The 288,358-nt window shown below is 40.2% G+C and overlaps 1 protein-coding gene across 2 annotated transcripts; it reads left to right on the top strand.

Annotated features, from left to right (window-relative positions):
• The first annotated feature begins 49,479 nt into the window (after positions 1-49,479).
• LOC126281265 (phosphoribosylformylglycinamidine synthase) lies at positions 49,480-244,063 on the top strand. Of its 2 annotated transcripts, none has more exons than XM_049980080.1 (24): positions 49,480-49,669; positions 67,169-67,440; positions 79,670-79,820; positions 96,854-97,004; positions 97,088-97,224; positions 106,975-107,087; positions 113,511-113,651; positions 113,737-113,849; positions 126,255-126,515; positions 134,668-134,741; positions 141,633-141,789; positions 150,903-151,126; positions 164,436-164,561; positions 176,869-177,105; positions 178,792-178,917; positions 183,109-183,289; positions 189,478-189,723; positions 209,329-209,594; positions 212,290-212,506; positions 217,510-217,686; positions 217,788-217,952; positions 229,817-229,984; positions 237,774-237,902; positions 242,628-244,063. In XM_049980080.1, the coding sequence occupies exons 1-24, from the start codon at positions 49,601-49,603 to the stop codon at positions 242,807-242,809; spliced, it is 4,083 nt and encodes a 1,360-aa protein (XP_049836037.1). In that variant the 5' UTR covers positions 49,480-49,600; the 3' UTR covers positions 242,810-244,063. The 2 variants fall into 2 exon arrangements, with proteins under 2 accessions (XP_049836037.1, XP_049836038.1); XM_049980081.1 differs by lacking the exon at positions 49,480-49,669 and adding an exon at positions 49,763-49,821.
• Positions 244,064-288,358: the final 44,295 nt, after the last annotated feature.

Raw genomic sequence — 288,358 nt, 5'->3', positions numbered from 1 at the left:
GCGCAGTGAATACTGTTTTGGTGGTAGCTAACCAATTATGGGGCTGATCTTCTAAGAATGGAGGCAGTTCTAGAGGCATATATGGCACCATTAAAGTGTCATAGGAGAGGTGTCCGTAGGGCACCAATTGGTTAGATCCAGGGGCATTGACTTGTGGAACCCCATTGATTGTCCATGGCATAGTAGAGAGCCCAGAAAGGTTCTGACATGCCTTGGCCAGCTGAGCTCTGGTAGAAATGGATTTGTTGTTTGAGAACCCGACATGGTAGCACAAGTCCTGGTGGGGAGGGATGAGTAAGTGCTGTTGCGCGTGAACACAGGGATCCAGCTGGAGGGTGGAGTCACTTACAGGCATTAGACCAAGCTGTTGTTCTGTAGGAGTTGAGTTGATAAAGTCTGTTGTGGGGTGCAGTGAATAGTGCCACATGGGGTGAGAGTTTCCTGTGCACATGAGGGAGAGTGGAAAAATTCACTTTCGTTCACACTTTTGCATTTGATATGTTCCAAATCGCATACATACATGGTGAATGTACTGTGATTTCACATCACCAATGTGGGAATGCTTGGCGGCTGGGTGGTGGTAGAATAATGCACTGACACTTTGGTTAAGAGTTCCGCACTTTATTGTCACTATTATACATCAATCAAGTACAGAGCACATTAATGCAAAACACAAAGTGGGAATTATAGAATAAAGACTGTGATTTCACCTTAAAGAGAAAAATATGTTTGTGGTTGCCACAATCAACATGGTGGCTGGAGTCAATCCTGATGATCAATGCCACCACAAGTTTGAATTTAAGGAATAAACCTGAAACATTTCAGAAATTGAAATCAGTTTTTATGCAATTCCTAACATACTCATATGAGTTTCTGAATTCTTTCCATTTCACGCAAGCCATATTATTTATCATGAGATGCAGTAGATTCAACCAGCCAACACATACCTAGGTCACTGTCAACAACTAGACTTCCTTGCTAGCAATACGAGCAGATGCACCGAAAGAATCTGAAATTAATTGCCGGGCAACTTACATCACATGATCTGAGGTCACAGTCACTGGGTCTACAAAGTGTGGAAAGTACAGTTGTTTACTTGAAGTGTAAAAGGTTTCAGTTTTACTTTTTTGGAGTTATGGTCCAAGAATGTAGAAAGATAACAGCTCAGCAAAAGCTGATGATCATCCATGATGTCGAAAACAACCATAACAAAAGTTTTCAGACATGGTAAAGGAATATGACTTAGTGCCATCTACAAATGTGGCATATTTAAAAATATTAATTTAAAAAAATTAAATTATTTAAAAAAAATTAAAAATTAAATATTAAAAAAGATTTAAAATAAAAATTAAAAATAAAAGCATTTCTAAATGCTGAAGCTAATGATTTTTGAGAATCCAAAATGGAAGAACATTTGTGTGTCTATGTTCAATGATCTGGAAAATATTCTTATAAGTAGTTTCAACGATTGAGAAATGGAAGAACCCCTATAAGCAGAAACGTACTGCAAGAAAAAGCTCTGAAATTGCTCTGAAGATTGGCATCAAACATTTCAGTGTGCATCAAGTAGCTGGCTGAATCATTTTAAAAAACATCATAATCTTTCATTTCATATTGTAACTGGAGAAAGTGAGGTTCTGCTCATAGAAAGGGTAAACTATTGGAAGAACGTTACATTGCCATGACTGATACAGGTTTATGAGGCTAGGTACACTTTCAACACTGATGAAACATGCACCTTTGTAACTTACTTCTGCAAAATCATGTTCTATTAAGGGTGGAAAATGTGAAGGAGGTAAAAAAAAAAGTACAGAAGAATGATGACTATATTGGTGCCTCTGCTATTAATTCACAGGTGTTTCCAAAACATAAGAACACTACTTTTTTATTGTGAAATGTTAGAAAACCTTACAGCGCTTTTTCAGACATTAAAATCTTAAGATTAATGCAGCTGGAAGTCAAATGGTACTTATTATTCACCTATGGCCTGTACATCCCAAGGAAACATAATTTCTGAGAAATGTAGATGATGTGCTCCTTCCTTCAAACTGCACAAGTTGTATGTGGCCTCTGGACCTGGGCATAATATACTCTGTTAAAGCCAAATATAGAGTACCTGTTGTGTAGACACCAATCTCATTGTTTGAAAGGAAGTTAGTGATGAGAGTCAGCAATGTACAGGCTATGCACACATTTGTTGATGCCTGGAATTCTGTAACACAACAGGCTGTGTTAAATTGTTTCACAAAGACTGGCTGTCATTCATCAGTTCCTACTATAGACAATATGTTCCAGACAAAGAATAAAGTACCAAAACTGTAATTTCAGAAAATTCAACATCCCAGGACATTGTTTGTTTTGATGATGTCCTGATGTCCATACCCATGGCTGATGCAAGTGAAATGGTTAAGAAGAAACACAAGTAGAAGCTAATGGCGACAGCAATCAAGAGGAAGGAAAGAAGGAGGTTGTTGCATTAAGTTTCACTGCTGCTGTGCAAGGAATTGATACTATCGGGAATTTTATTTTCTCTTTTAATCTAGATGAATCGTTTCTGACCTATATCAATCAGCTGTAGCAACAATTCTTTCATTACAGTATGCTGGAAGGACAAAATAAATGAGACCTCTTGATTGTAAAAAAAAATAAAGGATATGTTTTCTGAATAGTCTAACAATTGTGTATTTACTGTATACAAATTTTGTAGCATAAGACATTGGTAAATAGCGCTTTTAACACCTAAACATGCCTGAGTTATGAGTATGGGTCACTCCTTACATATAGTCTGTTAAAACCCCCATTTAAGGAAAACACCTATTTCAAAAAAATATGTCAGTCCCAGAGATTTGTTAAAAGGGGGTTTTATTGTAATTACTTCAGAATCCATAAATGTTATTTTTGCTATGCCATATTTTGTGGATAACTTTTTATACTACTTTTAAGTTTACAGATCATATTTCCTCCTCATAGTTAAATACATGAATCATGACCATCTTCATTTGTGTAATATACAAAAGAGAGTCTTAGACATCTCTTCAAAGTTCATTTTCCATACCTTATGTTCATATTATACCTTAAAAGACTTTTGCCAAATATCTTTTATAAAAGAAGTTTTCATAAAATCAGTGATGGTGTACATGAGTTCTTTTATCATATCTTTCATAAAAGTTAGAGCATAGTCTTAGTTTTTATAAAGTATTTGTTGAAGAGCTTTGACAATGTAACATGGGCCTTACATCATGTATCTGTTATTATGTAACCATTCACTGGGAGTCTGAGCATCTCCAGGGCAGGATTCTGACCCATGAAATAATTATTCCCACATTATTTTGTAAGGCTTGAATGAAAATTCTGTTAGAGCACTTTTTATATTGTCTCAAATGTTGTTGAACAACAATTAGTGAAAGTTGAAAATCAAGGCATGACATAGCCACGTAACAAAATTAGAGTGGTATCATAATGTTTCAAAATCAGATGCATTATATACTACATTAGTCAATCTTGGTCACTACATTTCATCGGATTCTAATTTTGGTGCAACTGACAGTCTTTACATATGACCAGAATTTTTGTGTTTTGTCAGAGATTGTTCAATAAGATCCTGCTGTGATAGTCCTTAAACACTTCATACATTGCCCTATTTACAGCCAGACTGTTTCACTTAGCGTCTCTTTATGTATAGCCTTCTGCTTTGTTTTACACCTAGTAGCTGCTCTTTGTTTAGAAGTTTCTTTACAGTGAGTAAATGCCATGGAGATCACTCACATCATGAACTGTGCTATTAAGTACAAATCAGCCCAGTGTGTAGTCAACTATTCTTTCATATTTGTGTGTGTGTGACAAAGACCAGGGAAGGGAGGGAGGAAAGGAAGGAACGTTGAACATAATTAAGTATAAACCACCACATTTTAAAAAGAGTAGCTTCAGACGTTAATTCATATGGTTAGCAAATTTCCATGTATTTCACTGATATAGAGTATTACAAATTATTGTAAAACAACTGATTCCACTTCAAAGCAAGATCACAATTACAATCCAAGCAAACAACTGACTGTTGATGATAACTTTTGCTCATGTTGTTTGCATCTTTCTTGTAGTATCCTTTCCACTTCCATTTCTTTCAATGTTTCCCAGCCTGTCTGTATATTATACCATTTTCTTCATTTTTATACTGACATAAATATCTGAAATGGCATTCCACAAAAACCCTTTGTACAAAGCATTCCTTTTATCTAATTTTTTCCCCAGCTACTCATTATACTGCTTTCCTCCTGACACATTTAACTTCTCTCCAGAAGCTTATTCTAACTTTCTTCGGCAGATTTGTGTACTCTTGTTGCAGGTTGGTGTTGCTGCTGCTTCAGGCTCTGCTTCCAATTCTGCCGCCCAGTGGAGCTGATCCACGCGTCCAAAAAATACATTGCAGACAATCCTCCAGGGAGACTGGTGCTTCCAGATGAGAGGGTCATAAGCTACAAACCTACTATATTTGAAGTAGAGGAATATGAGAGGTTCAACTCATATTTGAGAAGGATGTGATTGTAGAACAGATAAGGAGACAGTATCTTGAAGAATAAGTCTGTGTTGATGGTTTATGGGTTTGTAATACTCCACAAGAAACTTTTTACTGTTATTTGCTCCCTGTTTCCGGTACAACTCATGAAGGGAACACAGCAAAGGCTAATTTGTCTCTGTAGGTTTACCACACTTTAGTGTCTCATTCCCACATAATAGTGTGTATGAAAGAAGTATTAAAATTGGTTCACCTTCTGTTGCAGATATCAGGTAATTTAGCCCTCTGACTAGTGTGCCACAGCAGTTGAAGCACACCATGTCATGAGTACAGTCGATTGCCATGGCAATTTAGTGCTGAAGTGCTCTACTGGGAGATGACTCCTGAAGAAGTTTTCAAACACATGACTGTTTATCCTTTAGCTGTGTTGGCATCTGAAGATCTCTCAACTGCAGCGCTGCTGTGACCTTTTGCTACTCCTTATTATTTCCTCTAAGCTATGCAGTGTATGACTTTTTTGCCAGTTCAATGTCACCACTTTTGGCAGAATACCTTACACACCACACCTTCTTCTGAAAAGCCATTAGATAATGATTCAGCACACACGCTGCAGTTTGTCAGTTCTCAATTTTGTTGCTTTGCTGTGAGACTGCATCATTCCTCTGTGGGTAACATGCTGTGCTGTCAGTGCTCACCACACAGTGTGCATTGTCACTAAATTTAAAAGGTAAGGAAGTTGGGGGGCAGTGAAATGGAATATGTACTTTAGAGAAGTACACAAAATTAGAATTTCAGGCTCATGATTATTTATTTATCCACAACCTAAGTGCTATTGAAAACTACTTATAAAATTGTATAGTAGTCTGTTTATTACAGTTCAGATCCATGCTGGTGGAGCTTTTAGTTTCTCCGGTCAGGCTACAAAATTAAGTTCCTGTGCAGGGTGTAAGAAACACAGTCTTAATCTAAGCAACTACAATGACCGGATACAGACATGTGTGGAGGGCAAAATCAAAACCCCGTGAGTCCGGATAGCAAAGAAGTGGGGCGCATGTGGTTGCTAGACATGGGCAAGAATCTGTCAATAATTTGCAGAGCAAAATTATATTGCCACATGTAGAATTTACTGTCCCCACTATCATATGCAGGGGGCTACAGCAAGAAGCTATGTGAGTTAAAATAGGCAGCTGCATGTACAAGCCACGGTATACCACTGGTCCTGTTTGGTAAATGAGGCATCTGGAAGTTATTTTCAAAATGCGATGCAAGACCAACTCACCAAAACATTTCCACATACTGCCAATGGGAGGCCATCGGGTTGCACCATTTACAAGTCTTCACATGGCACCCAGTTCCTCATTAGACAACACTGCACATTAACTGAAATAGCAAATGACACACTCGCATAGCCACTGTTACTGCTGCTCAGCACGCGTACGCACACACGCATGAGAATGACATAATCTACAGCTAGGGAAAATCCAGCATAGGCATCCGTTTTCTTATATGATGGGGGAAAAACACTCCTGTCAGCAGTTGTCTAATGTGCATGGGTTCTTTGGAGAAAGTCCAAGTGTGGCTGTGTGGTTAGAGTTCTCTGCTAGGGCAGACTGTTTGGATCTCAAAATTTGGAATTTAGAGCCACCACACAGTTCCCCCCTTGCGAGGGGCAGATGCTGGGGTGGCGATGTAGCTCTCGGATGTCAATCGCTGATGTAAGTGTTGGCGGTAGAGGTGCGTGGTGATGCCAGTCTAACGGTGGGTTGTATGCGAGACGCCCACCACTTTGGCAGAGGGATGAGGCATCGCGGTATGCAGCGGGGAGAAGCAGCTGAGCCACTGCCGGTGGCTGTGGTGGTAGGCCACTGGCATTGGGAGGGTAGCCGTGGCTGATATGTGACCACATCAGCCACTGCTGTGGCGCTTGGGTGTGCTGGCATGGTGTGCAGTGGGGTAAGGGAGCTGGCCGCTACTCCTGGCCAGGTGGCAGCTCGGCGGCTATAGCGTATGTCTGCAGTGGGTGGGCAGCGGTAATGGTGGTGTACATCTTTGGTGGGTGGGCAGCATAGGTAGTTGTCCAGGCCACACACTGAGTGTGGCGGCGGGCAGTGGCCCGGAGTGTGAGACTAATGGCTGGACCCTTAGGTGTTGTATGGTGTGATGAAGGATGCAGGGGGCGTGCCAGGCAGAGTGAGAGCTGCATCACAGTGCAGTCTCACTGGATGAGGGGCAAGAGTGGGGAACTAGGGCAGGTAGGGCATTGATGGTCACATACAGTGTGGCTGGTAAGCATGGTGTAAAACATCGGTGAATACGGCTACTGTCCCTGCCGTCTGCTCGGAGCTCTGCTGGGATGTTGCCACTATCGTTGGGGAAGGTGTCGCTTCTTTGGTGTTGGAGGCTGCATTCTGAGCTGCTGCAAGGGCTTGGCTGGTGGAGGAGAGGCCCCTGCATCTCCATTGCTCAGTAATGGTGAAGCATCAGGCTCGGTGTTGCTCATTGTGCCTTCGGCATCAAGTTCTACATGCTCAGGAATAGCAGTGCGACGGTAGCAAATGGGAGTGAAGTGGCTGCATCTGGGTTCCAGGTGCTAGTGGTTTCAGGGAGGGCATTGGTGTCGGCAGTGGCGTCGGTGGTGTCAGTGGTGTCAGTGGTTGGTAGACCACCAGTGGTCTATCAGCATTTCAACAGTGAACGGCTAAGCTGGCTTTTTAGTCTATTGTTGGACACCACTGATAGGGCACTATGGTGGCACACAGTGAATGTTTTGTTACTTCGCTGCGAAATGAAGTGAGGATCCAAGTACAGTGGGTGGAGCTGGGGCTGACCCGCATTGTTGCATAGTATCATGTGAGTGGATGATGTTACGTTGTCATCCACTAAAGTTTTGTGCTCGCCATGGCACCATGGTTGCATTGGCCACAGCCAGGCCATGTAGTCTTGCAGCTGCTGAATGTGAGCTGAGATACGCCGCATAGTGGGAAAAGACTGTGGCTCAATAAAGTCATTTTCAGGATCAGAGATTGTCCATATACCAAGTCAGTAGGGAAAGCCTTGCCATTGGGCTTGTGGGTCATCCACCGACCTAACAAGACCAGTGGCAAGGTGGCAGACCATTCTTCACTGCAGCAGGTAAGAGTGAAATTCAATATTTGGTGGAAACATTCTCACCATGTCATTTGCTGCAGGATGTTAGCTAGCAGTAATATGGACAAGGTTACTGCAAGTTTTAGTCAGGGTTTTGAACAAATGGGAAGTGAATTGGTGCCTGCAGTTTGACGTTATGTGGTGGGAGGAACCAAAATGCAAAAGCCATATGTTCACAAATGTGGCGGTGACAGTTTCACCAAAAATGTCTGGGATGGGCATGGCTTCCAGCTAGCATGTGAATTGGTCTATCACTGTGAGGAGAAAGAGGCAGCTATCTGAGGATGGCAACGGGCTGCTGAGGTTGACATACATATGGGAGAACCGGTGTTCAACCATGGGAAATGAGGCCATCGACATGTAAATGTGACAGCCCCCTTTGACATGCTGACATGGGACACAAGCGTGAGCTCACATGTGGGACTCCTGTTGGACAACAGGGCAGAAGAAACATTTCTGGGTGCGGCCAGCAGATGCATGGACACCAGGCTGTGCTAGCCCATGGAAGTGGTAGAAAACTGATTTGTGGAAGGCAGGGGGGAGGTAGAGGTGGACACAGTCTTCAGATCTTGTAGTGTCTGCTGAGTCAGACAGGAGACTGAATCAAATATGCAGGCCAGTACCAGGGACTGTAGTTGGAAGATGGGGTCTGAATTCGGATCCTGACATAAGCAAGCTAGTGTAGTGTCAGTGATTTGGGATTCTGCTAGGGCCTTATATCTAATAAGGGACTGAGGGTACAGGACTGGCTGAGACAATTGGTGACAATGTTGTCGCTGCTAGCTACATGGTGTATAAATGGCACTGTGCAACCCAGCTAGCTGAAATGCCGAGGCAAAATTTGGTCACTGTCTTTCTGACCAAAAACCGTCTTGAGTGGATGGTGGTCCATAAAAATGATGAAATTGCACTCCTCAATGGAGGAGCAGAAATATTTCACTGACTTGTATATCACAAGCAGCTCCCGATTGTACCCAGCTCATTTACGTTGCGATTCTGACAGATTGCCTGAATAGAAAATCAGAAGCTGCCAACTGTCCCCAACATGTTGCCATAGGACCACAGTGATTGCGGACTGACTCACATCGGTGATGATAGTAAAGGGGGCAGAGTGGTGGGGTACACCAGAAGGGCCACGTCAGCAAGGTTGCATTTGGTGTCCTCAAAACTGGCTGCCATACTTTGGGTCCATGGTATGGGTCTGTTACCTTTTGTTTGGATGCCTCATTTGTAGCAGTGAGGGGTTCCTGAATGGAGGCCACTTTTAGAAAACAGTAAAACAAATTTGCCACGCCCAAATACCAGCATAGTTCCTTGTATGTTGTGAGGCACGGAAATTCGGCAACTGTGCAGACTTTCTTGTGTAGGGCATTGGAGCTCGATGAGGAAATTGTGTGTCCAAGGAAGTCAATCTCAGCTATCCCAAACACATATTTGTACACATTGAGGATGACCCCTGCTTGTTACAGGCAGATAAAAACCTTGCTGAGGTGTTCACAATGTTCGGTCAAGTTCCGAGAGTAAATAAGGATGTCATCCAGATAGGCAAAGCAGTGCATCATAGAGGACATCATCTAGACCAAGTTTCAACTGAACACACCTAAACGGAAACCAACAAGCTTTCTGAGAGTAAGCACTAAATTTCTCACACAATATCGGGGTATTCTGTGATATACTAAACACATGAAAAACGAGAGAATGGAAAAAAATTAAACAATAATGATACAGTCATTTAGAGAAATGGGACAACCATGAAAAATACCAAGATGCAAATTGTAGAATGAGTTATGAGATGAAGCAATTGACAATCAACTAAAGGCATGGAAAAAATGGAACAGTAATAAAAAATGTGAATACTGTGAAGAGTTTAAAGAAGAAAGGGAACAAATGGCAAAAATCATCAGATCAGTGAAGAAAAATGATAAAGAAGACTAGAAGAAATGGATTCAGACTTTAAAAGGAACAACACTAGGGACTCCTGTAAGACTTCCAAAAATGTTTTAACAGGATTCCGTTCATCAAGCTGACATTTTAAAGATAAAAATAGAAACATCATTTTAAGCAGTGAAGAGAACTGCCAACTTTTAGCTGAATATTGTTCCATAAAAATACGGGGGAACTGCCGGATATCAGTAACATCCTGCCACGATATTTTGGAGCAGAGTCTTCTGGCCATCTTGAGGTGTGCGCCACTGTAGTAGTACTGGCGAGTATGTACTGAGCTCCGCTATTTAAAGCCGAACTGAGGTGAGATTGCGCATGCACTACTCAGCATGCACGTACATAATGGCTCCATGTGCTGCGCATCACGCCCTCCATGTTGAAAGCCTGGTGTATCGGTATCAGATCGATTTCCATCTTTATGCAGATAACTATGTTGACTACGAAGTTTCTCTGTAACAGGATTCCAAGCAGAGTTTAGCTGATAACCATTATCTTGATTGATGAGAGTCTCGTTTTCAGACAATATTATTTCCACAGATTCATTGATAATCGAGCTCCAAAAGTTTGATGTATGGGCCAAAATTTTTGTGTCATTGTAATTCATGGAATGGTCTGTGGAAATACAATGTTCGGCGATTGCGGACTTGGTGGGTTGGAGAAGGCGAGTATGCCGTTGGTGTTCAACAATGCGTTCCTACACAGTTCGTGTTGTTTCCCCTATATATGATTTGCCGAATTCACACGGAATTTTGTAAACACCTGATTTACGCAGGCCCAGGTCGTCTTTAACGGATCCCACCACTGATGAAATTTTCGAAGGAGGGTGAAAGATGACTCTCACTTGATACTTTCTCAATATTCTACCTATCTGTGAAGAAATATTCCCAATAAATGGTAGATAAACAGTCGACCTGAAGGCCTCTTCCTCTTCCTTGTTCCGTCATTTGTAGGTCTTCATCACTCTGTTCACTTGCCTAGGTGAAAAGTGATTCTTCAAAAATACTTTTTGCAGGTGTTCCAGTTCTGCTTGAAAACTGTCGGCGTCAGAGATAGTATGGGCACGGTGGATTAAGGTTTTGAGAACGCCCATTGTTTGTGCTGGATGGTGGCAACTAGTAGCTTGTAGATACAGGTCTGTATGAGTGGGCTTTCTGTACACCGAGTGACCAAGTGTGCCATCACTCTTCCGTTGCACCAAGATGTCTAAAAATGGCAGATAACCATCTTTCTCTTTCTCCTTGATAAACTTTATGTTTTCATGTAAGGAGTTCATGTGACATAAAAATTCTTGGAGATGGTCCAGACCATGAGGCCACACTATAAAAGTGTCGTCAACGTACCGCCAAAATACTGTTGGTAAAAAGTGGCAGAGTCGAGTGCTCTCTCCTCAAAATCCTCCATAAAAAGATTGGCCACCACGAGAGACAAAGGACTCCCCGTGGTAACACCATCACTTTTAGCTGAATACATTGAAAATCTATTAAATTATGAAGGTCCTATTGACGGATCACAGATTAAAATCCACCATCAGAGCCACCTGCAATAGAAAAAATAGAAAAGATTATCAAGTCACTGAAGAATAACAAGGCACCAGGAAATGATGGTTAGTAGCAGAAATATGGAAAGCAGAGGGTTTATTAGCATGGCAGAAAATTCACAAGGTAATTACGGACATTTGAACAAAGGCAATCATGCTCTGTGACTGGGAACAAGCACTGATTCATCCTCCCCACAAAAAAGGAGATAAAACAGACATTAACAGTTACAGGGGAATCACCTTGTTACCAGTAACAAATGAAATACTGTCTAAAGCACTTCCAGATAGAAAGAAGAACAAATACGATCTAATATAGCAGAGTGCCCAATACAATTTAGGAAAAATATTATGAAAAGTGTTTTATTCCTGTCATAAAGTACAGTATTTTAGAACATATGTCTGATGTACAGGAGACATGTCAGGATTACAATTTGCTTATTTGAAATTTTGTCACACTTAGAATATTATTTTGTGAAGAATCTACTTATTTAAAATGTGACAAATTTATAATATTGACATCCACTATAACTGTTAAAACCTTTAATCACAATAATTGCGTGGATTTCACACTCTCTCTTAGAAACACTAGCTGATCACATGATTACAACTCAGTCTCTCATATTCGACTGCCGTGCTGTGACATGCGGCCGGCGCTGTTTGTAGCTAGGTGGCGCTCCCGCACTCAGCCGATTTGCGGAGCGCCTCTATCGCCGTTTGTGCGTACTGTCGTGGCGGCACTGTTAAATGTCGTGGCACTACCACAACACTTTTCCCCCCTTGAAAAAAAAAATCACTTCCTTGGAGACATGGACAGCGCGGAGACATCCATGGCCTCTTGTGAGGCCCCGAGGAGATCCCGCGCAGAGACACGAGAGTATGGTCGAAAATGTCCAGGACGGAAGCTCATGCGTGGAACGTGCCTCCTGGATGAGATGATGGGTGAAAACTCCGGAGCAGCATCCATAGGTGTCATGGACCTGGGAGTGTGCTCCAGCGAGATGGGTCCCGGAGAAGGCGGCGTCGCTACTGGGGCTGGTTCCGGCATACTCGGAAGCGGCAGCGATGTCGGCTGCATCAACACGGACGGTAGATCAGCAGCAGCGACAGGACTGGCGTCTCAGGCTGGTGGAGGCGAAGGATGGGGCGATGGCACAGGCGTGGCCACCACTCGTGGGCACATCTGGTCGTAATAGCGAAAAACAGTGCCATCGCCCGTACGGATTTCACAAAGCCGGTGGCCGTGAAGAGCCTTGACCACCCCTGGAATCCATTTAGGGCGAGATCCATACCCTCGTGCCCACACGTCGGCGCCCACTGAGTATTTTCCCGCACTAGGGGACACAGCACAAGGCCTGACAGGGTAAAGCAGGTGCAGTAGAGTGCGCGGTTGGCGGCCATGCAAGAGTTCAGCAGCGCTGCGATTAACCAGAGGCGTGAAGCGATAAGCAGGGCGTCATCTGTGGAAAAATCACTAAGGAATTTTTTCATCTGGCATTTGAAAGTGCGGACAAGGCGCTCGACCTCCCCATTCGATTGCGGATGGAAGGGAGGGGCTGTAACATGATGAATCCCTTGTCCAGTACAAAAATCACGGAAGGCCTGCGAAGAGAACTGAGGGCCATTGTCTGTGACGATCGTGGATGGAAGGCCTTCTAGCGCAAAGATTTTGGACAAAGCCAGCGTCTTCGCCGTAGTGGTGGGTGACGGTCATCTAACAACAAACGGAAAGTTCGAGAAGGCGTCAGTCAACAGTAGCCAATAAGTACCGAGGAAGGGGCCAGCAAAGTCGGCGTGCACCCATTCCCATGGCTGAGCTGGATCAGGCCACGGAGAGGGCATTGTATGAGGTGCCGCCAGTTGTTGAGCACACTGGCCACACGCAGCAACCATATGGGCGATGTCCGAATCAATACCGGGCCAATAAACGTGCCTGCTGGCCAGGGACTTAGTCCGAGAAATACCCCAATGGCCTTCGTGCAACAGTTTGAGAACATCTTTGCGAAGAGAGGCTGGCACCACGACCCGTGGAGATGCGCCATCCGTGGCCAGAAGAACAACACCATCACGAACAGACAGACGAAGGCGCAAGGCACGGTAGTTGCAAAGGGGATCCGATGCCCGGCCCTTGGTCCTGTCCGGCCAACCTCGTTGAACAAAACCGATCACCCGACGCAGGACCGGGTCCCGCGCAGTAGCTGATGCGACCCGCGAACCTGTAAGTGCAAAGCCCTCGACCGCACGACGTTCTTCCTCATCAATGTGGAAACAGAGGAGTTCATCACGATCGAAAACAGGGTTGGGGCCCATCGGCAATCGCGACAATGCATTAGCGTTGGCGTGCTGGGCCGTGGGGCGATAGTGAATCTCATAATGAAAACGAGACAAGTATAAGGCCCAACGTTGCAGGCGGTGAGCTGCCTTATCCGGAAGTGACGCCGATGGGCTGAACAGAGAGACCAGCGGTTTGTGGTCGGTGATGAGGTGAAACTTAGAACCATACAAAAAAACGCTGAACTTTTTTAGAGCATAAATGATAGCGAGCGCCTCCTTTTCGATTTGAGAGTAATGCTGTTGCGCCTCGTTGAGGGTCTTGGAAGAATAGGCGATGGGTCGTTCCGAGCCATCCTCATACCGATGGGCGAGAACAGCCCCTAGGCCATACTGTGACGCGTCAGTCGCCAGAACCAAGTGCTGACCCGGACGGAATGTGGCAAGACAAGGCGCCGACTGCAAATGAGCCTTCAGGCGGACAAAAGCCTGCTCACACCAGTCGGACCAACAGAAGGGGACGTTTTTGTGTAACAGCTGATGCAGAGGATAAGCTACCGCCGCTGCGGATGGAATGAATTTGTGATAATAAGCAATCTTGCCTAGAAACGCCTGAAGTTCTTTGACCGTAGACGGCCGGGGTAGAGCGTTAATGGCCGCAACGTGCTGACGGAGAGGACGTATACCCTCATGGGACAAGTGGAAACCAAGATACTCAATGGAGGGTTGGAAGAACTGTGACTTGTCCAGATTGCACCTCAACCCAGCCAAATGCAAAACCCGAAACAGTGAACACAAATTACGAAGGTGCTCCTCAGTGGAGGCCCCCGTGACAACAATGTCATCCAGATAGTTTATACAGCCGGGAACGGAAGCCGTGAGCTGTTCCAAAAACCGCTGAAAAATGGCGGTGTGCTAGTGACGCCAAAGGTAATCGGTGGTACTGATACAACCCACAAGGAGTGTTGATAACGAGAAATTCCTTGGAAGTAGCGTCCAACGGCAACTGATGGTACGCCTCCGATAAGTCAAGTTTGGAAAAGAACTGGCCCCCAGCGAGCTTGGTAAACAACTCCTCAGGACGGGGAAGAGGATAAGTGTCAATGAGGCTCTGAGCGTTGACGGTGGCTTTAAAGTCACCACACAATTGCAGACTCCAGTTTGGTTTAGAAACCACCACGATCGGTGATGCCCATTCGCTGGAGGTAACCGGAAGGAGAATCCCTGAAGCTGTTAACCTGTCTAGCTCAGCCTTGACAGGTGCACGCAATGCCACCGGAATAGGGCATGCCCGAAAAAACTTAGGGCGAGCCGTAGGTTTAAGAGTAATGTGGGCTTCAAAACCCTTGGCACAACCCGGACCAGCAGAGAACACGGACGAAAATTCAGAACACAATCCATCCAGCTGTTGATACGGAATATCCTCAGATATGAGGTGCACGTCATCATCAATGGAGAACCCGAACAACTGGAAAGCATCATAACCGAACAGGTTTTCAGTGCCCGCATGATCCACCACATAAAACGTGAGGGGCCGAACAACAGACTTGTAGGCAGTGGAAGCATCAAATTGGCCCATGATAGGAATTTTCTGTTTATTATAAGTCCTCAGATTTCGCGTAACTGGAGACAAAGGAGGGGAGCCCAACGCCAAATACGTGTGAGAATTAATGAGAGTTACTGCAGAGCCAGTGTCCACTTGCATGCGGATGTCTTTATTCAGAACACGAACAGTAACAAACAACTTATTTGTTTGAGAAAGCTCAAAGTGAACATCCATGTCCGACGCCTCGTCCTCATCGACAGGAACTTTATGGGATTGACACACAGAAGCAATGTGGCCTTTTTTCCTACATGAATTACATGTGGCCCAACGTTTTGGACACGCTGCCCTGTCGTGCTGTACGAAACAACGGGGGCAACAAGGAAGTGCGGAACGAACTGGCTTCTGTGGTTGCTGGTTTCGCTGCGGCCCAACGCGATGTTGTTGACGCGAGTGAACCGCCGCCACATCATCGTTCTCCTGTGAAACAGGCAAATTGCCCGTGTCGAGAGTTGACTGTACAGCGCCTACATCACACCACGCGTCAATTTGCGCGCCAGCAGCGTGAGACACTTCAAAGGATTGAGCGGTGCTTAGAACTTCCGACAACGACGGGTTTGGCAGTTGGAGGGCACGTTTCCGAACTTCTTTATTAGGAGCAAGCCGTAGAATAGCATCCCTAACCATTGAGTCACCATAAGACTCGTGATGTGTGTCCGTGACAAACTGACATTTCCTACTCAGACCGTGTAGTCTGCCGCCCAAGCCCGGTAAGATTGATGAGGCTGTTTACGACACTGGTAGAACGCCACGCGGGCGGCAACGACGTGGGTGTTTTTTCGATAATAGTCAGACAATAAGTCACACATTTCTTGGAAGGACAGGGAGGCAGGTTCCCGCAGAGGGGCTAACTGAGATAGCAGCTGATAGACCCGAGGGGAAATCCAAGATAGAAATAACGACTTACACATAGGAGCGTCGACAACGCTGAAAGCCAAGAAGTGTTGCTGCAAACGCTTCTCATAATTCTCCCAGTCTTCAGCGGCCTCGTCGTAAGGAGGGAATGGAGGCGGAGAAGAGAAAGACAGACGATGAGTAAGCGACGTCGACAACGCCTGAATCGCTGCCGTCAGCTGTGTTTGTTGAGCCTGAATAGTAGCCGTCAGCTGTGTTTGTTGTTCAATGAGCGCTTGCATAAGCTGTTCCATGTCTGCCCCGTCACGAACACGCAAATCCACAACGCAGTGAAAATATCCCGACCTCGTCGCCAAAAAGTGTTATAACCTTTAATCACAATAATTGCGTGGATTTCACACTCTCTCTTAGAAACACTAGCTGATCACATGATTACAACTCAGTCTCTCGTATTCGACTGCCGTGCCGTGACATGCGGCTGGCGCCGTTCGTGGCTAGGTGGCGCTCCCGCGCTCAGCCGAGTTGCGCAGCGCCTCTATCGCCGTTTGTGCGTACTGTCGTGGCAGCACTGTTAAATGTCGTGGCACTATCACAACAATAACTACCATAAATTTTTATTCCATTTTAGGGATCTAGCTAAAAGTATTACTTCGTCCTTCATGAAATCTTCCACAGCATCTTTCAATTAGAAAATCACATAATGTGCATTTTAAAATATTTATCTTTATATTCATTATGTCACACCCTTTTAGTGTGTTGTGAATTTTCAGGGCTATATACTGAGGAGTCTGAGCACACAGTTTTAAGCTACGTGAGGTGAGCTCAAAATTTTCTTTATGTCCTGTGTTGCATGAGTGTTCAATTTTTTTTATAGATCAGCTCTGTTGCATAGGAAAAGAATCACTTCAAAGATGTATAAGAGGAGACAGATCATGTGCAGAACAGATTCATAATTTAATAGCCATTTTGAGAGTGAGAGCTGTACAAAATAAAAACACAGTAGTTTCTTTCATAGACTTCAAGAAGGCTTGTGATCAGCTGACAGACAAACACTATTTCAGATACTTTATGATTCAGGGATAGATGAAAATACCACAAGACTTGTTGAACAAATGTTCATGGATACATCAAGGATTAAGTTTCAAGACAAAATTTCTGAACTGTTCCAATTCAGAACAGGACTTTGACAACAGAATACATGAAACAATCTACTGAAAGAAATAATACTTCACATTGCAGTATCATTAACATATTGTATAAACTTGTGTCTCATAGAAGGGATTTTTCCTGATCCTCTGAAACTATCCAAAGAGGCTCCAGTCTTTAAGAAAGGTAGCAAATCTGATCCAGAAAACTACAAACCAATTTAATGAATTCCAGTACTAGCCAAAGTCTTTGAGGCCATAAGGTATCAACAGATATATGAGTACCAGGAACTAAATGATATGTTAAGTACATCACAGTTTGGTTACAGAAAAGAAAAGTCAACTATACACACCATAGAACTCTTAGTGACAGACATTTCAGCAACATTTGAGGACCGTACTCACATACCACTAACCTTGTGTGATATGAGCAAGGCCCTTGGCTATGTTGATCACTCTGTCTAAACTTGAGTAATAAGGAATATGTCATAAATGTTTAAAACTAATAGAATGATACCTTAACAAAAGGAAGCAACTGGTGAGTTCAGGCAGTCATCTATCAAACACATTAGGTTCAACATGGAGTGTCACAGGGATCTAACTTAGGACCATTTCTATTCCTTGTACATATAAACGACTTACTGGGAAACATAATCCTAAAGACATATATGTCTACTATTAAATGAGAAAAAGACCCAGAACATGTGGACCAGTCCATCAAAGACTGCAAAAATATAAAAACAAAATGCAAAATGTTTAGGTATCATACTTGCAATAAACTAACATAGATATCTCATGAACACATAGTGGTTAGGCTTTCAAGAGTTATATGTCTGCTGAAGAGATTGATGTTCTATGTGACATTTGAAAATGTAAGACAGTATACCGAACTTGGTTCATTTCATCAAGATGTGCAGTCACTAACTAGTAAAATAAGTGAAATCCAAATTCCCTTAGAAAATGAATTTAAAAAACTACCTCATTATTGTGTCTCACAGAACTTGTATCACAAAGACTTCATCTACCATCATTGTAACTGTAGAAATGAACTGTAAAATAGAAATACTAAACATGTTCTTTGGGGATCACACAGCTCAAAAACTCTCTCTGAGTACAGAAACTGAGCTGCAATTTAAACCCTCCCTAACTACCACCAGTAGAAAATACAGTAATGAAAATATAATTCACTTTCTCCATTGTATTGTATTGTATTGCCTTGTATGAAACTGGGGACCTAGAAACAATGGAGAGCTTTGTCCCCACCATAGGTCTCAGTGGTTCACAACCCCACAACAGGCTACAGCATTCCACTCACCTGCTGCCCCACCCTGAACCCAGGATTATTGTGTGGTTCGCCCACAAGTGGACCCCCCCCCCCCCCTCCACCCGGGAACGTCTCACCAGACAAGTATAACCCCAATGTTTGCTTGGTACAGTAATTATGGTGAACGCATACATAGAGAAAGTGTTTGTGCAGCAATCACTGACATAGCGTAACTGAGACAGAATAAGGGGAACCAGGCAGCATTCACCAAGGCAGATGGAAAACCACCTAAAAACCATCCACAGACTGGTTGACACACTGGACCTCAACATTAATCTTCTGGGCAGATTCGTGCTGGTGACCAGCACGCCTTCCGACCCGGAAAGCAGTGCATTGGACCGCATGGCTAACCGGGCGGGTAATACTTTCTCTATTACTTCAGCAAAGAGAGCTGGAAAGAGAATTATAACTGCAAACACACAGGTGGAAAATATAACTTTATCACTAATTTTTCCTACTATTGCTTCCCCCACCAATACAGAGGAAGAAAATATACACAAAGAAAACACAATATAAATGGATCACTTCTAGATTCTGGTATCCTCAAACAAAAAAAGATAATTACGCAGATTGTCCAAAGAGTTCACATCACCATAATTTGATACTTATTACAAAACCTATAAAAAGATCTTCAAAAATGTCAAACAAGCAAAAATAGTGGCAAATGGCACATACATAAGAACTCCATCCATAAGATGAAAGCCATGTGGAATATTGTAAGTAAGGAAACTGCAGCAGAACAAACATATTAGTGTAATATTAACTGCCTAATGGAGAAGTGAGCTGTGATAACTGAATCTACAAAAATTGCAAATAAATTTAATTTCTACTGTACACAGATAGCTGAACAACTTATAAATCAAAATTTACAGTGTACTCCCAGAAATCAGTCCAGATATGCTACAAATAATACATCTATTTTTCTATACCCCACCAACGAAAAAGAAATACTTGCTATAATCAAAAAATTGAAGCCCAAATTCTCTGTTGGTACTGACAATATCACTGACTACATCTTGAAGAAATGTGCTCTCCTCATATCCAGGCCATTTGTCAACATCTATAACTCAGAAGGGGTGTTCCCAGAAAAATTGAAGACAGCAAAAGTAAAATCTATGTTCAAGAAAGGGATTAAAACTTAAGTATCAAACTACAGACCTATTTCGCTACTATCTGGTTTTTCTGAATTAATTGGAAACTCTATTATAAAAGACTAATCAATTTCATAGAAAAAAATAATTACTTTTCAAATACACAACAAGGATTCTAAAAATCTAAATCTACCGAGACTGCTATTTTTGCATTCCTAAATGAACCTTAAATGCAATAGATAGCAAAGAGCATATCTCAGCCATATTTCTAGACCTCTCTAAACCATTCAATGTTATAAATCACATCATCTTGCTTAAGAAACTTGAATCTGTAGGTATTAGGGGCTCAGCCTGTGAAAGGATCAAATCATATCTCCATAATAGAGACCAAGTAGTTGAGCTTGCTATCTAAGAGCGGAACAAGATAAAAGTCCTACCACACAGAAAAGCAGAGCATTAAGTGCAGTGAACTACAAGGCTCCATTCTAGAACCAATTATGTTTCTACTCTTTGTAAATGACTTGGAACTGACCAGTCCACACCATAATTACATAAAATTCACAGATGCCACAAATGTGACAGTAAAAGGAAGGACCAGAGAAGAGTTACTGCGTGACATTAAAAAGTGTACTGTCCACATTACAGAGCGGTTTCCTGGAAACAATTTACTAACAAACACAGAGAAAACATTTACAATACACTTACACAGAGTGAAAAATAAATGCCCACTAACACCAGCTATAGAGTTGTTTACCAGAACCCTTAAAAATGTAAGCTCTAGAAAATTTCTTGGAACATGGATCTAAGAAGATCTACGATGGGTCCAACATGCAAAATATATTACAAATAAACTGAATACCATTTGTTACACTATCAAAATTCTTTCTGGTTGCACATCAAAGGAGCCACTAAAAAATGTATACTTCGCCCAGGCAGAATCTTTATTGCGATATGGCATAATCTTTTTGAGAAATTCATCTATCAACAAAAGTTTTTATTTGCCAAAAGAGAATTGTAAGAACCATAGAAAATACTGCTGCAAGAAACTCATATAAGCCCTCATTTAAGAAACTTCACATCCTTCCACTACAATGTCTATGTAACTTACAAGTAATATTTGTTGGGAAAATCTTAGAAAATGGCAAGCCTTATATCGACTAACCAGAGTATCCATCTGTATAACACAAGGAGAAAGCAGGATATATACATTCAATGTGCATACACAAAACTAAAACAGAATGGACCACTGCAAACAGGAAACAGACTGTACAATAATCTACCTAATAGCATAAAAACAATAAGAGACATTTGAAAATTAAAACTAATGTCCATAAATATTTATTCCAAAAGCACTGTTATAGTATAGATGAATGTGCTGAAACATAAAAATTTGGTCTGTCCATGTTCTGTACTTTTTATGTAAACCTGAACGCCTTAATACAGAAGTGTGTCATCTTAACTGTTTTCCTTAGTAATGGTTTTTTTAATGTATATAGTACTGTGTTTTGTCCTCCGAATAAAACTCGTGCACTGATGGTTAGCGCCAAAGATGACCTCGGTTTGAGGAAGGCCGGCGTGTACCAGATTCCGTGTCAGTATGGCAAGACTTACATTAGTCAGACGATGTGTACTGTCGAGGATCGATGCCGTGAACACCAGAGGCACACTCGACTGATGTATCCGAGCAAGTCGGCGGTCGCTGAACATTGTTTGTCGGAAAATCACGCTATGGAGTATGAACGCACGAGGATTCTGGTACAGACGTCGAGATACTAGGACAGCGTTGTTAGAGAGGCCATCGAAATTCGCACCAATGACGACCTCATAATCCGCGACTGTGGCTATAATCTTAGCAAGACTAGGGAACCAGCGATTGGGTTAATCGAGAGTAAATCGAGCAAACGTATAGTTGTGACGACCACGGCGGACAGAGCCATCACTCCTACGTCATCTCAAACGCCGTCGCAATCTGTTCCACCGCGCGACCGTGGCGCGGGGCGCGGACAGCGGAGGGAGCGCGCCGCGGGCGGAGGGTATTTAAATCGACCGCCGCCGCAACAGAACCCAGTTCCCTCTGAGCAGCCATAGCGTACCGATCTCCGTGCCGCCACGTCCACAGGAGCTCAGTCCGTCAGTTCACCTTATGATGGCGACATGTATGATCCCCAAAATATTGTGGCTGTTGGACACTGTAGACCGGCAGTACACCCATGGATATTTTGATTATCAAATACGCCGGGAGAAACTCAAGAATCACGATCTATAAACTGATACATGAGGTTCTAGTGTTTAAACAACAACACTGACTATAGTAGTAATATGTCTTACATTCTAATACATATAAAAAGCATTCTGGAATCAACTGATATGCCAGTACTACAGTTGTTATAGGAATGCTTAAATTTAAACACATTGTACTAATTGTTACACACTGTCAAAAAAACTCCAGTAAAGAACAGAAAGAACTAGTCAAAAGATAAAGTTTCAGTTGCTTTTTGAATTTAGCCATATCCCCAATGACTGATTTAACATGAAATGAAAGTTTATTTTATACTTTTATGCTTGAATGATGTATTCCTTTCAGTGCCACACTTAATTTTTTTACATCATTCTCAAGATCAAGTTTCCTTTTTGTATCATAATCATGATAATCATTGTTTGTTTTGTAAATTGTGTGATTATTGTTCATAAGGCACAATAGTGAAAAAAATGTACTGAGATGGCATGGTGAGAATCCCAAGCTCCTAGAATAAATTTCTGCAAGAGCATATGGGGATGCACTCTAGCTGTAATTCTTATGATTCTTTCCTGTTCAATAAAACTATGCTTGTCGCTGGTTACCCCAAAATTTGATGCCATATGTTATAAGTGAATGGAAACAACCTAGGTATGCAGCTTTAATTGTTTCCAAGTCACAAACAGAAAAAACTGAGCAAATGGCAAATGCTGCTGAATTCAGTCTTCTACATAGGTTGTTGATGTGAACTGACCAGTACACTTGTTGTTTATGTGTAATACCAGGAATTGGGACGACTCAGCTCTCAATATTTGTCACCACATTGGATGTCAGTACTTTCCTGTTTCTTATTTTCTGTTTGTAACTAAATGAAGTGAGTCTTATTAAGATGGAGTAGACAGACCATCTGAAGTGGACCAAACTAGGGTTTCTTTGGATACAGTGGTAGCAGTGTTCTATAGACCGCAGTTGGATGTTTTGTCAGTCATAATGGTTGTGTCATCATCAGAAAACAGGGTTGAGTGTGCGTTTTGTGTCATACAGCATGGCAGGCCATTGATAAAGATTAGGAAAAGTAGGGGACCAAGTACTGGTCCACGTAGCACACCACATTTTACTGTGCCCCAGTGAGAGCTGACAGATGCCATTGCAGAATTGTTTACTACAATCTGATATCTACATATGACTCGAGCCACATCTTTACTTTACCATTTAATCCACAGTGCTTAGCCTTCGAAAATACAATTTTGTGGGTTATAAATGACCTACCTCAATGTACAAAACTACAGTGATTTTTTATAATTCTTGCAGATGACACAAACATTATGATTAAGGGTCATACAACTGAAGATCCTCAAGGATCTGTTCAGAATATTGTTATTGATTTAATGAAATCGTTAACCATCAGTGGACTCTCACTGAACTTCAATAAGACTAACTGTATTCAGTTCGCTGGAATTCAGCATGAGTTAACTGTGAAATGTGGCACAGAATCAAACACTAACAAAGAAAATACTCTTTGCCCAAAACCGTGTTGTAAGAATAAAGAATGGTGTAGAAATCTTTTCCAGAAACTAAAATTTCTTATGTTACCTCCCAGTACATATTTTCTCTTATGTGTTTCATCAGCAAAAGTACTGTTTTATAAAATAAATAGTGAATACCATAGATATGATACTAGGAGAAAGCACGATTCCCACAATGATTGCAAAAACCTGAATATGGTGCAAAAGTGTGTGCAGTTCTCCGGTGCAAAAGTTTTTAATGCTCTCCCTCTTTTTAATGCACTTATGACATATGGCGTCCTTGTTTATATTCATTAAAAGTAAATTTGGTAACCATTCCCTTTTTAAGGGGCATCTGAAGCAACTCCTACTGGAAAGATAATTTTACAGTTTGTTAGAGTGTTTTAACCACAATGAAAAAACCTAATGGACCTGTAGCCCGGAAATGGTGAGTGTGATATACAATAGTGTAAGTTTGAGCAATGATTTAGGTAGCATCCCACAATCTGGAAAGATTTATAGGATGAATCAATAAATCAAACGACACTCATGTAATATTTACAGTTATTTTCATCGGTTTTGTATTTGTTTTTCACTTTCTGTGTCTAATGTTTGCTGTAATCTGTCATTCTTACCACTTGTGTATTGCAAACGTGGAATATTACTTTTGTGAGTGGGACTGCTTTAACACTACCTATGTATAACATTGTTTATAGACACACTCTCTATTCTTTGTTTATCCTGAGTTTATCACAGTTGGAACGATGGAGATTGAATTAAATACATAAATAAATACACTCACAACGCTTACACATTTTATATATATACGCTTACTAACAAATACTGTGGTAATCGTATCTTTATGCTGTGTCACTATTCTGCTATCGCACCGCCGGTTCTCAGTTTCCCACAAGCTTGTTTTCATGTATAACATTTGCACCACTGAATATTACTATGCACTGGTTTTGCAGTGCCTGATTACTATAATCACAGTCTCGTAAAATTTCTTTCATAAAGGCATCAATTTCATGAAAGTTCTGGCTTTAAGTCCTTCCTGGCATAGTGTTTTGGCTAAGCTTCTTCCGTAACTATCAGAATAGAAGACAACATCCATTGTTTAGTTGTCCACAATGTCTCGTCCTTTTTTATATCCGTTAATATGCGTTTAAAGTCCAGTTGGTCGCTTGGGATGATTTTGTTTACATCCATTGTGGGCATACTTATTGTACACTCCTGGAAATTGAAATAAGAACACCGTGAATTCATTGTCCCAGGAAGGGGAAACTTTATTGACACATTCCTGGGGTCAGATACATCACATGATCACACTGACAGAACCAAGGGCACATAGACACAGGCAACAGAGCATGCACAATGTCGGCACTAGTACAGTGTATATCCACCTTTCGCAGAAATGCAGGCTGCTATTCTCCCATGGAGACGATCGTAGAGATGCTGGATGTAGTCCTGTGGAACGGCTTGCCATGCCATTTCCACCTGGCGCCTCAGTTGGACCAGCGTTCGTGCAGACCTCGTGAGACGACGCTTCATCCAGTCCCAAACATGCTCAATGGGGGACAGATCCGGAGATCTTGCTGGTCAGGATAGTTGACTTACACCTTCTAGAGCACGTTGGGTGGCACGGGATACATGCGGACGTGCATTGTCCTGTTGGAACAGCAAGTTCCCTTGCCGGTCTAGGAATGGTAGAACGATGGGTTCGATGATGGTTTGGATGTACCGTGCACTATTCAGTGTCCTCTCGACGATCACCAGGGGTGTACGCCCAGTGTAGGAGATCGCTCCCCATACCACGATGCTGGGTGTTGGCCCTGTGTGCCTCGGTCGTATGCAGTCCTGATTGTGGCGCTCACCTGCACGGCGCCAAACACGCATACGACCATCATTGGCACCAAAGCAGAAGCGACTCTCATCGCTGAAGACGACACGTCTCCAATCGTCCCTCCATTCACGCCTGTCGCGACACTACTAGAGGAGGGCTGCACGATGTTGGGGCGTCAGCGGAAGACGGCCTAACGGTGTGCGGGACCGTAGCCCAGCTTCATGGAGACGGTTGCGAATGGTCCTCGCCGATACCCCAGGAGCAACAGTGTCCCTAATTTGCTGGGAAGTGGCGGTGCGGTCCCCTACGGCACTGCGTAGGATCCTACGGTCTTGGCGTGCATCCGTGCGTCGCTGCGGTCCGGTCCCAGGTCGACGGGCACGTGCACCTTCCGCCGACCACTGGCGACAACATCGATGTACTGTGGAGACCTCACGCCCCACGTGTTGAGCAATTCGGCGGTACGTCCACCCGGCCTCCCGCATGCCCACTATACGCCCTCGCTCAAAGTCCGTCAAATGCACATACGGTTCACGTCCACGCTGTTGCGGCATGCTACCAGTGTTAAAGACTGCGATGGAGCTCCGTATACCACGGCAAACTGGCTGACACTGACGGCGGAGGTGCACAAATGCTGCGCAGCTAGCGCCACTCGACGGCCAACACCGTGGTTCCTGGTGTGTCCGCTGTGCCGTGCGTGTGATCATTGCTTGTACAGCCCTCTCGCAGTGTCCGGAGCAAGTATGGTGGGTCTGACACACCGGTGTCAATGTGTTCTTTTTTCCATTTCCAGGAGTGTATCTTTTTACCCACACGAAGCTTTTGTTTATATCGCACATAAATGGAATTAAGCGTCCTTTTGTAAGATCATGAGTAGGAAAATTGGGTTTTCTATCATTCACTGAATTGCGGTTTATTATACCAGAAATTTCAGTCTTTGACTAGACAAATCACTTTGTTTTTGCATGTTAAAGAACTGTCATTCCGTGAACTTTGTGGTTTAAATAATTTATTTGTTTTACTGGTAAGGCATTGGTTGTACACTGTAGCCTGTTTCTCAACAAGTTCTGGATAGATTAGATTAGATTAGTACTTGTTCCATAGCTCATAAATACGACACTTCGTAATGATGTGGAACGTGTCAGGTTAATAAAAGGTGTCTATACAAGATATTACAGTACACAAAATGTTACATGACACTTAATATTTTTAATTTTTTTATGTAGGGGTTGGAGAAATTACACACTTACTATATCCAAAAATTCATCTAATGAGTAGAAGGAGTTGCCATTAAGAAATTCTTTTAATTTCCTTTTAAATGCTATATGGCTACCTGTCAGACTTTTCATGTTATTAGGTAAGTCACCAACGACTTGTGTGGCAGCATAATTCACCCCCTTCTGAGCTAAAGTTCTGTGTTTTGTCGAAGTTTAATGAGAGCCCATATGCAGAAAACCACTTAATGATTTTCTGAAAAACATCATTTGCAATTTCACCAATTAATTGTTGTCTGTGGGGTGTGATAGCTGTACTTGTATCATCGGCAAAAAGTATCAGCTTTGCATCTTCTTGAATATAGAATGGCAAGTCATTAATATATATTAAGAACAGCAGAGGACCCAAGACCAACCCATTCTTGATTGTTCCCCAGTTTGAGAAATCATCAGTTTCTTGTATATTATGTGGACTGCTTATTTCAATTTTCTGCACTCTTCCAGTTAGGTATCATTTAAACCATTTGAGCGCTGTCCAATTCATACCACAGTAATTGAGTTTATCTAGAAGTATTCCATGTTTTACACAATCAAAAGCCTTTGAGAGATCTCAGAAAATCCCAATGGGTGACTTCCAGTTACTCAGAGCATTTAACATTTCATTAGTGAAAGTATATATAGCATTTTCCGTTGAAAAACCTTTCTGGAAACCAAAATGGCATTTTGTTATAACTTTATTTTTACAAAGGTGTGACGCTACTCTACAATACATTACTTTTTCAAGAATTTTAGATAAGGCAGTCAGAAGAGAGATTCGGCAGTACCTGTTGACATCAAACTTAACCCCCTTTTTTATGCAGAGGTTTAACAGTGGCATACTTCAGTCTATCTGGGAAAATACTCCGCTTCAGAGAGCTGTTTCGTATGTGGCTAAGAAACCCATTTACATCTTGGGAACAAGTTTTTATTATCCTGCTGGAAATGCCATCAGTTCCATGTGAGCCTTTATTCTTGAGAGAGTTTATAATCTTCCTAATTTCAGAAGAAGAGTTGGGTAGAAATTCAATTGTATCAAATGGTGTAGGTAAGGCCTATTTCATTAACTGCCTTGCTACATGTTTACCATGTAATTCAACGTTTCAGCATATGCTGTAATGACAGCAAGGTCCTGTTGCTGCACAACTCTCATGCTGACTTCCAAACTATTCCCACATTTTCGCACTGGTGTCTCGCGACTGGTGCAATACTTTTCAGTCACACGAAAAAATTTTTAGTTCCAGTTTAGCGAAACAGCATGTATGATACCGTGTGTGTGATGCTGAACGTTTTCGTTTACCTATAGATACATTATCACCACACGAACGAAATTCAATTGGGAATGAATAGTCACATTCTATCCCTTCATTTCCTATTGGTGTCAGTTTCATCAGTTTGGTAACGTATTTATTGATTTTGTTCCAGCAGGTTCTTCTTCTATAACAGCGCAAAATATTACGCAGAGACAGCTTCTGCGGCTTGTTTCGAAAGTTGCAAATAAATGTGAAAGTTTTCATTTCCTGTTTACCTACTAACACATCTGGCTATGTTGACGCTACACTCATGGTCTTTTCTCATTATTTATCGTGTTTACGTTGGTTTCTTCCACTGGTTCTTTCTAAAAGTAAAGGGGGAACACTTCTCATCACACATAGCATTGAATTCCTTATGTTTATCACTTTTTATCATTGTTTTTGACTCAATTCACACAGTTAATACAATCTCACTTGGCGCCATCTTGGAACATTGGTTCCTAAAGAGGGGCAGCAGCATCTTCAGTGATTGCTGGGGCAACTGTCTGGATGATTGACTGATCTGTCCTTGCAACACCAACCAAAATGGTCTTACTGTGCTGGTACTGCGAATGTCTGAAAGCAAAGGGAAACTACGATCATAATTTTTCCCGAGAGCATGCAGCTCCACTGTATGGTTAAATGATGATGGCATCCTCTTGGGTTAAATATTCCAGAGATAAAATAGTTACACATTCGGATCTCCAGGAGGGGAGTACTCAGAGATCGTCATAACCATGAAAAACAAGACTGGTGTTATACGGATCAGAGCGTGGAATGTCAGATCCCTTAATCAGGCAAGTAGGTCAGAAAATTTAAAAAGGGAAATGGATAGGTTAAAGTTAGATATGGAGGGAATTAGTGAAGTTCGCTGGAACACACAACATAGCAACGAGCAATACAAAGGAACTCACTATTTCTGTGAAGGGAACATTGCTTAAGTTCAGAAACACAAATGTGATCGTTTTCTCAGTCGCATATCGCCATGACCTATCAAGTTGGTCCTGAGTAAATGAAGTATGAAAGGCAAACAGCGATGTTCAAAAATATCTGCAAACATTTCAAAAATGCATCATTCGCAGATGTACGTGAACTTGGAAGAAGATTCCACACAAATCACAGCCTCCATCTAAACAGATTGGAGAAGAAATTCATCATTTGCAAGATTTTAGAAATAGTATGTCAAAAATTACGCCTGAAGAACGATATCTCGCTAGCCATACCTCTCAACGACAAATGTGTTTAATTCTATAAACAAGAAGTGTGTGGCAACAAGTTACATCTCTCAAGGCTAGAAATGGAACATTTACCTCTGTGCCTCTGTGCTAGATGAGACAGTAAACCATCACACTGAAGCAGCCATAGAGTAAATATTTACTCTATGGAAGCAGCCAACGAGCCTAAGGAAATCTGAGGAAACGATGAGGTGTCAAGAACAGCACCACTATAGAGGCAGCCACATGGATGAACGCCTCAGGATCAGAAAGCATTCTGAAGTCAACGAGACAAAAGAAGACTCCAAGTACCTGCATCAATGATTTTTAATGGACAAAATCCCTCCAAACAAAATTGAGGTAAGGGATGTAATAATAATGGCCTTAGAAAATTTTAATTTAAGACAGTTTTTGAAAAAAAAAATCTACAACCAGTGCCATATACAACTGCTCACAAAATGCTCTAGAAGCACTAGATTCTAAACAAAATACTGCTGGTATTTTCCTAGATCTAATCAAAGCTTTTGACATTTTGGACCACAGAATCTTGTTGGAAGAACTCCAAAAGTGTGGCATAAGAGGCACCATTTTAAAATTGTTCCCTCATACCTGACAAATGGGAAACAAAATATAGTAATAACATATCAACTAAATGATAGCACTAGAACATATTTTTCAGATGCAGGACTAATCAAAACTGGAGTCCCCCAAGGATCCATTCTTGGGACTATTGTTTTCTTTCTGTATATAAATGACCCAGATGTAAGCACTGAATCACACTAAATATTTTGTTTGCAGATGTCACAAGCATCATTCTCACAGTGGAAACACAAACACAGCTACAAGAAAACATAAATGAAACTACAGACCAGCTAAATGATTGATTTGCAGGAAATAAACAAATACTAAGCTCTTCCAAAAAACTGTGCTTAATTTCTGTTAGAAAGTGGAAGCCTGCAACACTTCTGACAATAAACGCCAGTTGAATTACACCTTCACTGGAAACAAAATTTTAGGCATATGACTTCAAAATTATCTTACACGGCAGACACATATAAAAAAACGAATACAACACTGAGAAAAACATGCTACAGCCTAGACTTACTTGCACACAAAGCAAGCTTCGATTCTGTTAGAACTGCATACTTTGCCCAGTTCCACAGTATTCTACAATATGGAATTATATTCTGGAAAAGCACAGCTGCTACCTCAGTAATCTTCTTGACCCAGAAAAGACCTATGAGAGCAACACACCTTGCAAAACAGGCTGACTCATGTAGGTCCCTCTTTCAGAAGTGGGAAGACAGACGCAAAGCCCATACCCACTGCAGCAGTATACGTTGACATGCCAGTTAGCTCTGCACATGATGAAGAGACTGAAGGAACATCTGGTGAGTAAAAGAAATTATTCAGACTCAAAGGAGACGAAAATTTATTCGATAGTAGGAAAAGGGAGAGAAGCAAAATTTAAAATAAATGAGTATTCTCCTTTTTTAAAATTGCCAATGACAAAAGCTGTACATATAATGATAGCTTCTTATCATAGAACTGGTTATGTAACAAAGAAATTATAAGTGTGGTTATAGAGGTATACAGCAAGGAAAGGTGTCTGTGTCATACTGTAGATACACGGTATCTCAATCGAGTACATCTACACATGTTCAATTCTGAGTTTATATGGTTTACATAAAAGTGCATATAACATTAGTTTAGATGTGTACATATCGCCTTAATTGGTGAAAGTACAGCATTTATGTATGAATATCAAGAGCTCAGATGGAAACCCAGTTCTAAGCAAAGAAGGGAAGGCGGAAAGATGGAAGGAGCATATGGAGAGTTTATACATAGGCGATGTAGTTGAGGACAATATTATGGAAATGGAAGAGGATGTAGATGAAGACGAAATGGGAGATAAGATACTGCGTGAAGAGTTTGACCGGGCACTGAAAGACCTGAGGCGAAACAAGGCCCCCGGAGTAGACAACATTCCATTAGAACTACTGACGGCCTTGGGAGAGCCAGTCATGACAAAACTCTACCATCTGGTGAGTAAGATGTATGAGACAGAGGAAATACCCTCAGGCTTCAGGAAGAATATAATAATTCCAATCCCAAAGAAAACAGGTGTTGACAGATGCGAAAATTACCGAACTATCAGTTTAATAAGTCACAGCTGCAAAATACTAACTCGAATTCTTTACAGATGAATGGAAAAACTGGTAGAAGCGGACCTCGGGGAAGATCAGTTTGGATTCCGTAGAAATGTTGGAACACGTGAGGCAATACTAACTTTACGACTTATCTTAGAACAAAGATTAAGAAAAGGCAAACCTACGTTTCTAGCATTTGTAGACTTAGAGAAAGCTTTTGACAATGTTAACTGGAATACTCTCTTTCAAATTCTGAAGTTGGCAGGGGTAAAATACAGGGAGCGAAAGGCTATTTACAATTTGTACGGAAACCAGATGGCAGTTATAAAAGTCGAGGGGCATGAAAGGGAAGCAGTGGTTGGGAAAGGAGTGAGACAGGGTTGTAGCCTGTCCCCGATGTTATTCAATCTGTATATTGAACAAGCAGTGGATGAAACAAAAGAAAAATTCAGAGTAGGTATTAAAATTCATGGAGAAGAAATAAAAACTTTGAAGTTCGCTGATGACATTGTAATTCTGTCAGAGACAGCAAAGGACTTGGAAGAGCAGTTGAACGGAATGGACAGTGTCTTGAAAGGAGGATATAAGATGAACATTAACAAAAGCAAAATGAGGATAATGGAATGCAGTCAAATTAAATTGGGTGATGCTGAGGGAATTACATTAGGAAATGAGACACTGAAAGTAGTAAAGGAATTTTGCTATTTAGGGAGTAAAATAACTGATGATGGTCGAAGTAGAGAGGATATAAAATGTAGACTGTCAATGGCAAGGAAAGTCTTTCTGAAGAAGAGAAATTTGTTAACATCAAGTATAGATTTAAGTCTCAGGAAGTCGTTTCTGAAAGTATTTGTATGGAGTGTAGCCATGTATGGAAGTGAAACATGGACGATAACTAGTTTGGACAAGAAGAGAATAGAAGCTTTTAAATGTGGTGCTACAGAAGAATGCTGAAGATTAGATGGGTAGATCACATAACTAATGAGGAGGTATTGAATAGAACTGGGGAGAAGAGGAGTTTGTGGCACAACTTGACAAAAAGAAGGGATTGGTTGGTAGGACATGTTCTGAGGCATCAAGGGATCACAAATTTAGCATTGGAGGGCAGCGTGGAGAGTAAAAATCGTAGAGGGAGACCAAGAGATGAATACATTAAACAGATTCAGAAGGATGTGGGTTGCAGTAAGTACTGGAAGATGAAGAAGCTTGCACAGGATAGAGTAGCATGGAGAGCTGCATCAAACCAGTCTCAGGACTGAAGACCACAACAACAACAACAGCATTTATTCGATCTGACTGCATCTTTTGTGTTATTTCAGGATGCCAGAGAGGGTAGTGTTTGAGAATAGCCACAAGAGCCATAGCAGTTGTGCCGTCAGCAACCAGTGAGGGCTGTAAACGTCGTTTTGTATTTTCACGGTCGCACTGCTATGAAATCTCATCCCTTTCTCACTTGAGCGGATCCTATTGTGTACCCTTGACAACACACATCCATTCCGACGACGCTCCTAAATTCCTATGAATCTTTGGGCCTTAACACCTCCGTTAACAGTGGGTATATGCCCTACCTTCATACCTTCTTCCCATCCAGAGTAGAGCCCAATTCCTGGACCTGGGCCTGCGCCGTCGTTCCGTCCTTCTACTAAGGACTAAGGTGGATACTGTCACAGAAAATGCTGTGTATATAACTGCGTCGTCCAAGACTAAAATGGTGTGAAGTGTAAATACAGCTAATCATCCGCTTGTACCAGCATGATATAAAACGAACATGTTGCCCATAATTCCATATAATCATAAAGTAATTTCATTATAGCTGCGAAAGATAACAAGAAGTGCTTAATAACTATGAATTTAGACTCCTCAAATATTTCTGTATGAATAAATAGTCGCTTTACAAAAATCTCAGCTTTCACGCTCAATGCCGTAACCGACATAAACAAGCCTGTGGTTCCACATACGTTCCCTTGGAGAGATGGTGCAGACTTAGACATTAGGTGTACCTTGAAATAGGTCTAACGAAAAAGTTAGCAGCTCCAGAATTGTGCACATGGGGCACTGTTGCAGACTTGTATGTATTAATGTGTTGTGTAATATGAGATTTTCTGCCTCTGTTAATACATATCAGTGAAATGAATACTTTACTAGACTAATTTGGGATTGCTGCACCGAAATTCCGATTTAACCCTTGAGTGGGTGCACCGATTTAGATCATGACTACAACACTTCGTAATGATGTGGAATGTTTAACAAAAGGTTTTTTTTACATACCATAATGTCATAATGCAAGAGATGGTGGCTTGCAGCTCAGCGCTGTGTGGGATCCAGCGATCGCGCAGTTGAATAGGGCACATCGAATGCCAACTCAAAACATGCCCATATATGGCAAAGTCACGGGCACCAGTGACGTCACAGCCGGCAGCTAGCGTATATAAGGGTACACCAACAGCCCACTGGCAGTCACAACACTTGACAATGGCCAAGGAGTGCTTGGCCGAAAGCTCGTGTAGTTTTAAGCAACTGACGCGGCTGGAAACCCGAGAACATTTTATTTGTATGACAACACAATTTATCACTGCATTAGCTAAGCTATAACGAAGGAAAAGGTATGGGCTCGAAATTGTGAAACAACAATGGAACAGAGCAAAACAGTTTAATATGTGTTTGGCGCTTTATACATAGGAGAGCCCCGGCTTGAGGATTAAATACAATTTTGCTTGCAATTCAAAACAAATCAAAGCTTTTTGTTCACACTTGGTGCCTCATGGAAGATGTGACCAGCAGTAATTCCTTGGGCTGTATATATATATTTGTGTGTGTGTGTGTGTGTGTGTGTGTGTGTGTGTGTGTGTGTGTGTGTCATAACAAATAAAACCAGAATAAATCCATATTAGCAATTAAATATAGCATTCTGCCTTTGCAATAATTAATACAAATATATTTAGCCTAGTTTTAATGTGAAATGCTTTAAAATACATTAAAATCTATAAATTATTATGCCAATTTTACGTTTGTGATGACTTTACAGAGTCAAGGCATTTCAACATTTTGTCACAGGAGATCAATGTATGGAACTCTGGATAACTGACATTTACCATATTGTGGTGGAGGTCAAGAATGGCCTGAATGGATGCTAAATTTATCTTGTTCCTGTATTACTCAATAATTTTTTGCGTTACGACCATTCAAATTAATCTCAGTTGAGGAGATAAGTTGATAATTTCAATTGTATTTCCTTGGCAGCACTGAAAGTGATTACTTTTTAACATTCTAAGCCTTTTACACAGCCAGATGGGTCAGCATTTACATCACCCACACTGTTGTTGTAAATAATCGTCAGTATTCAGTGAAAGAATTCTAAGCTATGTATGTTATGTATCAACAATTTTACCCAAACGCAATAGGTGTTAAACCATTGTACACAATATGACGTTTTCAAAAGTCATCCTTTGTAGTCTACAAACAAAAAATGTAAATAAATAAGTAAACATGTCCTTGATAAAAATTGTATGATAAACGGTGCAAACATTTCAAAACATTGATACTCATTTGCTAGCGAAAATATATAGATAAAACATAGCAACCAATGTTTATAAGGAAATATATAGCCTGTTTATTTCTTTTACTGTACAGTATATTATTCTTTCTATGTATCAAATAATATCAAAAACAGCTGTATTTTTTCTCTTTCAAGTTATCTGGCCTTTTCCCTGTAAAAAAGTTTATGTATCAAATACTGCTCTATTAATTTATACTTTAATTTACCAGGTATTGTAAAATCTAAAACATTTTTCGCGTTCAGATAATTGGCCTCTCTTTGTGGAAGAACATGCAGTGGAAAGAAAATCAAGTTGCCATGGAACATCAGCATTGTATTATGGAAATAATGTAAAATAATAAAAATAGAGGTAAAAAAGATGCCAAAACAAGAAAATTGACTACAAAAACGAACAAACGTTCGAAAAGTAGGTTAACTAAGCAGACAACACCGCAGTCCTCCCAGAAATGTCAACGTTGAAACTCGTTTTGAAGAAATTTGTTTTTGACATCCCGTGCAGAGAAAGTGATATACGAATGGACATACTCACTGTTCCTCAAGAGTGTCAGGGTATTTTGCTTTGGGTGGATGGGATGGGAGGTGATTGTGCAAATTTTTGTTGCCTGTTAAACCGCTGCCTATAAACAAATAGTTGCTACAATTGTAGTTTCCCAGCAAGGAGGTTAGAATGTAGGGAGATGGTATCACCTGTGCTGAGAACAGTAATTGGCTGAATCCAGTGCCCATGGAAGTGCTCCTCAATGCGATCAAAACTACGCTTTCTCCATTAAAAGCCTATGTAAAACTTGCTTTCTCTACTTAAAGCCACTGAATTGATAGTCACATCTGAGTAAGTACTTAGATACAATATACTTTCGTTGAGGAATACTGGAAAATAAACAGTTGAGAACGTAATATTTTGACACAAAATTTCATTTGCTGTGCATGAACTATATCAGCAAATTGTTTTATTTTAAAGAGAGCTGTAGTTGTATCAGTTCACTGTACAAGAGCCTTTTGATCATTTCACACACAAACTGAACGATCCAATAGTTTCCAATAGGAACAGCTTGCTCCACAACCGTATTAATGAGATCCAAGATAGGAGGAAGAGCAGCATCAGTCATAAATTTGTAATCTGTTTATTGAAGATATATTTCAACTACTGTGTAGGTATCTTCAATTAGATATCATCAGTACAATTATATTCAAGTCATGATGACTCATCATAAATAAAATCGAACATGGTACCACACTGACATCAGATAACGTTTAATGTTATCTGTAATGTCAGTGCGATACCATATGCGATTTTATTTATGATTAGTCATCATGACTTAAACAAGTTTCACTATTGTCTGTAATGTCAGTCTGGTACAATGTGTAATTTTTTATGATGAGTCATCATGACTTGGATAAATTCCACTGATAATAGCTACACAATACCAGAAATCGATCTTAAATAAATTAATTAAAAATTTATGACAAATGCTGTCCTTCTTCCTATTATGAAAATGAACGAATTTTAGAATGTCAGCACTTAAATTGTGCTAAGGTGGAAGAACATGGTGACGTCTTATGAAAATTGTTTGAGCTTGGGAGCAGTTAAGAAAAATGATTAAAATTACAAATGTACACCTAATATCAGGCAGAGTCTCTGTCTCACTCACACATCTTCTTGACCCCTCTTAAGAATGTTTGTTTCAGTCTATTCATTACCAACCTCGTTTGACAATTTTGCCCAGGGATATATATTTAAGTTATGATTTTTACTTACTATCTCTACACTATTGCCCAGACATTCAGCTATGATGTCCTTGAAAAGGAATTTCGACAGCAAATAAGTTTGTACTTAAGGAACCATTTTATTTGCAACAAAACAGTATCTCAGTGCTATGTGAAATTAAATCTTCATTTCATTTTCTCAAACAAAAAAGTCTAAACGTGTTAACCAACGCTCCTTACAAATACCTAGCTCACTGTTTTATAAAGGGAATGAGGATCATGTTTTGCATCTAGATTTATTTTCTGGACAGATATTTTCAGTATTTTCACGACATGAGCCACAGTAGACCGTTATGCTATTTTATCAATAATAATAAGCGATTGCCAAGTGACAGTTGAGGTCTCATATGCCCACTCAAGTTCAGAAATGAAGTCTTATTTACACACACAACATCACTAAGAGCTAAATAAACGGAATTCTGTGGACACACGGACATATGTATTGCATCAGTTGTGAAACTGGGTGCTTCATCCAAACTTTGATGCCAATTGCCTATAGCCTTGAGATAAGCTCTTGTAGAACAAAAGTTAAGCGGTAATGTAAACAGAACTTCTTACATGTGCTTCTCCCACTACCATTTGACTGTGATAACAACCAAGTTACCCATAAGTTACGAAAGTTAAAAGGCACTCTACTTTCTTGCACGGTGTCATTGCCTATGATATTTAGCAATGGCCAATACATGGCTCTCAGTGGTCTCTGTCTAGTACAGAGATCATTGGTGTATCCTCTCTCATTTCGCCCTGGTTCATTCTATGGCACAGATCTAGGATAGTTTGTTTACATACATGAAAATAATGGGCTTCATCTTCAACTAAGTGAATAAATTCTTTCTAAAGTGGTAAAATGCTCTCAAGCTCTGTGATTAGAATTACTTATTTCTAACAGAATAACACAGCATCGTTTGAAGTAACAGAATGTATTACAAAGTATTGACACAGAGAATGTGACCTTGTTGATGTTCATATTACTGCTGAACTGTCAACACCATAAAGGTATTTTTTATTTCAGCATAGTGCCACTAACTTTTGCTTCAGTCATTGAGTGTAAATATTAGGGTGAAATGAAAACTTATTGGTGGTGTTGGAGACAAAAAACTACTCTACTCTCTCACTAAAATACTATGTAAATATAATAGTGTCCATATATTAAACTTAAAGAAGATAATAGAAATGAGGAAAATCAGGAACTTAAAATATCTAATTACTTTTGTGGATTTTAAGAATTGTGACTCAATACTAAAACAACTGAAATAATTAAAGCATCCTTGACAAATACAAAATCGAAAGTAAAATTCAGGAGAGACCTCTCAAAATCGTTTGAAATAAAGTCAGGTGTCCGACAGGAAGATGGTTTATCACCTCTGCTTTCAGTTGTGTGTTGGAGAAGGTAGTTTGAGAATGGAGAATGGACATCAATACTAAAGAGATTCAACTAGGAAGAAATCCAAACAAGATGACTGTCGACTGTTTAGCCTTCGCAGATGACATAGTATTGATTACAGATTAGATAGATAATGCCCAAGAACAAATAAGAGAACTCCAAAAACAAGCAGCCAGAGTTGTTGTTGTTGTCTTCAGTCCTGAGACTTGTTTGATGCAGCTCTCCATGCTACTCTGTCCTGTGCAAGCTCCTTCATCTCCCAGTAACTACTGCAACCTACATCCTTCTGAATCTGATTAGTGCAGTCATCCCTTGGTCTCCCTCTACGATTTTTACCCTCCAAGCTGCCCTCCAATACTAAATTGGTGATCTTTGATGCCTCAGAACGTGTCCTACCAACCGATCCCTTCTTCTAGTCAAGTTGTGCCACAAACTCCTCTTCTCCCCCAATCCTATTCAATACCTCCTGATTAGTTATATAATCTACCCATCTAATCTTCAGCATTCTTCTGTGGCACCACATTTCGAAAGCTTCTATTCTCGTCATGTCCAAACTATTTATTGTCCACGTTTCACTTCCATACATGGTTACAGTCCATACAAATACTTTTACGAACGACTTCCTGAGACTTAAATCTATACTCGCTGTTAACAAATTTCTCTTCTTCAGAAAGACTTTCCTTGCCATTGCCAGTCTACATTTTATATCCTACTCTACTTCGACCATCATCAGTTATTTTGCTCCCAAAATAGCGAAACTCCTTTACTACTTTCAGTGTCTCGTTTCCTAATCTAATTCCCTCAGCATCACCTGACTTAATTCGACTACATTCCATTATCCTCGTTTCGCTTTTGTTGATGTTCATCTTATATCCTCCTTTCAAGACACTGTCCATTCCATTCAACTGCTCTTCCAAATCCTTTGCTGTCTCTGACAGAATTACAATGTCATCGGCGAACCTCAATGTTTTTATTTCTTCTCCATGGATTTTAATATCTACTCCGAATTTTTCTTTAGCTTCCTTTACTGCTTGCTCAATATACAGATTGAGGGGGATAGGCTACAACCCTGTCTCACTCCCTCAACTCTTGTAACTGCCATCTGGTTTCTGTACAAATTGTAAATAGCCTTTCGCTCCCTGTATTTTACCCCTGCCACCTTCAGAATTTGAAAGAGAGTATTCCAGTCAACATTGTCAAAAGCTTTCTCTAAGTCTACAAATGCTAGGAACGTAGGTTTGCCCTTCCTTAATCTAGCTTCTAAGACAAGTCGTGGGGCCAGTAGTGCCTCAAGTGTTCCAATATTTCTGCGGAATCCAAACTGATCTTCCCCGAGGTTGGCTTCTACCAGTTTTTCCATTCATCTGTAAAGAATTCGCGTTAGTATTTTGCAGCTGTGACTAATTAAACTGATAGTTCGGTCATTTTCACATCTGTTAACACCTGCTTTCTTTCGGATTGGAATTATTATATTCTTCTAGAAGTCTGAGGGTATTTCGCCTGTCTCATATATCTTACTCACCAGATGGTAGAGTTTTGTCATGACTGGCTCTCCCAAGGCCGTCAGTAGTTCCAATGGAATGTTGTCTACTCCGGGGGCCTTGTTTCAACTCAGGTCTTTCAGTGGTCTGTCAAACTCTTCACGCAGTATCGTATCTCCCACTTCATCTTCATCTACATCCTCTTCCGTTTCTATAATATTGCCCTCAAGTACGTCGCCCTTGTATAGACCCTCTATATACTCCTTCCACCTTTCTGCTTTCCCTTCTTTGCTTAGAACTGGGTTTCCATCTGAGCTCTTGATGTTCATATTAGTGGTTCTCTTATCTCCAAAGGTCTCTTTAATTTTTCTGTAGGCAGTATCTATCTTACCCCTACTGAGATAAGCCTCTACATCCTTAGATTTGTCCTCTAGCCATCCTTACTTAGCCATTTTGCACTTCCTGTCGATCTCATTTTTGAGACGTCTGTAGTCCTTTTTACCTGCTTCATTTACTGCATTTTTATATTTTTTCCTTTCATCAATTAAATTCAGTATTTCTTCTATCCAAGGATTTCTACTAGCCCTCGTCTTTTTACCTACTTGATCCTCTGCTGCCTTCACTACTTCATCCCTCAAAGCTACCCATTCTTCTTCTACTGTATTTCTTTCCCCCATTCCTGTCAATTGCTCCCTTATACTCTCCCTGAAACTCTCTACCACCTCTGGTTCTTTTAGTTTATCCATGTTCCATCTCCTTAAATTCCCACCATTTTGCAGTTTCTTCAGTTTTAATCTACAGGTCATAACCAATAGATTGTGGTCAGAGTCCACATCTGCCCCTGGAAATGTCTTACAATTTAAAATCTTTTTCCTAAATCTCTGTCTTGCCATTATATAATCTATCTGAAACCTATCAGTATCTCCAGGCTTCTTCCATGTATACAGCCTTCTTTTATGTTTCTTGAACCAAGTGTTACCTATGATTAAGTTGTGCTCTGTGCAAAATTCTACCAGGCGGCTTCCTCTTTCATTTCTTTGCCCCAGTCCATATTCACCTAGTACGTTTCCTTCTCTCCCATTCCCTACTGCCGAATTCCAGTCACCTATGACTATTAAATTTTCATCTCCCTTCACTATCTGAATAATTTCTTTTATCTCATCATACATTTCTTCAATTTCTTTGTCATCTGAAGAGCTAGGTGGCCTATGAACTTGTACTACTGTAGTAAGTGTGGGCTTTGCATCTATCTTGGCCACAATAATGTGTTCACTATGCTGTTTGTAGTAGCTTACCCGCATTCCTAGTTTCTTATTCATTATTAAACCTACTTCTGCATTACCCCTATTTGATTTTGTGTTTATAACCCTGTAGTCACCTGACAAGAAGTCTTGTTCCTCCTGCCACCGAACTTCACTAATTCCCACTATATCTAACTTTAACCTATCCATTTCCCTTTTTAAATTTTCTAACCTACTTGCCCGATTAAGGGATCTGACATTCCACGCTCCAATCCATAGAACGCCAGTTTTCTTTTTCCTGATAACGACATCCTCTTGAGTAGTCCCCGCCCGGAGATCTGAATGGGGGACTATTTTACCTCTGGAATATTTTACCCAAGAGGACGCCATCATTATTTAATCATACAGAAAAGCTGCATGCCCTCGGGAAAAATTATGGCCGTAGTTTCCTCTTGCTTTCAGCCGTTCACAGTACCAGCACAGCAACGAAGTTTTGGTTAATGTTACAAGGCCAGTCAGTCAATCATCCAGACTGTTGCCCCTGCAACTACTGAAAAGGCTGCTGCACCTCTTCAGGAACCACACGTTTGTCTGGCCTCTCAACAGATACGTCTCCATTGTGGTTGAACCTACGGAAAGGCTGTCTGTATCGCTGAGGCACGCAAGCCTCTCCACCAACGGCAAGGTCCATGGTTCATGGGGGGAGGGCAGCCAGAGTAGGACTACAAATATCCTTTTAAAAAACAAAGTTCATGGCAAACATCTGTGATGCTACTCAAAATATTGTAATTGACAACAATACAATACACTAAACAGATTCCTTTCAATATCTAGGAGAGTTGATTACATACAACGCAAAAGAAAAGACATGTATAGAGACCAGAGTGCACAAAATGGAAAGAGTGTTTCATATGACCTAAAACGTGTATAACAAAAAATCCTTGTCCTGCAACACGAAATTAAGACACTACCAAACAGTGGCCAGACACTTAAACTAACAAAAATAAAGATCTTGAGAAACTAGAGAAGGTCGAAAGAAGAATTTTCAGAAAAATACTGGGAGCTAAAAGAAACGATAATGCTGAATATAGGTTAAGATCAAACAGAGAGCTATACTTGAAAACTTAAAAGCTAACTGATGTAATGAATAAGGGAAGACTACCGTTTTTTGGACAGGTATTCAGAATGGATAAGAACAGACATACCAAGCGGATATTCACATTACTCAGTAGCTACAAATACAAGTCCGCATGGTTCATAGAGAATGAAAAGGACATGGAAAACGCTGGAATTACAATAGACACTATAGAAAACAGAACACGTTTCAGAAAGGCAGTTCAGAAGGCAGAATTTCACAAGAGAAAGAAAACAATTAGACAAAAGTGGACTCAAGAAGAAAGGGAACAACACTCTACAAGGATGAAGAAAATTTGGAAACTAAGGAAATCTAATACTATGAAGAATAACCAAAGGTGATTCATTGTCCCCTCCAAATGGGTATTCGAAAGAAGAAGAAGAAGTGTTAGTATTGGGTCTATCATTGAGTAATGACTGTTTGCACATTAGTACAAATTTTGGTTACAAAATTAAATATGGCACCATTAAAATAAACTTATATTTACAGCATCTGTGACCTGTTAGAACCTTGAATAACCCTGAAACCCTGAACTGGTGAGAAAAAATATCTTATTTTCCAATGTATCTTCAGTGTAGTGTGGAATTGCAATTAATATCAAAATTTCTAAACAGTGGTATTCGACAAAAAAAGACTCATCACAAAGGAATGAACCGAGTGGGATGGAAATCGGTACATGTAATGTTCATGTGAAGAAAAATAACTGATGATAGATTCAGAAAAATTGAATGACTTATTCAAGAGTAAAAGCTTCACAAATTGAGCAAGTCAATAATGTGTTGGCGAACCTTCGGCCCTTATGCAAGCAGTTATTCAACTTGGCACTGATTGACAGAGCTCTTGGATGTCCTACTGATGGTATAGTGTCAAATAATGCCCAATTGCCGACTTAGCTCGTCAAAATCCCGAACTCTTTAGAGAGTCGTGCCCATAACGATCCAAACGTTCTCAATAGGAGAGCAATCCAGTGATCTTGGTGGCCATTTTTAGGTAATGTGTCCTATGCCATAGTTAAACTCTTTCAGAGTCAAAATATAACAACAGTGTATCCCAACTCCTATAAAATCCAGGCTCAGTACCTTCACAATGAGCATCCCCAGAAAAATACATGTGCTGCCTTTGGCATATATATGCTCAAGTGCTGTGAATGTCAAGCAGCTCATATTGGTTAGATGGGGAGAGCTTTTAAAATTAGGGTTCAGGAGCATTTACTGACTAAGAAAGGACAGATGAAGCATAATTCTGCCTTCGCTGAGCACCTTGAACCCAGTGGCCACCAGCCACCTACACCAGGAACTTAAAAGTTTTGCACCACACTCCCAAAGGTAAAAGGCTCAATTCGCTTGAAGAGATCAAAATTGTTAAACATTCACATGCTAAGAAGGATACGTCACTCAATGACCACTTGTCCAGCAGAAATCAGGTTTTCTGTGATTGCTCATTTCCCATTTTTAAACAATTTGTTAGTTTTTAGCTTTTTATTACCACGATCTTGGTCACTTCTCATGTGTATGCAGTTGTATTTTATCTCTTCGAAATTGTTATCTTTTAGCCATGTATTTACAGTCTAATCTTTATTTTATTGCTCTATGTATTCTATTTTATTATTCACTTACACTGCTTTTGAGAATACGGCTTTTCGATATCCCTGTGCATAGTTTTCGACCTGGAATGTCCTGCGTTGTGTATATTCCCATATGACCTATTATGTTTTATTTATTTCTTAATGTATCCCTTACTATTTCAGGTTTACGCCATTATCACACCGTAAAAATGACGGCAGCGTCACATGGCGGCTGTCATTTTCCATGAGCTCCTGTCTTCCGTATCTGAATATGGACAAGTTAAGGGAGCTGTTGTAATGTATGGCTGTTTGTGGTTAGTGTGGAAGGTCCTGTTCTATGCATTTACTTTACTTTTCCATGTCCAGATCAAATTTTATTTTTTCAGTAATTGGCCACCGCTACGGCTTTGTCGTTGGCTTGTAGCAGGTTCCTAAAACTGCAGGGGTCCGGCAGTAGTCGGCACATGAGCAGATGTGCCTCATCTTGTACCTCTCTGCATCCGGAAAAAACGTCCTCATCGTTAGTCAGCAGTCCCCACTTGCACAGATTAGTTTTGCATCTGGGTACACCAGCCCTCAGCCTATTTAGTGTTCTCTACACTGTATAAGGAAGTTTGTTTCCAGCTGCCATTTGCTCTTTTGTTATTATCTGCAGTGCGGTTTGTTCATTCTCCCATTTACGTTCTCTATTATCTTCCTGTGAACCGTCAAGGATCTTGGTTCTTGCAATAAAGCTATTTCTAGACTTAAGCCTCCAAGCCTGAGTGATGTGCCCATTCAGTGGGTGTTGAGAATCTGTTTCTTTCTTTGTTCTCTCAGCATCTGCTGCCACCTTCTGATCTTGGATGTGGCAATTCCAGCAAGTAGGTACAAATTACCCTTTGGTGTGGGTCTGAGACAACCTGTAACAATCCACATTGTCTCATTTACACTTACATCAACCTGTTTAGCATGTGCAGATGCTTCCCATACTGACGCTACATAGTCTGTGGCAGAAACACACAGAGCAAGTGCTGATGTTCTCAGTACTGATGGTTGAGCTCTCCATTCATAGTTTGTCAGCCTGTGGTTGATGTTATTCCTGGAGCAGTCTTTAGCCTTGGTGTTTTAGCAATGCTGCTTGAAGGAAAGCGTTCTGTCAAGTACAACCCCAAGGTATTTAGGTGTTGGACAGTGCTTTAGCTTCTTACCTTGCCATGTAAAGTCGAACTCAACTCCAGCATCTCTATTGTGCAGATGGAAAGCACATACTTGGGTTTTGCCAGGGTTTGGCTTGAGGTGATTGGCGTCCTAGTTTTGAACCAGTTCTTCAAGCGCTCTAGAGAGATTTCCACATGTTGCATCAAAATTGGACCCGTGGACCACCACCGCTGTGTCATCAGCATATACGAACAGTCTTGCATCTTGAGTTATAGGATGGTCATTAGTGTACACATTATAAAGGATGGGAGAAAGTACACTTCCTCGTTATAAGCTATTCTTCTGCAGTCACCATCTACTGTTCTTTCCATTTAGGGAGACATAAATTCTTCGATTCTGCAGAAGACTACCAATAACCATTGTCAACCTACAGTCTCCTGTGAGGTGATATAATTTACCGTATCGTATGCAGCAGTAAGATCTATGAAAGCTGCTCCAGTTATTAATTTTTTTAACCCATCTTCTATATGTTGAGTCAGGTTAAGTATTTGCCCACAATAAGATCTTCCTGGTCTGAAACCGGCTTGTTCCTTTATGAGCTTTCCATCTATAGTTTCTGCCACCCAGTTGAGAATCATCCACTCCAGTATCTTATAGAGATGGCATAGAAGTGAGTCTGGTCTGTAATTTTTGGGGTCCTTTATCTCCTTGCCAGGTTTTAGTAAATCCACCACTCTCGCCTGCCTCATAGTTTTGGAATATTCAGCTCTTTAATACAGGTGTTCATCATTTGTAGTATCCAGTATCGAGCTTTGGGCCCAAACTGTTTTATCTGCTCCGTTCTAAGATCATCAGTTCCAGCGGCCTTATTCAGTTTCATACTCTGAATGGCGTCTTCCAGTTCGGTTGCTGTGAATGAACCATTGAGGGGTCCATAATCTTTTTGTTCTTGGGGTATAACTCTTTCCCTTTCTCCTTTCCCTTTGGTTTTCCCATTCTTCCAAAGTTGGCTAGCAATCTGATTTGCTGTTACCCCATTGTTCTTCTGCTGGTGGTCAGTTGGTTCCCCACTTAAGTTTTTCAGTAATTTCCATGCACGTCTGCTGTTTTGTTTCATGTCAAGATTCTCGACTAGTTTGCACCACCGTGATCTCTTATCCTCAGCAATAGCTCGCATTAGTTCCTCCCCAGCCTCCATTGTATCTTCGCTGAAGGGGTCCTGAGTGAACAGCTTTTGGTACCTGTCAAGTAAGACCTTGCTGCTGCCGGTCAGACCCTGGATGTACTGGGTACGGCAACCCCTTGGGATGTTTTTCCTTGAGATCCCTTTCACAAGCTCGTTAAATCTACCATACTCATCTGATCGAGGAAGGATTTTCTCAATCTTTTCGTCCAATTTCTCTTTACATTTCTGCCAGTCTCCCTTTTTGAAATTGAACCGTCTTCGAAAAGGCACCTCCTATGGTTTAACCATGGCATTCACAACACAAGTGACGGGTCTGTGTTGTGTATTTGGGATAGGTTCTTCAACAAGCTTCATGCACTGTGCTGCCAACTTCCTACTCACAAAGATGTTGTCAGGATTATATCCCCTTCTCCATCTTCTGCTGTTGAACGATGCTGGCTGTTTTGGGTCATGAATGAGTTGTAGGTCATTGGTGTCAGCCCAGGATTCAAGCTGTACACCATTCTCAACAGTCTCATTATATCCCCATGCTTCACTATGGCAGTTGAAATCGCCCATGACAAAATTAATATGGTCATATGTAAAATTGTTTGGTTCATGGAAAACAAAGTCCACATCTGGTGGTTTGTACATAGGCGTCACAGAGAACTTCTGGGCGCGAATGGTAAGTACTTCAATGTTATTTACTTCTGTCATTGCGGCCGATGTTACGTTGAGCCCGGATCTGATGAAAATCGCACTCCCATACTTGTCATGAGGTCTTTAAATGGCCAAATCCATTCCTGCTATTTTAGGTCTGTGGCTGGTGGCTCCCCAGTGTGTTTCCTGCACCAACAATACGTCGCATTTATGCTTATATCACATGTCTGCTAATAAAACATTCTTATGACTAGAGAATTCCTCAATATTTATCGAGATCGTCACAAGGGGTGGTCTTGATAAAGGCCATTGCATTTTGATGTTAATTTGGTTTTGGACTTTAACTTGATCTGGTGTTAGAAGGATTAGCCGGTGAAATCTTTCACCATTTCCAGAGTACGCTCGATTGTGTCTGTCTTCAGTCTTTAGGCTCACAATCTTCTAGGAGGCTCCTTCTTTGTACCCCTGTTCTACGCTACTATGCCAGTAACCACCTCCATGAGATACTATGCAATTTCGGTTTCTCTTTCACTCTCTACTAATACCCAATGTCGTGGTTTTATTTCATTAATTTTTAATATAGTTCCATATATGTTGCCTTTTAGTATGTTTTATGCAGTAACATCCCTTCTTGACTGATATATTTTGGCAGACAATTTCTTTTAACGTGAGTTACATTACGTTTCTGTAAATAATTTTGTTCAGTGAGTTTTTGAAACTTACAGTAGTCCAGAATACGACCACGCCAGATTTGTTGTAATATCATAGTCTCCATTATATTTGCAGATAACCTGATGATGCCGAAACGCATCGTTCTTAAGTTAATAAGTAATATTTTGCAACCTACGACTGCATTTTAAATAGTATATTGGAGCTGAACTGTTTTCAGTAATGAGTCTCTCTTAAAAAGTGAGCCCCAATGATTAGCAAAGACATGTCTGGAGACACCTCAGATAGCAGTGGGATACCAACAAGGCTGTCGCCTGCCACATGAACCGAGAGCCACAAATGATCGTTTGGAGTGCCATTTCATCTCGTAGCGGGATCTATTTTGTATAATGCGAAGCACTCTTGCAGCTCAGTGATACATCGATGATATTCTAAGCCCCTTGTAGTTATCTTTCATGGTAAGCCATCCTGCGCTTACATTTCAGCAAGATAATGCCTGCTAGCACACGTCGAGAGTTTCTGTTCCCTGACCTTGTGCTTGCCAAACCCTATCATGGTCAGCAAGATCGCTGGATCTCTCTCCAATTGAGAACATTTGGAGCATTATGGACTGGGCCTCCTAGCAGCACAGGATTTGATGATCTACGGGCGAATTGGACAGAATTCAGCACTCAGTAGGAGATCCAACAGTTCTATCAAGCGGTGCCAAGCCGAATGAATGCTTGCATAAGGGCTAGAGGTGGACCAACGTGTTATTAATTTGTGAAACTGTTTCTCTTGAGTAAATCATCCAGCTTTTCTGAATTTGTAATCATTAGTTTGTCTGTGCATGTTCATCATATTCACTGATTTTAGTCTCATTCGGGTAATTACTTAGCCGTGCATTATTTTTTGGTTTTAAAGCCCGGTCCACACCCAACGACATGTCTGCGCAGACATCGGTGCAGATGTCTGTACATGCAAAAGATCGCTGCAAATGTGGTGTGTTCACACGACACAAACCCCAATCTACTACTCGCCCGCCATCTGTCGGTGTGGAAAAGAAATGTCAGTGGCAAGCGACTACGCTCCCCGTAAACGACAAAAATTTAATTCAGTTATTTTGAAATATAGAAATGGAGGCAGTTCTGTTGTGGTCTGTGTTCGCAACTTGTGTTGCAAAAAACATTCAGACCAACCGCAGGAAACAGAGAAAGCGGTCAAAATGGCGTAGACAGTGGCTGCTAAAGCAAAAGCAGTTTTCTCACATACATTTGCTGCGATAGTTGCAGGGTGAACCTCTTTTGTTTTACATCGCCTCGCGTTCCATTTCCTGGCACATTGACATTCCAATTTCATCTTCAATTGTACTCCTGCTTTGTCTTGGCGTTTCTTGATCACTAAGAAAGCCAAGCAGATCAAAATAACATAACGTTGGCTGGTATACTTGATCTACTCTTACACCAGATCTTCTAGATTTCTGAACTTTGGATAACTCTTTTCGGTAAACAGTTCGCTGACAGACTTAATTTACTTGGCTTGCCTTCATGAACTCGTCCTTCAGGACAGCGTAAATAGCTTCACATGTGTTGGGTATTATTTTACTCAACGCTTGCTTCGATATTGTAGTTGAAAAGTTCCAAATCCTTGTAGCTCCTTCCTGTTGTTAGGAATCTTAATGTTACCGCCGTTCATGAGGAGAAACTGCCCTTCTCATACAAGTATTTTTTCTTATAATATGAGGGGTTACAAGCTTTAAGAGACAATTATAAGTTTCGACATCCGTCCGCAAATAATTTCACCAGTTCGCAACGAATTTATTTTTTTATTACCGTTTCTCTGTTTGCCCAGGCGTCAACTGTCAGCCCTCAATTTTCCAATTAGAGCATAATGCTGCTGTCTTTTTGTCTCGGTCACTGTATTCTTTACTTTTAATCTTCCAGAAACATGGGTGGTTTCTATATATTTCAATGAATTCACTTACAAACTCTCGAGAACACTGACGAGTATCAGCCATTTTAATGCTCTGTGCGCACAAATACAAACACTATACTAAGCAAACAGCTGTTTCGAACGAGATTTGTGGCATTTTCCTGCCCACACGCTCCAACTTGTCTGCGCAGATGTGGTTTGAACCCACAGATTTGAGAGGTTTCGCTCAAACCTCCAACTCCAACTTCCAGGTTTGCACACACCTCAGGTTGGTGCAAATCTTCTGTCGACACGCAACGATCTGTCTGCGCAGATGTGATGTGCGCAGACAGATCGTTGCGTGTGGACGGGCCTTAAGAGTGTAGGCATTATTGCAGTGACTCCAGTTGCCGGGTGTTTCAGTTACTGGTAATGTAATGTGAGCTGGCACGGCATCTTATGTACGTTTATTAGACTTTTGTACAGAGCGAAAAATATAGCTCACAAATATTTCAAAATTGATTTCACTCATTCGAGATGATTTTCGAACCAAACGTCGGCCTTGGCAGTTAACTCTTCCAATTAGCCTACTGGATGTACCCACGATTCCTATGAGATGGCCAACTTTTGTATGTCTGATTTGTGTTTATCAACGGCACCATAAGACCCCGGCTAAAATTGGCTAAATTCCCGTACTGCTAATTTCACTTGTAGCTACCTTGGAAGTTTCGTAAGTAGCTTTTCTAACTTCGATGTGTGGAAATTCTAACGTGCACGTAAGCGTAGTGGTGGGGGAATGCACATATAAGAAATTCATGCCTGTTTAAACTCATTTTAAGTCGTTTGTCTCGTATTTTAAAATTTTTCAAAAAAATTCAAACCTCCTTGTTGTTCTCTGGGTCAGAAGTGGAGTATCTTCAACGAATCTGATTATCTTTGCCTGTTTACTGTAGCACGCATTCTGCGAGGCGCGAATTTAAATTATTGCAAAAAATTGCCGGAAGTAATATTTGATGCACCGGAAATTAAATTAGATGCGGTATATCTGCGAAGAAACCATCAAAATTGGAAGAACATCCAAGGAGGAGTTCGTGGGAAAAGTGGTACGTGTGATGGTATTTGTTTAGAAATGCTGATTCGTACTTCTTCGGCCATCAGCAATTCATAATATTACGTAACTCATTAGACCCTGTCATTTATTAATATCTTCTGAGATCAATGTATTACATTCAAACGACTAAACATCGATTTAAAGGTAGCAGTACAATCAATGTTTTATATGGAATTCAAGTTTCAATTCCGATCATTTACTTCTGAAAGAGTAGCAAGCCACGCAACAGGTTGTTGCGTGTAAACAATAACGAACAAGATACGTTATTCATAAATTATGTTCAGATTTTGTTTTTATCGTACAAGTATCATCTCGTTTATCATTTAATTACATCGAAGAACTCGCGTAAATGTGTAGGAACGTAATACGCTAATTACTGGGTTACGTGTGGCGTAACCATATGATACTCAATTTTATTTGCAAAAAGCACTTATTAATAACCCGATAGCAATGATCTTTGAGCAAATCCTAGGTACAAGTAACATTTCGTTTGTGGGCTATTATTGTTCCCCTTTTAACGAACATTGTCATAAATCAGTCAATTTAGCTATTCATTTATTCAACCAAGAATCATCTTTCACTGATGTAGGATTTACCATTACAATACAACGAAGATAAATAGTTCAAAAATTACACACAGTGTATGTAAATATGCCTTGTACAGTATGATGACAGGACAAGTGTTCGACTGTGATTGTATACAAAAGAATATATTGGATGGTATTGGACATTTTACTTAAATCTAGTGTTAACTAGGAAAAATACTTCCGAACATTTTGCATGTAGATCCTGTATTAGAAATTCAGGTATTGCATAGACGAAGTGGTAGGGGCCCTTTTGAAAATATTTTGTAGTCGGTCTTTCAGATGCATTCTTATTTACTAAGCATATTTTATTTTGTGACATTTTATTGGACAGTTTTGTTCTCATATAGAGTCCACATTTATGAAACATATTTGTATTGGCATAGGAAAGTTGTGAGTCTGCTTGTAATCTTGCTTTATGCTTGGGTATGTCCCATTTTTCCTCATTACATTTTGATTTATAAACTTAGTATATACATAATATATATTCATGGTAAAGGTTATACATTTTCGTGTTTTTAAATCATGGTTTGCACTTTTATTTGATCTTATCGTTTTTCACTTTTATTCCAAAAGTAGAAGCTGCAGAAGATTTTTGCCACAGTATGAAACCATATTTCAGACATGCATGAAAGGCACTCATTAAAGGTAGTTGCAAGCACTCTACCTGGTACTGACAAAGTCTGCATGTTTACCCCATTTTAAATCACCTCAGTTAGTGCATCTACATTTATACTCCGCAAGCCACCCAACGGTCTGTGGCGGAGGGCACTTTACGTGCCACTGTCATTACCTCCCTTTTCTGTTCCAGTCGCGTATGGTTCGCGGGAAGAAGGACTGCCGGAAAGCCTCCGTGCACGCCCGAATCTCTCTAATTTTACATTTGTGATTCTCCTCGGGTGGTATAAGTAGGGGGAAGCAATATATTCAGTACCTCATCCAGAAACGCACCCTCTCAAAACCTGGACAGCAATCTACACCGCGATGCAGAGCGCCTCTCTGGCAGAGTCTGCCACTTGAGTTTGCTAAACGTCTCCGTAAAGCTATCGAGCTTACCAAATAAAACTGTGACGAAACGCGCCGCTCTTCTTTGGATCTTCTCTATCTCCTCCGTCAACCTGATCTGGTACAGATCCCACACTGATGAGCAATACTCAAGTATAGGCCGAACGAGCATTTTGTAAGCCACCTCCTTTGTTGATGGACTACATTTTCTAAGGACTCCCTCAATGAATCTCAACCTGGCACCCGCCTTACCAACAATTAATTTCAAATCGTTCCGCATGCATACTCCCAGATATTTTGCAGAAGCAACTGCTACCAGTGTTTCTTCCGCTATCATATAATCATACAATAAAGGATCCTTCTTTCTATGTATTCGCAATACGTTACATTTGTCTCATGCGAACGATATACATGATAGCCTGAAGCTACACTGTGCTATATTTTTACGTGTGTGTGTGTGGGGGGGGGGGGGGGCAGTTAAGAAAGTTTAGTTTTATATGTTGTACACTAATATTTTGAAGCAGTGTTTTCAGTTATTTAAGGCTCTTGTCTCTTTGAGTGTATTGCTAGTTGTCAGCAGATTCTCTGCTGACATCCTAGCTTGCTCGTAAGGCATCGATTCTGACTTCTTCAACTTTATCCTCTCATTTTACATTTGGCCCCCACACAAGGGTTTGAGCTCGACCTTTCCCCAAATTCTTTACTGTTTGAGCAGGAAGATCACTCTCTACACAGCACAGTAGTCAGTGTGTGTTGGAGGTCACCTGGTATCCGTACGGTGTTAGCTCCCTCACCATTCGGGGAATGCATTATTGATGTCCGAGCTGTCACAACCCCCGCATACACACACACACACACACACACACTCACACACACACTCACACACACACTCACACACACACACACACACACACACACACACACACACACACAGTGCCTGTCTGTTTGGGTGCAGCAGGACACAGGCCACCACGCCAGGTGGTCTTTGCTCTGGGTGGGCTGTGCCCTAGGAGAGAGCCGTCTATCACAGTAGGTATCATCGTGGTGGGTATTTGACGTTGTTGTTGTTGTTGTTGTTGTTGTTGTTGTGGTGGTGGTCTTCAGTCCTGAGACTGGTTTGATGCAGCTCTCCATGCTACTCTATCCTGTGCAAGCTTCTTCATCTCCCAGTACCTACTGCAACCTACATCCTTCTAAATCTGCTTGGTATATTCATCTCTTGGTCCCCCTCTACGATTTTTACCCTCCACGCTGCCCTCCAATACTAAATTGGTGATCCCTTCATGCCTCAGAACATTTCCTACCAACCGATCCCTTCTTCTAGTTAAGTTGTGCCACAAACTTCTCTTCTCCCCAATCCTATTCAATATCTTGCATGCCCTCGGGAAAAATAACGGCTGTAGTTTCCCCTTGCTTTCAGCCGTTCGCAGTACCAGCACAGCAAGGCCGTTTTGGTTATTGTTACAAGGCCAGATCAGTCAATCATCCAGACCGTTGCCCCTGCAACTACTGAAAAGGCTACTGCCCCTCTTCAGGAACCACACTTTTGTCTGGCCTCTCAACAGATACCCCTCCGTTGTGGTTGCACCTACAGTACGGCTATCTGTATCGCCGAGGCACGCAAGCCTCCCCACCAACGGCAAGGTCCTCCTTGACTCTGCTGTGGGATAAAAGCAAAATCAAAGGACTTGCGGACAGTTATTCCCCTCTATTCCTGATTCGTACCTGAACAGACGGATGGTCTTTTCTTTCTAACTAATCTGAAGTCTTTTGTAGGGAATATTGAAAGCTTATTTGGCAAACTATCTTCCCTTAGAAGCTGTGAGTGGTTCCATCATAATTAAGGCAGCCTATCAATTTCCAGGTGGCACACTCATACAAACAGCTTCATGTTGACCTGTTACCATCAGACGGTATAAGAACCACGCCATGGTATAGGAGTTGGTTTTTCAGTGGGACCTAACAATGCAGATGGACGAAGAACTATGAGAACACTCGGAGAGGTGAGGTATCCACTTTTGGCTTGGCGTACATTGGGGGCAGACAGACGCAGATTAGATGCCAGCAAAGTCATCCTTGCCCATTATAGGGATTTGCTTCCAGAAAAGATCAAAAACATTTGTTACCACTGCAGTAAAGTCGTATTCTCCATCCCCGATTTAGTGTTTTGAAAGCCAACATTTCAGGCAGATGTTTTACCAGTGAGCATACGACCCAAATTACGGGGACTGTTACCGACCACGTCATCAAAATTCTCCATGCGCACTGCCCCGTGTCTGTGTCGTCTACCCTAATTCCCGGAGTGTGCTGCCCTGCTCAAAGAATGGAATGGAAAAATGCAGAAAATGGAGGTCAGATTGCCCATTCTTAGTGAAATCAACCTTTGCCTCTGTTGCGGACATGTTATCGGCAGTGCCTGGTGTATTTGCCCCCTCGACGTTCACACTGGTAGTCGTACAAATAAACCTGACTGTGGAGGTGGTGAACACTCACCTCTCTTGGCTCTTGTGGTACCATCTTCAGGAAACAGTTCGCGTATCTGACTGGAGAAGCAGCTTCATCCTCTGGTGTCTACCGGCGACAGGGCATCTTTGAAGAAGGCACCTCCAGTGCCACATGAGGTGGCAGATAACCCCTCCCCCACTCCTCCCTCCCCCTTCCCCTGTCATCATACTCCAAGACAGCTTTCATTGACGTTGTTCCACTCCCATTCTTGGGACTGCAACAGCAAATTTCCTATTGTTCATCAATCTGTGTTGCTCTCCAAGAAACACGGTTCGTTGATGACCATTCCCTAACTCTTCCCCGCATTCTGTCGGTAGTGTACTGGCTCTGTGAGACCACCTAGGGAGATCTGAACACTGGTTTGCACATAAATCATCGTGCCACACTGAAATTAACAGCAGTGCAAGGGCAAACAATGCTGATGATCACCATTTTTAATGTTTGTTTACCTCTAGATGGAACACGTACATACCTTCAGATGTCCCACTTAATCCAACCCCCCCCCCCCTTTCTTTCCAATTCTATTTCATCTGTTACATCAGTATTTGAATGCACAGCATCCCATGTGGGAAAGCACCGCTTTGTCTCGTACGGGCCTTCTGCTTTTAACCTAGGTAGTTACGTGTTCCACAGATTATTTGAACAATTCTTTTTATTGAAATGATTTGAAACGAGTTAGTTTACAGGTATACACTACACATGGTCATAGTTAACTTAAATGAACACATTGCTTTTTAATTGCATTCATACCACTATACTTACAATCTATTTGATGTGCTTTTTTTAATTTTTATTTGAAAGTGGCTTTCCTGATAAGTTATTCAGAAAACCCATTACAAAAGGCGTAAGCCATGGATAACTAAGGGAATTAAAATCTCTCAGACTTGGGGAAATTTATGTAAAAGCCAGAATAAGTCAAGGTCTGACATTACTTACATACTGTTATATTTTAAGGGAAGCCATTGAAATGTCTAGAGGAATAAGGTTTCTGATAGAAATTAATGATGCAGATAATAATTGGGTTGGATTATGTTGTCCACAGAAACTGCGATGTAATTAGAGCAGAAAGGAAGTTAGCAATCAGTTGCAGATAGTAAGATTAAAACTATACAGGGTATTCTCCAGGTTTGTTTCCATTAGTAACAGCATGCTCCATGACTGTGTTAATGAAGCCCAAGACAGGAGGAAGGGCATCATTAGCCACAAAATTTTAATCTGCAGGTAGATTTCAGGTACTGTGTGGCTATCTTCAGTGCAGTTATATCCAAGTCATGAAGACTCATCTTAAATAAAATCGCATGGTACCACATTGACCATACAGGTAACGGTCTAATTGTTATTTGTAATGTCAGTGTGGTACCATGTGTGATTGTATTTGTGATGTCCATCTTGTCTTGGATATAATTGAACTGAAGATAGCTACACAATAGCTGAAATCAGTCTGTAATAAACAGATTAAAAATTTATGTCCGATGCTGTGTTTCCTCATATCTTGGGCACATGGAATATTGTCATACAGGAGACAGGACAGCCGGTCAATGAACAAGATACCAAACGATTAGACTAAATGACAGTGTTGTGACTGACAATTCAGAGGTTGCAAGTACACTGAAGAATCATTTCCTAAATGGAGCAGTGCGACAAAACTAGGGTCAAATGGTTCAGTTGAAGCAGCAGGAGAATACGCTAAAGATGTCGGTCCAAAAGACTTTGAGCCACAAGAATAAGCACCAGCATCATCGACTGAAATTAGAATTACAAAAATTCTAAAATATAAAGGCTTATATGGAGTTGGTGAAATTTCCAACATAACTCGGAAAAGTAGCTCTAACTTAATAAATAATTTTCTTGGTAACATATGTAATGTGTCGTTGGCACAGAGGATTTTTTCGAGGCAGGTTACAATAGGCAGCTGTTAAGCCTCTTTATAAGAAAGGTGACAAGAAAGACTTAAATAATTACCGTACTGTTTCATCACTGGCGTCTACTTAGATAGACATCATGGAATCAGGAGGCATCTCACATTTAAGGAGAAACAATTTGCTTAGCGTTTCAGTTTCAATTCCAGAAGGTTTACTCAACTGAGAATACCATTTATACATTCACCCACCAAAATTGCAATTTATATATTATAAAATAATGCCAACTGGTATTTCGTGTCATCTTTCCAAGGTGTTTGATTGTGTAGATCACTTAACTCTTAGAACATCTCGGGTTGTATGAAATTGAATGTTTTTTATACAACTGGTTTTGATCATACTCAACAAACAGAATGCAAAAAAAAGTTGTATTAAATAACTGAGACATTGTTGGAAAGGTAGAAAATTTTAGTGACAGGAGAAATCACAAAGTGAGTCCCACAGGTTCAATTTTATGTCCATTCCTGTCCCTTGTGTATGTGAATGACCTTCCACTTAACATTCAAGAAGCAGAATCGGTAATTTTTGCAGACAGTACTAGTGTTATAACAAATCCCATTAGAGAGAAAGCAACAGAAGAGTTGGCAAATGATATTTTCCAAAGAATTATGAAGTGGTTCTCTTAAAATACACTCTCTCTTAATTTTGAGAAAAATACACTTTAGTCAGTTTTGTGCAACAGAGAGAGTATACCAGCAATTGACGTAGCACATGAACAGGAGACAGTAAATAGGATAGACTGCTCCAAAATATTTAGTGTAGATATTGATGAAAACGAACTGGAATGAGTATATTATGAGCTTCTCAAACAAATACGTTCGTCTACATGTGCTCTTTGTATAATTGCTAGTCTTGGAAACAAATGATTATTCTCCTGACATTTTTTGCGTATTTCCACTCGGAAATGTCTTATGAAATAATTTTCTGGGGTAATTAATCACTAAGAAATCACTGAATGCACAAAAGTGAGCAGTAAGAACAATATGCAGTGTTCACCTGTGGTCGTCATGTAAGTATCTCTTCAAGAAGTTGGGAATTTTAACTACACCAGTACATACATTCACTAGTGAAATTCATCTAAATAATTTATCACAATTTGAAACCGAGCGAGGTGGCGCAGTGGTTAGCACACTGGACTCGTGTTTGGGAGGGTGGGGGTTCAAATCTGGATCCAGCCATCCTGATTTAGGTTTTCCATGATTTCCCTAAATCACTTGATGCAAATGCTGGGATGGTTCCTTTGAAAGGGCACAGCCAGTTTCCTTCCCTAATTCGATGGGACCCATGAACTCGCTGTTTGGTCCGCTCCATCAAATCAACCAACCAACCAACAATTTGAGGAGAATAGTGGTAGCCGAACCTGCAACAATAGAGGAGAGAAATAACCTTTATTACACATTATTAAAGATGTCAATGGCTCAGAAATGAGTTTAATATGGAGCAACAAATTTTTTGATCATTCTGCAATACCACAAAATCTCACAGGTAGAAAAGAAAGTTTTAAATCTAACCTAAAATCATTTCTGCTGGACAATGTATACTTCATCAACTAATGTCAATCTAAAAATTCATAGCCCATAAAAAATTAAAAAAAAACATTAACTTGTTTTAAGCATAGTGGGATGAACAGGACTAAAAAATAATGTGTTCATCAATTAACACTTATTATGTGTACCGGTACATGTAAATTGATTTGTTCCCCATAATTTTGATAAGAGAATCGTTCAAACGACCTATGGAACATGTAGCCAACAGATTCTTTCCAGCCTTAATTTGTGCTGCCTCAGTGACAGTACTTCTACCCACATCATTGCTGGGCATGGCACCATTTTGCATTTTGGCTATCAACTTTGCGAGTTCTTCCTCAGTTTTGTGGTTTCGCTACAGTCCACGCTACATAACGATTTTTGTGACAGTGACCACTTTTTGGTGATCCTGTCACTTCCTTCTCACTGCCTGATAGACCAGTTACCCTAATGGGTTCTTTGAAGATCCATCTGGCATTTGTATATTTCTGTTGTAGCTTCAGTCTTTTTCTGTCAGACTGGACTGGTGAGGTTCTGGGCGATGTCTCTGATGTGTTCACCGGTGCCCCTGAAGCTGCTGCTCCTGTTTCTATTGACCCCTCCCGTACTACAGTCAATCCTGACACTGAATTCTTCTTTCATAAAAATCTAACATAGCAATATTGGACTGTATCTGTCGGCCGAAGACTAGCTGCATACAAAATTTTAATTCTCTCTGCTTCCTTGCTAAAACCTCTTGGGGAGCAGATTGCACTACGCCTCTCTACATTAACTGAGCTCTGTTCTCATCCCGATTAGACTACGGTTGCCAGCTTTATGGCCCAGTGGCACATTCGCTTTTGAATTTATTGGACCAAAAACATCACCCTGGAGTGAAACTGCCCAGTGACAGCCCGTTCCAAACTATTCCTGTAGGCAGTCTCCCTGGCGAAATGCATATCTATCCTCTTCTGTTCTGACAGTATGAACTGTTGCTCATTTATGAAATCACTATTGAACAATTTCCTAATCAACCAACTTACCAAATTATTTTTGCATCCAACTAGTATCAATCCTCTAACACTACATATGTGCAACAGGTGATTATACCCGGGCACTGGGAAATTTCAATGTGAGTTGTTGCTGACAGTTGTTTTTGTACCCTAAAGCATATACCCACCTGTGTATGCCTGATTTCATACACAGTACTTAACTCAGTCCCATATTATTTTGTGGTTGTGCTCGTTTCCCTCTATTTTTAAGAAGACATGTAAATAATTTAGAATGACATTAGAAACATACATAATATTTACGAATTACTAACCAATAACTAACAAAACAGAGCAGATATGAACAAATTTCAGCATACTGTGCAGAAGAGAAATACTAAACAAATTTGTATGCACTTACATAATTTTATTAAATTAAAACAGTCATGAATTATTTTTTTTTGTTGCAATTTCTGGTATTTGTTGAAACGTAACCAACACACAAAAAGCTGTGATGTAACAATACATCTTAAATTTTTTCTAGTTTATCCATTTTTTAAGTTAAAATTTATCACAAACTTGAAATCATTTGTCTGCATGTTTACAATACTTGTTAAGAAACAAAAGTTCATCACCATATTTAGGAATTATTTGTAATCTTTTTTCTGAATAATTTTACTTGCCCTACTAAATGTCTTTTCACATGCAGCACTAGTGGCAGGAATACCACTAATATGTTTCAAACAATGGAAAATCAAGGATGGAATGTAACAATACCAGAGAAGGAAAGTTGCTGCTCACCATATAGCGGAGATGCTGAGTTGCGATAGGCACAATAAAAAGATTCACACAATTAAAGCTTTCGGTCATTAAGGCCTTTGTCAGCAGTAGACACACATACACACACACACTCACATAAATGCAACTTGCACACACAGAGAGCTGAGACCACGTCTAATAGTTGTGGAAGTATTGGTGATTTTTATTTCCACCAATCACGCAGTCAGTTGTTGTCGAAGTCTGATATGTCAGTTACTTGACACAGACACACATTGACATAGCTTTGTGCATCATCAACGTTGTTACACCAAGTGTTGTAATCAGGTCTGGTGCTCTTGAATTCTCTGCTCCTTCCCTCGCCCAGTTGCTGCTTTTCGATTCCACTTTGCAGAATTCTCCTGCAGAGATCTCTACAGCACATAATATTTCTTCCTTTCCTGCTGGATAAGAAAGCATTCTCATATTTCAGAAATGAGGAGAGAGAAAGTGGAGATCTTGAGATTCATTCTAAAATTAACTTTCCGACACATATGCCACTAAGCTCTCATTGCCAGTTTTTCCATTATTTCAAACTTGCCCATAACACTGAAAATCCCAGACAATGGATTTGCTAGCCCACTCAAATATGCTGTCTGAAAAGCAGCTGTTCCAGTTTCTGATTAAGTCAGCACAGTCGCTATTTCTCTTCGGTTAAATAATAGAGGTAGACAGCTTTATGATCAGTCTAATATTTCTGCTTCTTGACTGCAGTGACAACATTAGCCAAAAATTTTTAAAAGGAAAACATAAACTGAAAACCCAAGCACATTTTGCATTTAGATGGAAGCAAAATTCGATTGTAGAAGTGAAAACCATCAGGTAGAACTGGATTTCCACCATTTTGAGTGGTATGGGAAAATCAATTTACAAAATCTGGTTTTTGGAGTGCCAAGTAAACGTAGTGAGGCAATACTGTATTGTAGGACATATCTTCTTTTGCAGTTTGTGTTTCGTGTTACATCTTTGGTGAAGAAACAGCCCCACATTAACCCAGAATGTATTAGGGAACTCACAGAAAACCTAAATGTAAGGAGCTGGTAACTCCTAACTGTCGCCCCCTTCCCTACTGTTAGGTAACCACTGTCTTACATCCAGAGAAATTCTCACATTGATGTGACAGTGGCAGTGTCGGACTTCTCATCCTATTACTGGTATTTCTGCTGAAACGTGCTGTACAAATATTTTGGAACAGATGTGACAGTTACGGAAAAAAAACAATTAGGGGAATTTTGTATTACCTCATTTTAGAAATGTTCTTCAATGCAAATGAAATTTGATGGAGCCATTCCTTTTTGGCATAGAGAAGTTTGCTTGCTCCAGGCTGTAGCACGTTAAAACGCCCGGACAAGATGGCAGCAGATAGAATAACTTCCATGCTTGTGTTGGACACTAAGAATATGGTTCGAATTTCAAATGCACTTGGGGTGGGGTTTGGAGGGGGGGGGGGGGCTACAGAAAGATAGAATGAAGGGTGTTAATTAAGCAAGAGAGTTCTAGAGATTCATTGCATGGTGCGGCACGGACCATATCATTTACAGCCTTAGTGGCAGCTTGTAGGTGGCCGACAGCTCGAAGCTTTGACTCCAGGCGTGTGTTGCCTCAAGTCTGGCATCCGCCGATACCACATTGTAGAGATGCGATGCAATGAATAGCAAGGCTAGACTCTGCGGATCTGTCTCCCTGGTAATGGGAACTGCTGAGCACTGCACCAGACTGCTCTGGCGATATTTGGGTTAGCAAAGATCTGGTAAGCCACAGATGAGAGACAACTGAGCAACAAATGAAAGGGTGCATGGTGTCATCAGCCTTTTTATTACCCCAGTACTGTGACTTCACAACTAAAAACATACTCCATGTTTCTAGCCCTGCAGGAAGCTGTGCTGACCTACTCCTGTTCTATATGTTTACAGCAGAAGTGAGGACTTTTTTAGCTCTATGGTTGTCCTTTCCATGTGGCACCAACATGAGATCGTGCAGATAAAAGTTTCTCTCCGCCACTGCATAGGTCATTAATAAATGGCTGTTGATACCGTTCTTCAAATGCTTCTTCTAATCAAATTGTTTGCCTATGGAGTATCGTCTCAGTTGTGTGACAGGATTCGTGATTTCCTGTTAGGAAGGTCAGAGTCCATAGTAATTGTCAAAAAGTCATCGAGTAGAATGGAAGTAATATTAGGCATTCCCCTAGGAAGTGTTATAGACCCTCTGCTGTTCATGATATACGTAAACAATTTAAGAGACGGTCCGAGCAGCCCTTGTAGACTGCTTGCAGGTGATGCTGCCATTTGCCATCTTGTGTAGTTCATCAGATGGTCAAAACCAGTTGACTGTATGTATGGTAAGTGTGAAGCCATCGACACTAGTATCAAAAGGAATCTATTAAATTTTAGTTCCACAATAAATCATACAAGTCTAAAGTCTCTCAGTTCAGCTACGTACTTAGGGACCACAATTACAAATAACTAAAACTGGAAGATAATGTTGTGGGGAAGACGAATCAGTGTTTTTTATTAGCAGAACACTTTGGAGCTGCAACAAATAAACTGAAAAGACTGCCTACACTACGCTTGTCCGCCTTCTGCTAGTGTATTGCTGTGTGGGGTAGGATTGAAGGAGAACATAAAAAAGGTCAAAGAAGGGCAGCACATTTTGTATTATCAAGAAATAGAGGAGCAACTGTCATGGACATGATACAGGATTTGGGGTGGACATCATTAAAACAAAGGTGTTTCTTGTTGCGGCAGGATCTTTTCACAAAATTTCAGTCACCAACTTTCTCCTCCTAATGTGAAAATATTTTGTTGGCACTCATGTACATAGGGAGAATAATAAAATAAGAGAAATCAGAACTCACACAGAAAGATTTAACTGCTTATATTTCTCATACACTGTTCAAGAGTGGAACAGTAGAGAAATAGTGTGAAAGGGATATGATGAACCCTCTGTCAGGCACTAAAGTATGAATCACAGAGTAGTTGTAAATGTAACGGGGAAGAACTTTTCGTAATGACAAACACTATTTTGGACTTTTTAATAAAAGTGATATATGACAATCACATAATTATTCTAATTCTTGTAGTTTAATCCTTCTACAACACGTTGGTATTTTCAGAATGTCATGCATAATTGATTTACATGCCTAATCAACATGTAATCGGCTCATGATTGTGGTCATTCGACTGATAATGTCAGCACCTGTCAGGATGTAATTACATTGTGTTATAATATATTCTTTCGTTGCATGGGCAGAATGTAACAGTTGATGTAGCTTTGCCAATGTGAATATGTATTGCTTCGGAAAAGTCTGTATTCTACAAGATCAGTTTAAGTATCTTGACAGGATCCTCTGATGTCGAGGTTCTGAGTTCAGTTCCTGGAGAACACCTCCGGTTTCTCTGTGGAATAAATCTCTGATCAGGGTGCTTACAGGCTCATCTGGGTGAACTGCTGCTTCCCATGTCTGCTCCCTACCTCACTAGTAGAGAAATTATTGTAATGCTTAATCAGAATGTTGCTGTATGTTGGGTCAGATTTCATCTAGTGTCAGGTGAAATGTTTTTCGACATGAGGTTCGGCCTGTCAACCAGTGCAAGAGAGTGACTTGCATGTGGACATTAGGAAGTCCCGGAGTAAAATCCTGTGTGTCTCTACCAGCACAGAAAAAAGAAGCAGCAGAAGTAGCAGAGGCCACGGGAGGCACCGTGATTTGCACAGTCTCCACCTCTCATAGTTCTGTCTGGAAACTGAACCGGGTGGCACTCCATGGCCCGGTTCTGGTGGTGCCAAACCCCTTCTGAGCTGCTGCTCTCTGTGGAAGGTGGAGTATTCTTTTGAACGGTTTGTTCTTTCTTACACTTTGCACTCACTGTTTTACTGGAAATTGCTGCTACAGTGATTTTTAGTGCCTGGTTTACTTTCTGCCTTCTGGCCGGTGTAAGCAGTTACTCATAAGCTGTTTGACGGATTCCAAAACTCGGTGAGAATTTATTTCCTTATGCTGTGTTTGTACTGCTGACCTCTAACAGTCATGACACAGAGCTAATACGCCCATTGTAAGTGACATTTATTCCTGCCCTATGTATTTTAGCAGTTGTTCTATAGTCATTGTAACACAAGATCATGTGTGTACTGTTGTTAAGATTTAGTTCTCTGTTTCACATTTGAGTGTTTCTGTTTGACACTATCGTAATACATCGTATATGTGTTAAGTATTTCAGATCTCATTTTGATAATAAAAGCATAGAGTTCTTTTTGTTTTAGTTCAGGCTTCTGTGAGGCCCCTTGTCTCTGTCAGATGTTCCAGAGCTGAGCTTTCTAGTTCGTGAACACCACATGGAAGATGATATAATGTAATCAGTAATTGATTATTTTATTGTTACAGTGGAAGATATATTACATGCCACTTCTGTAGTAGGTGTTTTTTTATGTTGTTTTTTGATGACTACTTTGTTGTCACACTAGTAGGAGATGTCGGTGAGTGGCATCCACTCCTCCACCTGTTTCTCAAAACAGTTTTCCAGAAAATAATTTTCTTGTATTTATTTACAATAATAGGTTGCTGGTAAGTGACAATTAATTTTTTTCCCTTTTAAATAATTCTTGAAAAATGCTGTGTCTGGCTGTCGCAGTCAGAGACAGTGGTCATAAGTGGAGGAGCTGGAGCTGTGTGTGTGTGTGTGTGTGTGTGTGTGTGTGTGTGTGTGTGTGTGTGTGTGTGTGTTTTACCTAATTCAGAAGGAGGTCTTTCACTGAAAGCTTAATTGCTTAGCAGTCTCTTGGTTGTGTCTGTCTGTGACTCAACATCTCTACTGTATGGTGAGTAGGAATCTATCCTTTTCATAATATTGTCATTATTCCATCCTGAATTTTCCATTGTTTGACTCTTGAAAATTCTTAGTTCATATCAGCAATTTTTAACTATTTTAGAAAATCCAGATGTATAGACTTGAACTATTTGGAGCATTTATTGTCATCTTTGAGAAGCCTGTATTTGGGTTCCTTATTTTCATTAACTATTTCCTTGCAGTCCTGTTGAATTGGACCGTCATCATAAGTTGATTGCACTTGAGTGTGGAAGGAAGGCTGTAATGGAGTTTGGAGTGAGACAATGTCATGGCCCATCTCCCATTTTAACTGTATATTGAGTCCGTAATGAAGAAAATTGAGGAGAATTTCAGAAAATGAAAGTTTGTGGAGTAGAAATAAAAATAACAGATTCGGCGATGACATTGCAATTCTGTCAGAGACAACAAAGCTCCTGGAAGGTCACTTAAATGGAGTATATAGTGTCTTGAAAAGAGGTTTTGAAGTAAAACAAGGACAGTGCACTGTTATCAAAGATAAACATTTTTGAGAAATGGGAATTGTGTTAACATTGAGTATAAATCTGAATTTCCAGAGTGAATCTCCCATTCCGCAACAGAGTGTACACTTATTTCAAATTTCCTGGCAGATTAAAACTATGTCGCATGAAGTTTCATAAATTTAAACATTAAGGATCTTTTCTAATGATATTTGTCTAAAGTGCAGCCTTCTATGGAGGTAAAATGTGGATGATAAACTATTAAGACAAAAAGACAATGTAAGCTTCTGGAGGAGGCAAAGGAGATTAGTGTTTAATGTCCCGTCGACAACGAGGTCATCAGAGACGGAGCACAAGCTCTAATTAGGGAAGGATTGGGAAGGAAATCGGCTGTGCCCTTTCGAAGGAACCGTCCTGGTATTTACCTGAAACGATTTAGGGAATCACAGAAAACCTAAATCAGGATGGCCGTAGACGAGTTTGAACCGTTGTCCTCCCGAATGCGAGTCCATTGTGCTAACCACTGTGGCACCCCGCTTGGTATAAGCTTCTGAAATGTGGTGCTACAGAAGAATACTAAAAACTAGATTGTTAGATTGGATAACTAGGTGAAGAGGTAATGAATCCTGTGGCACAACTTGACTGGAAGACAGGATTTGTTGATAGGACACATCATGAGGCATCAACTGATGTTTAATTTGGTAATGAAGGGAAGTTGGAGGAAGGGGGGTGGGACATAAATTGTAGATGGTGACAATGCCTTAACTACAGTAAGCAGGTTCAAAAGGATGTCAGTTGCAGTAGTTAGGCAATCTTGCACAGGATATACCAAGTGTGGTGTTTTGTATCATAACAGTCTTTGGAACAATTGACTGCGACAATAGGAGACATGAAGTAGATATTGCCTTCTTACTTAATTACTGTTCGTTGAGGAGAAACTGGCATATTAGGAGTGCAAATGGGCAGGTGACAAAAGTGACCAATAAATTTATTTCCAATCAGTGTCCTAGGGAGATTATATTGATCTGGCCTCCTTTAGTTCTTAGACTATGAGAGTGACCCCTGTATGCTTTTAGTGTTCGTATCCTTCTGTGGACATCTGGATTTAAGTTACCACAGATCATTTAAGACAAATGCTGTTACAGTTCCTTTATTGTTGTAGTGGTCAGTTGTGTCTTCGCCACCAGTACAACTGAGCAGGGCTTTTTTTTTTTTTTTTTTTTTTTTTTCTTTTCGCTTTTTTCAATTGGATGCTGAACAGTAATTTTCCTTCGCATTTTGTACCAAGCTGTGTCGACAGAATCCTGTTACCTTCTAATTTAATTTGTTGTCAACTCCCACAAATGTAAAATACCCATGATGCGTTATTTGAGCATGTTAAGCTTTGATAGATTTTATTTGGAAATAGTCTGAGAAGCAGACAGTTCTAACTAATTAATGGAAAATCTCATATAAAGATGTGAAACAATTACTAACAAAGAGATAGAGGGGTGGGCCAGTACTTACCTCAGCTCAGTACAGCCGATAGAAACACAAAAAACAACCGAAAATTTAAGTTCCTAGCTTTCGGAATAAATGTTCCTTCATCAGGGAGGAGAGAAGGGAAAGAAAGGGAAGAAGGGAAAGTGGATTTAGTTACTCATAACCCAGGTTATGAGTAACCCAGGTTATGAGTAACTAAATCCACTTTCCCTTCTTCCCTTTCTTTCCCTTCTCTCCTCCCTGATGAAGGAACATTTATTCCGAAAGCTAGGAACTTAAATTTTCGGTTGTTTTTTGTGTTTCTATTGGCTGTACTGAGCTGAGGTAAGTACTGGCCAGCCCCTCTATCTCTTTGTAAGCAGACAGTTCTCTATTTTATGTGACTTTTTACCTCACAGAGCTCTCCGTTGCTGAGCATATTACAGTTAAAATCAAACAAACACATATATCTTCTGTATTGTTATAAAGGTGCCTCTCCCTCTCTCCTTCTCCCTCCTCCCTCCCTCCCTCCCCTTCCCCCTCCCCCCTCCCTCCTCCCTCCTCCCTCCTCCCTCCCCCCTCTCTCTCTTTTTCATGCACACTCTTGCACCTCCTCCCCCCCCCCTCCACACACACACACACACACACACACACACACACACACACACACACACACACAAGGCCTTCCATATGGTTCAAATGATGTCAATATAGATGGCAGTTTGAGTTATATTTCACAACTTTATCATGAGATAAATGGTTATTTTTCAGAGACTTGCTCCTATCAGCTGCTGAATGTCTTATTTTGTGCATAATCCATGAATATAAACATTCTTAATTTATTGCATAATATTTGTCGTAGTTGCACTGTTGTAAGTTAGAAGGAGCAATAAAGCTGCTGCTGATTCGGAAAATAAAGTGACAGATGTCCATCATGTGTACAGAGTTTCTCTTCAATATTTGTTAAATGTGCTGAGTAAAATGGTTATATACATGAGAATTATTTTTATTTTTCTCCCTCAATTTCTTGTGAATTCAAGTATTATACTTGAAATAAAAACCTAGTAATTTTTAAATGCTTTTGTGAAATACTTAACTTTGGAGACTTTAAAGTTGAGACAGTTTCAAACTATTTTTCTCACCCCTCCTCTCTTGTTCTATGCCTTTCAGTTGTACCATCTGTCATTATCTCTGGAACCAGCCATATGAATTAAGTAATGTGGCTGCTTGGGTTCAAGGATCATGACCTTAAGATTGGTTCTTGTTTTTGCTTTGTGACTGTTGTTTTTCTGATAACCTCTGACGTCACTACTGCTCATATATTCCGGACCCCCTGGAAATTCAGTGTCATGTGGTAATAGATTAGAGATAATTCACAGTTGCTTTCAAACCTCTGCTTCAGAGTAAGATGGACATCCTTTACCTGTACAAGAAGCCGGGCCTGAGTGTGTCGTCAGAATGCGAGAAATTAAAGCAGCTTCGAGCAGAGGCAAAAATAGAAGCTCTACATACAGAAATATGCTTTTATGTCGAGATAAGCAAACCTCTGTCAACTGGAGAACTGGAGAAATTGAAATGGATTTTGGGATCACCCTTCAAACCTGATGACGTTCAGCACAAGCCTTACCTACAAGCAAAAGGGAAGGAGAACATGATTATTGAGATAGGTCCAAGGTAAGCTCATGACAATAAATATTTTTTACTGTAAGTCCCACTTGTTGGAAAAAATATAGTTTTACATTTCAAGGATGACAGTTGAAAATGTAATATACCAACGAACAAATATTTCAATATTTCGTGAAAAAGTGCTTTGGTATATAACTATTACATACTGTATTTCAACATTTTACAATTTGTTAATTTACTTGCCTACATCTCATTTGAGTTTGCCTTTGTAGCCTCAAATGATGATAGAAATAGTAACTGATGCTAAGAAATTTTCAGCTTACGGTTGAATGTAGCACAATCTTTGTTTAAAATAGTGGGCCTGTAATTTACATTGACATCCACTGAGCCAATGTAAACATAGTTCTACGAGTGGCATATTTTCACAAATAAACATAGGTTCCTCAACCTTACATTTTCAGCTGTAACTGCATGAGGCATTGTCCACTGTGTTTCTGTATAGTTTCATCGTGTACATGCGTAGGAAGTTATCTACAAATTATTTGCGAATGGGTGAAAAACTTCTCAATTATGTTGTAGTCAATAATTTAGAAAACAGTAATACGTATACACATTCAAAAATGAAACAACTTTTTTTAATAGTTGGATCTGTATTCTTCAAATAGCAGTTACACTAAATTCTACTTTATAGATGGATTTTTAGATTAAAACAATTCTCCCACTGTTTCTGTCACAGCCTGCCAAAGCTATTTCAGAAATAAAATCTGGTAATTAAAATATTTGATTAACTAGTGTGTTTTCCTTGGCATCATACACATCTCATTGACAGAAAATTCATTTTTTAAGGGTTCTGTTGTGTAAATTGCACATCTAGCATTTCTTACAAAAAGGTAGTTTTTGATTACCAGTATTTTGTAAACTAAAATATTTTGAAAGAAGTTAAGGTGCTTTTTATGGAAGAAAATCAGGGCATTAAAATAAGGGATATCAATCCTGCAACAGAAACTTATTAGTAGGTTTGAAATTTTGAATATCCTTGGTCTTATAGATCTTAAATATTGAATAATTCATTAAAGATAAGATTTCTGTAAAGAATACCTTTGTCCCGGTACTCAGCTAAATATAAATTCTAATTCAAATAATAATAATTGGAGTAATAAAAGTTGTAAAAGAATTTTGGAATGCTGTTTATTACATATAGATTAGGCAAGAAAAAGTATTTGTTTATTTATTGAAATTAATCAGATGCAGTGGATATACTCCACGTTGTTACATTTCCATATATTATCTAATTCTTGAATTAAGTTCATCATTTGTTACAAATAGGTGCTCATCCATAGTATTTATGGATACATTGCAAGTAGAACATCACATGGGATAGTTAAACATCTTACACAGTAGCTGTCAGGTTATCTGAAACCATCACATGGGATAGTTAAACATCTCACACAGGAGCTGTCAAGTTATCTGAAACATTTACAAACAGTAACCTCCTACAGTTTTGAAAGATTCTTTAAACAGATCAGATACATAGGGAACTGTGTGTACAGTTGAATTTATCAGTATTTAAGGAAACAAAATGTACAGAAAAGATCATGCAGTAGGAGCCCATGCACATCTTCATCTAAACACTACAACTACTGTGAAGTGCATAGCAGAAGGTCTTTCCCATTGTAGCACTTATTTGTAACACTTATTAGGGCTTCTTTCCATTGCATTTGCACAGGAGATGCCAAAAGAATGACTGCTCGATTGCCTCTGTGTGTGCTGTAACAAGTATTGCTGGCCTTTGTAGTCCATCTGGGGATGGTACATAGTAGGGAGGTGTAGTGTAATCCTAGATTCACCACTTAACACTGGCTGTTGAAACTTTGTGAGTGGGCTTTGATGTGACAGTCTGTGTCTGTCTTCAATCATGTGTCAGTTCAAGTTTCTCAGCATTTTCGCAATGCTTTCCCTTGGCTCAAAAAATTGACTAAATGCCCCATATGATTGTGCTTTCGTTAATAAGTGTTGTTGTGGTACTGTGTCAAAAAGCTTTTCTGGTGTCAAGAAATGCTGCAACTACTTGTTTACCTTGATCCACTACTTTCATTATGTAGAGTGAAAAAGGCAAGTTGTGTTTCACATCACTGATGCTTTTGGAATCCATGCTGGTCGACGTGGAGAATGTTGTTCTGTTCGAGTTACATTTGAGTTCAGATTGTTGTCAGAGGTATTGGACAGTAGTATTGTGGATCAGTTCTACTACAATTCATGGAGATGGGTTTGTTGTGTGCTTTTTTCCAAGTACTGGAGATAGTTTTTTCTTTGAGTGATCTACAGTATATTATGGTTAATAGAGGAGCTAACTCAACTGCAAATTGTGTGTGGAATGGTGGGTGCTCCATCTGACACTGAAGATTTGCTCACTTTTAGCAGTTTCAATGGTCTCAGTACCACTGACACTAATATCTATGTTACTCATCTTTGCAGTGGCTATTTATTTGAAATATGACAGAACACATGGTGTGAGAACTAAAATGGGGCACAACTTCCATACCTCCGTATGGTAAGGAGCATTTGAAAATGGATACACCACTGATTTTGATCTCACTGACAGTCTTTACATATGAACAAGATTTCTCTGAATTTTGTGAGAGGTCTTTCGGTAAGATTCTGTTATGGTTAGCCTTGAGGGCTTCACACTTTGCCATTTTGATAGCCAAATGTGTTTTGTACAGTACCATTCTGCCAATAGGTGTATCCTTTTTTTTACACCTTTTATGCAGTATTCTGTGTTTCTTTAGAAGTTTCTTTACAGAAGCATATACCAAGTAAGATACCTCCCGTCCTGAACTCTGCTATTAGGTACATGTCTGTCCAGTGCATGGTCGACTATTTTTCTAAACATGAGCCACACTTTCCTGTCCAGAGCTAAATGTTTAGAGTTCCTGATTGAGACATGACACCTAACTCTTTACCTCTTTTGTCAAAGATGTAAATCTTTCTGATTGTTTTAACTGCCCTTTGTGTTTGGTAGTCACTGTTGCTACAGCCACTTCATTTTCATTGATACCTGTTTCAATGTGGTCATCCTCAAAGGGGCCGTGCACATCCGTTTGTTGCCATCATACCTAATAAACATTGATGAGCCAAAACATTATGACCATTGCCCCCTGTGATACTGAACTCTACTTGATGGCATTGTGGGAGAGTGACGCGACAAGGAAAGTATACATGCAGAGTAGAGACAAATGAGAAATCATTCTAGTGCTTTGCAGGGCACAAGGGAAGAAATGCACTGACTAAGCAATTTTGACAAAGGGCAGATTGTAAAGGCCTGGTGACCGGGAAGAAGCATCTCAGAAATGACAAACCTGATTAGCTCTTTGAGAACTACTTTTTGTGATTGTCTGTGGAAATTGGTTGAAGGACAGTGAAATCCCAGGTAGGGGACAAGTTTTTGGGACATCCGTGAAATGACACGATAGACATTCTGAAGGGAGCAAAATATTTCTATCCTTGTGGATATGCAGTCTGGCTGCCCTCATATGAGGTTAATGAGGCTGACAAGAAAAACAACTTTCCAACTTTCATCAAACCTGACGTCCCTTCTGTTAGTTCAGAGATTTCATACAATGCTCCAACGGCATATGAATGCGCACCTGACAACCTGCTTTGAAAGCTTAAATATATGATGTATCTTTAATGCCTCAGTGACATTGTTATGTTCTCAAAGAGCTTCTAAGGCACCTGATAATTATTTTAAAGTGTTTCCATGACACAGGTCTTGTTCTGGATTCAAAAAATTGGCTCTGTGTTGACCAAGAAATAAAAATTTTGCAACATCTAGTTAACAGAAATGGAGCCTTTTTTGATCCAGAAGAAGTAAGAGCTGTAGCAAATTTTCAACGTTCCCTGGATGGTACTTCTGGCATATATGATTCATTAAGGATTTCCAAAGGCACGGCCACCACAATTTTCTTGGAGCAAGGAACGGGAAACATCTTTATCTGTTCTGAAAGAAGTGCTGATATTACAACTGTCCCAGAACTTTGAGGTTTGTGTTGTTTTGGTCTTCAGTCCAAAGACTGGTTTGATACAGCTCTCCATGCTACTTTATCTTGGGCGACCCTCATCATCACCGAATAACTGCTACAACCTACATCCTTCTGGATCTGCTTACTGTATTCATCTCTTGGTCTCCCTGTACAATTTTTACCTCCCACACTTCCCTCCAATACTAAGTTGGTTTTCCCTTGAAGTCTCAGAATGTGTCCTATCAACTAATTCCGTCTTATAGTTATTTGTGTCACAAATTTTGTTTCTCCCAGTTGTATTCAGTACCTCTTCATTAGTTACTTGATCTACCCATCTAATCTTAAGCATCTCTCAATAGCACCACATTTCAAAAGCTTCTATTCTCCTCTTGTCTAAACTATTTCTGTCCATGATTGACTTCCATACATGGTTATACTCCATACAAATATTTTCATAAAAGACTTCCTGACCCTTAAATCTATATTCGTTGTTAACAAATTACTCTACCTTAGAAATGCTTTTCCTGTCATTGCTAGTCTACCTTGTATAAGTTCTCTATTTCAGTCATCATCCGTTATTTTACCACCCAAATAGCAAAACTCATCTACTACTTTCAGTGTCTCATTTGATTTAATTCTACTACATTCCACTACTCTTGTTTTGCTTTTGTTGTTATTCATCTTATATCCTCCTTCAAGACACTGTCCATTCCATTCAACTGCTCTTCCAAGTCTTTTGCTGCCTCTAACAGAATAACAATGCCATTAGCAAACTACAAATTTTTTATTTCTTTTCCCTGAACTTTAATTGCTTCTCCAAATTTTCCTGTTTCTTCCTTTACTGCTTCCTCAATGTACAGATTGAATAACATTGGGGATATGCTACAACCCTGTCTCACTCCCTTCTCAATCAGTGCTTCCTTTTCATGCCCTTAAACTCTTATAATGCCATCTGGTTTCTGTGCAAGCTGTAAATAGCCTTTCGCATCTTGTATTTTACCCCTTTTACCTTTAGAATTTCAAAGAGAGAATTCCAGTCAACATTGTCAAAAGCTTTCCCTAAGTCTACAAATGCTATACACGTAGGTTTTCTTGTCCTTAACCTATGCTCTAAGATAAGTTGTAAGGTCAGTGTGCCTTATGTGCTCCCACATTTCTCCAGAGTATAAACTAATCTTCTCCAGGATCAACTCTACCAGTTTTTCCATTCTTCTGTAAAGAATTCGTGTTAGTATTTTGCTGCCAATTCTTATTAAACTGTTAGTTCAGTAACATTCGCATCTGCCAGCAACAGCTTTCTTTGGAATTGGAATAGATTAGATTAGATTCAGTTTTCGTTGAATAGACCCAAAAATGAGATGACTCTTGTGGGTTTGGAGCAAGTCAGAAAGTATAATATAAAATTATTATTTTGTTCTTGAAATCTGAGGGTGTTTTGCCTGTCTCATACATCTTGCACACCAGATGGAAGAGTTTTGTCTTGGTTGGCTCTCCCAAGGCTATCAGTAGGTCTGATGGAATGTCATCTACTCCTGGGCCCCAGGTTCAACATAGGTCTTCCTGTGATCTGTCAAATTCTGCCCACAGTATCATGTCTCCCATCTCATCTTCATGTACACTAATGCTCATAAATTAAGAATAATTGCAAAATGAGCTGCCACACAATGTGGCACTACACAAAACTGACGCTGATAGCATAGGCACATAGGGAACACACATGACACAGATCTGTAAGTCCACGGTATTGGTGATAAGTTGAGAAAACCGTCCCGAAACACATGTGCTACAAAATGCCACTGTTTCCTGCACATATACCCCGACATCAGTATGGGATATGATCACCATGCACACGGGTTGCCATACTCTGTATCAGGTGGTCGAGCAGCTGCTGGGGTATAGCCTCCCATTCTTGCACCAGTGCCTATCAGAGCTCCTGAAGTGTCATAAGGGTTTGAAAACTTGCAGCGATATGGCGACCGAGAGCATCCCAGACGTGCTCGATGGAGTTTAGTTCTGGAGAACAGGCAGGCCACTCCATTTGCCTGATATCTTCTGTTTCAAGGTACTCCTCTATGAAGGCAACTAAGTGGGGCCTTGCGTTATCATCCATTAGGAGGAAGGTGGGACCCACTGCACCCCTGAAAAGGTGGAGATACTGGTGCAAAAATGACGTCCTGATACACCTGACCTGTTACAGTTCCTCCATCCAAGACATGAGGGGATGTACGTGCACCAATCATAATCCCACCCCACACCATCAAACCACAACCTCCATACAGGTCCCTTTCAAGGACATTAAGGGGGTTGGTTCCTGGTTCACGCCAGATGAAAACCCGGCGAGAATCACTGTTCATACTATACCTGGACTCGTCTGTGAACAAAGCCTGGGGCCACTGTTCCAATGACCATGTACTGTGTCATTGACACCAGGCATTACAGGCTCTCCTGTGACCAGGGGTCAGTGGAATGCACTTTGCAGGTCTCTGGGTGAATAAACCATGTCTGTTCAGTCGTCCGTAGACTGTGTGTCTGGAAACAACTGTTCCAGTGGCTGCGGTAAGGTCCCGAGCAAGGCTACCTGCAGTACTCCATGGCCATGTGCGGGCACTGATGGTGAGATATCGGTCTTCTTTTGGTGTTGTACACTGTGGACGTCCTGTACTATTGTGCCTGCACACATTTCCTGTCTGCTGGAATCATTGCCATAATCTTGAGATCACACTTTGTGGCATACGGTGGGCCCATGCCACGACCTGCTGTGTTTGACCAGCCTTCAGTCGTCCTAGTATTCTACCGCTCATAACATCATCAATATGTGTTCTTTGAGCCATTTTCAACACACAGTCACCATTGGCATATCTGAAAATGTCTGCACACTTAACTCGCTGCACCGTACTCTGACATGCACAAACACACTTCTGTGTATGTGGACTGCTGCCATCGCCCCCGTGTGACGACCACAGGTCAAATGCACTCCATGGTCATATCAAGAGGTGATTTAAACCTGCAAACTACCCACCAGAGTGTTGTTTCACCATGTATCAGCATTATCCTTAATTTATGAACCTGAGTGTACATCCTCTTCCATTTCTATAATAATGCCTACAGGTTCATCTCCCTTATAAAGACCCTCTGTATACTCCTTCAATCTTTCAGCTTTACCTTCTTTGCTTAGGACTGGTTTTCCATCTGAGCTCTTGAAATTCATACTGCTACTTCTCTTTTCTCCAAATACCTCTTTAATTTTCCTATAGGCAGTATCTATCTTTCCCCTAATGTTATATGTTTCTAAATCCTTACATTTGTCCTCTAGCCTTTCCTTCTTAGCCATTTTGTACTTTCTGTCAATCTCATTTTTTGTATTCCCTTTCGCCTGCTTCATTTGTTGAATTTTTGTATTTTCTCCTTTCATCAGTTAATTTCAGTATCTCCTTGTCACTCAAGGATTTCTTTTTAACGTGTTTAATCCTCTGCTACCTTCACTGTTTCGTCTCTTTAAAGCTACCCATTTGTCTTCTTCTGGATGCCTTTCCCCTGTGCTAGTCAATTGTTGCCTAATGCTCCCTCTGAAATTCTCAACAATCTTTCAACTTATACGGGTCCCATCTTCTTAATTTCCTACCTTTTCCCGATTTCTTCAGTTTTTCGCCTGCAGTTCATAACTAATAAATTGTGGTCAGAGTCAACAGCTTCTCCTAAAAATGTATACAATTTAAAGTCTGGTTTCTAAATCTCTGTCTGACCATTATATGATCAATCTGAAACATTTCAGTATCTCCAGGTCTCTTCCACATACACGACCTTCATTTATGATTCTTAAGGCAAGTGTTAGCAATGATTAAATAATGCTCTGTGCAAATTTCTACCAGGTGGCTTCCTCTTTGATACCTTTCTCCCTGTACATTTTCACCTATTTATACTTATCTCGCGTCTTAAATCTCTTCAGCATCTGCGGACTTAATTGGCATCTAATCTTGTACTATTGTCAGGGGTGTGGGCTTTATGTCTATCTTGGCTACAATAAAGCATTCAATATGCTGTTCAAAGTGGCTTATCTACATTCTCATTTTCTTATTCATTATTAAACCCACTCCTGCATTATCCATATTTGAATTTGTATTTATAACCCTGTTTTCACCTGACAAGAAGTCATGTTTGTGCTACCACCAAAATTCACTAATTCCCACTATACCTAACTTCAACCTATCCATTTTCCTTTTTAAATTTGGTTATCTACCTACTCGATTAAGGGGTCTAACATTCCACTGTCCAATCCTTAGAACGCAGTTTTGTTTCTCCTGATAATGACATCCTCGTGGGTAGTCCCCACCCAGAGATCCAAATGGGGGACTATTTTACATCCAAAATATTTTACCCAAGAGGATGCATCATCGTTTAACCATACAATAGACCTACCTGCCCTTGGGGAAAATTATGTCCGTAGTTTTCCCTTGCTTTCTGTTATTCGCAGTACCATCACAGCAACGCCGTTTTGGTTGATGTTACAAGGCCAGCTCAGTCAATCATCCAGACTGTTGTCCCTGCTGTTGTGACTAACCACTGTTTATTATGTTGCTTGAAGAGCCTAAAGGGTCCATCAGGATGACTTGCGAGATGGAGTCTGAAACTTTAGGATTATGATGTCACAGTAGGATATGAAAGTGGATGCAGACACAAATAAGCTGACTGCCTTTCACAGGTTCCGTTGAAATACTATTACAGCACTGGTGATATGCAATTCATCGTTGCTCCGACAAACACTGCAGCTGAACAAGAGGAGGACCCAGCATTACTGAAGACATTGAGACTGTGCAGAAGGAAGAAGTTGTCAAAGGAGAATTCACGTTAACTGATGGAATGCTGTACAAAAGAATTTGGGAGCTAGTTGGACAGAAGTGGTTGCCCATCATCCTAGCTCATTTAAATTCAGACATGCTGAAGTACTTACACATTGCTCTGATGTCGGGTCATTAGAGAGCTGCAAAGACCTTTGACAGGAACCATAGCAGGTGGTAACATTGGCCAGGTCTATACTGATGTCAGGCACAGTGCAAGGCAGTGAAGGAAGTGCCAACAGCACAAATGTGTGCCTCAGTTAACTGTGGTCACCTGCTGCCATTTACTCTTGGAGTTGCTCCATTTCATCAGACTGGAATTGACCTTTTGGGGAGGTTCCCCAGGTCAACAAATGGCAACAAGTAGACAATAGTGTGCACTGACTGCATTACTTGCAAAGTTGTCTGTATTGAGGGCCAAAACTCCACAGACTACTTGAAGCATGGGACACCGCATGTAATGATCTCTAATTGTGGGAAAATGCCTCAGTCAAAACTGGCAATGGAAGTAATTTTGTGATGCAGCATCAGTCACAGGATGACAGCTGCCTAATATCTGCAGACAAATGGTGTGATAATTACAGTTGCTGGCTGGTGACATGCAGATCATGACTCTGACTCCCACTTCCTGCAGTTATTTATTGTTCATGACTTATATCTTCTAGAAGTCTATGTAGAGAGTTCTCTCTCTCTCTCTCTCTCTCTCTCTCTCTCTCTCTCTCTCTCTCTCTCTCTGCTGAGGTACTCAGTTCAACTTCATCTGAACTTTCTTGTGTTGTCTTTATACATGCTTTCAGTGTGAAGTTTCAGTTCTTGCTCTTGTAATTGGCACTCAATTTCAGATCTTATGTGTCAGTATTATTATTTCTTGTGTATTATTTTGTACAGTCAAGTTGTTTTTCTAGGATCCTCAACAATATTCCTTCACTACAATACCACACTTCTCTTTGGTTGTTCATCCCACTACTTCTTTCAGTATTTTCTCAGCTGTTTATTACGACACAAATTTTTAAGTCACTTGTGTTTTTATACTAAAAGTGTGGAGCTGCACACAGGGACAACAGAGAGACTGTTAAACAAGTATGCTTTCAGCCAAGAGGCCTTCTTCTGAAGTAAACAAAACACACACACACACACACAAAAGCCCAACTCTCATGCATATGGCCACTGCTTTCAGACACTGTCTGTGACTCAGCATCTCCTGCATGTGGTGAGCAACAATCTATCCTTTCCATAATGTTATATCATCCTAAAATTTCAATTTCTGGATAGTTCTGAATGTAATTCACCCAATTTGCGAGGCCCTATTGCATGGTTTAAATGGCAGAAATCCTTGCCTTTTGGATAAATATTAGTTTTAATTTTAATTTAACTTCCAGTGATAATTCAGCAACTACATTTCAGCTCCTTTGTTAATGCCACTCAAAATTTAGTCAGGTTGCACACTTTCAGAACCCTTTTTACTGTTTGTGGTAGACTTGCTTCAGTAATTAATTTTTTTGGTTATGAGAAATGGCACACAACATAGGTGAACAATGGTTTGTTGAAAACTACATCAGCCTGATTTGAATTTGCGGACTGCCACCAATGAAATGACATTAAATTTTATTTATTTTACTGTCATAGTGAGCCTTTTTAGCTTGTAGAATGCTGTGCCTTGCTGATTAATTGGAAGATTACGCTATGCAAATCTACAGTGATCGGTAACCACAGTGTGCCGCCCATTGCGTAGTGTACTTCTTGTGTTCCTTAGGTTGTGCAGCATCAACTCACTAACACCCAGGAGCCTCTGAGACATATGTAGAACTACAATAAGTACTATCCTTTACTGCACCTAAATGTTGGTATATTAGAGCTAGCCACACTTAATTAAATTCCTCTATGGCATCATAAATTCCACTTCTCATTACATATTTGTCACACTTAATTTTTGTTCTGTCACTATGACCGTTTTGACATTATCATTGTTGCCATGGTTCCGTAAGTGCTGGAACAAATTTGTTATCACTAAGACGCTAGATCAGGGTCACATGCAGCATGATCAAGTTGTTCCAATCATAGGATTGCCTTTTGTTTTGGATTGCTCTGTGCATTGTAGTTACTACCTCACAAATATTTTAACATTGATCGTTTCACTTGAGAACACTGTAAAATGTCAAAGAGACAGAACATCCGGGTGGTATATACCTTTCAGGAGTTGCAATTCCAGTCCTCATGACAGGTTTGTCCCTCACACCCTGTGGTATGCTTCCCTTTCCCCTCCCTCTCCAGAGAATGAAGTAATAGTTACTGGGAAGTTACTAGGAAGTAGTAGTTACTGTTTTCAGCATGTATTGGTAGTACTGGAATTTTCAGAGTTGATTGTGTAATTGTAGGACATAACATGTACAGACAACACCCCTGAAAATCCAGAAACATGGTGCACAGATGTTTTTTTTTTTAACTGAAAATCTTTGCTTGAACTTCACACAGTTTGGTGATGTTGAGTGTCTCGATTCCACAGATTGTTGTTTACATTCAAGTGTAGCATAAGCCATGAACATTTTTTCCCCAGTGACAGTTTGACTTGAAAACTCGTCACCTTCATTACTGTGGCACTCGAGGGAATTTGAAGTATTGAATACTCGTCTGTTTCATCCATGTCAGTTTGGGAATTTTCAGTACCTGACATGAACACAGTTTCTAATAGTGGAAGCATTCTCTAAGAATTTAGTTAAGAACACTTCTTGGAATTCGAGTAATCAGAGTAAATGACTTGGAGATAGTAAAGAGTCTGTTTTATTGACCTTTTGCATCAACTTTTTGCACCGAGTCTTCAGAAATGACAGATGACCCACTCTGCATATCATCAGAAACATATCATCACACCCATCTTTAATCAATCTAAATATTTTCTTTCCTTGTCATCACTCATTGTTCTCCACCAACTTCACTATTCCTGTACCAAATGATACACCACTTTCATGCGTTTTGCACACAGAAAACAAATTGGTCAGTATATATTATGTTAGGGGATTTTCAGTTAACTCGGGTACTTTAAATATGTACTAAAAACATAAACACTGACAGATAATTCTGTGACAGCATTTCTGGGTAACCAACAGATGCAGGTACTATGTGTGCTAGCACAGATTGCCTACCCCAGTCTTGCTATGGTTGTATCTAGAAGTGATAGTTACAAATCATACCATGTACCTGGTTTGTGGAATGAAATAGGTTTGTCTCAAGTAACATTACTGGAGTTGCATTTTCACACAATTATTGTTGTATTATTTGTAAGAGGTCTTTTATTGCAAATAATGAACATAAAAGTTGTCTCAGGGTTTATGTGTTTTTTTCCTCAGAATCTATCTTGTAACATTAATTCTTGCATTTCGAATGTGTGCTTGAGGACTAACATATTATAAATGTTTATTGCAGGTTAAACTTTTCTACAGCATTTTCAAGTAATGCAGTCTCAATGTGTAAATCTGTGGGTCTCCAACAAATAACAAGGCTTGAAGCCTCTACGAGGTATCTGCTGTCTTGGAGACACGAAGATGTTGTGATGACTGATGATCTTGAAAATAAGGTTTGTCTGTCAGCAGACAATTCTACACATATGCTAACTGTATGTCATCTGTAAAGATACCACACAGCTTTAATAGCAGTCTTGGTAGGCTAGAAATGGCTGAAGAGTACTGGATGCCTTAGAAATAAATACAAAAAAAGTATTCTTACTGCAACAATAAAAGTATATTAGAAAACATCGTAGAACATTTGTCACTGCATTAGTCATTTTTTCTTGCTGTTCTGTCTTATACCAAGTGTTGGTTATGTTTAGATTTGGGAGAAGTTTGCTTTAAACTGCCAATCCCAATTTAGGTTTTTATGTTTCTCAGAATCACTTTGAGCAAATATCGCATTGTTTTCTGTGGCAGAGCCATGACCTTGAACTCTGACCAGTCTTCCTTGCTTCTTGCTATTCTGAATGTGTTGTTGGGCCTGTCTTTTGCTTTGTTGTTTGTAATGACTAAAAAAAACTTCACTCCAGCCATGTACCCAGCATTAATCACACTCACTGAGTTAATTCTTTCCTTTCTTTTACTCCAAATTAGACAGAATATTTCACTTGGCCATTTATTCTCTGGATATTTTTTATGCTGGACCTGATGTTCAAAGAACAGCCTTTGAAAATTGAAAATTTGTTCCAGACCAGAATCTGAACACAGTTTTGCTGCTTGTTTCAACACCTCAACCATCAGGCTGTTTGAGCATGACTCCAGGCCTGACTCAAACTTTCACTATCACCAATACTTCCACCAATGTTTTCTGAACACTAGAGCCAGAGGTTAGATGGTAATGAAATCAAAGCATCTTGCTAGCAAAAAGCAGGAAATTTGGGTTTGAAACTCAGTTGGCACAAATTTTCATTTGTCACTGCTATTCATTATAGTGTGGGTTCAGCATTCCTGAGTAATGTTTGTTGACACCATTTGAAGCATGTGTGTGAATAATACTATGTAACACACTTTACAGAATGTTTACTGAAACAGGAAAAATACATTTGGTTCATAAAAATGTCTTAGCAACTGTATTCTTGGGATAAAATGGTAAAACAGGAATTTATATGGGTCTCAAAGATGTATTTTCATCAAGATTTTTGTTCCTTGTGGTGAAATATCGCTGAACAGTATGAAACATATAATTTGATACCATGTCACATACATGTTTTCTTTCCTGAAAATTGTAGTGCCCATTGCCGGCAGGTTCTTCAATGCCACCCTAAGTAACCAGCATGTAAGAAGTGCAACACATTAGTTACTACAAGAGAATTTATGGTTACTGTCTTAAGCCAGAAGTTCAATAACAGTAAACATAAAAGTTTAGTTATGAGCCATGAATAAAGAATGAAGGCACTTTCACCATTTTTAGGTCACATTCAGAGTTTCATAAAATTGCTTTTGTATTGGATCCAGGAATTTGACCTCATCTCCCTCATAATCCTGAGTCTTCCACTGTAAAGTAGATTCAGAGTTGAAAGCCATGGGAAATTAATCTTGCCCTTACTGTTGAGACAGTGGTATGTCTTTCCCGCAGTCAAAGTAAATTGTGATTACATTGTGGATTGTCACTACATAGTTTTAGCCTCAGCATTTCGGTAATTTTCAAAGCATTTGGCTTTCTCAAAGCTCATTCAGTGCAGACAATGACCTTGAAATATTCTTCTATTGTGAGCTTTAAGGTACCTACAAAGACATCTGCAATTACGTACTTTCATTCAGAAGCATACCATTATTTATTAGGATGTGGAAAATTCAGGTTAAAACTCAATGGGAATTGTTATTTTGATCTTCTATCCAAAGACTAATTTGATGCAGTTCTCCATGCCACTCTATCCTGTGCGAGCCTCTTTATCCCTGAATGATTGCAGCAACTTACAGCCTTCTGAATCTGCTTATTGCATTCATCTCTTGATCTCTCTATACAATTTTTATCTCACCTGCCCCCACACGCACACATACATATACACTTTTCTCCAATACTAAATTGTTGATCCCTTGATGTCTCAGAATGTGTCCTGTTAACTGATCCCTCCTCCCATTCAGGTTGTGCCACAAATTTCTGTTCTCATCAGTTCTATTCAGTAATTCATTTGTTACATGACCAACCCATGTAATCTTCAGCATGCTTTTATAGTACCACATTTCAAAGTCTTTTATTCTCCTCTTCTCTAAACTGTTCATTGTCAATGTTTGACTTCCATGCATGGTTATACTCCGTACAAATACTTTCAGAAAAGACTTCGTAATACTTAAATCTATATTCAGTGTTAATAGATTTGTCTTCTTCAGAAATGCTTTCCTTGCCATTGCGTCTACATTTTATATCCTCTCTACTTTGGCCATCATCCATTATTTTGTTACCTAGACAGCAAAAGTTATCTACTATTTTAAGTGTCTTATTTCCTAATTTAATCCCTTCAGCATCACCTGATTTAATTTGAGTGCATTCCATTATCCTTTTTTTTCCTTCTGTGGATATTGATCTTATATCCTCCATTGAAGTTACTGTCCATTCCGTTTAACTGCTCTTCCAAGTCTTTTGCTGTCTCTGACAGAATTACAATGTCGCGGCAAACCTCAAAGTTTTTATTTCTTCTCCCTGAACTTTAATTCCTTCTCCAATTTTTTCTATTGTTTCCTTTATTGCTTGTTCAATGTACAGATTGAATAACATCAGGGATAGGCAACAACCCTGTCCCACACCCTTCTCAACCACTGCTTTTCTTTCATGCTCCTCGACTCTTATAACTGCCATCTACCATCTGGTTTCTGTACAAGTTATAAATAGCACATGACTCTAGGACTGTAGTGTATGGATATTGTACCTTCCTTGGTTACTATACACATTTCTAGAAATTTTTTCACACATCAGTTTCGCAAAAGGTAATCTTACACGACATTTTATTACTTTATATACTTTACAAAAACAATCTTAATTGGTGCTGCAGTTTTTTTTTTAAATAGGTATTCCTATAATCTATAAAAGTAGTGTTTGACCAAGCAATCTTTCACTGCTGATTTGAAATTTTTTCTGTCCATGATTATTTTTGTGGATTTTGGTAATGCATTATATAGTTTGATGTCAGGATGGAGTATGCCTTTCCGTAATAGTGCTGTATTTGTCTGTTGTAAAAGTACAACATTTGTCTTGTGTGGTAGCCAAAGGTTGCGTTTCATTGGCAGGACACTTAGAAGATGCAACAAGTCCACTAAAGAGACAGCTTACACTACACTCGTTCGTCCTCTGTTAGAATATTGCTGCGCGGTGTGGGATCCTTACCAGGTGGGATTGACGGAGGACATCGAAAGGGTGCAAAAAAGGGCAGCTCGTTTTATAGGGGAGAGAGTGTGGCAGATATGATACTCTAGTTGGGATGGAAGTCATTACAGCATAGACGTTTTTCGTCGCGGCGAGACCTTTTTACGAAATTTCAGTCACCAACTTTCTCTTCCGAATGCGAAAATATTTTGTTGAGCCCAACCTACATAGGTAGGAATGATCATCAAAATAAAATAAGAGAAATCAGAGCTCGAACAGAAAGGTTTAGGTGTTCGTTTTTCCCGCTCGCTGTTCGGGAGTGGAATAGTAGAGAGATAGTATGATTGTGGTTCGATGAACCCTCTGCCAAGCACTTAAATGTGAATTGCAGAGTAGTCATGTAGATGTAGATGTAGATGTAGCTGTGAAAGGCTTATTTCAGGTGATGAATGGATTGCTACTGTTTAATTGTTCTTTCAGAATAATTATATTTTCTGTTGTGTAAAGACGTGGAAGTGGCAATATTTTATTTTTCTGAAATAGTGCCTTGCATGATCATCTATCCCTTTCATTAGTCTAATAATCTTTATTTGTAATGTAAATGATCTCAAACTTGTTCCTCAATTTCCCCAAAAAACTATGCTGTACTCAATATGGAGCGGAGATAAGCAATGTATTGGCCTTAGATTATCATGTGATATACAGTTTCTTAATACTCATAATATGAAACATGTTTTTCTCAGTTTACTGTTTATTTAGTTTACATGTTGGGGTGTTACATATGAATTGGGTTAGTATGTTGTGTTCCAGACCATGCACGATCTGTCACCTGAGTGATATGTATGCTAAATTTTACATTACCAGTATCTTGGGGTCACCATTCTTGAAGCTATTTCCTGTAAAGCACCTGCTGTGCAACACCACTGGCCTGTGACATGTAATTTCTTCACCTTTTGTAGTGGATGGGTGCTGAAAGAGAGCTCTGATATATTTAAGTTACTGAAATAAAGTAACCAGTTTTGTGAAAATCCTGTATTATACTCACTATGTTTCGTCTGTACAATTTCACTTACAGCTGCAGATGATACATAACTATCTTAATTTGTGTATCACAATAGGTCATAACATGTATTGCTGTACTGTCCTGACCTTACAGAATGACTGTACTTATGTATAATCTGCAGCTGCTCACGTTTTTACATTATCTCCTGTGTCCTCTGTGGCTTCCAAGGCACTGCCAAACCTCAATGTCAAAGCTAGGGCAATGAACATTTGATCATGGATGTAAGGGAATGACCAACATCTTACCATAACTTTAAGGGGAATATAATTGCAATAAATTTGAACAGCACAACTACATCACATTTTCTTGGATTGGGTGACAATGGAGATGTAAAAATAAAAAAATTAAAGAACTGGCTTGCTTTGTTTACTTTTACTCTATTATGTCATACTTTATCATATTTTTGGTTAACTCTGCAAACCAAGGTAAAGTTTTTGGACTGCAAAAGTTCCTAATAAGACTCATGTGGTGTAAATTAAAAGACAGCATGTTTCTTGCTTTGTGACATTTTTACCTCTTTGTTTTCACTGTGAGAACACACAATGAAAGCTGATTCACATTATAACAAATGAGAATCCGTGTGAGCCCAGAATGGTATAGTAGGTACGATTATGGAAGGAAGACTTTGCAAATCAAAATAGTTCATATTGATTGTTTTAATGATCTCCTATGTTACGCACAATTGGATGACCATTAATTGTAGTACATGTTCATGGAGTAAAAACTATTGGCCAGGTCTAGTGGTAGTGTTAAAGAAAAAATACTCATCGTGTTATTGAGGATCTCCTTCAATCCGTTGCTCGAAATTCTTCTGTCTAGAACCCAGATTCTCTTGTAGATCAGGAAACCTATTATGTTGACGTGTTTCTTGAATAACATATACGACAAACTGATTTGTATGTAATTTTCATTTTTAATAGTCCTAGATGCCTTGCTGCCATCAATTACAATGTTCACTCAGAGAAATACAATCCATTTGTGTGCAACTCGAATTTACAATTTGTCCAATAACTAAGCAGGAAAACTTTACATTCCTCCTTCCTCCCTTCCTTATAGAAAACACACGTCGCACACATTTAACATTGTTCCAAAGTATGTCAATAAAAATATAGTCATACCAAGATCGAAACATATAATATTAAATCGAAAATAATTTACAAAAAGTGAAATTCATTCAGCAGCATGATAGAACAATTGTTGTTGTGGTCTTTAGTCTGGAGACTGGTTTGATGCAGCTCTCCATGCTACTCTACCCTGTGCAAGCTTCTTCATCTCCCAGTACCTGCTGCAACCTACATCCTTCTGAATCTGCTTAGTGTATTCATCTCTTGGTCTCCCTCTACGATCTTTACCCTCCACGCTGCCCTCCAATACTAAATTGGTGATCCCTTGATGCCTCAGAACATGTCCTACCAACCGATCCCTTCTTCTGGTCAAGTTGTGCCACAAACTCCTCTTCTCCCCAATCCTATTCAATACTTCCTCATTAGTTACGTGATCTACCCATCTAATTTTCAGCATTCTTCTGTAGCACCACATTTCGAAAGCTTCTATTCTCTTCTTGTCAAAATTATTTATCGTCCATGTTTCACTTCCATACATGGCTACACTCCATACAAATACTTTCAGAAAAGATTTCCTGACACTTAAATCTATACTCGATGTTAACAAATTTCTCTTCATCAGAAACGCTTTCCTTGCCATTGCGAATTTACATTTTATATCCTCTCTACTTCGACCATCATCAGTTATTTTGCTCCCCAAATAGCAAAACTCCTTTACTACTTTAAGTGTCTCATTTCCTAATCTAATTCCCTGAGCATCACCAGACTTAATTCGACTACATTCCATTATCCTCGTTTTGCTTTTGTTGATGTTCATCTTACATCCTCATTTCAAGACCCTGTCCAACCCGTTCAACTGCTCTTCCATGTCCTTTGCTGTCTCTGACAGAATTACAATGTAATCGGCGAACCTTAAAGTTTTTATTTTTTCTTCATGGATTTTAATACCTACTCCGAATTTTTCTTTTGTTTCCTTCACTGCTTGCTTAATATACAGATTGAATAACATCGCGAATAGGCTACAACCCTGTCTCACTCCTTTCCATATCACTGCTTCCCTTTCATGTCCCTCGACTCTTGTAACTGCCATCTGGTTTCTGTACAAATTGTAAATAGCCTTTCGCTTCCTGTATTTTACCCCTGCCACCTTCAGAATTTGAAAGAGAGTATTCCAGTCAACATTGTCAAAAGCTTTTTCCAAGTATACAAATGATAGAAACATAGGTTTGCCTTTTCTTAATCTAGCTTCTAAGATAAGTCATAGGGTCAGTATTGCCTCATGTGTTCCAATATTTCTGTGGAATCCAAACTGATCTTCCCCGAGGTCAGCTTCTATCAGTTTTTTCATTCGTCTGTAAAGAATTCGTGTTAGTATTTTGCATCCGTGACTTATTAAACTGATTGTTCGGTAATTTTGACATATGTCAGCACACGCTTTCTTTGGGATTGGAATTATTATATTCTTCTTGAAGTCTGAGGGTATTTTGCCTGTCTCATACATCTTGCTCACCAGATGGTAGAGTTTTGTCACGACTGGCTCTCCCAAGGCTGTCAGTAGTTCCAATGGAATGTTGTCTACTCTGGGGGCCTTGTTTCGACTCAGGTCTTTCAGTGCTCTGTCAAACTCTTCGCGCAGTATTATGTCTCCCATTTAATCGTCATCTACATCCTCTTCCATTTCCATAATATTGTCCTCAAGTACATCGCCCTTGTATAGACCCTCTATATACTCCTTCCACCTTTCTGCTTTCCCTTCTTTGCTTAGAACTGGTTTTCCATCCATGCTCTTGATATTCATAAACATGATACTTTTTTCTTCAAAGGTCACTTTAGTTTTCCTATAGGCAGCACCTATCTTACCCTTAGTGGTATATGCCTGTACATGCTTACATTTGTCCTTTAGCCATCCTTACTTAGCCATTTTGCACTTCCTGTCGATCTCATTTTTGAGACGTTTGTATTCCTTTTTGCGTGCTTCATTTACTGCATTTTTATATTTTCTCCTTTCGTCAATAAAATTCAATATTTCTTCTGTTACCCAAGGATTTCTACTAGCCCTTGTTTTTTTACCTACTAGATCGTCTGCTGCCTTCACTACTTCATCTCTCAAAGCTATCCATTCTTCTTCTACAGTATTTCTTTCCCCCATTCCTGTCAATTCTTCCCTTATGCTCTCCCTGAAACTTTGTACAACCTCTGGTTTAGTCAGTTTATCCAGGTCCCATCTCCTTAAATTCCCACCTTTTTGCCTGTAGCACCACATTTCGATATTTTGTATTCTCTTCTTGCCTAAACTATTTATCGTCCATGTTCCACTTCCATACAGGGTTGCACACCATACAAATACTTTCATAAAAGACATCCTGACATTTAAATCTATATACGATGTTAACAAATTTGTCCACTTCAGAAACATGTTCTTTGGCATTGCCAGTCTACATGTTATATCCTCTCTACTTCGACCATCATCAGTTATTTTGCTCCCCAAATAGCAAAACTAATCTACTGCTTTAAGTGTCTCATTTACTAATCTAATTCCCACAGCATCACCAGATTTAATTCAACTACATTCCATGATCCTCATTTTGCTTTTGTTGATGTTCATCTTATATCCTCCTTTCATGACACTGTCCATTCTGTTCAACTGCTCTTCCAGGTCCTATGCTTCCAGACAGCATAGAACAATTATGGTAATATATATTCACATAAACAAAAATGTATCATTTGTAGTACAGTAATTTTATGAAATTTGTTTTTTTAATCACAGGGCTTAATTGTGTTAGTACAACATATTACTATACAGTCAGAGTTTAAAACATTTCAAATAAGGTTGAAAAAAAGGATAAGATTGTAAATTTGAGAATATACGTGGTCCAGATGCCTTTTTGGATGTGATGCTGTCCTCTCTTTTCGATTGCTGCCAACATAAGCAGTTTATCAGTACAGGCTCTTTCAAAGTGTTATTGAGTTTACTGAGAAATAAATAATGTAACGAGTGTGTTTAAACATGGACATCTTTGTAATCTGCTCCCGCAATTCCTTGAAGTCCTTGTTACATCCATATCTTACTTAAGGAAGGAAGCAAGATCAGAGACAGATGTCTTATTTATACCATAGCTGCTGACTGGTACGAGTTGAGTGGATCCATAGGTTACCAATACTGACTGAAAAAAGTGCAGTTCACCTCTCTCACAACCCATCTAGATGCATAGGCTATGTTATTCTTTCACCACTCCTTGCATTTCCTTGAGCCAAACAGCCTTCTTTCTGTAGAAGCTCAAACAGAAAAAGACTATGTTGACAATAATGGTGATTATGGTTGGGAAAGGAGTGAGGCAGGGTTGTAGCCTCTCCCTGATGTTATTCAATCTGTATATTGAGCAAGCAGTAAAGGAAACAAAAGAAAAATTTGGAGTAGGTATTAAAATTCATGGAGAAGAAGTAAAAACTTTGAGGTTCGCCAATGACATTGTAATTCTGTCAGAGACGGCAAAGGACTTGGAAGAGCAGTTGAACGAAATGGACAGTGTCTTGAAAGGAGGATATAAGATGAACATCAACAAAAGCAAAACGAGGATAATGGAATGTAGTCGAATTAAATCGGTTGATGCTGAGGGAATTAGATTAGGAAATGAGACACTTAAAGTAGTAAAGGAGTTTTGCTATTTAGGAAGTAAAATAACTGATGATGGTCGAAGTAGAGAGGATATAAAATGTAGCCATGTATGGAAGTGAAACATGGACGATAACTAGTTTAGACAAGAAGAGAATAGAAGCTTTCGAAATGTGGTGCTACAGAAGAATACTGAAGATAAGGTGGATAGATCACGTAACTAATGAGGAGGTATTGAATAGGATTGGGGAGAAGAGAAGTTTGTGGCACAACTTGACTAGAAGAAGGGATCGGTTGGTAGGACATGTTTTGAGGCATCAAGGGATTACAAATTTAGCATTGGAGGGCAGCGTGGAGGGTAAAAATCGTAGAGGGAGACCGAGAGATGAGTACACTAAACAGACTCAGAAGGATGTAGGTTGCAGTAGGTACTGGGAGATGAAGAAGCTTGCACAGGATAGAGTAGCATGGAGAGCTGCATCAAACCAGTCTCAGGACTGAAGACAGCAACAACAACAACATTATAAGAAATCTTTTCGAGATCTATCAGTCAGGGAATTTGAACTATTGATAGTGGTTCACAAAATTAATATTTATTACAGTGATCACAGACAAAAAGTACAGGAGAAACAGGCGGTTAGTAAGGGATTTTAAAAAACTGCTATAATACAGGAGGTACTGGGAAATATGGGAGAGTTGGTCACCCTAGTCACAGCATAAATGGGCCTCCACAGCAGGTGGAGACATGCACTCACCATAGTGCCGTGTCAGAGTTATGAGCTGACGTCATTTACACCAGATATGCACATATGGCAAACCAGATTGTGCACTGTTTAATGTTCCACACTTTACAAGTACCTAATCATTTCCATGAACATCCGTAACCGGCCTAACTTTTTAGCAGTAGACTAAATTGATGAAATGCATCACAGTTACATATAGTAGGGAATACAAGAATTACAGGTAATACATAGACACATTTAGAAATGCAGTAGTTTTATTTAACTATTGATCCTGTATTCTTTGAACAGCTGTTGAGATGAGTCATATTTCTGTTATGTAGGCAAATTTTTAGATTAAACATTTCCCCCACATTTTGTATTGAATTCTGCTCAGGTTAATCCAGAAAATATTTAATTAAGCAACATAGATTCCAAGATTCCAAGGAATTGCATAAATGTACATCGACATCTGCAAACTATGATGAAGTGTATAGCAGAGGGTATGTCCCACTGTACCAGTTATTAGGGTTTCTTCGTATTCCATTCACATACGGAGTGTGGCAAGAATGATTGTTTGAATGCCTCTGTGTGTGTGTGTGTGTGTGTGTGTGTGTGTGTGTGTGTGTGTGTGTGTAGTGATTATTCTAATCTTATTCTCACGATCCCTGTGACACTGATATGTAGGGGATTGTAGTATATTCCTAGGATCATCATTTAAAGCCTATCTTGAAACATTGTTAATCGACTTTCTCGGGATATTTTATGTCATTGTTAAAGAGTATTCCAATTTGGTTCCTTCAGTATCTTTGTGACACTCTCCTACGAATCAGACAAACCTGTGACCATTTGTGCTGCATATCTACATCTACATTTATACTTCACAAGCCACCTAACGGTGGGCACCTCCCTTTCGTGTTCCAGTCGCGTATGGTTCACGGGAAGAACGACTGTCTGAAAGTCTCCGTGCGCGCTCGAATCTCTCTAATTTTTCATTCATGATCTCCCTGGGAGGTATAAGCATGGGGAAGGAATATATTCAATACCTCATCCAGAAACGCATCCTCTCGAAACCTGGACAGCAAGCTACACCGTGGTGCAGAGCGCCTCTCTTGCAGAGTCTGCCACTTGAGTTTGCTAAACATCTCCGTAATGCTATCACGTTTACCAAATAATCCTGTGATGAAACACGCCACTCTTCTTTGAATCTTCTCTATCTCCTCTGTCAACTCGACCGTTTATGGATCCCACACTGATGAACAATACTGAAACATAGGTCAAGCCACCTCCTTTGTTGATGGACTACATTTTCTAAGGACTCTGCCAATGAATCTCAACCTGGCACCCACCTTACCAACAATTAATTTTATATGATCAGTCCACTTCAAATCGTTCTGTATGCATACTCCCAGATATTTTACAGAAGTAACTGCTATCATATAATCATACAATAAAGGATCCTTCTTTCTATGTATTGGCAATACATTACATTTGTCTATGTTAATGGTCAGTTGCCACTCCCTGCACCAAGTGCCTATCCGCTGCAGGTCTTCCTGCATTTCACTGCAATTTTCTAATGCTGGAACTTCTCTGTATACTACAGCATCATCCGCGAAAATCTGCATGGAACTTCCGACACTATCTACTAGGTCATTTGTATATATTGTGAAAAGCAATGGTCCCATAACACTCCCCTGTGGCACGCCAGAGGTTACTTTGTCTGTAGACATCTCTCCATTGAGAACAACATGCTGTGTTCTGATTGCTAAAAACTCTTCAATCCAGCTACACAGCTGGTCTGATACTCCATAGGCTCTTACTTTGTTTATCAGGCGACAGTGCGGAACTGTATCGAACGCCTTCCGGAAGTCAAGAAAAATAGCATCTACCTGGGAGCCTGTATCTGATATTTTCTGGGTCTCATGACCAAATAAAGCGAGTTGGGCCTCACATGATCGCTGTTTCCGGAATCCATGTTGATTTGTACAGAGTAGATTCTGGGTTTCCAGAAATGACATGATACGCCAGCAAAAAACATGTTCTAGAATTCTACAACAGATCGATGTCAGAGATATAGGTCTATAGTTTTGCGCATCTGCTCGATGACCCTTCTTGAAGACTGGGACTACCTGTGCTGTTTTCCAATCATAAGGAACCTTCTTTCCCTCTAGAGACTTGCGGTACATGGCTGTTAGACAGGGGGGGGGGGGGGGGGGGGCAAGTTCTTCCACGTACTCTGTGTAGAATCGAATTGGTATCTCATCAGGTCCAGTGGACTTTCCTCTGTTGAGTGATTTCAGTTGCTTTTCTATTCCTTGGACACTTATTTCAATGTCAGCCATTTTTTCGTTTGTGTGAGGATTTAGAGAAGGAACTGCAGTGTGGTCTTCCTCTGTGAAACAGCTTTGGAAAAAAGTGTTTAGTATTTCAGCTTTACACGTGTCATCCTCTGTTTCAATGCCATCATCGCCCCAGAGTGTCTGGATATGCTGTTTCGAGCCACTTACTGATTTAACAGAAGATCAGAACTTCCTAGGATTTTCTGTCAAGTCGGTACATAGAATTTTACTTTCGAATTCACTGAACGCTTCACATATAGCCCTTCTTACGCCAACTTTGACATCGTTCAGCTTCTGTCGGTCTGAAATGTTTTGGCTGCGTTTAAACTTGCAGTGAAGCTCTCTTTGCTTTCACAGTAGTTTCCTAAGTTTGTTGTTGAACCACAGTGGGTTTTTCCCGTCGCTCACACTATTACTCGGGACGTACCTGTCTACCTGTCTAAAATGCAATTTAGATTGCCTTGAACTTTTTCCATAAACACTCAACATTGTCAGTGTCGGAACAGAAATTTTCGTTTTGATCTGTTAAGTAGTCTGAAATCTGCCTTCTATTACTCTTGCTAAACAGATAAACCTTCCTCCCTTTTTTTATATTCCTATTTACTTCTTTATTCAGGGATGCTGCAACGGCCTTATGATCACTGATTCCCTGTTCTGCACATACAGAGTCGAAAAGTTCAGGTCTGTTTGTTATCAGTATGTCCAAGATGTTATCTTGTGCCTTTGTAAAAATTTCGGCAGAATTTTCTCTGACTTCAGCCAGCTTTCTGTACCTATAACGATTTCACCTTCGGTGCTTTCTATCAGTGCTTGAAGTTCCGGTACTTTTATCAATGCAGCTTCAACAGTTTACAATTACAATACCGATTGCTTCTTGGTTCCCACATGTCCTGACTTTGCCCCGCACCCTTTGAGGCTGTTGCCCTGTCTGTACTTGCCCAAGGCCATCTAACCCAAAAAACCGCCCAGTCCACGCCACACAACCCCTGCCACTCGTGTAGCCGCATATCTCTGTGTATGTTCAGTATCCCCTGTTAGTCCTATTTGGTACGCGTCCCACACAATGAGCAATAATCAAGAGCAGGTCTCACGAGTGATTCGTAAGCAATCTCCTTTATAGACTGATTGCACTTCCCAGTATTCTACCAATAAACCACCTGCTTTACCCACAACTTAGTCTATGTGATCATACCACTTCACATCCCTACAATGTGTTGCATCCGGGTATTTGTATGAGTTGGCCGATTCCAACAGTGATTCATTGATAGTGTTGCCATAGGATACTACGTACTTTCGTTTTGTAAAATGCATAATTTTACATTTCTGAATGTTTAAAGCAAGTTTGCTGATCTTTGCACCATGTTGAAATCTTATCAAGATCTGACTGAATATTTATGCTGCTTCTTTCAGATAGTACTTTAGTTCAGATATCTACCTCATCTGCAAAATGCCTGGTTTTTACTATTGATATTGTATGCTAGGTCCTTGATATACAATATGAACAGCAAGGGTCCCAATGCACGCCCCTGAGGCACACCCTATGTCTTGCAAAGATTCTCCATCCAAGATAACTTGCTGTGTCCTCCCTACCAGAAAATCCTTAATCCAGTCACAATTTTCACTTGATAGTCCATGTGATCACACTTACTGCAATGAGCATAGCTGTGGTACTGAGTCAAATGCTTTCAAGAAATCAAGAAATACTGGATCTATCTGACCACCTTGCTCCAAAGCTTTCAGTATGTCACATGAGGAAAGCGTAAGTTAGGTTTCACATGGTCGATGTTTTCGGGATCCATGCTGGTTAGCATTAAGGAGGTCTTTCTGTTGAAGATACCTCATTATGTTTGAGCTAAGAATATGTTCTGAGAATTTGCAACAAATCAACGTCAGAGTTATTGGACGGTAGTTTTGTGGATCACTTGTCTTACCCTTCTTGTAGATAGGTGTGACCTGTGCTTTTTTCTGGGAACTGGGCACTCTTTTTTTTGTTTTGTTTCGGGTATCTACAATAGATTATAGTTAGAAGAAGGACGAACTCAGTCACAGATTCAGTAGAGAATCTGACAGGGATTTCATCATGCCCTGGAGTGTTGTTCAGCTGTTTCTCAACACCACTGACACTAATACGTATTTCTCTTTTCAGTGCTATGAGGATTAAATTGGGGCAGTTCTAGGTATTCCTTCGTAAAGGAACATTTGAAAATGGACTTAAGCATTTCAACTTTTCCTTTCGTACTTTCAATTTCAGTTGCTGTCTCTTTTCCATGTGGGAGGACACTAACTTTGGTTCCACTGACAGCCTTTACATATTACTAGAATTTCTTTGGATTTTGTGGAATGTCATTTGCCCATATTCTGCTATGGTAGTCATGTAAGGCATTATGCATTGCTTTCTTGGCAACTGACTGTCTTTCATTGAGCATCTCTCTACCTATAGTTAAGCCCTTTGTTTTACTTCTATTATGCAGTAATCTCTGTTTCTTTAGAAGTTTCTTTATGTTGACTGTATAGCATGGAGGTTCCCTCCTATTATGAACTGTTCTGCTGGGCACAAATCTATGAAGTGCACGATGAACTATTCTTTTAAACTTGCGCCAGACTTTCTCTACATGCTCCTGGCCTCTGCAGGAAGTTTCAAGTCCCGCACTGAGATATGGTGCTACTGGTTTTTTAAAATCTAGTTTGCTGAACATATATATCTTTCTGCTTGTTATAGTTGCCCTTTGTACCTTGGCAATCATTGCTGCCACAAGTGTGATATTATCACTGATACCTGTTTTTGTGTGGATATCCTGAAAGAGGTCAGGTCTATTTGCTGCCATTGGAGCCAATGTATTTTCATCATTAGTTAAGTTCCTAAATATCTGTTCTTGGTAGTTTTCAGAGAAGGCATTTAATAATGTTTCACAGGATCTCTATCACACCTGCCACTAACAGAACTGTAATTTCCCCGATTAATTGTTGGATGTTTGAAGACTCCACTAATGATTGCAGTATGATTGGGGAACTGAAGAATAAGTGAACTGAAGTTTCCTCTAAAGTTTCCAGTAATGTCAGGAGATGAATCTGGTGTGCAATAGAAGGATCCAGTTATCATTTTTTGCCCACCCCTGATACTGAGTCCTGTTCAAACAATCTCACATCCAGCTTCAATTTCTGTATCAGTAGATTTGATTTTCTTGTCTACTTCGACAAATACACCACCTCCATTTCCCATTTGCCTGTCCTTTCGATATACTCTTAAATTTTCCCAAGATTCTCACTGCTATCAATTTCAAGTTTCAATTAGCTTTCGGTAGCTAGTATTATGTGATCTTCACTGCTTTTCATGAGTGCTTCAAACTCTGGCACTCTGTTGCGAATGCTTTGGCAGTTTACATTTAGGATTTTAATACTGTCACCAATCGGAGGCTTTTCTTTCGCTCTTTTGCACTGATACTTCTCGGTTTCCTACAGCTATTGTTATTTTGATTGCATGGAGAGTCTCTTAATCCACAAATCCTCATGTGCACCCACACACAGTCAGCTACCTCACTAGCAGCGTCTGATGAGTAGTGCACACCTGGTCCATTTAGGAATCTACAGTTCTCAACCCTAAGGTGCAAGTCTAGGAACTCACAGTCTAGCTTGTCACAGAACTGTCGAAGTCTCTGGTGACTGAATTCCTTCCAGTTGACTCAGAACCAAAGGGCCAAGATCAGTTTTGGGGATAATGCTACAAATTGTGAGCTTTATTGAAACTCCATGCGCTAGGCTGGTCTTCTCAACCTTCTCTGACAGTCACTAGACTGGTCCAACTTTGACCTCGGAGCCAAGGCAGCAGGCATGCGCTACAATCTACAATTGGTTGCACCCTGTTCCCTCAGTGGCTGCCAGGAATGGCCTTTTCAACGTGTTGAATGAGGCCTTCAGGCATACACACTGAGTACACCTGGTGTCCTTTCCTGTCTATTGCTACCATTTCCCTAAGGAGTACCATCATTTGCCATATGTTTGAACTGCCAATGATTAATAGAACCCTATCCTTTCCTGTTTGCCTCATCTTGACACTCATAGCGGTAACTTATGAATATATAACTTGTAAGAATCCAAAAATTCTCAAAAATACCTATTCCTTAAATAATTGTTCAATGACATTAGAGCACACTTGTGTTTGAATGAGGATATACCTTCTGGTTTCAACAATTTTGAAAGAGCACAAAAAAGTTTAATCCTATAATTGTCATTAACATAAGACTTTATCACTGCACTCACGAATGTTCAAAATTTCACAATATTTCACAATACAAATAGGTATTGATACAGTCAGTGAAAGATTATGTATAAGTGACCTGAACAGTAAAATATTCAAATCTAGAACTCAGATTGACATATGAATCTTGTACACGCAGTCTCACACAAATTAAAATTCTGAAGTCGGCTTTTATATTTAAATAAACAAGGATATTGCACGGATTTTTCGCTTAGCTGTTTCTGAGTACACTTCTAGTTTGGCATGTTGAAGAAGAACACTGCAGCATGAGTTTATCTCAGTCAAAATCACTAAAATGTGCAGCACTATCTAAGCATGTCTTCTGATTGTTGCAACTAACAACCACATCACAAATTTTGAGTACATGAGATCATATAAATCTTAAATTTTTAATATTTCATTTAATAAAATTTGTTTACAAAGAATATTTGCATTATGGTAATCAACCAAATGTAAATTCTATTTAAAACAATAAGATTCACAAAAATACAGCTTGTAAAAAAAATTGGAGATTTTTGGGTGATTGTTTATTTGTAGATTAATTGAAAGTGTGTGTGTGTGTGTGTGTGTGTGTGTGTGTGTGTGTGTGTGTGTGTGTGTGTGTGTGTGAACAAATTAACAATTCTGTTGTTCAAGTCCACAACTTTTATTGTGCTTCCTCCTGCAATATGATGGCATTCATAAACAGAATCTTTGAACATGGATTATTTTTAGGCTTGTTTCATTATGATAAATGTTATATTTCAGTTGGTTGCTGTACTACATGACCGAATGACTCAATGTCGTTATGTGAAACCAATCAAGAGTTTTGACTTGGGCATTAGACCTGAACCGTGGTTTGAAGTGGACGTCATGACTAAGGGGCGGAAGGCACTCGAAGATGTTAATACGAGCTTGGGTAAATATTTTCAGTGTAGAGAAAATAATAGTAGTTCTTGGTTTTATTCAGAATACAGTGCATCTTTATTTTTGTTGCCACAGGTTTAGCCTTTGATAACTGGGACCTGGACTTTTATACAGATCTATTTAAAAATAAGTTGAAGAGGAATCCCTCAACTGTGGAGTGCTTTGATTTGGCTCAGTCAAATAGTGAACACAGCAGGCATTGGTTTTTCAAGGTATTTATTTCGCATATGACTGTGTAAATGTGGTCTTTAAAAAAAATGCTACATTTAGCATTTCATCTGATGTTTCCTTATTAGTTAATTTCATGCCCCCTCCCTCCCATTTCTTCTCTCTTTCTAACTTTTTCATGAAATGTTCATAAACTGATTGAGTGACCGAGCTCCAGAATAACAATTTTCATACTTAAACATACCATCTTACAGCACTTGCTCATTGATCTTTCCTATGATGCTCCACATGACACTGTGAACAACACACTGTGAAGCACCGTGTAGTTGACACTGGACCAAGTTGCATGTTGCCACATACCATATTCCAGAATATCTAGCAACAGAAGTAATATGATACACACAAGAATTTCCCCACATATGTACCACTTAGCATGTCAAGTAGATAAGATAAATAATTTTCCTATGTATCTACAATAGCGCACCTCATTCAGTTGTAGGAAAATTTAAATATATATAATGTATCTTGCCTATTGCTAATTTTTGTGACATTGCAGTGTTTTCCATTAAAATTAAATCTGCGGCAGTGTAAATACAGTCTGTGTCCTTTGCTGAGCTACAACTGACAGTTCCAACTGAACAATAAGTATTTAATATTGACAGGATTCATAAGTGTTTTATTTGAGAAGTGCCAGCAAGACATGTGCCTTTAGTTCTGTTCTCTTTGTCTTCTTTCCTTTCTCTGGTATGACAATACAGGGAAATTTGCTTTGAAAAATGTAAGACTCTCAGAATGAATCTTTTTCTCTGAAGCGCACCTTTTCCAAACTTCTCCGCAGGTTAAAATTGTGCACCTGACTGGGACTCAAAACTCTGAGCCATTTGGTCAATTGGAGCATAGCTCGCAAAAGGCGAAGTTTGACGAGTATCATGAAAGACTGATTTTCTGCGAGCCCAGCAGCTCATTTATTAGGAATTTTATATCACATTGGTGCAGTTTGTTAATTGGACACATGTGAAATTTACTTTCACAGAAATCCTCTACATTTACGTTTGAAAGTAAATTTGTAGACTGTGATAACACTGATATAAAAAGTTTTCTTGGTATGGTACCGCGTAATAAGGTAAAAATCTACTGCTGCTGGAGAAAAACCAATGTTTTGGCCACAGTTGCAGCGGCCTTCTTCTGGGTCTAATGGTGCGTTGTAGCTATGCAGTGTCCTTTTTACTTTGTTTTTACTGTTCACTGCGCATGCCATTACGTCAGAATTTTGAAAAGGTAATTAATTTCATTGGTCACTTAAGGAAGAAGGAGAGAGAACTTGATTTTAATAGGTTATTGCGGTGGAGGGGGAACGTGACGTCTGTTGTCCACTGGCTCTTGTGTTATGTGCCATGATTGATGGTCAGCGTCGAATGAGAAGTTGGCTGCTGTTTACCAAATGCTGGACGTCAGCCGCGCGGCGGCAGTTACTCGCCGGTAGTGCTCGTGCCTCGTGTTGGCAGTGCGGTCTGTTGGGCTCTGATTGCTGCAGCCAAGATGGGGCAAGCCTGAGTCCATCCTCCCTGTTCATGTTATTAGGGTGTTTAAGTATTTCGATGACCTCTCTGATTTTGCGTTTCATCATAATTGGCTACTTAGCCAACACACAGGCTTGCTATGCTGTCTGTCTGCTCGTAGTATTTTCCTTGCCATTTGAAGTACGTTGAATGGCAAGGAAAATACTATGAGCAGACAGACAGCATAGCAATGGGGTCTTCCCTATCTCTGCTGACAGCCGACATATTCATGGAAGCCTTCGAAGCAGCGGCCCTCGGTTCAGCTACTTTACGCCCACGTTGCTGGATCAGATACGTGGACGACACGTTCGTATATGGCCTCATGGTGAAACAGAGCTACACAGGTTCCCTGAATATCTGAACAATATGCACGGGCAGATACAGTTCATGCTCGAAGTAGAAAAGAATGGTGCAATCCCATTTCTAGACGTTGAAGTATACAGGAGAATGGAGGGCACACTGGGGCACAGAGTATATTGCAAGCCTACACACACAGATAGGTATCTGCACGCCCAATCCTACCGCCACCCAGCACAGAAGAACTCTGTCATCCGTTCTTTGGCAATCTGTGCACAGCGCCTAAGTGATGCTCAAAACATCACATCTGAGCCTAAAAGGCTACACACAAAGTTTCTAGCCAATGGCTACAGTCATAAGTCGATAAACACAGCCTTGTCAACGAACACAAATAAGAAAGAAAAGCAAGAAATAGACAAACTGTAGCCAACAGTGCACTTACCTTATGTGAAAAATGTTACTGACCGAATAGGCAAACACCCCCGCTGCGTTGGGGTGCAGCCTGTCTTCTATAGTGGTCATACGATCCAGGACGTGCTAGGCTCCACTTAAGGACAAGGTGGATGCATTACACACTGCAGGCGTTTACAAGGTGGAATGCGAATGTGGAGAGGCATACATCGGCAAGACTGGTAGGCCAATAGCAACGCGCAATTGGGAACATGAGCACTGTATTCGTCTAGGGCAACACAACAAATCCGCAGTGGCAGAACATCAGCAAGACTGCGGATAAGAAATAAAATTCAGTGAAGCCTGTGTTGTGTTGGTAAAGCAGCCAATTATGACGAAACTCAAAATCAGAGAGGCCATGGAAATACTTAAATACCCTAATAACATGAACAGGGAGGATGGACTCAGGCTTGCCATATCTTGGCTGCCAGCAATCAGAGCCCAACAGACCGCACTGTCAACACGAGGCACGAGAGCTACCAGCGAGTAACTGCTGCCGCGCAACCGACGTCCAGCATTTGGTAAACAGCAGCCGACTTCTCATTCCACGGCTGCCACCAATCATGGTACACAACACAAGAGCCAATAGACAACAGAGGTCACATTCCTCCTCCACCGCAATAACCTATTAAAATCAAGTTCCCTCTCCTTCTTCCTTAAGTGACCAATGAAATTAACTACCTTTTCCAAATTTGGACGTAATGACATGTGCAGTGAAGAGTAACAACAAAATATAAAGGACACTGCATAGCTAGAACGTACCATTAGGCCCAGAAGAAAGCCACTTCAACCATGGCCGAAACGTTGGTTTTTCTCCAGCAACAGTAGTTTTTTTTACAATATGACACGGCCCCATACCCAGAAAACTTTAATGTTGACTGACTCTTGCCACGGAACCCTACGAAATTGTGATAACACCATTAACCCTGTAGTCATGCGCAAGGGAAATATTCATTTGTGGCTTCCTCGCTCGCAGTGGAATTTAGGAATATGAGTCCCCTTTTTTATTCTGTGGCCTATAGCTAAAGGGAATAGCAAGTTACAGACCTGATAAGCTTGCTGTGTTGTTTAATGGAAACTTCTTCCTCCAAGTGGTAGCGATCATCAGTGGGTGGGTGTAGTAGTATTTTTCTCAAGCAAGCTCTTACACTGTGCATCAGATAGCACACTTTTGTTGCTAATACTGATCTGTGTCATAGTCTTTCGTAGTGGTGCACATGAAGAAGATCTTCTTGGTATATAAGCCACATCATTTTGAATAAAATTATTCACATTTCGACACCGTGCTCTATTGTCTTCAGGATTAAAACTACTGGACACTGCTGAGAGAACGGGGGCATCGCACATAGTTCGGTGTTTCAGTCCGTGGCTGGTCATTTTGGTATTACATTAGTTAAACAGTTGTCAGAGATCAAATTAAATTGCAAAAATATACAATATTTCTGGATGGAATAATGCATAACATAAAAGAAAGGCAACCACTCTCCTATAGCTTACTGATGTGTGGTGCATAGAAACATGCAACATTTACACTATCTTCAAGCTCGTATCCGCGCGCACACACACACACACACACACACACACACACACACACACCCCTGCAACCACACACACACACACACACACACACACACACACACACACACCTGCAACCACAGTGAAACTGATTCGGTCAGTCTTGTCACTGCTGCTGGTGTGTAATTTTGGGTGGAAGTCTCATTGTGTGTAGTTTTGCTACCGAAAGAGCGAGGGATCGAAAGCTACTGTCAATATTGTCATCTGTTGTGTGTCTGAGTGCTGCATATCACTCAGCTATAGCTGAGTGGTTGCCATCCTTTATTTTACTTATTATAAATTGTAAAGCTTTTATGAGATTGGAGTACACACTTAGTAATGCACAGGGGCTGGTTTTGGGTTCCAAATGAAAACAGAAACATGTGGCAGTTATATGGAGTCATACAGTGCTGGCTTTCACAGCTTTAGAGTTGTTTTTGTTTCTTGGGCATTTGATTGTGTTTCAAGGCTTATTTCTCTGCCTAACATTTCACTCTCCAATGCTGTAGACATGATCAGGAGCTATAATGACTCAGAAAACAGTTACAGTGCCAGACATGCTTAACAAAGTGAACTGTTTGCATGTATTCATGGAACCGTAAATTTGTGTTGCCATCTAGCCAGAGCCTTAGATTGCGGAGTTGTGTCATTGTGAGTTACAAAGCTCATAGTGGGGAAGAGTTGCTGCAGATTGCTTTATTTAATGATAAGGCCCATGACTTATCTAATTTCAGCCGTGCTTCTTTTCTATTAAAGTTATTTGTATACTTTTGAATTTCTATGTGGAAAAATGAACTTATGATTCCCTGGTGTGAATGCATGACTTGCTACTGCCGATTAATCTGTGTTGCCCATACAATTACTTTGCCGTAATGCAGTTGTTAATTAAATTAAATTTAAGAAGGCATTAACACCCACCTTAAGGAACACAAGTCTGAAAGTATTTGTATGGAAGTGAAACATGGAGATGATAAATAGTTTGGACAAGACGAGAATAGAAGCCTTTGAAATATGGTGCTACAGAAGAATGCTGAAGATTAGATGGGTAGATCACATAACTAATGAGGAGGTATTGAATAGGATCGGGGAGAAGAGAAGTTTGTGACACAACTTGACTAGAAGAAGGGATCGGTTGGTAGGACATGTTCTGAGGCATCAAGGGATCACCAATTTAGTATTGGAGGGCGGCGTGGAGGGTAAAAATCGTAGAGGGAGACCAAGAGATGAATACACTAAACAGATTCAGAAGGATGTAGGCTGCAGTACGTATTGGGAGATGATGAAGCTTGCACAGGATAGAGTAGCATGGAGAGCTGCATCAAACCAGTCTCAGGACTGAAGACCACAACAACAAGGAACACAAGAGCAGTTCTCTGTGAAACACAGATAAATCGGCAGTAGCAGAGCATGCTCTGGGACCAGTGAACAACAAAATTTGTTTTTTTTGGATACCAGAGATTTATGAAGCTTTAAATCATTATTATGCTAGGATATGCTGAAAGACTGTAGAAATTGAAAAGCATGAAACAACTCTTTACAGAAAAGGACTATTGAAATCAGGCAACTTGTTGGCCTTAGTGCTAAATAAAGAAGACAGCACCAGCTCTTCCCCACTACCCTCCTAAAAGCTCAACAACACATATCGATGAGTCTCCATGATATTAAGTAGCAGTTTGATGACATCACGAACTAACTTTTTCCTGGATACGTATAAACAGTTGGGTTAGCTGAGCTTTTTTTGAGGTTGTAACTGCTTTCCAAGTTGTTATAGCCATTGATGATGTTTCCACTAATGGAAGATGAAATTTTAACCACAGAAATATAGCTTGGACTGTGGCCTAGTGCTCATAACACAAGTCACTAAGGATGGTTATAGGAAGGCTGGAGTGGCAGTTTGGGACATGGCACCAGCCCCCTTCACCCTCGCCCCCCGCCTTGTTATGTTATTTGGTTCCTTGCAGCCTGGGGCCGTCAAACTCGACTTCACACACACATACACACACACATAGCTGCAATGCCTGCATTTGTGGAAGACCATACCAGACCCAACAGTCAGCAGTCAGTAGTTTTACTCCTGATGCTGATGACGATGACAGTGACAGATGTCGGAAGATCAAGGATTTTATTTGAAATGACCCAACTGGAAAATGGAGAGTCTGTTGTTAGGTACAATTAAAAAAAAGAAATAATAATAATAATAAGAAGAAGAAGAAGAAGAAGAAGAAGAAGAAACTGCCTGTAGAGATTGATGATAACTTTAATGGCTACTTTCACAGCTGGCGAGGCACAGACAGTGAGGGCATTCAAAACTATCTCACTACTATAGAGACGCCAGCAACTGTTCCGGCTCAGCTCCCTGTTGCTGTCTAACTGTGCTGGCAAGACAGGTGCTGTGGCAACAGCACCAATTCTGTAGACACCGCTACCTGTTTTGAGAAGGTTAACACTGAGTTGTTCTGCAGCCTATTTACTGCCTTGTGGATTGAGCTGGCGGCACACAGTAAACTGTATCACAATTACTTCTTATCCCCTCCGTCTAGGGCACTTCGATGTAACAGGCCATTTAAAATTCCAACTAGAAATTTGGTGTATCTTATCATTTTAGTTTCTTTGATAAGGACTTAGTAATCATAGAGCAGAGATGCTGAGTTGCAGATAGGCACAACAAAACTACTCTCACATTATAGCTTTTGGCCGTTAAGGCCTTCTTCATTATTAGACAGACATATGCGTGTGCTCACGCGCACGCGCCACACACACACACACACACACACACACACACACACACACACACACACACACACACACTCCTGCAAGCACAACTCACATAAGTGCAGTCTCAACCAACTGAGGCCACACTGCGAGCAGCAGCACTAGTGCATGATGGGAGCAGCGACTGGTTGAGGATAAGGAGGTGGGGAGGGGAGGAATGGCATGTTGGGGGTGGTGGACTGCGGAGTGCTACAGGATAGACTGAGGGCAGGGGAGAGGTTGGGAGGGGAAGTAGTGGGAAATGAGGGAAATAAACAGACTGTGTGTGGTGGTGGAATGATGGCTGTATAGTGCTGGAATGGGAACAGGGAAGGAGCTGGATGGGTGAGGACAGTCACTAACACAGGTTGAAGCCAGGAGGGTTACAGGAATGTAGGATGTATTGCAGGGCAAGTTCACACCAGCACAGTGCAGAAAAGCTGGTGTTGGTGGGAAGGATCCATATGGCACAGGCTGTGAAGCAGTCATTGAAATGAGAAATGAAGGATATCGTGTTTGGCAGCGTGTTCAGCAACTAGGTGGTCCACTTGTTTATTGGCCACAGCTTGTTAGTGGCCATTCATGCCAGTAGACAACTTGTTGATTGTATGCCTACATAGAATGCAGCACAGTGGTAGCAGCTTACCTTGTAGGCCACATTACTTGTTACATTCCGTCCTGGATGATCCATTATTTGACTTAGTAATCAGATACTGTATACCTCTGTTAGTAATTAACACTTTTCTTAAGTGTAGTTTTCACAGAATGGTTGTGTGTGTGTGTGTGTGTGTGTGTGTGTGTGTGTGTGTGTGTGTGTGTGTGTGAGTGTGTGTGTGGCTCAAAAATGGTTCAAATGGCTCTGAGCACTATGGGACTTAACATCTATGGCCATCAGTCCCCTAGAACTTAGAACTGCTTAAACCTAACTAACCTAAGGACAACACACAACACCCAGCCATCACGAGGCAGAGAAAATCCCTGACCCCGCCGGGAATCAAACCCGGGCACGGGAAGCGAGAACGCTACCACACGACCACGAGATGTGTGTGTGTGTGTGTGTGTGTGTGTGTGTGTGTGTGTGTGTGAGAGAGAGAGAGAGAGAGAGGATGGGGGGGGGGGGGGATCAGTAGAGGTATCGGTTTCGTTATCCTCTTGGAGACCGACTCCCCCCCCCCCCCCCCCCCTTCCCCCATTTTCGGATTTTATACATAAACCTTCTGAATTGTGATTACTTATTCAGTCTTTAGATTGCTAATTTGCTTTCCTTTGTTTTATTAAATTCTGTGACACATTCACTTCAGATTCAATCTTGTTTTGTTCCCTTCTCATCTTGTTTCTCTAAGTGCACTAAATCTAAGTGTTAAATTCCTCTTCTCATATTGCTCTTCTTGTCTAACTCTCTATAGGCACTGTCAAAACCCGATTTCATTCCCTCTTCTGTTATGTCCTCTGCTTTCTCCCATCTTGTGATTGTCTCCCACTTCTTCACACTCACGCGTAGCACTACCAGATTTTATTCAGTCTACAAGTATCCCTGCCTCACGAGCAGCTTTTCCTCTTCTGTTTTATTTTCATTTGGTGTAGACTTTCCACTTTCTCATGCCCATCCATTTCTACTGAATCACCATTTGCAGAACTCTATAGTTCACAGTCTCCTCATTTTCTTGCACTGGCAGTGCTGTGTCTTTCTTCTGAATAGTTACAATTTCAACAAGTATACATTACATATTTGGAGATAGACGGAGCGAATCGCCTCAAGTATTTTGAGTTACTCTGTTAATAAGCATGTCAAACCTCTTGACGAATATTTAAAAATTTATAACTAATATTGTTAGCTGTTACACCTCAAGTTTTTTTTAATTTTTTGTTTTGTTTCATCAACATATGAAAGCGGAAATAATTGGAAGTTCAATATTCCCTCACATCACTGTAACATAGGTTAAGTATGTGTCATTTGAGTCATTTGGTATTGTCATAAAAGTGTTAAATCATACAGAATGTTAGTGCAAATGTGGAAGTTTGTCTCCAATGCAGAAGATGAATGTTATGTGGTCAAATGCAGATAATAAATAACATGTTTTACAGGGTTATTTTAAATGATGGACCCATTTTCAAAACTTCATATTTGTTCAAGTACAGATACAAAATGAACAAGCTTTTTACCGATGAAAAGAGAAAGTTTCAAAGTTTTTTTCATAATGTTTTATATCAAATTAATAAATTTAATAATTTGTAATAAACTAGTGTTTAATAATTATTTGATAATGAGAAACGTGATAAATGTTCAATGTGGCCACTGTGGTTGGTGGTTGAATACCAAATTTGGTACGAGATGCTCGTTGCACTGCAATTTGAGACTCACTTTTCATCAACTTGAGAACACAGAAAACCTTGTGTTCCACAGTCGCTTTCTCACTCACAACTGATAGTGAAACAGAACGATGGCCCTAATGCCATGCGAACTCTGCCAGCCGCTTCTGAAACCATCACCACCTGCCCACCAAAAACTTTGAAACTTCCTTTTCTCATTGGTATAAAGTTTGTTCATTTTGGGTTTGTACTTGAATACATACAAATTTTTGAAAATGGGTCCATCACTTAGAATAACCCTGTATTTCACTGGCATTTCTCTGAGACAATTTTCCTATTAATTCTAACTGTTGTTGTGTTACTGTTGGATGAGAAACTGAATCAGACATAAGGCCTGTTTTGTCTATACTGTCCTTCAAAGTGGAGTTGTAATTCCAAAACCCATTGGACAGTAATTAGGAAATGAAAATATTGTGACTGAAGATGGAATATTATTAGTAAAATATATCACTAAGCTAGAAGTTGCATCCATGGACAGAACACAACGGAATGTTATTAATAGCATTAACAGTGCAGTTGTGAAAGAGAATTTTAGGAATTTGATGTAAGATATGACTCTTCAACCTGTGTGTCTTTCCCCATAGTGAAAACAAGCTTGATAAAAAGTAATTGATAGTAGAGAGGCCTGTAAGAAAACTTTCATCTTCATATATTTTTCTGCCTTTCTCTCATGGTTTATTTTTACACAACTAATTCAGGAGTGAAGGTAACATCATCGCTGAATAGTCAATGCCTCTACTATTCAGTTATATTTACTCCTAAATTATTTACATTCTACCAGGATTTTCCATTACCATATCTTTTTATTTTTAGGGCCGCATGATTATTGATGGAGAGGAGCAGAAGGAATCCCTAATTGACATGATTATTGACACGCAGAATTCATCGAACCAAAACAATGTGATAAAATTCAATGATAACAGCAGGTAAGTAAACCATTCTTTAATTCTGCATCAGCACTAAAAACATGTGATTGCCCCTTCCTACCTTTTACATTACATTCATTGGTCAGAGACTAATTATCCATTTGGACCATTGTATAGTTTCAATAAGTGGCTTAAGGCAAATGCTGGGTTGGTCCCCTAAATGACAACACGGGCAATATCTAACCTCATCTGTGCCAAGCACATGACCTCAGGGTTGTTTGTTGTTGTTGTTGTTGTTGTTGTTGTTGTGGTCTTCAGTTTGAAAACTGATTTGATAAAGCTCTCCACATTAATCTATCCTGTGCCAGCCTCTTCATCTTTGAATAACAGTTGCAACCTACATCCATTTGAAACCTGCCTATTGTATTCATCCCTTGGTCTCCCTCTGAAATTTTTCTCTCCGTACTTCCTTCCATTACCAAATTCTGGGTCTCTTGGTGCTTCAGAATGGGTTCTATCAACTGAGCCCTTCTTTTAGTCAAATTGTGCAATAAATTTCTTTTTTTACCCAGTTCTGTTCACTATCTCCTCATTACATACTTGATCTACTTATCTAATTTTCCAAACCTCGTGCGGTGCAGTCCCCAACAATCAGTCGTTCCTTCTCATCCTGTCCGGTAAGTCTCCCCTGACCTGGGATTCTGGATGACTTTTCTAAACTGTACCGCTTTCCCTAAACCTCTCTAGTCCTTTTCTTTCACCCCTCTTCCTTTCCCTTCTACTCTTCTGCCAGAAGAAAGAGCCACTGGCTCCGAAAGCTTGTGAAAGTTAAATCCTTTTGTGTGTGTGTTCCCCTGTTGGTGCTTGGTGAGTAGATTTTTTTGTCTGTCCATTTACATTATATTATTAATAACTGTTTTTTTGTTGTTATATCTAATCTTTATCATTCTTCTGTAGCACCATATTTCAAACACTTCTACACTATTCTTGTCAGAACTGCTTGTCATCTACATTTAAGTTCCTCATAAGGTTATAATCAAGACAAATACCTTCAGAAAAGACTCCCTAACATTTAAACTTACGTCAAATATTAGGAGATTCCTGTCTTTCAGAAATGCTTTGCTTGCTGTTGTCAGCCTCCATTTTATATATATCCTCTACTTCAGCCAGCATCAGCTGTTTTGCTGCCTAAATAGCAAAACTCTTCTACAAAACAATGGAAACTCCAGGTAGGAATATCAACAATGTAGGAAAAGACAGATTGCAACTTACCGTAAAGAGGACAAGTTAAGTTGCAGACAGGCACAATTAAAAGAGACTTACATAAAGCTTTTGGACACATCCTTCATTAGTAAAAGAGACACATACAAGCAAGCACAACTCATGCACACATGACCGCCAACTCCAGCCTCTCAGGCCGGACTGCAACTATCATGTGGGATGCAACCAGCAAGCTAGAGGGAGCAGAGAAGGGGACGTGTATGAATGGGAAGAGAGACAAACACTGTCTGGCAGAGTGTGCAGGGAGGTGGGGAAAAAAGGAGCAAAAAAAGGAGAGGAGTGGGGAAAAGCAGCAGACGTGTATGGATGGGGAGAGAGACAAACACTGTCCGGTGGAGTGTGCAGGGACTAAAATGCCAACAGGCATAGTGTCAGGAGGTTGTGGTGCAGGGAGGTGGGGAAAGGCAGCGGGTGTGCTGGTAGAGGGTGGGAGATGAGAATGGGGAGGTGATGATAGGACAGAGGGCGTGAAAACTGTTGGGTGGAGGGTGTGGGGCAGTGTGTTACCGTAGTTTGAAGCTGGGATAATTATGGGAGTGGAGAATGTGTTGTAAGGGTAACTCCCATCTGCATAGTTCAGAAAAGCTGCTGGGTGAGGGGAGGATCCACATGGCCCAGAACGTGAAGCACCCATTAAAATAAAGTGTGTTATGTTCAGTTGCACGTTGTTCCACAGGGTGGTCTACTTTGCTCTTGGCCACAGTTTGGCTGCTGCCGTTCATCCTGGTTGACACCTGATTAGTTGTCATACCAGTGTAAAAAGCTGTGCAGTGTTTGCAGCAAAGCTAGTAAATGACATTGCTGCTTTCACAGGTGGCACGGCTCCTGATGGGTTAGAATAAACCTGTTACAGGACTGGAATAGGAGGTAAACCTTTTACAGGACTGGAATAGGAGGTGCTGGCTGGGTGAATTGGGCAGGTTTTGCACCTGGGTCTTCTACAGGGATACAATCGTGCCCGTTCCAGATTGCTGCCAAGTGATAGCTGTATTCCATCCCGAGTTGGCGGTCATGTGTGCATGAGGTGTGCTTGCTTCTGTGTGTCTCTCTGTTACCAATGAAGGCTGTGGTCAAAAGATTTATGTAAGTGACTTTTAATTGTGCCTGTCTAACATTCATCTTAATGCTAAGTAGCTATCTGTCTTTTTGCCTGTTTGAATCTTGTTCTGCATTCACTGGTTCATCTGTCAAGTCAATGCATTTGTCTTTGGTTGTGTTATTTATTCTTGTTTCTGTCAGTTGGCACCTGAAACTCCTTTTGAAACTTTCAGAAACTGATCTTTTTAAGTTACCCAAGTCCCATCTCCTTACTTTCCTCTTTTTTTTTTTTTTTTTTTTTTTTTTTTTTTTTTTTTTTTTTTTTTTTTTAATTTCTTCAGTTTTAATCTACAGTTCATAAGCAATATATTATGGTGATCAATTCTCAAGAATCAGTCAAAAGAGTGTTCCATAAGCCACTTTTTTTGGTGGATGAATTGTATTTCCTTAAGATTCTCTCAGTGAATCTCAGCCTGGCACCTGCTTTTCTTACAGTTAGTTTTGAATGTTCATTCCACTTTAGGTCACTGTAGACAGTTACTCCTCGGTATCAATTTTCTGTATTCGCTCCACTTGATATCACTTCAGTCAGTTACACCTGGGTGTCTTACAGTCATTACTGTTTTGAGTGATTTGTCACCAGTAGTGCAACAGAACAGTTATGGTTCTCTTCACCTACTTATGCGCAATATGTTACATTTGTGTACATGTGGGGTCCACTGCCAGTTGCTATACATTCTGTAGGTATTCCCACATTTGGGTGCAGTCTTTTGACATTGCAGTCTTCCTATAGATAACAGCATCATCAAGTTGTAGCCTCATGAAGCTGCCGTCATTAATATATACTGTAAACAGTAATGACTCAACATTCCTTGAGGTACTCAAGAAATTGCCTTTACTTCCATCAATTTCGTCCCATTACAAACAACATTTCAATGTGACGTCCTAAATTAGTGACAAATGGCCAACACTCAGCAAGTTCATATTTTGTTCACCAAAGAACAGTGAGGAATTGTACAGCATGGCTTCTGAAAGTCAAGGAATAGGGAATTGGCCAGGACAGTATTGTCTGTGGCACTGTGGATGAAAAGAATGAACTGATGATGATAGATTTACTCACAGTGCTGCAACGGATGTTTCAATCTGGCTAAGAGCTTCTTGTAATGAATTTGGATCAGAATGATCTATGTTCTATAACACTGAATACAAAAACACAGGTACGTCAACTAAATCTATCTGCTCTCTTTTCTTAAGCCTTCTGTCAATTTCCTTGAGGAGAGCAGCTTTCGAGATGGTGGTCATACTGTTTCGGAGGCCAGATATTTACTGACTAGAAGAAACAACTTCATAGCTGCAGTGTCTCTCCTCATAGTTCTGTCATCAGCTGCTTTACATACAATAAAAAATTTAATGCTTTCAAGGTCTACGGGAGTTAATTAATGTAATTTTAGAATTGGCTAAAGAATCTTCATTCTGTCAAATTTGTTTGACAGGAAATGTGCTCACCAGTGAGTGGTTGCATCTAATACTGACCAAAAATATATAGAGAACAGAATTTCAAAAGTCCATAATATACGGAAGATGTTTCAATATTGTGAAGTCACTGACAGTAAAATATGTCTATAAATATCATTATAAATAATTAAGAAGTAAAGGTAACAACTTGGCAAGCACACGATCAAGAATGAAAACATTGCTAACTTCCAGACGAATGCTTCTTCAAGCTAGAGTGGACACAAACACGCACACTGCAGGAACTTTCCATGCCAAAAGTGTATTAAAATAGATTTTATTTCTATAAAATATTGATGTTTTCCATATGTCAATGCATTGTTGTCATGTCTTCTTATGGAAAGCAAGCACCCTGACAGATGAATGTCCTGCTGCCAGTTTTCAACTGTGACACACAAAAGTCGGCTTGTGGCACTGAAGTTGTCTGTAGAGCTGGGACAATTCTGAGGCTTTTATAACAACAAAAACAATCAATATTTGACAAAGTAATTTAATTGGATAGATAAAAAATCTACTCACCAAGTGGCAGCAGAAAAAAAAGAAACACACACACACACACACACAGCTTGTCCAACCTCCTTAACATCCAACAGCCTTTGCTACTGCCTCCCAGACCAAGAATAACACATAATCACAAGAACCAATCAAAACAGTAGTGTCCTCAGCCTCTTGTTTAAAGCACTCTCCCCTGCATTTGATAATGCTGCTTTGGTGAAGGGACATACTTTCCTTCACTCATAATGTCAACTGGTAGTATCATTTTGCAACTCAGTCCCAAAACCTTTCCAACAGAAAACCTGAAATTGAACCCTGCCTTGAACAGTTCCGACCACAGTGCCAACTTGATCTACCACCACTACCTCAAAATTGTCGTGTATAAGCCTTCCAATAATTCCTCACATCCAGCAGTGCTTCACAGCACTTCCACAGGTTCCTTCAACATTACCCTAACTTGTCCTCTGCAGAACTCCAGGCCCTACATTCCCTAAAAGCTGATGACTCCATCATTATCCTTCCAGCAGACACAGGATCTACCACTGTGTACTTGACCATAAGGAGAATGTTAGTGAAGGTCTACGCCAGCTATCTGACACCTCTACATACAACATCTACCATTAACATCCTGTGCCTGTGATTCAAACTGATCTCCAGTCCTTCTGTAAGTCCCCTCAGAAGGACTAACAAGTCAATCCATACAACTTCTCACACTACCACAACCACACACCCCCACCTTTTACCTTCTTTGTAAGATCCACAGATCCAACCAACCTGGTTGTCATAATTGCAGGCTTCAGAGCACCCACTGAACATATATCTGCCTTATTCAGTCATCACCTGCAACCCATAGTACAAAGACTTCGTTCCTGTATCAAAGATACCAATCATTTCCTAGATCGTCTGAAATCCGTGTCTGTCTCAGTCCCGCCACACACCTTGCTTTTCACCATTGATGTCATCTCCCTCTATATCGACACCCCCCACATACATGATCTGTCTGCTGCTGAACATGTCCTCTGTCAGTGCGCACATGATTCCAAACAATGGTATCCTTCCTACTCACCTTAATCAACTTTATACTTACCAACTACTACTTCACATTTGAGGTTATGTAAACACTGTTTGGCATTTTACATCGGCATGACTACCACCAAATTATCAGTTATGATGAATGAGCATAGGCAGAGGGTGTACACAGGCAACACACAATATCCTGTTACAGAGCATGCTGTACAACATGACAGTCATGACCTCGGTGCCTGTTTCACCACACACCATCTGGATTCTTCTCTCAGCCACCAGTTTCTTAGAGCGATGGGGACAGCATCTCCTTGGCTCTCGCCATCCCCTGTCCTTAATTTACATTAATTCCTTCTGGCTCAGCATTTCTTCAAAGTAACTACTCTTTTTTTTTCACTCTATTTTAGTTTTCCACATCTTTCATTGTCTTACACGTCTATTTTTCACCCCCTCCCATCCCCTCCCTCCCAGCTCTGTTATGTGCGATGCACTTAGCTTTCCACTCTTATTAACCAGACACGATGTTTAAGCAGTAATCCATGTCTTCCATATTACCCTGTCTTCTACCTTTAACCACTCATGTTTTCAAATCTTCTCCAATGCAACAATCCACCTTTCCTTCTCATCCCATCCAGTAAGTCTCCCCTGACCTGCATTTCTGGGTGACTTTCCCAAAATCTAAACCTTTTCCTAGACCTCTCCAGTCCTTTTCCTTAACCCCTCTTCCTTCCCCTTCAATCCTTCTGCCTGAAGAAGAAGCCGCTGGCTCTGAAAGCTTGCCTAATTATAACTTTCTTTTGTGTGTGTGTGTGTGTGTGTGTGTGTGTGTGTGTGTGTGTGTGTGTGTGTGTGTTCTGCCGCTGCTTGGTGAGTAGATTTTTTTACCTATCCAATTAAATTATTTTGTCAAACTCTGAGGCTTTGCCATAGAGGCATATACAAAATCACGTTAGCTAATCAGTGTGGTTGGTGTGTGTAGCAGCCATGCCTAGCCCACTGATGGGGCTGTGCTTTTGCTGTTGGACCTCTTTTATGTGTCCTAATGAGGTATTAGGCTGATGAGCAGATGTGACGACATGGAATCCACTATTTTAATTATTATTATTATTATTATTATTATTATTATTATTTCAGTGCAATTGAAGGCTTTCAAGTCAAAAAATTCCATCCAAAAGTGGCAAAGGAAGCAAGTAACTTCGAAATAGAAGAAGGAATGTTGCACATCGTCTTCACGGCAGAGACACACAATTTCCCTACAGGTGTCGCACCATTCAGGTAATGATTTCCTGACTCGTTAGTAGTAATACCCCCTGTACAGCAACAAACTCGATGCTACCGATGTGTTCTCGATACTCTACAGTGGGGCAACAACAGGCACCGGGGGCAGGATAAGAGACGTCCACGCTGTCGGAAGAGGCGGCCATTATATTGCGGGAACTGCCGGCTACTCTGTTGGAAATCTGTTGATTCCTGGTGAGTACTTATTTAATCTTCTATTACATAATCAGTGCTGCATAATGCAGATAAAAATAGATTTCCTCTCTTTCAGTTGTAGTGTTACTACAAACATTTTTCCGTTGTGGAATGTGTGAGAATGGATTCTTCTGAAACTGTCAGCGTCTCAGCTTGTAATATATGTGAGTCTGATATCAGCATCTACACCTACATGATTATTCTGCAATGCACAATTAAGTGCCTGACCGAGGGTTCATTGAACCGCTTTAAAGCTATTTTTCTGCCATTCCACTCTTGAACAACATGTGGGAAAAAAGAACACTTAAAACTTTCCTTGTGAGCTCCGATTGCTTTTATTGCATTACAATGATCATTTCTCTCCATGTAGGTGGGCGCCAACAAAATATTTTCACACTTTGGAGAGAAAGTTGGTGAATGAAGTTTTTAGAGAAGATGCTGGCACAACAAGAAATGTCTTTTGTTTCAACAGTTGCCACCTTAAATTGTGTATCATATCTGTGGCTCTCTCTCCCCTATTTCACAATAATACAAGTTGATAAGTGGTTTTGAAAGACTTGACTGTCATTTTCTGGTCTTCAAAAATTTTCGCTACAAAATGTGTTCATTGTGAGTTATACCCTCATGCCAAGTTGCAATATTCTTGGATAAAATGTAACACATTAGTCAAAGGTTTGTCAGATATAATTTACAATCAAAAAGCACTTTGTGCACATGACCATGTCCGTATAGGTAACCCCCACAGATGATCATTACAGTTTAAACATAAAAACATACAGTGAAATGCACATCAGCACATTTGTTTATGTTAGTTTGTCATGTTCTATTCATTGATGAACATGTCGTGATAAATTAAACAAATGTGCTGATGAACATTTTACCTTATATCATGATTTTTTAAGACTTAACAGTTGTTTGTAAAGTGTTAGATATATGGATGTGATCATGTGCACAAAGTGCTTTCTGATTGTGGGTGCTTTATATCTGACAAATATTTATATAACAATATAATGAAAAGGATAGCTGCTATTCACCATATAGTAGAGATAGTGTGTTGCAGAAAGGTGCCACAAAATGACTGTCGCAAGATTACCTTTTGGCCAGAAAGTCCTTTGTCAAAATTTGACAACACCCCCCCCCCCCCCCCCCCCCACACACACACACACAAGCCCATTATGGGAGAGGCAACCAGCTGAGAGGTAAGGTGGAGGTTGGGGTGGGAAAGGAGAGGGATAGCAAGGTAGGAGTGGGGGACGGTAAAGTGCTGCTGGGACTGTGTAGAGATGAAGTGGAGAGTAGGGCAGCTAAGTGCAGTTGGGAGGTTAAACAGAGGGCAGGGGAGAGGGGGGGAGTAGTGCTAAAGGAGAGTAGAGTTTCCACCTGCACAATTTAGGAAAGCTGGTGTTGGTGGGAAGGATGCAGGTGGCACAGGCTGTGAAGCAGTCATTGAAATGAAGGACGTCATGTTGGGCAACATGCTCAGCAACAGGGTGGTCCAGTTGTTTCTTGGCCACAGTTTGTCAGTGGCCATTCATGCAGGCAGACAGCTTGTTGGTTCTCATGCCCATGTAGAATACAGCACAGTGGTTGCAACTGAGCTTGTAGGTCACATGACTGATTTCCAAGGTAGCCCTGCCTTTGATGGGATAGGTGATGTTTGTGGCCAGACTGGAGTGGGTGGTGGTGGTGGTGGTGGTGGTTGTGGTGGTGGTGGTGGTGGTGGTAGGAGGAAGTATGGAACAGGTCTTGCATCTATGTCTATTACAGGGATATGAGCCATGATGCAAGGAGCTGGGAGCAGGAGTTGTGTAGGGATGGACGAGAATATTGTGTAGGTTCGATGGGTGACGGAATACCACTGTGGGAGAGGTGGGAAGGATAGTGGGTAGGACATTTCTCATTTCAGGGCATGGCAACAGGTAGTGAAAACCCTGGTGGAGAATGTAAGTTGCTCCAGTACTGGGTGGTACTGAGTCATAAGGGGAGTGCTTCTATGTGGCCGGATGGTGGGACTTTAAGAGGTGTTGGGTGAGTGGAAAGATAAGGCTCAGGAGATCTGTTTTTGTACAAGGGTGGAGCCAACCTGGAAAAAGGTGGCTTAATGGGTTTAGTAGGAGTAGGTGAAACGAATGTGGGGGAAGGTGGTGAGGTACTGAAGGAATGTGGACAGGTGTCCTCACCCTTGATCCAGATCATGAAGACCTCATCACTGAATCTGAACCGGGTGAGGGGTTTGGGACTCTGGATGTTTAGGAATGATTCCTCTAGATGGCCCATGAAAAGTTGACATAGAATAGCACATGCAGGTGCCCATAGCTGTACCTTGGATTTGTTTGTAAGTAATGTCTTCAAAGGAGACGTAATTGTGGGTGAGAGTATAGTTGGTTATTATGACTAGGAGGGAGATGGTTGGTTTACAATCCAGTGGACATTGGGAAAAGTATTGTTTAATAGCGGTAATGCCATGGGCACTAGAGATGTTAGTGTAAGGGAAGTGGCATCAGTAGCGACGAGCAGGGCACCATGTGGTAACGGAGTAAGAACTGTGGAGAGTCAGTGGAGGAAATAGTTGGTATCTTTTATATAGGAGGATGGGTTGTGGGTAATAGGCTGAAGGTGTTGGTCAACAAGAGCAGAGATTCTCTTGGTGGGGGCAGAATAACCAGCCACAGTGGGGCATCCTGGGTGGTTGGGTTTATGGACTTTAGGAAGCATGCAGAATGTAGGAGTGCAGGGAGTGGTAGGGGTGAGGAGAGAGATGGACTCTGGGGAGAGGTTGTGGGATGGGCCTAAGGGTTTGAGGGGAGACTTTTGATCCTGCTGCATTTCTGGAATTGAGTCACTGTGACAAGATTTGTAGGTAGATGAATCTGACAGCTGGCAGGTTAACCTTGCAGTTCAAAACAAGAGTGTTGGAGCCTTTGTCAGCAGATAGGATTATAAGGTCAGGATCAGTGTTTAAGTGGTGAATTGTGTTTCTTTCTGTGGATGTAAGGTTAGTTTGCATGTTTAAGTATCTGAGGAACAATGGTGAGGCAAGGTTTGAGGTTAAGAAAAGGGGTTGATTTGGGGACAGTGATGGTGGATCATGGTTGAATGGAGAAATGAACTGGGTCATGCAGGGTTCAACATTGGTCTCTGGTTGAGTCTGATTGGTAGGGTTGGTGGCGAGAAAGTGTTTCCACCGTAGGGACCGGGAGAAAGAGAGAACATCTTAAACAAGTCGTGCATGATTGATTTGGGAGTGGGCCAAAAGGTGAGTCCTTTGGAAAGGACTGATACTTTTATGGAGTTAAGGATTTTGTAGGATAGGTTCATGACTGTGTTTGGTTCTGTTTAGGTTCTGGATTTTGTGTGGTGGTGGGGGAAGGGGGGAGAGTTTTGGAGGGTGGATAAATGTAGTAGGTCTGCAAGACAGGGTTTGTCAGCTGTGAAGGGGCATGGGGGAGGTCTGGAGGTTGTTGTAGGGGTGGTGGACAGTGGTAGTTGAAGGCGGGAATAGGAACTGAGCAGGTTGAATAATTTTTTGAAGCGACGTTATGCGTGTCGCCCTAGCTTCTGGAGGGCAAGAGTTTCAGTGTGTGTAACGGGATCCAGGAATTTGGGATTGCATAGCAGGAGAATTTTATGGATGGAGTGAAGGTATTGGAGAGAGGTTTGGGCCTGATTGAAATGGTTTTGCAGGAGTATGTTGGTAAGGGCTACGGTTTGGTGAAATCTGAACAGATGGATGTCATTGTTGAAGGAAGGGTGGCAGCCAGAGAAGGGAAATTTGATGGTAAGGCCATTTGGGGGGATTCAGTGAGCCAAGCAACAATGCAGGAACAGTGTGTTGGACTGGATTGTAGCTAGTGATAAGGAAACTTTTCTGTACTGATGCTGATGGAAGGAGCAAGGATCCATGGTGGTCGAAAAAATATTTATATAATGTGCTACATTTTACCACTAATATGACAACTTCGCATGAGATTATAACCCAATGAACACATTTTGCTCCAAAAATTTTTGAAGGCCAGAAGCTGACAGCAAAATCTGTAGAAACAGGTTGTCCAAAATAAATAAGTATTTATGCAATCTTGGTTATAGAAAGTTTTTTACCAAGTAAAACAGATCGCTCCATCTCATTTCTCAGCATGATAAATTCAGTACAAAATGAGCAGCCCTTCCTTCGACTTTTTTGATGTCCTCCATCGATCCTGTCTGATGTGGATCCAACACTGCACAGCAATACTCTAGAAGAGGGTGGACAAGCACATTGTAAGCAGTCTCCTTAGTAGCCCTGTTGCAGTTTCTAAGTGCTCTGGCAAGAAATTGCAGTCGTTGGTTCGCTTTCCCCGCAACATTATCTATAAGATCGTTCAATTTAAGTTCTTCGTAATTGCAATGCCTAAGTATGTAGTTGAATACACAGGCTATAGATTTGTGTGATTTATCATGTAATGGAAATTTAGCAGATTCTTTAAGTACTCGTGTAGATGACCTTTCATTTTTGATTATTTACGGCAAATTGCCACTTTTTGCAGTATACAGATATCATGTGTAAATCATTTTGCAATTGGTATCAATTATTTGATGAATTTATAGGACAGTAAATGACAGCAAAGTCTGAGACAATCTAAGAGGGCTCTTTAAATTGTTTCCTAAATCATTATGTAGATCTCGAACAGCGAGGGTCTATAACACTTCCTTGGGAAATGCCAGATATTACTTCTGTGCGAGGTAATTCATAAGTTTGAACACAGTATGTGTTCCAAAATCACTGCAAATTGACATTAGCAATATGTCTGTAATTCAGCAGATTACTCCTATGTCCTTTACCGTACTTTCCAGACTACAAGATGCTCTTTTTTCTTCAAAAAATTGCCTCCAAAATTCACATGCATCTTATACGCGGAATTTATATAAAAAAGTCCAGTGTTTATGTAAAATTCTCACTAGTCCTAAAAATGGCCATATATTTGATGCTGCGAAAAACCTATTTCTATCTGCAACATTGGACTCAACAGTGCACCAACGAGACGAACATGAGTTGTTGAGATTCAAAAGATTGCGAACACTGTCTCTCTCCCACCCAGCCATCACAAACACAGAACACTGTCTAGCCTATGATGTGTTACTGCAGTCTACAGTACCAGTGAACTTGCATTGAAAGTGGTTTATGTTATCAGTAACAGTACACTATTTTTGTTAGTAGCTAGTTTCATAATGGAAAAAATAGAAGTTATTCATATGATGTGAGCTATAAATTGAATGTAATTGTATATGCAGAAAAACATGGAAACATAGCAGCTGAGTGGCATTTCGGCCCTCCACCAACAGAACAACCAATTGCGATTAGCAGGCTCGAAAGAAGAACTGAAAAAAATATGGAAGACTAAATGTGCAAACAGAGGACTGAATGCAAAATGGCCAAAACTAGATGACGTGTTGAAATATATTGAAGGTCACTGTCAAGAGGCATTGGAATTAATGCAAAAGTGATTCAAATGCCAGTACATGCTCGTAAGCTAGGGCTGTAGTGGAACTTAACGAACTTTAAGGGTGGAGTTGGTTGTTGCTACAGGTTTATGAAGTGTCATGGACTTAGAATAAAAACCAAAACCAAAATATCTCAGAAAATGCCATAAAAGCAAGAGGAGAAAATATTATCTTTCCATCACTTTCTTAATCTACATTGAAAGAAAACCAATGTGGAACTAAGCTAAATAGCAAATATAGATGATATTTGATGTGATGATTAACAGAATAGTTGTGGTGAAAGGCGTCGAAACTATAACTAAAAAACTGTAAAAGCAAGTGGAAATGGAAAAATGCACTACTCTGTTGTCCTTTCATGTTGTGCTGACAGTACTAAACTAGAGGTAATGATCATTTTCAAGTGCAAAACAGTACTGAAACCTTCTGAAATACCACCAGGTGTTGTATATGTACACAATGGTAGAATTGATGATGCTGATAAGAAATTGTGAATTAACAGTGTGCGGCAGAGAAGGAAAGGTGCTTTATTGAAGAAGAGTTCTCTTCTTATGCCAGATCAGTTTAGTAGTTATTTGAAAAATTCAGTGAAAGAGAAGTTGAGATGGGGAAATACAGAGCTTGCTGTTATTCCAGGAGGACATACTTCACAATTGAAACATCTTGATGTCTCGATAAATATACCATTTAATGTCTATATGAGAGAGGAATGGAACAAATGGATGCTGGATGAAACCCAACACGAATTCATACCAAATGGAAGTTTAAAATGACCTACGATCATACAAGTGTGCCAGTGGATAAGACAGTTGTGGTCTAGAGTGATCGAAGACATTATTGTTAAAAGTGCGGCATAAGTAGTGCTCTCAATGGCAGCGAAGACAATTGTATATATGAAGAGGGCAATGATGACAATGAAGAGGAGGAAGAAGAAGAAAGTTAAGATGACGATTTTCAAGGACTTTAAAGTTCATTTTGATTTTGTAAACTAAGAAGATTTTTTTGTCAGGCTTTGCATTCTAATAATAAAAATGGTAAAAATATTATTTTTTTAAAAAAGTTGCTTAAAAATTAAGTTGCATCTTATAGTCCATCAATTATGGTAGTAGGTATTGGTGTGACTTGTCTAACTTTCCAGTCTTTAGGTGCGGATCTTTCAAGTAGCAGGCAGTTTGCATAAGATTGCTAAGTGTGGAGCTATTGTATCAGCATACTCACTGGTATACAATTTTAGCTGAAGGCCTTGTCTTCATGAAGTGATTTAAGCTGTTTTGCTGCACCGAGGATTTCTCCTAAATGTATTTGGCTTGATAAATATTATACTATTGAAAACGAATATGTTATACTGGACAGTGAATGTTCTACAGAAATGAAAGAAAGAGCCGATGTACCCATAGGAAGCATGGTAGGATCTCTAATGTTCACAGTTCATTTAAACAATTCATTAGCAGCACTGCCAGATTGTCTGCTGTCGAGGCTGTTGCATACAGCACATATATCATTTGTATAAAGCTAGTAACCAGAACTTTGCAAACCATCTGTAGCTGAACTTGGATAAAATACAATACGTGCAGTTCTGTGTTGCACAAGACTTGAACGTGTGATTGAAATTAGGCATGAAAGTAAATCAGTAAATGAAATAGAATATCCTAAATTCTTATGGAGTCATACTGATAAGAACCTGAACTGGTGGTCTTGTTACAAATCATCTTAAACACGACACATGTTATAAATCTTCTAAAATGTCTAAGCTCTGCAGCCTGTGCATTAGAGTTATATTGGTTTTGGAGCTGAAAATGTCAAAACAGTGACTTACTTTTACCAATTTTCATCTACTAAAGACTTTTACCAATTTTCATCTACTAAAGACTTTTGGCATCATATTTTATGGTGAACCCTACATTGATAAAAAGTGTGTGTGTGTGTGTGTGTGTGTGTGTGTGTGTGTGTGTGTGTGTGTGTGTTGCATAGTAGCATGTAATAAGGATAATAACTATGTGACACTACACATCCTGAAGACATCTCTTTGAACAGTTGGGCATACTGTGATGATAATCTCACACACTAAGCACTAGCCTGTGAAAGGCAAAGGTCCTGAGTTCAAGTCTCGGCTTGACACACAGTTTTAATCTGCCTGGAAGTTTCGTATCAGGACCCACACCACTACAGAGTGAAAATTTCATTGTAGAGTCACTCATTATATTTATTCCACTAGGACATTTACTGTCATCAGTCAATCACTAATCAAAAACCACAGAATCATTTATAAATATAATAAAAGATGAAAAAACGCTTCACATTATCCATCACTGCCAGATATCATATCTGCTTGACATGTCCTGCATAGAGGGATTCCTGATTTGCAGTAACATTGTGTGAGAGAATGACAATACATGTACTCCATACACAATGGAGCTCCTTCTCATTTCAGTGTTAATGTTTGTAGGCCTCTAAATAACAGATTCTGTGATGGATGAATAGGTGGAGGTAGACCAATTCCTTGGCCTCCATGCTCTGTAGACTTAAGCCTATTTAGCCTTTATTTGTGGTGGCTTTTGAAAACTCTTGTGTGTGGAAGCCTGGTACGAGATGTAAAAGTCTTGGTGCCCATATTGTGGAAGGCAGTGGCTGTGAAACAATATACAGTTCTCCTGGGATACATCAGTGCATCTGGGATTCATTGCAACAGCAGGTTGATGCATGTGTCCTTTCTTCCTGAATATTTGGCCATACGTTTTTCGTTACACATGGCAGGCCTACACTGAACCATTTGGGGCTTCATTATGACAAGCTCAAGGTCTTTCCTAACTGGTGTTGTTCACTTTCACTTTCTTTCTAGAAACAGTGCTGACGATCCTTGACATGAGTTTCCAATCATTCTTTCTGACTTCATGCCTGTAGAAGATCAGCCTACTCTTTCTCATTGCTGTTGTAATGCACTCTAAATGTTGATAGAGTTCCTTGTTGTGCCTGATTATGTACACACTGCCTTCTTTGATGAGGCCCATGGTTTTTCTGTCCCTTTTATTCTAGCTCTCTGAGTTATCCTTTTCTGCTGTGTTAGGTATACAATATGGAAACTCCCCATACTGTCAGATTTTGAGACTGAGGGAAGATGATTTAGATCTGTAAATATTCTTACCTAGATAGGAGACTTTCTCTGGTTGGTGCACTTGTTGTTCACAACCATTACCTCATTGATGTATGGAGTTATCCATTTTCTGAGGTATTTGAAGGAGTTGGTACCACACATTAATGTGTTGCCTAATGGGATTGTATTGGGGGTGTCTCAGTCTTGTTGATGGAATTTTCCAACTCAACTTGTTGCTATGCAGTTGAGGAAGCGGAGTTGATAAGTAACTCCCTTTACATTGCATATTGGAAGTGTGACATTATCTGTAAAAGCTAGGCAGGTGACAACTAAATTGCCCTTTTTGAAACCAATTCTCAGTCCAGAGTCATCTGTAAGTAGCTTCATCCATTCTCAAATAACATTCTCTAACAGACAGTTGAAGAGTGTTGTGAGTAGGCTGTCTCCTTGTCTAACACCAGTTCTGATCTCGAAGTTCCTTGACAGTTCTCTGAACTTTACTTTGAACATTATATTGGTAAGTGTTGCTTTCACAAGGTTTGGTGTATTGTTATCTAGACCTTGTTCAAATAGTGTGTGCAAGAGGGAGTGTATTTTGATGAGCCATAAGCCTTTTGAAAGACAGCTATTATTGTGTAAAGTGAGGCTCTTTTATTTCATGTATTTGAGGATCGTTTTAAGGTTCAGTATCACTTCTGCACATGGTCTTCACTTCCTGAATCTTATTTAATCCTTTCCTATGCACGAGTCTAGTTGTCTTTCCACTATTTTGAGTAATTTCTTATTGGTCACTGAAAGGAAGGAAATGCTTCTATAGTTGATGAGACCTTGACATGTCTCCTCTCTTGTGTAGTGGGCACAGGATGGCAGAGGTCCAGTCATTAAAAAGCCGGTCTGTCTCCCATATTTTGGCTACAACATTATGAATACTCTGAACCAACTCATTACTTACGTGTTTCCACAGCTCTGCAATGAGACTACCTTCTCTTCCTGTTCTGTTTGATTTAACTTAATGGTAATGTCTCAATGCTTGTATGTTGTGGCTGCCAACAAGACATATCTGCCAAACCACTCTGGCCCAGGATAGTCAGCGACAACATTAAAGGATGTAGCAACAGAGCCCAACTGCACGCAACAGCACAGATGCGTAACTTCAAATGCTCAAAGAGAAGACTACTTTGAAATGATAGTATGCTTATAGTGAAGAAGTAGAGTAATGTGAGAAAATGTTCCACAACTATGATTTTCTGTTGCTGAAGTCGTCGCTGCAGTTTTTTTCAACTTGGATTCATCATAATGCTTTTTGACATGTAATCAACGAAGAGAGTAGCCTTACAGTCCCAAATAACTGTCACCAGATGTTTTCGCGTTGACAAAGTTTTTACCAATTTCCATGCCTTTTTGCATTGACAAGGGATGGTGCCAGTCTTTGACACTCTTATCTCTGGGGTGAAGTGACACATCTGGTCTCATGATAAGGAACAACACTGGTTAATAATGGAATTTTCGTAAGGCTAAAAAGTTTTTCTGGTGTATTTTTTTATGCTGATTTCAGATAAAGTTTGATTCATTGGTTCTTCCCCCCTCGACACACATGCATGTGCTCTCTCTCTCTCTCTCTCTCTCTCTCTCTCTCTCTCTCTCTCTCTCTCTCTCTCTCGTACACCATCCTGCCTCCACTTCACATAACATTTGAAATTATGAAACACTTTATTAAAGCCCTATGAATAGATGGTGACACTTTCAAGTACCTGCCAAGTAGGTTTCCAAGGCTACCAGAGGCTAAACTGAAAGGAGTTTTCGTTGGCCCTGATGTTCAGAAACTAATAAAAGACATGTTCAGAAACTAATAAAAGACAAAACACTGGAAGATAAAATTAAAGACATGAAAGATCAGCTAGCATATCCTTTAAAGAAGTTATCAATATATTTCTTGGCAACTACAAAGACCCTGATTATAAGAATATTCTAAGAAACATGCTGTACAACTTCAAAGTACTGGATGCCTCAGTGGGCTCGAAACTGCTATTCCCAGACAACCTAGGTAGATTACTGTGAGTGAGAAGCAAAGAGATAGGTTCCACCAGGAAATTAAGGAAATTGAATGAAGTTATCAGAGCCTGTGGAATGTCAGCATGATAACATAGGGGACGGTCTCGGGCAGTACACTAACAAATTTTTTTACTTAGTTTTGAGGCGGAGAAGAAGAGACAGTAACATTTACACCATTATATTAGTACTGAAGAACATAATAATTCATTATAATGTTAGGAGGGCCTTATTTTAGCATTTTATTTTTAAATATATGTGATTTCATGTGGATAGCATTGACAAAGTGACTGACAGCTAGTTGTTGAGAGGACAGCTGCCATAGCAACAACCAATCAGAGAATGAGTTTGGTCACATCTTCTGCCCTGTGCACAGTAGTCATACTGCTCTGCTGGCTGAGCTGCTGGTTACCAGTCAGCAGCAAGTGACAGTTGTGGTCTGTAACAGAGTTGTTTTGATTTGTTCTGATATGCTTTGTTTCTCAGTGTGGTATTTTTATTTTATGAAATGTGTGAAGTTATCTGTGAAATTTCTAAGGAGAGTGATAACACTATTATGATCCTCTGAAGTGAGCCCAGCCCACCACATTTGTGAAGAACGTATCAATGTGCTGCACAGCTTTTGCTACTGTATCCACATTGTGCTTGTGTGAAATGCCCCTAACTGACAACATCCACTCCTTCCATACTCAAATGGCAATCACTTTGTTATTCTGACCCAAGTGTAGTTTGAATTTTCAGAATTTTTTATCATTAGTTTGTGAAAAAACCTAATGTGTTGTAGAGAAATCCTTGGCATTTTTGAACTTAGCATATGAAAAAACATTAAGAGCATCTAAAATTATTGTAAAAAAATTCCAAAGTATAAATTTGTAGGCCTGTGCAGTTGGTTTGAGAAAGTAATTTTCATTGGCTTTATACTGCAGTATAAATTTCAGTGCTGCAATCATGCTCTGTGTGTTGTGTTGGCTGGAAACATATCGGTTGCCAATTTTGCTATAGTCAAAATGTTTAGACACAACTTCCACTGAGCAAAGAATGAGAGGTATTTGGGAAATAAGAGTGTATCTCCTCTAGGGCCACATGTTTATTGTGCATGATTTCATTCTTCACCCAACTCTTGACACCACATTCTCATCTTTCATTCATTCATTGCTGTACTACCATATACTTCCTTCAGTTGACAGTATTTGTGCAGGTTTCAAAAACCAAGTAATGCATCTGACCTCATAACCTGCATGATTTTGTACCTATCAATTTATTTTAAACAACCAGAGAGAGCGCAGAGTAACAACTCACTTTGAGTGGCACTCGCATAACACAGAGGCAAGATGTCGAGGAAACTGTTCGATATTGAATGGGAGGCTGACTTCAATATGTGCAGTGGGTAGGCATAGTAGGCCACTACGTTCTAGATTACACTCTTATTCTCATTCCATGGAGACCAAAATTACCTTGAACTAAATGTCAATAATGATTGTAATTTATCGAAACATTTTGCAAAACTTCACAAGAGTAGTGATATTATTACCTACCAGTAGTCTATGGCACTTTCTCTCATAATCAATTTGAGACTGTAGAAGAAACAACATGCTTTGTACATTTCACACTGTTCAGATTGCAACAAAATGCAAATGTACACGTGTCTTTGCTGCCCCACATTAAAGCTGCTGTTTATGCTTATGCTATATTCTGTGTGTAAACCTGTACATGGTCAGTATGACCAATTATTATCTTTTTGTTTTATGAATATTTATTGTTTTTATGCTGTATTTTTCAAATGATTTCAGACTATAATCTTCCTTGGGAAGAAAAATCGTATTCATACCCAGATAACTTTGCAAGACCTTTGGAAATATTAGTTGAAGCGAGCAATGGTGCCTCAGATTATGGAAATAAGTTTGGCGAGCCTGTAATATGTGGGTTTGCTCGCACCTTTGGTATGGAGGATTTGCACAATGAAAGAAGAGAATGGATCAAACCCATTATGTTCAGTGGAGGTGTGGGTGCCCTTGATGCTGATATGATTGAGAAGATGAAGCCTGAGAAAGGTGACGTGCTGCTGAAATAAAATGCTTCTTACAATTTACTAAAACCTATTGAAATTTTAAGTACCAGTTTTGTTTCAGAATGGAAGAATTATTATTTTGTTTTTGAATTATGTGTGTAGTAGCCTAGTTATCAACATGTAGTTTTCAAGTCTTTGTTAAACAGTCAGGTACGAAATCTGTTAGAAAATAGTGGCAGGGGGAAGGGGGAAGCAGTAAATGCGAGTTCCTCTTTTTGTAGCATGCTGAGTCTGTTTTCTTTCTTCCTAAAATATTTTTAAAACTTAATCTACAGCTATCTGCAATACCATTTGTATAGTTTATGTTAACATGTTTTGGGTTCTAGGTAATAATAAGATATTTCATAATTTATTGGGTTCTTTTATATACTATAGCCTTTGGGATTAGTTGGCATTGTTGGCTAGGTAATTAAGTATTTAAAATAGAAAGAAACTTCCAGATGGGAAAAATATATTAAAAACAAAGATTCCAAGACTTACCAAGCGGGAAAGCGCCGGTAGACAGGCACAATAAAATAACACACAAACACACACACAAAATTTCGAGCTTTCGCAACCAGCGGTTGCTTCGTCAGGAAAGAGGGAAGGAGAAGGAAAGATGAAAGGATGTGGGTTTTAAGGGAGAGGGTAAGGAGTCATTCCAATCCCGGGAGCGGAAAGACTTACCTTAGGGGGGAAAAAGGATAGGTATATACTCACACACACACACACACACACACACACACACACACACACACACACACACACATCCATCCATACATATACAGACACAAGCTTGTGTCTGTATATGTATGGATGGATTTGTGTGTGTATGTGTGTGTGTGTGTGTGTGTGTGCGCGCGCGCGAGTATATACCTATCCTTTTTTCCCCCTAAGATAAATCTTTTTGCAAGCTTGTGTCTGTATATGTATGAATGGATTTGTGTGTGTGTGTGTGTGTGTGTGTGTGTGTGTGTGTGTGTGTGTGTGTGTGTGTGTGTGTGAGAGAGAGAGAGAGAGAGAGAGAGAGAGAGAGAGTGAGTTTATACCTAACCTTTTTTCCCCCTAAGGTAAGTCTTTCCACTCCCGGAATTGGAATGACTCCTTACCCTCTCCCTTAAAACCCTCATCCTTTCATCTTTCCTTCTCCTTCCCTCTTTCCTGACGAAGCAACCGCCGGTTGCGAAAGCTCAAAATTTTGTGTGTGTGTTTGTGTGTTATTTTATTGTGCCTGTCTACCGGCGCTTTCCTGCTTGGTAAGTCTTGGAATCTTTGGTTTTAATATAATTAAGTATTTAACTATTCTGTAAAAAGAAAAGACATCCTAAAATTTATGCATTCAATTTTAAAATGGAAAATGTCTTTGGTCTCCTTATTCCCACCTTGAATTACTGATGGAGCATTACCTCCTGTAACATTAATTTAGTGAAAACTATAGAGTAGTGCTTTCTGTAACTTATATTGTTTCAACAACTAAGTGGTTTAATTTAGATCAGAAGCAGCTAGGTACACATCATGCTGTAGCTACATAATTTTTTTCATTGACTGCATTCAGTCGGTAGCAGGAGACACAAAAGTTTTGATGAAAGTACGTGTGCGCGCGCGCGCCCACACACACACACACACACACACACACACACACACACACACACACACACACACACACACACACACGAGAAATTTCTGTTGGCATTATTAAAGGATAAAGGATTATTTGCTGTGGCACATTAGTGTGTGGCTGAATTTTCTGCTGTGAACTGTGTTGATCTGCTAGGAAAAGTTTAGTCATAATCGATCACCTTGGCGGTAACAGATCAGCAGTTTACTAAAGACTCGCCGTTCTGCACTACTGGGAAGTGTTTCGCGTGAGGCATGAGACTGATGCTTCTGGCAGTGGTGCTCCTCGTGGCAGTAAGTTCCACATATCTGCACTCATCCCTTTGACATTTCTGCCTGTCAGTCTCAGAGAGGCCACACAAAAGTTCCCGACTTTGTCCTCTAGTAGAGTGAAGGAGCATGTCAGTAGCAGACTGCTTACCCTCTGCAATCACTCGATCAGTTTTGGTGATGTTTGTCTAACACTCCTATTTGCAGTATATGCAAGAATTTAACACACTATTTTAGTTCTCAAATATTAATTATTTGTGATATCCACATCATAATATTGTGAGTCCTACAAAATGATAAATTGAGCTCTGGAGCAGGAAAACATTATACAAATATGTAAATGAAGGGTAGCCCAGGTTGGAATATAAACAATGCAAGGAGAAGATAGGTTGCTACTTACCATAAAGATAACATGTTAAGATGCAGGCAGACACAATTAAGAGACACTTACACGTTATCTTTCAGCCACAGTCTGTCAGAAAAAAAGAAGAACATGCGCACATTCATTCACTTAAGCAAGCACGCCTCACGCACACGTGACCCGCCATCTCTTGACAGCTCAGACCAGAATGCAGTTGTCATGCAGAATGGTACCAGCAGTGTGGAGGAGATAGGGAAGGGGAAGGTATAGTAGTGTGGGTATGGGAGAGAAGAGCACTGTCTTGTGGAGTGTGCAACTGATTGCCAGGAGGTGCAGTGTCGGGAAGTTGTGGATCAGGGAGATGAGGGTGGGGGAGTGGATGGAACAAAACGGGGAGGAGCAGAGATAGATTGGCGGATGCATTGACAGAGGACAACACACTGTTATCCCTTTCCCATCCCTGCCCCCTCCAAATAGCTGTTGGCGTGCTATGTGACAGCTGCATCCTATTCATTCTAGCCCGAGCTGCTGGAGATGGCGGTCATTTTTGCGTGAGGTGTGAATGAATGTGTGTGTGTTTCTCTTTCTTTTTCTGACGAAGGCTGAGGCCAGAAGCTAATGTGTAAGTGACTTTTAATTGTGCCTGTCTGCAGCTTAACGTATCAGTTTTAGGGTATGTAGCAATATACCTTCTCCTTACATTATACAGGATTATTCTAAATGACGGGCCCATCTTCAAAACTTCTTTAATTCAAGTATAAATCCAAAATGAACAAGCTTTATACCAATGAAAAGAGGAAGTTTCAAAGTTTTTATGTTTTTCATAATATTTGATATCACTTAAATAAATTTAATAATTTGTAACTAATTAGTTTTTAATTAATATATAATAATTAGAAATGTGATAAATGTTCAATGTTGTCGCGGTTGGCAGCACCACAAACATCAATGCAGTAGCCAAACTCATCCCATACACGTGAAAGTGTATCTGCTGTTACTGAGTGAACGCCAGTAGTGATCCAGTTCTGCAGATAGTTCAGAGTGGTTGGTACAGGCGGGACAGTAAACAGCTTCCTTCACGTAACCCCATAAGAAAGAGTTGCAAGGTGTGAGATCAGGAGATGTCAGAAGTGCAGAGCCAGGTCCTCAAGTCCCCTGCGTCCGATCCAGTGCTGATGAAGGCAGTCATTCAAAAAGCCTTGTACATCATTAGCACAATGGGGTGGAACTCCATTGTATTGGAAAATGAAGTCCTGGAAATCTTCCATAACTTGAAGGAACAGCCATTGCTCCACAAGTCCAGGTACATGATTCCCATTACATTTCTTTCTGCAAAGCAAAATGGTCCATAAACCTTTGTCCAAGATACGGCACAGAACACGTTGATCTTCGGTGAGTCTCTTTCATGTTGCAATGGTGAATGTCGATTTTCTAACCCCATATGCAAACATTGTGTCTGTTGACTTTTCCACTAATGTGGAACGTCACTTCACCGCTAAGAATTACATGCTTTAGAAATGCATCATCCTCCATCTTTGCTAGCACATAACCACAAAATGCGAGACTCTTCTCTTTGTCATTGAGATTGAGAGCCTGCAGAAGTTGTAATCACTAGGTTTTGTACTCTGTCTCAGAACTTTCCATACAGTTGGTTGGAGTATCCCAAGTTCTCGACTGACTCTATTGGGAGACTTACTGTGACTGTGCACAAAACTTTCTTGAATCCATCAGAAATCATTCTCTAACACATGCAGTCGGCCTGTTCTTTTTCTTTGTACACACTCCAATTCTGTTTAAATTGCTTAAACCAACAGCTAATGCATTTGTGAGTTGTTGGTTGAATACTTAATTTAGTACGAAATGCCCACTGCACTGTAATTTGCGACTCACTTTTCGCAGACTCAAGAACATTTGAAGATCTTGTGCTCTACAGTCACCATCTCACTAACAACTAACAGTGAAATGGAATGACAGCCCTATTACTGAACAAACTCTACCGGTTTCTTCTGAAACTATTACTGCCCACCTGCCAAAAACTTTGAAAATTCCTCTTTTCATTGGTATAAAGCTTGTTCATTTTGGACTTCTACTTGAATACATATGAATTTTTGAAAATGGTCCATCATTTAGAAAAACCCTGTATATAAATACTTAGTTATTTATCTGTAAATAAAATAGAAAGAAACTTCCACATGGGAAAAATATATTAAAAACAAAGATTCCAAGACTTACCAAGCACACACAAGGTATGTGTTTGTGTGTTATTTTATTGTGCCTTTCTACCGGTACACCCCCCCCCCCCCCTTTTTTTTTCTGGGAGGATGGTTCTGAATGAAAAGTCTTGAAACAGCTCATTTCCTTTTTCATCCCAATGATTTTGCTTCAAGATCATTTTAAAATTTTCTCACTATTTTAAAGTAATGTCATTACAATGATGCTTTTTTATCAACCTTTTCTTTTTTGGTCGAATCCCTTTTTACTTTGAGTTTTGACATCACCCACAAGAGCCAGAACAACAATTGGTGTTAACATTCCTCCAAAAATTGTAACTGTTTCAGAAATTAACAATTAAGTGTCTTTCAGTGTTATTGTTATGGTTTCCTGTAGTCAGTTATTACATTTATAGAATAACGAATTGCATATAACAGGGAAATCACAGAAAAATGAGTGTCATTATATAGCACTAATATAATAATATGAAGTCACTTATGAACTGAAAGATTAAGTATTAAAAATAAAATGTAGAAGTATATCATTATTTTTATTAACTATGTGTATTGTATTGTTCATTTGATGAATCTCAGTCTGTTACATTACACGTCATAACTAGAACTCAAAAACTAATTTGATGCACTGTATGTCGTGACAGGTAGTTTATTTGAGAAAATTGTAAAATTACATGTAGGTAGAACACGTGGCTGGAATGAGAAATTCAGAATACTGCCAACACACTCATTTAAAAACAGAAAAGACACATTAACTACCTTTCAGAACTGGTAACTCACCCCTGCAGAGAAAAGAGGGATAGGTTGGGGAAGGTTGAGAGGGAGGAGCAGGTCACTCACGTCACAGGTTGAGAGGAACCCGAGGGCAGAAGGTCAGTGACAGTAGACTGACGTGCACAAGTGATGTCTGTGCTGCTGGTTGGAGGAAGAACTCTGGTGTGGAGAAAGGAACTGCAGAGTCCTGTCACTTACATCGTCTGCCATACTGTACTTATACAAAAAGCTTCCATCACTCTGTACATGTTTCAGAATTATTTAAGTTCTGGTAGAATGTGGATAAATTTACAGTTAAGGTGTTACTTTACCAAATGGTACTGGTGTTGAGTCATTGTCAGGCACATTAATAAGGCTGAATACTTTGCGAACCTTCAGATGAATCCATTTTTAAGCTAGAACACACACACACACACACACACACACACACACACACACACACACACACACACACACACACACACACACACAAAATCCTGCACATGCACCTTTTTGGCTACATTTTGTCAGCTGAATCAGCCTCCTTTATTGTATTCCTTTAATACTTCGTCTGCTTCTGTCCAGATTAGGTCCATCTAGACATCCCATCCACCCCCAGGCTGATAATTTTCCTCTTTTCATTAGGGTTTTGTAATTCTTCAAAACCTCCCTTCCACATCTCCTTGATTTCCTGTACACTCTCAACTTCTTTTCCATGTTTATTGGTGACAATGGCAATATCCATCATGTCTCTCTTCTTAGCCTTAACCATTCCATAGATGACCTTCTTACTTCCCTCACTCTCTTCCTCCAACCTCTTTTGTTCACTCTTCCAGTCATTTCCTCTTCTCTCCAGCTACCACTCTCTTTGCCGCCTTCTTCTTTTAAGTTTCCTTTTTTCTCTCTTGTAACTTTATATGTAATGCAACATTATTATGAAAAGGAAAGCTGCTACTCACCATATAGCAGAGATGCTGAGTCGCAGATAGGCACAACAAAAAGACTCTACAATTACAAACTGAACTCACACACACAACAGCAGTCATCCGTTGTTCACGAAAGCCTTAATGGCCCAAAACTTTAATTGTGAGACTCTTTTTGTTGTGCCTATCTGCAACTCAGTATCTCTGCTATATGGTGAGTAGCAACTTTACTTTTCATAATATTGTTGCATTCCCTCCTGGATTTTCCCATTGTCTGATTTATATGTAATGCTTTGTTGTTCTTTGCAATTTTCTCTCTTACTCTGTTACTCCACCAGGATGATTTTTTTTTGTTACTGGGTCTTCTGCATACATTTTCTGCAGCTCCCACCATAATTGTTTTGAACATTTTCTATTCTTCCTCTACTGACTTTATTTCATTGCCTGACATGTTGTTCTTTCCAGTTTTCTGAAATTCTTCTTTGCATCTCTCTTCTTTCAATGTCTGCACTTGTAACCTTTTTTCTTGTTCTTCTGCCTACCTTTCTTCTTTAATTCCTCTAACTATTTCTATTAAAACACAATGGTTGATATCTAGGTCTTTGAAAGATATTATATTCACATCTTGTCACATGTTATGTAACCTAGCATGGATTTAGTCAACAAGTTATGGCTGTATCACATTACCTTTCCCTTATTTTAAACCAGGTGTATCCAACTGTTAACTTATACCTTTTACAAAAGTTTTTGTCCTTATTCATTTTTACTTCCCCACTCTTCCGCTTCCAGTACTTTCTAATGCCGTTTTCTTTCCTTGCTTGTGTGTGCATTTAGGTCTTTCATTGTCATGATCTTACCTGTTGGTTGTCTTTGCATTTCCTCTTCACAGTCCTCTTCCTCTTTAACACATATACTTCTAGAATTTTCATATCTTTCCCTTTCACTTTTACTCTGGTGTTCATCATCATGCCACTTATTCCCTACACCTCTTATTTCAGTGCTCTTCTCATAACTACTGCCACTTCATTTCTTCCTTCTTCCTCATTCCATTCCACTCCACGACAGCCTATATCCATTCCTTATTCCCTACTCCCTGTACGCTTCCAAATGGTTTCTGACAATCCTATTTTTTAAGTCCAGGACTTCCTCCGCCTTCCCTGTCAGCATCTCAGACCTGGTACCTCAAAGGTACCAAATCTGTGTCCTTGGGAATAACTAGGTCATGCTTCATTATATGCATTCTTTTCTAGGCTTCTAGCAAGTTTGTAAGTGTTTATTTTATCCACTAATGGCTTGCTAGCCTTTTGAAGCTGGACTTGCTATCGGAGTTTTCTCTCTGGCCTTTTTGGTCCTCAGGATGTATTTTATTTTCCTTCTGCCCTTCAGCAGCCAGGAACTGGTGGTTATCATTCCCTTATCCAGCACCAAGGGACTTGGTCTGTAGGGTTAAGGCTTCCCCAAGAGGGAATTGATATACATCATTTCTGACAGATCAATCTACAGTCCTCCCTCCAACTACTCTCTTCCCTCTGTTGTGCTATTCCCCCATACTATGTGGAAGAACTTGTGGTTGCAGTGTTTGGAAACTGTACGTGGAAACATCAGTCAGAATGAAAGTTTGAGGCAGGCCTGGAGGCTTGCTCACATAGCCTAATGGTTGAAGTGAGTGCTTGCAAAAAGCAAGAAATCCATGTTGTAGTCCTGGTCTTGCACAAAGTTTCAGTTGTCACAATAAACCACATTGCAGGATCAGCATTTTGGAACTCTTTTATACTGACACTATTTGGTGTCATTGTGCCTTCATTGATTTATTCATTTTTTTTTCAGTGCATTCTGTTCAGTTTGGGCATGTCTCTGTTAATTTAATCAGTAACTTCCTTCTTCAATAGAATTAATATATGTACCACCCAATACATAGGGCACAGCTGAGGATTATCCCAACAGTATGTAGACAGTAGGTGTAAAACAAATAAAGCACGTTTTAAATTTTCATGTGGCTTTCTGCAGGAATGAAAGTTGTGAAGATTGGAGGACCCGTTTACAGAATTGGTGTCGGAGGAGGAGCAGCCAGTTCAGTGGAGGTATGTGCCCGATGCAGACATGCTCGTACTGCTTAACGAGTTACAGCTGTTCATTTTCCTACATTATAAGCCCAATAATCATTTTATGTATGTTTCTGAATAAATCTGTGAATGAAATATATGCCTTTGAGAGCAATGGGAAATTGAATTAAATTATGACAATATGGAGCTACAGCTTGTAGTACTTCAAGGATTTCCACATAAATTCTAGAACCACTCGGCCTTCTACCATCTTGAACACACAATATTTTAAATATAAGTGAGAGAGAGCCTATGTACTGCACATCACATGTCTGTGTGTGCAGGTTTGAAGTTTATCGTGAGACGATTGTAGACAAGTGTTTGCAGGTCGCGCCATGGAAGCCATAGTGAAAGAACAAGGAGTGTTTATGTATTATGTGCTGTTTTATAACTTTGACAATCGTACTGGGGGAAAAAAGAATAGTTGAGATATTGTTAATTAATGCTCATTTTGGACTTGGAAAGGACAAGATGTATATTCAGAATCATATTGAAAAAGGACATGGTTATCAAGCCAGCCTTACCTTACGTGTAAATCTACTTTGTTTCTACGCTTTGAAGACGCGAAGAAACTTACTTGATAGTATTTGTTTATGTGAAGATTGAGATTTGTAAAAGTTTAATGTTCAAATATACGTCGTTAAGTGAAGAAAAAGAAACTGCATACGTCTGCTTATTTTATTAGTAGAAAGAGTCTTGAGAAATTCCTGGTCCTAGCAAATATACTTCTGAGAAGAAGAGACAAGTAGGTTGCAGCAGCAAGCTAACCAGCAAGGAAAGTTGGTTGACAATCTTAAGTAAGTCATATGGTTAAAGAAGAGCGAGTTTATTAGAAGCTTCGCAGTTAGAGCTGTTTTCTGGGTCGGAGAGAGAGCACTTTCACCACCACAACCACTGAATGGGACAGTTCATATAGTCCAGCGACTGAATTGTCAGGTGTCTTTCCCTGCAGACTTCCCAAGCAAAAATTCACAGGATGTACATCGGACATTAGTATCATGATTTTTCAGCATCGAACTTGGATGCCATCATTAGATGATGTGGTCTGATTTGGTGCCTGGAGACTACTGTATCCATGTCTGGCTCGTGTGTGTGTGTGTGTGTGTGTGTGTGTGTGTGTGTGTGTGTGTGTGTGTGTGTGTGTTGTGCGTGCGTGCGCGTGCTTGTGCTGTTTGTTCTAAGTCTAAAGGAGGACTGTGTCCAACAGCTTAGCCTGTTTTAAATGTGCCTGTCTGCCACTCAATGCTGCCTCTGTGTAGCGAGTAGCTACCTATCCTAATTCATATATCAACTATGAATATTTGTATACCTCACCTGGTGACCCTCATGTGAGGATGGAAAACTCTGTGAGTACATGATGGAAGTACTGGCAGTCCGTGAGTACAGACAATCCATGAGACATGAACAGTGACTGCCCACAATCACCATACATGGATTTGGAGTAGCTTAAGGCACATCTGCAATTTTTAAGTCAGTGTCAGCAACAAAAAGGTCAGCTAAAAGAGCAGCAAAAACTGGCATGCCGGCAGTAAGAATTCCTCCAGGAGAAAGCAGCTGCACCAGGAGAAGGTCGCTGCCTTACAGATGAAATATCGAGCAGCAGCAGTAGGTATCACAGAAGCAATACCGCAGTGGAATTTTACAGCAGCTTCCCCCTACCACACACACACACACACACACACACACACACACACACACACACACACAGGAAGGAACTGGGACACAGAAAATACTCTCAATTGCTGCAGTACCTCCACTAGATTCATATGTACTTGAGTACTTGACAAATTTTTGCTCTCCATATGGATATCCCACATGCTAGAACTGCACCACACATTACTGTCAAAGGTATGTAAACTGAAGTCAAAAAGCTTGCAGAAACTGCAGACAGAATTTCAGTGGTTGCTTCTCCATGAGAGTTTATCACAAATGGCACATCACATAAGAATGCTACGAAAATATTAATGTCACATCTTAATGAACTCTCATGCCAATTTGCATTGCTTGGACTACTCCATAAATTATGGAGAAGCCCACCAGCGCCCTGAAGGAATAGGGAAATCAACACTCCTCGCAGATCAGACAGCACACCATTATCAGACATGCCAGCCAGGCTCTTCAACAATTACTGAAGTAGTAAACATGAAGTAAATCAGAGGCTGATTAGTAGCAACGTACTTAGGTGTAAGAATACAGACATATTAAAACATAGTGTTACATGAACAATGACAATCAATGAAGGTCCTTTACATTCTATTTACAAAGTTTAATATTCAAATAATGTCGGATAATTTACTATTGTATAAAACATTATTTGCCTGTGACTAAAAGGGACTGTAGGTCTGGTAAATAATATTGCTGATTCCATGCACTGAAGCAGGGTTTGTCTCTCCTTGTTTATCAAGTTGCTCATGTAGTTCCTGTCACTCTTTCCTGCACTTCTCAAATACCAGATTGATGATATTGAGGCTGTCTACTTGAAAACTTTTCTTGGAGCCCAGTGGATAGTTTTTAACTTTAACCTGCAGAGATAACTCAGTAAACATGTCTCCTAAATGCATCTCAATGATTTTCTGACTTTCAGCATATAAAACCATTGTTTTCCAGGAGAGTACATGTTGAACTAAGACATAAACTCTTCCTCTATCTGTCTTTCTAGTGATTCAAGAGGTGGAGCATTCCTATGGGGCACATTTGTTGACTGAAGTAGTGAAATTGGTGTTCATTAGCCAAGTGCCTGGGTTTTTTTTTTTTTTTTTTTTTTTAAAGCCGTTTGTAAAGTAGAAAACACAAACACACTTGCAGGGATGTGATGGGGGCAGGACAAGGCTGCTAGATGCAGTTGGGTGATTTGAGTGGGGAGGGGAGCAGCGGAAAAAGAGAAAAGTATAGATGGGGTGTGTTGGTGGAATAGAAGGCTGTGTGGCATCGGAGTGGCAGTAGGGAGGATGTAGGGAGGTGAAGGTCAGGTACTAGTGAAGATTGAGGCCACAAAGGCTTACAATATATTGCAGGAAGTGTTCCCACCTGCGCATTTCAAAAATTCAGTCTGGCAGCAGAGGCCAGAGATGCGTCGTGTGTGGGTGTCTGTGTACGAGTCGTGCCTGTGTGTGTGTGTGTGTGTGTGTGTGTGTGTGTGTGTGTGTGTGTGGGTGTCTGTTTTCTACGTCCAATGGAAAGCCTTTTGGTCAAAAGCTAAAATGCATAACAGCCTTTTTTGTTGTAGCTGTCTGCGACTCAATGTCTTTTCTGTATGTGAGTAGCAATCTATCCTTTTCATAATTGTCATTATCCAACCTAGATTTTCTCTTGTTTGCTTTAGTAATACTTTCCTTCACAAAAGCATCCACCATTTTGATATGATAGGGCCCAGCCTAAGCCTTAATTATATAAATATCTCAATGCTTTATCTCAACAATATGTATTTCATTCAACATATTTGCTAGGGTCTTACTTATTTCATGTAGTTGTTGTGATGTTTCAATGTTTGAATGTATTTTGCTAAGTGTTAGCATTAAATTTTTGAAAATAGTGACATTCCTTATTTTATAGAGGTCTTAATAGCCACGATGTCAGCAGTAGTTTTGCAGATTTTGTAAGGAAAGGCACAGTTTTTTTTATGCTTTGGGGAAAGTGCAGTAGAAGGCATGCCTTATTCCATTTTGGTCTTAGATCCATCCATCAGTATGTATTTGCATACAGTTAGGCCATCTAGACTGTACAAAACTCAGTACTCTACTGCTGAAGTTGTTGCTGCTGAATATTATTATCTTTGTTATATACAGGAGAGTTCTGCCAGCTGAGCCCATGGTTATACTGTTAAACTGGAAGATAATAATCTTGAAAAATTAACAGTATAAACCAATACAAATGATCATGACTTCAGAGTAATTTGGTACTGGGATACCTCATTTTCTGCTTCTATGGTCTAATGTGACTGCCAGTTTCATAACTATTATTATTTTAATGATGCAAAGAGGTTAAACCCTGCAGATAATTTATCTGCTCAACATTTCAGATGCTCAAAGTGTGGGGTTCTCTCTCTCTCTCTCTCTCTCTCTCTCTCTCTCTCTCTCTCTCTCTAGTCTGCAAGTTCCTAGTTAACTATTGGTTAGTTAATTAATTAATTACACGTGGAATGAGTCAGTTTACAGATTATATGAATATGATTTGTGTGCGAGCATTGGAATGTAACTGTGCTGTTCTGCGACTAGACTAATCACGGAAGAGTGTTACCCTCAAAGTGATCTGTCACTCTGATCATATACTGCATAGTTTTTAGCTTGTTATTTTCTTGTACAGTTGCCTTTCTTGAATTATCATGGTGCAGTTGACCTGCTGTACAGTTGAATGAACTCTTGCCATGTGTTTTCTTCTATTCTGCAGAAGTTCGAGGGCTGGAAGAGATTTGAAGTGTTCAAGCTACTAGATGATGTAAACGTCTTTCTGTAACTCTTCTGCATTTTGTTGTTCCAATATGACAATTACAATTTTGGCTGAATAGATCTCATATTAAACAGTATATCAGAACATCTCCAAACTTACCCTTAGAACAGAAAAAAATAGAGTGACATTTCTCTCAAGCTTCTTCAACTGGTTTCCCAGGCATTGCCATTGTTAGCAGTGCCTCTTATTCTGTGCCTTCCAGAACACCACCAAGCTGCGACACAAAAAGATAAGAAACACCTTCACAGCAGGTGGAGAAGTTCAGTTGCAGTCACGCCTTGGTGACATTCTGTGCTTGCACATCTCACTCCAACTCTATACTCTCATCAAACCAGCCTGCGCACAGTGGAGAGTTCTGTACATACTCAATCAATCAATCAATCAAATTTTATTATCACGTAACATGCCTTATACAATCAAGGATTGCGACATAGGTGACTTGTCAGTTTTTATACTACATACAGACTAATAAACTTAATTTTAGGTTATAATACATGTGTTGCTATACAGGTATTTTACACATTTGTCATAATAAAGTATTTTACACATTTGTCATAATACATATTGTGGTGATCTATACAATTATTTTTACATGGTTATCATTCAAGAATTCTTCTACCGTATAGTAGCATTTATTTTTTAGATATGTTTCCAAGTCTCCTTCAGTATATTTTAGAGGTGGGTCACATTTCCCCTTCCAGATAGTATTTGTAAATTTCATGCCCATATAATGTGGAGTTTTTTCATATAGTGTTAGTCTATGGGTAGGTAACATGTAACTTGCTCTATGCCTGGTCTCATACTGATGCAAGAAGCAGTTGCCTTCAAAAAGTTGTGGGTTCCTTTTTGTGAATATGAGAAGCTCATATATATATATAAGCTAGGTATGGACATTAGATCTAGTTTCTCAAATATAGGTTTGCAGTGTTGTCTCCTTTTTGCTCCTACCATGGCTCGGATTATCTTTTTTTGTAGCCTAAAGGCTTTGAGCAGATTTGTTTTCTCAAACCCCCAAAAAATTATACTATACCTTATGACTGATACAAAATATGCATAATATACAGTTTTCTTTACAGCTAAATCAGTAATGCTATATAGGACATTCATGGCATATACGAGACTGTTCAGTCGACTTAGTATGCTGTCTACATGGTAACCCCACAGCATATTCTTATTCACTAGTACCCCAAGGAATTTGACACAGTTTGCAGTGTCCAATTTTTTGTCTTTGTATGTTATTTCATTTATACATTGAGCCGATTGTTTTGTGGTGAAATGAACAATTTCTGTTTTTGTAAGATTTAATTTCAAGCTGTTATTTTTGACCCATTTCTCCACTTCCCCAAGTGTTTGCTCAATACGATGGATTAAGTCTTTATCAGTTTTGCAGCATACTATTGCTGTTGAGTCATCTGCGTAGAGGATGGTATCGGACTGAACCTGGCATGGCATATCATTAATATAATACAAAAATAGTAGAGGCCCTAATATAGAACCTTGCGGTACGCCTAACTGAGTGTGTTTCCAGCCAGAGACTAATTTTTTGTTACTGTTGTTTACAAGTACTCTTTGTTTCCTGTTTGCCAAATATGACGACATCCAATTAAGAGATTTTCCTTGAAAACCATAGTTTGTCAGTTTTTGGAGAAGCAGGTCATGATTTACCGTATCAAAAGCTTTGGTTAGATCACAGAAGATGCCCGATACACAGTCTATCGTCAAGACATCTGCTAACTTTTGTGACCAGTTCGTTTATTGCCCGAGTTGTGCTGCAGCCTTTCCTGAAACCATACTGATTGCGTAAAATAATGCTGTGGGATGAATTGTAATTTTGCATCTGATCACATGTTGCTCTTTCAAATATTTTTGAAAAAATTGGTAATAGTGAGATAGGCCTATAGTTTCCCATTTCATCTTGTTTGCCTACCTACACAATGTTTTTACATGGCTGTCTTTCATCCAATTGCAAGAAAGAGGTTGAACATGTTGGAAAAGATTTGTTTGCCATGTGACAGACATTTTATTTTATGTTATGAAACAAATGAGCAAATAATTTTGTGCATGCCTGTTTAGTAATGAGTAATAATTTTTTTTCCTTATGGTAATGTAACTGTCAACAGAACTATTCTGTTCAAATTGTGATAGACTGTTAATAATGAATTTCATTGGCAGATATAACATACTGAAAAGGTGATTAAGATGTCCAATTCTTTCAAGGGACATTTACAAGGTGGTTCTGGGCTAAAACCACGTATCGTTCTAGCTGCTCGCATTTGTATAAGCAGTACTTTCTTTCTGAGCAAGTAATTTCTCCAGAAAATTATACCACACACCATTAATGAGAAATGTGTAGAATATGTAAAGATGCTGATTTGTGAACTTCAAAACAGTGGTATTTGCATGAAAACGATTGTATTTGCCCAGGTACAAGGAGACAACAAATCGGAGCTGGACTTTGGTGCAGTTCAGAGAGGAGATGCTGAAATGGAGCAGAAGCTGCACAGGTTCATACGAGCGTGTCTTGAGATGGGCAGTAAGAATCCCATCTGCAGCATACACGACCAGGGTGCTGGAGGAAATGGTTTGTGTGTATTTATGTCCTGTACTGCCTTGAGAATTATAAATCTCATCAAAGCAAACTGTCACATGCTTAGCATATGAAATAGCAAATCACATATTATCACATGCATTAAATACAAATACTATTTAAAAAATAAGGCATGAAAACTCCTATAGGGGGAAACAGATCTCTAATCTAACAATGGAAAGCCCAGGTTGGAATATCAATAGTTATGACAAGAATAGATTGCTACTCACTGTAAAGATGACAAAAGGCTATTAAACACTCAGCATTCAGCCAAAGCCCTTTTTTAGAAAAGAGAGGAAAATGTGCACACAGGCAGGAACACCTCATACACATATGTGGCCACTATCTCCAGTGACTTTGGCCAGACTGCATGCATTGGGTAGAAGCAGGGGCTGCATCGGGGAGGGGGGGGGGGAGTATTGAGAGCTTGCACAGGGACTAAAACAGCATCGGGAGGGGGGGATGAAGTGGGAGGAGAGGTAGAGTGTAAAAGGAATCGAGCAAAGAGGGGAAAATACCAATGTGTGCATTGGGGCAGAGGGCAGAGCACAATGAACATGACGGGATATGAATAGGGAGGAGGTTAGAGAACAGAGTAAGTGGAGGGTTTGGGGACAGAAGTTATTGTAGGCTGAAGTCGAGATAATTTTGGGAGCAGAGAATGTGTTGTAAGGATAGCTCCCATCTGTGCAGTAATTATTAAAATCAAGCATGTTGTGTTCAGCTGCATATTGTGCTAAAAGATGGTCAACTTCGTCTTGGCTGCAGTTTGGTGGTGGCCATTGCAGCTGAGTGGTAGTCATACGGATATAAAAAGCTGTGCAGTGACTGCAGCAGATCTGGTACTTAACGTGTCTGCTTTCGCAAGTGACCTGGCCACTGAGGGGGTAGGATACGCCTGTGAGAGAACTGGAATAGGAAGTGCTGGGGGGATTGATTGATTAGGTCTTGCACCTGGTTCTTCTACAGGGATATGATCCCTGTGGCAAGGGGTTTGATTTGGAAGTGGCATAGGGATGGGCTAGGATGCTGTGGAGGTTGGGTGGATGACAAATCACCACTTTAGGAGTGGTGGGAAGGATCTTGGGTAGGATATCCTTTATTTCAAGGCATGATGATAGATAATCAAAGCCCTGATGAAAGATGTGGTTTCATTGTTCCAGTCTAGGGTTATGTTGGGTAACAAAGGAGGTCCTCATTTTTTTTGTAGCTTATTATTGGGGGGCTGTCGGAGGATTGAGAGTTTATGGGGATATGACACAGGAAATATTTTTAGCACGCTAGGTCTAGGGCATAGTGCCTCTCTGTGAAGGCCTTAGTAAGACCTTCAGTATACTGGCCAAGGAAGTTCTTAGTCACTGGGGGTGCACCATCCTCAGTTGGCCCGACTGTATGGGAGGTGTTTTTTGGTGTGTGTGTGTGTGTGTGTGTGTGTGTGTGTGTGTGTGTGTGGATGGATGGATGGGTGGGTGGGATGGCAGCTGTCAAAGTGCAAGTTTGGCAGTTTGGTTCCATGTGGACAGAGGTGTGGATGGAGCCATCAGAGAGACGATTGTCAATGTCCAGGGAGGTTGCGTGCTCAGTTGAGGAGGACCTGGTGAAAAGAACATGTTGATGATGTGAAAAAATGAGAATAGGGTGTCTTGGCCCTGAGCCCTAGTCCATGTTGCTGCTTCTGTTTCACAGTTGCATTCTGGTCAGAACACCGGAGGTAGCTGTCACAAGTGTATGAGATGTGCTTATTTTTATGAATATGTGTGTGTGTGTGTGTGTGTGTGTGTGTGTGTGTGTGTGTGTGTTTCTGAAAAAGGCTTCGGCTTGAAGCTCATATGTAATCGTCTTTTCTTCATGCTTCCCTGCAACTCAACGAGTAATGTTTACAGTGAACAGCAATCTATTCTTTTCAAAATATTTTTAATATTCCAAGCTGGACTTTCAATTGTTTGTTTTTACTTTGACCTAAGCTATTTCTCTCTCACTAATGCTAGATAGCTGCTGTTTATCTCCCAATAGTTGCTTAATAGCAATTAAATTAGAATTTTCCATGATAGTACGTACCGACATCTGCAAGTGCTGAATAATAGTACATTACTACTACTTTTCATATGACTACAATGAGTGCTGTTACTTGCCATATACCGTGGTGTGCAAATCTTAGGACAAAAGTAACTTTCATGTGATGAGTTACTGCCAAGTAATGTAGCTCAGTGGAACTCGGAACATAGATAGAAAGAACTGCTACAGTATAGAACAGGAGGTAACTGAAAAAAAAAAATACGCAATGAGATGAACAGAAATGACACTTTCATTCAAAACTGTAATTAAACTGATGTCATCATGACTTACGATGGTTCCAAGGACATTACGAAAGAACTGTACAAAGATAACTGCTTACAGTCATCAGATATTTACAGTAAAACATCTTGAGCCTTCAGCAGTACAAGTGCAACCTTATTTCTCATTACAAGCATCATTACTGAAGGACATGTCATTTTGCTTTTTCAATGTACGTCTTCCCCTCGCCCCCCCCCCCCCCCCCCCCTTCCCAGTTACGATGCTTGTAATAAGTGAAACCAATTGAGAAATGAAGTCGCATATGCACACATTAAGAATCAGGCTGCATTAATTCAAACATTACAAAAGGTGGGGCATGGTTCTTAATAGGGATAGGGTGTGTGACAACCAAGGATGCTGGTGCGTGCTCTTGCATGTGTTCCCATGCTGACCACAAAGTTGTTAAGGAGTTCTTTCAATAGGGTGTTCCATACCTCCACCGGTGTAGTTGACAACTGCTAGATAGTCATTGGTTCATGTGGACATGCTGCAGCATGTCTCCCCAAAGCATTCAAACTGTGCTCAAAGGGACATAAGTTGGGAGAACGGGCGGGCCAGTCCATTCGCCAAATATTCTCTCGTTCCGCCTGCACTGTGCAATGTTATCGTGCATTGTCATCCATAAAAATGAAATCAGAGCCAAGAGCACCCATAAAGAGATGCACCTGTGGAAGGAGTACACTGTCACAATAACACTGATTGATGAGTGTATCATGTTCAAAGATTTGTAGGTCAGTACACATATGCAACATTATGCCTCCACACACCATAACACGTGGACTACATAAACGATGAGTTTTGTCAATATTCTTGGTTATATTATGTGTTCCCACATCTTGACATATGTAAGTTAATTCAGCATTGTCGCATGTGATCGTTGTGGTGGTCCAGGTGTTATGGTATGGGGAGGCATAATGTTGCGTGGGCATTCTGCCCTCTAAATCTTGGAACCTGGTACACTGACCAGCCAGTGTTATTGTGACACTGTACGCTTTTTGACGGGTGCATTCAGCCCTGACTTCATTTTTATGGATGACAATGTGTGATCGCATCAAACAGTGCAGGTGGAGGAGCTCTAGGAATGAGAAGATAATTGGTGAATGGATTGCTTGCCTGTTTTCCCTACTTAAATCCCATTGTGCATACATGGTAACCGATTGGGAAATGTATTCCAGCAAGGACCGTACAGCAGTTGTTAGGTGTGTTGGTGGATGAATGGAATGTCCTACCACAAGAATTCCTTACAAGCCTTGTGGCCTGCATAGGAGCATGTTGCAGAATATGCATTGCCATCACACCATGCCTATCCTTTTGTACTGTACAGGAGACCATCGTAAATCACAATGACTTCAGTGTAATTATTGTGTTTGAATAAAAGTGTGATTACTGTTCTCCTCTTTGTGTATTTCTTTCAGTTACCTTTTGTACTATATTGTAGCAGCTCTTTCTAGGTACTGTCTAAGTTTCACTGAGCTATCTTACTTGGCAGTGACACATGCTTATCTTATTTTTGTCCTCAAGTTCTGCACACCAGTGCAGAAATTTTTAATCCTTGAATCTAGATGATCAGGTAATTTGTAGGAGGATAACTAATGAAATATGTTTTTAATTTTGAATAGATCATTTTTCAATGTCTTGTTTTATGTTGGATGGAATGTTGTTGAACACCTTTCTGCCATATTACATAACAGCACAGTGAACCTTAAATAAATAGGCAAATATTTACATGAAAACTATTTTTTGCAGTTTCTGTTGTAACTGTGCAAATCACAGTTCAGGTGAAACTTGTTTTTCATTATCATCAATGAAAACTATTTCTACATCTACATCTATACTCCGCAAGCCACCTGACGGTGGGTGGCGGAGGGTGCCTTGAGTACCCCTATCGGTTCTCCCTTCTATTCCAGTCTCATATTGTTCGTGGAAAGAAAGATTGTTGGTATGCCTCTGTGTGGGATCTAATCTCTCTGATTTTATCCTCATGGTCTCTTCGCGAGATATACATAGGAGGGAGCAATATACTACTCGATTCCTCGGTGAAGGTATGTTCTTGAAACTTCAACAAAAGCCCATACCGAGCTACTGAGCGTCTCTCTGCTAGAGTATTCCACTGGAGTCTATCTATCATCTCCGTAACACTTTCACGATTACTAAATGATCCTGTAATGAAGCGTGCTGCTCTCCGTTGGATCTTCCCTCTCTCTTCTATCAATCCTATCTGGTATAGGTCACACACCGGTGAGCAGTTTTCAAGAAGTGGGCGAACAAGTGTACTGTAACCTACTTCCTTTGTTTTCGGAGTGCATTTCCTTAGGATTCTTTCAATGAATCTCACTCTGGCATCTGCTTTACCAATGATTAATTTTATATGGTCATTCCGTTTCAGATCACTCCTAATGCCTATTCCCAGATAATTTATGGAATTAACTGCTTCCAGGTCCTGACTGCTATATTGTAGCTAAATGATAAAGGTTCTTTTTTCTATGTATTCACAGCACATTACACTTGTCTACATTGAGATTCAATTGCCATTCCCTGCACCATTCGTCAATTCGTTGCAGATCCTCCTGCATTTCAGTACAATTTTCCATTCTTACAACCTCTCGATATACTATAACATCATCCGCAAAAAGCCTCGGTGAACTTCTGATGTTTCCCACTAGGTCATTTATGTATATTTTGATTAGCAAGGGTGCTACGACACTCCCCTGCAGCACACCTAAAAGCACTCTTACTTCGGAAGACTTCTCTCCATTGAGAATGACATGCTGTATTCTGTTATCTAGGAACCCTTCAATCCAATCTCACAATTGGTCTGATAGTTACTTTGTTCATTAAATGACTGTGGGGAACTGTATCAAATGCCTTGAGGAAGTCAAGAAACACGGCATCTACCTGGGAACCCATGTCTATGGCCCTCTGAGTCTCATGGACGAATAGCACAAGCTGGGTTTCACACAATCATCTTTTTCAAAACCCATACTGATTTCTACAGAGTAGATTTCTAGTCTCCAGAAAAGTCATTATACTCGAACATAATACGTGTTCCAAAATTCTACAACTGATCGACATTAGAGATATAGGTCTGTAGTTCTGCATATCTGTTCGACGTCCCTTCTTGAAAACGAGGATGACCTGTGCCCTTTTTCAATCTTTTGGAACGCCACGCTCTTCTAGAGACCTACGGTACACCGCTGCAAGAAGGGGCAAGTTCCTTTGCTTACTCTGTGTAAAGTTGAACTGGTATCCCATCAGGTCCAGCGGCCTTTCCTCTTTTGAGCGATTTTAATTGTTTTTCTATCCCTTTGTCATCTATTTCGATATCTGCCATTCTGTCATCTGTGCGACAATCTAGAGAAGGAACTACAGTGCAGTCTTCCTCTGTGAAACAGCTTTGGAAAAAGACATTTAGTAATTTGGCCTTTAGTCTGTCATTCTCTGTTTCAGTACCATTTTGGTCACAGAGTGTCTGGACATTTTGTTTTGATCCACCTACCGCTTTGACGTAAGACCAAGATTTCTTAGAATATTCTGCCAAGTCAGTACACAGAACTTTACTTTTGAATTCATTGAACGTTTATCACATAGCCTTCCTCAACTACATTTCGCTTTGTGTAATTTTTGTTTGTCTGCAATGCTTTGGCTATGTTTATGTTTGCTGTGAAGTTCCTTTTGCTTCCGCAGCAGTTTTCTAACTCGTTTGTTGTACCACAGTGGCTCTTTTCCATCTCTTACGGTCTTGCTTGGGACATACTCATCTAATGTATAATGTACTACGGTTTTGAACTTTGTCCACTGATCCTCAACACTATCTGTACTTGAGATAAAACTTTTGTGTTGATCTGTCAAGTACTCTGAAATCTGCTTTTTATCACTTTTGCTAAACAGAAAAATCTTCCTACCTTTTTTAATATTTCTATTTACTGCTGAAATCATCGATGCAGTAACCGCTTTATGGTCGGTAATTCTCTGTTCTGCGTTAACTGTTCCAAATAGTTCGGGTCTGTTTGTCATCAGAAGGTCTAATATGTTATCACCTCGAGTCGGTTTTCTGTTTAACTGCTCAAGGTAGTTTTCAGATAATTAAGGAATAAATGTAATGGGAACTAACTGGAAAAATCCAGAGATCCTTTAGAAGGCATCTGTGGCATCCACAGTTATCTACTCTACATGATATTCTTATTGCCCACTTCTGAGTGAACAGTTTATTTACTTTGGATGCACTCCCCAGAATATAATTGTGTCAGACAACGATGAGTGAAAGTGTGTAAGATAAGCGAACACTCTTGTCTTTATGTCAACACACTGACTCATACTACAAAGGCAGTATGTGATTAGCCGAACTTCTTGTTTAGTTTATCTACGTATTGACTCATTTAACATGTTATACACTTTGAACCTTTGGCAAGTACTTCAGCGATGTCTGCTGTAACACGTCCTGCATTTGTCATCTGCACTGTTCTGTGAAAATAACACATTGATCTGTGCACATAGTAGCTTGACCTTGGTTGTGCGGTCATCATAATTGGCACACACTGCAAATGTCTGTGGTGGTGTGGCAATGGTGCACTGTGCTGCAGTTACATTAAACTATGCTGGAACGTGGCTTCTTGTACACGATCTGCCAATCCCCTTACTGCGTCCAACAACATGTTTTTCCGAGTTGATCACCTTAGCTTGCAGTGGTAACCTGCTGCTCCACAGCAAGCACAGTAGATTGTCTGGAACCATGTTAGTATCCACCTTACTGCTCTAAATACTGTGAGTGTTTCCGGTATTGTATGACCTTTTGCACGAGCATCTGGTGTATCTGGTCCTCTTGGGAGGCTGCAACCTGTCGTATCAGCTCGGACGTCAGTGTAGTGTAGGGTTCGTCCTGATGGTGCGGTGATAACGTCCTGCACTGTGGCTGCATAGTGATGGTGTAATTGGCTCGCCATGAGCGCGCGTTTTTCCATGTCTGAGTAATTCATGCGTAATTGAAGCTTGAAGCTTGCTTCTATCTGCACTAACTGTAGAATCGGTTTATGAGGCCAGAACGGAGATAGGTTGACAGCTAGAGAAGAAATGTTTGGTTCTTCTGACATCTCACTGTATTGTTAAAGGAATAAACTTGTGTGGTTATTTTCCACTCCAGACCACATCAGGGCCACCATTTATCAGTTAACTTGGTTGACTGAATTTTGCCTTTATAACTATAACAAAACAAAACCAGAGAATAGCACAGCTGCACCAAGGCACAACACAGTGCTCCTGGCAGTTGTGTGCATAATAGGGGCGGTGCAGTAGTTAACTTCTGCACTGTCCCTATTATGCACACAACACGGAACATACTCGTGCCCTCATCTTCCATGATACAGCAGATCGTGGTGCTAGCAGATGTCACTGAAGTAGTCTCTTAAAACCTAAGAAATGTTACATTGTGTGTTTCATTTTGTGTATGACCATTATTGTCTACTTCTGGTGCTTAAAGGCCACTATTGCCAATAAAGATACCAGTTTTTGTGGAACAAACTTGGGTAGACTTTTATGCCCAGTCACATAGATGATCATCACAGCTCAGTTCTGCAAGACCAGTGGTGTATCGTCACACGCCAAGTTTATATTCCATCTACATCTACATCGGCAGAGGGCAAACCTGTGACCATTACATAAACCTATAAACCAAGTAAAATAATTAATGAAATGCTATCCTGAGTGTAACAATGTATTTACAGTATCTAGGTAACATTTTTTTTCCAAATCTCTTTGACAGACTGGGGTTTTTTTTTTTTTAGAAAATCTATGTAAGAGATCATTTTTAATTTGACTCAAATAATTAATTGCTGTTTTATGTTAACTTCCCTCCTTGGTATATAACTGGTGCTTGCAAAAAATTGACTTTCATTAAGATATTGAACTATTTCATTCACAATATTGGTGCTGCAATCCATGATTCATCATAGGTTTTGTGTTTGTAAAAAGAAAAGGATGTCTGCTTATACGACTACTTTAGAACAAGAGAACAGCCTTTAACATCATTTTCAGACACAAGGAAATGGAGTGGCCATAGTACAAAACATTGAGGCATGCGATATCTACAGTTAATGGCTTCTCTGCTGTATGTGGTGGAGAAAAACAACCTGGCAATAAGGTCAGGACAGGGTAGGAGATGTCAAATCGAGCAAACATTTTCCAGGTAATTTGGTCGGAAATGCATTGTTGCGGAGCCGCAGCTATAAAACGACAGCTAGTGAGCATTGAGGATGCAGAAGTTTGTTTTCTTGCCTCAACTGATAGGTGTTACACTGAAGATAATGGCTTGAACTGTACAGTGAGACAGGAGAACTTAATTAAACTTTCTATGATAGATGCGAATTTTCTGTGATAATACTCAACTGCTAAAAAAGCTATGCAAAAAGTACTGTAAGGCTATTATCACTCAGTCAGACAAAACCTTATAGTTGAACCTACACAGACTTGTGTGCTTATCAGATGAACTTCCACACACTTGCCACTGACTGACTATCTTTTTATAGTCCTACCTCTGAACTGTAGTTACCTGCAAAACTTTACTTGACTCAACATTCTCTGTCTTGTTGTAACCTTAACATTGTGCTGTTTTTCTCCACCATATATATAAATCTTGCAGCTCTTAGAACTACAAACTGTTTCCTGTTTGCTTGGTAAGATTTTATCATGACATCAGATGTACCGGTGAACTAAAATGAACTAATGTCTTACATGTATTTGCGAACTGAGAGCAAAAAAAAAATTGTAGTTCATTGTTGCAGGCAACGTGTTGAAGGAACTTGTTGAACCTAACGGCGCTGTGATTTTCACTCGCTGCTTCCAGCTTGGTGATCCTACTATTAGTACACTGGAGTTGTGGGGTGCTGAATACCAGGAGAATGATGCATTTTTATGTCGTCCAGAAGATGTGCCGTTAGCGCAGCAGATAGCTAACCGAGAGAGGTGTCCCATCAACTTTGTTGGTACTGTTCTTGACAATGGAAAGGTGGGATTTTATACTTATTTCTCATCCAGAATAAATGTTTTAATTAACTAAGATACCTTTCTTGGAATACCTGAAGAGTACAAGTAAGCACAGATACACTCTCCAACGCCAAACAGCTGCAAATGAAAATATCAAAACTTCAACCAATGTATGGAAATATTTCTAGTTTTATGCATTTTCAAAGAAACTTTTATCTCATGTCAGTTTAATGTCCAGAGTACTTCTTTCCTTATTCATATAAAAATAAATAATTATGACTGTGTTTTGAAATAATGTATACACAACATACTAATTTATCACACAAGTATATTTCACGGGAATGTATATGCAAATTATACCTTTAGTGACTACTTCAGGTTATGCATAATGACATGTGTTGATCCATATGATGAGGCTCAGTTTTTGTTTTTACAGAAGTTACAGGAACACCATTGTGTGGTTTCTTGTGTCTGCTGTTGAACAAAAACAATGTTGAGTAGAGCACATATTCAGCAAACTAGCAGGCTCTTGACATTTGTGCAAATAAATCTGTTGTTCCTCCAGTAAATTGATCTTTTTTGTGCTGTGAAGGATACTAGGGATTTTGTGTATTTTCCGATCTGCAAATATGTGGCTATTGATTGATTCTAAATGCATCAAAAAGTTGGAGAAAGTCTTCTTCAAAAATTATTCTTGTTTGTCCTGTATAATATGCAGAACAATTTTCAGATCTGACTAAAGTGTCGGCTATTATTTCATTTTTTTTTTTTATATATATATGTGTATGCTCATGTGTGTTAGCGAAGGATTCTAAGCCAGCGAAAAACTTCAACACCACCTAATATAATACCTTGTAATTATTAGAGCTCACCCTTTGTTTCAAACTAGTTTATGTTGCCATATTGGTAAGAAATACCTCTATAATGGATTTTTATTGCAATTTTCATATATGCACTATAGATCATGTAAAAGGACACATCTAAATGTCATGAAAACCTAAACATCTATTGGTCGTTCCACCGAATACAAAATGCCATCATGCATATTTAACATATAGTTATTTTGTGTCTACAGCAGAATTTATACTGGGTGTGTCTCTGAAGCATTGTAATGTGTATTTTCTATGGTGTTTCAACAGATATTTGCAATTTCATTTTTGCTATGTGTAGCTGAGTCAGTCCTAACACATACTACTCACCATTCATCCTTTCATTCGTTCTTGTGTGTTACACTGCACCCTGTGTCAATGGACAATGTCCACACTGGAGCACTTGAATCTGTCCATAAATACCTAATTCTTCAAAATAGAGATTTGGCTTTTCAGTTTCCTCTTATGCTCCCAAAACTTTTTCATTATTTGTGACCTGGCTGCCCTTTGCTCATTATTTAAGGCATATTTATGTTTTCATTTTAATTTATGTTTTCATTTTAATATTTTTTATTGTTTTCATTTTAATAATGTTAGTTTAAGTCTCAAGTCTCTTTTCCTCAGAATGACTTTACAGTCGTTGTTTTCAGTTTGTTGCATTGTTTTATTCAACTCTTCAAAATCATCCTGGACATCTGTGGACCATTCATTCTTGGCTTTGTTTTTCCAAAAGTAGTTGAACAGTTGTTTAACTAGTCTGATTTCTGACAATCTTGATATTTGACAGAAAAAGGCAAGCCACCTTTTCACATTATATGTGTTACTGATTGATTACCCCAATACACCACTTTCTTAGGCAGCAGTCTCCATTGCTCTTCAGTTTCTTGTTTTTGTATTGAAGATTGTTCTAATGATTCTTTTCTCATTATCTGTTGTTGGTTTGGTGAACAACTAATGTTTCATTTGTGTAAATTGCTTCAGGTTTAACAACAGAATAGCAGTGTTTGAATCTGACGTTCATTGAGAGGGGTTTCTTCTTGTTGGTTGGCCAGGTGTTTTTTTGTGCCCATTTCAGTTGTGTTGTTCTGCATCCTATAGAGGCCTCCATGGTAGAGTTCCAGGTCATGATTTCAGCAAAAATTAGATCTTATTTACAGTCTTATTTGTTTGTTATTGCTCAGTCGAACAGCTAGTGTTTCAGCCTTGAAAACTGGCACCATTTCCTTTTTTGTTCTAATGAAATTTACTCTCCGACTTCTGCTGCTACTTAGCTCCTCAACCCCATCCCCCACCACAAGTACTTCAATTTTAAGTTAAGCTGCCAGGTAACAATAGCTTTAGGATGCCCAGAAGGTTCAGTGTAAGATTGAAAGAAAGGTCTCCCACAGGTGATAGTATTAAAATCGTAATGGTAAAGAGCCGGAGCATTAACATCAAAGTGAGAAAGTTTGAAGTGCTCATGAAAAGCAGTGAAGCCCACATAAAGTAAGTACAGAAAGCTGGTTGGAACCTGAAATAGATAGCAGTGAGATTTTTGGGGAAAATAGGCAAACGGGAAATGGAGATTGTGTATTTGTCACAGTAAACAGGAAACTCAAATCTACCAAGATAGGGCACTTTACGTGCCACTCTCAATACCTTCCCTTTCCTGTTCCAGTCGCGTATGGTTCGCGGGAAGAACAACTGTCTGAAAGCCTCCAAGCGCACTATAATCTCTCTAATTTTACATTCGTGTTCTCCTCGGGAGGTATAAGTAGGGGGAAACAATATACACTCCTGGAAATGGAAAAAAGAACACATTGACACCGGTGTGTCAGACCCACCATACTTGCTCCGGACACTGCGAGAGGGCTGTACAAGCAATGATCACACGCACGGCACAGCGGACACACCAGGAACCGCGGTGTTAGCCGTCGAATGGTGCTAGCTGCGCAGCATTTGTGCACCGCCGCCGTCAGTGTCAGCCAGTTTGCCGTGGCATACGGAGCTCCATCGCAGTCTTTAACACTGGTAGCATGCCGCGACAGCGTGGACGTGAACCGTATGTGCAGTTGACGGACTTTGAGCGAGGGCGTATAGTGGGCATGCGGGAGGCCGGGTGGACGTACCGCCGAATTGCTCAACACGTGGGGTGTGAGGTCTCCACAGTACATCGATGTTGTCGCCAGTGGTCGGCGGAAGGTGCACGTGCCCCGTCGACCTGGGACCGGACCGCACCGACGCACGGATGCACGCCAAGACCGTAGGATCCTACGCAGTGCCGTAGGGGACCGCACCGCCACTTCCCAGCAAATTAGGGACACTGTTGCTCCTGGGGTATCGGCGAGGACCATTCGCAACCGTCTCCATGAAGCTGGGCTACGGTCCCGCACACCGTTAGGCCGTCTTTCGCTCACGCCCCAGCATCGGGCAGCCCGCCTCCAGTGGTGTCACGACAGGCGTGAATGGAGGGACGAATGGAGACGTGTCGTCTTCAGCGATGAGAGTCGCTTCTGCCTTGGTGCCAATGATGGTCGTATGCGTGTTTGGCGCCGTGCAGGTGAGCGCCACAATCAGGACTGCATACGACCGAGGCACACAGGGCCAACACCCGGCATCATGGTGTGGGGAGCGATCTCCTACACTGGCCGTACACCTCTGGTGATCGTCGAGGGGACACTGAATAGTGCACGGTACATCCAAACCGTCATCGAACCCATCGTTCTACCATTCCTAGACCGGCAAGGGAACTTGCTGTTCCAACAGGACAATGCACGTCCGCATGTATCCCGTGCCACCCAACGTGCCCTAGAAGGTGTAAGTCAACTACCCTGGCCAGCAAGATCTCCGGATCTGTCCCCCATTGAGCATGTTTGGGACTGGATGAAGCGTCGTCTTACGCGGTCTGCACATCCAGCACGAACGCTGGTCCAACTGAGGCGCCAGGTGGAAATGGCATGGCAAGCCGTTCCACAGGACTACATCCAGCATCTCTACGATCGTCTCCTTGGGAGAATAGCAGCCTGCATTGCTGCGAAAGGTGGATATACACTGTACTAGTGCCGACATTGTGCATGCTCTGTTGCCTGTGTCTATGTGCCTGTGGTTCTGTCAGTGTGATCATGTGATGTATCTGACCCCAGGAATGTGTCAATAAAGTTTCCCCTTCCTGGGACAATGAATTCACGGTGTTCTTATTTCAATTTCCAGGGGTGTATTTGATACCTCATCCACAAACACACCCTCTGGAAACCTGGCGAGCAAGCTACACCGCGGTGCAGAGTGCCTCTCTTTCAGAGTCTGCCACTTGAGTTTGTTAAACATCTCCATAACACTATCAAGGTTACCAAATAACCCTGTGACGAAACGCACCGCTCTTCTTTGGATCTTCTCTATCTCCTCCGTCAACCTGATCTGGTACTATCCCACACTGATGAGCAATACTCAAGTATAGGTCGAACGAGTGTTCTGTAAGCCACCTTCTTTGTTGATGGACTACATTTTCTAAGGACTCTCCCAATGAATCTCAACCTGGTACCCGCCTTACCAACAATTAATTTTATATGATCATTCCACTTCATATCGTTCTGCACACATACTCCCAGATATTTTACAGAAGTAACTGCTACCAGTGTTTGTTCCGCTATCATATAATCATACAACACAGGATCCTTCTTTCTATGTATTCGCAATACATTACATTTGTCTATGTTAAGGGTTAGTTGCCACTCCCTGCACCAAGTGCCTATCCGCTGCAGATCTTCCTGTATTTCGCTACAATTTTCTAATGCTGCAACTTCTCTATATACTATAGCATCATCCGCGAAAAGCCGCATAGAACTTCCGACACTACCTACTAGGTCATTTATATATATTGTGAAGAGCAGTGGTCCCATAACACTCCCCTGTGGCACGCCAGAGGTTACTTTAACGTCTGTAGACGTCTCTCCATTGATATCAACATGCTGTGTTCTGATTGCTAAAAACTCTTCAATCCAGCCACACAGCTGGTCTGATATTCCGTAGGCTCTTACTTTGTTTATCAGGCGACAGTGTGGAACTGTATTGAACGCCTTCCGGATGTCAAGAAAAATAGCATCTACCTGGGAGCCTGTATCTAATATTTTCTGGGTCTCATGAACAAATAAAGCAAGTTGGGTCTCACACAATCGCTGTTTCCGGAATCCATGTTGATTCCTACAGAGTAGATTCTGGGTTTCCAAAAACGACATGATACTCAAGCAAAACACATGTTCTAAAATTCTACAACAGATCGACGTCAGAGATATAGGTCTATAGTTTTGCGCATCTGCTTGACGACCCTTCTTGAAGACTGGGACTACCTGTGCTCTTTTCCAATCATTTGGAACCTTCCGTTCCCATAGAGACTTGAGGTACACGGCTGTTAGAAGGGGGGCAAGTTCTTTCACATACTCTGTGTAGAATCGAATTGGTATCCCATCAGGTCCAGTGGAATTTCCTCTGTTGCGTGATTCCAGTTGCTTTTCTATTCCTTGAACACTTATTTCGATGTCAGCCATTTTTTCGTTTGTGCGAGGATTTAGAGAAGAAACTGCAGTGCGGTCTTCCTCTGTGAAACAGCTTTGGAAAAAGGTGTTTAGTATTTCAGCTTTACGCGTGTCATCCTCTGTTTCAATGCCATCATCATCCCAGAGTGTCTGGATATGCTGTTTCGAGCCACTTACTGATTTAACGTAAGACCAGAACTTCTGTCAAGTCGGTACATAGAATTTTACTTTCGAATTCAATGAACGCTTCACGCATAGCCCTCCTTACGCTAACTTTGACATCGTTTAGCTTCTGTTTGTCTGAGAGGTTTTGGATGTGTTTAAACTTCGAGTGAAGCTCTCTTTGCTTTCACAGTAGTTTCCTAACTTTGTTGTTGTACCACGGTGAGTTTTTCCCGTCCCTCACAGTTTTACCCGGCACGTACCTGTCTAAAACGCATTTTACTATTGCCTTGAACTTTTTCCATAAACACTCTACATTGTCAGTGTCGGAACAGAAATTTTCATTTTGATCTGTTAGGTAGTTTGAAATCTGCCTTCTATTACTCTTGCTAAACAGATAAACCTTCCTCCCTTTTTTTATATTCCTGTTAACTTCCATATTCAGGGATGCTGCAACGGCCTTAAGATCACTGATTCCCTGTTCTGCACATACAGAGTCAAAAAGTCCGGGTCTGTTTGTTATCAGTAGGTCCAAGATGTTATCTCCACGAGTCAGTTCTCTGTTTAATTGCTCGAGGTAATTTTCGGATAGTGCACGCAGTATAATGTCACTCGATGCTCTGTCCCTTCCACCCATCCTAAACATCTGAGTGTCCCAGTCTATATATGGTAAATTGAAATCTCCACCTAAGACTATAACATGCTGAGAAAATTTATGTGAAATGTATTCCGAATTTTCTCTCAGTTGTTCTGCCACTAATGCTGCTGAGTCGGGAGGTTGGTAAAAGGAGCCAATTATTAACCTAGCTCGGTTGTTGAGTGTAACCTCCACCCATAATAATTCACAGGAACTATCCACTTCTACTTCACTACAGGATAAACTACTACTAACAGCGATGAACAGTCCATCACCAGTTGCATGCAGTCTATCCTTTCTAAACATCGTCTGTGTCTTTGTAAAAATTTCGGCAGAATTTATCTCTGGCTTCAGCCAGCTTTCTGTACCTATAACGATTTCAGCTTCGGTGCTTTCTATCAGCACTTGAAGTTCCGGTACTTTACCAAAGCAGCTTCGACAGTTTACAATTACAATACCAATTGCTGCTTGGTCCCCGCATGTCCTGACTTTGCCCTGCACCCTTTCAGGCTGTTGTACCCAAGGCCATCTAACGTAAAAAACTGCCCAACCCACGCCACACAACCCCTGCTACCTGTGTAGCCGCTTGTTGCGTGTAGTGGACTCCTGACCTATCCAGCGGAATGCGAAACCCCACCACCCTATGGCGCAAGTCGAGGAATCTGCAGCCCACACGGTCGCAGAACCGTCTCAGCCTCTGATTCAGACCCTCCACTCGGCTTTGTACCTAAGGTCCGCAGTCAGTCCTGTCGACGATGCTGCAGATGGTGAACTCTGCTTTCATCCCGCTAGCGAGACTGGCAGTCTTCACCAAATCAGATAGCTGCCGGAAGCCAGAGAGGTTTCCTCCAATCCATAGCGACACACATCATTGGTGCCGACATGAGTGACCACCTGCAGATGGGTGCACCCTGTACCCTTCATGGCATCCGGAAGGACCCTTTCCACATCTGGAATGACTCCCCCCGGTATGCACACAGTGTGCACATTGGTTTTCTTCCCCTCTCTTGCTGCCATATCCCTAAGGGGCCCCATTACGCGCCTGACGTTGGAGCTCCCAACTACCAGTAAGCCCACCCTCTGCGACTGCCCGGATCTTGCAGACTGAGGGGCAACCTCTGGAACAGGAGTGACCCTGCTGGTAGCTAAGCTACCGCCAGCATAGCCCCCAGGATCCAGACCGTGCAAATCTCCTCGCCTGCACGGACAGTGTTACTGTAAGGCAGTGTCCCCTGAGGAGGGGAATCTGAAAATCACCTAGTACAGATAGCCAGGTTGCAAGTCTTATTTCAGATGATGCCATATTGGGCAACTTGCGTGTCAGTGATGATGATGGGATGATGAGGACAACTCAACACGCAGTCCACGAGCGGAGAAAATCTCCAACTTGGCCGGGAATCCAACCTGGGCATGGTAGCAAATAGGTTACCACTCAGCTATGCAGGCGGACTGTGGAAACAATGATTACAAAAGTACAAAGGACAACTAAAACAAGCAGAAAGATAGATATATTCAGGAAACTAGATAAAAAAAAAAAACAGTAGAGTCAAATCTCAATGAGGGACTTGAAACTTCCAGGACAGGGCAGGAACATGTAGAGAAACTCTGGCTCAAGTTTAAAAGAAAAGGTCATCATGCACTGGATTGATATCTACCCAGAAGAACAGTTCGTAAAGGGAGGGAACCTCCATGGTATACAACCACTGTGAAGAAGCTTCCAAAGAAACGGAGATTACTGCATAATAGATGTAAAACAAAGTGTAAGGCTATAGATAGAGAGATGCTGCATGAAACGTGTTTGGCTGTCAAAATGTCTTCAGTGACTGTCGTAGCAAAGTATTGTCAAGTGATCTTTCACAAAAACAAAAATCTAGTTGTATGTAAAGGATGTTAGTGACACGAAAGTTAGTGTCCAGTAACTGAAATTGAGGGCACCAAAGTGAAAGCTGCAATGCTTAACTCAATTTTCAAATGTTCCTTTACAAAGGAAAACTCTGGAAAATTGCTTCAGTTTAATCCTTGTACCACTGAAAAGATAAATGAAATAAATGTTAGTGTCAATGGTGTTGAGAAAGAGCTGAAATCATTAAAATTGAACAAAGCTCCAGTCTACGATGGAATCCCTGTCAGCAGCAGCAGAATTTGTTGCTGATTTAGTCCCCCCCCCCCTTTTTTTTTACTATAATCTACCATAGATTCCTTGAACAGGAAACCCCACTAAGTTCTTGGAAAAAGCCACAGGTCACCACCATCTACAAGAAGGATAGTAGAAGTGATCCACAAACCTATCATCCAATATCCTTGATATAAATTTGTTCTAGAGTCTTAGAACATATTCTGAGCTCAAACGTAATAGAATGACCTCCTCAGTACCAAGCAGCGTGGATTTCGAAAACACCAATCATGTGAAACCCAGCTTGCACTTTTCCCATGTGACATACTGAAAGCTTTGGATCAAGGAAATTGGGTAGATGCAGTATTTCTTAGTTTCAGAAAAGCATTTGACTCATTACCACACCCACGGTTATTGTCAAATGTACGATCATATCAGGCATCAAGTGAAATTTGTGACTGGATTGAGGACTTTTTGATAAAGAGGACAAGCAAGTTATCTTGGATGGAGGATTATCATCATATGCTGAAGTAACTTTGGGTGTGCTCCAGGGAAGTGTGTGGCGACCCTTGCTATTCAATTTCTGTATTAATGACCTTGTAGACAATATTAATAGTAAAATCAGACTTTTTGTGCAGATGATGCAGTTATCTATAACGAAGTACTATCTGAAAGAAGCAGCATAAATATTCAGTCATATATTAATAAGATTTCAACATTGTGCAGAGATTGGCAGCTTTCTCTAAATGTTCAGAAATGTAAAATTTTGCAGCTCACAAAATGAAAAAAACGTAGTCTCCTATGACTATAATATCAGTGAGTCACTGTTGGAATCGGCCAACTCATACAAATACCTGGGTGTAACACTTTGTAGGGATATGAAATGGAATGAACATAGGTTCAGTTGTGGGGAAAGTAGGTGGTAGGCTTCAGTTTATTGGTAGAGGGAAGTGCAATCAGTCTACAAAAGAGATTGCTTACAAATTACTTGTGTGGCTGGTTGTAGAATATTGTTCCAATGTGTGGGATTCATACCAGATGGGAATAACGGGGGATACTGAAAGTATACAGAGAAGGGCAGCTCGAATGGTCATGGTTTTGTTTAATCCATGGGAGAGTGTCACATTGATATTGAAGGAACAGAACTGGGAGACTCGTGAAGATAGATGTAAACTATCCCAAGAAAGTCTATTAACAGAGTTTCAAGAACTGGCCTTAAATGAAGACTCTAGATATATATTACAATCCCCTACGTATCGCTTTCATAAGGAATGTGAGGACAAGATCAGAATAATTACTGCATGCACAGAAGCATTCAAACAATCATTCTTCCTGCAATCCATATGTGAATGGAACAGGAAGAAACCATAATAACTGGTACAATAGAATTTACCCTCTGTAATGCACCTCATGGCGGATTGCAGAGTACAGATGTAGATGTAGATGCAAATCACATGACTTTCTCCAAGGTGCAGCAAAAAGTGACGTTGAGACACCATCACCCTGTTGACAGCCAATTTGGATTTTGAATGGTTCAGACAGTTCATCTTTAAGTTTAACTTTTGATGTTTCTGATTTGGTATTCTGATAGGCTTATTACACACACACACACACACACACACACACACACATACACACACAGAGTATGTATTGGCTCAGATTACTGCAAACCAATAAGTATGTATGATCCTATCCTGCACCACATTCGCAAAGTTAGTGGCATCTCTTCTGCTGTCTGTAATCCTTCAGGGGACTTTGCTCTCCACAGCTCAGTTTGGCGAGCTTTTGTTGAAGTTGGAATTGTTGCTCTTGTAAGAACAAAAATTTTCCAGAATTCAAGTTGTGATGACTAAGCATAAATTGCAACCAATGGATGACTCTTGATGTATACTGTCAAACTCATTACTGAAGTCAATAAAAGTGATGACCTAAACTCTTGTTTCAGGCTATATGATGTTTCGTTATGCACATAAGACTGCCAGTCTGCTGCGACAGTTTTGAAGGGTATATTCATTTGCCCCTTCCATAGGTCTGCAACCATTCGATTCTCTCATGCTGCTTTGTAGTACCTGAGTGAACTAACTGCTTTAATAATTTTGTTGGTAATCTGGTGGTATAACCTTTTCCAGTAGAGTTTTATTTCTTGGAGGAAGACCAATCACTTGGTTCTTTTGATTTCTCACAGTTGAATAATGCTTTAAAGTAGGTGCTCTTTTGAGTCCTTACACTTGAGTACTGTATTTACTCGAATCTAAGCCGCACTTTTTTTCCGGTTTTTGTAATCCAAAAAAACCGCCTGCGGCTTAGAATCTAGTGCAAAGCAAGCAGAAGTTCTGAAAATTGTTGGTGGGTGCCGCCACAACTTACTTCTGCCGTCGAATATATGTAGCGCTACACAGGCATGCTTTGTAGATAATACTGGTGCCAAAACCTATGCGTCAGTAAGTAAATTTTTAAAAAAAGGTGGAAGACGAGCGTTTTTCTCCGCCTCGAGTTTCGACCACTGCATTTTCGTACATTATCCAACGAAGTAAATACAAATTCCGTATTGGTCATCTACGAATGTAGCAGCATTTCAATGTACTACGAAAACCCGACTGGCAAGACTGTTTGGGATGTTTGTCAATATGGCCAACATTACGTTCTGAATTTTTTCCTATCTGCGAGAAGAGATGGTTGTTAATAGGAACTTTTATAAATTGTGAATCACATGCAGTATTCTCGTCACCATAAGAATAATACGAATATGGACATTTTTACACGTATTGTTACGCGTTCGCTGCTATCTCATTTAAATCCTGTCTGCCTAATAAACCACGAAACTAGAGTGAGACGACAGCAAACGCAGAAGAATATACATATCATGTCATGTTTATATTCGTATCATTCTTATGCTTAACAGTGATACAGTCAGAAATGAAGCACGGCAATTGACTAGATTTTTAAATCTAAGATGACTAATTTCTGTGCAGAATGTAATTTACTAAAGAGGCGTCTGCAAAGATTTTCAAACGGAGAAAATTTTTCGCTAAACTCTCGTTCAGAACATCTATCATACGCAGTCTATTATATGGTTCTTGTTGATCATTATCAGAGAAAGCAGCAGTGTAAGTAACAACAAATAGCAGTCTCTTGCCATTGTTTCGCTAATGAGACAATTCCTCTCTCTTTTTTTTAATTGTAAGCGGCGGAGCGCGCACAAAAGCAAGCTATGCCGCGAGCGGCGACAGGCCGTAAACATGCACTATCAGAATGCGACAAACAATGCATTACACAGTACAGTAATGCATTTTCAGCTTAGAGTGATGTAAACACCTATAACAAAGAAAACTGCGTTTATCAGATCAAAGGAAAATAAGCAATCAATTCAAACCAGACGAAGCACGTGAAAAAGGAAGGGTACCTGTTTAAACACGGACGGAACGCCTGACACATAGCAATGGCTACCTGGTATAGCTTAACTGCTAAGCTTACGACCCGAACCAAACTACTGTAGCTGTATCGTCATTCAATCGGCCTAAATTGTGTCTCATATTACAATGGACCAACTTTGTTTCGATTTGGAGATGCGGCCTAAAACTTTTCTCTCCCCTTGAATTTTGAGTCGCAAATTTCAGGTGCAGCTTAGATTCGGGAACTTTTTTTTTCCTTGATTTCGAGTCTGATTTTTCAGGTGCGGCTTAGTTTCGAGTGTGGCTTAGATTCGAGTAAATACGGTAACTGTTTGAACTAATTGGCCCTAATTCTGACATTTTTCTCAAGTGTTGTGTGCCATTTTTCCATTTTTATTGTTCATCATAGGAGTGAGATTAGTATACTTTGATATTGTCTAAATGTTTTGTAATAGTCCCTTGTTTTATGTTGGTCTGAATGCTTTGTCTATGGTTTTTGGTATTTCATTTTGGTGATTTATTTTAATTCTTCTAATTTTTTGGTCATTTGTCTTCTGGGGATTTTTCAGTTTTCTATTGTTGTTTGCTTAACAGTTACTTGTGCCTTTTATTTAATTGCTTTGTCACAATCCTCATTCCACCAGGCATGTTTATTTCTCTCTTTATTTTTGATTGTGACCAGTTTCTTCAGCTACATTTTACAGTTAATGTATTGTCTCGCCACATTTGTCACTTAAAGGTGTTTCAGATCTCTCCCAATATACTGTATTATTTGTAAATAACTGGTTGTAATAATTCCTCCTCTTGTTGGAATGGTTTGTGTTTCTTTTTTTGTTGTTAACTTTATTTTTATTTTTGAGGTTTAATGATCTGAGTCAATGTCTATCCCATGGAGGATTTTCACTTGGCAAATTTCTTTGTGGTAATTTTTATCCTTGCATGCGCAATCAATCTGGAACTACCTCAGCTTCACTTTTTGGTATTTTCAGATAATTAGTTTGTTCTATCTTCTTGTAAATCATGTGGTTTCCAGTATAAGTACATAGTCAACACCCAGCTTATCTTGGTGTCACTTTGTATAATGTTGTTAAAATTTTGTTCAATGATACTTCCTGTGTTTATTCAGTAGAGTACTATCATATTAGTCTGATATGATATTTGGTTTAGCAGTTTATATTATAAGGAGAACAGAAAAACATGAGAACAAGAATTAGTTCAGCAGCAACTGAGTAGCACTGCTGAGAGGTGGTGGCAGACCAGCATCCCGGCAAGGTGAGGTGCTGTGAGAAGAGGAAGTGTGAGCAGTTAATGTGTGAGGGTGTAACAAGTACAGCTAAACATTTCTTGAAACTGAATATCAAACTAAACTAATTTACACTCTGTCGAGTGGTCACATAAAATTTCACTTTAAATAACATCTTGTTTGCACTGGGTAGCACACAAATGATTTCCATTTACTCTGGGCATCACATGACATACTTGTTGAGTATTTGGTTGTTCAGAGAAGTGCCATAAAAATGTGCCTGACAACTCCCAGGAGAAGGTCACAGTATATACATACATGTGAGACAGCATCTTATGTACAGATGAGTAGTTACAGAGTTTTGTTCTTTTTATACTCCACTAATGGTTTGACTGTTATTTTTTTAGGTTATTCTCTCAGAGGAAGAGGATCCTGCGGACACAAAATACTTGGATGGTACATACACATCATCAGATGTTCGACACCCCGTTGACCTGGAACTGGAGTTGGTGCTAGGAAAGATGCCAAGAAAAGTAAGTAAACATTGCATCATAGTTTTTAGATTGCATTTATTTAAAATAGGCGCTCCAAGATCCTGATTGTTGACTGGTTTGTGGTTACGTTGAGCCAACACCTAAGATCGCCAAACTGCTTAATTCTTGTGAGTTATATATTTCTTAAATCATCAAAACTGAACACTAGTTTTATCCCTGGCACTAAAAAGAATTGGGAACTTGAAGAGAAGAATTCATTAGATAAAATTGAACAACTAACTATTACTTAGCTCCATGAGACGAAATTTCTTCCAGGAGTGGTAGTTCCGCAAGGCATACAGGAGAAATTCTGTGAAATTTGGAAGGTAGGAGGTGAGGTAATGGTGGAATTAAATCTATGACGGCAGATTGTGAGTTGTTCTTGGATAGCTCATTCAGTAGAGCACTTGTCTGCAAAAGACAAAGTTCTCAGGCTGAGTTTCAATTCACCACACAATTTTAATCTGCAAGAAGGTTTCAAATCAATGTACACCCCACTGCAGAGTGAAAATTTATTCTGGAATTACAGTACCATCGTTAGACATGTCGAAAGCTGAAAAAGACATTCCTGGTCTTCTCAACTGCAAGTTATTTTGTCAGGGATGAAAGAGAGACTGGTTTGTAAAGGACGAGCAGGTCACTCCAGCACCTGGTCGATGAGGGTGAGGGGTGACTAGGTGTGCAGCCTCGTGTGTAAACTTTGCAGTTAAAAACTGTAAACACAGGCAAGTAATCACTAACCATGTCACATTATGAGAGGTGTGTACTGAGATGTGACATGTCAGTTCTGATAAAAGGATATTTCACATCTCCTGAGCCTTCATAACAATGAAAGATGTTAGCAGGATTTGAAGAAAGTTTATTTCATTAGTAATTAAGTTTTGGGCATCACACTGTGGTAGGAATGATCTGTGATACGTGCAGGTTTGATGAAAGATGCAGGTGCATCACATCTACAAGGCAGGACAGTGAGTTAGCGTCACCATCTGTTGTGGGGCCAATTGTTCCTTGATGTCACAGCTTGGAGGTATTTTGCTGTGACAAAGAAAACACTAGTCATGACAAAAATCTAAGCAGCGTGACAAACAAAAAGTCCGGACAACGGTCAGTTGAATCTTGTGTGAACTAAGATAATGTAAAGATCAGTTCATAATAACATATTTTGAAGCCTATGAAAGTTTCTATGAATGGAAGTAATGAATTCGTGTACTAAGAAGAGCTAATGCAGCAGTTCAAGGGGACATTCTTCGGGATTATTTCAGTAGTTTGGAAGAAAATCCACTCTCTCTTTCAGCACCCAAACAATGCAAGGGGAAAAGAAGTCTATGAAACATGGTTATTTGGCCCTGCCTTGCAGATCTGAATTGGCAAAACATCAGAGTGGGAAACTACATGCAATTTTATTAGTACATGACATAATCAAGGCCAACGGGGTGACAGGTCATAATTTCCAGTAATCACACTTTCTCGACCACATTTCACTTCAGTACAGACCCTTGTGGCCAGCACGGTGATACACTGAAAGAGTGAGGTTCAAGCTCCTGCCTGGCTACCTTTACAGTGTGGTAGAAAATCAGATTGAGACAGCCCATTTAGGATGCCTGTGTGACTGTGCTGTTGGATCTGCATCACTTTTGGAGTTTTGTCCCAGTGTGAGGACAGTCAGGTGTTATCTTTCATGACAAGTGCCCTCTTAAGGAGGACTGCAGTTGTCCGTCTGCTCTGAGACGGCACAAGGCCCAGCATTGAAGTTCAAACTACAGGTGTTGCGACATTGCCCCGATAGATTCCATGTCTTTGGCCCCTGAAAGAAGTTTCTGTTGTGAAACGTTTTCAATTCCTCGTGAGTTGTTTGCTACTGCTGCCACACTGCTGGGAACATTCTGAGTTTTCCTGCTTGCGTGTCAAAATATAACTACAGTATTGTTGTTTCCTGTAACACATTTAATGTCTTGTAAATGATTTGTGTGTGTAACTTTTCAATCTGCCCATGCAGGTTGTGTCGCTTGTAAACTCAATAGTGTCTGTGACTCTGAGTCTTCACAAATTTTGTTTTTAAACTTTTTCTAGTGTGTCGCTGTTTTGATCTTCAACCCACACAAGCCTTTTCTTCTCTGCATGACTAGTGCACCCTACATTCACTTTAACCTGTCTACTGTAGTCAACTATTGATCTCTCTTTAAAACTGTTAGCTCGTACACTTCTGCCCCTTGTCAAATTGGCGACGTCGTGGGGTTTCAGGATGACTTCTATCAGCCATAAGTTTCGCCACAAAGTTTTGCTCCCCATGTCAATTCAGTACCTCCTCATTAGGTACTCGGTCTACCCTCTAATCCTTCCATATGGCAACATTTCAAAGTTTCTATTGTCTTCCTGGATAAAATCTTCTTGGTTTTCAGGTCATGTCAATTCCAATAAAATTCTCAAGCTTTCAGTGGCTAGCTCCGCATTTGTCATCAGGTTGAAAATTATGTTTTTCATTTTTTTTCTTCATACTAAAGCAATTTCCAACTGATTATAATCATATAAGAAAATTGAGAAGTGTTGGAGTCACAGAACAAAAAATTGGGACCTAAAGGACATAAATCACAGTCTCTGCAATAACTTCCAATTTATTAATTCCTGTAAGTATCAGCTCACAAAAACTGGGGAAAATACTCTTATGACTGTAGACCATTACTATGAAAATATTATGAAAAGGATAGTTGCTACTCAGCATATAGCAGAGATGCTAAGTGGCAGATAGGCATAACAGAAAGACTGTCGGAGGAACATGGACCATTAAGACGTCGTCAGTCAGTCACCATCAAACACATGTAAAATTAATATTCAGAGCTTCACAATCAGTGATGAATAAATATTTTTCATTTGTTTTTCATCTCACTGGTTTTTCTCGCTTAATTCTATGCAGTTCTTCTATGTAACGCGATATTGCTACGTCTTGAAGGTGGGACACCACAGGTTCCTCCAAGAAGAACAGACCATTTTCCTGCTGTACTGTTCCTTGACCTCAGCTGGTGCTTCATCTGTTACAACCTATCTGCATCTCTCTCTTTTGAAAATAATTTACTATCTGACACAATCACATTTATTTCTAGCAAAATAACTGGATAAGTCTGGCCTCTACCATTGATGTTTATGTGTAGCTCCAGGTGATAGGTGGAATGGTGTGTGTGTGTGTGTGTGTGTGTGTGTGTGTGTGTAAAATATCATCATAAGTATAAAAATGTGCATCACTTGTGAACTCATTGTGGTCAAGCAACAATTTATCTAGGTCTTTCTGTTTAGTGAAATAAATTTCTAATTCCTCAAAGGTTTTGAAGCATCTCCCTTCATACTTGTTGATAATACTCTGTTTACCTTAACTAAGAATAAGGCCTGCACTGACTTACTGGTCTCGTACATACATTAGTTGAAACATATGTCAAACGACCTACTGATTTGCCCTACATATTGTTTTTGCAGTATTGACATATAATTTTATACACTTCAGTTGCTGAGAACTTATCTCCCCTAAGTGTAGTATGATGTTGTAACTTCAATTTCGGATTATTGGTTGTTTTAAAAGCAACTTGAGCATTATTTTTGTTCAGTTTTACCTGACACAGCAGGTGTATTGACTGCCATCGCAATTATTTTGTCTTTACATATCCCAGGTGTACTTCCATTTGGAACAGCGACCAATATACTACTTTTTAATTATTTTTTCTTTTGATCCCATTCTGTCTTCACACCAATTTCAGAAGATCTTTACCCTTCACTACCAGCCTACTCCCTCAGCCTTCATCTTGTTTCCCCAAATGTCATTCATTTAACCCTTTTCATGATTTTTCCCATGTACTTGGTTGTGTTTTTGAGAATTTTTCTGATGTATCTCTGCGTTATTTAGGTATTTTACATGCTTTTATCCTTCACCATGGATCGTTGCTCCTTCCGACCGCATCACTACAAAAGAGTTTCTTTATCCTTAGCCAGAACTAAGTCTCTCATATTGCTCCTGTGTTGTTGCCTGGTGCATGTAATCCCCCCAAATGGCCTTACCATCAAATTCTTCATCTCCAGGTGCCACACCTCCTTCCACAATGACCTCCATCTTGTGGCGTTCGCTGTATTATTCAGTGGTTTGGTATTTAACTAATTTGTAAATGGAAATGATACTCTTATTTTATTACATTGAGTAATTACTAAATAACTTTTCTCCCGGCTAAAGATTTGATCAAGTTGCTAAAGAACTCCAAGTTAACGTCGTGTTAAAGTGTTGTCTGTAAGTTGTGGAAGTGTTACTAAATCACAGTTCATACAACAGATTCCTTACAACTATTGATTAAGATGGAAGCAGTTAGCTTCAGCAAAATTATTGTTAAAACGATCGGCATTTATGTCTGCAGAGTTGCGTAATTTGAATTTGCCGCTGAGATAATTGTTAAGATGGCGGCAGACAATTGATAGAGACTTTCTATTGTTAGAGCAAATAAGTAAATATTTAAAATCCTTATTAAACGCTATTAAATCTACTTTCGTATTGTGCACTATTTAGACTTCATCAAGCAAACATTTGATTTGTTTCTAAGGAAAACACAGACAAAAATGCAATACCAATCGCTATCATCAATGGCTGCACTCGTTGCAGCGGAAAGAAATAATTAACACAGATAACGATTACTGAGAGAGGAATTAAAGTTACAAATAATTATTCACTCATATTTATAATAATAATGAACTCTATTTTCAAGTAATAATTAACAAATAATTACAGTTTCTTAACAGACCTCAGTTTGATATGCATCTGCAACTTACAAAAGCCAACCAACAAAAAGTAAAAACAAAGGAAGACAAATGCAGATCATAAAAGGAATTTACAATTATCATTGTCTTTGCATGATACACGTCGATATGTCCAATTACATCATAGAATATTATATAAATAATTAATTCACTATTTTTTCATATGTCGAATAGATGATGTTTATAACTGCCAGAGGCACAATTTCCTCTCGTCACACTGCAGCCAAAAATTTATCTCGTGGATGTTACAATCTGTTCAGATTCCACCAATCCGTAGCCCTCACCCATATAGTTCTGCAAAACCATATCAATCAGGAACAATATGTCCTCTCTATCCATAAAATTCTCCTGCTATGCAATTCCAAATTTGTGGATCCTGTATCACACATTGAAACTCTTGCTCTCCAGTAACTACAGCAACATGCACAATGCCACCTCAAAAAACTGTCCACCCTGTTCACTTCCTATTCCCAGTTTGCACTGCCACTATCCACTGCCTCTACAACAACCTCCACCACATCCCCTCACAGCTGATAAATCCTGCCTCACAAACCTACTACATTTACCCCATCCGCAAAAACTCCCATCCATCACCACACGGAATCCAGAAACTAAACAGATTCAAAACACTGTCATGAACCTTTCATCCGAAAGCCTTAGCCCTGCAGAAGTATCAGTGCCTTCCAAAGGCTTCACCATTTTCCCACTCCCAAATTCAGTCATGCAGGACTTGTTAAAGACCTTCTCCCCTTCTCCCGGCCCCTACGGTGGAAACACTTTCTTGCCACCAACCCTACCATTCAGACTCAACCAGAGACCAATGTGGAACCCTACATGACTCAATGACTCATTTCATTTCTCCATCCAAACATGATCTACCACCACAGCCGCCCCCCCCCCCCCCCCCCACCTCCACAAAAAAAAAAAAAAAAAAAAAAAAAAAAAATCACTTTAACCTCAAACCTTGCCTCACCATCGTTCCCCAGAGCACTCAACGTGCAAAATAACCTTACATCCACAGAAAGAACCACCATTCACCACCTAAACACTGATCCTGACCTTATAATCCTATTTGCAGACAGGCTCCACCACTGTTGTTTTGAACCACAAGGATTACTTGGCAGAAGTACTCTGCCAGCTGTCAGATTAATCTACGTACAAACCCTGCCATAGTACCTCATTCCAGAAATCCAGCAGGTTCTCCAGTCTCTCCTCAAATCCTTAGTCCCATCCCAGAACCTCTCCCCAGCATCCATCCCTCTCTTCTGCACTCCTACCTTCTTCATGCTTCCTAAACCCAGAAACCCAGGATGTCACATTGTGGCTGGTTATGGATGTTCCATTGTGGCTGTTGACTGTGCTTTCATAGACCAACTCCTTCGGCCTATTACCCGCAACCTACCCTCCTATGTAAAAGATACCAACCATTTCCTCCACTGACTCTGCACAGTTCCTGTTCCTTTACCACATGGTACCTTGCTCATCACTATTGATGTCACCTCACTTTACTCTATCATCCCTGATGCTCATGGCCTTATCACTATTGAACTCTACCTTTCCCAAAGCACAGTGGATTCCAAACCAACAACCTCTTTCCTAGTTGCAGTGATCAAGTATATCCTCACTCACAATCACTACTCCATTAAATGCATTACCTACAAATAAATCCAGGGTATGGATAAGGGCACCCAAGTGGCACCATCCTATGCCAACTGATTCATGGGGCATCTAGAGGAATCCTTCCTAAACGAACAGTATCCCAAACCCCTCACCTTGTTAAGATTCATTGATGACATCTTCATAATCTGATTGAGGGTGATGACACCCAGTCCACATTCCTCCAGAATCTCAACAGCTTCTCCCCCACCTGCACCTAGTCCTACTCAACCCAACAAGCCACCTTCCTCGATGTTGACTTCCACCTCAAAGATGGCTACATCAGTACCTCCGGCCATATCAAACCTACTAACCATCACCAATTCCTCCACTTGACAGCTGCTACCCATTCCACATCAAGAAGTCACTTACATACAGCCTAGCCATCCGTGGCTGTCACATATGTAGTGACAAGCGGTCCTTCTCGAAATATACCAAGGGTCTCACTGAGGCCTTCACAGATCGTAATTACCCTCCCAGCATTTTAAAACAACAGATCTTCTGTGCCTTACCTCTCCAGTCACTCAGCACCTTCCAAAGTCCCACTGTCCAGCCACGTAGAAGCATTCCCCTCATGGCTCAGTACCACCCAGAACTGGAGCAACTGAATCACGTTCTCCGCCAGGTTTTCAACTACCTCTTGTCGTGTCCTTAAACAAGGAATGTTTACACACTATCCTTCCCACCCTGTTCACTGTGGTATTCTGCCGCCCAATGAACATACACAATATCCTCTTCCATCCCTTCAGAGGCCCTGCTCCCAAGCCCTTGCCTCAAGGCTGTAATGGACCTAGATGCAAGACCTGCTCCGTACATCCTCCCACCACCACATACTCCAGTTTGATCACAAGCATCAGCTATCCCTTCACAGGCACATCTACCTGTGAAACGTGTCAAATAATATACAAGTTAAGCTGCAATCACTGCGCTGCATTATACATGGGGTGTGATGACCAACAATCTGTCTACATGAATGGCCACTGACATACTGTGGCCAAGAAACAGCTCGACCATCCAGTTGCTGAACACACCACCCAACACAGCATTATTCATATCAATGACTGCCTCACAGCCTGTGCCATCTGGACCCTTCCCATCAGCACCACCTTTTCTGAACTGCACAGGTGGGAAATCTCACTGCAATATATCCTATGTTCTCATAATGCTCCTGTCCTGAACCTTCGTTAGTCATTGTTCTTACCCATCTTGCCCTCTCTCTGTTCCCTTTCCAGCACTAAACAACCCTCTATTCCACCAACGCACCCACAGTCTTTTTACTTCCCTCCTTTTCCACTTACCCCCCTCCTCCCCACCTTCACCTCTGTCTAACCTCCAGACTGCACCTAGCTGCTCTACCCTCTCTCTGCCTCATTCCTGTTTGCTCCCACAAGCAGCACTTTACTGTCCCCCACCCCTACCCTACTATACCTCCCCCTCCCCACCCCGGCCTCCTCTTTACCCTCACCACCTGGTTGCTTCTCCCGTCATGCGCTGCTGCTCACAGTCTGGCCTCAGCAGCCAGAGACTTTGATAGTGTATGTGTGTGCGTGTGTGTGTGTGTGTGTTTTATCTATTTGCAATGAAGGCCTTGTTGGCCAAAAGCTTACTTTCTGACAGTCCTTTTGTTGTACGTATCTGCAACACATCATCTCCGCTATATGCTGAGTAGCAACTATTCTTTTCATAATATTGTCATAGTCCATTCTGGATTTTCCATTCAAATTCTTGTCAGGTCTTCAGCCAGATCAAACTGTCGTCTGTACACATTATTTCCACAGATAGCTTGTCGCCATCATGAGGAGAGAAAAACTAAGTTACTCTTGCCGATAACTGACTCAGACCATGAGTGACAGAACCTTTATATGCATAAAAAATACAAAAGCGCATACGCTGAGATAATGTGCAAGCACTCTATTGTTGCTGCTGCCCATGGCGCAAGCAGAGTTCAGTGCCTCCAATAGCGAATACTTTCAAAAAACGATATATTGTTAAAAGTTAATACTTGTAGCTGGCCAATTCAGATTCCATTGTTTCTTCATATCTGGTAAAATAGGATTCTAAGTTTTACTTAATGGGTATCAATTATCATGGTTAATGATATTATCTGTTAGTGTTGATTTCGATAAATTCTTTTAAAACACAATCCCAGAAATGCAAGGCATTTGTAGCCATTTGTCTGTCGTTGTGTAGCATCCTACATCCCTCTGTAAGATGGTGCTCAGCCGCTACAGATTTGTCAGGTTGTAATAATCACTAACGGTTGTGATTGTGGTACATTCTCAGCATGCGATATAGCATATATACTCTTTTGACCAGAGTTGGTAGGAATCCTATATGCTGAAATCGTGGATGACAGCTGGTAGCATGTAAATACTTATCAGTGTGTATCGGTTTTCCTATTAACTCTGTTTCCAAGAGTTTCATCATCATTTTTTTATAAACCAGTACATCCAAAAAGGGTAACTTTCCCTCCTTTTCAATCTCCATCGTGAGTCTGATGTTAGGATCTATACAATTAAAATGGTTCAATAGCTGTTACAATGAATCTATGCCATGTGACCAAACAAAGAAACATATCATCAACATACCTCAGAAAATAAATAGGCTTTAGGGCCATATTCTCAAAGTCCTCCATAAAAAGATTAGCTACTATGGGGGATAAAGGACTCACCATAGCCACACCATCAGTCTGTTCAAAATATTTGTTGTTGAATAAAAAATATACGTATGTCAGTACATGACAGCAGGATCTCTACATTTCTGTATATAGTTTTTCATTAAAATCAATGATTCTTCAAGAGGAGGCCGAGTAAAATGAGACACCACATTGAAACTGGCAAGTAAATCAGAGAAACCAAGACAAAGCAACTCTAAATGCAGAATAAAATCCATGGAATTGGAAATGTGGTGTTCACATTTACCCACGTGAAGGCTGAGGGTGGATGCTAAATGTTTTCCCAAGTTGTAAATCGGCACACCCAAATAACTAACAATTGGACGCGACAGGACCCCACCTTTATGTACCTTCGGCAATCCGTATAATCTGCTGTAGGTGGAATGGCCACACCAGGATTAAGTTTTTTAATAGTGGCCTCAGATAATGTGCTCTTCTTCAGAAGTGAAGTCATTGTCCATTTTATGTGATCTGTGGGATCCTTCCATAATATATAATACGACAGGTCCTTAAAAAAGTCGTACATCTTATTCACATAATTGGCCTTGGAGATTAAAACTTGGCAAAATGTTTAGCGTCTGTCATCAGCCCTCATGTGTGTAAATGTGGACATCATGTTTCCAATTCCGTGGATTTTATGTAGCGCTTGAAGAGTCATTGATTTTAAGTAATGAAACACTAGATTTGGAAATGATGAAGCTCTGCTGTCACATATTGATGTACACCTATTTTTTATTCAATGACAAATATTTTGAACAGACTGATGGTGTGGTAATGGGGAGTCCTTTGTCCCTCATAGTTGCTAATCTTTTTATGGAGGACTTTGAGGATATGGCCCTGAAACATCTTTTTTGAAGCCTACTTGTTTTTTGAGATTTGTTGACGGTATGTGTCTTGTTTGGTCCCATGGAATAGATTCTTTGTGCCGATTATTGAATCGTTTTAATTGTATTCATCCTAACATCAGGTTCACGCTGGAGATTGAAAAGAAAGGGAAGTTACCCTCTTTGCATGTACTGGTTTATAAAAAAGATGACAGAACTTTTGGATACAGAGTTAATAGGAAACCGACACATACTGATAGGTATTTACATGCTACCAGCTGTCATCTGCCATTTCAACTTACTAGAGTCCTACAGATCTTGGTCAAAAGAGCATATGCTATCACGGATGCTGAGAATGTACCACAAGAGCTGCAACATTGTGAAGATGTGCTTAATCTTAACGGCTATATGGGCAGAGAGATTTGACATGTATTTGATTGTGGGCCACTACCTAAACCAGCTGAAGACATTTTTAGTTCTGTGGCTTTCCTTCTGTATGCTGAGAATGTGTCTGCTAAGACAGGAAGGGTTTTGAAGAAATGTGAAATCAGAGTATTGCATCTGCCAGCTAAGATTAGAGCACTCCTTGGCCCTGTTAAGAATGATTTAGGTGTGAAGAAGCCTGGTGTTTACGAAATACCATGTGAGTGCAGTAAAATTATACTGGCCATACTATGCCTACCATCAATGACAGATGTGCTGATCAGACAAGTTGTTACAAATGCCTCTCACTATTGGGATTGTGTTTTAAAAGAATGTGTCGAAATTAGATAGCAGATAGTATTGTTAACCATGATGATGGATACCCACTAATTAAAACTTGGAATCCTGTTTCATATGCTATGAAGAAACTATTTGCATCTGCATTGGCCGGCTATGGGTTTTAATTTTTAACAATTTATCATTTTACGTAAGTATTCATTATTGCAGGTGCAGCAACTCTTCTTGAACCAGGGGCAGCGGCAACGATTGAGCACTTGTGTATTATCTCAGCGCTTGCGCTTTTGTATTTTTGCTGGGTTAATGGTTCTGTCGTTCACAGTTTGAAACAGTTATTGATGAGAGCAGCTTAGCTTTTCTCAGCTGATGATGGTGGCCATGTGGACCATGGAAATATTGAGTGTGGATGACAGTTTGATCCAGCTGAAGATCGGACAAGACTTTGGTCTGTCAATATGCCAGCAAAGTCTACAGAGTCATATGGATTTTCGATTGTTTTAGTGTATAGTTGCACTTTTGTTCATTTTGCTTACTGGCTGTTGGTTGGTTTTGATACACAATACCATCCCCAGTCCATCCCCTTGCACATATTTGTCCCACTTACTTCCAAAATGTGTTTGTGTGACAAAAACTTTTTGGCTCACCACTTTAAGAACCAGGCTTGGTGACTGCATGCCAGTGGATGGCCTGAGGACATTTGACAAGCAGTGCTGTGCTGGAGCAGCAGCAAGTGTGGCTGTAGCTTCCTAGTGGGCACAGGTACACAGGCACACTCTGACGTACATTGTAATATGTCTCTGGCGATAACTACTCCCACCCAGGCAGCACTCTAATTTCACCACAGTGCCAACATATTGTCGCAGAAGAAGCTGAGTAGCTCCGTGGTGTATTGGTTATGATACTAAACTGTTGCATGGAGGATCGTGAGTTCAAAACTCACCTGGACTGTACAATTCTAATTTCTATATTCAGTTCGAAAACATTCTAGAAGTATCCACAAATGTCAAGAATCATTGTACTGAAATGTTCTGTAGCTGTATGTGTTCTGGTCGGAGGCAGTTCACTCAGCGCTCTTGTATGTGCAAGTGCTGAATAAATCTTCGTTAAGTGAAGTTAGTGTTCATCATTCATCCAATTACACCTTCTACATGACAATATATTAACCAGAAGCCTGTTATCACAGTTCAGCTGAAAATGGTAATGTCTGACTGTGTAGAAATCATGTGTCGTTCTCCGAGAGCTAACAGACTGCCCTTGGCACCAATTCCGTATAGCGACCTTTAAACCCAATTCTGTCAGCCAGACGGAATGTCCACCTCTGTTCATTGCCTGTCTGTTACTCTTCAGTCCCCTGATCAGGTGTCAAAGAGGTCACCAGACCCTGCGATCTCTTCGACATGGCTGCAGTCAGCTGCAATAATTCCAATCATCAGCACTTTGTATACAAAAAGCAGTGCTTATGTTGGGTTGGGTGATTAGAATGTGCATTTATGATATGCCTTTGGATGTCAGTTTTCTATAAATCACAAATGAAAGTTTGTCATCTTTTGAAATAGTAAAATCAAAATAACTCATCTTGTGTTCCATTTCAGATTTACCATAAATCGTATTTTAGCATGCAGTCTATATACCCTATCTCGTTCGCCAGGTGTTCCACCTACAGCGGCAGCCAGGCATCCCAAAGAGTCTGTCGCTGCCTGCCAGCCTGTCGGTGCTGATGGCACTCGAGCGTGTGCTGAGGCTGCCTGCAGTGGCCAGCAAGCGTTACCTCACCAACAAGGTGGACCGTTGCGTCACAGGGCTGATCGCACGCCAGCAGTGCGTCGGCCCGCTGCACACGCCAGCCGCTGATGTTGCTGTCACCGCCCTTTCTATCTTCGGTGTGGTAAGGAAGCTCTGCCAATGTATCCAATGAGAAGTAATTGGTTACGGCTGTGGTTCCCAAACTACTTTTGTTCCCTGTTGCGTCAGTACGTCGATGTATTACCGTGACCCTCAGAGTTGAAGTGAACAGTTGATGCCGTTCAGTTAGTTTAATGCAGATAAATCTCCTACAAGTGACAGCTTCAAAAGCAGGTCTATGTAGCATATATGACAGTTGCGAAGGAGGGCTGAAAACCCAGAAACATCAATGACGTGGATCAGAGAAGGTAAAGCAGATGTGAGGAAAATGGAAATAACAGTGAAAGAAATAGGAGAAAGCACAAAGTAACAAGTGTCAGTGGCTTCCAGGAGAAAACAAAGAAAAAGACAGGCACAATGTGGACAAAAGAGAGCAGAGAACAGTACAGGGAAGGGATCTGGAAAGAAAGGAAGGAGGAAGGAAATGGGGCATAACTTACTTCTTGTGGTCCTCAGTAGGCCAGACCAATAAAAAATTAAATGTGTGTTTTAAATTCATAAATAATCTATTGAATTTAATAATTAATGGGCTGGAAGAGTTTACGTGCTCTCCAAAACTTCTCAAATCCCAGAATCAAACTGGGTGCAGCTACCTAAATTTCTAGCTTACGTTAATTTTTGCACGTTTGGAACTGTGATAATCTTGCTATTCATTATTGCCGCAGAATGTGTCACAACATTGGAGTACTTTTCCAGTGCCTTGCAGCATAGCCTTGGCAAACAGCTTGGGAACCACTGGCGTAAGGCGTCAACAGTAGTTTCATAGTGGTAGAAAGTAATTTTTTGTTTAGTGTTTTCATAAATAATGTTTTGTTTTTGTTTACTTCAGTTGTTGGCCATCTAAGCTTACAACAATTCTTACAGTAGTGTGCAGTTCAATAATTATGATATGCGTTTTTGTAATAATGAAGTAGGAAAAGATAAATTGCTGCTTACCATAAAGAAGACACGTTAAGTTGCAAACAGGCGCAATAAAAATACATTTACAGAAAGCTTTCTACCACAGCTTTCATGAGCAAAAGAGAAACACATGCCATTCATAAACTCAAGCAAGCATGCCTCAGGCACACCTGACCGGCAGCTCGGATGAACTTAACATCTCTTCATTATGGTAGGTAGCAATCTGTCTTTTCCTACATTGTTGATATTCCTACCTGGAGTTTCCATTGTCTGCATTCTTATAATATTCAGTTATGTGGGTTTGTTGGTCTTCAGTCTCTCCTTCCCATCCTGTTGGATAAGTATCTCCTGACCCAGATTTTGGGTGACTTTTCCAAGCACTCTATTTCCCAAACCTCGTCAGTCATTTTTCTTCATCTCTTTTCCTTCCCCTTCAACCACTCTGCCAAAAGAAAGAGCCACTGGCTCCAAAAGCTTGCAGATTTCCTTAACCTAGTTATATGTTTGTGTTCTCCTGTCCCTGCTTGGTGAGCAAATTTTTTGTCTATTAAGTTTTATTATATACTGTATGTGTGATTTATATAGACGTTAGCACAGTTTTATCCATCTTTTTATTTCTATTTGCTTCTGCTTTAGTTGTCTTTATTTATTTTCTGTCATTGAATCCTTCATGTTACTCATAAATTTGAGAATAAAGGCTTTTATTTTATGAAAATTGGTCATAGATAATTTAATGTTAGCACTCTTGGCTCTCCCTCTATCTTTTCAGGAAGGTGTGGCTACAGCAATCGGTGAACAACCGATTAAAGGACTTGTCAATGCAGCAGCTGGAGCAAGGATGACAGTTGCAGAATGTTTAACAAATCTTGTTTTTGCAAGAATATCTGACATACAGGTAAAACATCACTGTGCTTGACTAGTGTTACTATTTATCTGTTTCGTAGGTGATGCCATATTTGTAGGGGTGGTGGGAAGTCTTTGACACCAACCACACCATGACATTTAACTGCACACGAGCAAATAAATTTTTTACATTCGCTCACCACCATAGAAAGTTGGCCTGGAAAATCTGCCTTCATTCTATGAAAATATTTTTTCTGTAGGAAAACTGCATCAATGTATTTGAGGAAAGACACATGTCTAGCCTATAGTGCAACAGATGTATAGTTTAGCTGTGTATGAACAATGATGAAAAGGCTATATTGTTACTCACTATAAAGATAATGTGTCGAGTTGCAGACAAGCACAACAAAAAGACTATTACACACTGTGCTTTCTGCCAAAACCTTTGTCAGAGAAGAAAAGAAAATACACTCACATTCTCATAAGCCAGCACACCTCGCACACATGATTGCTATCTCTGGCCACTTTAGCCAGACTGCAATTGTTGGGTTAAATGAAAATAGCCATCTGGAGTGGGGCAGGGAATGAGGACGGATAGCAGCGTGCCAGTGGTGAGGATTGGGGGGAACACTGTTTGGTGGAGCATGCTGGGACTAGAAGACAGCAAGACAAGGCTGTTAGGTGAAGTGTGGGGAGGCTGTGGGATAGGAGGGAGGAGGGATCGAAAAAGAGGAGGAGCAGAGAGGGGAAAATACTTGAGGGTGTATTGACAGAGAGTGGCACGTAATGAGGGTTAGGGGATGTGAATCGGGGGGGGGGGGGGGGGGGGGGGGACAGTGGATTGCCGCTGGGATAATTTCAAGAATGGGGAATGTGTTGTAAGGATAACTCCTACCTGTGCATTCCAGAAAAGCTGGTGGTGGAGGGGAGAATGCAGATGGTGTGGGTTGTGAAGCAGCTATTGAAATCAAGCATGTGATGTTCAGTGTTATGCTTTGTTGCATGGTGGTCCAGTTGGCTCTTGGCTGCCATTTGGTGGTGGCTGTGCATCCTGGTGGACAGCTTGGTTGATAGTCATACCAATATAAAAAAGCTGTGAAATGACTACAGCACAGCTGGTATATGACACGGAAGTGCTGGGTGGGTGGATTGGGCAGGTCTTGCACCAGGGCCCCACACAAGGAGATAATCCCTTTGGCAAGGGGTTGTGATTGGGACCAGCTTAGGGGTGGATGAGAATGTTGTGGAGGTTTGGTGGGCGACAGAACACCACTTCAGGAGGTTTGAGAAGTGCCTTGGATAGAACGTCCGTCTTTTCAGGGCATGATAATAGATAATTGAAGCCTTTCATATTTGTTGATACTCCAGCCTGGACTCCCATAGTTGGATATAGCTGTGTATGAAGCATACAGTAAATAAGTCATATAACATTTTGTACTGTACTATTCATGGTGATTCGGTGATGATGATACAATCTTCCAGGGATGACGGAGAAGAACAAATTATCAATTTGAGGAAAAGGACCCCAGTCAGGAAATGACAGAGCCAAAAGTTATAAGTGAAAATTGTTCTGATACCTCTGACTGGAATACATGTGCCAGTACTGTTGTTGCTATTATAATTGGAAGGAACTTAGAGCTGGTAGTATGGACCAAAGTAAGAAGAAAAGTCTAGTACACATGGGCTCTGAAGTGCATACCATAAAGACTAGGAACACTTGTGTAACACATCTCTTCCACTGAACAACTGCCCATAGTTCTTAAGGTATGCACTTTAGAGCCCATACTTACTGGACGTTTTTTTTCTTGTTTTGCTCGAGACCACCTTCTTGAGATTTGCCTATCCTACAATCATAGCAACAATAATACCGGTACACATATACCACTGTCAGAGACATCAGCTCAATTTTTTCTTTTAACCTTTGACTTTGTCATTTCCAGACCAGAGACCCATACTTCAAATTGATACATTTACCCTTTTTCATTTTACCTGAAAATTTGTAACACCATCACGGAATTATCCTGTATAATGCTCCTTTGGGTTTCACATTGGCTGTAATTTGAAAACAATCAGAAATTAATTTGATGTCTAACAAATGGAAGCTGTCACAAGAGGTTTTTTGGGCAGACTCTTGAGAATGTGTCTGCGATATTGAAAGTACCTCTTCTACGTTGATGCTGGTCCCCCTGTAGAGAAGGCTTGGTTACAACCTGCCGGGTCAAATGGCTACAAGTGGCAGTGTTGGCACCTGCCCATCTGCTCGAGTGCTGCCTGAAACTGACACCTCTACTGGAGGAAATCCTTCAGTTGCAAAAGGGGAAGACTCTGTTACCTGTCAGTAGTTCAAAACTACGGCAGTTTATGGCATCCCTTAGCAAAATGGCAACAAGGAATGGGAAGAGACCTTCGAGCACTCAGTGTGTACGCCCCGGGGGCTTACTCAACGTGTCGAAGAGACTGCTCTGACAGCTGTTGTAGGAACAACGTGCAACCAACTGCAGAATATTTTTCTTCTAGAATAATGTCTATTGGCTCGTTTCTGAATTCATATTGGGTTGCTTCTAAGAACTGCCAGAGAAGGTGAAATGGACTTGCTTCACTGGCAGTTTCTCCATACAGCTCCTTATTTGTGCCGTTATTGCTAGATGTAACTGTGAAGCTCCAATTTCAAGTGCCGACTCAGTGGCAGTCTAGCCTGCAAGTTCACAGGCAGTGCCTCAGGGTTGGGAGTTAGTGTCCACCTAAACAGATAAGGGCTGTAATTCTCACCTGAAGTGACCAGTCGTGTGTAGGTTTATATGACGGTTGTTTAGGATGAACGACGTGCGATCCATTTGCAATACATTTTACCACAAAGGATTCCAAAATACTTGTATCACACCCCAAGAAACACCCCATTTAAGTTGCCCAAAAATGAATTTGTATCACTTGAATATCTATGAGCTTCGGTCCATGATGAGCAAGAAATGAAAGAACAGGCCTTATGAAACTAAATAATATAACTTTAATGTGAAATGAAAGCATATGATGACAAAATAAAGGTCATCTATTTGAAAGTATACATCTTTGAGATCAAAATTTGCTTACGGATATCATCAGTTACTGTGTTGCTCCACCCCATGCATTGTAACGTGCCTGGAATACTCTACTGCAGTTGCCCACCTAAGGTCATCCAGCCTGTATAGGAAGTTCCTGCTACAATATATTGTGAGTTGAACTGGCACCAGGCAGAGCAGTGAAGTTCTCATCATTTGACATTGGAGGCCATTCCATTTGGTCGATTACTGCCTGTTCGAGGAATGTGTTCACGAGGTGGGTGCAGTGTGCTTGTTCAGTAAAGGAATGCATAAAAGAGCACAAGTGCCACAGATGTTTAAAACAAACTGTGAAGCCTGCTGTAAGGGAACACCAGGTAGACCCTTGTCAAATACAAATTTTAATAACATGCAAATGCTAGCCAAAGAATGTAAAATATGTAGGAGGAAAGTCCAAGAAACTTATATAAATCCTCAACAACTTTAGTTACGTATGAGCACTGGAATTAGTAATGCACTAATAGTTGAGGTAGTGAGTTGTTTTCAGCACACAACAAGAGGAAACAATGGTAATGTTTTGGGAAATGTGTTCCTGAAGAGCTAACTAGCATGTACACATGCAAGAATGTGAGTGGGCACCCCCTCCACACACACACACACACACACACACACACACACACACACACACACACACACACACACACACACACAGTATTCCGGGTGATCTCAGGACTAGCCCACACCCATCATATATAGTATTCCGGCTGATCTTAGCACTATTATGATACCCCTACTTTTGTATTACATTCTATGTGTGTTCCAATTTGCCTGTACTGAGTTAGTATCCTCCCAAAATAAAGGAGATGCTTAACTGAACAGGACGAAAGGAGGTTAGCATTTTCCATCACACAGCTTGAGCATACAGTTTTCCATTGACTTGCATCATAGTCTAAAAGTATATTGTAGAATGACTGATACATTTAATTTTTGCTAACACTAACATTTTTCTCAGTACAGTTGTACAGAGATGAACCTTTTGTATAGAAATAGGAAAAGGACTAAGGTTTGTTTAATGTACATCGTCCAGTTCTTTGTGTCCACATTAAATGATTTATGCCATAAGGTCATTGAAGGCTCCAACACTTTGAAAAGAAACCCTAAACAGGGCAGTTTAATGTCATTTCTCCCTCAGTGTGTGTGTCTGGCAGGACGTGAAGTGCAGTGGGAACTGGATGTGGGCCGCGAAGCTGCCCGGAGAGGGTGCAGCACTGCACGATGCGTGTGTTGCCATGTGCCGTGTGATGGCGGAGCTCGGCGTTGCCGTCGATGGCGGCAAAGACTCCCTTAGCATGGCCGCCAGGGTCTCCGGCTCCACTGTCAAAGCGCCAGGTGCGTGAGTTCAGCCTTTTCTTTTGTGAATATTAACTTCTAAAATATTTTAATTAATTCATTATCTGTGGATGTCAGTACTTCAGTGTATCTGTAAAATCGCAAATGTTTGGTTAGAGACTTGTGTAGAAGTAATATGTGCTTCTTATTTTCTCACCAGTGGTTCTTAAATACTCTCTGGTCATGGATCCTCAAATTTCCTACTTGCCCCACCCCCTACTCCCAGGTGTGCATCATTGTGTCTTTGTCATCTGGTGGCCTCAGAGAAGAGTCTTATGCACCAAGAGTGTCAGACTTCTGAATAAATCCACTAAATATATGTAAATCCCTACTTTATATTAAAAACAAAGATTCCAAGACTAACAAAGTGCGAAAGTGCTGGTAGACAGGCACAATAAAATAACACACAAACACACACACAAAATTTCGAGCTTTCGCAACCAGCGGTTGCTTCGTCAGGAAAGAGGGAAGGAGAAGGAAAGATGAAAGGATGTGGGTTTTAAAGGAGAGGGTAAGAAGCCATTCCAATCCCGGGAGCGGAAGGACTTACCTTAGGGGGAAAAAGGATAGGTATATACTCGCGCGCGCGCGCGCCCACACACACACACACACACACACACACACACACACACACACACACACACACACAAATCCATCCATACATATACAGACACAAGCAGACATATTTAAAGGCAAAGAGTTTGGGCAGAGATGTCAGTCGAGGCGGAAGTGAAGAGGCAAAGATGATGTTGAATGACAGGTGAGGTATGAGTGGCGGCAACTTGAAATTAGCAGAGATTGAGGCCTGGTGGATAACGAGAAGAGAGGATATATTGAAGGGCAAGTTCCCATCTCTGGAGTTCGGATAGGTTGGTGTTGGTGGGAAGTATCCAGATAACCTGGACGGTGTAACACTGTGCCAACAGCACATCTTGGCACAGTGTTACACCGTCCAGGTTATCTGGATACTTCCCACCAACACCAACCTATCCGAACTCCAGGGATGGGAACTTTCCCTTCAATATATCCTCTCTTCTCGTTATCCACCAGGCCTCAATCTCCGCTAATTTCAAGTTGCCGCCACTCATACCTCACCTGTCATTCAACATCATCTTTGCCTCTGCACTTCCGCCTCGACTGACATCTCTGCCCAAAGTCTTTGCCTTTAAATATGTCTGCTTGTGTCTGTAAACGTATGGATGGATTTGTGTGTGTGTGTGTGTGTGTGTGTGGGTGTGTGCGCGCGCGCGCGAGCGCGTGCGCAAGAGTATATACCTATCCTTTTTCCCCCTAAGGTAAGTCTTTCCGCTCCCGGAATTGGAATGACTTCTTACCCTCTCCCTTAAAACCCTCATCCTTTCATCTTTCCTTCTCCTTCCCTCTTTCCTGACGAAGCAACCGCCGGTTGCGAAAGCTCGAAATTTTGTGTGTGTGTTTGTGTGTTATTTTATTGTGCCTGTCTACCGGCACTTTCCTGCTTGGTAAGTCTTGGAGTCTTTGTTTTTAATATATTTTTTCCATGTGGAAGTTTCTTTCTATTTTATTTAAATCCCTACTTTGTCTTTTATGTAACTTGTAAGTAGCCACAACTCTTGCCTTTTGGGTAAATATTAGCTCTCACTTTAAATTAACTACCAAAGATAATACAGAAACTGCATTTTTGACACTCATCTGAAGACTGCACTAAATATTTAGGTACAATTCACACACAATACCTTTTGCTGTTCAGAATACGCACTGTTCCAGTAATGAGAATTTACTTCTCTAATTTCATTGGGTTATTTACAACTTTTTCAGCCTTATTTGCAGTTGGGTGCTGGTTACAGTGGGCTGACTGGAGCGCTTACAGTGTTTTTCAATAAAAGGTGTAACATGATGTTGCTCCTTGCTGGTTATTAGGAGGCTGCAAACCTGCAGTGACCCAAAACCATGGGGCCTTACCCATTACGTTGCATATTTTTCAGTTGCTCATTTGGTTTTGTGCTGCCACCTCTCCAAATGCAGGAATCTCTGAAATGTGTATAAAACCACAAGTACCACCCTTTGACTGCCTACTGGGGGGTAAGAGCTGACCCGGCATTTGTCAGGAGGCACTCAACTGCCACCGGAGGTGCCTGGGTTCGTTTGATTTCACGGGAGACTGGTGGACATTGTGGGCACTAACAGGACCTTCCAGTGTTGTGGCGGGTTGTGGTGCTGTCCAGAGTCAAACTCTGGATCATTGGCTGGAGAGCAGGTTCGCGCAGCTGCTGGACTTCAGTGGCATGGATCCACTTAGGCAACCATTCGTGCCTTGGACTGCAACGCAATGGGCAGTTAGATGGTGAGTAGTTCGCGGCCCTGTGGTGGCAGCTACATCGTAACTGTGGTATCGTGCAGCACAGCAAGAGCCGGTGTACCGATTATGACTGTATCAGTAGAACATTGTTGATCTTGCAGCAGTGACTGACACATGGCGGGTGACATAACTTAGCTCTGCCGTGCCAATACCCTACTCAGCTAGGCAGGTCTTAAATACAGCTGTCTGGAGTTGACAGTGTGGAAAATGCATCTCCATTGCGTTCCTCTGTGCTAATGAACCCTGTGGTTTACGTAGAAGCTTCTTGAAACTCCGTCACTGTCCAAGATGTGGGTGTCGCCCTGCGGAGTGGGTTGTTCAGAAGTAGCTGGGGTTGCTGGGTCAGCAGTTCATCGAGTGTGACTGCTGCCAGTGGCTGTGCCCTAGATATGAGATTGGCATTGGGTGTATTATATTTGACTCAGTTCTGTTTTACTATGACTGAAGAACTGCCAGTCATCATGATGTATTTATCGTGCCTAATTTTTGTACTGTCACAACGCATATATTCTCTAGATCTTGGCAAGTCTCACTCGTTTGTACTCAGCTGTGATGCCTTAGTGCTAGCACTTCAAAATTATTTTAGTTTCTCCAGTTCTGTATTATTGCAACCAATCTTCATCACAATGCGTTAATGTGTGAATAGTGTGAATCTTTTTGTTGTGCCTATCACGACTCGGCATCTCTGCTATATAGTGAGTAGCAGCTTTCCTTCTCTAATATTGTTAATGATTATTTGTCATCTATCTGGGATTTGGCAATTATTACATTTTGCATTGTGCATTGTAGATTGTGATTCGGGCTCAGATCCCCAACTCTTTGTCATTGGTGCAGTGTCAGCAGAATGACATGTAGGCGGACCGGTCATTCCTCTCTCTCCACCTGACTGCTTTACTTCAGTGGTGCAGTCTGTCCCCTTCCCACTGCTGCCGTCTTCAGTTAGCGTGAAGACAGAGAGACAAGCATTGCATCTGCTTGTATTTGAATTGTTTGTGTGGTGTGTTTCTGAAGTGCTTGCACCACATTTGCTTGGCAGGGGAGGGGGAGGCAGGAGGACGTTAATGGGGTCACAGTTGTCTGTAAAATCACTATCCCTTAACTGGTTTGGGATTCATCACCATGTTCAGTTAAAATAATCATCACCTTGGTTTTTCTAGCTTTGTATTTTTATGCTGTATTTTAATTAATGTTATAAGGCATGAACTGTGAAGTGATAAAAGCAGTGTCTTTAATGCAGTTTATTATAAAGTGCACTCAAAATGGAAAAATCAGCTAAATGTTGTTTTGGAGGCAGTAAGACTGGTGATATTGTACAGATAAACGGAACAATGAAGAAAGAATTATCATTGCATTTTACGGTACCAAGCAAGGTTATGTGGAAGATATTTGTTTGGGAAGGGATTCATCCTACAGCAAGATAACAACCTTAAACACACTTCACAACTGTGTAAAGCATATTTGGCAAATTTAGAAAAAAAGGATCGCTTGGATAGAGCAGTTAAATCAAAGCCTACTACCAACGTTTATCACCTCTGGACCGGACTACAAGAGGAATGGCAGCACATCACCGAGGAAACCCTGATGAAGCTGATGGAAAGAGTGCCTCAGATATGCAAAGATGGGATTATAGCCAAAGGAGGCTGCTTTGAGGAGAGTAAAATTTAACTGCATGTATTTATTTTCAATAAAAGTTTATTCCAAATCTGACTTATGAGTATTTCTAACATTTCTGGTTCCAATTTGCATTTTTTTCCCCTCAAAATCACCAATGTTCAAAAACTTTTGAGTCATAGTGTACACACTAATGGTGTATTCCTTGGAGTTTAGGCAGAGTATTGTTTGCATTTTATCCACAGTATTTCAATGAGTAACGTAGTCATCACCTTCAGCTGCTGTAAGTGCATAAAAGGGGAATAACAACTCAGTTGAACACTAGGAAGTACACTATTAATCAATCTTGCTGAGAAAACCTGGGAGAGATTGTGCATATTCTGCTGAAAAAAAGTTAAGCGCATGTAAGAAATGATCTGATGTATGTGCAGTTTTGTAGTTGTATGTGACATGATTAGATATCTAAATGGGTTGCAGGGCGCTGTGACACTTAAAATAACAACCACAGGTCGTTAGTGCCATCACCGCATGACCACATTATGATGAGTGACAAAGTATATAATGGACGTTCATGAAGACTACATAGAATAGCAGTTTCTCACATCAGAGAATTATGCTAGAGTTGGATCTGCATGTGGTCAGTTGGTCGAACAGTGTGATATCCAGGTGCGAGGGGTGTTCAGCTGTGGCTGTGAGCTAGTGTTGGACTGAATGAAAACATGAAGGAAATCACATGCATCGGCAAGGTTCTGGTTGACCAAGTCTGATCACACCGAGGGAGGAATTCTTTACTGCAGAGGCAGCTTATTGTTGGCCCTTCACATATGCACCTGAAATCCGGGCAAAAGTGATGAAGTCACAGCAACACCACACATCATAACTCAGCGTTAGTGAGAGACAAGCAAAAGCTACAGAACCTTTGGCCCATCAGTAGGCTGCTGTTGACAATACCATGCTGATGACTGCTGATGAGTAACAGTGCACGACTTCCAGCATTGACTTTCGACTCTGCAATTCACTGGTCTGTGAGACTGGCAGCACTGAGGGAAGAGGATGTGTTCTGACAGTGTTTTGGAGAGACACACTGCTGTTACATTTTAGAGCACTACTGTGCATGGCTTCAAGTTACCTCTGGTAGTGATTCAGGGAAGTCTTACAGCACAGTGGTGTGTAACAATATAACAAAAAGTATAGTTGCTACTCACCATAAAGCAGAGCTCCTGAGTTGCAGAAAGGCACAGCAATAAGACTGAGAAAGTTGGCTTTCTGACAGTCTTTTTGTTGTGTCTTTCTGTGACTCAGCATCTTTGCTATATGGTGAGTAGCAGCTATCCTTTGTGTTATATTTTCACAGTGGCATGTCACATATGTTCTCCGATGTTGCCTCTCATAGGACAACACTCTGACACCAGCTTTTGACAGCACCAACTTCATCCTGATTCAGCATGTGTCTCAGTGTACTGTCAGCATGATGTAGAGAAATCCCTCAGCCAGCCGAAGCCACTGGTCTGTCTCCAATAGAACTTGTTTGAGACCCGCTCAGATGTCAGCCTCGTCCAATTCTCGAGATTCATGGTTCAGTTTACCTCAAGAGAGGATACGTTGACTGTACAGCATGATCAGCACCATTTCCAACTGATTAGTGCATCGTTCCAGGGATGGCGGGGTGCAACACGATACTGACAGGGAACAACCAGTGTGCTTGTGCTGCCAGTCCTGTTTCTCTGTGGATCTGATTTTGTTATCACTGAAATGGAAACCACAAAACCTTTTAGCATCTGAAATATCATTTCACTTCCTTGGCTTTTATGGGTGCTTAAATTTTTTTTGTCAAGTGAGTGCAAGCGTAAACCCCCCCCCCCCCCCCACACACACACACACACACACACACACACATACACTGACGGACCACCACATTGTCATCATCTGACTGCAGTGCAGAGGGGCCATAGGATCAGCAAACCCCTCTGCAGCCTGTTGTCGGTTTCACAGACCCTGGAGCCAAGTAGCTGCTCAGTTGGCCCCATGATGCCGCATGCACCCTTCCACCGAGGAATAGCGCCTGGCAATGCTGCAGCAGTAATATCTTTACACCATTGTATAGGAAATGCATACCACGTATGCAACACTTTTTCCTTTGTTATACTCGGTTATTATGCTCCTCTCACTCACCCTCTGACTCCCAATGTATCCACACCTTTTTCTTCCTTGTACTTATTCACTTCTGTTCATTTTGTAGGCACTCTGGTAGTCTCGGCATATGCGCCGTGTCCGGACGTGAGGCAAGTTGTGACCCCCGACCTGAAGAGCCCATCTGTGGGTCGTTCGGGACTGCTGTTCCACGTCGATCTGTCGGGGGGATGCAATCGCCTAGGAGGTTCAGCACTCGCACAGTGCTTCAGGCAGCTGGGCGACAGCTGCCCTGACCTTGAACAACCTTCTCTGTTGAAAAAAGCTTTTGGAGTCACACAGAAGCTCATAAAAGGTGAGTTTTGTAAGTGTTGTTGGAATATCGTGAAAATTTTTGTACAACATGTTGTAGAAATTTCCATGATGTAAAGAGAAAGACTTTTTATAATGTTTGTTAGCAGTTGCTAGGGGGTGTATAAAATCATAAAAGCAAAAGACGGATTCACATAAAAAACCATAAAATTACAAGGAGGCAGAACAGTTGGTCAGTGATTGCCTCCGGGAGGCTGAATTATGAGTACTGCTGATAGACGCATTGAAAAATAAAGAAACTATTTTCAGTCTTTGGAACTAGTAGATCCTTCCTCACAGTAGAAGGACAGACAGGTTGATGAAAGTTTGAAAAGACAGTTTTGCTCAGACCCTAGGATCTGCTTCCCACATTCTCACAGCGAGCTGCTCCTGTTTAATCTTCCCCAGCCGACCCTTCTTTCTGCCCCATGGAAGGAACTACTAGCTCCAAAAGCTGAGAATACTTCTTCACTTTTAAATGTGTCTGTTGGTAGTAATTAGAATTCTGTCTTTGAAGGTAAACGTTGGCCAGCCATTTCTGTATCTTTGTAATTAAGTCATATGTGCAGCTTTAAACTTTTCCACAGAATGCAATGGAATTTGCAACAAAACAATAATTATTGAACAATATTAGTAAAATACCTATTTGTTGGACATGACTACTGTATGAATTGACTGATAACATCATGGAAGAAGAAACGGATATTGATTTGTAGAACATACAGGATCTACTGCATTCTTACATAGCGGATTATAATTTTGAAAGACTTTTATCAAGCACAGAAGAAGGATCGATAACATTCCTGCTAATTTCTGAAAGTAGTGGGGGAAGTGGCAATGAAACAGTAATTGAAGCTCTTGTTTAAAGTCTATGAGATGGAGATGTGCCGTTAGCCTTGCTATCATCCAACAATCCTGATAATAGCAAGGGCAGAGAAAGGTGAGAACTACTACACAATTCACTTAACACCTAATGCATTCAAGTAACTGACTAGAAAAATATACAGAGGAATAGAAAACACCACTCGCAACTTTTGCCTTAGTCCTGTCCCAACTGGCTGGCTGCTATCTACAAGCCAGGAAGACTAGTGACCTGTGGTTGTGGAACATGTGATCAACATGTCACTAATACCTTCAGCCTTCATTGCCTGTAGACAAATCCAGATGGTCCTGCTGCTTGTTTATTCAAGCAGCTCCTCATTTCACCTCATTACGCTGAGTGGACCCCTCTCCACACCACCCTTCCTCAGAAAAATATTTGAGGGGGTACTCAGAATCAAGCCCTTCTGCACCAACGGCAGCAACACTAATCATGTGGCTACAAGGAAGTTATGCGTGCGAAGAAATGCAAAATAAAATTCTGTTAGATGACCTTTATTTTGGCTTTAAGAAAGATAAGGGCACCAGAGAGACACTCACAAGTGTTAATGCAAGATGTTTGAAATTGTCAGGAAAATAGGAACACACTATGGGTACAAGACAGGTAATTCACAGTATGTATCAGAAGCAAGATAAAGCAATAAGAGTGGTAAACCAAGAGAGAAGTGCTTGTATTAAAAGGTGTATAAGGCACAAATGCAGTCTTTCTGCCATACTGCTCAACTTGTATATTGTAAAAGTGATGAAGGAAATAAAAGGAAGGTTCAGAAGTTGAATGAAAATTAATAGTAAAATGATATCAGCTATAAAATACACTGATGACATTGTTTTGCTTTGTGAAAATGTGGAAGAATTGCAGGACCTGTATAGTGGAATGGATGGTCGACTGAGAGTTAATCAAAAGAGGTGGAAGTATTACAGACCAGAAGAAATGAGAGGTTTGAGAATTTTAACTGAAAGTTGGGGATAACACAGTAGATGGTAGACAAAGTAAAGGAATCCTGGACACAAAATAATGAGTGACAGAAACAGCCCCGAAGAGGGCAAAAAAATTGTAGGCGAAGACAGGAGTTGGAATATATACAACAGGACAACTGAGACTTCAGCGACCACTGTATGGCATGGCAGTGGGATGTTATGTGTCACAGGAAATGAAGATCTGGACTTGATTGGTCAAATTGTGAGGATGGTAAAAACCTCTATAAAAAAAACCTCAATCTCAAGGTGTGCTGCATGCTGATGAGATGTGTTGCTGTTGAACTGAAACAGTTAATAGCGTGCAACTTCTGGGGAACGTGTTGCACCTCTGTTGTGTAAAGTTGGCCGCTTGGAGATACCAACATCCAGTCGCACAAGAGGCCTCGTCTGAAGAGTTCTCTGGATTCTAGAGTTGTTAAAAGTTGTTTGGGATTTAGTAACAGACTGCATCCTACAGGAAAGAATGTACTTTTGATAAGAGATGAGAGGAAACTTTCTCAAGAGTCTCCCCGTTTTATATTCGAAAGGGTTTGGAGGGCATTGCAGCGACATTAAAATATGTCAGGTGGCTATGGAATGGGACACGGTTGCTCAAAACCTCTTATTTCCAGCAAACAATGAACCTGCAGAAAACTAAATGCCTTGGGAAGTATGGCACTGAAACTGAGTTCCACACCATGTTGAAGGGGAGCCGCAATGATGAAAATCATGAAATTAACATTTTTTTGTTTTTTCACTATAAAATTATTTGAAGTTTTCTGAATAAAACAAATCAAGTTTCACCCTTCTAAGTGAATTCTAAGTGTGTTTTTTATCACTGCAAAGTTGACGCACCGCGTAAACGGTTGTAGCGACTTGGTGTGTCACTTCTGGCAGCACCACTCACTGGCTGCAAGCAGAGTATCTTTGCGGAATTAGACAGTGCTGTTTTTTTTCTTCCAATGTTGTATGACTTTATCTCTGTGACAAGTGACTGTTCATATCGGTAAACATAAATGCTATACCATGTGTGTTGACTTGTGGAGTTTGCTTTGTGTTGTTCAGCTGTTCAATTTTGTGTATTTGACGAATTTTGCTTGTACCTGTTTTACGTATTTGGTTTGTGGATATCAATGTGCCCCGTTTCAGCAATCAAGTGTTTAAGAAAAGGCACAGTGAGTGGAAGAAGAAATCTTTTAGTTGTTTCGAAGGGAGGTGCTGCTCAGACTGCTTCACCGACTGCTTCAAATGAATGTGATAGAACTTCTTCCAGCAAGAAACTTTGTTACAGCAAAGAAACATTTGAAAACTATGAAGGTGACAGTAATGATGTGAATGAAATAATTAACATTTCCTTGCTCTCTAATACTTTGAGACATAACGTATTATGCGAAGTTTGCAAAGAAAGAGGACTGGAATTGAAAATAACTTCATACATTGCTCTGGCATGTAAAATATTATTGAAGTTTAACAGATGTGCTGCAGAAGTTTCGTTTTCTAATTCTAACAGTATTCCTCATAGTGGTAATAGTGGAAAGAAGGTGTATGATATAAATGTTAGGCTAGTGTATGGCTTGTTGCATTGACAAGGGCAGTGCTGCAGGGACAATGTTATGTGGAATTATGAACTTGCCAAAACCACCAACCAAGTTTGGATTTTATAATGAATTGGTGGGATCTTTTGCTGAAGATATTGCTCAGGCAACAGTGAAGAAAGCAGTTGAAGAAGCTGTGATGGATAATGGGAATTGTAGAGATTTAACTGTTGCTTTAGATGGATCATGGCAACGTGGAGGCCATTAATCTCTAAATGGGGTTGTGACAGCTACCAGTGGAGACAGTTGCAAAGTAATTGATGTTGCCCATTCTCTCAAAACATTGCAGATGTACGGGCAATACCAAGGACGAACATAGTGAAAGTTATGAAGCAAATTTTCACGGCACGAGCGGAGCAATGGAAGTAGAGGGAGTGAAAGCAACTTTTTCCAGATCATAGGAGTGGTATAATGTACAATACACTAACTATCTAGGAGATGGTGATTCGAAGGGATATAAAGCTGTAGAGGAACTCAAACCTTATGGCAATGAAATTAACATTAAAAAACAGGAGTGCATTGGACATGTGCAGAAGCGCATAGGAGCTCGCTTTTGCAAACTAAAGCAGACATTTGGATACCAGAAGCTTAGTGATGGTAAGACCCTTGGAGGAAGAGGAAGATTGACAGATAAAGCAATTGATAGATTGGAGAGGTATTGTGGGTGCAATTAGGCAAAATACAAGTAGCATTGAGTATATGAGGAGAGCAGTATGGGCATTACTTTTTCATACTGCATCAACAAATGAGCACCCACAACATGCACTGTGCCCCACAGGTGATAACTCATGATGTAAGTACCAATCAGGAAAGGAATATACCCACAAAAATAGTTTGCCAAATGCTGTAATTGATGTAATTAAGCCCATAGTCAGAGATTTATCACAGCCAAGTTTATTGGAAAAGTGTCTACATGGGAAAACACAAAATCCAAATGAAAGTCTAAATAATTTAATTTGGATTAGGATTTCCAGAAGAGTGTTTGTACAGATAAAAACATTGCATTTTGGAGAGTATGATGCAGTGGCAACATACAATGAAGGAAACATTATCAAATGTGATGTGCTGAAACGTTTAGTTTTCCAACCAGTACACAACACCATTTCCATAATGCGCCTAATTGATGAAGAAAGACTGAGAGGTGCCGGAAGAAGAGACAAAAGCCTACAACATTCAGCAAAAGGGAATAAAAGACCAGTGAAAAGAAAACTAACACTGGAAAAAGAAGAGGATGCTGATAATCCATCATATGGGACAGGAATGCATTAAAAAACTTCGGAAGCCATTTCCCGTAACTTTAAAATGTTCATCTTTGAGGAACATTTTCTCAAAAACTGCTAACAGTACGTCAATGAAATTAATACACAATATTTGTAAAACAAAAACCAATAAATATTTCTTAACGTGGCATTATAACTTTGCAGAGAAATGTTCACTGAACATGTAGTCCAAATTTCAGAGCAGTATGTTTAATGGTTTTAGAAAAAATTTTCCTTCTATTTGCTAAAATTAACATGCAAGAGATGGATCGTACCGGCTCCCCTTGAATTAAGGTAAATGTGCTGTGACATGCAAGGATCTGGTGGACATTCTGTTGCAGTTCCACCTGCTTTGTTTATTTCTTCTTTTGTTGTCCTCGGTGTCGATGTACTGCATTGCTACACTGGCTGGAAAATGGGGTTTGTAATTTGGACACTGACTGCTATAAATATTGTAGCCGACAGATGCACAGTTGCGTTTCACTGTCTTTTACCTTCACTTTTCACAAACCCTCATATACACATTTATATTCCCAGTGCACTATTGTTTAACTTTCAATAAGCCTCATTATTAGTTTGCATGCAAACCTCCACATACTGCTACAATAGTTTACTGTCGTACATCTACAAGCAGTAAAACCTAACCACAAAGTTCACAGTTCTTGAAGAATAATGAAATACATATGGAGCAGACACTGTCATTGTTTTTACACATGGCCTATTGGTGTAACACTTATTCCACAGTCAAGTTGAAGCATTGTTGTAGCTCTAATCAACACAGGTTTCTCATCTGAAACTCAGCCATGACTGACTGTCGCACAACCAAAATTCAGGCCCTTATATATCATCGCAATAATAGGTACTGAAACTACACATTGTTTGGTGTGTGTGTGTGTGTGTGTGTGTGTGTGTGTGTGTGTGTGTGTGTGTGTGTCACTAATAATATCAAAAAATGCAAGTACTAGTACAATCTGACTTCTGTAGAAATTCTGTGCAGTAATGTGATCGTTGTAAAGAAGTGTTGTAAAATGATTTCTTTGTTTAATGATTCATGGCTGCAATAGCCACAGAATCACCATATGCACCTCAGTGTATTGAACATATAAATGTTTTGTGACAAATTAGTTATTACCTTTTAAGTGAAAATGTGTCTTTAAGATTTTTTGATTTATTCCACACCCATTTCACTTGGGATCTGTGGTAAGTACATTAGCACATCTATTGTTCTTTGTAAATATTTACTGTATATTTTTGGCAGTATTATAGAAATGGTAGGTTGATACTCACCATGCAGAGATAATGTTGAGTTGCAGACGTTATAACAGTTCAGCTCCTCAATACCAAATTAAAACATTCCACTTCAATTTGTTTGCACTTATAGCGATCCCAGCTTCCTCAACCAATTTAAAATGTTGCATTAGGAGGTGACTGCTTCGTGCAAAAGGTCTTGAGTTCATATTGACGACAACAAGTAATTCTTCATTACAGACGTTTATTTACAAACAGAACTGACAGACTCAACAACTGACTCTCCGAGCTAACCGCACTGCACATCCGAACTGGCAACTGACAACTCCTAGGTGTATTAATATCTTTCCAAACAATGAGAGTCTTTGACAATGTTTTGTTTACAATACGATAGCAATTCACGACTTAAAACTAAATTAGACATTACAGAATTTTAGTACAGATTAAAGTAAGTAAAAGGATCAGTACATATAAATTCTTACAAGCATAATTTCCAAATAGATTTTATAACATTTTTCTACCAGCTTCTGGATAACCTTCACCAGATTTGTACCGATGTTTCCAGAAATATCTTGACATTTGATTCTGGATATTTCTTGAGTGATTTAGAACAACTATTTATATGTAAAATGATTTAAATCGTGTTTCAAAACGTAAATAAATCTTTTTTGCAATATTTCTTGATACAAATCGTCCTTCGAAACTAGGCCATGAAACAGTTTTCACAAGTTTTCGTATTTTTGCGATCAGAATATAGAATTTCTCCATAGAAAGTTCCAGAAGTGTGCATTAAACGTTCATTTACAGACTTTCTCTTTAGCTGGTGAGTTTTTAAAAGTATCTTGTCCATATTATACGAAATAATTTAGCTCAAAACTGATAATTTATACAATTAATCAGAGCTACAGCAAACAGTGAGTCTTTCTTTTACAAAATGAAATATAATTACAAAATTGAATGAAAATAGGTTACTAACACTAATATATATTTACATTAATTCTATTTTTGTTCTTTCTGTGCAAAATGTCCTAATATTGACACAGTACAATATTTAAACATCACCAAAGTTTCCCTTTACATTTTGCATATCTGTATCGACATCCCCTAAAAGTCTACAGTATCGAATACTTCAATATGTCCCAATATGTCCTGTAATGTTACACAACCCCCCCATCAGCACTTCCACGTGAAACACGGAAGGGTTGATGTCCTTACATTACAAAACAGAAACGTTTTACACATATCTTTGGTGTGTTCTTTCTTGAAGACCGGTGATCTTCTTTCTTAAAGGTCGGTATACCTCAATGCCACACACTGTATTTCAGTCTCATCTTCACAGTCCGTATGGTTTCCATATACACTGCAGGCTATCACAGGCTGCAATAGCACAGTCCGCTATGAATATACAGCATACAGTGGTCAAACCCAGTTAAACATTAGCAAAAGCATTTAATAGTCGGTGGACCGGTTTTTAAGGACACTGGCTCATGTGGTTTTAATCTGAGTTTACATTGATAATTCTTTACTCTGCCAGGTCTATCATCAAAAACATCACAGTAATTCAACAATAATCTTTCTAACTCTGCCTTCTGTTCTTGGTTCAAATTATCTGATTCCCGTAATTTTTCTTGAACTATATCCCGATATTTTCCATCATCATAATCCTCAGTAATTTCCTCTACACAATAACCACTGTCTTTAGAAAATGTAACGTCCCTAATTTCAATTCCCTTATCAGCACAGTTTTGAACCGACATGTCAGTACTGGAACATACTCTCGTCTTAGGATCAATAAAGGTAAACAAACTCTTTTCCCAATCAAATGCTGCATTAGCTTTTAATATCCAGTCCATACCCAACAGTACATTCTCATTTAGGTCACTTATTACAAGACATCCTTGAGTAAACTGTACATCATTTATACTGAAGGACAACACCACCTGTCTATTAATAATTTTGCTCAGTTTGCCGGTAATGCCTCTAATTTTTATTCCAACAACTGGTAATTCAACAAAGTCAGGATCATGCTTAATTATATCTCTTAATTTGCTTGAAATGGCACTAACTGGACTCCCTGTGTCAATCAAACAATACCCTTCCCAACCTGCAGCTTTAATTTTTATGTACGGACTACCAATAGTGGTGTTTTCCCTTTCTTCCTGTTCTTCATACAAAAGATCTTCTGCTATCTCATCATACCTCTGTTCCATATTTAGGTTTTCTTTATTAGGCAATACTTTCTTCAAACTTCTAGGTCTACTGGAATTTACTGGAATGTCTGGATTACTATTTACCTCACACACATCCTGACTAGTACCCCGTTTGATGATTTCATTAGGCTTAAAAGCAGAAACTGGTTCACCAATTTCCCTTAATTTGATCTTAACATCATTGTCATCACTGTAATCTTTAAATTTGTTCCAAACAGATTTCAAAATAATCTCAGACGCATCAGCACAATCAACCCCCCTGTCTCCTGATGTATTACTAAGCTGAACTGTCACAATCGGATTCTCATGTGGAATGTAGTTAGAGTTCCTGGCACAACTATTCTCAATACTATTGCTTATAACATCCTCCTTAACTTCAACATAAACTATTCCATCCAATTCACCATCAAAATCTTCTAGTACATAATCACCATTAGCCTTAACATCAACATTATCATCATCATTGCCTGAGCTTACACTACAAACACTACTAGTATCACCAACATTACTCACAACACCATCTTCACCAACCACATCCACATGAATATCAGACTTTCCAGAAACTTCAGTGCGAACATCATTATGACAACTTACATCTAAAACATCACCACACATAAGTTTGTACAATCCAAAATTATCAAAGTTATCCTTACCTTTCATTTCAGCATTAGGTGCTTCTTCTTGATTATATAAATTTGCAATTATATCATCTTCTAAGCCTACTTCATCAAAGGTAGCCTGGTTCCTATTACAGTTGTTTCTAGTATTTTCTCTGATGACATTCCAAAATTTCCTGTCAAATTTAATTTTTTCATTACCTCTATCTACAGATCGATCATAAGCATACTGTCTATACTGGTTAGGTCTCTGATTATAGTGCTGTCTGTTCCGGGTGAAATTAGCCTGATTTTGAAAATTCCTTGCCCCAAACTGACAGACTCCCAGTGGAGCATTTAGTCGTTTAAAGGCCTATGTCTGTCGTTTCCCTGCCTCGGGTTACCTTCTCTCATGTCATTACCCCAGGACCTGTTTCGATTTTCCCATTCTCTGTTTGAATTAAAGTGCTGATCATTCCTACCAAAATTTCTTCTGTCATTGCTATTATAATTATCCCTGTTGTTGTTAAAGTTTCTTCGTTCACTATTATTGTTATTATTTCCACGGTTCGGTTCCCACCCTCTGTGTGATGAACCTACAAAGTCGTTAAATCTGTTGTTTTGTTCAAAGGCTCTATCAAGTTTGTCCACATATTTCAAGAATTGTTCTATGGACTCATCTGGACCATATACTAAACCCCATTGTACTCTTTTCGGAAGTCTCCGTTTTAGTGCATCAATTTGAGTTAGCTCATCAAATGGCTTATCCAGATGCACTAATTTTTCCAACTGTTTCTCACAATAGGCTTTCATTGACCCATCAGATTCTCTGTAACTAGGACCATTCAAGAATTCACTTTTGATTTGAGCTTGCTCAGTTTCAGACCAAAATTTGGTTAGAAAACATTTTTCGAAATCTTCAAAGGACATTTCCGCGGAACAATTCTGATTGGCCCACGAAAGTGCCTCACCATCAAGTAATTTCTTTACAAATTTTATCTGGTACACTATCTGTCATTATGGACGTGAACTGCTCCTTGCAGAATTGCATGAAGTCTTTTGGGTGTATATTCTTGTCACCGGGATAAGTTTTAATGGGAAAATTTCCACATACCCCATTACAACTATTACTAAAACCTTTTTGCAACATAGTTTCTTGTATTTCTACAAATTTTCTGTCTACAGTTTTTTCGACATTACCTACTCTACTACAAATTTCTGTGACCTTTTTGTCAGAATCAGATTTGAAAGATTCAATTTCGCTTTCAAAAAATCGTTTTGTTTGGTCAAATTCATTTCTCAATTGAGAATTTTCCTCATTTACAAAATCAACCACTTTTTTAAGTTTTGACTGGTTATTTGAAATTTCGTTACTTAAATCAGTTTCAAGGACAGAAATTTTGCTCTCAACCGTGTCCACACGACAACTAAGTTCTTTTTGGTTTGACTCAAAAGTAATTCGCCATTCTTCGAGAACCTGATTAGTGTGAGCAATCTGTTCTGTATTTGAATTTATTTCTGATTTCAAATCACACACAGCCTTCGAAATCGACCTGTCCATCTGTTGTTGTGTCTGTTCAATTTGTTGACGTAATTCGACACAAGAATCGTCCATCTTCGAGTTTATGTTATCCAACTTCGAGTTTAACTCTGAAAACATTTGTTTTAACATTTCCAAAATTCCTACACTGTCAGAAGCACTTTCCCTAATAGGTGTACTCGCTACACCGCTGTCAATACTGAAATCTGCGTCTTTTTCCATTATTTTAGGAAGCAGGTACTTATCTTAGTGTCCGTCGGCGGTCGTTGGTGTCCGTGTTTTGCGAAATTTCTTCAATTCCAGGATGGTTTTGCTCGGTTGATTCACTCCTCTTCTTGTGATCCCAGAATCGATGTATTTACTTCTGAAGAATGACTGGTCCGTCGTATATCCTCTTCTTGTGGTCCCAAAACAGACGTATTTTCTTCTTGTGATCCCAGAAGAGACGTATTTTATTTTGAAGAGTCACTGGGTGGTCGTCATATCCTCTGCTTCCTCCACCAAATTATAACATCCCAGCTGCTCCACCAAATTATAACATTTCAGCTCCTCAACACCAAATTAAAACGTTCCACTTCAATTTGTTTGCACTTATAGCCATCCCAGCTTCCTCAACCAAATTAAAACGTTGCATTAGGAGGTGTCTGCTTCGTGCAAAAGGTCTTGAGTTCATATTGACGACAACAAGTAATTCTTCATTACAGATGTTTATTTACAAACAGAACTGACAGACTCAACAACTGACTCTCCGAGCTAACCGCACTGCACATCCGAACTGGCAACTGACAACTCCTAGGTGTATTAATATCTTTCCAAACAATGAGAGTCTTTGACAATGTTTTGTTTACAATACGATAGCAATTCACGACTTAAAACTAAATTAGACATTACAGAATTTTAGTACAGATTAAAGTAAGTAAAAGGATCAGTACATATAAATTCTTACAAGCATAATTTCCAAATAGATTTTATAACATTTTTCTACCAGCTTCTGGATAACCTTCACCAGATTTGTACCGATGTTTCCAGAAATATCTTGACATTTGATTCTGGATATTTCTTGAGTGATTTAGAACAACTATTTATATGTAAAATGATTTAAATCGTGTTTCAAAACGTAAATAAATCTTTTTTGCAATATTTCTTGATACAAATCGTCCTTCGAAACTAGGCCATGAAACAGTTTTCACAAGTTTTCGTATTTTTGCGATCAGAATATAGAATTTCTCCATAGAAAGTTCCAGAAGTGTGCATTAAACGTTCATTTACAGACTTTCTCTTTAGCTGGTGAGTTTTTAAAAGTATCTTGTCCATATTATACGAAATAATTTAGCTCAAAACTGATAATTTATACAGTTAATCAGAGCTACAGCAAACAGTGAGTCTTTCTTTTACAAAATGAAATATAATTACAAAATTGAATGAAAATAGGTTACTAACACTAATATATATTTACATTAATTCTATTTTTGTTCTTTCTGTGCAAAATGTCCTAATATTGACACAGTACAATATTTAAACATCACCAAAGTTTCCCTTTACATTTTGCATATCTGTATCGACATCCCCTAAAAGTCTACAGTATCGAATACTTCAATATGTCTCAATATGTCCTGCAATGTTACAACGTGCACAACAAAAAGACTGCTATACATGTGAACATTCGGCCACAAGGCCTTCTTCTAAAGTAGGAAACCCACACATTCACTCAAGCATAACTCACACACACACATGACTACTCTCTCTGGCCACTGAGTCCTGAGTCCAACCTCAGTGACCAGAGGCAGTGGTCATGTGAAAGTGTGTGTGTTTTCCACTTTAGAAGAAGGCCATGTGGTTGAAAGCTCAAATGTATAGCAGTCTTTTTGTTTTGCCTGTCTGCTACTCAACATTTTCTCTATATGGTGAGTAGCAGTCTGTCCTTTCCACGATAATGTTGTTATTCCATCATGGATTTTCTGTTGTGTATTTTTGTTTTCTGATATGTTCTACATCCGGTAGGATCTCCTCACGATGGTTCTATTGGAACAGAAAGAACATCTAATCCAATCTTATCACATGACGCGAATTAAAATTTCAGTTCACACCTTCCTCTGTACTCCAAATTGTTAATAAGTTTATTGCAAGTGATGGGAAAATAGTTTCTGATTTGTAACAATACATTGTGTTAATACTTAGCTTGATGCCCTCAGGGGCTCAGCATTGATTTGCTGGGCACGGGCTTGACGATTCCTGGGTTCCTGAGCGGGGGGCTGGTAAGTGCCGCCGTTCCCCTGCTACCGTAAGCTCTCGGCATGCTTCATCGACCACCATGGGGCCTGGAGATGGAATGTTGTGTGTCTCGGGGAATGGGGATCTTGACTTGACCACAAGGACAGTATAAACTTCTATAAAAAAACATCCTCAATCTCAAGGTTTGCTGCGTGCTGATGGGATGCATGGCTGTTGAGATGTAATAATCGTTAGCAGGCAACCTCTGGAGAACCTACCACACCTCAGTTGTATAAGGCTTACTCAGGCACGCAGGGCTCTGTCTGAGTGGACACATATTTCTCTAGCTGCTCGTGGGGCCGAGATGGAACACTCGAAATCATCTTCTTCTCCTCCCAGCGGGAATGGTGTTCCGCCTGCAAGTATTCACACCCGTTCGTCCAAAAGAATGAGAGATGCTAGCCCTCTTGATAATAAGAATACTTTGGACTGCAGTAACTGGGCTCAAGCAGTCATGAATAACAACTTGTTTCTGGTGATAAAGAGAAAGGAGGGAACATTTGAAAAAGTGGTCCCCCTTTTATATCCATAAGGGTTTGGAAGGCCTTTCTGAAAAATTAAAATCTATAAAACTATTGTGTAATGGCTCATTGTTGGCCAAAACTAACAGGTCAAAGCAGGTAGACCTTCCTAAGAAATCATAGAAACTGAGTGACGCCACATGGGATAGCCAAGCAGGGAGGTACGAGTCCTTTCCCAGGCATTGGTGTGTGCATTGTCGCTAGCATAAGTTAGTTTAAGTTAGATTAAGTAGTGTGTAAGCTTAGGGAGCGATGACCTCAGCAGTTTGGTCCCATAAGATCTTACCACAAAGTTCCAAAAACTGGGTGACTCTGATATCATTGTTGAGATGCACACCTCTCGCAACTCCAGTAAGGGTGCTGTCACATGCCGAGATATCATGGACATAGCAGAACTGAAGCAAGAATGGACATCCCAGGGAATAGTTGATGTGGAGCAACGAATGCACTGGAATAATGGAGCAACTGAAAAGACTGCCACTTTCATTGTCACATTCAATTCTCGGACACTGCCTGAACATCTTGTGGTGGGGTTCCTTCGACTTAATGTTCGGCCTGACATTCCAAACCCTTTGTGGTGCTATATATGCCGGCGTTTGAGCCATTCAACCATGAGTTGTGGAGGTGAAATGATCTGCGGGAACTGCAGAAAACCCGCTCATGATGCTGGGACTGACTTCTCGTATCCAGTAATCTGGATCAACTGCTGTGGGAACCATCCAGTCTGGAGCTGAGACTGCCCTGTTTTTGCTGAAGAACGCAAAATACAGGAGATAAAAGTGACCAAGCAGATCCCCTATGCCAAAGCCAAAAAAGAATATAAGGCAACGAAACCCCGTCTTCGTCACCTCATATTCTTCCATGGTGCAGAAACCTACTCCCAAGGCGACATTTCGGCACAGATGACGCGTAGTGTGCTTGTATCTACCACAAGCACCTGTACTTGCACATGTACATCTCAAGGGAAAGAGAGTAAGGAGAAAGCAGTCCAGGCAGCTGTGCCAGGAAAGACCAACAACAGGTCTGCATTAAGCATCCAGAAGGTACAAGAAAAGCAGAGTGCCTCTCAATGCCCCCTTTCCCTCTCATCCTCAAAGGGACAGGGTGCAGGGAAAGGCTCACGATGATCGGGTCAGGCTGATGAGGAGGATATCATGGAGTTAGATGCCTTGGATCCAGGCAGCCCCTCCACTCCTCCTCGCTCTTAAAAGTGCTTCACGCCCCCCCCCCCCCCCCCTCCCCGTGCAAAGATAGCGGTAAATTAAAACTGCACCTATGACATTGCTTCCATACTACAGTAGAACATGAATGGGTTCAGGACTCATGTGGAGGAACTGAAACGTCTAGCACAGGCACGCCTCTTGTGCTTTTGTTTACAAGAAATGCATTTTAAAGATACAGATGTTACTGTGCTACAGGGATATATGCTATACTGCAAGAATGATGTTTCGGGATGAAAGGGCCAAGGGAGGTGTTGTATTGTTTGTCACTTATACGCACCACTCTTTGTTCTCCCCTTGGCTACTGACATGCAGTCAATTGCAGTTCAAATTCATGTGTGTCAAATGATCACTGTTTGCTCACAGTATTTACCTCCACAGGATGCCCTAGACTCTAAGGCTGCCACAGATCTTATCACACAACTCCCACGATCATTCCTCCTCCTGGAAGACTTCAGTGCCAATGTCCTGTGGGGCTCAGCCAATACTTACCCTCGGGGTCGCGTTTCGAAGGGCCTCATGATGCCTCACATACTGAGCATGCTCAACACGGGTACTCACACACATTTCTCTACTGCTACTGGGTTATTCTCAGCCATCGACCTCTCTTTCTGTTCTCCTGCCCTCACAGACTCTGTTCAGTGGGAGGTCATTGACAACCTTCATTCCAATGACCACTTCCCACTCTGCCTTCACCTACTAAATGGCTCACCACCCGAAGTTAAGCCCCAAAAATGGGTGGTCAACAGGGTTAACTGGACTTGTTTCAGCCAGCTGGCTGTGTTTGAACACTGCAACAGCATCCGAGGATGGGTAGACAACATCACAAGAGTGATCCATCGTGCCGCTGACTTCTCTATCCCACAGTTCTCAGATCATCTTAGGAGGCGACCAGCACCTTGGTCGAGAGATGAGTGCCATTCCACAATCTGGGAAAGGTGTGCGGCTCTTTGACATTTTAATTGCCGACCAACAACAGACAACCTTAGGGCTTTCCGAGTCGTGAGGGCAAGGTTCGACGCGTCATTAGAGAGAGTAAGAAACGGTCATGGCAACGGTTCCTGGACTCCATCAATCAATCCACTTCCTTTATAAAAGTATGAGAAGCCATCTGGAGGATTTCTGGTAAACACAGTTGTTTACCGATAGCAGCAGTGCTGAAACAGGGGTGCCTCTCAACAACTCCCAGAGATTTTGCTCAGATGCTGGCCAAACATTTTGCACAAGCTACTGCCAATGCAAGCCAGGATCGTTGCTATCATAAGTCTTTAGAGAGGGAAAAGTTGGACTTCAGGTCCAACAGTTCTGAGGCCTACAACTCCCCTTTCTCCATTTAAAATGGAATGATCATATAAAGTTGATCGTCGGTAAAGCAGATGCCAGACTGAGATTCATTGGAAGAATCCTAAGGAAATGCAATCCGACAACAAAGGAAGTAGGTTACAGTACACTTGTTCGCCCAATGCTTGAATACTGCTCAGCAGTGTGGGATCCGCACCAGGTAGGGTTGATAGAAGAGATAGAGAAGATCCAACGGAGAGCAGCGCGCTTCGTTACAGGATCATTTAGTAATTGCGAAAGCGTTACGGAGATGATAGATAAACTCCAGTGGAAGACTCTGCAGGAGAGACGCTCAGTAGCTCGGTACGGGCTTTTGTTGAAGTTTCGAGAACATACCTTCACTGAAGAGTCAAGCAGTATATTGCTCCCTCCTACGTATATCTCGCGAAGAGGATAAAATCAGAGAGATTAGAGCCCACACAGAAGCATACCGACAATCCTTCTTTCCACGTACAATACGAGACTGGAATAGAAGGGAGAACCGATAGAGGTACTCAGGGTACCCTCCGCCACACACCGTCAGGTGGCTTGCGGAGTACGGATGTAGATGTAGATGTAGATGGGAGCTCGAATCAGCACTGACTGAGATTCGTGACTCTGCACCCAGTCACAACCAAATCTAGTACTCCATGCTTCGACATTTGCCAGCGGCATCAAAGGAAATCCTCCTCAGATGCTTTAATCTAATATAGCAGACAGGCAACATCCCCAACTCATGGAGGGAGGCAATTCTGATCCCTCTCCTCAAACCAGGAAAGGACTGCACATGTCCCAGTATTTATTGGAGTATCACCTTAACGAGCTGTGCAGGAAAGACAATGGAGCAGATGGTTAACCGTCGTCTGGTGTGGTTGATAGAGACCAGACAAATCCTTAGCTGCTATCCGTGTGGATTCCGAAGATTTCGGTTGACTGTCAGCAATCTGACCCTCCTTTAGGCATCTATTCTGCAAGTTTTCCTCTGTAAGCATCACTGTATCAGCATATTCTTCGAAATAAGTAAAGCATACAATACTACTTGGAGACACTGTATTCTCACACAACTGCATCAATGGGGCTTTCGTGGCCACTTCCTCATCTTCATAAGGTCTTTCCTCTCTCAGTGGTTTTTCAGGACCTGAATTGGTGACATGCTGTCTGATCAATTTGAGCAGGAGAATGGTGATCCTCAGGGCAGTGTTTTAAGTGTTATCCTCTTTGCCATAGCCACCAACAGTATCACATCTAAGGTAAGGAGTCCTGTACAGTGCTCCTTATTTGTAGACAATTTTGCTGTTTTCTGTGCCTCCTCCAGTATTGCAATGGCAAGCCGTCAGTTGCAACTTACAGTGTGGCAGTTAGAGAAGTGGGCTACAAAGATAGGTTTTCAGTTTTCCGCAGGTGTGTGTGTGTGTGTGTGTGTGTGTGTGTGTGTGTGTGTGTGTGTGTGTGTGTGTGTGTGCATTTTAATCGTTCTCGTCGTCTTTTTAATTTGCCGGCCTTGAATATGAGGGACACCATCCTACATTTTAGAGACACAGTTTGTTTTCTGGGCCTCATTTTTTACTCCCAATTGTTGTGGTTACCACACTGAGACCTGAAAGACAGAGCCCTGAAGGCACTGAACATCATCAAGTGCCTTAGCCACAGGTCTTGGGGAGTGGATGGGGCATGTCTCCTTCAGTTTTATCGGGCTTTTGTGCATTCGTGGCTGGACTACTGTTGCACGGGTCAGCGAGGCCCTGTTACTTGCATATCATTGACACTGTCCATAATGAGGGGATTTGGCAGGCCATGGGTGCTTATCGGACCAGTCCCCTACCTAGCATCTGTGCTGAGGTGGGGGAACTGCCACTTACTATCAGGCGCCAGCTCCTCATGGTGCGTCAGTAAGCTCCAATCTCTGGAATGCCTTTTTCCTACCATCCACAAGCCACGATGTCATTTGGGATCTGTGTGCAGTGTGTGCTGGAGTCACTCGGTGTGGATCCAGTATGACCCCAAATCCAGGGTTTTAACCGCCTGCTGCCCTGGTTACTGGAGAGGCACAGAGTGATTTTAGATTTGGTGTAGTACAGGATAGATAGCACTCCTGCTTCCAATTTTTAATGCGATATTCTCTAATGTTTTATCTGAGTACTACGACCATGTAGCTGTTTTTACAGGTGGGTCTAAGCAGGGGGTGCTATGTCATTTTCCCGAATCGTGTCCTCCAGGTCAGACTGCCTCCAGAATTTATCATCTTTGACCCTGAATTATATGCAATCTTGTAAGCACTGGAGCAGATGAGACATTATCCTAGATTTCTCATCTGCCCAGATTCTCTGAGTGTCCTTTACTCTTTCCAATGTTTGTACCCAGAAGATACAGTAACCCAGAATATCCAGCAGCCCTCCTTGAACTACAACAACTGACGAAGGAGTTGTCTTTCTGCTGGGTACCTGGGCACATTGGAATTGCGGAGAATGAAAGGGCGGATCAAGCAGCCAAGGAGGCGTGTCGTGATCCTCTGGTATTTCGGTATGCTATCACATTGCTGTTGAGGTACAAAGTCATGTGTCAATGAGAAGATGAGTGTCTGGAAGTGACCGATAAAAAGATCTGTGTCATCAAGTCCACAACTTGGCCTTGGGGTATTTCCTACCAGCCGTGTCGGTGGGATGAGCTCCTTCTTACTCGTCTTCGCATAGGCCACAACCTTATGGCACATGGATTCTTAGTCCAGCGAGAGGAGCCTCCAATGTATGGTGCTTGTGGTGTGCAGGTCACGGTGCGCCACATTTTATTGGACTGCATTTTATTTGATGAGCAGCAGACTGCAGCGGATTTGCCAGCAGATCAGCCGTCTATTTTATGTAATAATCAAACTAATGTGATTAGGGTCTTAAAGTTTTGTGAATTGTCCAATGTTTTTAACAAGATGTTAGGGAGATGTATGTAATGTGTCAAAGGGTGGCTTGCTAACCCTAGATTTTTATAAGTGGTCAGCCAGTCACATTTCTCTGTGCTTTTCTTTTAATTCGTCTATGTTTCGTTTTCTCTGTGTTTTAATTTCTTGATTAGCTCTCTTCCCTCCTAATTGGGTTTAGTGCGTGTGAGAGTGCTTGTGATACAGAATGACTGTAGTCATTCTGAGTGCATGCATGTACAACACTTTTAGTTCATCTCCAAATTTATTTGTTTTTAAAAGTGTAAGGGCGCTGATGACCTTGCCGTTGGGTGCCCATAAGATCCAAACAAACACAGTCACACCTAACTTGACAAATTGAGAGTGTCCATGATTGTTGATCAGGCTAGTAAATCATTCCCGTTCACTGCAAATCCTCTACGCTTCTATCTTTGTTCTGAACATCTGCAACTGACAACAACAAGAACAGCCACAATAACTTCATTATTAGTGCATAACAACTAATTCTTTGACCAACACCAGCCCGTATATTGACTTCAGACAATGTATGCTTTTTACAGTATTGTTGTAATAATGACCCTTCGTATTTTGCAGTGTATAGAATTAATAAAAGTGAATATGTGTGAGAATATAGTCAACAGAAAATAAAATTATAATTTAAGTAATTTATTTTGTGAAGAGAAACACTTTCCTATGGAAAATTTTGTAAAATGAATATTTTTAACAATTGCTATAGCAATACATAAATTTTGTTCAAAAGAAGTGGGTATTTAGTTCTGTGTTACAATACATATGAAAGACTCAAAGAAACTGGAATCATTTAGATTATTAACAGCTGATTTTGTTATTGAATGGGGTTATATTAAATTACTTTCTTTCATTGAGTTATTTTTATTCTTATTGCCATGATCAGTGTAAGATAAAAATTAAGACATTACAACACATACATGTTAACAATTTCATGATGTAGCCAGCTGTATTGTTAGCTTATTAGATGAATCTCGGTCTCTTACTTTGCACTGTATATTTAATCTTAATTTTACTGAGAACTTTGTGTGTAGTGAGTACCTCTTGTCTCGTTTCAGAGGGCAGAGTCCTGTCTGGTCATGACATAAGCGATGGTGGTCTGATTACGTGTCTTCTGGAGATGGCATTCTGTGGCATCAGTGGACTGAATTTGGACATAACTCACAAGAAAGGAGACCCTGTCGAGATTTTGTTTGCTGAGGAAGTCGGTTGGGTGCTCGAAGTAGATCTAAAATTCCGAGATTATGTTGCCACATCATTCAAGAACTGCGGTGTCCCGTGCCACTACATCGGAGATTCTGTTGGCTACGGAATCGAGTCACCGGTACAAACTTTATTTTCTGTTATTCCACTAAATGTGCTCAGTAATAGGAACTATCTGTTCACTGTTTGAGAAGAATCTAGTGGTTGTGAAGAGATCAGTTGTCTTGTGAAACACAGAAGTATTAACTACAGCCACTATGCATTATCAGATATTACAAGATCTATTTAACGTTATCACCAGTTGGTATTTTTTGTGATGCACCCAAAGCATTTATGCAAATCACAATGTAGTTATAGAAAAGGAAATGTTTTATACAATTAAAGCTGTTATAAATAACTGTTTTGATGTATTTCACAGTAAGAATGCAAGTAGGGGTGTGGAATTTTTCGAACAATAATTGAAGGTGATACCATTCTAGATTTGGGAGATACCATTAGTGGAGTCGTTCAAGGACATAATATGTCTGTATCACACCCACATATTTTCCAAAGTCATCTATCTGCACTCCACTGTGTCATCGCCGAGGTCGGCTTATACCCCGTAATCCAGAAAACACCACCCCTGACTCACATACCTGCGTGGCTGCATGTGCCACCCACCTCTACTTCATTTTCATTGTGTCTGTAATTGCAGTTTCCATTTGTGTCTGTTCACTGGTCAATTAGTTTCTTTTCCTTTCTAGTCCATTAGTTTGTTTCCCTGTCTCCAAATAATTCCCAAAACACATTTCCTCCATTGCTCACTGAGAAACACTCACTTTTTTAAAAAAGAAGTCATCAACTTTACACAGATGCAACATTTTCACTGCTGACAGAAGCAAACTTCAGCACAGTGCTCCACCTTATCAGTAGGCTGCCTCATTTTGTTTTGGCTCCTCTGGTGGTGACTGCAGGCAAATAAAAATTAACTGCACAATATTACTTTTTCAAAGAGAGATTTAAAACTTTTTGACCACACCTCATGTATACACTCAATGGTGTTAACACTAATCATCTTCAGATGAATCTCGCTCAGAGTTGTGAATCATACCCATTTCTCAATTCCGTCAGTTTGTTCACAGCTTGCAAATGGCCCATTGTCGTATGTCCATTTCTGCAGCCAGCTTATCCCTGTGCCTGATAAGTAGATTTTTTCTGTGTAGTAAATGATAATTTTTTGTGAGTATTTGTCCCATACAGAGAGGAGGTTGGTAAGTCAGCATTTCCAATGCCTTGTCTCTCTATTTCTTTCTGGAGGAGAGTAATTGTGGCACTGTTCCAGCTGTGGGGGACTGTCTTCTTTCACAACATTCTCTAAATAATTAGGAAGTTCCTTTTGTATAACTTCCCAGCCAGCAGTAATTTCTATGGAAACTTATAAAAAAGCAACTTATGCAATACCATGGCAACACTTATTAATGAAAGTATTAACATTTGGGATGCCAAACAACTTTTGAAACTGGCTTTAGAACTTCTTGGTAGGGAGAACACAGCATGTTATCTGTCATGGAAACTTCTTAACGGCTGTAGAATGAACTTCAGGTGTGTCCCACAAAAGTGTATTGGGACGACGCTTGCATTTGTGTTGTAAATTAATGACCTTGCAGATTATTAATAGTAACCTCAGACTTATTGCAGATAATGTAGTTATCTATAACAAAGTTCTGTCTCAAGAAAAAAACTCTGCACACACCCTGTCAGAGCTTGATAACACTTCAGAGTTGTGCAATGCTTGGAAACTTGCTTTAACTGTTCAAAAAATTAAAAATGCACACTTCACAAAATGTTGAAATATAGTATATGTGACTGTGGTATCAATGAGTCTCAGTTGAAATTCGTCAACTCATACAAATACCTGGGTGTAATACTTTGTAAGGATAAGAAATGGAACGCTCACTCATAGCTAAGGCAGATAGCACAGTAAGGAATCCAGATTGGTCATAAACATCCAAAAATTCCAATTGAGGATCTACATACAGTTACAATTAAAAGTGCACTATTTTTCAGTATTAATTCACAAGTACACACTCCAATGTGCCGATCACTACAAAATTTGCTTGTCTTAATGTTTTTGAACTTGTATTCTGCCTTACTGTATGTAACAATTCCTCCTTTTCTCATGTTCGTTCTGCATGAGTAAGATGCTAGAGTGTAATCTTTTATATGTAACTTATCTAAGCCTGCGGCTAAGTGGTGCTCAGACAGCCTGTCTTTTCAGAACTCTCTAAATTTTCCAAATTTCATTCAGTTGAACTATTATCTCAGAAGTCGGTGTTATTTATTATAAATAATGTACTTGCAGCAATTCTTGTTGCAAAGGCCAATTAATGTACAGAAATGTTTCCCCAGTGGCCAGAAATCTTAATGTAACTTCCACTGTACATTAGCCCACTGATGTTCAGAATATTTCTTGTTTGTTGATGTTGGTTTTTTATTCTGGCACCTTAAATCAGACCCCACAGACAGATTTTGTTTACTGTCTGTAGTTAAATTATGTGACTGTCGTTCATATTACCTAACTGTTACATGATATCCTATGTCATTAGTTATCCAACATATTCTCTTTTAATACTACTGCACTTCTTAGTGTAATTTTTTTTTAATGAAAAAGGGCTATTGAAAGACGGTGGTGAAGGTTTGTAGAATGTATTATATTTATCATTCATGTTTCCAGTATTGTTGCAATTTTACCAAGAGTGCATCTCACTTCAACATTAATGAGACTTGCACAGTGAGAGGAGAATAACATTGTTGACTTTTATGGGTGCATTTTTCAGGTGAAGATACTTGTAAATGGAAACCTCGCTCTGAAGAGTGACGTGTACTCACTGTTCAGAGTGTGGGAGGAGACAAGCTACCAGCTGGAGAGGCGGCAGGCGAACCCGGACTGCGTCCGGCAGGAGTTTGAGAATCTGGCAAGGAGGAGGGCACCCAAGTACCGGCTCACGTTCGACCCCAATAGGAACCCTGACGTGGCAGTCAGCTTGTCATCAGGTGTGGGGATTGCATCGAGAGCGTAACTCACTGTAAAATTAGGAGGCAGCACATTGGCTGGCCAGCACTTACCGCCACGTTACTGCCAATGTACATGTTTATAAGTAGGAAGGGAGTGTTTGTAATAAAATTGTTCTCATTTTGAAATGTGGCATGATCCAAATGGTGCAATATTTCTGCAAGCTGACATGTTGCCATCTTCAGGTGGCCCTGATGACTTATCATCTCCCAATGGATGCTATCTCGTATACCTGTGCCTACTGCTGTCAACCTCCAGTCCTCAATACGTGGCTGTGGCTCCTCTGGTGACATGGAGGAGACACAAGTTGTGGCCCTCAACCTCTGTGTCACCACAGCAGGGGAACCACATCTAAATGAGCTCTTCAAGTTATGTACCATGACTGGATCTCCCCATAGGTTGTCTTTCTGCTTTGCTGCTTTGAGCATACTCAGTGCTGGGTCCCAAGCTTTACTTAGTTGGAAAAGGCAGTTCATGTTGCCAGATCTGTTCAGATTCCCGTAAAATGCTGTCCCAGAAATGCTTAAATGTCTTAACAACTTGGTGCTATAATAACTCATGTAGAATATATTCCGTCTTCGGGGCCATCGGAATATGGCAGCAAGATGGCTTCCTGATATTATATTGCACCATTTGAATGATGCCATGTGGTTGAACACCCTAGAACATTTCAACATAATCATGCGACGAAATCTTAAAATTACACAAATTGTTCTCAAGGTCATCGGAATGTTGCAACATCCATGTACTCAGCATGACATAGAAATCAGAAGACATTTATTAAGCTCACAATTTACATATTATCATAATACACCAATAAAAGTATCTGAATAGAAATTAAAATCATTTCAATGTACCTTACATAAGTACTACGTTGTGTCACTTTTAATCAGTTAGGTGGTTGATACAGCAGTGAGAAAACTCTAGTATCTTGTCACACTAGACACTTCCCTGTGGTTACAATCACACAATTGTAGACAGCGGTTAGTTCCATATATGTGATGACTACCGACAGTTGTGAATGGTGAAGAAATTCTCCCATAGAGAGGCAAAAGTATAGAATAGCAGATCTTTGACAAAACTGACATGGTTAAACCTGGGCCTGGAGTCGAGGATTGCACATTTAGAAAGGACTAAGGTGCCTGGTTAGTAGGAGGAGGGCTTCCTTATAGTTTGCCTTGTGGGGCATTGCTGGGCTGATTAGCTTATCATACAGGAAAAGCAACGAAATCTTTCTATAGTGTAAAAATTTTTACAACAGCTTTGTTTGAAATTCCAGTGTTAAATGTAAAATGTCATTAGAATTGTGCTGTTGCCAGTTGGCTTGTAGATTTGGTACTACTGTAGATCTTTTTCGATTACTCTTATGACCCCTCTCCCACACTCCAACCACACCTTAAGGCTGATGGGAGAGGCTTACCCAGCAGTGTAATATGTCATATACGTACCAAGTTTGCCTGAAGCTCGATTGTAGAGGTATACGGGGACACAAACACATACATCCATTGTACATAAACTGTCTATCTACAGGTGGTATCAGCCGAAACAAATACTGCCCACCATGTGTTTCTTCTAACATCCAGTGTCAATGGAAGACTACTGTAATATTTGATTTAATGAACTGGCCTCTATAGCTGATCGTATTGGTAAATATTAGTGGGCTACACCTTCCTCACCTGACTACCCATCCTCGCCTCAAGTTCCAGCCTGTGTAGAGCTGCCTGTCTGTCACTGCTGTACAGCAGCACTATGTGTTTGTTGGTAGACTACTTGTTCTTCACGTTTAGCAGTCCAATTGACCCATATCATTATATAAAATTTACAACTATGCTATTTAAGACCTCACTATCAAATGGGCACACAAATTTCCCATTTGAAAAATATTTTCGCTGTGATGAGACAGAAACCAATATTTTCCAACAACACGGCAGCGCACAAAGCACCTATTTTTTTTGGGACCATTCCACCTGCACATTGCGAAGTTCTCCAGAAATACCAGAGGAATTGTGCTTGACATTTCGTACAAGAGATACTCAGTGTAGATTTCTGAGTATTTTGGAAATGAATTGTATCAGTAAGGCAGGATTTGGAACTATTGGGAGTAGCCAGGAGGCTGCACGAGAGTGATAGGTCTTTTGGTGGGCAGCGATTCTCGAATGTGGAAGTGAGACATAGGTAGCTCAGATAGCATCTTCAACAGTGTCAAGACAAACTGATCAGAGGCAGCTAAATGTGTTAGGTAATTATGTAGGACAATAATGACGATGGTTGGTTGATTGGTTAGTTTCATGTTCCATGGATCATTTTGCATGGCAAATCATAATGATGTGGAATGAGTCACTTCACATTCACATCACAAATTAATTTGTAAATATGGTTACAAGCTGAACATTTATAAGTGTGTGTTTGGGGGGGGGGGGGGGGGGAGGCGATAATTACACAGATGATGTGAGTCAATAATTCTTACCTACCACCTTTTACACATTACAATAACAGAAATTCTTCTGAATGCCATTTTCCTTCTGGTATTGTAATTATGTACATCATTGTTCCTTGTGAACTTGTGTGGATTATTTATAACAAACTTAATGAGGAAGTAAATATACTGTTAAGCAGGAGGGTGTAGGGACTGTCGTAAATTATAAAAGTGTAATTGTAAAAGTGTGCCCAGATTAGAGAGAGGTGGGATTTCAAGGAGAGAGCCAATTCAATCACTTGGAGATGTGTCCTCTTTGAGTCGGTTCACTACATAGGGTTCCAGCTGATTCCTCCATTTCTACCGATTATTATGTGGCCATACTTTCTTCAAACAACATGATCAGCTCACTGTCGTTTCAAGGTATTCCATTATCTTACTTCTGTTTGTTTTACATCTGATATCTCCTACTATCTTTGTTTCTTTCTTTCTTTGTATAGCTCAATATTGATCTTTCCACTTCTGTATGAGTTTTCTAATGTTGAACTCATTAAATATTTGTCTCACAGCCATAAGTTATTATTGGTAGTATACATTGGTCAAAAACTGTTTCCTTCAACTCAGCTGACTTCTTAGACTTGGAAACTGAAGAGTATCTTCCTTAAGTTCAACTTGTCAAAATATTTCTAGTTTCAAACCTGCTATCATATTTACAAACTGTCCCAGATAGACACATTTTGTGATCATTTGTAGTTGGTCCATTCATTTAATCATGATCTTGGTTTTGTCAAACTTCATTTTTAGATCAACTTCAACGCAGACTAACACAAATTCGCCAACTAAAATTTGAATGTATTCTATACTATTTACAAATAGAACAATATCATCAACACATCTCAGGTTATTTAATGTCTTTCCCAGATCTTGGATGCCTGTCGTTTCCCAATTCAGTTTAGATGTTTTTTCCAAGATTGCTGAGAATAGTTTTGGAGATATATTTTCATGTATGTCCTCATAATTATTACCAAGTTTGAGTCAATGGAATTGTGTCATTTGTGGAGTATGTACAGTATATTCTGTATAAATCCAATACATATATATGCAGTCAAATGTCTTTGTAAGGTCACAGGATGCACTGGTAGCCTGTAATTTATTGTCTAATGAATTGATTACACACTTGGTATCAGAACCTTTTTAGAAAAACCAATCTGAGACTCCAATCAGTGGAAAATGCAGGATGAAAAGAATAGTTGCTACTCCCCATATAGCTGAGATGCTGAGTCAGAGATAGGCATAACAAAAAGACTGCCAAACAAGTAAGTTTTTGGTCAAAAAGTATTTCATTGCAACTAGACAACTCTCTCTCTCTCTCTCTCTCTCTCTCTCTCTCTCTCTCTCTCACACACACACACACACACACACACACACACACACACACACACACACACACACACACTCACTCAAATGCAACTCACAGACACGTAACTGACTGCAGACTGTGGCTGACAGGGCCAGAGAAGTCTGACCTCAGCAGCCTGAGAAAGTGGTCATGTGTCTGTGAGCTGCATTTGTGTGTGTGTGTCGTCTAGTTGCAATGAAATCCTTTTGGACTGAAAGCTTACTTGTTTGATAGTCTTTTTGTTGTGCCTATCTGTGACTGAGCATTTCTTATATGGTGATTAGTAACTATCCTTTTCATAATACTGTCAAACTGAGACTTCAACAATATGTAATTTTTAGTCAGATGGTTATGAAAGTGCAACAAAACACTACCAAGAAACTTCGAGGGATTGTAGAAGGTGGCTTGAGAAACATACTGAGGTAGCAACCCATGTCCAGGAACATCGTCCAGCAACACTACAGAGTGTCTAAGTTTAAGGGATGAGCTGTTGTTGTGACAGGCATGAACTCATTCAGCATTGTCTTACATAGTGAAAGCTGTGAGGAACATTGTCAGAACTTCTGCTGGTAGTGCATCAGCATACAAACTCACATTTGCTGCTGAACAGGTAGCCTAGCAGCAGCCATTGGCCCCTGTAATTTCAAAGCTCTATTGCGTGGTTGGATGATACTTCTGGACAGATGTTCCTGTCTCCAATATGTTCCTCAAGACATCGTCTGCAACTCCTCAAAGTTTTTTGATTTTGCTGTGTTCCATCCTGTATATTAATATACCCCAAAAAATTGAAAAAGCCAGCAAAAGCAAAATTATCTGTAAGCTCGACAGTTTTCTTTATTTTGTTTCTTATACAGTGGCTGAATTTTAGCATATTTCAGGCAGTCAGGTAAAGTTCCACCAATAAATGGTTGCTTATATTACCAAACCCAGAAGAACATACTTTAATATCTTAATTTCAATATATCTTGGTGAATAACAATATATTAAAGGAATTCTAAAAACTATAAATGTACAGGTAGGACTGACTATCTGATAAATCATTCATTTCATTTGATATTCTCTCCTTGTACAGTTTATCACATTCGTATTTGCCTTGTAATAGTCTTTTTAAGTTATATAAAATACTTGTAGATTTATGTAACAATAATCAGACTAAAATTAATTCACAGTTCAGCGTGTTGCCGTAATTCGTGAAGAAGGAATTAATGGTGATCGTGAGATGGCAGCATCACTTCATATGGCTGGCTTTGAAGTTTGGGATGTGACTATGCAAGACTTACTTGATAAGAAAGTGACTGTTGATATTTTCAGAGGAGTAATATTTCCTGGTGGTTTTAGCTATGCAGGTATGTTGTATTTTTCTTCTTCATCATCCCCTGAAGAACTTGTATACTTCAGTAAATGTGTTTTGTATTTTTATTTCTTTTTTTATTTTTAATGATTGCAGATGTTCTTGGCTCAGCAAAAGGTTGGGCTGCAAGTCTGCTCTTTCATCCTTCACTCAGAGCTCAGTTCCAGGCATTTGCTGCCAGAGAAGACACTTTTAGCCTGGGAGTTTGTAATGGGTGCCAACTAATGAGCTTACTCGGCTGGATCGGAACACTTCCTGCAGGTATTGTGGCAGTTACAACCTAGCCTAATGGAATGTGTTAATTTATCATGTCAGTATAAAGATTGATAAGTAATTGGATAGCAAAAAATCTACGCAGCAGGAGAACACACAAATAAAAGGTATTACAGTTTGCTAGCTTTCGGGGAAGTGGCTCTTTCTTGTGGCAGAAGGAAGGAAGAGGAGTGAAAGAAAAGGACTGGTGAGGTTTAGGAAAAGGGGTAGAGTTTGGAAAAGTCACCCAGAACACCGGGGCAGGGGATACTTACATGACGGGATGAGAAGAAAAGACTGATTTTGGAGACTGCACTGGACGAGAGTTAGTTAGTTACTGTAATTAGTTGTTACATAGATCAAATTCATGGTAAATGTTATGATGTGGAACATGTCAACAGTAAAAACAAAGAACTCATAGATATAACTTACAATTAATAATAATAATAGTTATAATAATAATACCCTTCTCGAGAATTCATGTGTGATGCATAAGTAATAGTCAAGGATAACCATCTTTAATGTACATTTGAAGACACTTCTGGTATCTGTCAGACATTTTATTTCCATGGGTAGATTGTCAGTGTTTAGTAGCTACATATTTCATCCTTTTCTATGCCAAAATTATGCTCATTATAAGGTAACGCAGAACATTTTTTCTTCTGGTGTATTGTGCTTGTGAATATCTCTGTTACTCTCAAACTTAGATGGATTGTTGATACCAAATTTCATAAGCAAATAAATGCACTGTGAGGCTGTGGTTAATAACCCCAGCTGCTTAAAGAGAAATCTGCCAGATGTATGTGTGTTAACTTCATATTTCTAATTACTTTCTTCTGTGCAATGAATACTTTTTGCATAAGCAAGATATTATCTGATACACCCACTAAACCGGCTGGGCAGAACAGGTAATAGGATTGTGGAAAGGGCCAAAGGTTGAGGTCAGTTTCTCCTTCTAATTGTCATTTATTGTAATTTAATAACCTTTACAACCAAAGTGGCACATAGATGGACCTTTACCGAATGCAACTCTTTCACAGCTGAAGACCTCCAAACAAGAAATCATAACAAATCAACAAGATAAAACTCCAATTAAGATTGCAATAAAGTAATTTTTAAAAAAATCAGCAAACATAAGCTAAGTGCAATACAAATGGCTGATGGCCGAAATTAAATTTCAAAATTTTAGAATGTATTACCATAGACTTTTAAAGGCAGAAGGCCAGAATGTTTAACAACAAGAAATCTTAAAAATCAACAAGATTAAAATGCAATTAAAGAGGCAAATCAAATAAAAAGGAAACATATCACAGCTACGCGGAAAGCCTTCAGGCTAAGCAGATAGAACATACATATGCAAGGTGCAATACCAATGGCGGAAGGCCACAATTAAGTTTCAGAATTTTAAAATATATTACCATAATCTTTTAAAGGCAGAAGGCCGCAATGTTTAAGCTTGAAAGATAAATTTAAAAATTAATTTTGCAAGTTTTTTAAGAAAATGAAAATAATAACCATAAGCATTGAATTTAAAGTAGCTGACAACAGATAATTAAACACCGGTGGCACTCAGAAGCCTCCAGGGAGGTCGGTCTGCCCTTGTTCACTTAGGCGAGACAGGTGGTGAGCCCAACTATACTTGATTCATCGGAACCCAACCAGGGGACAGCCATGAACCGACCGACACGACCACTTGCTTCCCGTCAATCAATAGATGAGAACTCAAACCGGAAAAGTTACCAACGTGATAATCCACAATGGAGTATGTATTAGCTGTCAAAATTACACACCTTGTTGGCCAGCGACAGGAGGTGAGGAAACTGCCTGAAATTACGTTAGTAGCCAGGGCATGTAACTGGAACACTAACGGCCACTAGGCAGAAAATTCTGCTGGTACGCTTGAATTTGAAACATGGTAATATAGTTAACTTCATTCAAATGAATACTGCCTGAATTTACGTCAGTGCCCAGGGCAGGTACCCAGAACACTAACAGCAACAAGACAGAAAATTCCACTGGTGCACTCAAATTGTTGTCGACCAAAATAGTTAATTGCACCACATGGCAGCTAAATTTTAGGAGTAGAAACACTCGGTGTTGCTCACAGGAAAACCTCCCCAACAGCAAACCACCGAAACAAACCACTACTCAACTTTGACGTCCTTGGTCGGTTAACCACGAAGCTCGTAGCGATCGGACAGCTCCACACACACTCCGACACTGCGGAGGGGCTGCCAGCGGCCCCAGCCAACTGCAGCGTGCGGAGATAACTTCCCTCATCTGCAACAACCGACCGACTGCCTGCTGATCTGTTGCGACTGCCGCTCCGTTGCGACTGCTGCTCCGTTGCGACCACACTCCTGGTGCGTCTGCCACTCACTTTCAGACACACGATGGCGGAAATTCTGGCTCGGACCCAACCATGCAGAGGAAACACGCCCACTGGCTAAATGATATCCCTGCACCAGAAAAGGGCCGACCCAAGTTCCACAAGATGGTAATTGAAGGGGCGCAGAAGCGCTCTGAGAACCAGTTACATGTCGCCCGATGAGACGACCAAACTCTCAGAGGCAGTACACCAGCAACATTTAAGATAACTTGTCAAAGGAAATAACGACACACACACCACCTGACACACACTTGCATGAAGACCTGAACGATACGCAGCAGTAACAAAACACACATGAAGGCAAATCGGGAGTCAATTCATGCACACACACACACACACACACACACACACACACACACTGGCAAGCCTAAATGCATCGTCCAGTAGGACGACCGACCGACAATCCACCGAGACTGTGGCCCAACTCAAGTGATGTGTGGTGGGAATGGTCGGGCAAGCCATGTCGACGCAGACCTCGCCTGCTGCTCCAACCCGACTGCACTAGTGCCGTATTGCAACTCACCAACTGGCAGGTCCGGACTGTGCTCCAGATGCGTTCCATCTGACTGGCCGCCCGAGCTCGCAACCCGAACTCTCGACGAACTGCCTACAACCAGGAATTAATAGCAGTCAAGTAAAGATCAATACGCGCTGCTTACGCCGCTCACAGTCAGGCAAAGCAGCAACTCAGTGACAGTAGTAATTTAAATTGACGTAATGAGGTGGATGTACATTAAAAACAGGATGTAAAATACATTATGGCGGGAACACGAGCCACACAAAGCTCATTTTCCTGGAATATGTTCCCACAAGAAGTCATTGAATGAATGTTTGCAAAATACATCAACTTACTATTATCTGTATTCCCAAAGTTGGCAAAATTAGCTGATTCTAGACATTTTAGCAGCTGTACTTACGGTTTTTCCAGTTTTTTTTATGCACACCAAAGATCTTTCAGTTCTGTACCCTGTTTATTCTTCCTTGTTGATATATTACATTAAGAGAAGCACAGTACAAAACTGGATGAACTATGTTTTTTCAAAGCTTAGAGCTAGCCTCTTTGCGCAAAACCATTCAGTAAGGACGCAAAGATATTTCTGTTGATAAAACAGCTAAAAACTGCATACACATGAAGCTTTCCACTTGGGAATTATGAAGTGAACACAAATAAAAATAAAATTGTTCTACAGCCATTTGAATCTGTATACTATATTCGACACTTGGCCATATGGTCATCCTGTACAATATCCCCAACATCTTCATTAAAAATTAATTACTCCTTAGTGCCTCAGGAAGTGCCCTGACAATCTCTCTCTCCTCCTTGTCACCTTGTGCCATAATTTTTTTTATCTCTGAAATTGTATTCAGTACCTCCTAATTAATTACATGATCTGCCCATCTGGTCTTCAGCATTCTTTGGTAGGACCACATTTCTGAAGCGTCTATTCTCTTTCTGCCTGTACTGCTTCTGATCCTCATTTCAGTTCCATATAATGCCGCATTGGCAAAGAAATACTTCCAAAAGAAACTACATGATTGTAATTCTAAAGAGTTAAAGGTAATTGAAAAAGACAAAGTTTTGCAGCTATTGCCTGTTTACATTTTATATCCTCTTTACTTCCATTATTGTCAGTATTTTGTAGCCCAGCTAGTGAACACTTCTAATTTCTTAATCTAATTGCCCTAGTATCATCTGATATAATTCAGTTACACTCCTTACTGTTGTTTTAGTTATGATTATGTTCCTCTTACAACCTCTTTGTGCAGACACGATCCATTCCATTCAGCAGATTCAGGTCCTTGACCTTCTCTGACAATATTACAATGCCCTCAGTAAGTATTTGAATTTCTTTTGCTTGTCCCAGAACTTTAATTATATTTCCAAATTTCTCTTTGGCTGCCTTCACTGTTTGCTCTCTTCTCACCTACTGCTTTGCTGTCACGTTTTTTGATTCTTGCAACAGCAGACTGGTTTCTGTAAAAGTAGCAGCTGGCCTTTCGCTATGTGGATATTATGTTATGTCATGTTCCCAATGCCCCCACCCCCGAAGTATCAATAGTCTTTGGTTTAGTGATGAATTGAAACACCTTGAAATTGTTGTTGTTGTTGTTGTTGTTGTGGTCTTCAGTCCTGAGACTTGTTTGATGCAGCTCTCCATGCTACTCTATTCGTGCAAGCTTCTTCATCTCCCAGTATCTACTGCGACCTACATCCTTCTGAATCTGCTTAGTGTAGTCATCTCGTGGTCACCCTCTACGGTTTTTACCCTCCACACTGCTCTCCAATACCAAATTGGTGATCCCTTGATGCCTCAGAACATGTCCTACCAACCGATCTCTTCTTCTGGTCAAGTTGTGCCACAAACTTCTCTCCTCCCCAATTCTATTCAATACTTCCTCATTAGTTATCTGATCTACCCATATAATCTTCAGCATTCTTCTGTAGCACCACATTTCAAAAGCGTCTATTCTCTTCTTGTTCAAACTATTTATCGTCCATGTTTCACTTCCATACATGGCTACAATCCATACAAATACTTTCAGAAATGACTTCCTGACACTTAAATCTATACTCGATGTTAACACATTTCTCTTCTTCAGAAACGCTTTCCTTGCCATTGCCAGTCTATGCTTTATATCCTCTCTACTTCGACCATCATCAGTTATTTTGCTCCCCAAATAGCAAAACTCATTTACTACTTTAAGTGTCTCATTTCCTAATCTAATTCCCTCAGCATCACCAGACTTAATTCGACTACATTCCATTATCCTCGTTTTGCTTTTGTTGATGTTCATCTTATATCCTCCTTTCAAGACACTATCCATTCCATTCAACTGCTCTTCCAAGTCCTTTGCTGTCTCTGACAGAATTACAATGTCATCGGCGAACCTCAATTTTTTTTATTTCTTCTCATGGATTTTAATACCTACTCCGAATTTTTCATTTGTTTCCTTTACTGCTTGCTCAATATACAGATTGAATAACATCGGGGAGAGACTACAACCCTGTCTCACTCCCTTCCCAACCACTGCTTCCCTTTCATGTCCCTCGACTCTTATAACTGCCATCTGGTTTCTGTACAAATTGTAAATAGCCTTTCGCTCCCTGTATTTTACCCCTGCCACCTTCAGAACTTGAAAGAGAGTATTCCAGTCAACATTGTCAAAAGTTTTCTAAAGTCTAAAAATGCTAGAAACGTAGGTCTGCCCTTCCTTAATCTAGCTTCTAAGATAAGTCGTAGAGGCAGTATTGCCTCACGTGTTCCAACATTTCTGCGGAATCCAAACTGATCTTCCCCGAGGTCTGCTGCTACTAGTTTTACCATTCGTCTGTAAAGAATTCGCGTTAGTATTTTGCAGCTGTGACTTATTAAACTGATAGTTCGGAAATTTCACATCTGTCAACACCTGCTTTCTTTGGGATTGGAATTATTATATTCTTCTTGAAGTCTGAGGGTATTTCGCCTGTCTCATACATCTTGCTCACCAGATGGTAGAGTTTTGTCACGACTGGCTCTCCCAAGGCTGTCAGTAGTTCCAATGGAATGTTGTCTACTCTGGGGGCCTTGTTTCGACTCAGGTCTTTCAGTGCTCTGTCAAACTCTTCGCGCAGTATTATGTCTCCCATTTAATCTTCATCTACATCCTCTTCCATTTCCATAATATTGTCCTCAAGTACATCGCCCTTGTATAGACCCTCTATATACTCCTTCCACCTTTCTGCTTTCCCTTCTTTGCTTAGAACTGGGTTTCCATCTGAGCTCTTGATATACATAAAAGTGGTTCTCTTATCTCCAAAGGACTCTTTAATTTTCCTGTAGGCAGTATCTATCTTGCCCCCTAGTGAGATAAGCCTCTACATCCTTACATTTGTCCTCTAGCCATCCCTGCTTAGCCATTTTGCACTTCCTGTCGATCTCATTTTTGAGACGTCTGTATTCCTTTTTGTCTGCTTCATTTACTGCATTTTTATATTTTCTCCATTCATCAATTAAATTCAATATTTCTTCTGTTACCCAAGGATTTCTACTGGCCTTTGTCTTTTTACCTACTTGATCCTCTGCTGCCTTCACTATTTCATTTCTCAAAGCTACCCATTCTTCTTCTACTGTATTTCTTTCCCCCATTCCTGTCAATTGCTCCCTTGCGCTCCCCCTGAATCTCTGTACAACCTCTGGTTCTTTCAGTTTATCCAGGTCCCATCCCCTTAAATTCCCATCTTTTTGCAGTTTCTTAAGTTTTAATCTACAGGTCATAACCAATAGATTGTGGTCAGAGTCCACATCTGCCTCTGGAAATGTCTTACAATGTAAAACCTGGTTCCTAAATTTCTATCTTACCATTATATAATCTATCTGAAACCTTCTCGTATCTCCAGGATTCTTCCATGTATACAGCCTTCTTTTATGATTCTGAACCAAGTGTTATCTATGATTAAGTTGTGCTCTGTGCAAAATTCTACCAGGCGGCTTCCTCTTTCATTTCTTTGCCCCAGTCCATATTCACCTACTACGTTTCCTTCTCTCCCTTTTCCTACTACCGAATTCCAGTCACCCATGACTATTAAATTTTCGTCGCCCTTCACTACCTGAATAATTTCTTTTATTTGATCATACATTTCTTCAATTTCTTTGTCATCTGCAGAGCTAGTTGGCATATAAACTTGTACTACTGTTGTAGGCATGGGCTTTGTGTCTATCTTGGCCACAATAATGCGTTCACTATGCTGTTTGTAGTAGCTTACTCGCATTCCTATTTTCCTATTCATTATTAAATCTACTCCTGCATTACCCCTATTTGATTTTGTGTTTATAATCCTGTAGTCACCTGACCAGAAGTCTTGTTCCTCCTTCCACCGAACTTCACTAATTCCCACTATATCTAACTTTAACGTATCCATTTTCCTTTTTAAATTTTCTAACCTACCTGCCCGATTAAGGGATCTAACATTCCACGCTCCGATCCGTAGTATGCCAGTTTTCTTTCTCCTGATAACGACATCCTCTTGAGTAGTCCCCGCCCGGAGATCCGAATGGGGGACTATTTTACCCAAGAGGACGCCATCATCATTTAATCATACAATAACGCTGCATGCCCTCAGGAAAAATTACAGCCGTAGTTTCCCCTTGCTTTCAGCCGTTGGCAGTAACAGCACAGCAAGGCCGTTTTGGTTATTGTTACAAGGCCAGATCAGTCAATGATCCAGACTGTTGCCCCTGCAACTACTGAAAAGGCTGCTGCCTCTCTTCACGAACCACACGTTTGTCTGGCCTCTCAACAGATACCCCTCCGTTGTGGCTGCAGCTACGGTACGGCTATCTGTATCGCTGAGGCATGCAAACCTCCCCACCAACGCAAGGTCCATGGTTCATGGGGGGAGGATCTTGAAATTAACGATCCAATTTTAATTCCCACTGTATCCAGCCAATCCATTTGACCGGCACACTGTAGCCTGATTAAAATTACTTGGTAATTGACATTTCACTCGCTGGTGCTGCCTTCCTCCAAGAGCAATCAACGTCTCGTCCAAACTGTTCACTGTTGACAAGCTGCCGCTTGTGGTCTGTTCACTTCTACTGTTTGGCTACAGGTGTGCGAGGAGCATACATATTTCGTAACAGTTGTGTGTGAGCGCTTGTGTGTGTGTGTGTGTGTGTGTGTGTGTGTGTGTGATTTTTCGTGAAATCTGAAGAAAAATGTCCAACTATATGTAAAGTCTATGGGACTTAAGTGCTGAGGTCATCAGTCCCTAGTCTTACACACTATTAACTTAGCACACATGCGAGGGAGGACTGGAACCTCTGGTGGGAGCAGCCGCGCAGTCCACGATGACATGGTTTCAACGCATCTAGCACCATGAGCCGGCGCACAAACGACCCCCATATTGCAAAACAGTCAATCAGGGAAGTCACATTCTCCATCACTAAACTGTGTATGCGTTCTCACTTAGAAGCTGCAAAGGCTTCTTGGGAATATGACCTGAAGTAAAAGTGCACGTTTTCTACACAGGGGAAAAAAAATAAAAAAATGATGATTTTTGATTTTCACATTTTTATTCAATAATTTTACTCATTATTTTACACGATTTGGTGAAAGGTGGCCGAGGACTACGTGTGGGAAGCCCTGGTTTAAAGGGTGTCACAGTTAAAACTAACAGCAAGAAAGAAAAATGAAACCGTACATTTTCACAGCACAGCATGAGATTTTCTCTCTTGCAGTCAGTGTTAACAGATAACGTATACTTTTTTAATATAGTCTGTCCTTGTCTCAATGTTTATTAGTGTACTGTATAAAAATCTGAAGTAAGTCAATCAACAATTTCTCCAAAATTTTGCTGTTTCCCTGTTTTGGTAACAACGTTAAATGACAACTTGTCTTTGTATAGTAGAATAGATGATCAGTTTCGCTATAATTTCATTGTGTTCTACTGCTGCTGAACAAATTTGCACACCTAAAATATGAACTAGAGTTTTAACTGTAAATCTGGGCTTGCTTACTCCCAGACCATGTAGATTTTTCCACAAGTCGGCACATCCACAGGTTGTTCTCATGTAGCACATGAGCGTACCTAAGTTCTGCATTTCTCTTCGACTGACTGACATGGTTGCATAGTTGTTTGTAGGCAAGATAATAATTTTCAGAGGTCACGGTGCCATTCATATGCCCTAAGTGATACACCTCTTGTGGTGCAAGTTTGCTCTTTACTCTAACAATTTGCAGAAGAGCATGTTTGCTCTACAAATTATTGAGTTTCATAGGTAAATTAGATACTTCATATCTTTCAGTTGTAAGTGCATATTTATTATTACGCTTAAAGTTTCTGAATGTTGTGGTTTGATCTTTGGATGTTGTAACAAATAGGTCATAAATAACATGTTACGAGCTGACATGGCACATACAGAGATCTGGTCAGTAAAAAGTTACTGTGTTTGGTGCTTCTGTTGCAAATACATCAATAAAAATATGACTGACTAACAAGTTGGACCAAGCAGAAGCTGTATAAGATTTTAGTAGAAAAGTATTTGCTAGATTTTTGAAAGTGAGCGACTGATGTTTACAAAATTTATGTTATTACCTCTGGCTACAATTATGTATTCAGAGATTCAAGATCTGATTAGGGAAGTAGTGCAAGTTGAAAACGCAGTTGCATTTGTGATGGGCTTTCTATGAACGTGTTTGAGGTGCATGCTACAAAAATGCTTTAACTAACGCCCAAATCTCCAGATGTCGGACATTCTGATTGCTACCAAACATTGTGTGTTGATAGAGTATTAACTAAAACACCAATTTAGTTTGTGCCGTGTGCTGTTGTCCAGTAGAAGATGTGTAAATGGTAATCAAAAGTGACACCAGAGCTATGGAGTATACGCAAACCATACCTGTGAGCTCTGAATGTGAAAATCTGTGGTAGATGAGTCCGTAGTGCATCAGATTGTCATGCTCAAGGTCCTGACTTCAAAATCCACAGATGATGATTTTTTTAAACTGATTATGTGCAAAATTGTTATGTGGGAGAGCATTTTTATGCCATGTAAAAGAATGTTTCAGAGGTTGTAGTAATGTTCTTTTGGCAGTTTGCTTTCACTTTGTTAGATGAAAGTAGAAAACCTAGAGCATACATTCATGTACATAACACCACACATATTAAAAACAAAGATTCCAAGACTTACCAAGTGGGGAAGCACCTGTAGATAAGCACAATGAATAAAACACACACACAGAATTTCGAGCTTTCGCAACCGGCGGCTTCGTCAGGGAAGAGGGAAGGAAAAGGAAAGATGAAAGGATGTGGGTTTTAAGGGAGAGGGTAAGGAGTCATTCCAATCCCGGGAGCGGAAAGACTTACCTTAGGGGGGAAAAAAAGGATAGGTATATACTCGCGCACACACACACGCACGCGCACACACACACGCACGCGCACGCGCACACACACACACACACACACACACACACACACACACACACACACACACACACACACACACACACATATCCATCCATACATACACAGACACAAGCAGACATATTTAAAGGCAAAGAGTATGGGCAGAGATGTAAGTCAAGGCGGAAGTGTGGAGGCAAAGATGATGTTGAATGACAGGTGAGGTATGAGTGGCGGCAACTTGAAATTAGCAGAGATTGAAGCCTGGTGGATAACGAGAAGAGAGGATATATTGAAGGGCAAGTTCCCATCTCCGGAGTTCGGATAGGTTGGTGTTGGTGGGAAGTATCCAGATAACTCGGCCCGCGAGTATATACCTATCCTTTTTTTCCCTCTAAGGTAAGTCTTTCCGCTCCCGGGATTGGAATGACTCCTTACCCTCTCCCTTTAAACCCACATCCTTTCATATTTCCTTTTCCTTCCCTCTTTCCTGACGAAGCAGCCGCCGGTTACGAAAGCTCGAAATTCTGTGTGTGTGTTTGTGTGTTTTATTCATTGTGCCTATCTACCGGCGCTTTCCCGCTTGGTACGTCTTGGAATCTTTGCTTTTAATATATTTTTCCCATGTGGAAGTTTCTTTCTATTTTATTTATAACACCACACATATCTATACAAATGTACTCTGTAGGTTTGCTACTTTCAACTAATGAACCGAAAGCAGAATGCCAAAAGAACATTACTACCAATCTCTAAATGCCCTTTTACATGGCAGAAAAGTGTTCTCCCATATAACAGTTTCACACATAATCTGTTAAAAAAATACTATTTATGCATCTTATATTGGATAACAGCACACAGCACAAACTAAATTGGTGTTTTGGTTGATACTCTATCAACACACAATGTTTGGTACGGATCTGAGTGTCTGACATCTGGAGGTTTGGTGTAAGCATCATCATCAATTACAGTGTAAACTACAAGAATTTCATATTCCACACACTGGGTAGTTATCGTAAAAATTTCTGCCTTAGCTAATTTAAAATTAGTAATGGATTTTGTAATCGACGCTGGTCGTATAAGAGATTGTATGTTAAGAGTTGCCGATACGACTCCTAGGGGAAGCAGACAGACATTTTGCCTTGGTGGGTAACCAGTCTAATAGTTACCTTGATATGTGATGCATCAACTTGGACAGTTAATATGTTCGGTTGTGGCTTACCCAAATTTGGAGCAGTCATAACTGTTAGCTGTTATTAACACAAAATACGACTTTACAATAAAGGAGAGAACAGTAGCTGTATTCATAATTAAAGTGACTGATGCAACAGTAGCAATCAGTTGTAATAATATATGGTATATCTGAAAAATAAGATGTCGAACATGAAGTCATCAGTGAAGTCATCTTTTTGACATTTTCATCTCCATAGTCTGCTATTATCTGCAATACAAATGACGCAACTCTTAGACTTTTAAGATTATCTGTAACATGTGTCTTCCATTTCAGATTCTTATCGGTGTAAACACTTGAGAATTTAGAATATTTTGTTTTCTTAATTAATTTTCCCTCACGTATGGTTTAATTTTACCTGAAAACTGTGACAGGTTCTTCCTCAGGCGACAGTTTATCAACACCGGAGATTGTATTGGATCACAACTTGTCCGGAAGGTTCGAGTGTCGTTTCAGCACTGTCAAGATCGAGAGATCTCCCTCTATTATGTTGCATGGTATGGAGGGGTGTCTCCTTGGAGTTTGGATTGCTCACGGAGAAGGTATAATAATTTTCCATACTACTTTAATTAATTAATGTGACAAAAGTTATGGCCAGTACTTTCCTTCAAGACGTGAGAGAGAGTGAATATTGACCAGCGGTTCTATCTCATAGTTATATAGCCCCCCCCCCCCCCCCCCCAGCAAGTTTTCATTTTGATAGAATTTATTTTTATATTGAGAAGGAGCTGAAGGATGACTGCTTGTAACAAATTTAGTTTTTTTGTCTGTTAAAAAGATATTGTCTCTTACATGGCTAAAAATAATGCTTCAGTATTACTATGTTTTTATTTTTGTCATTTACTGAGGACATTCCTGAATTTAAGATTGTTTTCCATATGATTTCACAGTATACTCAGTCTTCATTTTTGCAGCTGATTTTAATTAATTTTAAAACTATCTTCAGGTCATCTGATAGGAAAGAAAAATCATTAAAAAGTGCATTTGCATGTAGTATTAAACAAAAGAGAAAGTTTTATGTCACTGTTAGCTGGAAACCCTGGGGGGGGGGGGGGGGGGGGGGGGTACAGTTGCTTAATCTCCCCTTGCTTGTCAAATACCAGTGGTGAAAGTTTCTTCTGCTACTGAGACTTGGCCGGCTACTTCAGAGTCAATCAGCACTGCACCTCTGTGTATTGGTACCCTTGGCTAAAGAGGCGGGAGCAATACTTTATTCAAATAAAGTCACTGTCTTGAAGTGATGTTGTGGCTATACGTACATAAGAAGTAATTAACTGAGCATCATACATATAAAAAATCTTTCACAGAATTTGAACTATAGCACCATACTATAAAGACAGTATATGCATATGCTGTGTGAATATAATTATTGTCTGTTTGTTTGAGTTACATTCTGTATGTTATCTGTGACTTTTGTTGTCTCCTTTGTTGCGTGTAATATTATGTTGATAATTATTATGTTAGATTCATCAGTGTGCAACTGGATAAAATACATTTTATCGCTCCATACACATTTAATCTTTATTTTGAAAGGAATCATCAGTGCCTTGAAATATACACATCTTTATGTGTATACTGTTTTGTTTTATATATTTTACTTTCAAGTTAGAAACAGTTCTGGCACTTTCTGATGTGCTACAATTTAATAATAGGCCGAATCTTTACTTGCAAGGTTTCCGGCTCCTACTCTACATGAGTGCTCACTTAGCTCGATTTAAAGCTGCTGTTCTGCTCCCAGTCTTTTGATTGTCAATGGCATAACATTGACAGTATGAACAAACATTTTCTTAATGCTTTGTATCAGATGTTGTCACCAACCAATGAATGCTTTTGCTAACAGTGAAGTGAATATATATATATATGTGTGTGTGTGTGTGTGTGTGTGTGTGTGTGTGTGTGTGTGCGTGTGTGTGTGTGTGTGCGTGTGCGTGTGCGTGTGCGTGCGTGCGTGCGTGCGTGGGTGTCAGTTGGCATACACGCCATCTGATCAAATGTATCCACGCACCTATTAGTGGACATTAATATGGCGTATGTCCGCCCTTCACCTTTATGATAGGCACTTTGTGATGTGTCTTTGAAGGAATGGCAGCCCATTCTTCACATTCTCCATCAAGAGCCAATACCAGAGAAGTTAGTGATGTTGGTCACTGGAATCTGGAGTGAAATCAAAGTTCTAACTCATCCCAAATGTGTTCCATTGGGTACAAGTCGAGGCTGGGCTAGCCAACCCATTGCAGGAATGCTATTGTCCACAAATTGCCTCACAGATGCTGCTTTATGCCAGGGTGCATAATCATGCTGACAAAATCAATCATTCTCTCTTAAGGTGGCCACACGTAACTGCACAAATTCCTTGTGCTTCCACAAGAATCAGTTCATTTTGCTAAAAATTGTTAAGCTATGCTGTGCTGGCTTTGGAAGAAATTTTGCTTATTTTACAAAATAAATAAATAAATAAAACAAAATAAAATAAAATGAACAGGAAATGCGATATGTGCAGGAATGAGTGACTGAAAAAATGAAAATCAGATTCCTGTATTAACTATTTATGCTAGAATCACTACAGAAACTATCTCACTCTGTTGCTGTTATTCTTCTCTTTTTCTCCATGTAATATTCTTGGACTTACCCATATTACAGTACCGAGCGAGGTGGCGCAGTGGCTAGCACACTGGACTCACATTCGGGAGGACAACAGTTCAATCCCACGACTGGCCATCCTGATTTAAGTTTTCCGTGGTTTCCCTAAATTGCTCCAGGCAAATGCCAGGATGGTTCCTGTGAAAGGGCACGGCTGACTTCCTTCCCCATCCTTCCCTAATCCGATGAGACCGATGACCTCACTGTTTGGTTTCCTCCCCAAAACAACCCAGTCCCCTATATTACAGTAGAACATAATTACAGAATGTAATTTAACAGAACTAAATAAAAATCAAATGAGATCACTGACAAATGCTTGCACAATAATCCCTACTCCTAGTAGACACACAATCGTGCACATGTTTGAATGTTTGCACAAGCAACCATAATCAAAGTTTGATCAAGCATCAAGCATTCTTGGGCAAGCACGTTTGCACATGCTTGCTTATCAAGAATGGATTTAGGTATATGGCCACTTTTAACTGTCCCTTCACTGTACACAGTACACAATGTTATAAAACGTGTCCACACCCTCTGCATTTAGCACACCCTAACTACAACAGACACCCCCATACCGTAACAGCACCTCATCCATATTTCACCATAGTAGGCGACATACTACTGTATCCCGCTACTAGTGTGTGCGAGTGTGAGTACGCTGAACGTAGTGTCGCCATGCATATGTACTTAAATCGACTGCCAGCTGTATCATTGCAGGCCGGCCACTACAGTTGACAATGACATTCAGTAATTGGGAAGAACATTCAAAAGAAAGCATGTGTTCATATTGTCAATAAGGTGCTCGTGATAATTTGAGAGATTGGAAGCAGAACAGCAGCTTTAAAACCAGCAAAGCGAGCACTCGATTTGGGCCATTATTATGTTATAGTCAGAAAGTGTCAAAACTGTTTCTAATCTGAAAGCACAGTGTCTATTGACATGTATTGCATGGTAGGTGTTGCAGAGGCACTTGTGTTAACGTGCCTCTGCAATGCCTACATGACGTTATTATCTTTACCAATGGCAGCACATTGTTCCTGTGTACAAGTCTTTGAAAGCAATGGAACTGACCTTGCAGGCCAATTCAATAAGCAGCAGCTTATTGGTGGTCCAAATGTCTTTCATGCACTAAGAATGCAGTTAATGTGTTGTTACTGCTGTCTTTGGAGGTAGTACACAGTTGACCTTGGCTGTTGTATGGAAGAATCATGCAGGTTTCGGTGGCCGTGATGCAAATATTCTTTCGTGGGAGACCTGGAATATATCAGAGACTGCAGAAATACTAGCTAAGGTGCCATGTGGTACTTTGGTTCCAGAGAAGCCCTTTGTTTTGTGAGTTAGAAGAAAGAAGCTGAATGCTGACAAATACCTGTTTATTTGGGCCAAAGTAGGGAATGGCAATTGTAAAATAAAGATTGTTGGTAACTGTATGTTGAATTATAGTTAATAAATGTAAAATCCTTATCTCCTTTCCTAATTCCCTATCCATAAAATAAAATTAAAAAAAGAGAGAGAGAGAGAGAGAGAAGAAAAAAAAAAGAAATCATTCACTTATGTAGGCCCTTAGCACTTGGTTACACGCTAAGCAGTTGGGTACCTTAAGAGAGCTGGCGTGTTTCGTCTCGTGACGAGGCTGTTGGTTACCATAAGAGAGCTGACTTACCTGCCGCCTGGCGGCGCAGTGTCTCTAGTTTTAGCTGCAGCTAGTTGACCGGAAGCAAGTGGAGGCCCCAAGCACAGAGCGTCCCTACAGCAGCATCCGGTCATTGTAAGAGGGAGAATGACGTATAGCCAACCGCTGCAGCACGTGGCGTCATTTGCTCTGCAGCTGTCAGGTGCTTTGCTCTTGAGTTGCATTGGGTGATGGCTTGCAATGTTCACTTCTGTTAACACGCCTCTGCAATGTCGACACGATGTTATTATTGTCGCCATTGGTGTTCCTGTGTACAAGTCTTTGAAGGCAATAGACAGTGACCTTGCTGGACAATTCAATAAGCAGCAGTTTATTGGTGGCCCAAATGTCTTTTGTGGACGCAGAATGCAGTTTACATGTGATGTTATTGTTGTCTTTGGAGGTAGTACATGGTTGACCTTGCGTGTTGTATGGCAGAAACATGCAAACTACAGTGGCCTTGAAGCTCTCCCTGATGCAAATGTTCTTTTGTGGAAGATCTGGAATATAACAGAGACTTCAGGAATACAAGCTAAGGCCCCATATGGTACTTTGCTTCCAGATAAGCCATTTGTTTTTTCAGCTAGAAGAAAGAAAGGGCACCGAGCCTCTGGTGACGCTTACACTGCCGCCTGTCAGGCCAGTGGGCATGTGAGGTCTTCTGGCTGATATCTGCAGGTGTGGCCTCTGCAGTTTCACCACATAGGCCACTAACAAGAGCTGGTGTCAGAGGGATAGCTGATAGACAGGGCGAATGGCTTACACACGACAGATTTCTTTCATACTTCCAACGTCTGATGTGTTCTTTGTAACATATTTTAAAATTCCTAAATTAACTTTGGCATTCGGTTTATATACAATTGCTCCCTTGTATTTGTCACTCTTAGTTGTTGATTGGCTTAAGTTTGTTTGGAGAGTTTGGACAGTTTTATATGCTACAGGGAGGCTTTGTTTCTGTAAGATGTTTGCCACTCTGTTAGTTTATAAGTGTAAGTCATTTTAAACCATGTTGTTTGTTTCTATTTTGTGTTGTCACTGTGTTGGTATGTTATGTGTATTCATCAGTTAGACAGCCAGAGACTAGCTGCACCAAGGCAAAATCATATAAAATAAACAGGATTCCACTGAACAAGAGAAATTATGAAAATGAAATGTATGCAAGCACACACAATGCGTACAGCACATATGTATGATGGACCTTCACTAATTAAAAGACACAAATTGATGAAAAAACAGAATTTTTAGGAAATGAGACTTTTACTGCTTTTCAACATAATACTCAGCCCCCCCTTTTCCAACAATGAAATAGTTCTTTTTATACCGAATGCAAAGAGGTCTCTGTCTTGTTGTTTGAGCCACTTTCCCATAAATTCTTTGACCACCTTGTTGTTGCTGAACTTTTTTTCTGTGTAATGCCTCTGTGAGGGGCTCAAAGAAATGAAAATCCGAGGGTGCCAAATCTAGACTGTGGGGAGGATGAGACCATATGTCTCATCTCATTTATTCTGTGGTCTCTTGGGCCAGCTGAGCAGTGTGAGGGCGAGTATTTTTACCTTTTCTTTGAAATATATGATTTTCTCTCATTGCTGGTTTTACTTTGTTCATAGGCATGCCTAAGTAGTAGGGGTTTTCATTGTGCACTGATCATCTGAATAATTACAAAAGACGATTCCTTGGATATCACAAGAGACTGTCAACACGACTTTTCCAGCTGATGTTTGTGTTCTGAATTTCATTTGGATAAGTGAGCTGCTGTCCTTCCATTCCAGGATCTTTTGGACTCTGGTTCAAAATGGTGAACCCAAGTTTCCTCACATGTTAAAATCTTGGTAACTGGCCGGCTATCACACACCGAGCAAGGTGGCGCAGTGGTTAGCACACTGGACTCACATTCGGGAGGACGACGGTTCAATCCCGTCTCCAGCCATCCTGATTTAGGTTTTCCATGATTTCCCTAAATCGTTTCAGGCAAATGCCAGGATGGTTCCTAACCTGAGCTTGCGCTCCGTCTTTAATGACCTTGTTGTCAACGGGACGTTAAACACTAACCACCACCACCACCACCACCGGCTATCACATTGCTCACCAGTCACTGAGATTTGACCGGTCTTGAACTGTCCTCACAGCCACTTACAAAAATTTCCATGGTTCGTTTAACCTTCACCAAAGTGAAAAATCATTCAAAAAAAAAAAATTGCCAGTTTTTCACCTTTAGAAGAAAAAAAAAATTTATCACTGAACAGAACGTTGTTCAACTAATGTGGAAACTGCAAGTGGACATGCCATCATTAAATGCAATTTGGGAGATGGTAAATAAAATAACTTTGTATCCATCAGAATAACTTTTTATCCATCAGCTGCTCTCTGCTCATGACAGTGATGCCAACCAAAAGTAATGAAACTAGAGAACTCCTACAAACTGTTTCACTCCTACATCAGTTTGTCTCTTTAATTAGTGAATGTCCCTTGTATTGCACAAACTTAGCCAAAAAGTTAAAACTACTACAAAACAAACACAATATGCCCACAATATAGGGAACCTCGAAAGCCCCAAACACACACACACACACACACAGGACATTGTCTATGGTGACTTACGCACACAAAGTATCACACAGAGCAACAAACATCATAAAGAAACAGTGCCTCCACACACACACAGGGCATAGTGTACAGTGACTTACACACACAGAGTAGCACACAGAGCAACAAACATCGTAAAGAAACAGTGCCTCCATATGGCATATAAAACTGTACAAATTCTGCAAACAAACCTAAGCCAACCAACAGTCAAGAGGAACAAATTCTAGGGACCAGGAATATGCAAACTTGAAGCCAAAGGTGAGATACATTATACATAAGTATAAGACGAGATTTTAAAATATGTTACAAAGAACAAACCAGATGTTGGAAATATGAAGCAAATCATTCTCCATTGACAGAGCATGTACAGCTTCACAGCCATCATGCCACCAGTGCAAAATAAGACATGGAAATTACTAGGACAGTTAGCCACACGCGCACACACACACAGAGGGAGAGGGGGGGGGGGGGGGGGGGAGGATGATCACAAACACACATTTAACAGTTGACAATGACATTCAGTAATTGGGAAGAACATTCAAAAGAAAGCATGTGTTCATATTGTCAGTAAGGTGCTCTTGATAATTTGAGAGATTGTAAGCAGAACAGCAGCTTTAAAACCAGCAAAGCGAGCACTCGATTTGGGCCATTATTATGTTATAGTCAGAAAGTGTCAAAACTGTTTCTAATCTGAAAGTACAGTGTCTATTGACATGTATTGCATGGTGAACACTGTAGGAAAAGACAGATTGGTACGTACTGCAAAAAAGACACATCAGGTTGGAGACGAGCACAATTAAAAGACACTTACATAAAACTTTCAACCACAGTTTTCATCAGTAAAAGAGAGACACACACGCCATTGACACACAAAGCAAGCAACACCACACGCACTCATTACCGCCAACTCCAGCATCTCAAACCCGAGCAAAATGGAGTTGCAAGGTTTTCAGTGCCTGCTATCGATATGCTCTATGATCTAAATACTGTTGATGCAGTCTTCATTATTCTGCATGCAGTGATGAAAGAAATAGATGCATCCCACAATCTTGTATCCTATGTAATATTAAATATTTGCAGGTGTTTCAGTTAATTAAAAAATTCACTTGCAGTTTAATTAGGTAATTGACCATTTTGCCATTTATACTTCTCGTCTAAGTAGAACCACATCCCTTCCCCCCCACCCCAATAAACAACTGTATAACAATACATATAAATGTATCATATTTAACGGCAATTTCTTTTGGTACAGATAAGCAGAAGACTAACCAAAATTGATTGTTACAATAAAGAATAAGTATAGCTCTGTAATCATGTAATAAAGTTTCTGAAATATGTAAAAGCTGCTTGGAACCGCCTAATATTTGCATATATCAGTTAATATTATGAACACAATATCTGAAAATCAGTGTTATATAATTCAATTTGGATTGCAGGTCGTTTCACTTTCCGAGATGAAAATGTGTACACAGAATTAGAAAAAAACAAATGTTTAGCCATAAAATACGTTGACGATGATGGCAAACCAACACTGGAATACCCACTGAATCCAAATGGAAGTATTGGTAAGTCCAAAGTTCTACAAGGTAATCTTGACGGATTTGCTGGCATACATCTCAATTTGAAATTTAGCAAATTACAATCGCTTTTGTAGTTTTAATGTTCCTGAATCTCTTGTTTTATACTATCACATCAGACTACAATACTTTATTTCAGAGGTTTTCCATTTTTAACATGCTTCTTTTATTTACAAGTAAGAAACAATATCGGGCAGCAAGCATCCACATCAGTGTGTCAGAAATTCAGTGACATAACTCTTTTGTAGGAGTAACATGATATTATCGCAGTTACTTGAATCGCACAACAGTAGAAAATTTAAGCCGGTATCCACAGAATGTGTAAGCAGTACATCATGTCTGTGGCATTACTGTCAAAGATTGCATTCAACTTTCAGGTCAAGAAGTGGTGGAATATTGTGATGTTCATCTGCTGTATTTCTTCTTTGATAGTCCTCAGTGTCAATATACTGCATTACAATACTGGCTGAAAAGGGGGGGGGGGGGGGAGTTCAACACTGACTACTACTGTAAATGATGTAGCCGACAGTTGCGTAGCTGCATTTCACACTATCATTGTTCACAACCCCCAATATTACACAGTTATACTGCCTGTTAAATATTGGCAAATTTTGATAAGCCTCATTAATAGGATGCAGGCAAACATCAGCATACTGCTACAATATTTTACTGTTGAATATCTATGAGCAGTGAAAACATAACCACACAGGTCACAGTTCTTGCAGAATAATACGATACATATTAAACAGACACTGTCATTGTTTTAACACGCTTGCTAATTGTGTTACACTTATTCAACTTTTAAGGTGATTCATTGTTGTTCTTCTAACCAGCACAGATTCCTAGTCTGAAAATTGGCCATGGACTGTCTGTCTCAAAAATTGGGCCTTTATATCTTCACAATAATAGGCACTGAAGCTATACATTGTTTGATGTTTAAGTTACAGAAATTACAATTAAAACATAACTCCTTCAATTAACTGAATATATAGTTTCTTCCACTACAAGGGTTAGGCTGTGTTATTTGTTTAAATGATGAAATTAACAGATATAGGTATACAACCAATACTTTTGACAAACCTGGTAATTACTTTGGAATTAATTAAGTGCTGGCTTTGCTAACATGTTTCCAAATAGATCCTTTAAGAAAATATTAGTTGTTCCTCCAAATGCTTATAATTAGCAGAGAATTTATATTTGTTTAGAAGTCAACAATAGAATTTAAGTTACAGAACAATTACTGATTTCACCCTATAACCAAAGTATTAACTAGGAATAGTCAAAATAAATCAGAAAATCGATTACATACATAAAACTAAGCACAAAATTAGATCTGGTGGTATATTCTTGAAGACTGAGGGCCAACCTTTCTCTTTTCTGAAATTGCATGTTGTACTCATGTATGTTAATGGTAATTAGTTAAAAAATGACAAAATGAATTTTAAGGAGGCAGATGCCAAAGCAAGAGAGGAAGTAAAAAGATCCCAGCTTGCTTCGCCACAATATGGCGCAAAAACATCAATTTAGGGGGTCTAGTTGCAACTGTACCATCTCGTGGCGTTCTGCTGACTCTCAAATGTGCTCACTGTGTGCACTCATATCTCCCCTTACATAAAATTGTCAATTAATCACTGAAGATGACACAATTCAGAAAATCTTCATCATGCAGCAACATTTTGTTTGCAAAGTTGGCACAAAAACCATAGTCTGTAGGTTTTAGAGTTTGTGACAACAGTGAATGATATGGACTATTTGTAACTGTCTCCTTAAAAGTTTCGACGTGAACGGCACTGGAATTGCTAATTCACAACTAGACTTCTGAACTGATTTCTTGATTCTATGCATGAAAGGAAGTATTTGTATGGAGTGTAGCCATGTATGGAAGTGAAACGTGGATGATAAATTGTTTGGACAAGAAGAGAATAGAAGCTTTCGAAATGTGGTGCTACAGAAGAATGTTGAAGATTAGGTGGGTAGATCACATAACTAATGAGGAGGTATTGAATAGGATTGGGGAGAAAGGAGTTTGTGACACAACTTGACTAGAAGAAGGGATCAGTTGGTAGGACATGTTCTGAGGCATCAAGGGGTCACAAATTTAGCATTGGAGTGCAGCGTGGAGGGTAAAAGTCATAGAGGGAGACCAAGAGATGAATACACTAACCAGATTCAGAAGGATGTAGGTTGCAGTAAGTACTGGGAGATGAAGAAGCTTGCACAGGATAGAGTAGCGTGGAGAGCTGCATCAAACCAGTCTCAGGACTGAAGACCACAACAACAACAATGCATGAAAGATTGTCTCACACAGCCGGAGTCTTCAAACTGATGGTATCATCTATGGATGTCATTATCACTTAGAGTATTACAATGGAACTTGATACAGAATGCTCATTACACTGTAACAACAGATTCAGTCCTTCCAAACTGTAAAACACAAAGAGCTTTCTATTCACTAGTCGCCATCTTTGCTACTAGAATGTTTTAACAGAAGACACAGGAAACAGTGCATGCGCACAGATAATTGAACAAAACAGTTTGAGTTGCTCTCTCATTTCATATACACTCCTGGAAATGGAAAAAAGAACACATTGACACCGGTGTGTCAGACCCACCATACTTGCTCCGGACGCTGCGAGAAGGCTGTACAAGCAATGATCACACGCACGGCACAGCGGACACACCAGGAACCGCGGTGTTGGCCGTCAAATGTCGCTAGCTGCGCAGCATTTTTGCACCGCCGCCGTCAGTGTCAGTCAGTTTGCCGTGGCATACGGAGCTCCATCGCAGTCTTTAACACTGGTAGCATGCCATGACAGTGTGGACGTGAACCGTATGTGCAGTTGACGGACTTTGAGCGAGGGCGTATAGTGGGCATGCGGGAGGCCCGGTGGACGTACTGTCGAATTGCTCAACACGTGGGGCGTGAGGTCTCCACAGTACATCGATGTTGTCGCCAGTGGTTGGCAGAAGGTGCACGTGCCCGTCAACCTGGGACCGGACCGCAGCGATGCACGCCAAGACCATAGGATCCTACGCAGTGCCGTAGGGGACCACACCGCCACTTCCCAGCAAATTAGGGACACTGTTGCTCCTGGGGTATCGGCGAGGACCATTCGCAACCGTCTCCATGAAGCTGGGCTATGGTCCCGCACACCGTTAGGCCGTCTTCCGCTCACGCCCCAGCATCGGGCAGCCCGCCTCCAGTGGTGTCGCGACAGGTGTGAATGGAGGGACGAATGGAGACGTGTCGTCTTCAGCGATGAGAGTCGCTTCTGCCTTGGTGCCAATGATGGTCGTATGCGTGTTTGGCGCCGTGCAGGTGAGCGCCACAATCAGGACTGCATACGACCGAGGCACACAGGGCCAACACCCGGCATCATGGTGTGGGGAGCGATCTCCTACACTGGCCGTACACCTCAGGTGATCGTCGAGGGGACACTGAATAGTGCACGGTACATCCAAACCGTCATCGAACCCATCGTTCTACCATTCTTAGACCGGCAAGGGAACTTGCTGTTCCAACAGGACAATGCACGTCCACATGTATCCCGTGCCACCCAACGTGCTCTAGAAGGTGTAAGTCAACTACCCTGGCCGGCAAGATCTCCGGATCTGTCCCCCATTGAGCATGTTTGGGACTGGATGAAGCATCGTCTCACACGGTCTGCACGAACGCTGGTCCAACTGAGGCGCCAGGTGGAAATGGCATGGCAAGCCATTCCACAGGACTACATCCAGCATCTCTACGATCGTCTCCATGGGAGAATAGCAGCCTGCATTGCTGCGAAAAGTGGATATACACTGTACTAGTGCCGACATTGTGCATGCTCTGTTGCCTGTGTCTATGTGCCTGTGGTTCTGTCAGTGTGATCATGTGATGTATCTGACCCCAGGAATGTGTCAATAAAGTTTCCCCTTCCTGGGACAATGAATTCACGGTGTTCTTATTTCAATTTCCAGGAGTGTATTATTTGTAATTGTAAGTTGAATTTAATGAATGCTAAAAAACCTTGAAACCCTGCTATTCATTTTGAAACACCTGGCATTTTTTCTGCAGCTTCTTCTTTTATTATGTTTTGTTTTGTTCTCAATCTTTTTTTATCGGAGATACTTAAAGATTTGTTTTGTTAGTCTGTTGTTAATTTTGTATAATTAGCAACAAATATTTTTTTCATTATTGTTTGTACATTTCAATGTATTTCATCACTGCTTCTCAGTTTTCAGACTGCATCTTATGAAATATAAAATTTTTGTGTTGATTCTCCTCTACAATATTTCTGTTTGTCTAATGAATTATACACCTCTAGGCGCTTGCTCGTTAGAGGCAGTCAGGTATTATTTCTGTGTACATTTTTGCATTTCTCGATATGCCCTTTTTATTGTAAATACACTTCACCATTCTGTATGCACTTTCCATTGTGTGCACCTTTCGTCCATAGCAGATTTTTCTTAGGCCTTTTCTTGAGTAAGCTATCACTGATATTTGAACTCTTTAACGACTGCTGTTTGACCAGTTTTCGCTAGTAGTTTGAAGAATTTTATTTATATTAGTAAAAAAATTAACATTCTCCTTGGAGATTTTGAAACCTGGTCTACTTACTGCCCATTTAAAGAGATCAACTCATATTCCTTTGTCTGTCAGATTTTCCTACATTACAGCAAAAGCAACTGCAAGTGCCAGACAGCTTATCCTAGCACACTGTATTCTTTCAGGTGGTGTGGCGGGGATATGCTCGGACGACGGGCGGCACCTGGCAATGATGCCACACCCGGAGCGCTGCACGCAGCTGTGGCAGTGGCCGTGGCTGCCACAAGAGTGGAAGGGTGAGCACACGGTCTCCCCATGGCTGCGCATGTTCCAGAACGCATACTGGTGGTGTGTCACCGACTCATAGGCCAACCGAGCTCTCCTCTCTGGATTTACGCTCAAGAGTAAATTACTGCTTACTCGGAGTATTACTTATATCTGAGAAATAAAGGGAATATGTCAGTTGTACACATCTACAGCAATTGATAACAAAAATTATTGTCAGACTGGTAATATAGAGAAGGGACCACTGAGGGTATACATGTCACGTGCTCTCCTGTCAGTGCTTTGTCAGTGAATCTACTGTTCTCTTTTTAAACATTTGTCATTCTCGTGTCATTGCTTGATTCTTCCTGTATGTTGTAAATTGCAGAGAATTAAAAGTTTACTTCTGGAAGTTAGGTATCTCTGTATTCATCCTCTGTCACCTTACAAACCCATCAGTGAGATTACTTCATTGTTAATCAACACAATTCACTGACACCTTAATTTCTTTTTCTTGTTTTATATTAATAAGATGTTCACAGTCTGAATAAATATACCAAAACACATTTTATTCTTGTATGCAAGTAGGAACATAAGTAGAAATTACTCTTCAGTGCTATAGCTAGAGAAAATTAAAATACCAGGACAGGTAAAAAAAGAATGGAAAAGTTAAATATATTCTGAAGTATACAAAAGAGAAGATAAAATAATATTTAGAAGAAAATGTTCCTCTGAAATAGATAGATGAAAACAATTGATCCAAATGGAAAATTATGAAGTTATAATATAATCCTATTAAATGTTGGAACTACATTAGTAATACGTGTTTTACAATCTCATTATTTTATCATTTTTAAGGCCTGTTTTGAATCTCATTTCTTATATGCCTTACTTTCTTTCTTCAGAAATAATGCACAAATCAATTTTTTATGTTGTTAACTTATAAATGCAAATGATAAAATATTACTGTTTTTTAATTTCAACCTAAGTTATTGTTGTCTGTCAAAATATACATTGTGTGTATATTTCAATACTGTTATGTTGTTTCCTGTTAGTAGAATTTATAACTTGCACTGTTAAAATGCTCCACATGACATTATTGTTTAAATACTGAAATAACAAAAATATATATTTGGGACTTGTTTCAGATTACCTCTTGGTTCAAGTATGTAGCAGACTTTTTGTATGATTTTATTTTCACAATATTTGATGTACAAAAAGTGATCCATGTGCCATATTAATGATTGTTACTGTAATTTTATGTGAAGTATTCTAGTTTATAAGGGAAAGCTTTAATGAAGAGTTTTGATACAAAAAAGACCAAGTATGGTTCAATAAAAAGAAAGAGGGAGAGAAACTGTTTCATAATTTTTGTACTGTTCCTTATATTCCCTCAGTAATGCATTCTGAAAATTGATGTACTCACATCTGCACTTAAGGTCGCTAATAGGTATTCATGCAATTATGCTCAATTCAAGAGTAGCGGGAAGGGAGTTTTACAACTGTGGTGTTCTTATTTTTTTAACAGATAGCGTTTTTTTTTTCCTTTTTTAAATTATTAAGCAGAAGTGCATTTTTTTCTAGTTTTATTATTACATGAAACACCAAACCTTAAACTACTTTTCACTGGTATTCTGACCAACGTCTGAGTTCCATACTCATAAAAATTTGCTAGACAGTGGTGAATGGCCATTTTGACACCAATATCATGGCTGTGACACCCAGATGGATCTTCAAGTGGAGAGGGACAAAGGGAAATCACTGGGCACTAGATCAGGACTGTACAGAGGGTGATCAAGTTTGTTCAGTGCCACAAGATGCAAGGAGATCTTGTGTTCTTTGAGCCATACCTGGATGGACATTGTTATGAATTCAAAAATATCCCATTACTAAGCTTGTCATGCCCTATGCTTGTCACTGTACAATCATATTGAGTGAATATACCATTAACAAATCCCATTCATTTTTTGCAGTTCTGTGTTGAGTTTGATACGTGCCCTGATCTCTCTTAAATCATTTAAATTCCCTTCTCTGAATTTCCTGGTTTCCTCTGAGATTTTTTCACTAAACCCTTCTAGGAGTATTGATATCATATTCATCTTGGCATTACTCAATTCTATCTAATTTCTGATACCTTTACCACTTTCTTATTAGTACCCTTTGACAGTATATTCAACAAACAGGGTGGAATTCTGCTTGCCCCTTGGCCCAGACTCTGGCTCACTCGTGTGCACACCCATTGTATATCTCCATACACCTCTCAGAGCTGCAGGTACTTGTGCCCACTTGGTCAAGTGACAGAGGATGTAGGTTCACTTTGCAAAGACTTCACAAAGGAAAACACCATTTCAATAGTGGGTGGGGCAGGCAACAGCATAGATAGGAACCGTAATTATTCAACTGAGAGTGACCTGGTGAAGATAGCTTCAGCAATGAGACATACTGGTGTTGGGCTTGTGTCTGTTCTGAGGCACCATGACAGGCCTCATTTAAACTCTTCTGTTAGGAGAGTTAATTTAGAGATAGAATGGCTGCTTGGATCAGGTACAGTTGACGCTATCAGCAGACGAGACTATGCTAGGCATGGCCTTCACCTCAACTGGAAAGGGGAGGGAAAACTGTGTGGGCTAATAGCAAATAACTTCGGGGGGTGGGGGCATTGTCACAAATGGTAAAGTACAAGTGGTTACAAGTGACAGATCAGCAGTTTTTTTAGTGTGAGAGGACAGAAATAAAAGATGTTCAGACATTCACACCGACAAAACAGGCAGTCAGAAAGCACATTTTAATGTACACAATTCATGCACACAGCCTTTGATTGAAACTAGATATATTCAAAAATTGACTGGAAAATTAGGTTCATCCAGTTGTAATTCAGCCAGTGCACGAAATCAGTTATCCTTATTGCATCAGAGTATCCGAGGGGTAAGCTTAATGAGTTGCTTACTAGTGTTGAAGAATTAGAGTCTAGCAAACCAGTTGATATAATCTGCCCTTCTGAACATCATATGACCACTGGTATAGATACGTTAAACGTTACAAGATTCAAGTTCGTCTCTTACCTCTGTAGGGCAAATATGAAGAAAGGAGGAGTTGACACATTTCTCAGAAACTGTTTTGATTTCAATAATATTGATTCGCCATCTGGGGAGCAAAATAACTGATGATGGTCGAAGTAGAGAGGATATAAAATGTAGACTGGCAATGGCAAGGAAAGCGTTTCTGAAGAAGAGAAATTTGTTAACATCGAATATAGATTTATGTATCAGGAAGTCATTTCTGAAAGTATTTGTACGGAGTGTAGCCATGTATGGAAGTGAAACATGGACGATAACTAGTTTGGACAAGAAGAGAATAGAAACTTTCGAAATGTAGTGCTACAGAAGAATGCTGAAGATTAGATGGGTGATCACATAACTAATGAGGAGGTATTGAATAGAATTGGGGAGAAGAGAAGTTTGTGGCACAACTTGACTAGAAGAAGGGATCGGTTGGTAGGACATGTTCTGAGGCATCAAGGGACCATCAATTTAGTATTGGAGGGCAGCATGGAGGGTAAAAATCGTAGAGGGAGACGAAGAGATGAATACACTAAACAGATTCAGAAGGATGTAGGTTGCAGTAGGTACTGGGAGATTAAGAAGCTTGCACAGGATAGAGTAGCATGGAAAGCTGCATCAAACCAGTCTCAGGACTGAAGACCACAACAACAACAACAATAACAATATTGATATTAATAAATTTGAGACTTTGGTAACAAGTGCTTGTAATGTTGCAAACCTCTTAAACAAGTACTTCATTTCTGTTATTGTCAGCTTGGGGTTATCAGGTTCAGTGAACAGTGCAATGGAGTATCTGAGACCAGTCTCTAAAAACAACTTCAGTAAAATGGAAATGACGTGTCTCCCAAAGAAGTAGCATCTCCAGACTGACTAATATATGCTTAAGTTAAGCCTCTTTACAAGAATGGGGATAAAGAGATACCATAAAACTATTGACTAATTTCACTTTTTCCGAATTGATCAAAAATATTTGAAAAGCTTGTGTTCAAGTGTCTCCTTAAGCATCCGACTGCAAATAATATATTGTCCAAGTCACAGTTTGGATTTCTTAAGGGCTCTGATATAGAGAAAGCTATTTACACTTACTGTGAGAATGTACATAATCCATTGGATAATAAATTAAAGGCTATTGGCATTTTCTGTGACCTGTCAAAAGCCTTTGACTGTGTGAACCACAGCATTCTCTTAAGTAAATTAGAATATTACGGTGTCACCGGTAATGCTGTGAAATGGTTTGAGTCTTGTCTTATCTATCTAACAGGAAACAAGGGGTGTCATTGCAAAATACCTGTGCAGTAAGCAGTCAGTCTTCATCTGATTGGGAATTAATTACATGTGGTGTTCTTCAAGGTCCCATTTTGGGTCCATTGCTTTTTCTTTGAACATTAATGACCTCTCATCTGTTACACTGCCAGGTGCTAAGTTTGTTTTGTTTGCAGATAATGATACAAACGTTGCAATAAGTAGCAAGTCAAGTACAGATTTAGAAATAGTTGCTAATCAAATTTCCACTGACATTAACGAATGGTTTAAAGCTAAATCACTGTATGCAGTTCAGAACCTGTAAAAGATTTCCTTCCAACTTGTGTGCAACATATGAAGACACGCAGACTGAAGAGGCTGACTGTGTTAAATTTCTGGGATTACAACTTGATAATAAATTCAGTTGGGAAGAGCATACCACAGAAATGCTTAAGTGCCTAAACAAGTCTGTATTTGCAGTAGGATGATGTTAGATGCAGGAGGTACAAACATAAAAAAACTTGCCTGCTTTGCTTACTTTGTCTATTTGTCATACGGGATCATATTTTGGGGTAACTCATCAAACAGCAAAAGTTTTTAGTGTGCAAAAGCTTGTAATAAGAATCATTTGTGGTGTAAATTCAAGAACATCACATAGAAACATATTCAAGGAACATTGTATACTAACCACTGCTTCTCAGTATATTTATTCCTAACGAAATTTGTTGCAAATAATATATCTCTATTTCCAACCAACAGCTCAATACTAGGAATAAGAACAATCTACTTAAAGACCTAAAATCACTTACCTTGGTCCAATAAATTGTCAGCAACCATTAAAAACTTGGTTTCAGATAAAGCACAGTTTAAACAGATTTTGAAAGACTTTTACTCTGTAGATGAATATCTTAACAGACTATTAAGCCAGCTTAAGTAAAAATGTGTGTTAGATTTCAATTTTGACAGCACTTGATCACAAAAGTCAAAATTAGCTATTTTATGTATGATAAATTTATTAATAGTGCATAACAATGTTTCATTCTGAGAGTGTGTTAATTCTGCAAATATTATGTGTTCCAGTTTATCGCATTGTATTCACCTATTTTGACAATCTCCTGACAAATGATCAGTGTAGTAAGTATTATATTCAAATGTTTTATGTTATACTTTCTAACATGTTCCGTACCCATGGGAATTGTATCTTTTTTGGGCCTATGGAACGAGAACTGAATCTGATCTAATCTAATCAATGTTGCTGTAGCTTTGTCTTCCAAAAGGCAACTGTGGCTCCTCCTCCGGATGTCTCCTCTCTCTTGTGCCACTTTTTGTTTGTCCTTCCATCTTCTAGCTTCTGTCTCTGATCATTTATACCAAATCTGGTATTTCCTTCCTGCAAGCCATCTGGCTGTAGCCATTTCATATGATGTTTCTAACAATTTATTCAGTTCATAATTTCCAGAATAACCTTCCATCAAATGTGGCACACTGCAATTTAAAAATGTCACTTGTAATAGTCTATTTATTTGGTTATGACAGCTGACTGTTCACTGACATACTATATGTGTTCATCACCACATCCTGTGCATATGTCTGAGCAAGACTTTGAGACCTTTTGCTAACACTGATGAAGTTACAAGCATAACCATTTTGAGTTACTCATCCTAAGTATTATGATCAACTGATGCGGAAATGTGAATGAGATGCTGTCGCTCATACAACCCGATATAGGTTTGTGAGTGATCGTTTGACAGTGAGATCCCCACTTTCTTTTAACCTAGATAGTTTGCAATTACTAAATCATAGTGGCACTTTTAAGTAACAGAGACTGTAGTTTGATGTATGTTATTTTCTGTATGTTGCTTCAGTTACAATGTAAATTTTAAAGCATTTAGTTTGACATTAACACAAAATGCATCACTGTGCCTAATCGTCACTTCTATCTCCCCTCCTTTACTCTCAGTCACCTGCCACTGTATGGCTACTGCCAGGTATGGCTACTCACAGCACATCCATGTACACATCTTTGAATAAAGCTTTTCTTAGGTGCCAAAGGACCCTTTTTCAGATGCAAAATTAATGAAAATGCAGGTTCTGAGGGAATCATCGTAAAGTGTTGAAAGCTTTAGGATTGGAACATAAACATAGCTATCACAAAGTCAACTGCTGTGACATAATATTGGATACTCTACATATTATAACTATTGTATCATATTCCATTTATTTTAGCCCTTCAACAGCAATGTATAATCTTGGCATTTGTCATTAATTTCTGCTACATTTGAATTTGTTAGTGAGCATGATCTCAAGGAAACAAAACCAGACTCGTTCCAGTTAGCTTCAGTAATGCATAAATTTTACCTTAGATTTTTCTTGTGTTATAACAAAAATCACTTTGTTGAGTATTAACCACTTCAGTTCTTAAAGGAATTTACAGCGTGTCCTAGGAGGAATGGTCAGTATTCAGAACAATCATTTGAAGCAAAAAACGTCATATGGACATCTGCCCTATTCCAAATGGTTTCCAAGATAGAACACATTTAATGTACATTTCATTTATTTTCTGTATTATTCAAACACTGGCTGGTTTACACAAATACAAAATGAATTTTGCAACATATCAATTGAAAAATACGTATTTTTAACACATTCACGTCTAAATATTGTCGTACACATCACATTGCAGCTATTGAACAGTTCCCAGTAAATGTTTGAATATCCCACCATCAACCTCGGCGCATTTGTGCACTCGGAGAACATGTGTTACTTATTGGATTGCCTCTGCATGTTCCCTAATGAGAGCAGCAGTGTCCATGATGTGACCAAGCAGTTTATCTTACATATTCACCTTTCATATGTACACATCCAGCCCAATAAAAAAAATGTAATGGCATAAGGTCCAGCAATCTTGGTGACCAGTTAATTGTGCTACCACAACCAGTCTAAAGGTTGGATAAGACATAAGTGCATGCTACTAGCCTAAAAACAAATATACATAAAATGAGTTCTATCTCGGAAACAAGTTGGAATAGAGCATATGTCCATATGATTTTTTTGTTTCAAATTAGTGTTCCTACCATATCCCCCAATATTGACCATTCCTCCTGGGACACCCTGTATAATCCTTGTAGCATAACAAATCCAGAAATTCAACAATATTAAGAAATGGACAGATTGCTACTCAACATAAAAATGTCACACTGATTTGCAAACAGGCACAACAGAAGGCTGTTTCACATTCAGCTTTCGGCCTCAGACTTCTTTGAAAAAGAACATACACACACATTCACACAAGGAAGCACATCTCATGCATACATGACCATCATCTCTGTCACGTTAAACAAAAAGTAGAAATGTGGAGTGGAGTGGGGAAGGGGGAGAGACAGTAGGGCATGGGTGAGGGTAGAGAAGAGTACTGTCTCATGGAGGGTGCAGGAACTGGGAGAAGAAGAGCAGCAGGGAAAGGGAAAGATGGGTGGGTGTGTTGACAGTGGGCAGCATACAATGATGGTGAGGGGACGTGAATAGGAAGGAGGTGACTGGAAAGAAACTACTCAGTGGTGGGCGTAGTGACAGTAGGTTACCATATGTTGAGGCCAAGATTTCTGGAGCGGAGACTGTGCACTAAGAATAACTTCGATCTATGCTGTTAAGAAAAGCTGGTTGTGGAGGGAAGGATCCAAATAGGCCCGGGTTGTGAAGCAGCCTGTGAAATCAAGCATGTTATGTTCAGCTGCATGTTGTGCCACAAAATGGTGTACATGCTACATGATGGTGTACTATGCTCTTGGCCACAGTCACAATGGCTGTTCATCCTGGTGGACAGCAGGTTGATAGTTAAACCAACATAAAAAGGTGAGCAATAGTTGCAGCAGAGCTGGTATGCGACATGACTGGAATAGGAAGTGCTGGGTGCGTGGATCAGTCAGGTCTTACATCTGGGTCTTCCATAGAGAGATAATCCCTGTGGCAAAGGGTTGAAATTGAAAGTGGCACAGGGATGGACTAAGATGTCGTGGAGGTTGGGTGGGCAACGGAACACCCAGTTTAGGAGGGGTGAGAAGGATCTCAGGTGAGATGTCCCTCATTTCAAATTACAATGATACATGATCAAAGCCCTCACAAAGGATGTTGTTTAGTTTTTTGAGTCCAGTTGGCATTGTCTGATGGAGGGGGCACTCTTTTGTACCTGCTGCTAAGGGTTGGGGGTTGTGTACTAGAGGTCTGCAAATTGGGGGTTTTGCTCACTCATACTTGCTCGAGTGTTCTGCGCTCGGTTGTGGCCTCCCCAAGTACGAATGCTTGAAGCGGGCTGTGGTTGAATGAGGCACTGTGGGAAGGAGAGGGCAGAGGCCAAACAGTGTGGCGCTTTCGCTGCACTGCTGTTGCCACTGTTTTAATAGCAGCACTCTGTGTCTGTAGGCTGGTTCGCTCCTGACATACTCTCACCAGCTGATGGAACTACATTCATATCAGTTTGTTTATGCTGTATCCATGTACTCCTGGGTGGCAGTTTCTAATTGTGATCCATAAGAGAAGACACCTTGCTTTATGCAGTAACGAAATTTTGAAAATAATTTGGAATTTCACATGAAAACTACGTAATTACCAACTTTTGTTGGTCTCATAACAGAAAAGTTACATTTTTGCTTTTTATAACACCATCTGCTCTAATGATTCAAATGTACATATGTGTACTTCACCATCTAACAAATTAGAAATCTAACAAGAACAAAATTGTCTCCAAATTATTGCCTGTTGATGTCATTACAATGAATCGACTCCTTTTGGATCAAGTTCGCTTCATCAGTCAGAGATAAACATTCCAAATCATACTGATTTTTTTTTCCCCCACTGACTTAATAGAATCTGATACTTCATCCCACATTTGACCCACAGTATTGAACACCTCATCTCTGTCACAAACAAATATCATTTCCAGTAATCAGAAGGGTGACCACTGAATTGTTACTAATCTGTCCAGTGTCGGAATTTCAACTTTTTCATCTGCGAGATTTAGACAGCAACGATTCAGTTTGTCGGCTGACAGTTTTTGTTCACATACAAATGGTTTATCTATGGATGTGAACAAAAACTGTCAGTCGACAACATGGCGGATAACGCAGTGCGCCTGTGTAAAATACGCGATAAAAAGTGTTTGTGTTGTTGCAATAAAGAAGAAAAGCCAAGAAAAAACAAGGAGAGGAGAATGTAACTAAAATGAACAACTGATAGTGGGTGACTTTAAACTCGCAAAATTGAAGTAAATGATTGGAATCGTTGCTTTTGCACAGGCCTGCTGCAGCATCCAAACTGCTGTCGAGATTGTACTACTGTAGTAATTGAAGATGGGTGCAAACCCGAAATGCATATTGGCGTAAATAAAAAACGCATTAAAAAGTGGCTGGTTGCCATATTTTTTCAGTGAAATATCAAGAATATGTGTTATTGGAGTGATGTAAACCCGCATAAACAGCACATCAAGCCCATGCAAGGTTTCATGTCACAGTGTGGTGTGGAGTTGCTTCCTTTGGGCTATTGGCCCTTACTTCTTTGAGGATGACAGTGGTGTGGCTGTAACTGTCTCCAGTGAACGCTACCTAAAGATGCTGCAAGACTTCATTCTTCTCCAATTAGGTGTGGTCGATGTGGATGTGGAACAGTTAGTTTCCACAAGACTGAGCGACCTCGCATACAGCCAGACTTTGCATAGATTTCTTGCCACAGACACTTCCTGGTAGAGTAATTTCCTGTTTTGGTGACATTTCCTGGCCACCAAGCTCACCTGACTTTTCATGTGCAGACTTTTTCCTTTGGGGCTACATGAAGTGTTCCAGACACATTGTGCCACCATTCCTGAGTTGAAGGTTCGCATCAGAACTGCCGTCGACAGTGTACCAGGGAATATGTTACGCCGAGTTCTGGAAAGCTTCCAACGCCGCCTAGATGAATGTGTTATGCAGAGGGGGCATCATTTGACAGGAGTCATATTCAAAATGTAATCCACGCAATATAGACAATGACTTACACATTAGTAAATGACATACCTTTAACTATCAATTGACATAAGAGGTAATAAATAAATTACAGTTACTGCCCGATGCTGTGTTTTTAATATCCTATACTACTATGAATGCTGTCGCACCCTGTGATACAATCATTGTAGTGTACTGGCAAAATACCAGCGACACTGAAAGCACTGTTTTGCAATTAAGCACAATTTTCATTTGCTGGACATGCAGCATGTCCCCAGTAATTTAGACGTATGCACCTTTGTATCACCAGGTCCTATATTACAATAATTCAATTTGTGCACCCATAACAAAACAAACTGAACTGTTGGAAACTCCTTGCCTTCCAGCAATCCTGTTGCATCTCTGAATGGCTCTAAAAATGTCAATAGTTCTATTGCAGTGTTGTTGCTGTAATCATTAACATTTTCAGAGCCACCTCTCTCTCTGGGAGCTGTTCCATGACTTTTTCTCAGAGCCTTAGCACATACTGCAGCATTCTAAACAAGCTGTTACACTTACCTTCCGTTTATTGCTTCAAGCTTGTCTGTATCAAATTCAGGTCACCAATTTTCTTCATGAAACTGTCACTATCTTTAGCAGCATAAGTCGTGGAATAAACTACTCCAACCCCATTTATTAAATAATCATCATCTAACATATGTTTCAGGACTGTGTTCAAAATGTGTGTAGTGCATGCATAATCCTGAAGCAATAGAAGTACCTTTCATACATTAGCGCCTTCGTCAGTAGGACATGAAATCTTATTAAAATGTTGCTTATTTAGTTCTAATAATTTGAATAATGTAGTTCTTAATAAATTCCCCTTTTTTTATTTACCAGAGACGTCATTTGTCACCAGTGCCATATTTCACAGTGCCTAATGCTGATAAGCAAAGTCCACAGTACATTTTCCGATATCTGCCGGTCCATGTATCTGCTGAACATCCACATGCATTCACACCTATGGCCTGAATAATGCTGCACATCATGCTTGCTCATATTTCATTGGATTCTCTTTCAATGTTTCGTACTACTATTATAGGATAAGGCAAAATGTTAGAAACATCTACATCTCCCACTTCTGAACCGACATTTACAAGCTCTTGATATAAACCTCAAAATCCAACACCTAAGGTTAACGTATATTGGTGAAGGTTTTTGGCACACATTTTTATGCACCTTTTCAAATTACTGAAGCTTTCACTGAAACAGCTAATGCTTCAGAAATTACATTTTGTCGTAACCTGCAGACATGCCCCTTCAGGTGGCGAACCTGTAACACAGGAGAGCAGATCACGTGTCACAGTACATGTTGCCAACACCCTTATCAGACAACGATGAAAATCTCTCCCAAACATTATTACAACCACCATGTTCCGCACTCAGGAGATATTATTTAAAATCAGGTTTCGCTTTTGCTCTCTCCATCTCATGTCTGTGTCCCATGCAGGCAACTGAGTGGCTGCCGGGTAATTATAGCAGCAATTCAAGCATGTGTTGCTCAAATGAGTGCCATGAACATCTTCAACTTTTGTAGTTATGTCTTCCTCAGTTGCATGTAATATTACGATATATTGATAATTTTTACTTTTTGGACTGTCTAACTACAACTGAGTGAAACACAATTTTCGTGCCATACACATTTCGCCTTTATTCTATGCCAGGTATCTTCAGTGACAAGTTGTGTAGACGATTTTCTACATGTGTTTCTGTTCCATTTGTGGTGTCATTTCTCTTCTTATAATTGTCACTTGGTTTTTTTCTTTTTTTTTTTTTCTCCACATTTCACAGCACTAGAAAAGCAATTCGAGCAAGCATACACATCAGATGCAGACCTCTAGTGTGTACAGAAACGGCACAGAAATCTGTTTGCAGACTAGATCTGTGGGATAGTTCCTGTCTGTGAAGACCTTTGTGAGACCTTCAGCGTAGTGGGCAAGGAAGTTCTTGTCACTGCAGTTGTCCTGTCCGTGGGTGGTCAGGCAGTGTGGGAAGAATTTTGTGGCATGGAAGGGATAGAAACTATTGAAATGCAGGTACCATTGGTTTTGGTAGTTTAATGTGGGCAGAGGAGTGGATGGAGCCATCAGAGAGTAGGAGGTCAATGTCCAGGGAGGTGGCACATCAGGTTGAGAAGGATCAAGTGAAGCAGATGGGAGAGAAGGTGTTGGAGTTGTGAAGAAATGCGAATAAGGTGTCTTCTCCCAGAGTCTAGATCATGAAGATATCAATGAAACTGAATCAGGCCAGGGTTTGGGGTTTTGAGAATCCTAGAAGGTTTCCTGTAGATGTCCCATAAACATTTTGGCATAGGAAGGTGCCATTTGGTTGTGCATGGTTGCGTTGCAGACTTCTTGTATACCTTCCCTCAAAAAGAGAAGCAGTCGTGTGTTAGGATGAAGTTAGGTTAATGAGGAATGAGGCAGTGAGTGTAGAGTCAAGGACCTAGGGAAAGATAGTGTTTAACAGTGGCAAGACCATGGGTTTAAGGATTGTTGTTGTATAGGGAAGTGGTGTCAACAGTGACAAGAAGGGATCCAGGAGGTACAGAGATTGGTATGGTGGAAAGTCAGTGAAAGAAGTGTTGATACATTTGAAGTGGGAGACTAGATTTACAGTAATTGGTTGTAGCTATTGATCAATGGGGGTCAAAATTCTTTAACTGGTGCACAATAACCAGCTGTAGTGGGGTAACCAGGATTGTTGGGTTTGTGGATGTTGGGATGCATGTAGAAGGTGGATGAACATGGTGTCTTACGGGTGACTGGGGAAAGTAATGCAACACCCCCACCCCCACCCCCTGCCACAATGGCCTTATTTCCTTCCTGCACCAGTTCAGAAAAGTATCCGTAAAGTATCCGTATCCAAGACTAAAACCCTTACATGCTACTTAAATCATGGAAGCCCCCCCCCCCCCCCCCCCCCGCCCCCAACTATCTAAACATAAAAAATTCCTTTCCCTGGATTTCATCTCTCCTTTGTCAATGACCTTCACCATTTCAGATTATGCCAATCCATGGCCCTCACAAACCTGGTATTGCAAAAACACATCTCCGTGGCACATGCATCCCAGAATCATCTCTGTTCACTCTGCAAGATAATGCTTCTCTGCAATCCCATCTACATCAATATTCTGCAAGCCACTGTCAGGTGCATGGTGGGAGGTAGCCTGTACCACTACTTGCCATTTGCTCTTCTATTCCACTCCCAAATACAGCAAGGGATGAACAACTTGGTACGCCTCCATATGAGCCCTAATTTCCTGTATCTTATCCTCCTGGTCCTTATGAACGATGTATGTTGGCAGGAGCAGAATCGTTTGGCAAATGCCATTTCTCTCAATTTTCTTAATAGTGTTTCCCGAAAAGAACATTGCCTTCCCTCCAGGGAATCCTATTTGAGTTCCCAAAGCGTCCCTGTAACACTTACTCCCCGAAAATGAATCTCATGTTCTTCAGCACCTGGAGGGGTATTCCAGGTGCCATCTCCATAAGTTATCCAACCTACTGACATACTATTGCCGCCTTGGGGCATCATTATCCAGTCCCAATCCTACTGACAGTTTTTTCCCTTGTCAACCACTCATTGCATCCAGACCTTATCTAGCTGATCATTTCAACTTGGCACAGAAAACTCCCTGCCAACACGCCACTAAATCCAGAGCAGGAACATTCATGGAACACTATTTATTTATTTACACATCTAGATCTGTAGGAGCAAATCTCCAAGGCCATGGAACATGTCAGTACATGAAATTACAACATAAAAGTAATAACAGATAGAATGACTCCAAAAAAAGTCAAATCATAAGTTTAAGTAAACACAATCAACAATATAACATAGGAATCAGCTTAATTTTTCAAGGAACTCCTCTACAGAATAGGAGTGACCCCTGAGGAAACTCTTCAGTTTTGATTTGAAAGCACGTAAATTGCTGCTAATATTTTTGAATTCTTGGGGTTGCGTATTGAAAATGGATGCAGCAGTATAGTGCCCTCCTTTCTGCACGAGATTTAGATTTAAGGAAGTACAAAACAAATGCAGATTGTATTTCTGCCTAGTATTAATTGAGTGAAAGCTCCTAATTCTTGGGGATGAGCTGATATTGTTAACCAGAAATGACAGTAAAGAATACATATATTGTAAGGCGAATGTTAGCATAGCTGGACTAGTGAACAAGGGTCAATAAAAAAAAAAGAAGTTTGCAAACACCACTTAGTGCCTGAAATGCCTGTTTTGAGCCAAAAATATCATTTGAGGATTGGAAGAGTTACCCCAAAATATAATACAATATGACATAAGCAAATGAAAATAAGCAAAGTAGCCCAATTTTCTTGTCCAACGATCACTTACTTCAGATACCATTTGAATAGTTAAAATGGCAGCATTAAGTCTTTCAACAAGACCTTAATGTGGGCTTTCCATGACAGTTTACTATCTAGCTAATCACCTAAAAATTTGAACTGTTCAGTTTCTCTAATCATATGCCCATTCTGTGAAATTAAAACGTTGGGTTTGGTTGAATTGTATGTTAGAAACTGTAAAAGAATCGAGTATTGCTGTGATTTAGCGTGGTTTATTTTCTACAAGCCATGAACTTACGTCATGAACTACACTATTTGAAACAGAGCCAATGTTGCACACAACATCCTTTACTACCAAGCTAGTGTCATCAGCAAACAGAAATATTTTAGAAATATCTGTAATACTAGAGGGCATATCATTTATATAAATGAGCAACAGGAATGGCCCCAACACTGATCCCTGGGGGACTCCCCATTTGACCGTAGCCCACTCAGGCCCCATATCACAGCCATTCTCAACACCATGAATAATGACCTTTTGCTGTCTATTATTAAAGTAAGAGGTGAACCAATTGTGAGCTATATGCTTCCCTGTAAAAACAAAGTTTTTATTTAATTCACCAGAAATGTTCAGAAAATGATTGTTAAATATAGTACATATATGTGACTTATCATTAACAGAAGCATTTTTATTATGAATTGACTATATTGTCAACGTTGTGCTGTTGACCAGACACTTCCTTCACAACTGGCCATATAGTTTTCATTTCATCCTGTGAATTAGCTACTCTGTTTGCATACCACACACTTTTTGCCTTCCTAATAACATTTTTAAGCACCTTACAATACTTTTTGTAATGGGCTACTGTAGCTTCATTGTGACTACTACTAAAATTTTGATATAATTCCACCTTTGTTCTACACGATATCCTTATCCCACTAGTCATCCACCCAGGCTGCCTTTTGCTGCTAGTACCCTGTTCAGTAAGTTCTAATGGAAAGCAACTCTCAAAGAGCATGAGAAATGTGCTAAGGAAGGCATTATTTTTGTCATCTGTTATCGGCACTATAAACGTCCTGCCACTCTTGTTCCTTAATGTGGTGTAAGGAACTCTCTATTACCATTGGATTGGCTTTCCTAGACAGTTTGTAATTATATGTGACATTTGTTTGAGTACAAAAACCTTTCGGTGTTAAAATGTACTTACTTAATGCCCATCTAGTAATGAAGAATGAATAAAAATACTGTCTATGGCTGTGCTACTGTTCCCCTGCACCCTGGGTGGAAGAAACACAGTCTGCATCAGATCATATGAGTTTAGGAAATCTACCAACATCTTTTTTCTTGCACAATCATATACAAAATTAATATTGAAGTCACCACATATAACTAATTTTTGGTAGTTCCTGTAAACCAAACCAAGAACCCTCTTTAGCTAGAGCAGAAATGCTCTGAACTCGGAGATAGGGGACCTATAAACAACAACAATTAGAAGTTTAGTTTCATTAAATTCAAGTGACCCTGCACAAGATTCAAATACATGTTCAGTGCAGTGTTGTAATATGTCTACAGACTTAAATGTAGTACTAGTTTTTACGTACATGGCCACTCCCCCACTCTGCAAAGAACTTCTTGAAAAACAGCCAGCTAATTTGTATCCTGGTAAAGGAAGCCTCTGAATTGTCAAATTATTTAAGTGGTGCTTTGATACATCAATAATGTCTGAGTCAACATTTATAAGCAGTTCACTAACTTAATCTCTAATACCTCTAATATTTTGATGAAATATGCTAATTCTTTCTCTACTTGGATACCTAACCTCCTCTGAAGGTGATCCCTTTGCTAGACGGACCTCCTTTACGCAGGGATACCTATCAGCTGACTTCTGTCTAAAAAAGGGTGCAGTTCTAACACCAACTACTATAGGAACTTTTCCATGAGTGATCCCACCACCACCCACTACACTCTCACCTACAAGCTTTGCCAGCCCCCCTTTCCATACCTATTGAGATGTAGGCCATACCTAGTGAAACCCGATCTATTAATAGACTCAACTGGCACCACTACACTGTGAGCCATGCCCTCTGCCATCAGTACCATCTCCAACACCATGTTAACACAACTAACAGCAGCATTAAGATGAGGCCAATCACGATGCTGAAACAGTTGAGGAAATGCACATTAGTGCCACCAGTTTGAATAGCTGTCTTTTCCAGGTCACCACCTACTTCATATTCCCTGTCCCTATCAAGACTGTTCCCTGCTCCATCCACAATCACTACCTGATTCTCTTTCCTAAATAACTCCCCTATGCTGTCAGTCACCTGAGCCAATCCTGCACTGGGCTTGACAATGCTGGTGACCTGGTACTCACTCCCCAACACTTCCTGCAACTCCTGGCCTAACCTCTACCGTATGAACTTCCTAGCAGCAGAACCTCCTCCTTTCTGTTAGAATTTGAAACTGACTTATGCTTCCTAACTGCTGAGAATTGCTGCATTTTTCCTACACCTACATCTACAAGAGGCTCCTCTCCACTCAGCTCTGACAATTGGTCAAATCTATTGCATATACACAAAGTAAAACTGTCCGAAAAGCTCCTCCTCCTCCTCCTCCTAGCTGCCTTCATGCCAACTGCCAGTTCCCTTTCCCCAACGCCCTTCACCCTCCTCAACTTATCTAGTTTCTCCTTTGGGACTTGTAACTGCACCTGAAGGGCACAGATCTTATGCTCCTGCTCCTCCACTAACTTGTTTCTTCTACAGATTCTGCATTCTCAGGAGAGGATCTCACTAGAATGCCCATTGGCTTCCCCACTGTGTCACCCCCTCCCCAGGGAAAATACTTTGACCAAATTCCACACCATAAGCTACTCCTCACAAACCTACGACAAAGCCCACACTTCTCACTTATGGTAAAATGCTAATATTTCTTGAAAAAACTTAAAATCTACATTACCTAAGTTCAATTACTACAGCAAAACTGTTTAAAGAACTAACAATAGTGGCCTCAAAATTGTCCCTGTTCTAAGAAAGTAACAACTTTTATTAATACAACTGAACCACAACGAAAACCAATACCTCCAAAACTTCACACAATTTCTTAGCTAAAACCAAAAATTCAAGTGACCACAGGAACACACAACGAAATTAAAACAGAGAATGAAAAATTTACCGAAATATTTCCCTAGAAACAATACAAAACTACCACACGACATTTGCTAAACAACTTCAGTGCACAGTCAGCTCTAAAAAACACAGTGGGCGAACATTTCCAAAGGTTTATTAAGGTATTTCACCTCCCACAAATTCCTTACTTCTAACTTTCAGTCCTATCCAAAGGCCTCACCTTTGGTCCTACACTCAAATTTAACCACGTTGGACTTGTCAAAAACCTGCTCCCTTTCTCCCAGTCCCTGCAATGGAAACACATCTTTGCCATCAATCCCTCCACTGAAAGCCAACATTAAACTCTGCCTCTCCCAGTTCATGCCATCATTCAGCCATGATCCTCCCTCCTAGCCACCCACTGGTCACCTCCCAGGAATTCCTCACTTCCAACTTGAGGCCTCACTAAACTTTCAGCAGAAGAAAGGACAACCATGCACAACCAAATCCTGACCTGAAACTTCCTGGCAGACTAAAACTGTGTGCTGGACCAAGACTCGAACTCGCAATCTTTGCATTTCAGAGGTAAGTGCTCTGCTGACTGAGGTACCCAGACACAACTCTTGACTCATCCTTACATCCACCAGTATCTTTCAAACTTCACAAAAGCTCTCCTGCAAAACTTGCAGAACTAGCACTCCTGGAAGAAAGGATGCTGCAGAGACATGGCTTAGCCACAGCCTGGGGAATGTTTCAGAATGAAATTTTCACTCCACAGCAGTGTGTGTGTGGTGATATGAAATTTCCTGGCAGATTAATACTGTGTGCCCGACCGAGACTCAAACTTGGGGCCTCTGTCTTGCAAACGCAAGTGCTCTACTGTCTGAGCTACCCAAACACGACTCACAACCCATCCTCACAGCTTTTAATTCCACCATTACCTCATCTCCTACCTTCCAAACTCCTGGTCATGATTCATGTTTGAGTAGCTCAGTCAGAAACCCGCAAAAAGCAAAGGTTCCAAGTTCAGGTCTTGGTCCAGCACACAGTTTTAATCTGCCAGAAAGCGTCATATCAGCACACCCTCCACTGCAGAGTGAAAATTTCATTCTGTAAATCCTAATCCAGTCATCATGCCTGCACACAAAGGATCCACCTCTGTTGTTACAAATCACAGTGACTGCCTGGCTGAAAGTCTCTTCCAATTGTCTGACAACTCTGCCAGAGTGATCCCATCCCAAAAGTCAAATATAACCTCTTGTTGTGCTCAAATGTATACACAATGGTAAGGAGAGGTGGGCTACAGGGCGGTGCAGCAACTACCATTGTAAAAAAAGCTGGACAATATTGGAAATGAGTAGCAAACAAGTTAACACATCAAACAGAAAATTTACTTGTGTTTCTCCAAGTGTAAGAAGACTCATTAAAATAATGCTGCAAGAAACAGAGTCCAGCTACTATAACAGCAACAATAATGGGGCTCTCTAAAGCAAGCACAAATAATGGTGTCATGATGGAGAGCCTCCAAGTGCAAGTGGGTGAGTCACTCCCACCGGCTATCCTATATCACAGTGGCAGAGGGCGCTCATGGTATGGAACTGCTGGATTTGTGGCTCAGTGGGCACTTACACTTGGGTCCACCAGATCCTGGATGACCGTTATCGATTGCTAACTGTGATACACCAGTAGGGCAATATCAATATGTGATACCACACCTCAAACCCCCGCTTCAAACCTTAGCTCCTTCCCAGAACCTCTCCCCGGAATTCATTTCCTTCATCACCCTGATGACTCCCCATACACCCACCTTCTATATGCTTCCCAAACTCCAACAATCCTGGATGCCCCATTGTAGCTCGTCATTGTGTCCCCACTTAGATTAGATTAGATTAGATTAATACTTGTTCCATAGATCATGAATACGACACTTCATAATGATGTGGAACGTGTCAGGTTAATAAAAGATGTCTGTACAAGATATTGCATTACACAAAATATTGCATGACACTTATGTTTAAGCTAGTTTTCTTTTTTTTCCCCCTTAATTTATATCTAAAAATTCTGCCAGTGAGTAGGAGTTGTCATCTAGAAATTCTTTTAATTTATTTTTAAATGTAGGTTGACTATCTGTCAGGCTTAAAGAATTTCAGCCATCACTGACCACCACCTCGAACCAATTGCCTGAAATCTGCCTTCCACACCAAAGATACCAACCACTTCCCTAACTGACTCTCCATCATCCCCACCCCTTTACCACCTGGATCCCTAATCTTCACTGTTGATGCCACTTCCCTATACATCACCATACCTTACACCCATGGTCTTGCCGCTATTGACACTACGTTTCTCATTGTCCTTTTAACATGATGTCCCCTCACCCACCCAAACTCCACAGTATCATTCTCCATCCCTATACAACTCCCAATCCAAAAGCCCTTGCTCTGTGGAAAACTCAGGTGCGAGACCTGCCCCAGTCCACACCCAGCACTTCCTATTCCAGTACTGTCACGGGCTTATACTTCCCTTCAGAGTCCAACCACCTGGGAAAGCAGCTATGTCATATACCAAATCTGTTGCAATCATTGCATAGCTTTTTATATTGTTATGGCTACCAATCAGGTGTCCACAAAGATGAACAGCGACTGTGGCCAAGAGCATGGTAGACCCCCCTGGAACACAACATACAGCTGAACATCACATGCTTGATTTCAAAGGCTGCCTCAAAACCCATGTCACCCGGATCCTCCCCTCCACCACCAGCTTTCCTGAACTGCATAGATGGAAGTTATTCTTAATACACATTATCCGCTCTCAAAATTATCCCAGACTTAACTTACATTAACCTACTGTCCCCACACTCTCCACCCAAAAGTTTCCACCTCCTCTGTCCTATCACCTCCCCCCCCCTGGTCACATAGCTCACCCTCATTGTGTGCCAACCTCTGCCAACACACCTGCTTATCTTTGCCCTTTACTGCTTCTCTCATCCCCCCCCCCCTCCTCTCCCTCCCTCCTGATGTTATGCCTGGCAGTCTTTTCATATCTCTATGTAGTGTCTGCATCTCCACTAGACAGTGCTCTTCTCTCCACTCTTTCGTACCCTGCTAGCCCTCCCCTCTCCCCGTCCCTCTACAGATTTCACTGTGCCTGGCTGCAACTCAACATGTCATCTTTACGGTGAGCAGCAACCTATACTTTTCCTAATACTGTTGATATCCCATCATTAAATCCAAAAATTAAAAGAGAAGCATTTATCACACTACAAAGTCATATGTTGATTATTCTGTAAAACACTGTACCAGCCACAGTGTGGCCCCACGGTAAATGCTGTTCTCAGCCAAGGGATGAGTTAGCTGCTGTTCATGAGCAGCTGGAAATCACCATAGCAGATGGCAAACAATTGGGTGTGTGGTGAGGGCTACCAAGAGACCTCTTCAATGGGTACTGTCTTCTCTGCAGGAAGTACAAGATCTGTGACTGTCATCCACTTGGCTGTGAGGGGCACTTCAGTGGTAGATCTAGAGGTTCTGTACAAGGGAGACAGGGACCAGGGAGAACTCATGGTGTCACGCTTGTTCCCCTACCACCAAGTTCAAGGTGTTGTCTTGCTAATTAAGCTTGTGAGACAAGTTTCACCTGTTGCAAAGGCAGCTGTGTCCATTTTCATTTTGAGGTTAATCTAAGCATATCAAAAAGATAGATTAATGGGAAACGTTAGTGACTTCTTTGTCAGAGTAAACAACAAACTCACATCCACCGAGAAAGAAACTGAAACAGCATTTGGGATTGTTTGGGCAAGACTCAGCATAAAGGGTGAACATAAACTTGTAAGTGGGTTCTTTTATTGACCACAAGACTCACTCCCAAATGTAACCAAGAAAACATGAGTTGCTAATAAGTATGCTCATCACTAATACTGTCAACATGGGATGAGACTTTAATCCTCCAACAGTCGGTTGGGACAGTTAGAGCTTTTTCATTGGTGGGTTACAATAAATCCTTTCCAAACAATATTAAATGCTTTCTCTGACAACTGCTTCGAACAGATATTTCAATAGTCCACCACTGAAAGGAATATAATACAGGGTGTCTCACTCAAACTTCCCTGATTTCAAAGACCCAGGAAAAAAATCACAGTAGATATGACAATGAAAAATGCACCACATTGTAAAGCATCTTAAAGGCTTTATTTATTTATCATCAATACACCTCTACAAGTGAACCATTTGTATCACAAAGAATATCGAGTATATACTCAATTTCTTGACAAGTTCTTTGTAACATTTCCTCTGTTATTGTTGCAATCACATTAGTGATACAATGTCGCAACCTAGGAATATCGCCCACTTTGGTCGCATACGTATGGTCCTTCACGAATCCCCACATGAAGAAAGCAAGTGGCATAATGTTGGGTGGATGTGGTGGCCAGGCAATGTGTCCTCCGTGTCCAGTCCAACAACTGGGAAATTTCCTATCCAGGAACTTGCAAACAGTCATGACCAATGCAGCGGAGGCCCATCCTGTTGAAAGATTATGTTGGGTTGCAAGTCGGTTGCAAGTCTTGTATCTGAGGGTATACAAACTGCTGCAGCATGTCCAGATACACTAACCCATTCACTGTTTGTTCGGCAAAGAAGAACGGTCCAACAGTCCTGTCATGCATTAGCCCACATCAGACGTTTAGTTTAGGGCAATCACGAACACATTCAACAACGTGCGGATTTTGCAAACCCCAAATCTGAACATTATGCCTGTTAACCCTTCCTGAAAGATGAAAGAGTGCCTCATCTCAGAATAAACATCTTTCCAGGAAGCTGGCATCCATATCAATACACTGCAGCATATCCGCAGCAAATTGTTGCCAGTGTGGTTTGTCGTTCAGCATCAAATGTTGCAGAATTTTCACTTTGTAAGCACACATACTAAGACACTGGTGAATTACACGATGCAATGTTGATCAAGGTACAAGTTGCCTAGATATTTGACAAATTGACTTAAATGGGCTTCTGAGTAACATTTTGTCTGATCTCCTCCAATGTCTCTTCTGAAACTCCGTAACATGCGCCACCAGAATGTTTCAGAACACTTCCTATTGCCAGAAACTTCCTATACCATTCCTTAACTGTTCTTACATCATTCATACACATGATGATAATTTATTTGTACAGTAATTGGCGATTTTGTTTCTGCAAACCACAGTGCTGCTTGCGTGTGTTGCTGTGGAGTCGCCATTTGCACTTCATGTGACCATGCTGCACTCTGGCGGTGATACTTGGCACTTCTGACATGGGAATATAAATTCTTTGAGATGCTCTACAATGTGTGGTGCATTTTTCATTGTCATATCTACTGTGGTTTTTCTCTTCTGGGTCCTTGAAATCAGGGAGGTTTGAGTGGGACGCCCTGTATATCTAATGGCAAATAATAGACCTGACTTCTTTAAGGACGTTCACATTACAGCTGGAATCAGCGACTGTAAGACAGTTATAGCATTAATGATTCCCAAAGTATAAAGAGGAAATAAGTAGAAAGATTGGCATGTTCAGTAAGCCAGATAAGGGGGCCACATCTCAAAGAGTATTTAGTTTTGTGCTGGAGCAAGTTTACAAAAATAGCTCACAAAGTGCTGGATATGTAAGTGCTTAGTAGAACAGTTCAACATCTGAGGGTCCCTCAATGGTATCCAGTCTCAGTAAAGAAACAGAAAGTACTGGACAATAAGTGTAGGAAAACAGCACAGGGCTAATAGATAGGGGGATACTAAATGGAAATGTGTTTCGCTGTCGAAAGAGCAATTCTTGAAGTGTTCAACAGCTACTGCAGCTATATCCTATCAAAATACTTCTGACAATGGCCAAACACATTGTGTTCATATCTAAAGCCTGTCAGTGGCATCCAAGTTGGTGTCTCCACATTCATGGATGACTAAGATACTAAATTGAGGGTAACAAAAAACAGAAATAGTGAACTCTCTTTTCAAATGTTCCTTTACGAAGGTAAATCTAAGGAGGATTGCCCTAGTTTAATTCTAGTGCCACTGCAAAAGTGAGTAATAAATATTAGTATCCTTGATATTGAAGAACAGCTGAAATCACTAAAACTGAACAAAGCTCCAGAGTCTGTTGGAATCCCTGTCACATACTAAACAGAATTTGCAGCTTACTTGGCCCTCTTTTGACTATAATATACAGCAGAATTCTGAATAAAAAAAGTGACATATAGCTGAAAGAATGTATAGGTCATACCTGTCTAAAAAAGCCACCCAGTACCTTTGACATCCACCTATTGCAGAAGGTGTATTCAAAAAGAAATGAGCCAGAGGCTGTAAAATTAAAATTGCTGAAAGAATCATAATGTCACTGCCTGCAGCTAAAGGTGTGGTTCCTATAAGAGTGTTCACATCTCAAACTCCCAGCTAGAAGGACATGGGCGCACACTCGTGACGACAGAGCGAGCAAGCGAACACACCAATCATCCAATACAATTAGTCATACTAAAAACATTGAAATGGAGGCTCCATAAGAGGAAAGGGTGTAGTACATTTTGAGCGGTGCTGACCTGCATGATCCATTAGAAACTTTCTATTTTTCACTTGTGTTTGTAGGCTAACACAAAGCCTCACCTCTAGTGACCACTTGTAACAGGAATTCTTTTCCTTCCTTGGCATAGTGCTGCAAATTTTCAAGAGGAAGTCTCATTTGATGTGCTCCCTGTGCTATTTGAAGACTGTGAGGCACTCATCGGGTGCACAGTTTGTGATATTTCAGTGTGTCCTTAACGATGGAGAACACTTTGACCATCAGCCCGACCTCTTTAGCAATGGCTGCTGCCATAACTTGCCCATCTAGACTAGTGAGAGCAACCACCTGTTGGAAAATAGCATCAGTACTGTGGTGTAGTTACAGTCAGTGCACCTTCAGCCAACACAGTCCATACATCCCTGAATCACTTGTGCCATGCCTTTACCCTTTCAACAGATGTGCAATGCTCTCCAGTACCAGCTGAACAAAATGTCCCCAAACTGCTGTTTATATGCGTCCATCCAGCCATAAGCACATTTGGGCAGGCAGCTGTAACCAGACAGCTGCCACGCGCTGGTCCCTCCAGCACCCATGGACAGCCGTCATTCATTGTCGGCCCACCGCTTGTACACCAATGTCCAGAGTTTGGGCTGCCCTTGCTGCCTGCCACCACACTGCTGCCCAGTCCTGCGGCCAATGACCACACCATAAGCTGCGCCACAGGACCTCTGCTGCCAGCTACTCCGCCAACTGAAAATCAGCTGTACCAGGTACAACATTGCATCAGCACCGGCCAAGCCCGATGCAACCTTGTATGGACACTTCAGCCTTGCTTCGCTTTATTGAGAGATCAATGCCCTTCTGTAATTGCGGAATGTGGATGCCTACCTATCGCCAGCAAATATATCTGAGATCCTGTGTTAAAGAAAGAATGTTCCTTAGCTGTTGGCATCTTTCTGACTGTTTCCAAACATCCAAGTCTTCTGTTGGACTCACAACACTAGGGTGGGTGAGCAGCTATGCCATTCTGGCAGATCGAAGCAATACTCCCCCAACTCACGACGACAGGCTGTGGAAACAGCTAATTATAATACAAATATAACAGTGTAGCATGCATAGTTTTAAGTCTGTTGAAGGCTTGTGACAATGCGGTCCATAAAATTTCCACTGTCTATATACTAGCAAAATTAGAATCTGCTCGATATAAATTTTACAGTTAGGCAAAATTCACATTTGTGTGTGCTAGTATTCAGATATATTGTAGGAGTGGGTAATTAGGCTTTCTTTTACTTTGTGTTTAAATACTTGTGGATGTTCAACATCCTACCTGACATACAGAGGCAACCTGTTAGACTTTTGCCCCAGAATATAAAACACTAGCATGCATCCTAGAGGGGGTTGCATGTTTGATATGGAAATTATTTCTACTTCTAGCATGGTGTGAATTGTTTGGATTATTTTATTAAATGATGAAACAATTTACACTGTGTTGATTTCATCATAGCTTAAAGTTAATTTCATACATTATAACTGACAGTGAATTTTCTTTTAATCAATAATTATGAGGGTCATTCCGAAAGTAATGCCTCCTATTTTTTGTGGCAATTTTGGATGTCCACGCCACATTTTGTTGGTGTAATGCTACTGGTTGCACCTTCCTCTTTCATTAGTAGGCAGTTCCGTGGTTGTGCAGTAGTTGGCACCAGCAGGTAGCCTGATATGGATGGGTGTATAAAACAGTGGTGTGTCATTGAATTCCTCACTGCTGAAGAAATTTCGCCGATTGAAATACATTGACACTTGCCTAAGGTGTACAGAGACGATACAATAGACGTGGGCGGTGTGAGGCGATGGGTACAGCATTTTCATGTTGGTGACACAGGTGTGCATTACGAACCATGGCCCAGTCGACCCTGCACAGCTGTTGATCAACTCATCTGTACTGATAGGCAGATAACGACCAGAGAATTGTGTACAAAGCTGAATGTCAGCTGTAACGCCTTGGAAACCATGTTGGAACATCTCGGTTGTTTCAAAGTCTGTGCGAGATGGGTCCCGTGAATGCTTACAAGAGGACAAAAACTCATTGAATGGAAATTTGTTGGGACCTGCTGGACCAATATGGAGCTGATGGTGAAAATTTTCTGAATAGCACCGTCACCAGGGATGAGACATGGTGTCACCACTACAAGCCAGAATCTAAAAGACACCCCATGGAATGGAAAATGCAAATTCTCCGTCAAAGAAGATGGCTCTGAGCACTATGGGACTCAACTGCTGTGGTCATTAGTCCCCTAGAACTTAGAACTACTTAAACCTAACTAACCTAAGGACATCACACACATCCATGCCCGAGGCAGGATTCGAACCTGCGACCGTAGCAGGCGCACGGTTCCGGACTGCGCGCCTAGAACCGCGAGACCACCGCGGCCGGCGTCAAAGAAGAAATTTAAGACACAACCATCTGCAGGAAAAGTGGTGTGCACAGTCTTCAGGGATAGCCAGGATGTGATTCTTTTAGACATCCTGGAGAAACTGTCAATTCAGCATACTACAAGATGACACTGACTAAGCTGAAAGCTCGAATTTTCAGGGTAAGGCCAGAGAAGAAGACCAACTTACCTGCAATCTGATAACACAAGGCTCCACACCGGTTTTGCAACTATGCAACTCATTGCAAAATTCAGCTTTACTGTTTTAACACATCCACATCCACAGTACAGTCCTGATTTAGCACCTTCAGACTTACGACATCTCTTTGAGCCTCTGAAAGACGGACTACATGGCAAACATGGAATCTGTTATCAAAGCTATAATAAAGAGCTTAGCCTCAGTTGGTTCTGATTTTTACACGCACAGCATGTAGGCTCTGGTTCATTGTTGGCAAAAGTGCATAATGAATGGTGGTGACTATGTGGAAAAATGACAGTCTGTAGCTGAAATATTGTTCTCTTTAGTGTGCTGTTGTGTGATTTATGTACCTCCTGTAATTTCCACGAATGAAAATAGGAGGCTTTACTTCTGGAATGACCCTCCTACATTGCTGATATTCCTACCTGGTGTTTCCATTGTTCAATAATTACATTTGTTTTTTATTCTTATATAATTATTATTTCTGCATATAATACAGAACTCCTTAACTAAGTAATCTTTTTTAATTCAGAAACTCTGTTATGATATAAAAACGTCTATTTTGTAAATATTTCTTTTAGTTTCATTTTAAAAGGGCAGACCATACCTCTATCTTTTATAATACAATATGCTGCAAGCCACTGCACGGTTTATGGCGGAGCATACCTTGTATCACCACTACTCATTTCCTTTCCTGTTCCACTTGCAAATAGAACCGTGGAAAAATGACTACCTGTATGTCTCCGTGTGAGTTCTAATTTCTTGTATCATACCTTCATGTTCCTTACGCGAAATGTGTGTTGGCAGTAGTAGAATCGTTCTGCAGTCAGCTTCAAATGGTGGTTCTCTAAATTTTCTCAATAGTGTTCCTCAAAAAGAATGTTGTTTTCCCTCCAGGAATTCCCATATGAGTTCCTGAAGCATCTGCATAATGCTTACATGTTGTTTGAACCTCCCAGTAACAAATCTACCATTCCACCTCTGAACTGTTTCAATGTCTTCCTTTAATCCGAACTGGTACAGATCCCAAAGACTCGAGCAGTGCTCAAGAAAAGGTCACACCAGTGTCCTACGTGCAGTCTTTACGTACGAACCACACTTTCCTAAAATTCTCCCAATAGACTACTTGTTCCATTTCATATCATTTTGCAATGTTACACCCAGATATTTAAACGACATGTCAAGCAGAGCACTACTATTATAATATCCGAAAATTACTGGTTTGTTTTTCCTGCTCATCCACATTAACTTATATTTTTCTACATTTATAGTGTTAGCTGCCAATCATCACATCAACTAGAAGTTTTATCTAAATCATCTTGTATATTCCTACAGTCACTCAACTTCAATACCTTCCCATACAACACAGCATCATCAGCAAACAATCGAAGATTGCTTCCCAAGCTGTCCTCCATTTCTTTTACTTATATAGAAAATAATAGCGGTTCAATCACACTTTCCTGGTGCACTCCTGAAGATATCATTGTCTCCAATGAACACTCACTTGTCAAGGGCAACATACTGGGTCCTATTACTTAAAAAGTCTTTGAGTCACTCTCTGGGAACATATTCCGTATGTTCATACCTACATTAAAAGTCTGCAGTGGGGTACCTCATCAAATGACTTTCAGAAATCTAAAAATATGGAATCTGGCTGTTGCCCTTTATCCATAGTTCACAGTATATCATGCGAGAAAAGAGTAAGCTGTGTTTCACACTAGCTGTGCTATCTAAATCCATGCTGATTTGTGAACAGAAGTTTTTATGCCTAAAGGAAATTTGTTAATATTCCATGATTTTGCAGTATACCGAAGTTAAGGATATGGGTTTGTAATTTTGCAGGTCCTTTTTTTCCACTTCTTATACACAAGTGTCACCAGCACTTTTTTTCCAGTCGTTTGAGACTTTTCATTGGGCAAGTGATTCACAATAAATGCAAGCCAAGTAAGGGACCATTGCCATAGAATACTCTCTGAAAATCCAAATTGGGGTTCAGTGTGACCTGGTGACTTATTTGTTTTCAACTTCATAGGCAGCTCAGCATTTACTTGATTGCACTGGTATATTTCCACAAAAATAGTTACCTACAGCTGTAAATGCTGAGCCCTGTTTACAGAACACTACTACTACTCATGCAGATTTACAGCTAGTACTGCTACTTGCATTCAGTTCTTTAATACGGATATTCTGATAGTTTGTAGAAAGAGTGACTAGTACGGTATGTTTATTTTGTTTTGAACTGAGTGAAACTGCCAGTCTCTTGTTTCAAGTTAGAGGTAAGCTTGTTGATTACCATTGCGCCACAGTACATACCGCGACTCTTTATTTAAGGAGTAAATGTACTGAGAAGAGAGAGTAAGAATTCAAAGAGATTTAAAAAAGCTCCTTGAATGTTTCTGGTTATTTTCTTCAAAGAAGGTAATTCTATAACACAAGGAGTAAAAAATAATATGGCAAATAAGCCAATGTGCTTGTCTTAAGATGAACACAATGGTATGTGCTTCTAAGAGCAAAACATGCTAAACTTGTTCATTAATTTATATACATAATAACTTCTTCAGCTGCATTCCCGGTAATTTTACGTAACCATCAATATGTATTTCCAGTGCTAGCAGGCCATTTTTTCTTGTTTTAAATTACAACTTCTTTGCAATATTATGGCTTAAAGTCTTGCCTGTGAAACACTTGTAGGCCTATTCAGTTACTCTTTGGGCTGTACCTGGCACGGTTGAGTTTGTATCCTTCATAAGGATGCTAACCTTGGTTAGTTCATGATCCTTACGTCAGAAAAGAAGGAGGTATGTGCTATGATTCATGACAAGATGCAAATAAATAGTGTACGACTATTTGTGGAATTAACTAAACCTGCAAGTAATTATACACCACATAACTGCTAATGATTAAGTTTTGTTGTATTATTGTAAAATGATCCGTGGGTGAATAAACAAAGAACAAATTTTGGGCACTCCTGCTTTATGGAAATTACTGCAAATGGAATTGCACTCATTATCCCGCCATTGAGAACTCAGTGATTGTACAGCTGATGTGTAGACTTTTAATCACCCAATAATGAGTATTCAACTCCAAACTGAACCGCTTCGAACTGTGTCCTACAAAAAGATATTTTACGCAGTTAACATCAGAACCTGAATAAACTCAAAGTACCGCAGTGAATGATTTTTTAGAAAGTGTTGATTAATTTTCTCTGCTTGAGAAATTAACCTAAAAATTATTAAACCAGAAAGGGCTTTCTCATCATCATCATCATCATCATCATCATTTAAGACTGATTATGCCTTTCAGCGTTCAGTCTCGAGCATAGTCCCCCTTATAAAATTCCTCCATGATCCCCTACTCAATGCTAACATTGGTGCCTCTTCTGATGTTAAGCCTATTACTTCAAAATCATTCTTAACCGAATCCAGGTACCTTCTCCATGGTCTACCCCGATTCCTCCTACCCTCTACTGCTGAACTCATGAGTCTCTTGGGTAACCTTGCTTCTCCCATGCGTGTAACATGACCCCACCATCTAAGCCTGTTCGCCCTGACTGCTACTTCTATAGAGTTCATTCCCAGTTTTTCTTTGACTTCCTCATTGTGCACACCCTCTTGCCATTGTTCCCATGTACTAGTACTTGCAATCATCCTAGCTACTTTCATATCCGTAAGCTCCCATACAACAAAGTTGGTCGAAAGATTGAACGGTGCACAGATAACTTAAGTCTTGGTACTGACTTCCTTCTTGCAGAAGAGAATAGATCGTAGCTGAGTGCTCACTGCATTAGCTTTGCTACACATCACTTCCAGTTCTTTCACTATGTTGCCATCCTGTAAGAATATGCTTTCTATTACTATATAATCAATTACACAGGTCTGCAACATAAAAATTGTTTCAAATTTATTAAGTGATTTTTTTATAGTGTTTTCAACACTGATTTTGGGAAAAATAGAGAAAAAATTGTATCACATACAGTTATTTCACAAACTGCTTGTCTAAAAAAAATATTTCAGCGCTCTAGTGAGTTTGAATTTTGGTTTTAAGGATCTCCATGAACTGTTATTTAGCCGTTTTTATACTAGATATAAGTAAAATAAAGAGTAATTAGAAGAAACCAGAAGTATTTTCATGTCGGTGCCTGTCTGTCGTGCTGCCCCTTTCCATGCCATCACCAAGCACTGAGCTTCTGATATTGTCCTTCAGATCACAGTACCTCTTCACTCTGTGCTGTTCCGGTGTTGTTGTAACTAGTGCTTTAAAGTAGTGACTGTTTTCTCGTGTTGTGAAGTTGTTTTATGGACAATGGCTACCAGAGGATGTATAAACTTGCCAGACTGCTTCTGCTACATTTGTGGTAACTATACTGTTAAAAAGCAACAAAGAAACATTTCCAATTTCGCTGAAAAAGTATATTTCGCCTCTTTTAGTATAAAATTAGGTGATCAAGATAAGCCTTGGGCCCCACACAAAGTTTGTTCAGTGTATGTTGAATAACAAAGGCAATGGTTTCAATGTAAAAAGCAGTCCTTAAATTTTTGGAGACCAATGGTTTGGTGGGAGCCCAAAAATTATAGTGGTAACTGCTATTTTTGTTCTTGCAATGTACGAAGTTTCAATTTGAAAAACAAAAAGGATATTTCTTACCCTAACATTCAACGAGCCATTCGCCATGTTCCTCATGGACCTGAAGTACCAATACACTCTCCTCCAGATTCTTTGGATAATGCAGGTGATCACAAGCCACAGGCTCAGCAAGGTGATAGTGAAGAAGACAGATTGCTATGATCCTGGCACAACCAATCCCATTCCATTCTCACAATCTGAACTGATCAATTTAGTTAAGAGACCTAGGCCTTTCTACAGAATCGGCAGAGGTTTTAGGATCTAGATTGAAAGATAAACATATGTTGGCTCCATGTACATCCTTTTCTTGGTACTGATCAAGGGAAATGGAGTTTGTATCTTTCTTCTCTCGAGAAGGTGACCTGGTGTTTTGCAATGATGTTCCTGGACTTATCACACATTTCAAAATAGGATATGCTCCTGATGAGTGGAGACTTTTCACCGATTCTTCGAAAAAAAGCCTTAAAGCAGTACTTTTATACAATGGCAATAAGTATGCTTCTATACCAGTTAGATACTCTGTTCACTTAAAAGAATGTTATAAAAACCCTGAACTGGTTTTAAGCAACCTCTGCTATTCAGATCACAAATGGACACTATGTGGCGATTTAAAAGTGATTTCAATGCTGCTTGGTCAACAAAGTGGTTATACAAAGTTCACTTGCTTTCTCTGTGAATGGGACAGTAGAGAGAAAGCAACACTACATAAAAAAGGCTTGGCCCTTGAGAAAAACATTACAGGTAGGAGTTAAAAATGTTGAGAAAAGGCCTTGTGGATCCCAAAAGGTGTTACTTCCACCACTTCACATTAAGTTGGGAGTGATGAAACAATTTGTTAAGGCATTGCCACAAGAAGGGGAGTGTTTCAGGTATCTTTGTGGACAGTTTCCTGGTTTATCCGAGGCAAAGCTAAAGGACGGAATCTTTGTCGGTCCAGACATTAGAAAACTAATGACAGATCTCAACTTCAGGGACAAAAAGGGAAACAAAAGAAAAGGCAGCATGGACATATTTTAAATTAATTGTTACCGGTTTCCTAGAAAACAAAGAGATTCAAACTACAAGACAATCGTCGCAGACATACTCGACAACTTTAAGAAGCTGTAACATGGGCATTGAAGTTTATTTTCTCCATCACATCTTCAGTACTTCCCTGCAGACCTTGGTAATGTAAGTGAAGAGCAGGGCGATATATTCCACCAAGACATCAAAGAAATGGAAACAAGATATCAAGTAAGGTGGACTGTCAACATGATAGCTGACTACTGCTAGATGACAAAAAAAGAGATGATCCTCAATAAGTCCACAGCCGGAAAAGCAATAAAAAAGATTCGACAAAAAGCGAAAGCGTTATTATAAGGGCTTACGAGCTTAAAGAGAAATGTAAATGTAGTTTAGAACATGATTTATACATAAAACAAAATTTCATTACGTGGGAAAAAGTCTGATAAATTGCTTAAATTTTGTTATTATACCCAAATATACTCCCCTTTTTTTGTAAGAAAGCTGATGTGATTGGAAAAAATGGATTACATTTTTGAAATCAGCGCTGAAAAGCACATAGAGGCCAGTTATCAAATTTCAAAATATAATTTTTTGCAGACCCCTGTTAATACTTCCGCTACCATGACGATTTAAGTACATGTCGCCCAAAGCATTTTAGATTTCCATTTTGTTCACAAACTTGCTAATAATTACGAGTTTTATATAAGTTTTTGCGTTTTGTCATCCCTACTTCTTGTCACAAACGCACAGAAGTTTCACATAATACGAAGAGCTGGCATTTATGTATGTTGGTTTTAAGTACGGTAACAATTACTTAAATATTTGTCCAGTTCACACAAATTAACTGACTTTTACTTCAAGAACAGTCCAATATACACAACAGGAAGTGTTGCTCAAGCATATCTGCTCTATACACAGCAGTAATAAACAAACCCCTTCGAAATTGATTCTCTACAACAAATCATCTTTCCAACATTTCTTATTGCCCCATGGGTCCCTGTGAAAACTGAAACATTGTTTCAAAATACATCCCGCAAGGTAGCAATCGAATTTTACTAATCGATTGTTGTAGAAGACTAGCGGCACAGTATGATAGAATATGCTAGCGGCACGGGAGTGTGCTGTACTAGCACGAAAAAGACTTATAGTTAAGCTTATCCATTTTGGATACAGCTAAACACTGTAACGGTTTACTAAATATTAACTACGGATGGCAGCAACCCGTCGCTTATGAAATACTATATTCATTTTATTTGATCAAGATCGTACAAAGTTTGCACGTATGATACGGGATATAACAAAAATGGTTCAAATGGCTCTGAGCACTATCGGGATATAACAGCATGATATGCATGGTCTATGAGATGACTTTTGAATACTGCTGTTAAAGAAAATAGTTGATACAAGAAAATGGGCTACATTTCTGGGCAAAGTTAGATATGCTGGTACAAAACCTCTCTCTAACGATTTTACCAGAACTTATTTGCATTAACACAGATGTCTGTAATTAACATTAGAGATAACGTAGTTATTTAATTAATCTTATTGGCTTTTTGTAGTAAACAATACAGCCATACAGTTTGACTTAGTGACATCAATTAAACTTTAAGTGTTGGTACACATCTACTTTACACTTACATAAAATTTCAAAATTATAAATACAATATTTTATATTTCAGGCCTCTCGCATGTAACGTACGATTAAACTATCGGTTTTCAGGTGTTCTCATTCATTAATGTTCTAATATTTGTTGGCATGGGTATCTTCATTTTAAATGTCTTTCGACAGTTCATTTCGATTCCCCCCCCCCCCCCCCCCCCCAGAACCATGGATCTTGCCGTTGGTGGGGAAGCTTGCGTGCCTCAACGATACAGATAGCCGTAACGTATGTGCAACCACAATGGGGGGGTATCTGTTGAGAGGCCAGACAAACGTGTGGTTCCTGAAGAGGGGCAGCAGCCTTTACAGTAGTTGCAGGGGGAACAGTCTGGATCATTGACTGATCTGGCCTTGAAACACTAACCAAAACGGCCTTGTTGTGCTGGTACTGCGAACGGCTGAAAGCAAGAGGAAACTACAGCCGTAATTTTTCCTGAAGGCACGCAGCTTTGCTGTACAGTTAAATGATGCTGGCGTCCTCTTGGGTACAATATTCTGGAGGTAAAATAGTCCCCCATTGGGATCTCCAGGAGGGGACTACTCAGGAGGACGTCGTTATCAGGAGAAAGAAAACTGGCGTTCTACGGATCAGAGTGTGGAATGTCAGATCCCTTAATCGAGCAGGTAGGTTAGAAAATTTAAAAAGGTAAATGGATAGGTTAAAGTTAGATATAGTAGGAATTAGTGAAGTTCGCTGGCAGGAGGAACAAGACTTTTGGTCAGGTGAATAGAGGGTTATAAATACAAAATCAAATAGGGGTAATGCAGGAGTCGGTTTAATAATGAATAAAAAAAATAGGAGTTTGGATAAGCTACTACAAACAACATAGTGAACGCATTATTGTGGCCAAGATAGACATGAAGCCCACACCCACAAAAGTAGTACAAGTTTATATGCCAAGTAGCTCTGCAGATGACGAAGAAATTGGAGAAATGTATGATCTAATAAAAGAAATTATTCAGATAGTGAAGGGAGACGAAAAATTAATAGTAATGGGTGACTGGAATTCGAGTGTAGGAAAAGGGAGAGAAGGAAACATAGTAGGAAGAAATACTGAAGTTAATTGATGAAAGGAGAAAATATAAAAATGCAGTAAATGAAGCAGGCAAAAAGGAAAACAAACATCTCAAAAATGAGATCGACAAGAAGTGCAAAATGGCTAAGCAGGGATGGCTAGAGGACAAATGTAAGGATGTAGAGGCTTATCTCGCTAGGGGTAAGATAGATACTGCCTACAGAAAAATTAAAGACACCTTTGGAGGAAAGAGGACCACTTGTACGAATATCAAGAGCTCAGATGGAAACCCAGTTCTAAGCAAAGAAGGGAAAGCAGAAAGGTGGAAGGAGTATATAGAGGGTCTATACAAGGGCAATGTACTTGAGGACAATATTATGGAAATGGAAGAGGATATAGATGAAGACGAAATGAGAGATACGATACTGCGTGAAGAGTTAGACAGAGCACTGAAAGACCTGAGTCGAAACAAGGCCCCCGGAGTAGACAACATTCCATTAGAACTACTGACGGCCTTGGGAGAGCCAGTGATGACAAATCTCTACCAGCTGGTGAGCAAGATGTATGAGACAGGCGAAATACCCTCAGACTTCAAGAAGAATATAATAATTCCAATCCCAAAGAAAGCAGGTGTTGACAGATGTGAAAATTACCGAACAATCAGTTTAATAAGTCACGGATGCAAAATACTAACGCAAATTCTTTACAGACGAATGGAAAAACTGGTAGAACCTGACATCGGGGAAGATCAGTTTGGATTCCGTAGAAATATTGGAACACGTGAGGCAATACTGACCCTACAACTTATCTTAGAAAATAGATTAAGGAAAGGCAAACCTGCGTTCCAGCATTTGTAGACATAGAGAAAGCTTTTGACATTGTTGACTGGAATATTCTCTTTCAAATTATAAAGGTGGCAGGGGTAAAATAAAGGGAGCGAAAGGCTATTTACAATTTGTACAGAAACCAGTTGGCAGTTATAAGTGTCGAGGACATGAAAGGGAAGCAGTGGTTGGGAAGGGAGTGAGACAGGGTTGTAGTCTTTCCCCAATGTTATTCAATCTGTATATTGAGCAAGCAGTAAAGGAAACAAAAGAAAAATTCGGGGTAGGTATTAAAATCCATGGAGAAGAAATAAAAACTTTGAGGTTCGCCGATGACATTTTAATTGTGTCGGAGACAGCAAAGGACTTGGAAGAACAGTTGAACAGAATGGACAGTGTCTTGAAAGGAGAATATAAGATGAACATCAACAAAAGGAAAATGAGGAATGGAATGTAGTCGAATTAAGTCAGGTGATGCTAAGGGAATTAAATTAGGAAATGAGACGCTTCAAGTAGTAAACGAGTTTTGCTATTTGGTGTGCAAAATAAGTGACGATGGTCGAATTAGAGAGGATAAAAAATGTAGACTGGCAATGGCAAGGAAAGCGTTTCTGAAGAAGAGAAATTTGTTAACATTGAGTATAGATTTAAGTGTCAGGAAGTCGTTTCTGAAAGTATTTGTATGGAGCGTAGGCATGTATGAAGTTGAAACATGGACGATAACTAGTTTGGACAAGAGTAGAATAGAAGCTTTCGAAATGTGTTGCTACAGAAGAATGCTGAAGAATACATGGGTAGATCATATAACTAATGAGGAGGTACTGAATAGGATTGGGGAGAAGAGAAGTTTGTGGCACAACTTGACTAGAAGAAGAGATCGGTTGATAGGACATATTCTGAGGCATCAAGGGATCACCAATTTAGTATTGGAGGGTAGTGTGGAAGGTAAAAATCGTAGAAGGAGACCAAGAGATGAATACACTAAGCAGATTCAGAAGGATGTAGGTTGCAGTAAGTACTGGGAGCTGAAGAAGCTTGCACAGGGTAGAGTAGCATGGAGAGCTGCATCAAACCAGTCTCAGGTCTGAGGACCACACAACAACAACAAGAACATTTCGATGGTTGAATCATGCCAAATTAATATGGTCAAGATCTCCATTGGCTTCTAGATGCTCACTACATGTAGGAGAGGCTATCATACTAATCCTGTAGAGGTGTGCGGGTGACATACATGTCCCAGCCTCATTCTAATAACTGACGTTATGTGGCTCCTTAGGAGATTTTTCGCTGGACTGAAGTGGACTAAAAGCCCTTTGTCTGCTGTGATGTATGCCTCTGGTTTCCCCATTGACTGTATGCCCCTTTTCTTAATTATGGAGATAGTCAGAATATGGAAACTGCGTAAATACTATTTTTTTTTTTTTTTTGCAAGACCATCTACTGCTTCATTATGGCAAGTACTTGAGTGCCCCTTCACCCACATTAGATGTACAGATTAATTTTCGTTTTTGGCTTTCAGTATTATTTCCCATCACTTTACAGGTACAACTGTTGTCAGCTTTCAACTTCTGATCCCCAAATTCTACACCTTCATGCGTACTCTGCAAACCACTGTGAGATGCATGGAGAGAGTTCATCCCATCGTACGAGTTATAAAGGTTTCTTTCCATTCATTTCACGTATGCAGCTTGCAAAGAATGATTGTTTTAGTGCCTCCGTGCGTGCAGTAAGTATTATAATCTTACGCTCACGATCGCTATGTGAACGATACATGTGGGGTTTTAGTATATTCCTAGAATCATCACTTAAAGCTGGTACTTGAAACTTTGTTATTAGACTTACTCACAATAGTTTACGTCTGTCTTCAAGAGTCTCCCACTTCAGTTCCTTCAGTATCTCTGTGACACACTGCCTTTCTCTGTATACATTCAATATCCCCTAATAATCCTGTCTGGTATAGGTCCCACACACATGAGCAATGTTCTAGAAATGGTCGCACAATTGATTTGTGAGCAATCTCCTTTGTAGATTAATTGCATTTCCCAAGTATTCTACCAATAAACTGAAGTCTACCACCTGCATTACCTGCAACTGAATCTATGTGATCATTCCATTTCATATGACGAAAAAGTGTTACACCCAGGTATTTGTATGAGTTGGCTAATTCCAACAGTGACTCATTGATATAATATCATATGATACTACATTTTTTCATTTTGTGAAATGAACAATTTTATATTTATGAACATTTAAATAAGTTGCCAATCTCTGTATCACTTTGAAATCTTATCAAGATCTGACTCAATATGTATGTAGTTTCTTTCAAATAGAAATTGCTCCGAAGCGCTTCTAGAGTCAGTCAGAATTAGTGTTTTGTTCCCTTTTTCTGTTCCAAACTTAACGCGTTTTCTGCAGTGTAAATACCACTTAATGGTGGAAATAAAAAAAATAGCTATCTGCAGCCAACTCCCTCATGAGTTTTAGACTTGTCACTATATGTATGTCAAAAAATCTAGCCATTTGAGTTCCAGATAGTTTATTACTTCCTTATTAGCTCTAAGCGCTTCACCTATTTTGTCTGGTAGGTAAAAGCCTTCAGGTTGGCAAAATGTTACTTCGTATTTTTTACTTAACACTGGTAATATATGGTCCTTCCATGTCCAAGGGTACGTAAATCTGAGACATTGGAAGCCCGTTACTGGCAGTGGTGTTCGTTTGTATTCGTCTGGGTATCTTCTTTCTGTAAGTTCTTAGCTTTAACTAAGATTTGATGGTTAATTACTATGGATCATTGAAGCAAAAACGTTTTAGCAAGTAGTTCTTTACCGATGTCAAGAGCTGCATCTTTGGCTTCTATTAGAAGGGCGTTATTTGGTGAAGACTTCATTGTACATAGGCACTGCCTAATAGTCCAAAACTGCAGTACATTTAGTTTTTCTAGCACTTTTGTGGGGAACTTCAATATATAACACTTCTTATTCCATTGCAGACTGTATTAGTTCATAGTAGTCCATAGTGAGGAGTCTGTTTTGTTGGACTCACCACCGCAAATGACTTACAGCTCGCAAGACATTCAGATCTTCATCTGTTTTTTTTTTTAACAATATGATAAACGTGTTCTGTCCAGGTTAGTCTGCTCTCCAGAAAATGCCCCAACACGTTTCCTGATGTTAAATCTAAAAGGTTCCAGACCTATAGTATTAATTGAATATGTTCAGTATTTTCGTGTAAGGAAAACTACAGAAGATTTTGGTTGTGACAAATTGGGACTGTTCCTCAGTAACCATTTAGGTAGCGGATCAGCGGCATTATTCATCCATGAGCAACAGTATTCCAAGCTTATACATGCTGCATATATTTAGACATAATCTGCACATTGTAGCATATGAATAGTGGGTCAAATATGTTTCCCAGATCTTCTATAAATGAAGCATATAAGAGGGGTCTATAGTAGTACCTCAAGCTATTCCTTTCCACGCCGAGAAGGGTCCATACAGACTGTTATCTTTCTTCCTAACGTAAACCATTCTACAGTGTAAATAATTCTGAAGAAAACAAGACAAATATGTGGGATTCCTAAGTGGTCAAACTTCTGCAACAGTAAGAAAACGTCGACAGAATAGTACACTCCCATGATGTTCAATGTCCATCGTGAGAATACTTAAGCAATCAACAGTGCTCCTCTCTTACCAAAAGCTATATTGTGGCATTGGAAATTTTTATTGTGTTCCAACAACTATTCTAAATGAAATTTGAGAAGGCATTTAAAAGTCTTTGATAACACGATGACAGTGCATTTAGATGAAATAAATCTGCCGTTAGCGGATCTTTACTGGGCTTTAGTATAGGTACAATAATTTGTGCGGTTCATTCTTGAAGAATCTCGCTTTCTGGGCATATTGCATTAAAGACATGCAGCAATATGTTTTTTGTTGCTGTCGGTAATTTAGATTTCATAGGGTAACTTATTTGATCGAGTCCTGGTGCCATGAAAGCAGAACATTTAAGCATCATTTCTAATTCTTGGATTGTAAAAGATTTTGTAAAAATTAGGTTGGTGCATAAGTTCACAGCGTTTCTGTTTTGCATGTTGACATTCTGGTTGCTTTAGGTTTATTGATCGATTGTCATTTTTTATTTATAGTTAATTGTTTGCCATTTGTAGATAGTGAGTGGAGATGTGGACGCTAGAAAATGGGAGTGCAAAGTGGAGAAATCGCAACATTTCCGACATATTCTTCTGTTTGAGTTCAATAGAGAGGTGACAGCCACCGAGACAGCCAGAAGCATTGACCCCTTATTTGGAGATAACGCCGTTGGACAAAGCATTGCAAGAGAATGTTTTTTTGTTTGTCTTAAGGAGTATTGATTATTGTTTAAATGTGTTGCAGAACTAGTTGTATTTACTTAATTGCAACATAAAAACACACTGTAACTCATACGACTCCTTTACTAGAAAATTAAACAACAGAACAGAATAAAAACAAATGAGGAAACGTAAGTCAGAGAGTGCGCCAGAGATAGTTATTATAAATGGCACTCACTTGCACACAGCATTACACTGCACTTCAAACGCATTGATCCACAATGATCCACATCAGTGTACTAGACAACTGGCAGATGAGATGAACTGTGATCACTCCACCGTCGTGTGCCATTGGCATGGAATGGGAAGGTTCAAAAATCGAGCGTTGTATATCGCATGCTCTAAGCCAAAATCACAAAAATCATCAGGTGCCCATATGTGCATCACTGCTCAGTCACCATCAATTGGCTTGTGAACAATACCGACCATTCCTACCCTGTATCGTTACTGGTGTTAAGTAATGGTGTCTTTATGCCAACATAAGGGAAAGGAAGGAATAATTCTTCTCAAATTAAGCAGCAACTTCGCATACAAAGACCTCTGCATATCCACAAAAGATTATGTTATGTGTCTGGTGGAACAGTGACAGAGACTATGAATTTGCTTCCCAAGGTGTAACCAGCACTGTTGACATTTATTGTCAAGAAACTGAGACAGCTAGCAGACATAGTCCAAGAACAACGGCCAGGAAGACTGCATGAAGTGATGCTGCTTCACAATAACGCCCGCCTGCATATTGTTAGACTGACAATAAACACCATACAAAGGTTGGGTTGGGAAGTCGTTCCACATCTACCTTATTCATCTGATCTTGTGACCTCAGATTTTCATCTTTTCTACTTTTTGTCGAACAACCTTCAACGAACTTCCCTTCAGGATAAAGATGCGGACCGAAGGTGGCTCAACGAATTCTTCGCCTCAAAACTATGTGATTTCTACAGGCGCACAAGCGAAAAACTAAACTTGCGTTGGCAGATTGTAAATAGTGAAGGAGAAAATATTATTGATGACTAAAGTCTCTATCATTTTTATCTTTTGTGCTTATTAATCTTCTAGAGAAATGCTACGAACTTACACACCAAATCCAATAACTCACTAGGTCCTTGTGGTTCTCCATGAATGCTGTTTTCAAACTGTAATGTTTCTCTTTCTGCTGATGGAGGTGCAATATTCTCTGCAAAGTCTTCAAGACAATTTTTTACAGATTTTGGCAGTAGAGGATTACTGTTGATCCTTCTTATCTTTGCTCAGGTGTCTGAGACGGCAATATTTCTTTCAATCCTTCCACTGTATTTTTTTCTAAAAAGATTTCTTCTGAAGTTTAAGGAATTGTTTAGCTTTCGTATCATCTTTCTTATAGTTGTGTTTTCCTATGTGCCATTTCGTTTGTACTGTGTAAATCCTAATTTATGTTTAGCAACTACATGTGAACTTTCACCACTCCACCATGTTCTGTGAAATAGAGGCGGCAGTGATCATATTTGCAAATTTACTGTAGATACTACAGGGGTCCTTCTGAAATGTCAATTGTACTATATTCTTTATGTAAAAGGCTTTAATAACTAGTCCAGTCTGCTTTACTTACATTTAATCTCGATTTCGGTTCATAGATAACATCAGTTGGGGAATTATATACTGCTATTTCAATTAGAAAGTGATCGAAGCCTATTGGATCTGAGTTAACTTCCCATTAAAGTGTGTCTGTTAGTGATTCTGAACGAATAGAAAAATATATTTTCTCCAGGGTGGCACAGTAAGAAGTCTCGGAGACCCATTGTATAATATAAATAAAATAAATTGACACACTGCTTCCAAAATGCTTTTTCTGAAGGTGCAATTGATTTCACAGCCTCATGAAGAATTATGAGCTTTTAAGTGTCTGCATATTAATGATGGTGGATTAAATAATGAATACCATTCTCTCATTGTTATTTCAAATCTTAATGGATAATGCATTGAGATTATAATTAAAACTAGTGATGATATATGCACTTTTGCTGTTAATGCTGTAAAACTTTGCTAAACGCCTTATTTGCAAACTGCGTAGAACAGATAGCTGGAACGGAACTCATGATGGAAATATATTGAATCTAATGCCAACAAATAGACCTGGCCTCTTTTTGGATGTCTACATCAAAACTGGTATCAGGAACACGATACAATTGTAGTAACAATGATTACCACAGTATAATGGACAACTAAAACAAGCAGAAAGATATACAAGGTGTTACAAAAAGGTACAGCCAAACTTTCAGGAAACATTCCTCACACACAAAGAAAGAAAATATGTTATGTGGACATGTGTCTGGAAATGCTTACTTTCCATGTTAGAGCTCATGTTATTACTTCTCTTCAAATCACATTAATCATGGAATGGAAAGACACAGCAACAGTACGTACCAGCATGACTTCAAACACTTTGTTACAGGAAACGTTCAAAATGTCCTCCGTTAGCAAGGATACATGCATCCACCCTCCGTCGCATGGAATCCCTGATGCGCTGATGCAGCCCTGGAGAATGGCGTATTGTATCACAGCCGTCCACAATACGAGCACGAAGAGTCTCTACATTTGGTACTGGGGTTGCGTAGACAAGAGCTTTCAAATGCCCCCATAAATGAAAGTCAAGAGGGTTGAGGTCAGGAGAGCGTAGAGGCCATGGAATTGGTCCGCCTCTACCAATCCATCGGTCATCGAATCTGTTGTTGAGAAGCGTACGAACACATCGACTGAAATGTGTAGGAGCTCCATCGTGCATGAACCACATGTTGTGTCGTACTTGTAAAGGCACATGTTCTAGCAGCACAGATAGAGTATCCCGTATGAAATCATGATAATCCAGGAAGTACAGTACATACTGACAAAACTAAAATGAGCTCTAACATGGAAATTAAGTGTTTCTGGACGCAAGTCCACATAACATCTTTTCTTTATTTGTGTGTGAGGAATGTTTCCTGAAAGTTTGGCTGTACCTTTTTGTAACACCCTGTATGTGCACTGTCAACTAAAAAGACGGTAGTGTCGTATCTCAATGATGAATCTGAAATTTACAGCACAGGGCAGGAGCATGTGGAAGAACTCTGGCTCAAATTTGAAAGAATAGTTGACCATGCACTGTATTGATATATACCCGGTAGAACAGATCATAAAGGGAGGGAACCTCCATGCTAACAGTTACTGTAAAGAGACTTCTAAAGAAACAGACATTACTACATAATAGGTGTAAAACAAAGCATAGCCTTATAGATAGAGAGATGCTAAATGAAATGCATTTGGCTGTCAAGAGAGCAATGTGTGATGCCTTCAGTGACTCCCATAGTATAATATTGTCAAGTAATCTTCCATAGAACTCTAAGGAATTCTGGTTGTATGTAAAGGATCTTAGAGGCAACAAAATTAGTGTCCAGGCCCTATGAATGAGACGGGAACTGATATTAAGGATAGCAAAGCAATTGCAGAAATGCTTAACTCCTTTTTCAAATGTTCCTTTACGAAGGAAAACCCAGGAGAAATGACCCAATTTAATCCTTGTACCACTGAAAAGCTGAATGAAATAAGTATTAGAGCCAATGGTGTTGATAATAACTGAAATCGTTAAAAATGAACAAAGCACCAGGCTCCTATGGAATCCCTGTCAGATGCTACACTGAACTTATGGCCCCTCTTCTAAATGTAATCCACCATAGGTCCCCCAAACAAAATAACTATGTCCAGTTCTTGAAAAAATACAAGGTCACATGTGTCTACAAGAAGGGTAGTAAAAGTGATCCACAAAACTACCGTCCAATATCCTTGACATCGATTTTGTTATAGAGTCTTAGAACACATTCTGAGCTCAAACATAATGAGATATCTACAACAGAATGGTCTAATCAATGCTAACCAGCATGGATTTTGAAAGCATCAATCATGTGAAATCCAACTCATACTTTTCTCACATGATATACTGAAAGATTTCGATCAAGGCAACCAGATAGATGCAGTATTTCTTGATTTCCGACTCACTACAGCATCTAGGATTATTGTCAAAAGTATGATCATTAGGGGTATCAGATGAAATTTGTGACTGGATTGATGATTTTTTAGTAGGGAGGACACAGCATGTTATCTTGGATGAAGGTTCATCCTCAGATGTAACCCCAGGGAAATGTGTTGGGACCCTTGCTGTTGATACTGTATATTAATTACCTAGCAGACAATATTAACAGGAAAATGAGGTTTTTGCAGGTGATGTAGTGATCTATAATCAAGTACTATCTGAAAGAAGCTGCATAAATATTCCAGCTTCAATACAGCACTCAAGGCTGCCACATTGTGGTCACGAAGTGGGGCCGAGGCAGTACCAGATAAGTTTTATAGTCTGACGATAATTTATGGATTTGTAGTTTTAGCTTGATGATGTCCACTATGGACAAACGATAGATACTGTTATTCTGAAGAAGGTTGGGTTGTCTCAACTGAAACCTAGGTATTTTCTAGGTAAATGGTGCAACCGTGGCTGTTCATTATTAAATTTAAAATTAATAATTATACAGTTGCTCACAGGGCCGAGAAATGTTGAAGATATTTAAATATGATATTTGTAGCCCTGCCTTTAGGAAGAGTTTTAGTTAAATGATAATCTGGGTCTCAATAATTAAGGAACATAATTTCAAAACGTATTAAGTGCACTTTTGAACTATGATCTATTTATTGTATGCTCTTCAATGGCACTTTTACTGACAGCTGTCATATGAAATAAGGTCTGAATTATTAATCTAATCAAGACTTCTAAGAAGTGGAAAATTTGCCAAAAAATTTTATCATCAAGAGATATGAACTCAGCATTTCTGATGCCTTGATTGCTAATGGCAAACCGATCTGTTTATTATAGTTTCATGCACGTGTGCTTCATATTGTGATTGTTTATTTGTAATCAAATACTTCCTGATAAGATCTGTATTACACTGCAAAAGATCACGTAAAATACATATGTGAATATTTGCTCTTGATAAAGATTCAGCACAAAAAATGCGTAACTAGCGAAGTGTTTCGTTATTTAAACATGAATGCCGTAGTTGTAGGCCTTCCAGAAATATCGAATGCCATGAACGAAATTAAGAAATGGCATTTCTTAAATACCTTGTTTATAAATACGAGAGGCTACTTTCAATAAGTGCAACCGAAATATTTGGCTGCCCATTCTCAAACAGTTTTCATAGTTACGTCGTCATATTGTAGGAAAGGTCATGAAGAAGATTGTGGTGAACAGCTACCTGCAGTTTCACGCACAACTGTTT

Source organism: Schistocerca gregaria, chromosome 7 (genome assembly GCF_023897955.1).
Source record: "Schistocerca gregaria isolate iqSchGreg1 chromosome 7, iqSchGreg1.2, whole genome shotgun sequence".
Classification (NCBI taxonomy): Eukaryota; Metazoa; Arthropoda; class Insecta; order Orthoptera; family Acrididae; genus Schistocerca; species Schistocerca gregaria.
Note: the sequence above shows the minus strand (reverse complement) of the source record. Positions and strands in the feature narration are given on the sequence as shown.

Coding starts and splice junctions, on each gene's coding strand:
- LOC126281265 (XM_049980080.1), top strand. CDS start 49,601: ATGCGGTATATCTGCGAAGAAACCATCAAAATTGGAAGAACATCCAAG. Junction 217,953..229,816: donor GATCGGAACACTTCCTGCAG/GTATTGTGGCAG, acceptor AAACTGTGACAG/GTTCTTCCTCAGGCGACAGT. Junction 229,985..237,773: donor TTGGATTGCTCACGGAGAAG/GTATAATAATTT, acceptor TTTGGATTGCAG/GTCGTTTCACTTTCCGAGAT.